The sequence below is a fragment of the Periplaneta americana genome, chromosome 2 (assembly GCF_040183065.1).
Source record: "Periplaneta americana isolate PAMFEO1 chromosome 2, P.americana_PAMFEO1_priV1, whole genome shotgun sequence".
In the NCBI taxonomy this organism is placed as follows: domain Eukaryota; kingdom Metazoa; phylum Arthropoda; class Insecta; order Blattodea; family Blattidae; genus Periplaneta; species Periplaneta americana.
Window position 1 is genome coordinate 828,169 of NC_091118.1, and position 288,358 is coordinate 1,116,526.

The following is a 288,358-nucleotide window of genomic DNA, read 5'->3' on the forward strand; positions in this document are numbered from 1 at the left end:
TGCTTTCCTCAAACATTTTACTTTGTTCGCATTACTATGTTATTATTGAACATTTTAAAATCCACAAACAGTTAGTTGCGAGATCTGTATAAATGTTTATTTAATTGACTTACAAGTTAATGTATTGTGGTGGATTGTATATTTTTTACAATTATGTATAATTAGGGCTCGGAAGTTGATGACCTAAGAATCACAGGATAATAACTTATAAAATGGCCTTAAATCTGTGAAAATATGACATCAAAATTTAAGAAAATTGCGATAATGATTCGTAGGATCTCAGGTTTGAAAGTTCGCAGGTTGTCTTGAAAGACATTCCTGCATATTGAAAAGCTCGTCTCTATTTCAACTGACGTCATGGGCAAATACTTGAAGTGACCAAGGTCCGCTAGTGAAAAATCTTCATTAAAACACTGCAGTCAGTGTTTTCACCTTGCAGAAATTTCTCGGCTTTAGACATTCACTGGTCCCAGTGTTGTTTTGCAATTCTTTTTTCGTTTTCTCTCTACCTTCTTGTCCAATTTTTTCTACTCAGTATTGCAAATGTTCTTCGAAACCTTTAATATTTTTGACAGCTTAATGAATGCTATCATCTCTTTTCTTTAACCATGTTTTGTTGTTACCAAAATTGAAAAGTAACCCTTGACATATGACAAACATAGCTTAATTTGAGGATCAGACAGCAAGCCTTGAGAAAGTGCTATAGAAGCAGCACTTCTCTATCAATACTGTCTTCACTTGTAAGATACAATATGCTGACTGCTAATATTGCGGCTGCAATATTTGTACTGTTGCGTTGAATGGGAGCAAGCATGTTACACACATGACCAGGAGTTAAGGTTGATGCAACCTTAAGACAAATTCCTGCATGGCACAATCTGCAGTAGGTTCTGGAATGTAGATTGCGATTACACTGTAAAAAAATTTCGTTCAAAAGAAGAAAAGGGCAATGATACAACAAGCAGTAGAGCATTTCCTAAAAAAATGACCAGCAAACAATAAAAGACAAAAAATACAAATAAATGCAAAATAAAAGTTGACGTAGACAATATTGGTTCGTGTTGAAATGAAACGAGTTTATATTGTATCCTACATTGTCTATGATATCTCAGAAAAAATATGATATTTCATCAACTTCCAGCCCTATTATCACTCATCAACTCTCCACTATTTTCCTACGTCCCTTCTGATATTCCCATCACATCCACTCTGTTTCTTCTCATTGCTTCCTTCAAGTTTTCCAACTTACCTGAAGTCTTCTCATCCCGCGTTGCTCTCTTCAATCTTCTTTTCTTCTCTTCACTGATTTGCCTCATGACATGTCCTTCCCCGGTATCCCCCACCCGGACATCCGATTGGGGGGATAGTTTACGTCCGGAGTTTTTTACCAGGGACGAACTCATCATGATATATTCCAAATTACTAATGGGATATATAAATGCGGTAGCTTCCCATTGCTATCCGCACACCACTCTCTCTTTCGCATCTTAAAAGATCCCAGGGGGCCCCAGCGTGGAGGTGAGGAGAGTGGATTTGACTAATTAGGCCCTCCGGACTTCACCGAAATTCATCGCAAGGGATAAATATCAGTTCCATCAGGGTTTTTGACCTGATCAGAGACCAGGAAATCCCAATTAGCCTTTGCCCCCCTTATTTAGTCCAAAGCATTATAAAGATAATCAGTTTGAAAAGACCAACTAAGATCCTTATCGAACATGACACCAAGAAAGTTAGGGTGGTCTTCGAGGATGACTTAAGATTAAAGTTATGTCAATGAAATACTAGATATTTAAAATTAATATTATTACTAAGAAATAAACATGAAGTTGTGTCTACATTAATAATGTTATTAGAACAACACAATTTTTAAATTCACAAATATCATTAATTAATTTTCAGTTTGCGCAATATCTAGATGCTAAACGGGAACAAGCTAAAGTGAATTTTTTTTTTTTTTTTCCGTATCTGTAATTATATATTCGTAGATCTGTGGTTGATACTTTTGTACGCGGTTTGGAACTGCTGTGTTGCCTAAACCCAAAAAGACAAAAAAAAAACCTACATACTGTTTTATCGTCGTTAAAATCTACAAATTTCACACATTTGACCACGCAAGCTATAAAAAAATCGGTACAAACTAATTTCAAGAATTAAGGAGAATTGCCAGTTCAAGACTATGAAAATACAATAATTTAACATGAATATCCTCAAAACAAAATGATCTTAAACCCTCAGTTTCTTACTACTGCAGTGCGGACTAGGAATACTGCTGAAGTAATAGTTCATGCTAATTAAATTATGTGACCTAAAAAAGAAGATGAATGCCGCAAGATCTTACCTTGTTGGCGAAACGTTTAATACACCATCGTTAATTCCGTTGGGTATCCCATTCCTTTGTCTGGTATCCTGATGTAGCCAGATGTTCAGCTGGGTCAGTTGCAGGGTCCCACTCAATGGGCTTCATGAAACATTTAGAGTTCACTTTCTTTGAAAATTCTCTCTGTCGCAGGTACAGGAGATGTCTGTGTAGGCCTACAATAATGCAAGAAACTTCGATGATCGAATCAATGAATTACATGTAGATTCCTGGAATTGTTTCGAAAGTTCTGAAAGACTTATAAAGCCGCGTAAAATTTGCGGAACCCTTGGAATTTAATTTAACACAGCTAGTGATAACCAGCGTAGATGGAGTAGGAGGGAAAGGGACTCGTGTGCTGTGGAGAATTGCACGCATTTTATTCTTCACCTGACATAATTAGGAACATTAAATCCCGACGTTTGAGATGGGCAGGGCATGTGGCACGTATGGGCGAATCCAGAAATGCATATAGAGTGTTAGTTGGGAGGCCGGAGGGAAAAAGACTTTTGGGGAGGCCGAGACGTAGAAGGGAAGATAGTATTAAAATGGATTTGAGGGAGGTGGGATATGATAGTAGATACTGGATTAGTCTTGCTCAGGATAGGGACCAATGGTGGGCTTATGTGAGGGCGGCAATGAACCTCCGGGTTCCTTAAAAGCAAGTAAATAAGTATTATTATTATTATTATTATTATTATTATTATTATTATTATTATTATTATTATTATTATTGTAATATTATGATAAGGGTACAGATACTTTCAATGAGAGACGGGAAGCAATTTGTAACCTTAGGAACCAAAAGAGTGATTACGTAATGGAAAAACTGAATAAGGTATAAACAAATACTAGGAAAAAAAACATTAGAGATTTACATACGGGCATAAAAGAATTTAAAAAGGCTATCAAGCAAGGTTAAACATGATCAGGAATGAGAATGGTGACTAGCTTACAAACTCTCATTCCATCCTGAATAAATAGAAAAACTACTTTGGGCAACTACTAAATGTATCTAGCTGTGGAGTATGCTGAACCTGGAGTATGGGTGTTCTGTTAAAAAATATATAGTAGTTGGTCTACGGTCGCACAATTCTTATAAGTGAAATATCGGGTCAACATTAACTGCCACTTTTAATATATAATTTAGTATTGTTTATATTTAACAACAGTTCCATGGATTTAGTAATTCAAATTACGTAGGGGGAAGTCTTGCAGCTCAGGTCAGCATACAGTCAGTGTGTGCTTTTAAATACCGACAACAATTAGCAGGACGCGAAATGTAGTATACGTTACTTCTAACAGTCAATAATCATTGGTAAATAATTCAAACTTAAATCTACATTCATTCATTAACAAAGTCCGTTGAAAGACCTTTCTGTTTGCTGTGGCGCGAATCGACTAAATCTAAATTGACTGCCACCAAGGCAATTCGGTAAGTATCGTTATAAATCATGTTTCATTCGATTCAGTCATGATTTATAAATTACTTTTGTGCATGATCCATGTTACATAACATAATGATGCTATAGAAAAAAAAATATATATGTTTCGTTGTGTGTCAGCCAGTACCGGTCACCTCTTGATCTTGCAGTACCAGTCATACTCTTTCATGTAAGTTATGTTCGTTTAATATTTTTATAGGACGTTCATGATGCCTCCAGTGATAAGTAGACCTTCCAAAGGAAAATGGCATCCAGATTCTATGAAACAAGCTGTAGAGAATGTGTTAACAGGCCAACTTTCTATCTGCAAAGCTGCTGAAATATACAATATCCCCAAAAATACGTTGATTGATCGTGTTTCTGCCGTAAAAAGAGGTAAGGAAATTACATTCACTCCTGCACTTGGCCGTTTTAAATCCATGTTCAATGCCGAATTCGAAGGAATTCTATTGAATCATGTGAAAGATCTATCTGATAGATTATTATCACTCACAAGGAAAGAGTTTTTGAATCTAGCTTTTCAACTTGCTGAGGCCTTAAAAATTCCTCATCAATTCAACCGTGACAAAAAGACTGCTGGCAAGCAATTTTATTATGATTTCATGAAACGGCACCCGAATTTGTCTCTCCAAACTCCTGAATCGACAAGTCTTAATAGATCAATTGGGCTTAACAAGCCACAAGTCAATCGATTCTTTGAGACTCTTACAAATTTAATGGAAAAATATGAATTCATACCATATAAAATTTATAACTGTGACGAAACTAGTGTCACTACTGTACAAAAACATTCCAAAGTTATTTCGCTGAAACAGAACCGTCAAGTGGGTAAACTGACTTCTGCTGAAAGGGGAAGAAGTGTTACTGTATTATTCTGTATGAATGCTGGGGGTCAGTACATTCCACCATTTTTCATATTTCCTCGACAACGCATGAATGAAAGACTCCTCATTGGTGTTCCCAAAGAGAGCATAGGTGAAGCTCAACCAAACGGATGGATGACATCCCAGTTGTTCTTGAAATGGATGCAGCATTTTGCTCACTATGCCAATCCTTCTGTTCAAAACCCAGATGTATTATTTACCGAAGTACATATGATATTTCATGCAGATATTCTGCGTCATCATACGATGAAAGAGTAATGGAATGGAGAAAAATTCTCTCCGGCACCGGGATTTGAACCCGGGTTTTCAGCTCTACGTGCTGATGTTTTATCCACTAAGCCACACCGGATACCCACCCCGGCGTCGGACAGAATCGTCTCAGTTTAAGTTCCAACTCTTGGGTTCCTTCTAGTGGCCGCCCTCTGCACTACGTCATAGATGTCTATGAACGTAGGACTGAAGTCCACACTGAGACGATCCTGTCCGATGCCGGGGTGGGTATCCGGTGTGGCTTAGTGGATAAAGCAAGAGCACATAGAGCTGAAAACCTGGGTTCAAATCCCGTGTCAAAGAGAATTTTTCTCCGTTCCATTACTCTTTCATCGTATAATTTTAGATGGCCATATTAGCCATAAGGACTTGGAGGTGATCACCTATGCTCGAAACCAGAATATTCATATGTTAAGCACTCCACCACATACGACTCACAAGCTTCAGCCTCTTGATCGTGTTTTCATGAAGCCATTTAAAGATGCATATTATGAAGCTTGTGGGCTCTGGATGAGAAAGAATCCCGCTGCAAGGATAACAGAGTATAAAATAGCAAGTCTTGTAGGTGATGCTTTTGCAAGAGTTTCAGGGCTGAAATTGCAGTAAAAGGATTTCAGTGTACAGGAATTCATCCCCTGAATCCCAATGTATTCACAGAATTCGATTACCTACCATCAATGATGACAGACATAGCAATGGATTCGAACGTGGATCAAACTGAGAGCCCAACAGTAGGCCTATGCTTCCATTCCCTGACATGACTTCTGCACCTAAGGCAAGTTCACATCATGAGACTAATCCTAATAGGCCTACTCCTACTGATAGGCCTAATGATACCACTGTTGTAAAGGAAACAATTCAGCAGCTCAGCCCAATTCTGGATGCCAGTAAGAAGCAAGAAGTTAGTTGACGCCGAAAATCTGAAAGAAGTGAGGTTTTGACATCCAGTCCTTACAAGACATATCTAGAAGAAAAAAATAATGAAAAGCTGAAGAGAGAAGTCAAGAGCCTAGTGCGTGGGAAATGCCACCTATCAGGAAAATTCTCCTCAAAAAGCTCCAAAAAGACAGCTAAGAAAAATGACGAAAAGGAGGAAACTACATGCATTTTTTGCGGGGAATCTCATGAAGAAGATTGGATCCAATGTTCTTCATGCCAAATGTGGGCTCACAAAGCCTGTGCCAGCATTCCTGAGACATCTGACGCGTATGAATGTGATTTTTGTCAAAAGTAATATGACCGGTACTGGTACTGCCTGCCAATTTTCTGATTGTATCGATTTTATGGACATTTAATTTGTTTATGTTTTGTATTAATATTAATTTCTGAATTTTTTTGTAATTACCATTGGGTTCAATAATATTATGTACTTACATTATATCAAAAGAGTGTGTAAATAGTTGAATGTTTTCTTATTTATAACCCAAAAACCTTAAGCAGTCGGTACTACAAGACTTCCCCCTACCTCTTTCATTTAAACATTAGCTGTAGGCTATTCATCTTTCTTGCGATGCGAACTTCTCAATCACAACATTATAAAATGAGTCTTTGTCCTTCATTTTGTCCTTCCTTTTCGATTGATAACAAACTTAAGTTACAAGTCTTTCTTGAATTTGAGTACTTCTTAAGTAGGTCTTGATTCGTCTTAATGCAAAACATGAATGTTACACAGAGCTGTAGTACAAGGAATGGTCAGAATTATCATAGCAAGTTTATACACTTCACTAAATCCAGAAGAGAGGAAATTTTCATGCATAAAACTAACAAGGTCGTGAACATCCTTTCCGTGAATTTCAGGTGAAGTATAAAGAACACTTAATTTATTCTTCAGTCCAACGCAATCAAATAAATTTCTGTACTGAGCCATAACTTTCTGTAAGAGTGATTCAGGAAATGTTTTTCTATATTCACAGTACGTTACTTCTGATATTGTAACAAATGAAAATATTCTAATTTATCAAGTTGAGAAAATCTACAATCAATTTGATGAATTAGGCAATCAATAATGTCCAAGTACAGCCTTGTTCTGCTTTATCTGGACAGTGCCGCTTTGTTTTCATTTGATAGGTTTCGTCCTTATTTGAAATTATGTTGTTCCAAACTGATGAATATTGAAGCTTATCTTTGATGTCAGTTACTTTCCTGCTACAGTAAAGAATATCAAAATGTTTTGTTTGTAAAAGATTGTATAATATATCTATATAAGTAAGCAACATCGAAAATACTTCCAATAGAAATATATAGTTTCAAACTCTTGAAGGAAAGCTAGAAAACCACGTGATTTTATGACTCTTTCACTATCCCACTTGCCAGAATGTTTAATAATAATGTATTTTCGAAGAACTCACAAAGTTCAGTTCTGTACTCTTTTACAGTAAGGCAAAGTCTTTATGTAAAATTCCATCTGGTTGGTGCTACAGTGGGTAATTTATTTTGCAGAAATTCATGCAATGCATATGTCCTTTTAGAGGATTTAGAAAAGAAAGCAGAGAGTCCACTCAATGTTTGGAAAAATATTTTACATTCTTTAATAACTGATGCACTTTGCTAGAGAACAACATTTAGAACATGGGCATAATAGTGGGTGAAAATTGCATTTGGATAAGCTGATAAGACTTTAGATTGTAACCCATTCACATGACCGCTCATTGCAGAAGCTCCATCGTATGTTTGACCCACGAGTTTAGTAGAAATTTCAAATTCATTAACTACTCAGTCTATGTGAGTAAATAAACCATCTGCTGTTCTATCACCACTAAGTAGATTTACTGGCATGTAAAAGAACTGTTGCGGGACAAAATTCCGGCACACCGATAACACTGATATAAGCTCGGCAGTTGCGAGTGTTGTTAAATAAACCATAATTTTTAATTCTACAAAGCCCAAGAATCTATCATAGCAGAGAACTGTAGATAGTTGAGATTTGTTCTCAATATCAGAAGTTTCACCAAGCATTATAAATACAAATGAAACTGAGTTAATTTCATTTTTTATTTCTTTTTTTACTACATCAGTAATAGCTTTTATGATATCATTTTGAATCAATGGAGAAATTCTCGAAATACTGTGGACGAATTTAGATGGTTTTCTAAAAGTAAATCATAGTTCTTCAATACATTAAAAAATTCCTTTGTTCAAAGAACTATCTGATTCGTCATGTCCCTATAGAGGGAGCTCTTGGTTAGCTAGAAGACAAATAGCATCAATTATTCGAATCAATACGGCTCTATTTTTCTTTACCTCTTCGTTGTGTTTGCTGGTATCAGTTCTTCATTGATCAAGCAAAGAATCAATTCGCTGTTTGCCAAAAAGTTTTGATTTCAAGAAATATTGTACATGAGTTTGAGATTTTGAATGTTTTTGCTGTGCACTAGACAAGTGATTGAAGTCAGCAAATCCATGCTTACTCCAAACTTCATTTTTGTTATAAAAAACATAAGCATGGCCAGCAAAATAACCTGTTTGAAGTTTCACAACCCGCTAACCATTCTACATTTTCATATTGTGAAATAGAAAAATGTGTAGTGTACTGTTCGCGTTTTGTTTTATATTGTTGCACTAAATTCGGAAGTGGCGGAGTAGGTCTACCCTTATTCACTATATGTAATTTCTCTTCTAGTGGGCGAGAAGAGAATGGTTCTTGCAAAAGATCTTTTACAGTGTAAATTTCCAAGTGCTACTATCATTAAATAAGTAATTTAAATTGTTCACTTACGCTGCCACACTGTGAACTAAGAACCCCAATAAAACCTAAACCCAGTAAATTCACTAACACAAATAGTAAACACACACGTCAAACACAATATTTTATAAAGCTACAATTGACAAGCTGAGCTGTCTGTATACAGGATGACCTTCGAGCTTGAGAGAAGCGAGTATCCCCATCACGTCACCATGCACGTGCAGAGAATTATAGCAGTAACCCTCAACCGAGAATGCTCTTTTGTACGGACAGGACAACCAGACAAGACCTCATTCCACTTCGCCAGGTAGAGCTTACTTTATAAAACGAAAGCCGTTCTAGAGATGGTGTGCACATTCAACCTGTAGGCATTTTAAATACTTAAATGGTAATTAATTAAAAATAGTCTTAAACTATATACGTCAACTTCGAATGAAATTATCACGCATTTCAATTGTGATAAACTAAAATTATTGTTGCATTATATAAAACAACTTAAAATTAAAAAATGATATTACCGAACTTACGAGATGTCTAGTGCACACCTTGAACACCTACAATATACACCCCTGATTCTAGGACAAACAGAAATGATCGGTTCGATATTCAAATACAAACTTCTGAACCATTTATACACTAGCCCACACTTTCTGAAGTCGAAATAGCGATAGGAAAGATGAAAAAGTACAAGTCTCCAGGAATTGATGAAATTCCAGTGTGCAAAATTACCCTAATAAAAGTGAATGTAAAGCATTATTATCTAGTGAAATGAGCTTGTACTTGCTATTTAGGAAAACGAAATTGTACCGGGACAAATGGAGTTCACAATTATTGTACCTTTCTTTTTTGTCCAATATTCTTTTGAGAAGTCGGCCTGGGTAGCGTAGTCGGTATAGTGCTGGCCTTCTGTGCTCGAGGTTGCGGGTTCGATCCCGGCCCAGGTCGAGGACATTTAAGTGTGTTTAAATGCGACAGGCTCACGTCAGTAGATTTACTGGCATGTAAAAGAACTCCTGCAGGACAAAATTCCGGCACAATACTGAGCTAATATAACCTCGGTAGTTGCAAGCATCGTTAAATAAACCATAACTAAAAAAAAAAACTAGATGAAATTATTGGGGATCATGAATGTAATTTTAGGCCTAATAAATAGACTATTGATCAGATTTTTTGTATTCGACAGATATTGGAGAAAAAAATTGGAGTATAAGGGTACAATTCATCAGTCAACTTATTCTTAAAGTTCAAAAAGGCATATGACTCATTTAATACATAATTTTTTTATTGAATTTGGTATTCCCAAGAAAATATTTCGTTAACTAAAATATGTCTCAGTGAAGTGCACAGCAGGGTCCGTATAGGCCAATTTGTCCCTGAGGATTTTTCAAGCCACTTTGGGCTAAAACAAGAGATGCACTATCACCTTCTCCTTTTAACTTAGATCTATAAAGTCCAAGAAAACACAGAGGGTTCGGAATTGAATGGAATACATCAGCTTCTTGTTTATGCGAATGGCGTGAATATGTTAGGATAAAATTCACGAACTATTAGGGGAAACAAATGAATTTTACTTGAATCAAGTAATGACATATGTTTGGAAGTAAATCCCAAAAAGACAGAGCATATGATTATGTCTCGTGATCAGAACATAGCACAAAATGGAAATATAACAATTGTAAATTTACCCTTTGAGAAGTTGGACAATTTGAAATATCTTCGAGCAACAATAACAAATATAAATGACACTCGAGAAGAAATTAAATAACGAAATGCCTGCTATTATTCGGTTAATAATCTTTTGTCGTCAAGTATGCTTTCAAAAAAACTGAAAGTTAGATTTTATAAAACAACTAGCCTATATTACCAGTTGTTCAATATGGCTGTGAAAATTGGTCTCTCACATTGAGAAAGGAACAGAGGTTATTTATGTTCTAGAATAAGGTGCTTAGTAAAATATTTGGGGCTGAGGGGGGCGAAGTTACAGGAGAATGGAGGAAGTTACACAACGCAGAACTGCACGCATTGCATTCTTCACCTGGGTAACATAATTGGAACATTAAATCCAGACGTTTAAGATAGACAGGGCATGTAGCACGTAGGTCTATCGGTGAATCCAAAAATGCATGTAGAGTGTTAGACAGAAGACCTGAGGGGGAAAAGATCTTTGGGAAGGCCGAGACATAGACGGGAGAATAATATTAAAATGGATTTGAGGGAGGTGGGATATGATGGTAGGGACTGGATTAATCTTGCTTAGGATAGGGACCGATGCACAGTGCACAGTTTTCTTAATCTGACTGGACAAAATTCATTTCTCCACTTGCAGATTTCACTATATATTTTTATGAATATATGTCCGTGACTGTATGTTCAAGGCATCTTGTAAAAACATATATCTACCGGATATTTATTTGTTTTAGGCTAGCTAGTAAACATTACTATTTGCATGTCTTTGCTCTCCTAAAATGTAGCAAATTTTGACTTAATTCCTTTCTAAAAAGTGCCATTCTTTGTAATATTAATACATATCTCACTTTCATGTAATCATGAATTAACGCAACACAAATGAGGTAACAGTCCCTTGTGTGGTATGGGAGGATTTCGAACTTTCATTAGTGTCACAATTATTATTATTATTTATAGAAGTGGGTGTAAATGTAGAATTGAAACTATGTTAATAATGCATACCGTACATTGTCAAAAACTTGCATTTTCAATTTATTTTAAAGTGCATATTCGCTATAGCCTAATCAGTAGTCCTACTATGAACTTTTATAAGATCATTAAAAGAAAACCAAAATAAAATAATCTTACAATACAAATGTTAATATCTTTTAATAGTATTTAATAATTTACACACGTAATTATATAAAATCCAATACTTCATTATTCTGCTCAGTAGAATAAATATGTTCTTTTTTAAAGTCTACAAGTTTTTGTATAATTATATGGTTTTAGGGCAGAAAACTGTAGCCTAATTTCTGCTTCTGCATTTAACCAATTTCGATAATTTGATTTCATGGATATATACGGTACGCAGGAAATCCAGATATGAAACTGATTAATATTATATTTCTTTTTAGAACTTAAGTAGTATTAACAATAAAGAAATATAAAAATTCTTAATATTTATTTTGTAATATTACGATTATATTATAATAATAATTATTATTGGTGACAGTTCATGTTTTTATTGATTCGTTTGTATACATTTAGCAGTAGAACTATTCTCCAAATTGAAAATAGGTCTACTATTTAAATACAATTTATGCTCGACCATGCCAAAATGTAGTAATTATACACCTGGTAGCAGTCCTTTAATGCATGTCATTAAAGTACACCTATTCATTAAAGTTCAGGTTTTCGATTATTCTCGTATATGCAATCGAAAGACAACGAGGGAAACGTCATGGAGGCTGGAAATCCAATACTGTCGCAGAAGGTTATGTTCTGTTACTATAATAATTAACGTTAATTGTAAATAATATTCAAATAAATTAAATTTGTCATCTCGTTTTTCAATTCTAAATCAATTTCCAGGTTATATCAAAATTAGTTCATGTCATTCTTTACATTACATCAAGATCAATGACATTATTGTTCCTCAGAAAAAATCAATACTTTCGCGTCTGCTCACATCTCACAATATAAGAGCTATGCACAAGGTCACTTCCGACCTTCAGTCAGATACAAATAAAATGAATACTGCTGAATAATTTCAAGTTAGAAATATGGTCGAGCATAAAAAGTCGTATAAAACTTACCTATAATGGTAATTAAGACGTTCGTATGAAAATTATGAAACTCGCTTGCGCTCGTTTCATAAACAAACATACTTACGTCTTAATTACTATCATTATAGGCTCGTTACATAATGTACTATGACGATTCACAGAATTCCACACTGTCAGAAGCGCTGCATTTCACGATTTATTTTGTTTCTATTTATTGGTAAGGAAGAATGGCCATAAATCAATGTAATGTATTAAAACCATAAATTCTCATTGTCCTCAGTAACGTTTAAATTGCTTTGCGCGTTAGATAGTGTTTTAAATGTGCCTGTCTGATCGAGGTTTAATTATCAGCCTCCAATATACACATTTATATATTTATATAGTCGCTATTGACACTACAAAACGTAAATGTTTTTATTCCCTACTTATTGTTGCAGTTTTCAAGCAGGAATCGTACCGGTAATATAACTTACAAAACTTACCTCAGTGGGAAGAGGTTTTATCCTAGTTGTCCCATGGGAATCGAACCGAGCTCCTCAATTCACGTACTCTCCATAAAGCGCTATCTTTGCTTGCTTTAAATGAAATCAAAACTCATAATGATGGTCCAGTATGTAATTTGGATTGTTGAAGGCAGTATTGTTAAGCATTGAGCAATGAGAATGAATTCTATAGAGAATGAAAAAATTTAACTAGCATGAGTGAGTAGAAGCTGTAGACATAGGCGGAGTTATGGGGGTGCACTGTCCCTCCAAACTTGGCTGAACTCTTTTTTTTTTATATATTAAGATTAGAAAATACTGAATTCAAAAGATTTTTCTTGCTTTTGTTTATGATTATGTTTCTGTACTTAAATTGACGAGTTAATGTCTTCAGACCATGTGTCTGGACTATATTATTTATTTTAAATTTCTGAATGTATGAGTATAAGAATTTCTATAGCCTACCTCATTTGAGGAATGGAAGCACTGTAATGATCTAATATTTTTTGTAACAGCCTGTACTGGTGTCTTAGAACTCTTTAGGTATTCAAGTAGCTACTTGGAGAAATATGAAGAACATACTGCACAACAATCAGTGGCGTAGCATGAAATTTTGAGCAGGGGAAGCTAACTCAAGTTGTCTTTCATGCAATATGAGAAAACGTATTACAAAAATGCAGCCTTAAAATAAATAGTAGTCAATTTCAAATCAGCAGTCGAAGATTGGTTGGAACATCGTAAGTAACATCAATAAGGCATGACCTCAAATGATATGTAGTAAAATATGTTTTCACGGTTTACACATATTTCTTAACAAATAGACATGTAAACGTATAACATTAGCTCACTCCCTGTCATACTTAGAGAAATCACAATATTAACGGTCAATAGATACAGTATTAGTATCATTACGTAAGCATGCGTCTGTCTTTTGGTTGTGTCCTTCATTGACAGCAAGGGTGTCGGTCATTTGTTTTTTAAGTCACACTTTTGTTCGTAAGTCAGTCTTGATAATACAATTGTCCTAAAAAAGTTCAAGTAAATTAGTGTCAGGAACTGTTATTTCGCTCATTATTTATTATATCAGCCACAATGCACACTAACACTTCAACTGAACACAACTGACGAAAAGGGATAACTCGGAAACTACTTATATTAAATGTTAAAGCTAGCTTCTTGGCTTCTTGCGAGCCTTTAGAGCCTTAGGGTAGTTTAGTTACAAAGGGATGGAAAATCTGCGGGGTGGATTACACAGAAGAAACCAGTCTGCTTGGAAGCTGGTGTGTGCAGGCTTTTTGTTTACTGCTGCATCACAAATCATCCTGAGCTGCCGCATCACAATATTTAACGCGTAAATATAAATTCTATTAAAATTAATATATAATTTTCTCCATAAACTGCTGGTTTATTATGAAATTATTATTAACTGGGGAAGCTAAGCTTTTTAGCTTACATTGACGCTACGCCACTGACAACAATGCAGAAAGATGAAAAGCGATCCTGGTCTAATGTGTAAACTTAAAGACGAGATTAAATAAAATAATTAGAGTTTACATTTCATATGATATCTTGCTATTTTAAATAAACAAATAAAGTAAATGTAAAATTGGTCCACTGCTGTGGAGTAATGGTTAGCACGTTTGGCCATGAAACGAATGGGCCCAGGTTCAAATCCTGGTTGGGACAAGTTACTTGGTTGGGGTTTTTCCTCAATGAACTGAAGCAGACTTGCTGGGTAACTTTGATATTGGACCTCGGACTCATTTCGCCATCATTAACTCACATATCATCATCCATACAATAGCTTAATTTTCCAGTACTTCTACTAGCACTTTACTTCATACTCTCTAAACTGGTTACTGAAGTATGAACTGCTTTAGAATTAATAATAATGATAATTATACACATAATATATATAGAGAGAACAAAATAATATTAAACTGATCCATGAATCAAGTGGAAGTATACCGTGCCATCTGCCAGACATTAATTAAAAAAACAATGTGCTTTAAAGCATATCAGTGGACGTCACACAACAAAAAAGCACTAAAACACATAAATGTCCTTATTCACTGGATGCAGTATTTTAACGCAAATTTGTTCTTAAGTGTTACTGGTACATATTAAGAAGACACATTTGAGTTTTAAAACGTCTACAATTTTCATCCAAAATGTATTAATTTTAAACTACAGAAACATGTCTACAATATTATCATTTGTACAAAATTTGGTGCCATTTGGGCTAATAGTTTTGAAATTATATTTTTAAAATATATTTTATATTGACGTTACTAAAAAGGCTCCTTGCGACAAAGTTTCAAAATTTTTAGTTCATATTCGCTCGAAAGCTTGAAAACAGTCATGGGAATATAAATTAATTAACTTTTTGAGCTCAGTCTATATAGAGAGTCACAATGAATTTTTAAGCGGATTTTCTTAATTTTTCACCATAGTGTCCTCTTAAAACTCCTCTTCAAGATCACTTCATCTTCCTCTGTCTCGGTGCTTTTCTCTTGAGTTGACGACTTTTTTTTTCAGGATAAAGTTAATTATAATTAATCAGACTGTTCATCTGACTTTTTGATTGAAATCTGTCCAACTAACACTGACAAACACAATTCTGAGGATAATAAGTTCAGGATAACAGAGAGGGTTTGGAATTGAATGGGTTACATCAGCTTCTTGTCTATGCTGATGACGTGAATATGTTAGGAGAAAATCCACAAACGATTAGGAAAAACACGGAAATTTTACTTGAAGCAAGTAAAGTGATAGGTTTGAAAGTAAATCCCGAAAAGACAAAGTATATGATTTTGTCCCGTGACCAGAATACTGTACAAAATAGACATTTAGAAATTGAAAATTTATCCTTTGAAGAAGTGGAAAAATTCGAATATCTTGGAGCAACAGTAACAAAATAATATAAATGACACTCAAGAGGAAATTAAACACAGAATAAATATGGGAAATGCCTATTATTATTCGGTTGAGAAGCTTTTGTCATCCAGTTTGCTCTCAAAAAAACCTGAAAATTAGAATTTATAAAACAGTTACATTACCGGTTGTTTCGCATTGTTGTGAAACTTGGACTTTCACTTTGAGAGGGGAACAGAGGTTAAGGGTGTTCGAGAATAAGGTGGTTAGGAAAATATTTGGGCCTAAGAGGGTTTAAGTTACAGGAAAATGGAGAAAGTTACACATGCAGAACTGCATGCATTTTATTCTTCACCTGATATAATTAGGAACATTAAATCCAGACGTCTGAGATGAGCAGAACATGTAGCACTTATGGGCGAAAAGTGTTAGTTGGGAGGCCGGAGGGAAAAAGACCTTTGGGGAAGCCAAGACGTAGATGGGAGGATAATATTAAAATGGATTTGAGGGAGGTAAGATATGATGGTGGAAACTCGATTAATCTTGCTCAGGATAGGGACTGATGGCGTGCTTATGTGAGGGCGGCAATGAACCTATTTGTAAGTAAGTAATAATAATAATCAGGCTTAGGATCCGGGACACTTTAGCAACCAATGTACGTACAACTTCACTATAGAGCTCCTTGAACATAGTAGACAGACATACTTTGAATGTAAACAACGACGTCAATGTGCTTTGTTATATTCTACTGTTAATAGTACAATCTAGTGACGGTGGAAAATGAAGTAGGATACATACCTCACAAGTTTTCATGTCCCTCGGCAACGTTGAAGGCATTAGCATTACAATGAAAAACATTACATACTTGCAACTAGTTCGAAAAAAAAAAACTGTTCAGTATGAATTGAAAATACATTGTGATGACCTGAGTTCGTTTCGTAGGGAGAAACAGAAGAATACTGTACCTCTGAACACGAACCGGATTGTGCACTGACACACAGGTAAACAAAATTCAATGCGCCACCTCACTCCATCTGTACTCCGTTGCAGTATAACTTCACTTCATTCTTAAGTTGTCTCGGATTCTAAGCCTGTTAATAATAATAATAATAATAATAATAATAATAATAATAATAATAATAATAATAATAATCAGGGAACGGATTTATATGGACTAAAAATATATGAAATATGTAAATATATATGTAGTTATTTTTACCAAAATATGGAATTAAATATGGATTTTTACCAAAATATGGAATTAAATATGGACTTAAAATTATAAAAAAATGACTATGTACGTTAAATATTGGTACATTTTAATCAAACTAAACAAAAAATATAATGGACGTACCTTATCTTCCAATGTAGTTTCAACAAAACACAATTTTTATTGTCTGTTACCATAACAATAGGTTACAAACATTTCTTTCAAGTGCTGAAAAGTGAATCTTCTTCTATTGTCTCTGAGGATAGATTTATACTGACTAAAAGAGCGTTCGACGTCACAAGAAGTAACTGGTACATAATTCAATTTCACAATGTCTGCTGGGGATAAGTCCAAGTTAATCTTCACTGTTGATTCACCACTCATCACAGCAACAACCTTTTGTAGTTCTTCATATCCAGGGTTTTTTGAAAGTACAGTGTCCACCTTAGCTCTTACTGCATCTGCAACTTTACCTCTACCACGATTCAGTTGTTCCACAGTACTATTTATAATTTCAAAACTTTCAGATAGTGAAAGGTGCCTATTTTGGAGACTTTTGAGCGTTTTTATGATGCATGAAAATGTATGCTGAATGTGAGCTAAGTCATTCTTCACACTTATGTCACAGGTAACTGTTTTCGCAGTATCAATTGAGACTGCATCTTCAGAGTCCAATGCAAGGAGAACATTGTTAATAGAGTCTATATGTTCGGCATAATATTCAACTGCTTCTAGCCATGTACCCCATCTAGTTAAAATTGTTGGTGGCAATGGAATTTCAGGGTACATTTCTTTCAACACGTTAACTCTACTGGGAGCTTTGAGAAATACTTTTTTCACTGATGAAATCAACAAATCTACTTTAGGGAAATTGTCTCTGACCACTTCTGCCACACGATGAAATGCATGCGCCACACAAGTAAAATGAGTCAATTTAGGATATACAACAGATAATGCTTGTCCAGCTTTGACCATATAAGGGGCAGCATCGCTAATAAAGAATAACACATTATCGTACATAATACCCTTTGGCCACAGGATACCCATAGCTTCGTTGAACAGTTTAACTATAGTTTTGTTATTGCACTTTTCTAGAACATCACAATGTAAAAGAATTCGTTCAGAATATTGTTCACTTAACAAACCGATAACTACATTACCAACAAGTCTACCTTCTTTGTCGGGAGTCTCATCAATGGAAACCCAAATTGAACTATCTTTAATTTCATCTCTTATCTTCTGTATTGTCTCATCGTAGATGGATGGAGCATACGTCTTCCTAAGTGTTGACTCATCCGGGATTGTATGTTGAGTATATTTTTCAAGGAATTCCCTGAAGACCTTATTCTTTAGTTTGTAGAGAGGAATATCAGCAGAGATGAGAGAACGGCACAGGTCGATGTTAAACTCAGATCTTACATTCGATGTTGTTGGTTGTGTTAAAAACAATTGTCTCTGCTTGGAATTTAGTTGTTTGTTGGCCTGATGTTTACTAGTTGTAATGTGTTGTTGCACCAGGAACTTTTGTGTAGATGATACTGCACACTGACACAAATTACAAAATAATATTTTATTGTCAGTTGATAAACCATCTTCTTTAAATTCTGAAATGTAACTTGTTAGTTTTGATTTTAAATTGACTGAATGACGTACTTTTGGCATATTTACCGTCTTTATAGTATGATTTACAAAACTGAACCTATGTGTACTCTGACTGGCATTTAACTGTTGAGCTGCACAACTGAAGTCTGTTAAAAATTTTAAATTAAATTAATACAGTTTTGTAACTTACTTTCCCATTGTTGATAGGACTGCTAATTTTCAAATAACTCTGATGTTAAAGGGATTACTGAACATGTGTTTAAATCTCTATTGTTGAAATGTATTTTTAAAAGTTAATGGAATTTTGTTTTGTTTTATTGTTAAACCTAATATAATATGGACTGTTTTATATGAAATATGGAAAATATATGGAAATTAACGAAAATATGTACTAAACTCTAAAATATGGAAAAATATGGAAAATAAAAGTAGGATTTTTCAACCCTACACATTGTGAAACATAAAGATAATGCAAAATATAAATTATATTAGCTTTATAAGTAAATATGTATTTACATATAAATCCTTTCCCTGATAATAATAATAATAAATAATAATGATGTCCAGCCATGCTCACTTTCAAGAGAGAAATTAAAGTAACTGCACAGTGCATGCCTTGAACTAGTAATACTGTAAAATTCTCAGTACAACCAAGTCCACCACTGTGGGGTAGGCCTAATGGTTAACATGTCTGACAGTGAAATGAGTAGCCCAGGTTCAAATCCTGGTTGTTGTTTTTCTCCGAGGTTTTCCTTCAACCAAGGGCGATGTAGGGAGGCCTAGAAATACGTCCTATATTATACGTGAAGACTTATTTCGATTTCGAATAACATTCATATTTCATTCATATTCCAAAGGTACCGTATACTATTTACAGCATTCTTACAATAGTTGTGTTTCTTTCAACAATCACTTCTCAAGTTGCAATAATTTTTTTCCTTCCGATGTTGCAACATTAACCCCCACTCCGCTTCTCCAACACTTGTTCAACGCTTTCTGTTCTCGTCCTGCAAGAACACTGTGCGGGTCTAATTAAAATTTAATTCTGAATGATTCAGTTAGTGACATTTTTAGAAATAAAGAACTTTTACACAACTGTACAGCAAGTTTATGTGTTTTAATTAAAGTTTACCACAGCAAGGCTTTAGGGATAACCCCTCTCCCCCCAGAACCTTAAAAAAAAAAAAAAAAAGAAACGTTGTCGAAGTTCTTCAACATTATAATAACAGTGACTTACTTCCAGTTCACAATAATAACAACTCTCCCTGTAACTACTCATACTTCTGAAAAATCATTTTCACCACTAAGGAAACATAAGCCTACCTTAGAAACAGCACAGGGGAAGAGCGTCTTAATGGACTAGTTTTCTCAGGGTGCGAATTAACAGGGAGGGGGATGGGAGGATTTCCCCCCTGTTGGAAAGTTATCCCCTTCTGATAAATTTATATTTACATCCCTACCAGGGATAACTTCTATCCCCCCCCCCTCACAGAATTGTTGTAATATCTTCATTACAAGACAGATATTTTCTGTATTCAATCTTCCTTTATTCTTGATCATTCTACAAACAAAAGCTAACAATGTCAACAATTAACAAAAGAATGTTCACATATAGAAAGGAAACATCCTTACATAATACTTCTTCCCCTTAATAAAAATAGAATACAATCAGCTATTATATTTCATTTTAATATAATTATACAAATTAAATATTACATTTCTTCAATGAGCCTTTTCGGAGGCTTAATCTCCTGACGGGCTCTAATAGCATCAAGCACTCTACTATTACAGTCACACTCAATGTTATCATTATGTTCTATTGGCAACTCATTATTATCACCTGAACAACCTATTTTATCTGCCTCTTTAATCTCTAATGATTCCTTGTTTTCATCCTCACTTCCCCTTGGATCAAAAATTGAATTTCCCCATGCAACAGGAACAATGGACCTTTTGCTAAGCTGATTCAAATATCGAATCCATCTGCTTTGTAAAGAAGGTATAGCCATCCTGAATCGACAAGGGCCTAAAACTTGTTCTATTATTCCTGCAATCCATGAACCTTTCTTTTTTCGGTAGTCTTTGACCCATACTTTCTCCCCTACTTGCCAAAGCCTATTTATCCCACCATATTTCTGAATCTGTTTCTCTTGAGCCTGTTGAACTTTGTTACTATTTGTAGGAGACCTGAGTAAATCCAATCTACATCTAATATGTTTCTCGAGAAGTGACTCAGCAGGGGAAATGTCAGTTGTACAGTGTTTTGTATTCCTATAGTCAATCAGAAATCTCTGTAACGCTAATTCAAGTAATTCCTGATCACCAGCCCTGCCTAATGCTTTAAGTATAGCCTTCTTGATTGTGCGGATCGAATTTTCAGCCATCCCATTAGTTGTAGCATGATATGGAGCCCTGACTTAAATTCTATACCATTATGTACCTATTAAAAAATTCTGAAACTTCTCGGATTTAAATGATGAATAATTATCTGATACCAGTGTCTCCGGAAGTCCAAAACGAGCAAACACTTGTCGTAAATAGGTGATTGAAATATCACAGGTCATACTTTTAATAACAAAAGCTTCCACCCACTTTGAATGGTTATAGAGAATAACAAAAATATAATGATTCAATATAGAGCCTAAATAGTCTATGTGTAACCTGGACCAGGGTTTTGTGTATAGGCCTATTCCCAAGGTATCAAACTATGTTTTGGAGGAATGTCTCTATTCTCTGCACATTCTTTACAATACTTACAAGTGACTCAATGTCTTGATCCATATGTGGCCACCAAACATAAGAGCATGCAAGCGATTTAGCTTTAACTATCCCCATATGAGAGGCATACAATTCTTGCAATACTCTTGTTCTTAAACGCTCAGGAATAACAACTCGTTATCCCCATAACAAAATATCCCTAACTACGTATAGCTCTTCTTTATGGAACTAACTTCTCATTTACCTTTTCTGGCCACCCAAACTTGGTGAAGTTTATTACTTGCATTATTGTGAAGTCTTTTCTTGTATAAGCAAGAATTTCCTTATACTTAAGAGGCAAATCAGAATTAGAGTCGAAAATATAATTAAGAGCTATTTCCTCCTGTTCATCGTTATTACTAGATACTTCAGGAAGTGAGGCTTCTGACAGCCAGACAGCTACATTTTTATTAGATGAAACATATTCTATCTCAAATTTATAATTGGCCAAATACAAAGCTCATCATTATAGTCTATTTGCAGCACAAGCTCGAATACCAGATCAGAAATTAAATAAGCTCTTCCACATTATCTTTTTTCTGGAGTAACACTGCCCCCCCAACCCATGACTAGAAGCATCAACTGCTAATCTAATCATAATGAGCGAAGGATCTAGATGAACAGGCTAATTTTTTTTATTCCAATAAATGCTCTTATTCTTTTTCAAAAGTTTATACAAGGGGTTCAATGTCTCTGTCGCCTTAGGTAAAAATTTTGATATGTATGTAACATAACCTAAGAAAGACTGCAATTCTTGAACACAAGTTGGTCTAGGGGCATCCCGTACTGCTTTAATTTTTTCATCTGTAGTATGAATGTCATTAGCATCAATTTTAAATCCAAGAAAATTTAAAGATTCCCTACTGATTTGACATTTCTTTTCAGAAACAGTCAATCCTGCTTCTTCTAATCGATGCAGCACTTCAGTTAGACGACTTTCTAATTCCTCTAAATCTTTACCAGTACCTCTAACTATAAAATCATCCAGCAGGGCTGCTGTCCCCTCAACACCTTCCAATAATATATCAATTTGTTTTTTAAACTTAGCAGGCCCTGAGGCCACTTCGAAAAGTAAGCGAGTATATTGTAATAAACCCTCATGAGTCGTAATAGTAACCAATTCCCGTGACTTTTCATCTAACTCCATTTGTTGGTAAGCATTTGAAAGATCTAACCTAGAAAAATGTTACACCCTTGCACTTTTTGAAATATATACTCAGGTGTGGGTAAAGGATGTTGGTCAACTTTTAGAAGGGGGCTTAACGTTAGTTTAAAATCACCACAAATTCGAATACCACCCCCTTTTTTTAATACTGGCACAATAGGAGACCCGAATGGACTATAGTCCACTGGAACTAGAATACCTTCCTTGGTTAAATTCTGCTTCTACACCTTCTCTTAAAGCAAAAGGCACATTTCTGGCCCGAATAAATTTCGGTTGAGCTCCTTCTTTTAATTCTAATGATAACTTTCCATTCCTAAAACAGCCTAATTTATCTGAAAAAACAGAGGGAAATTTAGCTTTCGTCCTTTTAGCCAAGGCTGAATTTTCTGAACTCCAAAAACAATCATTATTTGGTTTAGATATTTTAAAGCCTATATGATTAAACCATTGGCGGCCCAGCAAAGTGGGGCCATTTGAATCTACAACATACAATGGAAGAACTCCATAACTTGTCTCATTACACTTCACATTAAAATTGATCATTCCAAGTGGTTTAGCTTGAGTCTTAAAGTAGGTTAAAAAAGTTTTATCGGTGTTCAGCAAATTACAATTAGAAAATTGATTTTGAAATATTGAAAATGGTAAAATGTTCGAGGCACAACCAGTATCTATTTCAAACTTGACTGGTACGTCATCAAAAACTAACACTGAAGTGAAAGGAGGTGACCTTGAAATTGTTGAATCCACATGAAACAAAGTTTCTTCATCAGACTCTACAGAACTAATAAATTACTCTTAACATTTTTAGTCACATTATCCACTGGACACTTCTGTTCTTTTTTGCATACTTTTTTAAAATGACCAACCAGTCAACACTTGTCACATTTTAGATTTCTGAAGCGGCAAAATGTAGCACTACGTCCACACACACCGAGACGAGACATGTTCTTGAGTTTCTCTTCTTTTCCTTTTCTTCATACTTCTGTACATAACCAATATGTTCCTCTTTCACTTGTATAATATCTTTGATGTTGATAAGTCATACTGGAAAGCCGGAAACTCTTTAGCAGAGGTGATAGATATAGCCTTCTCTAAAGAGAGTTGAAGGCGGTCCTCCTCAAACAGTCTGTCCTTAACTAGTCTTTTACTTAAACCAATGATGAACTGATCTAAAATTCTATCTTCCAAATCATTATTATACTTGCAAGGTGAGACTAGAGAATGCAAGCAAGCCAGCCAGTCTGATAAGGATTCCCCCTCTTCCCAACTAGCAAAATGAAATTTAAGTCGAAAGACATTATAGATAGTTTTGGCAAGAAATGTCTGCCAAGATGTATTAACAATGCACTAAAAGATACATTCTCTGCTCCCCTGGTACGCATAAATTACTAATAAGTTTTTAACCATCTTCATCCAAACTATTTAAAAACAAAGCTTTTTTTTGTTTTTCTTCCTCTATTTTGTCAGCAAGGAAGAAATTTGTAACTCATCTTTTATGAACTAACCAATCATGCTTCCCAGGTTTGAATTCATGCACTTTTCCAACATACCTTCCTTCTGCCATGTTGTTTGTTTTCCAAGTATATCTGAATCTTCTAGTAATTAAGCATATATACCTTCTAAGATGTAGTTTTCCTCGTCCCCAATGTAATATTCTTCATTACAAAACAAATATTTTCTGTATTCAACCATTCTTTATTCTTGATCACTCTACAAACAAAAGCTAACAATGTCAACAATTAACAAAAGAATGTTCACATCGCGAAAGGAAACATCAGTACATAGCAATTGAGTAGCTTAAAATCAAAGACGGACATCTGACCTCAATCGAAATTTAGGTAGCTGTGGTTTTTTATACAATTTTTCATGCTCTTTCCAGTTACAGTGAAACCATATGCAAACTCTAACACTACAATTTATAAAATAAATTGTGTTAAATATTACAAAGAACACTGTGAATTAAAAAATTGCCTCTAGATCAAAACTATGGAGACGACAGATGTCCGTCTTTGATATTAAACTACTCAATTGTTTTAATACGAGTATATTTCATAAAGTACAGTATAAAGTAAGCAAAAAATAATATTGAAGTATTATCATTACCAACAAGCTGACAACAATCAATAACTTAGGAATTACAAGTCTTATCTTAAGCCTGCTCATGATATAATAATTATTATTATGATCAAGATACAAGACAAGCACTCAGTGTGACCAAGCGTTGAGCCATATCGAATGAGGATAATAATAATTTTATGTATGGTATTCTCTATCTAGGATTCTATCCCACCCTCATTTGAAATCTTAATTCGCACCCTGATGTACATACATACATAAGAAAATTTCTGTGAATGAAAATTATGTGCTCAAGGAACTAAGTTAGCTAAAAAACGCAGAAGGTTGAAATACACTGTGGCTGGCTTAAAAGTATAATAAAAGAAATATGGCCATCAGTCATTTCATCAAACTTTAATTTTTTTTATTTCAATAGAAACAAATAAACAGTATTATAAGGCACGATGGTACTATTTTATTATACAATTATGAATCATAAATATTCATTTAATTAAAAGAAAAACAAATTACAGTAAAATCCCTCATAACTGGCACCCAAATAACAGGCAATACCAAAACAACAGCACTTTTGGCTGGGCAAAAAAAAAAAAGTTTAAATCTATAATAATAGATTTAATAAACACATTGTGTATACCGTATTGAGTATTGTACAAAGTTCTTTGTCGCTCATCTTTAGCATAGTACGACAGCAGCATTGTTCTTAGTGAGCACTCAAAGAGATGATATAACGGGCAATGTAGTCCACAGATTACACACGCAAACCTTTTCTATTACAGATGCAGTAGTGAAAACCATAGATTGCTCCCCTTGTGTAATGGTAACGTAGCTCGAAATTGGCTGCTTTCCATTCCTCGTTGTTCACCACTGGGGTGCGGAAAAATGCTGGGTCAATTTCTGTGGTTTTCTGGCATTGTTCGTCAAAAAAACTTTGTACTGGCTGGGGTTAGTGTCAGGTTGTAAGTGGCCATTAAATCTTCTATGAAGGACGTTGTTCCTGCCAGCTGGTACACGAGTCGGGTTGGAGCGAACTTCGAGATGCATAGTGTTCTTTTTTATATATCCGAACTTAGCCCTGTCCAAAGTTTTAACTCAGATACGACCATATTACCTCAATGGCGTATGATGCTACTGGTGTGACTTTGAGCTTGAATAATGCCACTGAGGTTCCGAGTGAAAGGGACTTGAGGTTTGGTATCCCCATTGTGGCTTTTATTGCCGCAACTGTTCTATCCTCAATATGCCTGGTGAACGTGAATCCCGTTACTGCCAGATTGTCACAGTCTGGGCCGTCAGTTTTGCCACATTAAGAAGTTCGCATGAACTTTCATTTTCGGTGAATATTCGAACCTAGAATTTGTGTATTATTTGTGTTATGTGATGTGTTTCAATAAAGAAAATTCATACAGTTTTTATGTTTATTTAGTTATGTTCAGGCCATCAGTGTTGCCACATTAGGAAGTTCGCACGAACTTTCATTTTCAATGCATATTCGAACCTAGAATTAGTGTATTATTTGTAATGTGTTTTAATAAGAAAAATCCACACAGTTTTTATGTTTATTCAGTTATGAGCAAGTGATACAGAAATAAGTTTCATATGGCTGCAGTTTCAACATTTGGCATCTTTACATAGAATGAATGCACAAAGAATACCACAATTAAGTGCAAATCTTAGACCAAAAGACAAAAATTACCACATACATCCAAAGAATATATGGAACATGTCAAGAGACTTAAAGTGTAAGAGGAAATAGGAAAGGGTTTTCCAGATTAACTATAATTCCTAAAATATCTGGCAAAACATCCAAAATAATTATCATAAAATTTGACTTAATAAAATTGTTTCGCAAAATAGACATGCAGCGTAGTTCGCTGAGTTAGCTCTGTGGTAGTGTGTCTGCCTGCAGACTAGCCAGCCTGGGTTCGATTCCTAGTGAGATCAGAAATTTTCGTATAAATTTCTATTTCGGACTAGGAGAGGTGGTGGTACACAACTTCTAATCACTAGATTGTGCACCAATATGCCTGGGTTAAACTCCAAATCTCTCTGCAGTGCATATGAAAAGAAGACACATGTCACTGTTGATAGTGATTCGTCTGTCAGATGGGGACGTTAAGCCTGGCAGCCCCCTTGATGGCTGGTGCTATTCAACAGGAATAGCCTACGTGTCTTCACCAGATTTCCTCTTCTCCCTTCCTCATCTTCATCATCATCCTCACCCATTTCGTACACTACATTTACACGAACACTTACACATACACTCACTCTAGTACACAACATAACTATTCACAGATACACATCATGCATAATAGGTTATGGCCTGCCGAAGTGGTGTGCAACTTGAAAAATGAGTTACAGTCCTGCCATCTATCTGCAATATGCAGAACTCGAATCACACAAGTGAAGTAGGCGCTGGATACAGACATACAGCAATTCACTTACGATAAACAGGACGACACTTACCAAAAATTTCACCTCTGCTTGCAGGACATGGTCAATAGGTTTCTATTACCTAAAGCCAGAGAATATCAGTATCAAATCAACATTTTCAAGATTAAGTACCGTAGAGTTGATGTAAAGAAAATAACATTCATAGACAGGAGAGAAGTCTTATACCTATAGTTCAGATATGTATGAGAGAATAAACAGTGAAATATGTACATGAATTTGCAAACCATGAAATTAATAACAATAGTAACATCTATGCTGAAACCAACAGCACTTTGTATGTCAGCAGCTACAAAAAGATAATAGTTAATATTTAGCACTAGAACCTCTTAAGTCTGTCTGATTTATAATGTATAATGTACAGAGGTCATGTCACTGTTGATTATGCTAACAAAACGGAAAAGGGAAATTACAAAATCCACCTAAGCGTCAAATAATAAATGGTTACGATTTCTGTTCTTGCATTGAAACAAAACGCCATTTCATTCATAAGTATGAGCCTGAAATGGCGCAAATGTCAGTAAAAGTATGTATTTTACTTTTTATTTCTTCCATCAGAATATACAATTGTACACAATGAAATGCATGTAAAATCATCGATGAAGGCAAAGCGTCAAAAATATAATTTTTGTGTATAAGTTATACTAAGATGTTACATGCAACATAAATTTTACCATATAAGTGAACTCTGGATTTACTTATAAAATAGTCGTGTATGTGTGTGTGTGTGTGTGTGTGTGTGTGTGTGTGTGTGTGTGTGTGTGTGTGTGTGTGTGTGTGTGTGTGTGTGTGTTTGTACATGCGTGTGTGTAAAATTGTCGACCCAAGGACAATAACTGTCAAAAGTATCACTTTTATTATAATGTATTCCAGAACGGTACATGCATAAATTTTGAATGTATGTATGTATGTATGTATGTAAGTAAATTAGGGCCTTTGCTTGGCTTTTAGAAAGCCTGATCTAGTACGGATATTTTTAGCCAGTTTTTAATGACACTGTATCAACTACTATCTTATTTTGCGTCGATGGAATTGGTGATATCGCGATGGTACTGGATGGAATTAGACCGAGAATTCACCATGTGATTACCCGATATTCGTCTTACAGTTGGGGAAAACCTCGGAAAACCCCCCACCATTATCATTCCACATGGGAATAGAACACATGCCCAAGTGCAACTGATGGTTCCTTGCACATAGGCTTACAGTGCGCTCTATATATGTGATAATTGTCCAAGTACGACAGGTGGTCTGGATGACATTCGTGAATCCGATGATGAAAGGTGGGTCATTCTGCATCAGCCCTAACAGAGCCACGTCCTATCGCCAAATGAGAGTACTTTATAAGCCCCACTGTCTGGAGCCCCAACTCCTTCCTACATCAGCATCAGAAACTTGTACACTTCCAAAGTTTCACCCCAGCCTTATTTTAACTACTGAAAATGATAGTTGGAATGAGAAGATGGAGAGTATTTGTAGAATGAAGGAAAAAACAGGAGTACCTCGAGAAAACTCTCTGCAATGTCTGCTTTCTCTACGACAAATTCCATAATGACTTGGCTGGAGATCGAACCCAGAAGCCTAGATGAAAAACCAGCATGCTACCGCTTCAGCCACGAAAAATTTGGACTTTACTTCCGTGTGTGCATCTCGACTTTTACGCTGTCCTCTAATTATATAATTACAAGGTGATCCACAATTATGTCCCTATTTTCTTTACACTATAGATTTGTCATTAATGAAGTTACACGGTTGTTTTCAATTACATAATGTACTATGTAGGCCTACCTTGCCATTTCATATTTCAACGTAGGCACCAGCATTATTAACACACCATTGCAGCTGGGGTCCAATGTCCCCAACAGCCCGTTGCAACAATCTCTTGACACACATGCACACTCTTACCACTCTTTAATAAAATGCATTAAATCTTTCGTAACACTCAATACATTTGGACATTTCAGAATTGCTTTCACAGTGTCTTGCAGTGCTAAGTTTAAAGAGTGTGCAAGACAATGCACATACACAGCTTCCTTTCCTGTTTCAGTTTACTTTCTCTGCACACCATTACATAATCGGGCCATGTTAGCTGCATCCTCATAGCACTGTCCTCTGAAATTAGATACAGGCAAATCAAATCTTTTTAAAATAGCCATAATAATATCAAAGAATCAAAGAGTGTGTTGGCCGTGGTAATTTCTATAAAATATAATCCTAAAAAATGTTCTTCTATCCCCAGTGAAGTGTGAACGAATCTTAAGCAAATAGGTCTACTAAATATTCTTATTTGGTGGCAATATTTGTTGTTTCATTGGATATGATTGATATTGTCTAACAATTTTCTTAGAAGTGTATGGCTTAATATAGCTCACTCAAATTTGGGTGGAAAACACTTTTTCAGAGAGAGGTTTAGGAAAATAATTTTAGAGGGATTTTTAGGGGAAAGATAAAGTTTAGTGTTTTTTATAGTTTTTTTTTCTAAACCACGTCATTAGGTTTTATTTTTAAATTGAATTATATTGGAACTACACTATATTGTGTAAATGAACAATGAATATCAAGAATCCTTTCTTCGCCCAGTATGACATGTTTCAAACATAGTTTCTCAATTGTTGTCTTTCTACTCGTATCATATTATGACACTCTCAAACACCTTGTTGTTGCGTTGCACCCATATTCTCTTTTTTGTCTTACTTACGTCATAGCCTACCCAACAATAGTGTCTGCAGTAAAATGTAGTTCAACAATTGTCCCAATCTAAATTTATGCTTTTGATGTAAATGATTTTCATTTCTTTCATATTCTGCATCTGTGTCTTCTTAATTAGATTTGATTTTATTAATTGTATATTAATGTTATGTAAACTGTTATTAATTACAGTTTTCAGAATTTGATTTTTAAGTGTCTGCAGTTATATTAGTTGTACACTGTACAACTTTGGATGCTATATATTTGAACACATATATAGCATCCAAAGAAAAAGGAAAATAGCCTATGTTAAAAATTATTCAAAGCTTTGAGAGACATTTGCTGTTGAAAGGCAAGATACATTTTGTGCAGAATTAATATTTATACATGCCAGTATAAAAAAAATAATTTCTTACGTGCAAGGATTTTTAATTATTAAAATAAGATATTTATTTATTCCAAAGATTCAGATGTGGGACTACTTCTTGCTTTAACAAATGTTTTCTATAGAATATAGTTACTGTAGACCCTACTTTTATTTTGCTGGATGACCAGCTGGCCTATTTTGCGCCCTATATGATTGTTTCAATGTTTCGTGAATACAATGCTGACAGTTGAGCCATCCTGCTTCAGCCCTGATGGAGCAAAGTTATATCCCCAAACGAATATCTGATAAGCCCCAGTCCCGGAGCCTATGTTGTTCTTAGGTCAGCATTGAAAACCTGTGCTATCCTACCCACAAAACTTCATCTCTGCCTATTTTTAACTATTGCAGATGATAGATGAAATGAGGGGAGGACCTCTACACAGTTTTGAAACATTGGGGAGATATACACTCAGGTAAATGGAGTATGAAATAAAGTAATCATTAAATTAATAAAACTGGATTTTATTAGTCCAAAATTAATAAAAGCAGATTGTATTGGTTCACATTATACTTATTATTTAGACGTTTCAGTCACTGAAACAAGTTCAGAGTTCTGGTGTTCCATACCTCACCTCCTCTTCATGCTCCTCTACATAGCCATTGCTTGTGGGCCATGTGCTGATCCATTACTCCTGTCTATTTTATATCATTCTCCGTATGTCACCTCTTCCTCGTGCTCCTTCTACATCGTTGTTCTTTGTGTGTCGTGTGCTTGCCATTGTCTATTGCGTATCGTTCTTCATCCCTCACTTCCTCCTTGTGCACTTCCTACATAGTCATTGGTTGTGGGCCATGTGCTGCTCCATTGCCCTTATATCATTCTCCATCCCTTGCCTCCTCCTCATGCCCCTCCAGCGTTGTCGGTAAGTGGTTGTGCTGGCTTGGGCCCTACTAGCACGACCACTTATGGCCAACTGTAGACCCCTACTTGGTCGTGCTGGCATGGAGAGTACTGAAGTCTGCAACATAAAGAAAGTGCATAGTAAACTGTTGGGAGATGATGATTCATATTTAAAAAGTAGAATGAATATTAATATAATTTGTACCGTAAATAATTTCATATATGTACTTACATCATCAGCATGACCAAGAATATTCTTCTTCTTTCTTTCTTTCTTTCTTTCTTTTTTATTTTTTTTTTCCTTGGGCTCAGGCTCAGCCCCTGGTCAACTGTACATATTGAAGTTTTATATCTCGTTGCGAATAGCCAAAAAAACACCACATAAGTTCATTAATTACAAAATCTTGAAATGCAATACACAGTTCTGATGTCATATTAACATTACTAGACAACAGCTCAAGTAAAATATATATTTAAAAATTATTCAGGAAAATATATCAAAATGCTGCAATGAATACTGTAAGTATGAAACATTCTGTATTTAATAAACGTTTCACTGCAACGAAAAATTATGTTCATGCAACTTCAGTGAAAATAGTACTCATTTTTTACCTTATCTGTCAGTGATGTTAAAAGTAAACGCATTTTATGGCCTTGAAATCATTCGCGGGCAGTAGGCACTAGGACACGACTAAGAAACTGACAAGATGAATCATGTAGAATACTGCTGATTGCAGAGGGATAGATAATCAGTGATGTGCAAACAGTAGACGAGATGTGATATGAACAACAGCATTTATAAATAGATATTCAAGGAATATTTGATTTAATACTTATAATAACGTAATAAATGCTTACGAATAATAATGTATGCTTACGATTTTCATAATAAAAATTAAATTACATGGGTCATTCATGCCAAACCAACCAGTCTGTCAACTTAACCTCCTCGATGTTTATGAAACTTTCAGGAATCATTCCCCCAATTATACCTCATTTTATAGGAAATTTCACGAGCTTTAATTTGATATGTAACTTGACTGTCTTTGGTAAAATAAAAAGATAATGAAATATCTATACTCTGCTAGTGCACACTGCTTCATGATTTCTAGACTTTTATCAAGTTTTACTAGTGATGTGCTTTGTATGGAGTGTGGCATTGTATGGGGCAGAAACATGGACATTACGACGAAGTGAAGAGAAGCGAATAGAAGCATTTGAAATGTGGATATGAAGAAGAATGGAACGTGTGAAGTGGACAGACAGAATAAGAAATGAAGCTGTGTTGGAAAGAGTGAGTGAAGAAAGAATGATGCTGAAACTGATCAGGAGGAAAAGAAATTGGTTGGGTCACTGGCTGAGAATAAACTGCCTACTGAAGGATGCACTGGAAGGAATGGTGAATGGAAGAAGAGTTCGGGGTAGAAGAAGATATCAGGTGATAGACGACATTAAGATGTATGGATCATATGAGGAAACGAAAAGGAAGGCAGAAAATAGGAAATATTGGAGAAAGCTGGATTTGCAGTGAAAGACCTGCCCTTGGGCAGAACACTAAATGAATGAATGAATATCAAGTTTTAAAGATGCTGCTGCTGCGTTGAAATTTTTAGATGGCAAGAGGTCAAAAGGATTCTCCAGAGAGAAGACATTATGCAATAATGTAATGCAAGGTATTCCAGTGAAAAGCTATAGCAGGCACTAGATGACATGAACACTGGAAAACTTGGTCAACGAGAAGCTGCAAGTTCGTATTCCATCTCTAGTGAATAAATTGAGAAATAATTTTGGGAAGCCAAATATGTTTTCACCGAGAATATTGATACTCTGTGCTATGATGATTTTGTAATAGTTTCATGTAAAGGATCAGTGTGCCCTGGTGGGCCTACAGTCAATAGTATTGAACTGTATGGTCCCATCTCCAGATACAAAGTCAGTTGTAAGGTCAAGAAGAGAATGCATTGGATGTGGCCTGACCAGTTTGAAGTAATAAAGAAAGTTAATAAGCTGGTAAATAAAAGGAGCACCTATGAACTGATTATGTTAAGACTGTGAAAAATTTGATTAGCAAATTAAAAAATAATTTATATCAACCATATATGTAGGCAATAAACACATAAAAATTGTGTTTATATTTTCTTTTGTAGAGATAGTATACTTTATTGTTATAGTAAAATGTTTTATGTTTTTAGTACCGGTAAACTTTTTTTGTGACTTCATATGAAGTAACATTTCATGTACCGGTATTTTCTCACTGTATGATCAAAAGTTACCTTGAATTTGAATGGGAATATAAAGAAATGAATTTAATAGGAAAACACATATGTGGTACAAAGTTTCCCTATTTAGCCGTATAACTTTGTGCCACCATTAAACGTCAAATTTCACCTACCAGTATTTAAAATATGATTTTTGATTTTTATTATGTCTCAACCCATAAAATAAGTAGTTTTCTTAAATAATTTACTTTTAAACATCAATTTACAATAGACACTATTTTAAGTAAGTATAAAAATATAATAGAAGTGGTACAAAGTTATTCCAAATGACTATATGTGGTTCACTGACTGTGTATAACTCAAGGCAACATAATCTAAAAATTGTAACATGTCGTTCTGGTAAATAATTGATTTTACCAAAGATAGTTGCACCTTTGCACCAAAATAAATATTTTCCACAGAAAGCAAAACTCGTGGATCCTGGTACTCGAATTTTTCGATCTCTGCTGACCTTAAATGTTCAAGTTTAACATAACAAACGAGGATAGTTCGTAAGGCAGAAACAACACTGGTTCTCAAATTATGAATTTGAGGCTTTTCTTTTTGCAATTGTGTGTTCCGGAACATTGAAAATGGGTAAAACAAACTCAAGATATAATTTATAAGTAGGCCTATATTTTAATTTCTGTTACTAGCAATTTGTCTTTTGAGGCAGCGTGGGTGAAGAAAAGAGTGAGGGGCTGAGGACTCAGAGAACTTTCTGCAAAACTTTCAAGAAAGCCAGCCAGTGACCTGCAACACATCACAGGAGGGAGGTGTCCTTTTGTCAGACATTCCCAGCTAACAAGAAGTGGCCAGTGATTTTGGTGTTGACTGTATGCGGTTGAGGTAGTGTGTAGTGCTGTCGTAAGTAATTGGTACGTCTTATGTTACTCTATTTTAGGAAACAGGAACTCAAAGAAACACTGCAAATCTTTTAAGAAAGTCTTGCCTGCAGCATGTAATGCATGGTGCCCGGCACCATGGATGACAACTAAGATAAAAGACCTGATGACCGACAGGGATGCCACTTACAGAAAATACAGATGGGATAAAACTGATGACAACCTTCGAAATTACAAACGACTAAGAAATATGACGAATCAAGAAATACGAAATACCAAACTGAACTATATGCACGGACTAATTGAATCAAATGTAAACACTAGGGACATGTGGAAAAATATTAACTCAATGGGATTCGGAAATACAAAAGGACAGACACAACAAATCAGCATCTCATTAGAACGCCTCAATGAACACTTTACTACTCCGCCAACTAACAGTACTGACCATACCACACAGTGACAGACAATGGCAGAACTTCAGGTAGTTGACCCACTCAGAGACAGATTTTACTTTTCATAAGTTACACCTATCGACGTGAAGAAAGCTCTTAAACGCAACAAATCCAAAGCGACAGGTTCAGACGACATTAGTATCGCAATGATAAACAAACTTATTGACGTAATCTTACCAACACTGACATATTTTCAACGCTTCGCTGACGACATCCATTTTTCCTATAGCTTGGAAAAATGCCTTTGTGCGCCCTATACCCAAAGTTAAAACGCCGACTACTTCCAACAACTATCGACCTATTAGTATTCTACCTACCTTATCGAAGGCGTTAGAGAGGATAGTACACAGACAAGTCATTGAGTACCTAAATAGGTATGAACTCTTGGACACATATCAGTCGGGTTTCAGGACTCGACACAGTACAGTGACTGCACTGTTGGAAGTAATGGAAGACATCCGAAAAGCTATGGACGAACGTAAAATTACAATACTGACGCTACTTGACTTCAGCAAAGCGTTTGACACTGTAAATATCGACTTACTGACGAGAAAATTACGATCACTCCAACTATCAGAAAGCACAGTCTCTTGGTTCTCCTCTTATCTCAGCGAACGTCAGCAGTGTGGATTGAACCATATTTGGTTTGTTCCCATCTCAGAAATATAAAATATCTGTTTACAAATAATATTAATTTATTTTCAAAGATTTAGGTTATTTACCCATAAGGCAAATATTACTGGTACGAGAAAAACGACTATATCAAGCATAATAGATACATAATACAGGCAACAGATACATAATAACAGTCATTAAATTATAAATATCAATGTCTATGTTCCTGTTTACAAGAGTTATTCAACACTAAATTTTTTTTTTTCCGATGTTCGGTACTCTACTTTGCGTCATTTACATTAAAATAACAATATAAAAATATAATTTTCTCGAATATTAAGGTTTAACATGACTGTCTCGATGAACATCAATCATTGGTCTACTGTAGCCTACATCGTTTGCTCTGAAAAAAAAGAAATAAGGGAATAGGGCCATCATGTATTGGTAAGCATGAAAACTAATTGTGTAGGCTAAACCAAACCTCCAGTCATTCTTAAATAATAACATATTAGATCATACAAGTAAATTCATCATAGAACTAATTGCTAAGGGGAAGGGAAATCATAAATTGTATATTACATACTATTAACCACAACTCATTCTAGTGCCGAGGTCAAGAAAGCATGAATCTCTGTAGCTCCATGCCCCCAGGTGCCTTCATGGCATATACAGGGGATATGAGTACCTTTTTTATTAAAATTAAATACCACTCTACACGAGAATTCCTAGAATTTGTTTGGTAAAAAGTAGTAAATAACATTTTAATGACACAATAAAAAAATTATAGAGAAATTATTTTACATTTTTATCCAGCAAGATATGGAAAAATAAAGTTTCGTTCTACAACATAATTTTGGGACAAGATGCACATAATCGGCAAAACCTTTTATTATGTTATGCAAGAAAGCTACTGAGATGATGTGCAGTTTCATGAATAGAAATATGTTACATCTGGGACTGCATTCCTTTGAAAGAATTTTGTCAGGTCGAATTGCTTTCTTTGCTTAAAATACTTAATACAGATTAAACTAGAAACGAGTACTTTATTTGTATAATGAAAATGTACTACCAGTCCCACCAGATTTCATAACAGGTATGGGAAAACATAAGTGTACGGTATGCTACAATTTTTTTATTAACAATTTCTTAAATATTCACTTCTCACTTCCTTTTTGTCTGATTGCGCTGTATTTTGTAGATCAAAGAGCAAAACATATGTTAATTTACAAACGAAAATGAAATAACAATCCAGGGAGATCAAGAGGACACCTAGACATCAAATACGGTTTGATTACATGGACAGATGAATTGTGCTAAAGTTAAGAAAAGGCCAACGTGCATAAACCTTAAAACAGAAGTTATTGGAATCATACTGAAATGACAAAGGTGGTAAAGGACGTTCGGATCTATTAAAATCAAAGAACAAAATAACTCATTTAATACAACAGAAGCTATTTGTTTATTCATTCAAATAAAAATTGCCATCCTTGTCTCAGTTCTGAACACAATTTACAGTTTAATCTACATTTGAAATTGATTGTTGAAATAACTTAAATATAAAAAAAAAAAAAAACATTTAAGTATCACATTCTTTTTAAAACTACAATGATTTTGAAAAATGACCTGTTAAATGATTTGTTCCACATTTTCCCTCCAAAATAATAAGTGTTTTATAATTCTTTTACACTGAGGTAGTAGAATTAGCATGAACATTTCGTTTTTAATATCCACTGCGAAACTTCTCTTTAAATAAATAAATATTTGTTTTCACTGCAGAATTTCGCCAAGTGCAACTAAACCAGCACCACATGTCCGAGACAAAATGGCAGAAAAGTAATGGTCCATGCAGTTTGCCAAGCTATAGTTTAATAAAGAGACAACTATAACTGTGGGGCTAAACAGAAAGTAAGAAAAAATTTCTTTCACAAATTCATTATGTTGACCTTGTAAGTATTAGGGTTCCTTATGACTAACCGGTCCTCTCTGTTTCATGATGTTATCAAATTGGAATGATATCATTTGAGTAAAATTATTTACAAATACCTATGTCAATGAATAGTATAAAGCAATCAGACGGGATAAAGGAAAAGACTTCACAATTTATATTATAAATATACGAACACAAATGAATTACATATGCTTGTGTAAACAAATAGTCCATATAGACCTTAAATGGGCTGGTTTCCAAACCTACTTCAACTTGTTTTAATATTTCTTTCTTACATCCAGTGACAGTAATAAATTATCTGATATGAATTTTAAGATTAGTTACAGGTAAAGGTGCAATGAAGATAAATGAGTTAAGTTTACCACAGAAATCAAAGTTAACGTCCTCATTCTCAAAATAATAATGATTAGGTCCTTTGACCCATTCTGTCCTCTCCTGTTAAGTCATGTGGTTTCCAATGTACAAGCCAGGACAAATACAAGGCAAGTTGTATGATCACCAATATTGAAAATAACACAGTGAGAACAAGTTGAAAGGATGGTCGAAACTCGCTTTACAAAAGTAGGCAAACTTAAACGTAAATGAGTAGAAACAAACGAAGATCTGACTTCTGCTAGTAAGAAAAGTTTGTTTTGAAGTTGTAACATGTCACGAGAGATAATTCCAGTGTTGTTAATGATCTCTTGTTTATACTAACACCAAGTATTGTCTTATTTTGCAAAATATGTCAAGTAAGTTTCAGAATTGATCATTTAGATTTTAATAAAATAACATTAAAATTTCTTTTTTGAAATTTTATTAGTTAATAATTCAATTGTATGGGTGAGTAATTTCAACAAGCCTAAAGAGCAATAAGTAACAAAGAAAAAAGGGTGAATAAGTGAAAACAGATAACTAAATGTTGAAAAAAATTTAAGAACTTATTAAGTACGCCATACTACTTTTATTATGTAACTCCCCTTTCAAATACAGATTAGACTATGACATAATGACATGGAGGTAATTAAAAAAGAGTGGAATAAGAATAGCAGAGGAAATAAATATAATCGAAGAAAATTTTCCTCAAAGCTATTTTATTCTTATTCAAACCCTCATACTTTTCAGTGAGAAGTTTCAGCTAACAGAATATGCAGGGCGAGATATGATCAAATAAAAAAAAAGAAAAAAATGCCATGAAATAGTGAATTGAAGCAGTAAAAATTCTGGTTTGATTGCAATTCTTTGTGAATCACCATTCATTCATTGAGGTCTTTCACTGCAAACCTAACATTCCCCAATCTTTCCTATTTTCTGCCTTCCTCTGCATATGATCCATACATCTTAATGTTGTCCAACATCTGATATCTTCTTCTGCCCCGAACTCTTCTCCCATTCTTTCCAGTGCATCCTTCAGTAGGCAATTTCTTCTGAGCCAGTGACCTAACTAATTCCTTTTATCTTCCTTATCAGTTTCAGCATCATCCTTTCTTCAACCACTCTTCCCAACACAGTTTCATTTCTTATTCTGTCTGTCCAATTCATACACTCTAATCTTCTCCATATCCACATTTGAAATGCTTCTATTTGCTTCTCTTCACTTCGTCCCAATGCTCATGTTTCTGCTCCATACAATGACACAATCCACACAAAGCACTTCATTAGTCTCTTCCTTAGTTATTTTTCCAGAAGTCCAAAGAAGATGCTCCTTTTGACTTCCTGGAAGCAGCTCATGTTGCTGCTTGTAGTATTCCCCAAGTATTTGAAGCTGTCCACTTGATCTACTGCCTCATTTAGAATTCGCACGTTTACCTTCTTTACTTTTCTTCGTATGACCATGGTCTTCGTCTTGTTTTGCATTTATCTTCATCCCATACTGCTCACAGCTATCAATTAGCTCCAAGTGCATAACTCTTCATACCATTTCCTCTTCTGCTAACAAAGCCATATCATCAGCAAATTTTGTACACTTTATTCTTCTTCCTCCTATTATCACTCCTCCCATATTATGAAAACAGCTTTTCACTAAATCCTCCAAGTAGATGTTCAACACGATAGGTAATAAATGGCATCCTTGTCGTACTCCTCTCCCTATTTCACTTCCTTCCGACATTTCTTCTCCTATCCTGACTTTGACTTGTTTCATATAAAGGTTACGGAACAGTCTTCTTTCTTTCCAATCCAAATCAATTTTCTTCAAGATCCCCATCAGGTTATTCCAATCCACTCTGCCAAATGCCTTTTCTAGGTCTACAAATACTATATAACCTACACTTCTTTATTCTTCTCGAGGTATCTCTTGCCGATTGTTAGTAGCAATCCAATTGCATCTCTTGTACCTTTTCCTTTCCTGAAGTCAAACTGCTCTTTTCCTAGCTGTCCTTCCATCTTAGAATATAAATGCTGATTCGGTATTCACAAGAAAATCTTCGCTGAGTGCAATATCAGGCTGATAGTCCTGAACTTGTTACATTTCTTGGCATTAATTTTCTTCGGTATTGGCACCAACACTGTCTCCATAAAATCTTCAGGCTATTCGCCTTTCTCATATATTTCGTTGCATAATGATAGAATTTCCTTCTTGTCTTCACCCAAGCATTTCATTAATTCAATGGAGATTGATTAATTTCAATTAATTCATAATAATTGACGATGCTAATAGCTACAGCCTGGATTTAAAAGCAAAATGCATGTCTCATCTAACATTCTGGAATACGTATAATATGTAAAAGGGTTACTATTCAAAATTATGCCTTAGGCCTACTTAAGAGTTTTACATGCATTTCAATGTGAGTAAAAATACACATTTCTTGAAAAATATATATTTGCATGCATATTTAGGTTAATGTTTATTTGGAAAGCGACATTTTATTATTAATGGCTGCTGAAATTAAAACTATACCTAAATCTGATATTTAATGTAAATTTGAGAACCTCATTCTTTCCTTCTTCTGTAACATGCAAGCACTTGGAACATCAGAATGGCATTTAATACATATTCCGACTGCAAAGAACGACAAAATCAGTGAGATGACTATTCTATTAAATGCATATAATTGCATTTTTATTGTGCACATTTCAGTATGTACCATATATTTTGTGAATATTTCATTGCTTGTTTTTTGTATACAAAACAGGGATCTAGTTATAACTAACTAATAAAAAGATTGACTTTGCATTTTTTTCCAATTAGAGAAGGAATGATCTAATATATAGAAAGGAATCTGAAATTTCATCTTTTTATACAGTGTTTTTATATGGTGTCTACTGCTATAGGCAACAATACATGCTGCTGGGTGTAAAAGTGAATAAATTCACAGTATGTTTAGTTAATCCTTCAATACGAATTCAAATTCTGTGACTGTAAAGTTACACCCACAATGCAAACTTTACCTGTACATTAAGATTACCAGATTTTTTTTTCAGAATTTTTGGGTACAGATATTGACATATGAAAAAACTACATTTAATGTTTCAGATAGTTTGCCATTCATTTTGATAGTTTTTACACATTTTAAAGAATTAAAATATTTATTCTATTTGTACAGATGCCTCAAACTAGCAAGCTGTCTCGTTCACGCAGGCGCATAGAGCACTTCTCCCCTACCACTGTCCGCCTACTGCTGTGCACTGTGGACTAGAAAGGTACAACTCAGTTCTAATAACAGTTGCGAAGGATCTGTATAAGAAGGTGTCTATGTGTGGCTGTGGTTTGTGTTAAAAGTATTTCTTCTATTATGATGAGTAGTACATTATCGGGCAAAGTTCTCCATAGTCAAACTCGCGAGGTGATTTATAATGTACTGGAATTCACGAAAAAAGAAAGCGAAGCCAGGACATTTCTAATAGATGTTAAGAAGGTGCGGGAAAGAGTGGCAGCAGCAGTAGAAGTATCTAAGATGACGCTAACTAGAATAAGTCGTGAGGCCAAGAGGGGAAGAAGTGAAGGTGAACCACTGTTCCAAACTCCTAATAAGAAAAGGAAAAGAAACAAACCAGTGACAGGTCTTGATAATTTTGACAAAGGTGTTGTAAAGAGAGCGATTGACAACTTCTGTCTTACGGAAAAATGTCTTCCAACAATACCGTACCTAAACTGCATGCAAAATTGATGAAGGACTTAGAGTTAAAAGGTAGCAAAACAAGTCTAAGAATAGTTCTCAAAGATTTGAGTTACAAGTGAAAGAAAATCAGGAACAACAGGCACATTCTCGTTGAAAAACAGCACATTGCTTTTCAAAGATATAATTTCCTACGAAATATAATGAAATATAGATCAGAAGGGCGACCTATGGTTTACATGGATGAGACATATATTCACTCTACCCATGTCATTTGCAAATCATGATCAGATAAGTCAACTGAAGGTATGTTTACACCTATTTCTAAAGGTGGGAGATTCATCATAATGCATGCAGGAGGGGAGAAGGGCTTCATAAAAGATTGTTTAACAATGTGGAAGTCAGCACAATCAACAGGGGATTACCACAACGAAATCAACTCTAAGAACTACATGAAGCGGCTCCAAGAAAAACTAATCCCTAATCTCCCTGAAAAAAGTGTACTTGTGATAGATAACGCACCCTATCACAATGCAGAATTAAGTAAATGTCCTTCTACCAGCTCCAAAAAAGTTGTAGTGCAGGAATGGTTAAGAAGCCATAGCTGATAGCATGCTGAATGTTGAGTTACTGGAATTAGTGAGACTAAATAAACCACGACACAAAGAATATGTGATAAACTCTCTACTGCAACACCATGATCAAGTAGTTCTTAGATTACCACCATACCACCCACAGCTCAATCCCAGAGAACTTGTTTAGGCTGAAGTAAAAAACTGGGTTGCTGCAAACAACGCTACATTCAAAATGGATGACGTCATAGCACTGACAAGGAAAAAATTTAATGAAATTACAGAAGAGTCTTGGAAGGAGAAGTGTGAAAAATCCATGAAATATGAATCTGTGAAGCAGATACCTCTAATAGAGGAAGCCGTTGAAAGTTGCATTATTCAATTAGGTGGGGAATCGAGCGAAGAAGAAGAAGAAGTGAGCAGCGATTCAGATGGTGATTTATCAGGAGTAGAAGAGATCCCTTTGGAATGACTAAAGAGGAACTCAACTGTGCCAGCCTTCTATTGTTTTGTTTATATTGTGCAAATAAATAAGTGATTTGTAGTGAAATATTACAGTTAGTGACAATAACTCTTGAAGTGCTAAGCAGATCTACCTCCACACTAATACACCCTGGGTAACGCTATAATCTACAATTTGGGGACATACAATTAGAAGAATAATGTAACATTTAAGTCAATCATATATTATATTAATGAATATACTTTGTAATTAGAAAATAGTTAACCATGTATTGTGGGTCCCTATCACCACAGCATGGCACGTCCTCAGGTTGCGGGTAGAGGAAACGGCCTCCGATATGGAGAGTAGCTAGGAATATATTGAATAAGCAGTCGTGGACAGCCGATAAGGTATGGTCCTCCAGCTTGGGGGTTGGACTAACAACCCATCACCATAAAAAATAGCTTGTTACGAAACCACACAGTAAAAGGTGGCAATGAACCTCTGAGTCCCTTAAAAGCCATAAATAAGTAATTAGAAAATAAATCATTAACATCAATAACATTAAACCAATTATTACATATTAGAATACTGTTAAATATATTATAGGGAGGATGCAACATGAAAACATTGTCAGGAGGTCAACTTTTCAGATAATATGGGTATCAGAGCGGAGATGGGCCACCTTCTTTAGCTCTACTACCTCCCCTCTCCAGGCAGCTTCCTAGCTTGAGTTACCTGTACACTAAAAATATGCAGTCTACTTTACTACTCAAACTACTGGTAACTTTCAGAAGAGTGAATTTTTTTAAGCAGCCTTCTCTGGATCACAGTTTTGCAGTAAATTTCTGACAGGTCACGTTGAAATTAATTAAGATTGCAAACATAGCTGGAACAATTCTTAACTCATTTTGGATTTTTGGGATATGCACATATCATGTTCACTGAACTTGTGGAGTTCTGCACCAGAAGCCATTTTCTCAGAGAAAAAATTAAAGGCTCACTCCATTTTGAGCAAAGAGTAGCATTTTTTTAATTCGACTTTGCTATTTTCTCTGAAGTCATTTCTTCAAGAAAGAAATTTCATCAAATAAATTATCAGTCAGATCAAATCCATCTACATTTTAAGAAAAGTAATGGACCCTCTCTTAAAATGTTTCTCTTTCTGGAGGAGATCTCAATACACATTTCGTAGATATCTTATCTTCTGAATGAATACCCATACGCTGTGATATTCAACAATATTTTCATAAAATTATAATAACACAGAAAATCCGGAGATATCTGGGGACAAATTATTAAATATCGGTACACATTCTGGAGACTAGTTTTGTTTGGGGACAAAAATCAAAATTTGGTGACTGTCTCCGCAAAATGGGGATATCTGGTAACCTTACTATACATAGGCTCTAATAGTCGGACTTCAGAAACATAAGAAAGAAAACTTGACGATCAAAATGAGAACCATATAGTGTGTACACAATATCAATTCCATTGATTCAAAAGTAGTACTGTCGATTGACGAAATCAATAAGCACAAGAGTAGCTTGTAAATTAAAAATGCTGCTCAATTTCTTGTGGAATATCTTTACTTGAAGAGAACATGTTGGAAAATACGAAAATAAAATTAATCCTGTGTTTTATTCAATATTTCATTATCACTTCACTCCTGGCTGAAATATTCATTCTTACGCAAACTTGGAGCTACCTTGCTTCTAATATTATTTATGGTTGCATGAACATATTGTGAATGATCGAATATAATGGAATGGTTCCTAGCTGTCATGCTAATTTTATGTCTAAATTTTAGTCTGCATTATGAATAACAGTATGTCATAGAATTTTAACTCATGCTGAAATATCAACTAATGTATTGTGAATTCATTGAATCTCCTATATGGCAGTGATGTATTGTTACCCAGGGAGGAAGATAAGGCAGTAGTAATCAATGTGCTATTTTTTTTATTTTAAAAAGAAACAAAGCCGCTTACATGGGAACCCAAATTTTTCTTTTTCGTGACAATTACTACATACATACAAGTAAAATCGGCTTTGCCACTGTAAAAGTGCCTACTCCTTCTGTAGATGTACACTAAACATTTAAGTAGGTAACGGAAGAAACATTATTTGTGAACTCAGGAAGAACTTTTTCAGGTACAATGCAATGGTGGTTACAATGTATTATACAGCTTTCTTCCAGTAAACTTCTAAAGTAAAAAGCATACCTAACTGGCTATTAAAAGTCACAGATAACACAGATTACAAGAAACTAATGGATCATTTAGAAATGTGAAAGTGTTCAGGTGTAATTTTGAGATTTATTTTTCGCAAAAATCATGCTAGATGAAATGTTTATGCAAAGGAATGGATTCTGATATAATAAAAATCACAATCATAAACTTAACAGCCCCATCACCATAAGTTCGCCAATTAATATATATATATATATATATATATATATATATATATATATCAACATCTCAGGTTATTTAGCATCTGAGTGAAGTGAAGTTGATAAAGCCAGTGAAATGAGTCCGGGGTCTAGCACCGAAAATTACCCAGCATTTGGTCATATTAGGTTGAGGAAAAACCCTGGAAAAAAACCTCAACCAGGTAACTTGTCCCGACTGGGATTCGAACCTGGGCCAGCTAGTTTCACGGTCAGACACGCTGTTACTTCACAGGTGTTGACTATCTATCTATATATGGGTGTTGGGACATAAGTTATGGCAACAATTTTTTTTTTTTCAAAATCAATCGATGGTATCACAAGATGTAGTATGTCATGTATAGTATGGCATCCAAAGTATGTGATCACATCACTAGATGCCAGTGTGATGTATGGTTATACTACAGTCTAGTATATACAGTCACGAAGCTTGAGTTGTTGAGGGTACTAGAAACAATAGACTGTGCCGGTACTATTTCGAATTGTCTGTGATGAGGCGATAGTAGCGATCCTAGTAGTTAGCAACTATCTATGGATGCATATTCCCTACGTATTGAGCTTCGTGACTGTATATACTAGACTGTGGTTATACCACAAAGACCAATATGAATTCAGTTGTGAGTCCACTGCCGTACCGTGCATCCATAGCATGAATATGTAGTATGGGGATAGCAGTGTGATATGGTTATCACACAAAGTTATGTTAAATGTGATGTGTAATGCAGTTATGAGTCGACCATCATTCTGAATGAATAGGGTGAGTATTTGTGTTATAATGCTATTCCAATTACTGTGTAAACACAATGAGCATGATGCTGTGACGTTTATGGATATCCCACTAGTACACATAAGCCTACTGCCCTTTCAAGTAGCATGATGCTGCATCGTTTATGGATGTCTAATCCCTACCATATCCTATGCTATTAGCACATATACCCTCCCTTTAATTTTCGTATTTAAAAATTTCAAACTGCGCCCACATTCTTACAAAAAAAAATAGTTGTCATGACTAATGCCCCAATCCTCATATAATCTTCTCGAACATCCATTTCTCTCAGGTCATTTAACCAAAAACTGTGTTAAGCATTGTTAGCATCACCTGTCCTACTCACTGTAATAATCTAGAAAGAAGGTTTCAAATTATGTTTTGTGAAACAAAATTCAAGAGACATTAATCTGCAACTTTTTCGAATATCAACTAATGTATTCCTCAACTACTTATTTGAAATATCAGCTGCCAGAACTTTCACTGATAAAAAGAACATGCATTACATATATTTACAATGAGCAACATATAATACATTCATTTTTGTTAAACAAGATGACAAGCATTTCTCAATGAAAGATGAATTTCCTCAGTTTATTCTGTTGTTATCTAGAAAAACACAGAGGTTAAAGGACTGGCTGCTGACAAGAAATAGTGGAAATGTTTCATAGACACCTATGCTCTAGAAGAACAACAGGAAGTAACATCATGATTGATTACCACTACTTCCACCACTACTGCTACTGCTACTCACTTCAGACCAAATGTTTTAACTCTGCCAACTTCGAAAAGAAAAAAAAAAAAAAGAAAGATTATTGATCTTGTGCGTCACACTGTTAGCAATATATATTTTATTATTTTGATATTTACTTTTGACTTTAATTTCTAGACTAATGCGACTTAATTGTTGGGCTTCCCTAATAATCGACATTACACATTATGCTTTTAGTTTATTATAACACTTAACTACAAACTCCAATTTTTAAAATACATTAAGCATTATATTATGTATAAATTCAATAGTGGATGATACTTATTAATCACAGTGAAAGGAAAGGAACTAATATTAAGGATGGTACCCTGAACAATATTCCCTGCATGCTTGGAGGCATACACTCATACCACCAAATTCACTCTGCTCAGTGCCTGGAGTAGCTACAGGAAATCCTTATTTACTAACAAGCTTCCCTCGGATTTACCGTATTGGTCCGAATATAAGCCGCACTTTTTATTCAGATTTCAAACTCGAAAAGTTGGGGTGTGGCTTATTTGCGCGGCCGATAAATTTAAACTTGAAATGTGGAACATGTTGCTACCGGTAATTTTATCATTTTAAAATGGAGCAACAATGCCACGTGTTCGTGTTTGAAATTGTCAGCAGTCGTATGGTATATGACGCAACAATGTACCAGTCTTCATATTACAGTAATCGTACTCTTTTGTATGATAGGACAGATTAAAACAGTTTGTACGTAGCTACGGGTTCAGCCATGAGGGGAAACGCAGAAAGAAAAGCTTCAACAAGCTTGGGAATTCGGCGCAGTTATGACGCTAGTTTCAAACTTGCAGTTATTCGTCATGCTAGGAGTACGTCTAATAGAGAAGCCGGCAAAAAGTTTAGTGTGGATGAGTCTAATGTGCGGCACTGGATCACCTCGGAGGATAAACTGAAAAATGCCAATACAACCAGAAAATCTTTCAGAGGATCCAAGGCTGGGAAATACCCTGAACTAGAACGTAGGGTCCTTTCCTTTGTACAAGACAAAAGGAAAGAAGGGATGCCTATCTCTCGACAAGTAATCCAGGTAAAATCGTTGGAAATAGCGAAGACCCTAAACATTCCACAGACAGAATTCCATGGGAGTATAGGTTGGTGCCGCAGGTTTATGCGTAGAAGTGGCCTTGTTCTCCGACGAAGCACTTCATTAGCACAGAGACTGCCAGAGGATTTTACTGAGAAACTCATCAACTTCCAGAGGCACGTCATTGAATTGCGTCAGCGCCACTCTTACCCATTACACCAGATCGGCAATGCCGACAAGACGCCCGTATTTCGGGACATGCTGAGCAATATGACAGTTGACAATAAAGGGGCGAAAAGCATATCATTGAGAACAACTGGAAATGAAAAACAAAGAATCACTGTGATGCTGGTGGTTACGGCAGATGGAGGAAAACTGCCTCCGTATGTTATTCTGAAGCGTAAAACTATGCCCAAGGAGAATTTACCTAAGGGATTAGTGATTTGTTGCCAAGAGAAAGGATGGATGACAACCGAACTAATGGTGGACTGGCTAGCTACAGTTTGGAATCGCAGACCAGGTGCGCTGCTCTGTAAGAGGGCTATGTTAGTATTGGATGCCTTTAAAGGTCACCTCACACCCGAAGTAAAGAAGAAAATTACTGCATTGAAGACAGACCTAGTCATCATACCTGGAGGCACACGATATCACCAGATTCAATCATCAAAGGCTTCAAGAAATGCTGCGTGTCTAATGCTCTGGATGGCAGTGAGGACGACGTACTTTGGGCGGAGAGTGATGAACAAAGTGACAGTGATGAAACAAATACCGGTACCGGTAGTAGTGAAGTCAGCAGTGACATTGGAGAAGATGGTGATTAGTTGTACCGGTATTTTTGGTGATTTACCCACGTAATACCGTAATTGAAGAAAAAGTGTTTAAATAGTGTAAACAGTTTTGTAACTGGATAATGTGACAGGTAAATTTCACTGCACTCAATTTTCCTTTTTTTCTCATTCTGCACTCAATTTTTCTTTTTTTTTTTTCTCCTTTCCCCCTAAAATTAAGGGTGCGGCTTATACTCGGGTGCGGCTTACACTCGGGCCAATACGGTATATAATAATAATAATAATAATAATAATAATAATAATAATAATAATAATAATAATAATAATATCATCTGTCAGCTTTGTGAACAGATACTGGGAGGCCAGAGAAACAATGCAGCAGTGTTGACATCATGGACACTATATCTCCTTTGTAGTTCCACTCTGTTCATTGTTCACTTTATTTTGTTTTCTATCTTTCATTTTGGGTTTAATTGCCATTGTATGGCCAATGACTCCAGTCAAATACCACTGCATTGAATTAAATATTATTATTATTATTATTATTATTATTATTATTATATTGCCTCATTTGATTTCATTATGTAAATTGTATCTGTTTAGCTTAAGACTAATACCAGTTATGTAATAACTACTGTACTCCAACCACGAGAAAGTCTCCAGGGAATGAGACGCAGCAGGGTGATGCTGTGAATGAATATTGATGTCATAAGATATCATAAGGTCACACATGTGGATACTATCTATACTATTGGCTATCTCTCAAAGCACAAACGATAACATTGATATACACATTTTTATACTACCCTAGTTACAAAATTAGATCACGGTTAATTTCCTGGTCTTTTAATCCCTCCATAAAGGAAATAACATATGCAGGAAAGCACATGATTTTTAAACTGACATTATAACGGTAATATTATCTATCTACTTCGCTCCAATAGATAACGCAATAGTAAGCACATTCCTTTCACGGTTTATCTTCTGGTTGGAGAACAGTACTTAAGTTGGATAAAGTTGTATGTTCAACTACCGGTATGTAAACAAGTTTTACTCCTCATTGAGTGTAAGAGAAGGCCCTACAGTCTTAACTCTGCCAGGTTAAATATCATTATTATTATTATTATTATTATTATTATTATTATTATTATTATTATTATTATTATTATTATCAGAGTCCGCATTTTTATGTAATGTTGATCCTAAAAATATGTACATCATTATGTAACTAAAAACTTCAAAATATATACTAAATATGTTACATAAAAATTATACAGGAAGTTAAAAATAAATATTTATTTTTAAAAAAGTACCAGTAGTTTAATTTTAACTAAATAAAATTAATTTCATACAAATTACATGTATATATAGTAAGTCACGACATAGTTTTTGATGCGATTTTAAAGTTAACAAAGGCATGAACACAGGATAACTTATTCCTCAATATTTTCTGGAGTTGAAGTTCTGTCAGTTATTGAATAGTAAGTTTTTATACACCAAAAACGATCTCTCAACATCGCATGAGGCTACTGGTGCATATTTAAACAAATGGATGTGGCTGACAGCAATGCCTTCTGGAGGTTTTACATTTTTCTGATGAAGATTTGGATAACAGTAAAATGAACTGACGTAACTTCGATTTCTTTCAAGGACTGCTTCGAATTTTTTCATGTCTACCTAAGTGGTTTTACTGTCCTCAAGCTGAAATATGTATCCCATTATGTACTGACAATATTGAGTTTAAAATTGTATACATATTTTTTTATGGAAATATAAAAATTGGAGATTTATCCTTCGAAGAGGTGGAAAAATTCAAATATCTTGGAGCAAAAGTAACAAATATAAATGACATTCGGGAGGAAATTAAACGCAGAATAAATATGGGAAATGCCTGTTATTATTTGATTGAGGTGCTTTTGTCATCTAGTCTGCTGTCAAAAATCTGGAAGTCAGAATTTATAAAACAATTATATTACCGGTTGTTCTGTATGGTTATGAAACTTGGACAACAGTGATTAAGGGTGTTTGAGAATAAGGTTCTTGGGAAAATATTTGGCGCTAAAAGATATGAAGTTAGAGCAGAATGGAGAAAGTTACACAACACAGAACTGCACGCATTGTATTCTTCACCTGGCATAATTAGGAACATTAAATCCAGATGTTTGAGATGGGCAGGCCATGTAACACATATGGACGAATCAAGAAATGCATATAGTGTGTTAGTTGGTAGGACGGAAAAAGACCTTTGGAGAGGCCCAGACGTAGATGGGAGGATAATATTAAAGTGGATTTGAGGGAGGTGGGATATGATGATGGGGACTGGATTAATCTTGCCCAGGATAGGGATCGATGGCAGGCTTATGTGAGAGCAGCAATGAACCTCCGGGTTCCTTGAAAGTCAGTAGGTAAGTATACATGACTTTATTGTCAAACGCCTGGCATTAGAAAACAATTTAATTTCGTTTTAGTTTATGCTGAAATATTAAATAATTTTCTTTACAAGACATTTAATTAAATGACATTTGGCATGAATGTTAATTTTATGTAAAAATATATAGTATTAAAATGAAATATAATGGTCTTATTGGCCTAACTCGCCAACATTTTTAGTTTTCAGACAGATACATTCCAAGGAAAAAATATGTAATCACATAAAAAATCCGGACTCTAATTATTATTATCAGTGCCTCTTTTCTGGTGCAATGCTCTGGAATGGCATTCCAGCACCTTTTTGTTAAATTTTTATCCCAGAAACGGGAAATGTTCGAATTTACACACTGCCAGTATATTGTGAGGCTTCTCCCAACTCAAGTTCATTATCTCTCTACTGAGATCATCCCTGCTAGCTAACACCATGAGAAATCTGCTTATAAAATAATTCAGTGAACTCAAGTTAAGATTCCTCTGAGAAAAGTGAAGGTTTATCTACCTTCAAATGAACAAGGATTGCTTTTGTCTTGAACAGTGATCTTGTACTATGATGACTTCATGATACGGGAGTCGCACTATTTGCAAATAACAATGATGGTCGAATGAGTCCCATATCCCTCCTCTGAGAAAAGTGAAGGTTTATCTACCTTCAAATGAACAAGGACTGCTTTTGTCTTGAACAGTGATCTTGTACTATGATGACTTCATGATATGGGAGTTGCAAATAACAACAACGATGGTTGAATGAGTCCCATATCCCATTTTAATATTATTAGGCAGGAACTTATTACTTATTTAAGCTGTTATTTGTCTTGGAAAAGTTTTCTCCCCAATTTGCAAGCAATGTAAAAAAAAACAAAATAACAAATATGCTGTGGCAGAGAGAGAACCATTTCCTTGGTGGGGGGGGGGGGGGAGCAAAGAAAAACCACAGAATCCCGATATAACGAAATTATGGGGGACATCATATTTATCTTCTCCCTCATTATAGCTTGACCTTGGTACAGTATATTAGAATATGATCAATTAATAAAGGTATTGTAAAATAAAGTAAAACTGTAACAAAATATACAGACAATTTTACATTTTTTTTTCCTCTTGTAAGGAAGAGGGACCCAAAGGCTTGCACTGCAGCCTGAGGCTTATTGTGCTTACCACTCATATTCTGTGAATGATTGGGTAGCCGAACAGCTGTGCTCTTGTACAAATATAGTACATCACACCTTGAACTTAACCCGGGCTATTGCATGGATGATGATATGTGAATTAATGATGATGAAATGAGTCCAAGGTCGGACATCGAAAATTACCCAGCAATTCTGCTTCAGTTGGTTGAGGAAAAAAACCCCAACCAAGTAACTTGTCCAAACCGCTCGTTTCATTGCCAGATGTGCTAACCATTACTCCACAGCGGTGGACCAATTTTACATTCACTTTATCTGTTTATTTAAAAGAGCAAGATATCATATGAAATGTGAATTCTAATTATTTTATTTAATCTCATCAGTTTTCTTTTTTCTGCATTGTTGTGCAGTATGTTATTCATATTTCTTCAAGTGGCTGTTTGAACATCTGCAGAGTTCTAACACATCAGTACAGGCTGTTACAAAAAAAAAATTATAGTGCTTCCATTCCTCGGATGAGATATAGAAATTCTTATACTTGTACATTCAGAAATTTAAAATAAATATTATAGTCCAGACACATGGTCTGAAGACAATAATTCGTCAATTTAGGCACAGAAACTTAATCATAAACAAAAAGAAGAAAAATCTTTTGAATTCAATATTTTTTAATGTAACAGGAAAAAAAAAAAGAATTTGGTCAAGTTTGGGGGTGGCAGTCCCCCCATGCCCCCCATAACTCCGCCTATGCTGTTGCAAAAAAATAAGAAGGGTGAACAAAACAATTACTGACCACCATATTTTTTATTTTGAATAACCTGCTATTTTACAATGAATCCATACTTTTCATTTCTTTATGAGAGCAGCTGACTTTCATTCATTAATGCTAATTTGATTTTCTTTCATAAGAGTTCACCACTTGAAGTTATGATAGATTTCCATTGTTTGATACCTGAATTTTCTTCGGTTTTCTGGTCATTCTTAACATTTTCTTTAGCAACTGATTTATATGAAATACTAATTTTTATATTCAAAATTGTTTTAAATGCTTCACCAGAAACATGAATATGTACAATAAACCTGGAGATAATAAATATCTCATTGCCCATTTACATCAAATAACCAAGAGCATTAAAGATGGGTGACCAGCTATTGCATTATGCCAAGTCTTCAATTTTAGCAATTGGCCAAGCGGCCAGTTACTATTATATATAGTGGCCAGTAACTGTTATTATTTCATGTAGGTTTTGGAAAATTTAATAAAATGCCTAAACGTCCCAAAGTATCTTATGAAATGGAAGCCATTTACAATGTCATTACAGAAGTTCAAGTTAATAATCTGCGTGCTACAGCAAAGCGATTTAGTGTTCCTAGGACTAATCTCCTGTTTCGAGTTAAAAATCCAGGCCATAAAGATTCAATAGTTCCGTCCAGAAGTCGCTGAAAGAACAAGTGAAGATGTGACATCTTCTAGTTCTTAAATCTCTGAGAGGGATATAAGAGACTGGTTCAATGAAGTACAAGAATATGTGTAATATGAGCAAAAATTTGATGGAGGCATTATATGAGCCAAGCAATTTAATGATGATGAGACAAATTCTCATTTATGTCCAATAACAGAAAGGATTCTAGATCAGAAGGCTTCAAAAATGTGTATGATATAGAGCATGTTAGTACGGAAAAATTAAAAAGTTAAGTTTACATTCTCAGCATCGGGTTTGTTACATTATCCATCGATTATCTACTCCAATAAAAGAATCTCTGAAGGAATTTCAGCTCCCTGATGTTTGGTGCATTGGAAAGAATGATAACGGTTGGATGGAGAGGTATTTTTTAATATATTTCAAATGTCTTCCATGCATTCTCCAACCAGCTAACATAGCAGTGTTCCATCTTCCTAAAAATATCCTGAAAAAAAAAAGCTATAGTGTTGTTGCAAATAAATCACTGTAGCAAAATTATTTCGAAATTGAATTTCGCTCCATTTCTCAAGGAAGTAATGAATTCCAATATCAAAATTAGCACACTGGTTAATGGATTCCTCATATGGGGGTTACATCCATTTGATACAAATTCTGCATCTACACAAAATGCTTAGGGTCATTTTTAAAATATGGACAAAACATCAGTACAGAACCATCAAAAACTGAAATGAGTTACAATCGCAACAGCAAAGGAGTTTGTGGAAATAGTGGGAGAAGAACTGACTCAAAAGTTTGAAAAAACAAAAAAACTTTCTCACCAAAAAGGAAAGGAATTAAGATTTTTTTTTTTTTAGATTGTACAGATTATGGGAAAAATTTCAAAGGCAACAAGCTCAATCAGCATGTAATAATGTGAATGCCACTCAATCTTGTTTCCAGAATTTTAATAATTCCGCCGATAACAAGATAAGTCGAAAACAATCCCAAGCGATTTGAACATAGGAAAGTCAGTAATAAGAGTAGAGATGTATTAAAAGACAGCCTTTTGCTATTACAATACATCCGATAGATACCAGGAAATGTTCCAAAGCAGGTTGAATTTAAAGTGAAAGACTGAAGAAGACACGCAAGAGTAAAATAAACAGGTAATTCCTCCACAGAAAAAGCAACCAAAACCAATATATAGACACATGGTTTTACTACTCATAGGAGATTTGTTTTTCCATTTTCAATGCTATCAAATCACTACATATTTTAATTGATGATGGGATCAAAGACCATAGAACGTCTCAGCTCCCATTATAAAGGGATTCTAGAGTCTAGTCATTACAGATAATGAGGGATTTATTATTTCATCGACCCAGTTCTTTTTTTTTTGAGTACATGTTTGTACCTAGATTAATTAATTGTATGTTAAGGGAAGTCATGGTTGGATCCGACCAATCAGAAGGAGTATGCTCATTGTCTCAACTCTTACATTAAATTATTATCGAAGGACTCTAACTGCTATTACTGATAATGTTAACAGTGGTGTGCACTCAGAGTCTGTGGATACCCAGAGCAGCGCAATCGGCCGCCATTGTTATTTCAGTTCAACACGCTTGGGATATGAACATTTAAAGTAAAACTCAATTTAGACCAGTGTCCGTGGTCTTTAAAATTAAAAATATTTGACTCTGATATAGGCTACATAAGCAACATTCATTCCCTATACATCTATATACGTCAAATAGCACGTGCTGGAATAACAATGGCTAATTTCTCGGCATTTCCGGCACAAAGGACTGCAGTACTCTGGATATCCATGGACTCTTTGTGCACTATGACACTACCTGCCACCTAGCGACTACTCTCGCATAAGCAGTGATTGAGCAGGCAGTGTAAGCAGCCATAGGATGTGATCCAGCATGCAGTGAGGCTATGTTTTGCAGTGTGTTGTTTAATAGTTGTTCATTTAAAATCTCATCCTATGTTCTGTTTAGTTTATTCTGTATAATATTCTATTTATTCTGTATAATATTCTATGTCCAATAACTGTACTAAAGATGGCCAATAACTATGTTATATTGCAGTTTTTATTTGAAATTTAAATACAGACACATGCTGTTCTTGTGAAATTTAAATATTGTATCTTAAATAGCAAATGCATATTAAACTGAACAACAATTACATTAATAAGTACTATTCTAATTTCCAGACATTTGAGATGGGCAGGGCATGTAACACGTATGGGAGACTCCAGAAATGCATATAGAGTGTTAGTTGGGAGGCTGGAGGGAAAAAGACCTTTGGGGAGACCGAGACGTAGAAGAGAGGATAATATTCAAATGGATTTGAGGAAGGTGGGGTATGATGATAGATTGGATTAATCTTGCACAGGATAGGGACCAATAGCGGGCTTATGTGAGGGTGGCAATGATCCTGCAGGTTCCTTAAAAGCCATTTGTAAGTAAGTAAGTATTCTAATTTCCGGTTTATTGGTTATCAAAATAAAAAGTTTAAGTGACCAATAACTGTATTGTTTACCCTATATTACTCTTTACAATGTACTTCTGCATAACCTCAAAATGTAGATTTATATATGCAATTTTATAATTAGGTTAATGTATAATATGTTACATAACAATTTATTCCAATGATTAGTACAGTCTTTGGCCTAAGCTAATTCGTGTTTAAACCTTTTCCAACCTATCACTATACAAATACTCAATGGGATCATTGGGTTGGCACATTGCCACATCATCCACTTTTTTTATTTAAGTAGTTACAACCCGTGTTTCACTTAAAAGTATATCACATGGTATTTACAGAGTTGGGTACACTGAAAATAGCATGACACTTCTTGAACTTGAGTTGGCAGAAGATATGTTGAGAATTAGCTAAGTGGAACAACTGTTACAATATTATTGCAGAGTATAAGTTTTTAGTCCTGGAGCTCGCAGAAGATGTTCTGGAAGAAGTACACATCCATTTCAGACACCACTAAATATCACAATAACAAAAGATTAACTTTCCTATGTTGTATTCAAACTCACTAGGTACCACGGATTTCATGATTAGCCATTCTGTAGAACTATATCAGTAACCAGATATGTAATCTTCCTTTTGCAACTTTATAAATTGTTCCAGTGTGGAATTCTGACTTCGACAGCAACTAGAATGTTGAAAATATTACACATAATTTGCTGTTTATTTTTAAGCAGTTATCTTAAGAATTCGATTTAAATTATGTATATTCACCATTTTAAGGTCCTTTTTGACATTTAAGTGAAGCATGCTTAAGACAAGTACTGCGAGATGTTTCTGGGATGTACATTTCTCTAATTTTAATTCGACCATGATAAATAAGTCCATTAGGAACACAATTATGCATTATGAAAGCAACATAATGGAAAATGTCATCAAATGTCACAACCAAGAGAAAATGTTGTCTTCGAAAACTATGAGCATGTAAATATTTTCTGTGTTAAGATCCTAACACAACTTGATTTCGGGGAAACTTGCGTCATTATCTCATTCCTGAAGTCGGTCAATATTTTGAGAGATATTTGAGTTGTGTATTTACTCGTAAATGCTGAATTTTACTAATTTTGTTTCACTCACACTCCAAAACTGGTACTGGTATCTTGTAGATATGTTTCCTAAATTTCGCAACACTGTGTAAATAACTGATTTAGTTAAAATAAAACTTAAATAAGCATGAAAGTCTCATTCATTAATCAAATGTCCTTAATAGGGAAACGAAATATCTGTAATAAAGGTTCTGATAAGTTACAATACTTCTCACACATTCAACAGTCATATATTCTTAAGCAACATGTCAAACATTATGGACTCCATAATGATGCCAATCAAATATGATCTTTTAAATTATTGGTGTACTCATGTATGTTGTGGCTTTCATGTAACTTTTTTCTTAACGGGCACCAGTTTTTACAATGTGGCAGTTACATCACATGGATTCCAGCACACTGTGGAGTCATGGGGAATGAAACCGCAGACACACTTGCCAAGAAAGGCACAACAATAAAACAAAAATCTAAATTTAATTTCTCATATTCCTCAATAAAACACTTGATCACTACAAAATTTTCTCATTCATACCTACAAGAAATAGAATCAAATGCTAAAGACAAAAAATGGATTACACTACTTTCCAACCCAGATGTAATCCCCCAGAGACCAAGGAAAACAGCAGTTGCAGCCTTCAGACTATTGACAAATCATGACTGTCTAGCAAGTCATCTCTACAGAATAGGTATCTCAGCTTCACCCATATGTGTCCTGTGTAACAATCCAGCAGAAATGAATGAAGACCACTTGAAGACCTGTGAAGCATTAAGATCAGAAGAAACTACAGTTCAAAAGTATTGGAAAGCACGACTGCTAATGGCTTCATTGCCAAATGCAAGGCACTAGACAACAACAACAACAACAATTATTATTCGTGTACCGGTATGTGAATGTGAAGCATGCTTAAGGTATACAGAATGAATCGTAAGTAGTGTCAATTTCAAGAGGTCATTCTTTTGGATATTTCAAACAAAAAAAATTTAACACAATTTTGCTCGTTTTTGCTTCCTTTTCGAGATAAAAATTGTTTTATGTGAAACATTTCATTGCGTGTTTTGGGAAAGCCATTTATTTAATTCCCAATATGCTCTGTCAATTTAACAGAGCAGTGTATTATGATAATAAATGATTGAAAGAATTTTAGTTTTCAGAAATTTGATCCAAACAAATGTAACTTTTCGTTCTGTAAAGGAATTTTAAAATGTTACACTTGTTCAGATCAAATTTCTGCACATTTAAAGGACAAAAGTAAAATTCTTTCTATCATTTATTATCATAATACACTGCTCTCTTAAATTGACTGAACATATTGGGAATTAAATCAACAGCTTTCCCAAAACACACATTGATGTGTATCATATACTACAATTTTTATCCCCAAAACAAAGCAAAATAGTATATTTTTTTTTGTTTGAAATTTCTCAAAGAATAACCCCTTGAAAAACGACATTACTCACAGTTTGCTCTGTATGTAAATAATGTGAATGCTGGAAGAAATGCTAAGAATGATACAAATAAAAACAGACGCAATTTCAATACAACTTCAACATATGCCAAGAAACAGTGTGTTGGCCTGAAACTGCTGAATGATGACAGATGAAGCTGAAATTAATGATGGCAAAATAAACACGAGGGTCCAACACCGAAAATTTCCAAGCATTTGCTTCAAATTGGTTGAGGAAAAACCCTGGAAAAAACCCAAACAGGATTCGATCCTGGAACTGCTAGTTTCGTAGTCAGACATGCTAATCACTATCCCACAACAACGGACATTACAGCATTTTACTGCATCTTGTTGTCTGTTTGCAGATATAGAATACACAAAGATGAACAACGATGTTGCAAAGACACTATATACACCAACATCTTGCGAAGGACAGGAACTATGGTACCCGGGGAAACAAATTGATATTACAAGTACCAATTTCTGTCATAAAAATTAAATTAAACAGAAATTGCAATTATGCTAAACTGTAACTAGTACCAGTACTGCTTACAGTTTAGCTCATATGTCTTTTATTTTCTTATTTAGGCATTCATGAAGCTGTTATGATGTTCCAATAGTAGCATTTCCAGCTAAAAATTCAGTGAACACTTGTTTGATTTCTGGTAGGGAAGTAGAGTTTTATTTCATTAGTTAAGAATGGCACTGAGTGTACTACTCATAAAATGGATGTTAGAATACTGCAAAACACCTTTTTTTTCACTCAACTTGCCTCAAGTCTCAAACCTAAAATGGTCAAGCATAACAGACTTGTAATGGACATGTTTAAAACTAATTGACTTATCTTATTGCAATGCTAAAGACTACCCCAATACTGATTTCTTACATGGTCATTTTAAAATGCTAGTTGGCATGGCATTAAACAGAACTTTACTAATTAAGTTTGAATGATTCTATAACTTTGTCAACTAACTGTATAAGCAACAGAAGTACAATGTAATATATGTCAATATCTATATCTATACTACTGGTAATAGTAAAACTGTAATCTAAATTTTTCTGGTAATTTCGTTTTTACAAAAATAATTGATGTTAACATGTATAATTAGCTATCCTGAGACCGAAAATAGCATTTTTGAAAATGTTGTTTGTATTATGTCTGTACAGACCAATTATTTAATCTTGACAGCTCAGCGACGCAAAAGAGGGGAAGTAATAGGAGTAGTGGGGAGAGTTCTGGAGTAGAGATAAGGGTGAGCGGTTGGTAAAGAAATGCAGTACAGCTTAACTGTACTGGAAATACAATGCTGTACCGCATGCATGACATCCGATCACTCTGACTGCAGGTGACAGACTAAACTGAACATCCCTTGGAGTAACTTAATGGACTCACCTGACCTAGGCACACACTGCCGACGACTGTCAGGATTAAATAATCGTACTGTATGTTTGTTAGCTTTTCATTCGATAATGGCTGAACCAATTTCTACAAAAATTCGTATGTAAAATAAGTTAGGCTAGTTCCCACTTACATTTTAGGCTACATGGCATTCAAAATTACATACTTTCTAAGATGGATTACAAGAGGGCCTGAAGTAAATAAATCGAAATATCTCCTTATTATTGATTTTTTAGCAAAATGTTACATAACAAAAGAGTCTTTGAAAAATGTTTCCGACAAGTTTTATTCCATGCAAAATGTTGATAGGATAGATAGTTAACGAGATATATGAGTTTTAAAATAACAATGTGTTTATGTCAGTGCTGCTTCAATCAGACATAATAATAAAGTGAAAACAAATGACTCTGCATTTATTTAAGGCAACTTTGCAAGACGAATGATTGATGTAGTTAAATTTAATGCTTTTTGTAGGTAATAAAATTTGTCATGAATTTTCGAAAAAAAAAAAATACGGCAATTAACATGTTGCCCTAAATGAATATTTCGTACAAAACCAATAAAAAAAGTTCTTGTGGAGACAAAGAGGAAGGCAGAAAATAAGAAAGGCTGGAGCATGCTGAGTTTGCAGTGAAAGACCTGTCCTTGGGCAGAACACTATGAATGAATGTTACTTCACTGTTATAAGCGTAAAATTATGGACAGAATTAATATTTTCAAGAGACTAGTTAATATAATAAATTCGACCCATATGTGCAACTAAACTATCTGTATTTACATTCTAAACCATTTTTCATGTCAAAGAACATGAGAGTTGAATACTTTTAAAAGTTACTTTATGCAAGTATATTAATTTTTCTTTCCTACTTAATTAATTGCACTCCCTGTTAAGAAGTTTCAACTTCAATGCATTTTTCTCTTCAAGTGTCAAAATAAAATATTTTTGGTAGTGTATCACTAGCATCAAGTAAGAGGTGCTCCTCTAACTGACTGAGTTAAGTCAATCAAACTGTTCTCATTCCAGTACACTAGACTAGATGGCATTTCGGAAGGCGGTCAGCTGCTACATGTGCCGTAGCATTTCTGGCATGTGACGTCACAAGCTTGTACAGTAGAACCAATCAGAATCAGTCTGTAACAAGTATTTCCCGAGTTCGTTTGTTCACATGTGAGTGTTTCAATACATTGAATAAGTAAAACTAATATTTACTGCGTATGTGTAAGATAAATAAATGGAAGAAGAGACTGTAAAAAGACAAGTATTGTACAGGCAGGAGTGGAAAATTGTGTTCAAGGTGTATAATTATTTTAAAAACATTGACGAGCAGGACGCTGCCGGCCATCTTGATGCAGACTGCAACATTGCCAACGTGCAAGAAATGACTGCAGAAGCATGTAGTGTGGAATTGAGAAATGTGCAAAGAATATTGTTAGTGAAGGAAAGAGGGTTTGTTTGGTGTCATGCTTACAGTAAACAACAGCTAAGGTCATTATTGTCTTTTGATAATTTAAATTCTCTCCTGCACTATTTGTATTGCATATGCGCATGAAGTACGATGTGGCAATGTTGTACACTGCCTTGCTCTATCTGTCTCTCTCAACGCAAACGCTAGCAAACTACCGTCTTCTGAACTGCCGTCGACTCTAGCTAGTATCTTATCTGCTAACCACTGTGGTGCTGAGCAAAACTTTCTAATGCAGTCCTCTGGTGAATGTTGTGTCTGCTGGGTGGGTTGTTAAGCTGGTACAATAGACTTCGAAATAAAATAATAGAGAAGAGAGTCAAATGGATTGGAGTATATATGGAGTAAATAGCATACTGACGTTTAAGTGGCAGTTAAGATTGCTCACAATATCAGAAGAAAATGCTAACAATATTTCGTCTATTATTACTATTATAATTGACAAGAGATCCTTTCTTAGTACTGAGGTTTCTCTTTAAATGAATATAATAAAAATACAAAGAGTACATCATCAATTACAAAAAAAATAAATAATAATAATAATAAATATCCGAGATAATTTTTTTATAACTGCCTTACAATACTCATAATTTAAACAGCTCCTCAAAACATCTCTATTATATAACCTCTTCTGATGAGTCAAATCGTTGCATAGAATTTTTAACATTCTGAAGCCAGATTGCTGCTGGTCATCCACATCATCTGTCTCCCTTCTTCACATCAGTGCATGGTTTACTCAATGTATTCTCCTGTCCTTATGATTCTGTTCTCTTCTGTTACATTTTGGAGATGATTATGATATTATTACTATTATTATTACTAATATTACAAAATTTTGTCCAATATTCTTTTGAGAAGATTAACTCCGTATGTAGATGAAATTATTGGGGATCATCAGTGTGGTTTTAGGTGTAATAGATCAACTATTGATCAGATATTTTGCATTCGACAGATGAGTATAAGGGTTCAGTGCATCAGTTATTCATAGATCTCAAAAAGGCATATGACTCAGTTAAGAGAGAAGTTTTATATGATATTCTTATTGAATTCGGTATTCCCAAGAAACTGGTTCCATTAATTAAAATGTGTCTCAGTGAAACATACAGCAGAGTCTGTATACGTCAGTTTCTGTGAGATGCGTTTCCAATTTACTGTGGGCTAAAACAGGGAGATGCACTATCACGTTTACTTTTTAACTTTGCTCTAGAGTATGCCATTAGGAAAATCCAGGATAACAGAGAGGGTTTGGAATTGAAAGGGTTACATCAGCTGCTTGTCTATGTGGATGACGTGAATATGTTAGGAGAAAATTCACTAACGATTAGGGAAAACACGGAAATTTTATTTGAAGTAAGTAAAGAAATAGGTTTGGAAGTAAATCCTGAAAAGACAAAGTATATGATTATGTCTCGTGACGAGAATATTGTACGAAATGGAAATATAAAAATTGGAAATTTATCCTTTGAAGAGGTGGAAAAATTCAAATACCTGGGAGCAACAGTAACAAATATAAATGATACTCGGGAGGATATTAAACACAGAATAAATATGGGAAATGCCTGTTATTATTTGGTTGAGAAGATTTTATCATCCAGTCTGTTGTCAAAAAATCTGAAAGTTAGAATTTATAAAACAGTTATATTACTGGTTGTTCCTTATGGTTGTGAAACTTGGACTCTCACTTTGAAAGAGGAACATAGGTTAAGGGTATTTGAGAATAAGGTGCTTAGGAAAATATTTGGGGCTAAGAGCAATGAAGTTACAGGAGAAGGGAGAAAGTTACACAACAGAGAACTGCACGCATTGTATTCTTTCACCTGGCATAATTAGGAGCATTAAATCCATACGTTTGAGATGGGCAGGGCATATAGCAGGTATGGGCAAATCCAGAAATGCATATAGTGTGTTAGTTGGGAGGCCGGAGGGAAAAAGACCTTTGGGGAGGCCGAGACGTAGATGGGAAGATAATATTAAAATGGATTTGAGGGAGGTGGGATATGATGACAGAGACTGGATTAATCTTGCTCAGGATAGGGACCAAAGGCGGGCTTATATGAACCTCCGGGTTCCTTAAAAGCCAGTAAGTAAGTAAGTATTATTACCAGGGAACGGATTTATATGGACTAAAAATATATGAAATATGTAAATATATATGTAGTTATTTTTACCAAAATATGGAATTAAATATGGATTTTTACCAAAATATGGAATTAAATATGGACTTAAAATTATAAAAAAATGACTATGTACGTTAAATATTGGTACATTTTAATCAAACTAAACAAAAAATATAATGGACGTACCTTATCTTCCAATGTAGTTTCAACAAAACACAATTTTTATTGTCTGTTACCATAACAATAGGTTACAAACATTTCTTTCAAGTGCTGAAAAGTGAATCTTCTTCTATTGTCTCTGAGGATAGATTTATACTGACTAAAAGAGCGTTCGACGTCACAAGAAGTAACTGGTACATAATTCAATTTCACAATGTCTGCTGGGGATAAGTCCAAGTTAATCTTCACTGTTGATTCACCACTCATCACAGCAACAACCTTTTGTAGTTCTTCATATCCAGGGTTTTTTGAAAGTACAGTGTCCACCTTAGCTCTTACTGCATCTGCAACTTTACCTCTACCACGATTCAGTTGTTCCACAGTACTATTTATAATTTCAAAACTTTCAGATAGTGAAAGGTGCCTATTTTGGAGACTTTTGAGCGTTTTTATGATGCATGAAAATGTATGCTGAATGTGAGCTAAGTCATTCTTCACACTTATGTCACAGGTAACTGTTTTCGCAGTATCAATTGAGACTGCATCTTCAGAGTCCAATGCAAGGAGAACATTGTTAATAGAGTCTATATGTTCGGCATAATATTCAACTGCTTCTAGCCATGTACCCCATCTAGTTAAAATTGGCTTTGGTGGCAATGGAATTTCAGGGTACATTTCTTTCAACACGTTAACTCTACTGGGAGCTTTGAGAAATACTTTTTTCACTGATGAAATCAACAAATCTACTTTAGGGAAATTGTCTCTGACCACTTCTGCCACACGATGAAATGCATGCGCCACACAAGTAAAATGAGTCAATTTAGGATATACAACAGATAATGCTTGTCCAGCTTTGACCATATAAGGGGCAGCATCGCTAATAAAGAATAACACATTATCGTACATAATACCCTTTGGCCACAGGATACCCATAGCTTCGTTGAACAGTTTAACTATAGTTTTGTTATTGCACTTTTCTAGAACATCACAATGTAAAAGAATTCGTTCAGAATATTGTTCACTTAACAAACCGATAACTACATTACCAACAAGTCTACCTTCTTTGTCGGGAGTCTCATCAATGGAAACCCAAATTGAACTATCTTTAATTTCATCTCTTATCTTCTGTATTGTCTCATCGTAGATGGATGGAGCATACGTCTTCCTAAGTGTTGACTCATCCGGGATTGTATGTTGAGTATATTTTTCAAGGAATTCCCTGAAGACCTTATTCTTTAGTTTGTAGAGAGGAATATCAGCAGAGATGAGAGAACGGCACAGGTCGATGTTAAACTCAGATCTTACATTCGATGTTGTTGGTTGTGTTAAAAACAATTGTCTCTGCTTGGAATTTAGTTGTTTGTTGGCCTGATGTTTACTAGTTGTAATGTGTTGTTGCACCAGGAACTTTTGTGTAGATGATACTGCACACTGACACAAATTACAAAATAATATTTTATTGTCAGTTGATAAACCATCTTCTTTAAATTCTGAAATGTAACTTGTTAGTTTTGATTTTAAATTGACTGAATGACGTACTTTTGGCATATTTACCGTCTTTATAGTATGATTTACAAAACTGAACCTATGTGTACTCTGACTGGCATTTAACTGTTGAGCTGCACAACTGAAGTCTGTTAAAAATTTTAAATTAAATTAATACAGTTTTGTAACTTACTTTCCCATTGTTGATAGAACTGCTAATTTTCAAATAACTCTGATGTTAAAGGGATTACTGAACATGTGTTTAAATCTCTATTGTTGAAATGTATTTTTAAAAGTTAATGGAATTTTGTTTTGTTTTATTGTTAAACCTAATATAATATGGACTGTTTTATATGAAATATGGAAAATATATGGAAATTAACGAAAATATGTACTAAACTCTAAAATATGGAAAAATATGGAAAATAAAAGTAGGATTTTTCAACCCTACACATTGTGAAACATAAAGATAATGCAAAATATAAATTATATTAGCTTTATAAGTAAATATGTATTTACATATAAATCCTTTCCCTGATTATTACTAATATTAATCTGTCGCGTAAATAGCCCATGAAGGACTAAGACCAACCAGAAAGGAGATATAGTATAGACAATACGATTATCCCCCCCTCCCCCCAACTGTTATAGCTGGTTTTCAAAATTGGATTTCGCTACCTATCATGACTCTCCAAATTCATCACAATGTTAGACTGGCACTGGTCCCAGACAGTGGTTGAAATTTCATGAGGAAATCCTTTCTCTGTAAGGACGCAAACCAGGTGTATTCCATTAACACGGGTCATAGCATGATGCCTTAAAGCACAGCGCTATGGCATGGAACATTATTATTATTACTGAATGGACATGTGAGAAGACTGCAAGAGGAAAGGTGGAAAGGTTGAAAGGTGTTGGAATAACATCCACCCGGGATAAAAAAAACACAGGTATTCCTCGAAATTTATGAATGCAAGAGATCAGAATAGCAATGAGAGAAAAAGAACTGGAAGAATTTTATTGGAATGAATGGATAGGGACGAGTGGAGAAGAAAAAAATCAAATTTTTTGTCACAGGAAGATGTATATACACTGTAATTCTGTAAATAAATAAAAATAATTATTATTGTTATGATGATGACTTTTTTTTAGTTATTCAAAAGTAAAACTCATTAATATATAAAAATAACATTATTTCTTACACAGGAACAATGATCTATGAAACTTTCAAGTAATTTAAAAGGTAAAACCACAGTCTTGTACATACAGTCATGAAGCTTAGGTGATTTTTTGCATTTCTCCCGATACAATGCTTCAAGCGGTTAAAATCAGGAAAAAAAGGAAAGTAGAATACCTTATTTTCATAAATTCAGCAGTGGAGGGATGTCAAGGGCCAGCATCATACACCAGGAGGATACATCATTCTGTAAATATTCCTTGCCTCGAACATAAATGCTCTTCAAGATGATAGCCAAAGAAGAAGGGTTATAGGTTGAACTTTACCACTGCTGATGATGAAAATGTAATGTCTGATTGGTTGGGTCTACTTTTCCCTTCAGGTTGGAAAGAAAGAACGAGGACGAATGCAATTTAATTTGCTGAGACTAATATAAATTGATAAGTCTACTACATTGATCTTCCTACTAATAAAGGTGTTGCAGATTGTTAAATCCACTTGTCTGACCATCCTACTTGTTCGGGCTGTTACAAATGGCTAAACTCACTTGACTATTCTTCCTATTCTCGGTGCCATTACGAATAGCCAAACAAACTAGAATGATACTAGACTTTTTTTTATCGTTGAATGAATCCATATTACTTACCTAGTACTTCAAAAGTTAAATATGTTCAATACAAATCTCTCCTCCTCAATAACCCATAATTGTTTTTCCCTTTAGTCAGTTCCTTATAAACCCTGAAGTCTGGTAACATATAAGTGACATAAGTAATTTTCTCATTTTTCGAAGTACAGAAAAAGTTGCAAAACAATTATTTTCAGATTTTGATGAAAATTAAGTTTTAGATTTCTCCACTATAAAAAAAATGGTCATAAATGTACACACACTTTCTCATATGTTTTACATATTTGTAACAAGTTAGCCTTTATTAAGTTATTACAAATGATAGGCCTACTACTGTTTATAGTTCACTTTGTTTACCTATTATTCAAAAGAGATGCCTAAACGAAATCACATTATAGAATTAATTTAAGTAGGCTAGCTACTTTGACAAAAACATTGCTTACTTTCTCTATCATATTTCTTACTGCTGCCATTCAATCTACTCTTAGTGATAATAAATTCTAGTGACAATAAGCTTAAATTTAATATCAACTAAGTCCACCACTGTGGAGTAATGGTTAACATGTCTGACCGTGAAATGAGCAGGCCTCGGTTCAAATCCTGGTTGAGAAAGTTACTTGGTTGAGGTTTTTTCTGGGGGTTTCCCTGGACCCATTAAACAAATGCTGGGTAACTTTCGGAGCTGGAGCGTGGACTCATTTTCCTGGCATTATCACCTTCACCTTACTCAGATGCTAGATAATCACAGCAGTTGATGAAGTATAGTAAAAAAAAATGATGCACTCATTTTGTAAGTCACATACAAAAGGAATTCCTAAAATTAAGACTTTACTTCATTTATGAATTTTAATGTTTAAGTACACACAATTAATTTTTCACAAATTTACAAAAAAATAGCTACTGTAATCAATTTTAATATTATTATATTTACTAAAATCAGCAATTGAAATGATATATTAGTGATAATATGGTGTTCCACTCGAATGTACCTAATTTCAATTGCCTGGAAAATTTTAATGATTTAAATGGGGATATACACCTTTAAATACTTTACAGTACTAAACAATTAGTGAAATTCAATATTTTTTCTCAGCAATGAATAAATCTGTAACCTTAAAATTTAATATACTTAATATACGCAATTGTATACTATTTTCAGATTTAGTACAACTATTACTGTTATAGGTAATTAGCAATTCAAGATGGTAGCTGCATTTTGTGCATTGAAATGCCATTTCCCTGATAATTTCCATAAATATTAATATTTATTCTTTTTTCTATTTATCCCTGAATGTCATATGAACATGACATAGAATCTTTGAAATATCTTCATTAGAAATATTTTTTATTTTAACTTCTATTTGAAGTCAAATTTTTTAAAATTTTATTACCTAGGTCAAAAATATATATATTTTAAAATAAACTATAAGTGTTAAACCAATAGTTGTAGGTAAGTTTGTATAAAATACAATTCATTTCAATATCTTAAAACTGTTTGAGTTTTCAGGGAAACTGTTTGAATAAACAAAGTTACGGGTGTAATTTTGTATTTTTAATAACCCATAACAAATAGTTTCACTAAATCTGAAAATACTATACAACTGCAAAAATAGTATATATTCAGCATATAAAATGTCAAGGTTACAGATTTATTCATTGCTGAGGGAAAAAATACTGAATTTCACCAATTTTTCAGTATACTTAAAGATGTATATCTCCCCTTAAGATGTACATTTAAAAAATTTCATATGACATGAAAACTCATCAAGTTTAAATTCATATTGTAGTGTGCACAGAAGGTACAGATGAGATGCACCAAATGCAAGGATAAAGAAATAGGATAGTGGTTGTCAGCAATCGCTGAAATCGGTAAAGTGCAAGGAGTGCAATGAAATATGCTCAATCGTGCAGAAGGGACAGGAAGACAGCATACCTGCCAGCAGCCACGGATGGATGCTAGTGCAATGTCATATCCACGGGTAAGAGACGCTAGCCTGAGGGTGCACTGTTCTGATCACTGAAATAGGATGACACATTTTAGCTACTGGACATGTGTTGAAGAAACATGGTGGCAGCTGTAAACTATGAGAGGATATGGTGGAAAATGTTCGAGCTTCATTGATAGGTGCCTCGTAAGTCACTCAGATGAGCTTCAAGAGCGGTACAAATTCCGAAAACATTATTTCACTGAATTATACACCATCGAGCACATACAAATTGCAACTAGTGCAATCTCCAATGACAAGCCCACTGAAGTGCGGTATGCAAATGATATGCTTAATTGTCTTGGTGTTGATCCTGATTTTGTCACAAAGATTTTCTTTTCCAATGAGGCAATATTCCATGTTTTAGGAAAGGTTAACTGCCATAATGTTTGCGTCTGGAGCTCAGAAAACCCTCCCACTTCAACTGAAAACATTTGGGATAGTCCAAAATTGAAACTCGACCTCTGCTCCATTTTATGGTACAAATTTTAACTTGGTTTTTCCTATCATATGATGCTTATTGTAAATGTATATCATTCATTCATTCATAGTGTTTTGCCTAATGGCAGGTCTATCACTGCAAACCCAGTGTTCTTCAATCTTTCTTATTCCCTGCCTTCCTCTTAGTCCCAACATATGATCCATATATCGTCTATCATCTGATATACCTAAGATGTTGATAAAGCGTCGTAAAATAACCTACTTAAAAATCGTCTTTTGCCTCAAGCTTTTCTCCAGTTCACCATTCCCTCAGTAGGCAGATTCTAGTCTTCTCCATATCCACATTTCAAATGCTTCTAGTAGTTTCTCTTCATTTCGTTGTAATGTCCATGTTTCTACGCCATACAATTCCACACTCCACACAAAGCACTTCACTAGTCTCTTCCTCAGTTCTTTATCCAGAGGTCCGCAGAAGATGCTCCTCTTTCTATTAAGAGCTTCCTTTGCCATTGCTATCCTCCTTTTGACTTCCTGGCAGCAGCTCATGTTACTGCTTATAGTACACCCCAAGTATTTGAAGCTGTCCACTTGCTCTACTGCCTCATTTAGAATTCGCACGTTTATCTTCTTTATTTTTCTTCCAATAACTATGGTCGTCTTGTTTGCATTTATTTTCATCCCATCCCATACTGCTCACAGCTATCTTAAACCATTAAAATTTTACGAGCAATTGAGATTCCTTTCTTCCAATTCTCAATTTTTAAGACTTTGCTTCAGTGATTCATCTACCGTATGTGTTATAAATATATTTATAAGGGATTGTAAATCATCGGACAATGACCACATTCTACCCTGATTTCTACTACCAACCCTGGTATGTTGAATCCTTGTGGTTTGAAAAGTTAGGGCTGAATTCGCAAGAAAAAGCAAATATAACTTTGTATATAATAATGAATTTCTCTTAAACGTTTATTCATCATTACTAGATTTACTATTTTATTTCTGCATAATACAAAAAACCACAAAGAAAATCGATTGACAATAATTCTTAAGTGGAGTACCATTGTGTTTTTCATTTCACATAGACCCATTTATCTGTTTATTAAAATATTATATTTCATGTCCATAATTCTCAGATAAATTAATTTATATAAAGACGGGGGGGGGGGAAGAACACCAATAGTTTAGGAGAAATAATAGTACACAGACAGATGGTATATCTACAAACCACTGTATGGAACTCTGAAAAAAATGTATTTCCGCATAAATATCGAAACAGATATTATGCAGTTATCACAAAACTTTCTCTAATAAGAAAGTAAAAGGTGGTTTTGACAAGAGGCCATTCTTTCATGAATTAACCAATAACATATTAATTACATGTAAAAGGGACAGAGAACCACTACGAATTGTAAAAATAAACTAGCTTGGCAAAGCACACAAGTTTCTAGTATAAACAAGGTGGTTTTGACAAGAGGCCATTCTTTCATGAATTAACCAATAACATATTAATTACATGTAAAAGGGACAGAGAACCACTACGAATTGTAAAAATAAACTAGCTTGGCAAAGCACACAAGTTTCTAGTATAAACAGAGTCTAGAACATAAATATGTATAAAGAAAGGTGATATAGATTGTACACCAAAGCAGTTTAGGCATATTCTTTGTTTGAGCAAAGTAAGACGGCCAAATTCTAATACTGGATGATATTAAAGATGCAGAAGAGAGGTAGACCACGATAATCAAGTAATGAAGGAGTGCAGCAGAAGATGGAGGACAGGAACCTGATCATGGATAGTATAGTTTGGCAAGTAGAAATAGCAAGACAGTGCTCAGTATACATTAAAAAAAACATTTATTTATAATTTATAATATTTATATGTAAGAATATCTATTCTGCTTAAATAACTTTTGATAATTCTTCAGATGGAAGTTAAATCTGGATTTACAAACAGTAACATTTATTTATATTCAGATAGTAGATGTAGTTCATGATTACATGAAGTACATAAAATATAGATTTTCATGAAGAAATACTTGAGAGTTTCTTTAAAAGACATTAGTGTTTCCAATACTTACTGTATACACATAGCAGAAACACAGTGTCCTATCAGGCCTGGGAATTGTGAGCAGAAAATCCTCTAGAAAATTTAAAAATACACGAGAGAAAAAGATGGCATCATATAATCAATTTTAAGTTTTATCAGCTGTTTTATAAATCTGATGTTGTAAAGTTTATAAAGCTACACAGACTTATGTGGGCAAGTGATGTTATCCAGTTAGGAAGATCCTGTTAACTGACACAGGAGAGAAGTACCAAGAAGGAAGACTGAAAGTGCAATGGGAAGAAGGAATCCAGGAAGATGCAAAATGGGATTCCAAAGGTGGAAGACAAATTTCCTTCAACCAATACCACTGGTAGAAAATGCAGAAAGCCAAGGTTCATCCTGGACTGTACTGCCATGGACAATGAAATGCTAATTACAGATATTAGTAACAAATTAGAAGAGCAGACGTTTACAGAGAAAAATGGCTAGACCATGTACATCGAATGCCAGCTGGGAGACTACCTAGACGAGCTTTAAATTACAGACTGGAAGGGCACAGAAACATAGGGCCACCTAACAGAAGATGGTGAGACCAATTTGGAGTCACAACAGACTGGTATCCAATGTCTGAAGACGAAGAAGAAGAAGAAGATCATGATGATTAACAAATTAGCACATAGTTTTAAATATTGCATGAAAGCTACGGTCATGGGTTCGAATCTTGCCAAGGAAAAGGATGTGATTTCCGGTGCTGTCTTAGAAATCTGGCATTGTGTCAACCTCACATCACGGGTATTCCATAATTTGTCTAAATCATATCAGGCTGTAGAAACAAAAGCTCAAATATGGCCTCAATTTGGATGTGGATACCCTGGAAAAAAAGCCAATTACAAAATTATATTTAAAGAACAGACTAAACGTTGCAATATTAAATGAGATGAAAATTCAAAACAAAGTGTATCAAATTCCAAATTTATGTAGCAAAGATGGTGCTGTAATAGATTTCTTCAGCACACTCTCCATTCTCTTTGCTCTATTTTCACAAATTTTCCCTTAAGAACTCATTCTCACTGCCTAGTGTGGAAATGCTTGCCTTGCCATCCATCACAATAGTATATTTTCTTGACATACCATAAGGAAAGAGGTATTTAAGTTATATAGGTCAACAGAGAGTGAAAAAAGGTACTAAAAAACTAACATGCTGGTAAGAAAAAGAGGCTGAAAGCAGCAGGATATTTTCTTATCATTAATTCGAAACAATGAAATGACGTACGAGACTGCGAGAGAAATACAGAACAAAAAATATGATTTTTGAAGTGTTTATGCTAAAATTAAGCAGTTTAATTTCAAAACAGGACTCAAATCTAAGCACAGGCTTTGAATGCTATATTTTTGTAACACAAAAATATTACTTTGTAACTGATCCAATGGCATGGTGATGTATCCAATCTTCAGGCATTTATTAGATACAGATAATTTAACTCTGATACAATACGGAACCAATTTATTTCTTTATATTACTTCCATTCATAAAATTCTTAACAACGTTACTTTTAATGTATAATAATTTATACATCCTCTGTTAGCCAAACAATGATGCATCGGTTCCCACACTGGACATTTTAGTTCAAATACCAATGAGTTCAAGTGGAAGTTCAAGTGGATAGATAAAGACAGCATTGAAGCAGGTTTTCATGCAACACTGTGATACTTCCTGCCATCATTCCAACATTTCTCATTATCAGGGAAAGGATTTATATGTAAATACATATTTACTTATAAAGCTAATATAATTTATATTTTGCATTATCTTTATGTTTCACAATGTGTAGGGTTGAAAAATCCTACTTTTATTTTCCATATTTTTCCATATTTTAGAGTTTAGTACATATTTTCGTTAATTTCCATATATTTTCCATATTTCATATAAAACAGTCCATATTATATTAGGTTTAACAATAAAACAAAACAAAATTCCATTAACTTTTAAAAATACATTTCAACAATAGAGATTTAAACACATGTTCAGTAATCCCTTTAACATCAGAGTTATTTGAAAATTAGCAGTCCTATCAACAATGGGAAAGTAAGTTACAAAACTGTATTAATTTAATTTAAAATTTTTAACAGACTTCAGTTGTGCAGCTCAACAGTTAAATGCCAGTCAGAGTACACATAGGTTCAGTTTTGTAAATCATACTATAAAGACGGTAAATATGCCAAAAGTACGTCATTCAGTCAATTTAAAATCAAAACTAACAAGTTACATTTCAGAATTTAAAGAAGATGGTTTATCAACTGACAATAAAATATTATTTTGTAATTTGTGTCAGTGTGCAGTATCATCTACACAAAAGTTCCTGGTGCAACAACACATTACAACTAGTAAACATCAGGCCAACAAACAACTAAATTCCAAGCAGATACAATTGTTTTTAACACAACCAACAACATCGAATGTAAGATCTGAGTTTAACATCGACCTGTGCCGTTCTCTCATCTCTGCTGATATTCCTCTCTACAAACTAAAGAATAAGGTCTTCAGGGAATTCCTTGAAAAATATACTCAACATACAATCCCGGATGAGTCAACACTTAGGAAGACGTATGCTCCATCCATCTACGATGAGACAATACAGAAGATAAGAGATGAAATTAAAGATAGTTCAATTTGGGTTTCCATTGATGAGACTCCCGACAAAGAAGGTAGACTTGTTGGTAATGTAGTTATCGGTTTGTTAAGTGAACAATATTCTGAACGAATTCTTTTACATTGTGATGTTCTAGAAAAGTGCAATAACAAAACTATAGTTAAACTGTTCAACGAAGCTATGGGTATCCTGTGGCCAAAGGGTATTATGTACGATAATGTGTTATTCTTTATTAGCGATGCTGCCCCTTATATGGTCAAAGCTGGACAAGCATTATCTGTTGTATATCCTAAATTGACTCATTTTACTTGTGTGGCGCATGCATTTCATCGTGTGGCAGAAGTGGTCAGAGACAATTTCCCTAAAGTAGATTTGTTGATTTCATCAGTGAAAAAAGTATTTCTCAAAGCTCCCAGTAGAGTTAACGTGTTGAAAGAAATGTACCCTGAAATTCCATTGCCACCAAAGCCAATTTTAACTAGATGGGGTACATGGCTAGAAGCAGTTGAATATTATGCCGAACATATAGACTCTATTAACAATGTTCTCCTTGCATTGGACTCTGAAGATGCAGTCTCAATTGATACTGCGAAAACAGTTACCTGTGACATAAGTGTGAAGAATGACTTAGCTCACATTCAGCATACATTTTCATGCATCATAAAAACGCTCAAAAGTCTCCAAAATAGGCACCTTTCACTATCTGAAAGTTTTGAAATTATAAATAGTACTGTGGAACAACTGAATCGTGGTAGAGGTAAAGTTGCAGATGCAGTAAGAGCTAAGGTGGACACTGTACTTTCAAAAAACCCTGGATATGAAGAACTACAAAAGGTTGTTGCTGTGATGAGTGGTGAATCAACAGTGAAGATTAACTTGGACTTATCCCCAGCAGACATTGTGAAATTGAATTATGTACCAGTTACTTCTTGTGACGTCGAACGCTCTTTTAGTCAGTATAAATCTATCCTCAGAGACAATAGAAGAAGATTCACTTTTCAGCACTTGAAAGAAATGTTTGTAACCTATTGTTATGGTAACAGACAATAAAAATTGTGTTTTGTTGAAACTACATTGGAAGATAAGGTACGTCCATTATATTTTTTGTTTAGTTTGATTAAAATGTACCAATATTTAACGTACATAGTCATTTTTTATAATTTTAAGTCCATATTTAATTCCATATTTTGGTAAAAATCCATATTTAATTCCATATTTTGGTAAAAATAACTACATATATATTTACATATTTCATATATTTTTAGTCCATATAAATCCGTTCCCTGCTCATTATTATTATTTGTACACGCAGACCTACAACTCTATGTGGCTTACTGTGTAGGCAATGTCTAATTTGATAAAGCAATTTACAATTTTGGCACAACACTCCTATGGAAACAGTTGAATTATATCATGTATCTGCTATAAAAAATAAATAAATAAAAATTCTTATTTTAATGTCTCTTGAATGGCAATCTTCATTAACATTATACTCTTTAAACATGACTTACATTTTAAAAATTTGTTTCTGAGACAAACATACGAGTATATGCATATAAAATCTAATCTATAAATTTTCTTTGGAAACCAGCCCACAATGTGGAAGAGAGGGGGAAAAAGGATAGAGTCAAATTAATCATGGAAACTAGTACCACCAATTTGGAAGGAAAACTAGTAATAAAGCTAGGTTTTATGTACAACTGTATGTACCAAGAGCTGTACATTACAAAGATATGATTCCTGAGTTTCTTTCTGAAAAGACTGTGTCCATCAGTTCTACAAAGAGCAAAAATGCTAAGTGTACGATATTACTTCATAGATTTCGGAAAGTTTAAAAGTTTAAATACTTCTACAGGATAATTTTTCCAATATCACGTGACTACAAGTACAAGCAGCTGGTATCTGTTGCATAACTATTCTTATAAAAACACTGTAAATCTCCTCTTCAAGAAATGTATGATTAGAATGCTGGATTCAGTACGAATATATGAAGATGTACATACTTACGATGTTAGTCAAGAAAAGAAAAAAGTTTCACCCAGTTATTCCCGAAGGAGCTATTAATGTGTATACTTCATTTAAAAAGGAGTAAAATTCTGTCATAAATGTTCTTTAATATTTTTTTTAATTAGGAGACCAATATATTATGATATGTAAATTTTGTATTATAGTGAAAATTACTCTCACATTTCTTTACTGTCTAGAAAAACAAGTATATGACAAATAGTTCTCCCAAACGGCTAACTAAGTATGCCATATATGTATGCATAAAGGGCCAAAGATCTCTATATGTGGATGAATTGTTAGCATCACATTCCAGCTACTATACGTGCAAGAAAAGGCTTTCAGTGCTCATTTCACACAATAATGATGCTCTGTGATTTAACACACAAGCTCTCAGTTCATCATCAGTAGTTTCTATCAATGACAGACAATTTTGCTGAGTACAGTGGACTAGAAAAAAAAAATATTTCGTTAGGTTAGTGTAATAAACTGATTATCCCTAGCAATATTCAGAAGACAGCAATGTGGACGTAATGAATACTAATACGTGTATTAAAATCCTACGATACAAGGGATCTACTGGGTGTAACTTGCTTCAGCATTATGTGTATATATATATATTTTTTTTTATATATATATGTTATAGCATTGCAAAATCTTCTTTAACTAATACTCTAAATTTTACTAATATTGAGAAAGTATTTACCAAAACCATTTTAAAAATTGTACACCCTGCTTACTTCTTTCACACACATATTTTCTAGCGTGTTCATGATGAACCATAAATCCTTACAAATTCATATTCTGAACTGTTTGTGGTTAATCCCATGGGGCAATCACAGGTATAGCATTATTCCAAATCCAATTTCTGACCACCTGAGTATCTTATTCTGTAAAGGTTAAAAATTGAAGCATCCTTAAAATTAGAACAAGCAAGAAGCTGGTAAGAAGGTGTATTGATACAACATGTAAAAATATATATAAATTATATTTTGAATAAGTCAACAAAACATTGCAGTCTTAAAAATTCTGGGAAGAAAAAAAAATGACAGAAGCAAGTGCTGGCAAAAAAAAAAAAGTAAATGAATAACAATATGAGTAAGATTATGGCTGTGGTCAGTTGTTATCACAGTCTCTGACTGGCTGCTCTTCTCTAGTCTTAAAACCGTTAATAAAAAATTATATCAGTGTAAGGGATTAGCCTACATTCTGTCACTCCTTCACCAGACACGACTATATAAATAAAGAAATAACAATGACAACATCGAGCAAATGCTGGTAAAAAGCTTACTTGCCAATAAAAAACATTCACAAATATTTTCTACTTCATTTTTCAAGTTTCAGAGGCTTCTTGTCACACAGCCAAATTGGATTATTGATTCTTACTTTTTTAAAATATCTTTTTTAATCTTTCTAAAGAACATCTGTAGTAATTTTAGTCTGTAATTGTACAAAAAAGGATTTATTTTATCTTATCTTCAAATATTAGATTCAGTCTGATAGTTGATAAGGCATCCTGTGAAATAATCAGCTCTAGACAACTACAAGTATAAAAGCTAGTAACATGGCTTTGCTCGTTCTGTACAAGTAGTCGATACATAATAACAACCTTGCTCTTTTATATCTGAATAATAAATAGTTTCTTATAATATAACACTACACGATTCCATTAGTTCTCACAGACATTCCAAGCATACGACCAATCATTGGTGATAAAAACAGTCTCCAATTGTTCATTAGAAATAAGGATACATTACTTACAAAAACACCTTGCCACAAATGAACTGATGGTCATGCACTGTTCTGTAACGTGTGTGCATGCATATATATATATATACAAACACACATGCACATGTACATACATTCACAAATGCAAGCACACATTCAATACAAACAATTTTAAGACAATGATATATTCTTGGCACTCATGGTGTCTTGTTTCTAATAAAGTTAATCATGACCTGCTATTACAATTGGGCTAATATGTATCCCGCAACCTTCACGAGATAAGATAAAATCCAGTTAAAACAAATGGCCATAACCAGCATTTCATTTGTGGTCTTGTAATACTTGATATATGCTCAAACAATGTTAATTCGTTTGCTGCATCCCTGAATGTACTATCATGATTTACTATGTAAGGGAACAGCCTTTTCTTCGTTACGTTATTTGGTATAGCTCTCGCTTCTCTCACTTTAGCAATATAATAAAACACTCATTGTTTAACAAGTAACTGTGATAACATTCCAAGCATCAAAATATTTATACCGTTGTTTCTGCCCACAGTTACTGTTATGAGACACTTATCCGCATTTTTAATGGAAAACACACTCAACAAGCACCTTCAAGAAATAATACCAATGACAGAAAACGTAATGTTCCTAAATGGCTACATCCTTCTGTCACATAAGTCACTCGTCGCATAAGTAGGAACACGTGACCATTTAAGTAGCAGACATTGAGATAAGATTTTTAATAGGAATGTTTCTCTTCTATTCTTGTGCCTCTGAAACTTAGAATCTGCTTGTTACAGAGTATCATGTTCTTTGGGATCCTGCTATCTCACACGTGAGATACCCTGGACCTATGTCTGTGCCTGCGGCACAAAGTCTTGTGCTATACTTCTGCACCCAAGTCTTGAGTTCCACTCTCAGCAATAGGGACATATTTATCATCAATTTTTACTAAAAGAATGGTCCGGTCCACATGAGATCTTCGGTTGGGGTCTCGGTGTGATGGAACCCATCGATGCACAACCTATGCAACACGAAAAATGTTATTAGAAAATAAATACCAGTATAATCATGAAAATCTCAATCCCATAATTCAATTATTTTAAAGTATAGCTAATCACTGAAGTTAAAACTGTAATTGCTTTGTACTGCTCAAACTAAACAGACAGAACCTAAAATCGATTGTTGGTTTGCTTACTGAACACTATGCAGTAAAAGGTTATGATCTTGCCCCCCTAATAAAAGATGTAGGTCATTCCATATTATTTGCAGATGACACAAGTATAGTAATTACAGTCAATAACTCCAACACATTCCAATCTTCAACAGAGGAAATTCTCTTCAAAATATGTGACTGGTTCTCAGTCAATAAATTAGTATTAAATTGTAACAAAACTAACATTAATTCAATTTAAATCCTGTTCAAATTCAACCTCGCAAATTTCAAGTGCAATAATTAACAATAGGTTCCTATTAGAAACAACAACCACCAAATTTCTTGGCTTAAATATCTATAATGTGTTAAATTGGAAAAATCATATTAAAGAAATTACTCCCAAACTAAATTCAGTATGTTTTGCTATTAGATCTATGCAAAAGACAGTAAATATCAATACTTTAAAAACAATATAGTTTGCATACTTCCACTTGGTAATGAGTTTTGAAATAATATTCTGGGGAAATTCCACAGATAGTAACAGTATATTCCTACTACAAAAAAGAGTAATTAGAATAATAGTAGGTGCCGAATCTAGGGAATAGTGTAGGACTATTTCAAAAAAACTACAAATAATGCCCATGATTTGTGAGTATATTTTTTCATTAATAATCTTCCTCGTATGCAATCGTGAAACCTTTCTAACTGCCTAATTCAACAGGTCATAGCATACATATGCGTCAAAAAATGACTTTCATACTCCATCGGCAAGTCTATCGTGCTATCAAAAAGGAGTGCATTATATGGCAGTAAAAATTTTTAATAGCCTCCCTATCGATATAAAAATTAAACTCAAAACATAAGATTATTTAGGGCCAAATTAAAGAAGTACCTTATTTCTCATGCCTTTTATTCTGTAGGTGAATTTATGGCATTCAACAACACTTCATGAAATTGATACTAAAACTCTGTGTTGTACTAGTGGACTATATTGTAAACCTCTTCTGTATATATTTCAACTAGACTGTGACTAGAAATTAAGATTTTATAGTAGTATTAAGTTTTTCCATATTCTAGCTCAGAAGCAATGTAAGAATACCATGGAATATTAATAAATACAATACAATGTGCACAAGGATTGAAAAAGGGTGGAATTTTAAGATCTCTTAACATCGTACACATCTCGAAAAATAGTGAATTGATTTCACATTCCATAAACATTTCTCAGTAATAGTGTGGTTTGTGCTAACATCTGCACTTTTTTATTGCAACTCCATGTGATAAAAAAACTTACGAATTTTAGATCACCTATTTTTCTTTTACGACAGTTAACTGTAATATTGCTACATAAATAGTGCATGCTTTTCATTTATGCTTTAGAATATTGTGATTATTCTGGTTCTGAAGGACAAGAAAGTAATACGGATTGTTTCATTGGATTCAAGCTCAGGAAAAGAAAAGTCATTCACCAAAATTCCTGCAACAGACAGGCCAGAGGCTTACAGAGAAAGGTGCAAAATTTGGACAGGAAGAAATATTAGCAACAGCAGCAAATTGGTAGACATTATTCTCAGAAAGTTCAGCCACAGGCTAAATCAACAAAAATCTGTCAAGTTCGTTCACAAGAGAGAGAATTGGAGAGAAGGGAAGAGAGGAGAGGATGGGTGGGAGAGGTACAAAATAATATGCCACTCTGCTGGCCAGAATGCTACAAATTTTGCATACAAAGGTGCATTATGTCTGAAAATCTTTTATGGAATAATTTTTTCTTTATAAATAAAATATAAGTAAACTTTATTACGTCATTTTATTTAGTTTACATATGAAAGCATTCACTGAACTCTCCTCTTTAAAATTGGCAGTGATATTTGAAATATATGAACCACAATTCTGATGAGAGCAATTTGAAAAAGCACAAAAACAGGTCACTAAATGGTTGGGCTTCGAAGTGTTTAAGAAAAGACATATTTCCATCTCAATGAAATTGTCGAAAAACAAAACCAATGAATATGAAGAAGAGACAATCTGAACCATCACAAAGACGGTCTACTGCATCCAAGAAAATGCACAATGTGATGTGTGTTTTTTTTTTTTTGCTCTCATTATTATTGGATCAATGTTTTAAAGAAGACTGTAAATGCATCCCAATATGAAACAATCTTTCAAGAGATGTGTGATAAAATTCAAAGAACAGTTTTTCGAACAAAATATGAGCTAAACCTCATACTAACAATAGTAATATAAATATTTTGTAGCATTATTTTAATGACGTTACTTCTTTTTCCAAATGGGCCAGAGGATCCCAAAGGAAGGCTGCCAGAAGAAGAAGAGGAAGAAGAAGAAGAAGAAGAAGAAGGTTACTTATGTTATCCTAGTCGTTTTGAAACTGAATAGTCTTGATGACCTTAATACTCCATACTTTAACACAAGCCAAAATAAATTATACTTTAATATTAGCAACTACTTTTTGTGGGATTAGTAAAAAGATCGAATGTACAAAAACTACTTACACATGGCCGAGGAGTTTGAAAATGGAATTATCTTCGTTACTAACAATATTCACAATAAATTTCTTGCATCAAGTCATTAAGAAGGATGGTAGCAATATTGAAAATATCTTTCTTCAATTCTTTATGAGGAGGAGTCATTTTCAAAACATCTCTTGTTCACTTGATAATGAAAATGAGCTTCCTGTGTCCATGCATTCTTCAATTATCACTCTGTATACAACTGTCACGATTCGGTTTGAGAATGCCCTCTAAACCAGTCAAATCTTGCGTTAAAAGAGTTAATTGGAATCAAACTGACTCTTGTCCACAGAAAAATTTGCAATAAAATATTAGTTCCAGCTTGGAATCAAAGAGTTCCATGTTTCCATTTGATTCTAAAAGCACCGAAACTCATTGGTTTCATATGTCTCTTGTCTAGCCGGTAAGAAATTTTATACCTAAAAATGTTTTTCGTGATTTCCCCACAAAGTTATGGGAATGGACAAAAGTCGTTTTGAAAATAAGCTCCTCATATAAAACTTTTCTTTAATAAAATAATCAGTCTTTTCTTGAGTCCACAGAATGATTCATAAAACCAGAATACAGACGAGTTCAGAAAATTAAAATAATAAAAATATATCACCAACTATCTGAAATTGCATTAAGAGAGTTACAGTACTTATGCTTAAACTGCCAAAATAGCTCATTGCATCTTAATACAAACCCTGCAGCATCTCATCAAAGATCTCTTTCTCAGTTAAATTATGACTGTCAATTTCTTTGGTAACCTTGTTCAAAACAAACAAACAAACAAACAAACAAACAATCAATCAATCAATCAATCAATCAATCAATCAATCAATCAATTTAGGGCATTTCAAAACCTAAGAGGTTTTTAGCCTCATTCACGATATATCGCCATTTGTCTCTGTTCTCTGCATCTTCTTGTCGTTCTCCTACTGTAGAAAGATTATCATATACTTGGTACGGAGATGAGGTCTACCAAGAGGTCTCTTACATCTTGGCTTGTTCAACACACTGTCAAAAAAATTTCAACTTCTAATTGATGGTGGATAAACAGTGTATTTAAGTTTATCTCATAAGTAAAAATTAAGCGGATTCAGATTGGGAGAGTGTGAAAGCCAATCAATGAATCTTCCTGACCAATCAATTTATTTGAGGAACTGATAAATTTAGGAAGTTCTTAGCAATGAACTAAAATGAGGAAGAGCATTGAAGTAACAAATTACACAAAATGGTATTTCATCTAGAAACTTACTCAGATTTTTTCTCAATATTACAAAAGAATGTCTCATCCTACTAAACAAAAGACCCAATTAAATAATTCCAGTTCATATAAAAGGGTCATTTCATAAGTCATGACAACACTATGTTAAATCTTCTGAATAACTGAAAATGTGGTTAGTTCAGTATATACATTTGAATACCTGTTGTACACTGTACAGGATGCCACTGCCAGGTTGCGTCTGTGTGCATTGGTGGCTAATTGACAGGACACACAAAAGTTAGTATGCTAGAGACTGAGCTCCAAAATGGATGTAAGTAAAGTTGAAGAGCGGTCATACGTGAAAATTGCAGTTCTTCATAGCAGAAATGCTCGTCAGTATCATTCTGAACTATGAACCACACTATCAATGCCCAATACTACAGGTCATTCCTCATTCCTGATGTATCATCTGCGTTGTACAATTCGGAGGACACGTCCAACACTGCTGGACAATGCCATAATCATCCATGATAACGCAACAGCCCATACTACAGCTCCTGTCAGGAACCTTTTGCAGTGGTAGGGGGGGGGGGGAGATCTTGGAACAACCTCTCTACTCGCCTGATCTCATGCGACTTTGATCTCATTCCACAATTGAAGAAGTCACTGAGTAGGAAGCAGTTTGCAAACAGGGAGGACATCTTAACAGTGTTTCGATGAGAGGTGGTACACACAGACAAATTGCACACAGCCGATGGTATTCAACACTTGCATCATCATTGGCAAAAATGTGTGAAAGCCTTGGGGGATTATTTTGAAGGGTGTTTGTTAGCTGTGAGTAATGTACTTTGTTTCCTTTTGTGCATAATAAAACAATAATTTCTATTTATGCATCTTTCAATTTCCCTTACCCTTTGCCTCCTGTACCCGGATTCAATTTGGTACTAGCATTGCGAAGCACATTCCAGTGACCTTCAATCGCATATAGTGAATTTCTATTCCTGCAGCTTTATTGGCTGATATAATATAGTTGCCATGACTTATGAAATTACCGTGGTATTAATACAGAATTACTGTTGAGTGTCTTCACTGAACAACATTGTTGCTTCACCTGTAAACACACAATTGCAGGATCCCAACACAAAAACCTTTTGTGAAGGAAATGAGATGTTGGAAGGCTTGTAATGTGATGCAAAGCAGCTCAATGTGAGTACTCCCTTATAGGTAAGCATAAAGATTGCTAAATTCTGTTCTATGGAAATTTGTTTCTTGTGGACTTACAAGTGAAAAACACACACAAACCAATCAAATATAATGTAACTAAAAAAAAAAAAATAACTTCATTAACAAAATGAATAAAAGTACAATGCTATGTCTAGACTCGCCATAGCCATTACTGTAGTCTTTATTCTGATAAAAAATTGAAAGACTTCAGCTGGAGAAAAGTAAAAACAAGTTGATTCATAATATCTATTGTCCAGTGCCACTGAGTAAAGATTCTACTGATACACTACTATGGGATGCACAAATTGAAAGAAAAGTCGAGACTAATTTTATTGAGAAGAGCCAATGAATTTTGCTGTCAAGTGCTAGACAATCAAAACGAATATCCGACTGCTATAATAAAATAATGCGACATGGCAAAACCTGAGAATGTAACATAATATAAAACAATGTAATGTAACAGAGCATGAGATGGAACACAATAGCTACTTTTTCACGTACATACATGAATAAGCACACTAATTTTATATTCACGTGAAATCTCTATATGGTCTAATTATTTCGAAAGTGTACATGAAACACAGTACATAATAATACTGCAGTATAGGTATTCATACAGTAAGGAAACTTCGCCACTTTTTCTGCCAGAAAGATATGCACGCATATAGCTAGCAATCCAAGCAGTAAATAACCAACACTATTGGGAAACTCAGCTGTTTATATGTAATCATGATGATACAGACGCGAAAGATTTATTAGAAGAATGAGGGTTTTGAAAGGACCGTATTGTTCAGGCTTTAAATTGCAACAACAGCAAAGGACAAAATACAAAATTGCATTTTTTCGCTTTCTCCAAACATATATATATATATAAATCCATACTGGTAGGCCTACATATTTTAGTGTAGAGCTACTGGCTTACACTTGGCATGTATTCTTAATGTGGTTAAGTCTCGGATTTTTATCTTTTTATTTCGTTTAATTCCTAAGTTAAATTCTGCTGTAATGATTTCAGATGTAAAAAATGGGTTATAAATATTCGGTGAGAGAATTTACTAAAATAAAATACAAAATATTTGAGTGCAAGTTGTCGTCCATGCATGGAACACTTCCACAACTGCTAGTTTATGAATTTCAATAAGAACTTATTAATTAAAACTGGTATAACCAAGCAAGATGGCTCAGACGATAATGTTTGAGGCTCGCATTCGGAATGTCCTGTGTTCGAACTCTGTAGCTGATCAATCTGACTAGATTTTTTTTTTGTTAATGATTTCTCTCAGTCACTAAACCAAATATCGGATTGGAAATTTACATACCATGATTTATCACTGCCTTCATCACAATTATCATACATATTAAAACAAAATCCAAATGAGTTAGGTACATGAACACAAGCATTTGAAACACACGACAATAGAAACACAATCTCAAAGGGCTACTGATATACCCAAAGATTTTACACACGTGATGTAACATTGATGTTAAAGCGTGTATAAACGAGTGCTTATAAAAAGAACTAAACTGCTGTACCAGCAGTATTCTTGGACATCTTGTATATTTACATTTTTCAACTGGAGTGTTGAATACGAAGCTTAAATGAGTTCTTTAAAAATCCTAAACTTTTGCTTATCTAAAGTTCCAAAGCTCTCAGTCTTGTTAAAAGTGTGAATTACAGTTTTTGTCGATTATTGGTATGGGTATTTACCTATTTTTTGTTGATGATTGTTGAATATATTGAATTTATTGTGTACTGGGGTAATAATGATATTTCTGTTCTAGTGATGTATCACGTTTTATTTTTAATAAAATCAGTGATATTAACCTTTCAATGACTCATTTTGGAGTCATTAAACTAGTAATAATAGGGCCTGTAATACATTTTTAAAGGTTGTGACATTTGAAATTAGTGCCATATTGCCAGTTCTGAAGTAAAATTCTGTGTTTTCCATAGTGTTCCTTTGTTTAAATTGATTTAAATTAAAGATGTCAGACACACAATAATGTGCATCATTTTATTTAATACTAGCCGTATCCGTGCACTTTGCTGCACATCTTCTTATAAATAAATTTAATATCATTGACAGAAATTTAAAATTTACATTAAAGCAAAGAATTTTCATGGTAGAGACTTATCGGAATAGAGTGATTGTGGAAAGGCGAAAAGATGATTTGCAAGAAGATTTTATAATGTTACTGTTCCACATATCAAGACTATAACCTCGTTAAACATTTAGAGAAACTGAGTCAATATTGAATAAAAGGAGCAAAATACCACGCTGTGTACTTGCTGAGGAAAAACTGAATGAAATATGAGAAAGATTGGATCACACCTCATAAAAATATCGGTCATCTCGCGCAAAAAATTGGTGTATCTAAAACCACAGAATATGAAGCCATTAAAATCCTTAAAAGATATCAAAGATGTATTGCAGCAGAAGGTCATCATTTCCAACACCTCTTATATTCCAGGTAAGTTCAGTAATAATAAAACTGCCGAGACGGTTTGCGAGACGGTTTGCCGGTCGCATGTCACCCGGTCGATCTACATTATGTAGACGAATGCTCTCTGGTATATATTATCCAAAATGGGACACATTATTTATTAATTTCCAACCTACATAACAAAATAAGACGAAACTTCGTATCCTCTCACACCACAACATACTTAAATCAATGAAAATAACCTCAGAATTATAACACACTACTCTACAGACACGATGTGATCACTGAGAAGGTTATATACTTAATAGGTAAGAGTTCTGTATAGTGCACAACACTTCATATTGAATAATTAGCAAAACGACATCTTCAGCACGATTTGTGGTGTGTATGCCACCTCAAACCTCGAACTCCACCCCTCTGCAAGCGAGATCTTACATACTCTGCTTGTTATAGCTTAATTTTATGAGTAAAAACAATTAACAATAGGTACCTCAGTCATAACGTGATACAATACCAGATGGAACTATGAAGTAATTACTTATTGAAATACCACTATTTGTCCAGGGAGCATCCGTTTTTCGGTGCAAGAATAATTCGTTTAACATGTTTCTAAATTAGTCTTGAATACATTCCTTAACAAACCATTCCAAACCAATATGAATATAGTGGGATTGTGTACGAAGGTAATTATTTGTTGGCATCATAGCGCAGTTTTGTTTATGTAAATAAAAACACATTAAAAAACATTATTTTAAGAACCATAGGAAACAAATGTGGGTACCGGTACATAATAAACAAAAGAACGCCATTTCATGACAACATTCGTAAAAATACGATTATATTTCATGGACAAAAAAATAAAATCTAGTAAAAAGTAATATTTTACATGGACTAAATAAAGTTTAAATATACATTACCGTAGTTCACTCAAATATGTAATTAAGCAATAAAAATATGTACCGTTATCTTACTGAATAATTAACACTTAATATGTATGTGTCGCATGTACAATATATTTGTAAAATTATTCCATCCCTATCATTGGTTCATAAATAAATGCAATGCAAAGCAGACATAAAATTTTATTACCTTCTAATATCATTAAATTTAACTACATATCACTCATTCATAGTTTCGACAGTATATCAAGTTTTCTATGTGTAAGAGTCTGTTTTAATCATACCTTATCATGCATTTGTGCCCAGTCCTCGATTTACTCTGGAGCTTCTGTAGTTACATAAAGCATAACGTTCATCTGAAGGAACTACACTTTCCAATGATGAAAGAATTATCCAAATCGATTCTCATACAAACACTCTCTATTTATAATAAGTTAATATTTAGTATATTATAAACACATATGAATGTCATCCATATAAATGGGTTATGAATATTAATTCGATTGTTGTCCAAGACTGCTTTAAATAAATGCAGTCATTTGTTTTATCTTTATTACTCGTATAATCTGAGATGGCCATGGCACAAAAAGCATTGTTATTTTAAAACTAATGTATGTCCTTAAATATCATTCCTATCAAAATTTTGCATAGAATAAAACTTATCGGAAATCATTTTTAAAGAAACTTTTGTTACACAACATTTTTCATGAAAATCAATAATAAGGGAGATATTTCGATTTATTTAATTCAGGTCCCCTTATAACCCCCACCCCCTTTTAAATAAAGTATTTTGAATGCCATATAGCCTAAAATCTAAGTTACAACAACCTTAATTTATATTCCAATTTCCATATAAATCAGTTCAGCTATTATCGCATGAAAAGGTAACAAACATCCAGACAGACAGACAGACATACAAACAAAAATTTAAAAAACGCGATTTTCGGTTTCAGGATGGTTAATTATACATGTTAACACCAATTATCCTGGTTGAGTGTTAGAGAAGGCCATATGGCCTTAACTGTGCCAGGTTAAATAAATCATTATTATTATTATTATTATTATTATTATTATTATTATTATTATTATTATTATTATTATTATTATTATTATTATTATTATTATTATTATCATTATTATTATTATTGGAAAAGCGAAAATTACCCGAAAAATTTCGGTTACAGATTTATTATTAGTATAGATTATTCAATCTCTGGCTTTCATTCTTTCATAAAAAACACAATGCAAATCAGACATCAAATTTCAGTATGGTACCTCCAAATAGCATTAAATTTAACTGCAGTACATATAGCTAATTATTAGTTTGGACAGTATATAAAGTTTTCTGCGTGTGAAGTTCTGTTTAGTCCTATCTTATATGCATTTGTGCCCAGTCCTCGATTCATTCATGAGCTTCTGTAATGACATAAAGCATAGCCCTCTCTAGTCATGGCCCAGCCCTGGTAAATGTGGCAATGTCGCAGCCCGTCCTATTGGCTGAGTAACATAACATGTGTTTTAGTGCAAGACGTTCTCCTTGCTCATGTATTTGCGTTAATATTTCCATTGTTATGGTGTCTGTGATAACAACATTTCATAAACATGCCAGATAGATGTGTAGTGCCAGGTTGCGTAAGTAATTGCGATAAGACAATTAAAGCAGAAGGATATACAAGTTGTTTTCGGTTTCCTAAAGATCCTGAACTATACAGTAAATGGATTCGTTCGGTTCCATGGACAGAATGGTCACCAACCAACAGCTCTGTAGTATGTATGAAACATTTTCAGGAAAATGACTTGAGCTTTGTTGAGAAATATGTCGACAAGGACGGAAAGACGTGTTTTCGTAAACGTGATCATCCAGTTTTGTGTGATGGTGCAATTCCGAATGTGTTTCCAAATTTGCCTTCATATCTAAGTATTGCACGTGGAACCAAACAGAAAAATCCGAAACAGAAAAGAGAAAAAATTCACAATCATCTTAAAAAGCAAAAGGAATGAAGAGAGACAGACAGACGAAAACAGTATGTAGGATTTTTTTTTTGGAAAATATATCAGAGAAAGTATAAAAAAAAGTATGGTCACTATTTAAAAACGAATCTTGTTGTATAGTGTATAAACTAGACATAACTAATATTCTCAAAATATTTGCCAGCATTAGAATAAACAGTGATTTTAGTGTGGAAGTGCATGTGAATGGTGGACGTCTACCAAATGAGGCTTTAAGATGTACAACTTCTAACTTAGTAATATGTAGAAATTCTTTGCTTACAGAATGGAGTCAGCTTTCATCGCTAATAGATTTTTGTGATTATTATGTTTCACCAGATAACAACAAAAGCATTATTGTATCCCAAATTACTACCTCACTACAAAGTCTGAAATTATTGTTATTGCAAAATGATGAGAACTGTGATGAAAGCAGCTTAAAAAAGTTAGATATTTTATGTAATCAGTTTGATCCAGTATTTATGAAAAAACCTAAGTATGTTGTATCCACAATTATAAATTCTTTCTTAATTTATATCCAGAGTGTGAAGTGTTATGATGTCATTAGGCTGAACAACATCAGGTCATTGATATCTAAGAAAACTGTCCTCCTCATTTCAAATATCCTCTTCTTCAGAAACTGAGAATACACATTTCTTGAAACATGTTGTTAGGCAACTTACAGAGAATGAAAAAACTGTGAATCTTCAAGTAGATGAAATTCACGTAAAGGGAACTGTAGACTATAAAAATGGACGGTTGTTTGGGGTTGCTGCAAATAAAACAAATGATCTTGCGAAAAGCATCGTAGCTTTTTTAATTAGTGCTGCATTTGGTAATTTCAAAGAGGTGATGAGACTTGTGCTGGTTAAACAACTTACAGGGTCAGATTTAGCAGAAATGTGTAAGTATATCTACAAGAAATACATTTGTGCGAATTGCAAACATTGTGTGTCATAACTGACAATAATAGGGTGAATCGCGTAATGTTTAATGAACTCACAAAAGATTCAGAAAGTAATTATTGCTTTCAAATTGAAAATTGTCCCATAAAGATCTTTGTTTTTTTATGATAGTGTGCATGTATTTAAAAATATTCGCAACAACTGGCTCAATGTTAAGAACCCAAGAAAAGCATTTCAGGTGCCCTTTTGGTAAAATCTTGAAAATCCTCTGACTAATGCAGAATCAGAAAAAGAAAGTTATGACATAAAAGAGGTTTCATTTTCAGATATTCGAAGCTTGTATGTTAAAGAGTCTGACATGCTTGTGAAATTATTTATTTATTCAAATACATTTGAGCAGCAGAAGGTAAATTTAGTCGTATACATTTTTAATGAAATGACTGTCTCAGCTCTAAGGAAACATGGTTTTGCAGATACAGCATACTTTGTTCATGTGATTTTGATTTGGTGGTCTTTTGTTAACATAAAAAGATCTTTGACTTATGTTGTGACAAACAATACTCTAAAGAAATCATTTGAAAGCATTGATGATGTAAGATTGGCTTTTCTTACTAATTTTTTGGCTTGGCTTAAGGAATGGAAAGAGATTAGCGACAAAAACCATAGTATGTACTGTTTGACATTAGATACATATAATGCCTTGCATCATTGCACATATGTGCTGAGAGAAATTATTGTATATGCACTAAATAATTTAAATGTGAAATATGTTTCACCTGCTAAATTTCAGACTGACAATCTGGAGTCTAGATTTGGTCAATACAGATAGCTAGCAGGTGGTAATTATAATATAAGTGAGACACAGATATTAGAAGCTGAAAGAAAAATTGGGATTAAAAGTGTTTTAGGATTTCATTCAGCAAGATACAGGCAGGTGAGGCTTTCCAGTGAAAGTTTGGAGGAAAATAACGACATTCAGAAAAATGAGAAAGAAATAGATAATTTATTTTATGACATTTTAAATACTGACTACTTAGGGAATTTAAAATGTGATGAGTCAGGATTTCTCTATATCTGTGGTTATGTTTCATTCAAGGTAAATGCAAAAATGAAATGTAACTCTTGTAAGTGTGCTTTGATAAATACAAATGCATGTGACGATGCATACTTTAATGATATAAATAGAGGTAAGCTGTCTGTGCCTTCTGATTTTGTTTTAGGTGTATGCAAACATGTCCTTGGAATTGTACAGGCTCTGGTTTCAAAAGAGTATGAGGAACATTTTTTGTTAACAAATCACCAAAAGAACGTTATTGAAGTTCTTGGTAAACTTGCAGTCGTAAAAGGCAACAGTTTGATTGCAAATTTACATGAAAACAAAGAGATCTGATCATTTGAATGACATTGTAATTGAGAATATCATATCCACTGTCAGTAACATATTGCTAAATAATTACTCTAGAGCAATGAAAGAGTTCTCAGACAAATTGAACAACAAAAGAAAATTGCAGATAAGTTTTTCATGCAAATTAAAAACCCGGTTAAATAAAGAAGCATTTAATGACAGTATTTTAGTTTTATTTCGTTAACTGAACCCTCAAAAATAAAATACAAACGTAACCTTAAAAGAAAGTGCTCACAATATGGTGGCAAGTCAACAGCCATTCAGTATCAAAGATAATAAATCAATTTCGTTTCGAAATAGAAAAGTGATGTGCTCGTTTTTAACAGCTGTGCAACAGGACAGGACGGCAACTAACCCGCTGTGCGACATTGCCACATAGCATGGGCCAAGCCATGACTAGAGATGGCTATGCATAAAGCCTACGTCAATATAAAGGAACTACACTTTTCAATGATGAAAGAATTATTTAAATCTATAGTTTCCTGAGATTGCCTCATACAAACACACAAACACTCTCTCTTTATAATATAATAATATTTAGTATATTATAAACACATATCATATCATCCATATATTAATCCGATTGCTGTCAAAGGACTCCAAGGCAGCCTTAAATAAATGCAGAGTCATTTGTTTTATCTTTATTACTCGTATATTAATCTGACGTGGCCATGATATAAAAAAGCAATGTTATTTTAAAACAGATATATCTCGCCATATGGTAATGTAGAATTTCTGCACGGAAATATTATGTATTAATACTTTGGTACATCATAGTAATATTAGTCCTATCAAAATTTTACATCGAATAAAACTTATCAGAAATAATTAAAAAAAAAAACTTTTGTTATGTAATATTTTTCATGAAAATCAATAAGGGAGATATTTCGATTTATTTCATCAGCCCCTTTTAAATAAAGTATTTTGAATGCTATATAGCCTAAAATCTAAGTTACAACGAACTTAATTTATATTTCAACTTTCATATAAGTCAGTTCAGCCATTATTGTGTGAAAAGGTAACAAACATCCAGACAGACAGACATACAAACAAAAATTTCAAAAAAGCGATTTTCAGTTACAGGATGGTTAATTAGACATGTTAACACCAATTATTTTTGGAAAAGCGAAAAGTACCAGAAAAATTTCGGTTACAGATTTATTATTAATATAGATTACATATTTTGTGATGTGTTTATTTATTTTTCCAAGTTAACAGATACAGTGAGCATTTAGTTATAGTTATTCGCCACCAGTCACATTAGTGATGCTCAGCTAACATGTTGTCATAGCTCTATTAACACAGAGTTTCCTTACTGTATGTATACTTATACTGTGATAATACCGAAAGCCATGACAACAATGTGTGGGTAGAAACATTTTACAACAGGAAATGAGAGAATGTAAAGTGAAATGTACTCTTTCTGTTATTCCTCTCTCATGTTAAGCTTCTGAAAAAGATGAAAAGGTCTTACAAAGGCAAGTTTAGATGACAAAAACAGTAGTTATATTGCTGAATATATGTACTTTACTGGACTAATATAGGATTAATTAGAAAAAAATTAAATATTACGAATTTTTCTCATCAAATTAAAGGAGTGCTGAACCAAACAAATATTTTTTTCATATAAAGTAGAGCAACCCACTTTTGGTCGAGACTTTCTTTTGCGACCCCCCCACCTCCCTTTCCGTACCTCATTCGAAAATTATAAATCCTTGTAAAATCGAAAATAATGATAATTTTTCTCAAAATCAATGAATACCATCCAAAGTATGACCAAACTGAATTATATATGGTGCAACAATTACACGAAATATTAGGTAAACATCATTTCTAGTACTACAAACTATTACCACTATGGCACTGCAGCACTAGTTCAATGCAAAGTGGTAAATTCCATCACAAGAAGGGTGTTGCAAACTCGTATTTTCAGCAAAATTTCTGAAGGCATGGGTTCATTATATGAAAATATTCTTTATCACACAGAAGATGGCTTTCTTGGGGTAACGTGTTGAAAAGAGTTTTGCCTGACTTTCAATATACAAGACGAGAAATCTGAATATATGCAAACCTATTTCCCAATTGAAGAATGTGGTCCCAAAACTCGCTCAGTCCATTTGGCCATTTTTATTATTTATTCATATATTACATATGAATTTTTTTTTCTATCATTATATTTTAAGTTTCTTTTCTTCCAAAACAACGCCACTTGTATATCACTTGAAAACAAGCTCAGTCTGTAGACCAGTGGGTAAAGTCCTTTCATAAAAATGGACTGAACGCATTTTGAATAATAGTTTGCAAGGCCAAGATGTTAACATTATAACAACCAGAGATAAAATTAACTTGTTTACAAAGAAACTTGATTTCTGGTCAATATCATTTGACAAAAATATATTTGATTCATTCCAGTGTATTAAAGAGCTCATAGAAAATTTTGTTACATATGATAAGACAAATACTGTGTTTTTGCGGACATGCAACCAAGTTTCCACAGTTTTAATGAACAAATTTTTGAGTACATTCTGGAAGAAACTCAAAACAATTACGACTATCACAAAGATTATGAATCCATTTTTAGGCAGTTGCGTTCAATTGGTAATTCCAGAAAATATGAAGGAAAATCCCAATTAAACATATACCTAGAAATGGAATGTTTAAATTATAATTTTTTCGCAAAGTGTAGACCAATTTTGGATCAAAAGAATGCAAGAATATCTCGAGCTTGTAAAAATACGCAATTCTTAAAATTTTCCTTGAATTTTAAAATGATATCATTGTGTGTATGGAATGCTGAGTCCAGATTTGAGAAGCTTTTGGAACCAGAACTGAAAACTGTCCTCCTGTAACACTTTACAACAAAGAACTTCACGAAGCAGACGATGTTAAATATTCAGGTATGCATTTAGATCGCTGATTAACATGGCGTAAATATATTGAAACTAAACGTAGAGAATTAAATTTGAAAACATCAAAAATCTATTGGTTATTGGGACCTAAGTCAAAACTGTCATTAGAAAATAAACTTCTTGTTTATAAAGTCGTACTAAAACCAATCTGGACATACGGCATTCAGCTGTGGGGAACTGCTAGCAACTCAAACATTGAAATACTGCAGAGGTATCAGTCTAAAACTTTACGTTCCATTGTCACTGCACCACGGTATGTCCATAATGATGTCATTCATCATGACCTAAACATTTCAACTGTGAAAGAAGAAATCTCTAAGTTCAGTAAAAATACCTGCACCGATTAAATCAACATCCCAATCATTATGCATTAAATTTGCTGGATAACAGTCAAATAATAAGAAGACTTAAAAGGACCAATGCTCTTGACCTTCCATTCATTTTTACTACAGCTATTTGAAACATTGTTATTTTTCTTTTGGAGTGTTGTCATGGGATAACATCTTCACTCATGTCATATTCTTTTATAATATTTACTTATTGTCTATTGTAGACAGATTGTAAATGTGGCAGGTGTTAAATAAAAAAAAAAAGAAACAAAAAAGATTTGAGAAGCTACTTTCTGAAAAACAGGCACATTAACCCTTCTCCGGGCAACCTACTTTTGTAACGTTGATGGGCAAGGAGGGTCCGTCGGACCCACATGCCATTTTAATACAATGACAGAAGAAAATCATTTTCTTGTACACAATATTAATCTTCTTTAATAATGATACTATTATAGTGACCAATGTATCCATAATAATATACATAAATGATATAATTTTAGTAGGTTTTCATGCGATAAAAAAAACATGTTTAGTGTATGATCTACAATTTTTTTTACTTTCATCGTAAAACTCACATACATTTACACAAATTTTAGATTTTCTCATTTCTAGCACACACACACTCCCACACGTCATTACTCTCACACACTCACACGTCATCACTCTCACACATCATCACTCTCACGTGCTCACACGTTATCACTCACACTCTCACATCATCAGTCTCACACTTACACGTCATTACTCTCACAAACTCACTCATCACTCTCAAACTCACACGTCATCACTCATCATCATTCTTACAGATTTTACACACACGGGTCACTTCACTGTTCTCATTACACACAGATTGGCCACAATTGTCACAGCTTTGTTTTTGTTTGCGCCTTTTTTCATACTGATACATATGACACCTTTTAGTGCTCTCCTGTAGTTGGGGCGCAGTTGATGTAGAGGCCTACTACCTCTTGGCATGAAAGGACCAATGGTCATTACAGTTTTTTCTGAAGTCCTAGTCTAGATCTTCTTTCAATTTGAGGTTGGATGAGACTTCCAGCAACAGCTACAAGGAACAACCTCCTATTGTTCTGTTTTCCAAGATTCCACGAAGGATGAAGGCTCATCCACACAACAAATGCAGTAATTTCACATACATCTAAAAGATTCATAAAAATGCAAATGGCCAGCGATTTGTACGTCTCTTGCACCCATATGCATTCACTAATGATCGAGTGTGTCAGTATCTCCTTTTGTGCTATTACAGTGAAGAATAATTTGTGGTTTCTTTTCTTCTTCCGAAATGGTTTGTGTGTGGTGCATTGCAGAAAGAACAACAATTGCCTTATTTGGTTTTGGTACATTGAAACCAATGTTACATATTTTGTAAATCCGAAGATGGATGAACACTCTGGCCGTCTTTTATTTGGCTGAAACTCAGGAGAGATGAATATACATATTTATGTGTACTGTTCCAACTAAGGTGAGACCATTACTGAGGAGATTCTCAGTGAGTTCTTTGTCAGTAAAGTAGTTATCGCAAGTTACATTCCTGTTTGTTCTTTGATAAGACAGTGTTTCTACAACCCTTCGACCTACTCCAGAGTGTACCCTTACACAGTTTTCTTTTCCGGTGTATGGCACACCATTTAGGGGATAGAAGGTTTTGGAGTCACAAGCCCACCATACCTTCATGCTATATTTGTTAGGTTTTGATGGCATGTATTCCTTGAAAGGACATCTACCATGGAATGGAATAATTTGCCCATCAACCTTTGTATCAGTATAAGGATTATAGGCCTAATATTTTTTTAAAATTCAAATTAACATTTTCCCAGACATCTATAACCAGGGCAAACTTATCCTTCTCACGGCAAATGAATCTTGTTGTTTTGTCATCAAGTAAACGCTAACAAAGATTTGAATCTCTTGAGACCCATGGTCGCTCTAAACACTGGAACACCATACAAGCTGCTCCATGGAATGTCATAATTAGTGTAATTTGCTTTGATGTGTCCTGCAGTTACTAGTAGACCGAAAAATGGCCGCAATTCAGTGTCGTTACAACACTTCCACAGATGTGCAACATTTATTTCTAAATACAGCTGCTCAGCCTTTTGATTATCTATGTCACTTATAATTGAATCAGTATAAAGATTGAAGGCATCAATAGATTTCCCAGGTGAAAGAGTGACTTTATTTATTGACCCTTCGATAATATTGTGAACCCTAGCTCGGCCTGTCGGAAAAGGCTGAGAGTTCCACATGGTGCCATCTTTACCAAAGAAATTACCAGTTTGAACAAATGCTTCCCCCCATATCCTAGTTCTAGACGGTCGAAACTAACCTCTTGTGGATCACATTGGTGATAACTGCTTTTCTCATTGATAGATAGATCCTCATCGTGATGGGTTTCAGGGTCATATGGTGGCTCTAAATGATTAGTAATTTCTGATGCTTCACTCTGATGATCAGATTTGCTATTATCGGCATTATCGTCTGGATCGTAGCTAGAATCATCTTTTCTTAGGTCAGGTTCTATAAACAAATCCTGAATGGATTCTTCACACAAGTACTTACGCTGAGTCTGTCAGAATATTTGACCTAATTACAACTCTTCAGTACAACAGCATAACTAAGATGCATTCAAATATACTGTAACATCTAAAGACCATACCTTTGTTTCTTTGACTTTCCTCGACTCTTCCATAACAATAATACTCCTACATAAAAATAAAGTAAAGGTGAGAGATTGTCCCTCTTTCTATTATAAACTACACCGTATTATGGCTAGCATAACTTCACAATGACATTTATATTTATTATAATGTATAATTGGTACATTTTTTTTAATGTCATTGTTGTTGAGCTTCGGAAATAATTTTGCCAACATTCTGTTGCCGTCAGATTATCACTGAATGGGTTGAGAGAGTGAAACCTCGTAATGAAGTGAGAAAAACCAATTAAATATACTATGGTACAATAGACCCTGCATGCCCGGTTAACACTTTAAAGAAGTAAAAGTGTTCCAGAACATTTGTGCAAAATATTACAATATTTTCCTTCTCCCTAACTATAAAAAACACAGAAATTAACAAAGTCATGAAATTTCAAGTAGGTAGAAATTATAGTTTTAATTTTATTCACAAAAATAGTAGTGCCAGGGCCCGACAGACCCTGGTTGCCCGGAGAAGGGTTAATTATTTTTTACTTTTTAACTACTGAAACATTTTTTATTATGTTCAATATTGTTTGTGTTTGTAAATATAAAAAAATGTTAATAAGAAACTTTTTTACTTATTTTGTAAATAATCTCGCGACCCCTCCCAATCCCTTATACAACCTCTCCCTGGGGGTCGCGACCCACACTTTGGGAAACGCTGATGTAGAGGATGTGTAGCTCATAGCAGTATTGAAGACTGCAACTCGAAATACGACACCATTCTCAATCTACAAGGCACTAAAGCAGCAGTTGTTCGCTGTAATGATGTCACTGTGAGATAAGCATGGCTTGTCACCCTCGGTGGTAAGACAGCCAGCAGCTAACATTTCAGTGTTATTGTTGGTTTTGGCTGTGAAAAACGCATGCAGAAGAGTTCAGTGTTATTTATTACTGTGGCTGTGAGTGAGTGAGCTTGTGGTGTGCATACAAAACATATTCAGCTGTTTAATTATACTGTAATATTACTGACTGACTGAGTGAAATTGATGTGCATACTGTTTAATTATTCCTGACTGACTGATGTTTATTTGCGGCAACAATGCCTTCTTGCAGTGTTTACGGCTGGACTAATACTACCAGGAAAAATGAAAATATTAGTTATTATTCGTTTTCGAACAAGGACAAAGTCCCAAGTGTATACAGGAAATGGATTTTGTGTGCAAAGCAATCACTTCAAATTTATACAGATGGATCTCTAAATCCTAATAATGGGACATCAGAAGCAGGGTATTATATTCCAAAATACCAATAAAGTTATTTCATACCATGTTCATCCTCCTCCAGTCTTGACACTGAATTGCTAGCTATTGATGCTGCTCTTCAGTGTGTAACTCAAATTTCTGAAAAATCTATTTGCATACTTACCGACTCCAAGGGGGCTTATTTAATATAATTAAATATGTACCAAACCTATATGCACATAGAATTATTCCAATTCAGAAACAACTAAATAAACTAAAAAAACTCCACAAGGAAATAACATTTCAATGGATACCTAGTCATTGTGGTATACCTGGAAACGAGAAAGTCGATAATATTGCAAAACAGGCAATATATTTGCAACCAAGACCTCCTGAAGTGATATCTCTATCTAGTGCTTTTGCTTCAGTAAAGTCTCATTTTATAAACCTATGGATCAACAATTGCTCTCTTCTGACAAAGGAAAAATTTTACAGTCTGTACAAAAGAAACCAAATGACCTGGAAATGTACAAAAACTTGTCCAGACATATTCAAACATTTTTAACAAGAGCCAGAACAGGTCATATTGTCACACAATTACACTGATTTCACATTATTTCTGATAATCCTACTTATCTGTGGTGTAATAATGATGATGAATATTTATTTTTATTTTATTGGGTTAATTTACGACACTGTATCAACAACTAGGTTATTTAGCGTCATGATGAAGATCTGGAACACATTCTTTTATACTGTCCATCCATAAACCACAAAAGAAATAAATTATAATCATCAGTACCAGTTGCAGAAGACACAGCCCTGCAGTATATATTGACTACACCCCAACTCTGGCTACTAGCAAGAGCCATCTATAATGAACACCTATCAAAATACCCCTCATTTCACGTGAAAAACAACAACTGAATAGACTACAGTGGACTATAGTGGACTTTAGGTTGTCAGCAAACAGCTCGATACATTAAGAAGACTGATTATACAGGCATATCAGGACTTTTTAGAGTTGAATAATGTTTATCTATGATCTTGGGTTAGATACAAATTATGAGTCACACTTACACATAACATTGTTAAATGTCAGTAATTCGGTGGGTGTAAAAGATAAAGACAAACCTATATGTAAACTGAAGAGAAAATAAAAGAGTTTTCTATCTATTTTATTTCAAAGTGAGTATTTTACATTGTTACATAATTAATGAAAACCTGCAACAATTTTCACTCACTTCCCATCCTCAATTGCTTGCCACATCCGAAGTACAAGAGATATCACGTGTTTTGATACAATTTGTTAATAAAACTTTGTTATATTAAAGAGGACTAACACAGTATCTGCTATGACGTCATTTACAGGTAAGATATCATGTCGACATGAAGCAAGCATGTTGAGTACATATGCGAATATACTGTAATATTTAATAAAATTCAATCAATCAATCAATCTGCTTAATGTATCCAGCTGTTTGCTGACAACATAAAGTCCACTATAGTCCACTGTAGTCTATTCAGTTGTTGTTTTTCACGAGAAGTAAGGGGTATTTTGTTCGGTGTTCATTATTTAATAAAATTCAAAATGCACAAATATACTATAATTATTCAACAGTAACTTGGCAACCAATGTTCCACTGTATACTGTTTTCCTCATAAAATCAATACTGAAGCAACAAAATGAAGCTTACCTGTCCTTCCATACCCTTCTCTGGCAACCAGTCTCGCCAATGAGAACGTCCCCCACGAGCTCTCATCTTCTCATCGGGCCAGACCACATCAATTCGGCGACCAAGATTAATTGCATCAAATACTTGATTTGGATCTTGAATCTACAATTAAAATATTGACATTGTTTAGTCTACTGTCCAAAGACAGGTCTGGACCACACAAGTGACACTAACAAGGCATCACTCATGAGGCAATTGGGCCAGGAGATTTGGGGTAGGGTGGCCAGTTCCCTTCCCCCTCCATTGCATATATCGCTGACTAGTTATGTATTACACTAAATATTGCCATTATTAAATTGTATTGTACAAGTAATATTATTCTTGTTGTTTGTTTTAACTAAATTAGTAAATAAATAAATAAAAAATAAATAGAACGTAAGTAAAGGTTAAAAATAAGAGAATAAAAGAAGTAAGATCTTTCCATTTATAGAAAGTGCATTCTAACCAATGAAAGTTTTAAACTCTTGAAATTAAATGATATTTTACAATCTTGCAACATATTTAGTAATTAAGCTATGGGAAAAACAACAGACACATTCGAAAAAATGACATCATGGCCAGTTGGAAGAATTCGGAAAGAAGAGCTGTAAATGTAGCTCAAGATGTTATATTAACAAAATTGATATTTGTTACCTTCTTTTATTTACACTCGCTTTAACTTGAAGGTCATATTGTGATTGTCTGTAGTTTATTAATGGGAATACTTGTTGCTGTCGTACTGTATCTATTATTTCGTAATAATTGGGGTCCAATCCGATGTTTGCCTTTTGTTTAACTGAAAATTAGTTACATTCAGTCGTGGAAAACCACAGAAAAACCTCGATCTGATTAGTCGACACTAGGGATCGAACCTGTGACCTCTGGAATGCGAGTCCAGTGCATTAACAATGAGCCATCCTGCTTGGTCGAAACTGACTTGTGACAAAAGAGAAGCGAATTGTTATGAAACGCACAAAATTTGTAATGAGAAAGTATGCATCACCTTCATAACATCGATTTTTCTCTCTGACTGATAGTAATTTTATTTATTTAGATTTTTAATTTGTAACTTACATTGTAAATGATTATATGAACTTACTCGCACTCTTTGAAAAACAGGTTCCTTTTCTGCTACGTGGTTGTTACTTTCCATAGTTTCAGTTTCTTTTTCTTCTCTTTTGTGACTTCCCATACTGCCCTGACTGAATGAACTTTCTGCTTTTGCTCCTGATTCAGCTGCAGATAAGAGTCCTGCGAGACTAGCCAAGGTTGAAGATGACGGTTTCCCTACAGAGGCTATGCTACCTCTGTTGCCTCCAAGTGAGCCACCACGTCCTAGAGAGCCTCCTCTTCCCATACTCCCTCCTATCTGACAGCTGTCCATTGACTGACTACCTGACGTGTTGTGCCCACTGGAGGGGTGGGCTGCATAACCTGAACATAATGTGCAAAATGCAATTAAAGTAAAACATTTCATATTTCATAATGTTTTGGTAAAATTTTCATATTTCGTAAAAATATTAATATTCTTTCATATTTTGTACGGTTTTTTTTTTTTGCCTCTGTTAATACAGTAAATCCTCGATTTAATGGAACTGGATTCAATGGACTTCAACTTAATGGACAATGTTTTCGGACATTTTTATTATTATATTTTTTAATTTTAGTATATTATTATTATTATTATTATTATTATTATTATTATTATTATTATTTTAGTTGCCAGTGGAAGCACACTTTATGTAGTTATATAAAATGTAGTCCTGTGTGACACGGTGATGTAATTTTGAGCCATGCAATCATCATTGATTGGTCACCAGCTGAAGCATGTTGTGTGCAGTGAGATAAAATGTATTTATATTTAACATATAACATTAATATATTCAAATTATAGTGTTATATTAAAAAAAATACTGATTTTAAAAATTCGCAATTTGATTTAACGTACTGACAACTCCTTGCTCCCAAGGTCCATTAATTCAAGGGTTTACTGTATTTCTGAAACTATCAATGAACCAGGCTTTCTGCATATTACAGTGAAACCTCGATCCATCGTTTTTTAGGGGAACAGGGAACAAAAATGATAAATACAGGAAAACAGTAATACCGGGAAACCATAAAAATTACCGTATTTAGGCATATAATAAATGTAGCAGTGTTAAGGACACATTCCATTGTTCCCTAGACAATTGAAGGGCAAAATACCCACATAAACGATATATTTAATTTTTAACAATTATCTTAAATAATGTAAAATCATAATGGACATGTCTCGTAATTTATTTTATTCATGTTTGTAAACTTACGATAAAGAAATCTACTGTTTGCTTAAATAGGATATAAAATAAACAACAGAATGATTATTATTGACTACACTGAATGCACCTTTATTAGAACACTATCTACACTACTTCTTGGACATTAAGCCTGGTGGCCCCTTGGTGCTATTCGACAGGAGTAGGCTATGTGCCGGCACCAGGTTTCCCTTCTCCCTTCCTCATCTTCATCTTCATCACTCATTCCAGACATTACACTTACACATACACTCACCCTAGTACACGACATAACTCTCCACAGATAATACACATGTATAGTGTGACCCGCCGAAGTGTTGTACAATTAGAAAATGGGTCACAGTTCTGCCATCTATCTGCAATATGCGGAACCCGAATCACGCAAGTGAAGTGGGTAGGCATTGGATACACACACACACTATTTCTTGGAGAAAAAGTCTGCGATTAGCTTTCATTTTGTGCACATTTTATGCCTGAATTATGTAGTGAATTTCAGGTAATGATAATGAGATTGAGAATAATGCTGTTGAATACATCCTAGTAAAGTGCTAAAATGCCAAGTGCATTATGAAGTGAAAATACGTCCAAAACAGAGGCAATCCGAGCAATGTGTTATTGCATCATGACCAAATACAACACACACAAGATTTTTGTGTCAAACTTTTCTGCAAAGGTAAATGTCATAGTAAATTTCCACATCAGATGACAAATAAGCAATTGATAGGAAAGAAAAAGCAAAGCAAAGACTGTTTCACTGCATCAAACTCAAAAATAGCTGCCATACTATGTTTTGATGTCACATAAATATCATGGTGTTTGAGTCACGTGAAATTTTTGCATTTTTATTAAAAATAACATAAAATTTAAGTTTTTGAATACATAGTATGACATTTAATTACAAATAATATTTCGGAATATGTATAATAAGAACTTTCTTGTGTTAAATTTTAACGTACCTTGTTAACATGTTTCGACCTATTTTGGGTCATCTTCAGAACTGGTCGTTGTTGGTCTTGGCGCCTCTTGTTTCCTGTGAGGATGTATTCGTAGTGTAGAGTCAAAGAGTGTATGTGTTTTGAAATTGAGTTGTGTGCTGAGAATATCGTTGGGGTGTGTTTTCGTGTGTCTGTATATTTCATATTGTTCTAGTGTGTTGAGTTTCTGGCTTTTTGGTTGGATGTACAGTATTTCCATGTCTGTGATGATGTCTCTGTAGGTGTGGTTGGCATTTGTGATGTGTTCTGCATATGTGGAGGTGTTTTGTAATTTTGTTATGGCTGTGATGTGTTCTGATGTGTCACTCTGTAACACCTGCAACAACTTCTACATAGGACAGACAGGCAGATCATTTCAAACACGTTACAAAGAACAAATCACAGCCATAACAAAATTACAGAACACCTCCACATATGCAGAACACATCACAAATGCCAACCACACCTACAGAGACATCAACATAGACATGGAAATACTGCACATCCAACCAAAAAGCCAGAAACTCAACACACTAGAACAATATGAAATATACAGACACACGAAAACACACCCCAACAATATTCTCAACACACAACTCAATTTCAAAACACATACACTCTTTGACTCTATACTACGAACGCACCCTCACAGGAAACAAGAGGTGCCAAGACCAACAACGACCAGTTCTGAAGATGACCCAAAATAGGTCGAAACATGTTAACATGGTACGTTAAAATTTAACACAAGAAAGTTCTTATCGTACATATTCCGAAGTGATACAGTGTTAAAAGTTGTGTAATCAAGATGAATAATATTTCTCACTAAAATCTCGACAGAAAATAAAATTCATGCCTGTTTTCCATTAAATGTAAAAAAAATTGTAGAGAACTATAATGTTAAATGGAGTATGTTATAAACTGAAGCATGTAACAGACCTGAGTGGATGTTGCAGGCAGTCATGGCATAAACCCCTTCATTTCCAAAACCTCCATCATCTTGGGGCACTGATCCTCCACTGGAACATCCCTCACCACACCGTCTCCGCACTCTGTGAACATCATTCATTTAGATTATTGCATATTATTAGCCATTAAGCAGGGTTTAGTACATGTGAAAAGTGTGAAGTAAATATATCGCTGAAAAATATTTTTCAATATTCAATAATTACAGTAAATATTTTTCTCAAAAAATCGCGAAATTGGTGGTCGCGAAATTTTTCATTCACTATCTACACCATACTGAATTGGTTAAAGGCCTCAAATCTACAATTATATAATACTAGTGGCTTGTGCGGCAAATGCTGCAAACTAAGTTCATTAGAAGTTCAAATTAAAATTTTTCAGATTTATTTTCAATGAAGGCCTACCAGTCATTTTAAAAGTTATTTGCTTCCATAACAATGAAACATACACTCTCTGAATGGTTTTTTTATTTAAATGATATGATATATTTGGTCACAGCACTTCTTTACATATAATGGTGTACCTCACATTTCTGTATCCGGTGCCACCATTAACATATTACAGTAACACATTATTTGCAGTGCACGTCTACACAAATACTCCCAATTACACTATGTACCTTTTTTTTTTTATTACTTGTTCAATATCCCCTTCAGTATTTCTCCTACATTTCATTTGCTATTCTCTATTTGATCATTAATCCTAATATATCTAAAATTATATACGCCTTTCAAACCCCCTTTTTCCTCTAACTACTATTCACTAAAATTTCAATTTCACTTATTCTCTATAAATTATCATATTGAATTATTTGCCCTATTTGTTCTTTGACCTTTTCTCCTATCTTTCTCTTATATTCATTTACTGTTCCAATGTTCAAATGTTAGTACTAATTTTATGCTGTCACTTGTTCATTTCTCTTAACCCTTTTTCATTATTTTCACTCATTCCTATTTGCGCTCACTTTCACTTTCTCATTATTCCACTTACACCTAATCCTTTCACACTAGTCTCACTTCCTATAAATACTTATACTTATCTCTACACATCAGCTTATACATTTTCTCTCTCCCCTATACTTCTCTATCATTTACAATTTCCCTTTACTAGCACTTTTTGATCACATCCCCACATTTTTTAACCATATCTAATACCTTTGCTATATCCTCAGCTGTCGCAGGTTCTGACCTGTCTTTACTGTTCGTCTCTGCTTTATTTCTATCTCTGTCTTTCTTTCTATTTCTTTCTTCTTCTTCTATTCCTCTTTTATTTCCCCCCCCCCCCCCACGCTTTCACTTTCACATCCTAGATTTCCACTTACACTCGCACCCTTAATCTTTTCACTACTTTCTTCCCTATCACTTCCTGACTCTTGGTTTCTCTTTTTATCCCCACTCGCCCTTTTTCTAGTGCCTGTGTTTCTTGTTCTGTTATTGTCAGCATTCCTTCTGGAGTGCGCTAACCTTACTGCCATCGTATGGAGACTAGGAATCCGCTTACGCTGCATGATCACGTTACACTTATCTTCTCCTTGTTGTGTCATCACCTTTACACTTCCTCGTATGTCAATATGTGGGTTCCTGAACTCCTTACTATTCACTTCTGTTACCATGTGTTGATCTGCGACAATCACTTGTTCCGTCCTTGAAGTTGGGATGATTTTCTTCCTCCATTCCTTCTCCTTCCCTCCGCTTATGTAGCTAACGTCGACTCTCTGTTGTCTTCTCGTTGCTTCTCTCTGCAGAGTTGAAATATGTCCACTGTCCTCTATCGTTCTTCTCGTTAGTCCAAATTCTGGATGATCTTCATTCCTCAGGCAAAACTCCAGATCATACCATTTTCCATTCACTTTCAGTTTATCTTCGTACATTTTAGCAAAGTGACCCTTCGCCCTCGCTGCTTTCATATAAGGTAGTAGCTGTTTTCTTCTATTTCTTACTTCAAATGACATATCTGTTTCCACCCTCACTCCTGAACCCTGGAGCCGTCCTAGATTGTTCAGAATAACTGCCCTTACTTTTGTATTCTTAAAGCTCAAGAAGATACGCCTTTTATTTCCTTTCCCTAATCTGTACGTATGGTCGACATGTTCGTCTCTCAACTCTATATTAAAGATCACTTCACATAAATCTCTCACTTTCTCAAAAGTATCCATCTCTTTTTCCCGGCCCCTTTCTTCGACCCCGAAAATTATTGTTATTTTTTCTCAACTTGAGATCGTAGTCACTCATCTTCTTCTTTAATTTGTTATTCTCTCTTCTATCTTTTCACAGATGTTTTCTACTTTTAGTCTTAAGTTTTCTAAACCCTGGCTCTTCATTTCTTCTTCTACTTGATTCAAGCCTGCATTATTATTCCTTTCCTCTCTACTTAATTCACTTACTTTATCCTTTCCTGATGTCTCTTTCTGTAACCACTGTTCCATCTTCTCTTACTGTATTCTTCTCTTCTTCCTCAGGCCAATAGCCTTTATACTGTGTAAGCGAGTTGTGCACACGCGACTGCTCTCTCCGGCTTTCTGCTGTAAACCGAATGTTTTTTTTTATGCCAAATACTTTTTCTTGAACCTATCTATCTTCAGTTTTTGAGTTTAAAAGCATAAACGCAAGTAACAACGTTAGAATGATCAGTGGATTTTTCATGTGGGAGTAAAGCAGTAGTAGCTATTTCAGGTCATTGTGGATTGTAGGTGAGAGTTAAGAAAATGTCAGGTTTGCCATGCTTTCAAACAATAGACATAGCAACTTGGTATAGCTGCTGCATGTTTCGTGAACTATCTTAAAATGTAGAGGATAGAATAATTTTATCCTGCTAAGAGATCTGGAGACTACAAAATCTTGTATGTCTCTTATTTTATCAGTAAGTAATACCATTTGGTCTTTCCTTAGGAACTGTAATTTTTGCGCTCTCTCCAGACAATATTGGAGAGAATCACGCATATAAATATCCACATCACACTGCCATTAAATCTATGAAAAAGACTCATACTACTTGATTAATAACTATGAAAATATTCCATTCTTAATAACAATAATTTTAACTTGTGTAAGTTTTGTAGTTTTCAGTAACATATACTGTATATATTATACAGCCGTCAATCAGTAAATTAAAGAAATGAAGATCTAATTTAAGATATTCTCTACGTCTACTTAAAGGTTTGAGCTTCATATCATCAATAGGCTGTATCATTAATAGGTATATTAGTAACAAATACTCACATCATGGTATTAACTATAATAATATTTCACTTTTAATGGTGATGTCATCAAACCTCCTCAAGTTTCGTAGTTTTCAATACACAGCTGTACTCAGAACATTACACACCACAGAATCAGACCTGTAAATTATTTTTAGTAAGTCTTGAAAGTTTTTAATAACCAATTATAGAGAAGTTATAAAAATTAAACAAATGAAGATCGACATATTATTGTCATTATGTCGTCACAGAATTTGTTCTGATTTGCTCTAAATATGTTGGCAATCCTGTAGAGGTCATGGTCTTCGTGTAAGATTGCTTATTGTAGTGTGTGTGTTTTGTTTTATTCTAGAAAGCCATTAGTTCTCAAAACTGACGACAGATGGATTTTGGAAAATAGTAAAATTATGTAGGAAAACTGACATTTCACTTAAAATTAATATTTTTCTGCAAATCTTTGGGTTCCAAGCTACAAAATGAGGAGTCATTCATTAAAATCTGTTCAGCCATTTTCCCGTAATTTCCATTACCAGTTCAAATGATATATATATAGATGTGTGTGGAGAGAGCTAGCAATGCTTTGGTCTTCACACTATAGCGGAAAATAAGTTGCTACACAGTGGAATCATCTCTATATATATATATTGTATATCATTATTCGTAATTAAAACATGAATTTTATTACGCAATATTGAAGCCAGTTTGATATGAGTTGAGAGAAATAAAGTTACATAAATTTGAACAGCTGACTTTCTATTAACTAGGCCTATTTAATTTTATACATGTAATTGGGGGTAGCTATTTTTTAAAAAAATCGCTAGCCAATTTATGTCAGCAGCAGCAGCAACAACAGCATCATCTATTGCTCAGGCATTTAGAACTTCTTCATTTGCCTTCTAGCTTCTCAGTATAATTTAGAGTTCGAATCCAGAAGATTGGACACCAACGCTGGACATTTTTGTACATATTCTTAATTTATCAAAGAGTCTTCTAGGTTACACAGGATGCATTTTGGTGAATCAAAAACTGCAATTTTAAACAGGTGTGCTGCTAAACAGTCATGGCCAGTTAGCATTCGAAATTTTGCTACTGCATCATGTTGAGGAGAATCAGGTATATATTCTTTTTCAGTAAGCAATACTGACCAAGATTTATTATTACTGTTTTCTTGAAATTTCTTTAAACTTTTGATTTGAAATTATGTTTGTATGAACAATTTGGCACTGCGATAAGATATCTTTTTCAAGGGTACTTGTAATATTTTAGTTCCTTTCTTTGTCAATCTGCAATCTCATTGGCCATAATACCGCAATGAACAGGGATCCATTGGAGATAAAAGTTTTTATATTGTTTACCAGTATGTGTATGGATGATCGAATTTCTGCAATTCTGGAATTTGTACGAATATTGACTGAAGCTATGGCTTGGATTGCGGAAATTGAGTCATTAAATATAACAGCGGTTTTTAACATATTAATTTGAAGCACAAGTCGTGTTAATGCCCTGTTGATTGCTGCAATTTCTCCATCAAAGTGAGTAGAAGGACTCCCCGTAGACAAAAACTGAATAAATGGAATATATTCCAGCCCCAGCTGGTTTATATTACATGTTATTAAATGTGTAACACCAAGCAGAAAATAATAATGATTTACACACCTCCTCCACAATCTCAAAGCAGTCTTCTTAATAGCTTCAAGACTTAATGAACCTCCAACAATGCTACAGAGCTGCTCATTGGTCTCAGCATATGATGTGGTAAGAGGGGAGACACAGATTGGGTAACCAATTGGTTGATCACATGACGAATTAATGATGTTCCTTAGGGCCTGTAAGAAATGTAAATGGAGTAAATTAATGGCAAATACTTATTCATTACACTTATACGCAGCAAATAAAAACAGTAATATCCATAAAATTATACGTTAACATATTCTTACAAAGCACTCATTCACAGTCATACAGTTTCCACTGCTGTGTCTGCAAAACATAATAACAATAAAGGAAGTTATCCTCAATGAAATTTAACTACTCTTCGTAACTGTGAACTTTCGGTCAACCTTCAGTTTTAAAAAATCTTCTCAACTTATATGAGATGCTGCAAGTAAATAATAGAAAATTACTATAAACCGAATACTTTTTTGTGGCAAGTCATTTAAGACTGTTTACCATGTAAAATATCAAGTGAAAATTGTTGCAGCCAATTTTCAGTAAATCGACATTGTGAAATTTTGGCATAGAGTTCAAATATATTTTATAATAATATTGAATTGGGCGAACCGTCTATACTTATCTAGTTTATATTTGGACTAAACATTAACGTTTTCGGCACTTATGTGCCATTTTCAAATGCATGGAATTGCCTTATTACATGTTCAAATAGATACACCTTATGTGTGTGAAATATATGGTATGTACCCTTGATGATCTACCATCGTTTACAAAATAATATCTAAATTAAATTAAAAACACTTGCTAATTTAATTTAGATATTATTTTGTAAACGATGGTAGATCATCAAGGGTACATACCATATATTTCACACACATAAGGTGTATCTATTTGAACATGTAATAAGGCAATTCCATGCATTTGAAAACGGCACATAAGTGCCGAAAACGTTAATGTTTAATCCAAATATAAACTAGATAAGTATAGACGGCAAGTATAAACTAGATAAGTATAGACGGTTCGCCCAATTCAATATTATTATATTACAACGTGCTTATCGGAGAATCATACAAAATGAAAATATCAAATATATTTCGTTTTGGAGCAAAAACGATTTTATTTTATTTTAAATGTATACTTCTCAGCTCAGTTGATTTTTAAATATTGTGTGTAAACAAAATTCAACGGTTCATGGTCATTTTTCCTTAGGAAGCTTTCCCTGGACACATACTTCCAAAATAATTTTTTTCCCTGGACCCTTTCTTCCTAAAACCACTTTACCCAGTTTTTCTTTCCCCTAAACATATTTTCCTTGTCTTGTAACCCAATAAAAATCAGGGTACGTTATTTTCACTGAAATTTCTTCTTCTTTGGTATGAGTTTGAAGCTTGTTAATAACCAGACATAGAATCTCGCCATCTTTTTCTTGGTCTCCCAATGCCTCGTCTTCCCTCAGGTATACCCTTTTGTCCTCCTCTCCTTACCAATCTATCAACTCCCATTCTTGATACATGTGATTTCCATTCCTCTCTTCTCCTTATAATTCATTCTTCTATTCTTTGTATATTACATTCTTCTCTTATCTCCTTACTTCTCACACTGTCTCTTCTTGTCTTTCCTATTATTCTTCTCAATATATTCAATTCCGTTGTTTCAAGTAATTGCTTTGTTTTTGCTGTATCCACTCTGGTTTCTGCTGCATATGTCATTATTGGTCTTACAATAGTGTTCTATACTCATCTTTTTATTTGTTTTTAGATATTTATTTTTCCATATGAAATCATTTAAATACCCTGACACTCTTGATGCTTTAATCGTTTGATCCCTTACTTCATATTTTACAAAAATCAAAGCTTGATATTGTGACTCTCAAATAATTTATCTGCATAACTTGTTCAATAATAGCGTTATCCAGTTGTAATTTACATCACAATGGTGATTTGTTCACAATTAGAGTCTTTATTACCAGATACAGGGTCCGGCAGTTGGTTCTGATTAGTTTGGTAGAGCTGTAAAATGAATTGAGAGTAGTGAAAATGAAATGTTGTCAAGATAACATGAACTTCAAAACATGCAATTTTGTTAATCATGGATGCTTGGCTAGTTAAAGTACGCATTTTTATGGTATCAGTATATAGGGAAGACCAGGTAACTTGATACCCTAAGGGTGAAACCTAACCATTTTTCCCCCATTACTACAAATGCTAGTGGATTATGGTGATTTTCTAGTTTGAAAGTTGAATTTTCTTTTGCCAACTTCGTTTCGAATTTCGATACTGACAAATACTATAAATGGTAGTGATTTTGTAACTGGTATGTTGGCAGCTGAGGCAAATATCGACAATATTTGCCGGTACTGGAGTTCCATGAAATTAAAATTGTACTAGATATCTCAGCCGGTTACTGGAAGATAGTGAAATTCGAACTTATTAATAATTAATTAATATTAGTATTAATATTAATACATAATAGTTATTTTATATGTTGCGTTGTGGTTATAATTCAAGAATAGTCAGATAAGTACGAATAAATATAATATACTTGGGCGTGATAATGCACGTGGGTAATGGATAGAAATATTATTTCAAATTTTAATGAATTTCTTTCGTGTTTAGATTTTTATTACAATGTCAAAAAAATGAAATAGTGTGGCAGTGACTCCTCCAAGGAAGAAAATGTGTGGCATTCAGAGTACGCTTCAGAAATCTGTAGTTCACATGTATAATGAGTTGAAGAAAGAAGATAATGAATTATGCTAACGGAGACAGCAATTACAACCAGAATAGGAAAATTATTAGGAGTAAGTATTCTTAAGCATACATTTCAAAGTGGTATTCAGTTTTAGGAGTTTGCACTAATAATTTCATGATTGTGGTCAAACAAAACAAATTTTTAGGTTAGGCCTAGATGTTTAATCAAGTCAGTGATTTTCATATTGCCAAACTAAATACATTTAAGATACTGTAATACTGCAGTAGGTGATAGCTTAAATACATTTACAAATTAGACGAACAAATAATCAAACAGCACGAAAGTAAATTTCCAGTTTTCTCTTTTGGTATTAAATTAACCGTTCAGATCACAATTTACATGCCACATCGGCCGAAGAAAATACAAGTCATATTGTAATTATTAACTTGATATTGCAGCAAATATTACATGAATGTTGGCCTGTTACGGTGCTTAAAAATAATTCAGTTTTATATAATAACTATATAACATACTCTATAAAGCATAGGAACGTTGACTCTGGCTGAATAATTTATTCATGACTGGTCTAAGTAATATTAAATATGGTGTTTCTTCAGAAAAGCTACGCCACCCAAAGTACTTGTTAAGATATAACACTCGAGAGGACGAGGACGCACCACTGGGAAACTAACCATTTCTCTTCGTCCTGGACCTCTCACATGTTATATTGGTAATTAGTAACAAGTTTGAGGGAGGGACTACAACAATGCATTAGAATATACAGGTAAGTGTCAAAGGATTTTTGTGCTGAAAGTATTTGTGGCTGTGCACTAAAACCACGTGTTCCTCACTATGTAAATATCACAGAAATCAATTAAACAAAATAAAATTATGCCTTCTTTGATGTAGCTTTTCTGGAGAATTACCTAAATATTAGCCTACTTAAACCTATCGTAGACCCAACCTAACATGTTGATCATTTTCTATTCATATAGCTGTAAATGTTGGTATCATGCATGAATTTTATGATATAACAATTTTTAGAAGTGTTATGTTATTGTTTGTTATTACAGCTTGGCTTTACTACAGCCAAGAAAGTGATAACAAATTCACAGAAGGGGACCCCACTTGTGACACCAGGAAAACATAGACTACGTAAACATCCAGTGACTGATGCTGATGATTTTACAAAAGATACAATTGCGAGATTTATTTATGACAAGTTACATAAAGGTAGGGAAGTTACAGGAATTATTGTGTTGATTTATGCAATGTAATTCTGATATTAGTCATATGTATAAAAATATGGCATAATTTTCATTTATTGTTACAGGGGAAGTACTAACAGCAGCAAAAGTTCTGGAACATATGAATGATGATTATGAAACATATTTATTTAGAGTATCCTTATCATCAGTGAAAAAAATTTTGAAAGAGATGAAATTTCTATGGAGCAAAGGGGATCCTTATACACATGTACGAGAAAGTGATGTTATTCGTTTTTAAGAGAATATATAAGAAATGTGGAGCGTGAGAACCCTAAACCCGTAGTATTCTTGGATGAGACTTGGATTTTTATGAATGGTAAATTTCAATGTATTGTGAGACATTGAGTGATTGAATTTTTTATTAACAAATAGATTAACACTTATGTGGAATATGAAATTGCAATTAATATAGGCTACTAGTAATGAATTCAGGTGGAAACAACATGTTTTGCAATTAATAGTTTCATATTATAACTAGAGGTTAGTTATAAAATTCTTGAACAGTTTTCCTGTCTTTAAAATTTTTGTGTCTCTTAGAGTGTCAATGTGAATTGCTTTTCTCTCTCTGTTTTTTTTAAGTAGGATCACCCACTTATTCATGAAATAAACCAGGTGAAGTTTCCAGTGACATGAATGGTGTTATTCGTAGACCAACAAATGAGGGTGGAAGATTAGATGCCGGAACAAAAGGTGGATTTATACTCGGTAAGTTATATTGATTTATATTTTACATAAATTTGGCAAGAGTAATTTTTTAAATCAGGGTACAAAAATATAAAAATTGGTGACTAAATAAAAACGTGGGAAAGCCTTTCACCAAAGAGGATCTCATGTCATGTTATGTTATGTTATGTTTTATTTTCTTTATTTAAATGCTGTGAATTCATGTGACGTAATTATATGCCCAGGTATAATTTTTATTGCAGGTGCTGATTTAATTTTTTCATGCAACTGAAAGAAAAGTCAGGACTACCATAGTGCTATGAATAGCCCTGTAGTTGAGAAGTGGGTGCAAACACAGTTGTTGACCTGAGAACATTAGGGCAATGCATTATTGTCATGGATAGTGCTGCATATCATAGCAGACTTGTGAAAAATCAGCCAACAACAAAATGTAGGAAAGAACAGCTACTGGTGATTGCAACTGAATATAATAGATTTGTTGTACTAAATGATAAGAGTTGATGGTGTGAAATCACCTTTTGATATTACATTGCAATATTAATTTCCATACTTTACAGTCATTATTATTATTATTATTATTATTATTATTATCATTACTACTACTACTACTACTACTACTATTGCAACTGTTTCTCTTATTTCTCATGATTAAGCATACTTATAGATGCTACTTTTTTCTTTCAGGTGAAATTGAATCTACATAAGAATCCTAAGACAACAGAGCCTTGCCAATTACTGTTCTGAAGCGGCCTTGTCTTATGTGTTGTGTCTATATACAATTAATTCTTTCAGTTTTTTTTCCCCCCCTTTAATGTAATGAAGTTGTTGGTTGATTGATACAAGTGTTCAGCAGTTGATGTCATTTGTTATCTTGCACTCCAATATTTAACCAGATGATTGAAAGCTGTGTAAAGTTAAACAGTCAAGACAATGATCCATATCTTCATTGAGATTTCAGAAATGGCATGGGGAGATTCTGAAATATCAGTTATTTGTAAATATTTGAGACAATCATGGCCTGTGATAATATGAGTACTGCCACTTTAGATTTTCATAGAAGTTCAGTTATTAAATTAGGTGCATTATTTTTACTATGTATTGTACTATATTTTTGTTTCGCTTAATTGATGAATTATATATGCTGTAAATTGAATAGTAGACTGTAGGCCTATAGCTTAACTGATGAATTGTATGTGCTGTAAATTAAATAGTAGGCTGTATACCACAAGTGATAAATTGTTTATGCTTGTAATGTGAAGTAATTTGCATGATATTTATTATCAATTTCTGTATATTTCAACTGATTGAATTGTTTATACTTTTAAATTGAATTAACTTGCTTGCTATGTATTATATTTTATAGCTTAACTGATGAATAATTGTGTAGTTTTGTCAATTTAATAATCTGAGTGCCATGTACTTCATATTTTTAGTAGAGCCACCAATGTAGCTTAGTCGGTAGACTCGTTGGCCTGCAAATTCAGAGCTGCACTCGAGGGTAGTTTGGATCACCCATTTGGTCTGATTAGTTGGTTTCTTCTGAGGATTTTCCTCCATCGTGGAGCTGATGCCGGATGGCCTATTGCAATTTTTTCATTTGCTTTAGAATCATTCCGATTTTTGTTACCACATTGTCATGTTCTGATCTTGTTATTCTTTTAACAGTGTGGTAAGATGCAGGTATAGATAACCTTACAGTAATTTTGCTACCTTTCAGCTACCTCACTACCTCCCACTCCATAAAGTTCATGGATCCACGGAAGTACCAGTCGTCGATGTAATTCGACCATTTTGCTTAAAATATTAAAACACTGTAAAATATTGAGATTTCATGCTGTTACGTCCAATACTGCAGCGAGAATATCTGATTTTGAATCTGATAGTATGACAGCCTTCTCAGATTTATGAAGTTGATACTGGAGACTTTGTAAGCTTAAAAGTGTATCTAAATTTTCACTATCAAAATTAGTCAGTGTTTGAAGTTAGTTAGTTAATGGCGTTTAAAAAGAGCGCGTCAGCTACTATGGCTATTTGCGCCATTATCTAAAATCTTTCACTAAACATAAACACAATACAATAACCAGAATGTTTAAAAAACTAAAAAGTGTTGTCACGGTTAAAATGGGGCAAACAAGTGTTTGAATATAATTCCCTGTAAAAGGGAATATACTGGTATTGTACTACAACACCACTACATCTATGGCTTGGTAAACAGGATCCATCTATAAAAAATACTGTATGTAGTCACTCACTGACCAGATCATTTATCGTTTCTAATGATTTTTAAAATGTCTGGAGAAGTATCACATTTCTTAACATCATCTGTTAAAGTTAACTTATATACTATTCATTTTCAAATAACTTGGGATTGTGTTTTATTAGTAAAGTTTCCCTTAATTGAGCAAGTTTGAGTTCTCCAAGTAGAGTCAAAAAGTCTGATGGGATTTTGGCTCAGTTTATTAATATTTGTGGACTGTGATTTTTTGTTCTAGACAACCATATTATCTGCAAATGATGAGATTATCATAAGATCTATTTCTTTAGTTAGACCATCGACATTAATATTCGAAAATGTATTCCTGAAAACAACAATGTGGGAAGCCCAGATGAATCTGTCTGTATTTACATATTTGTGACAATGAATCAAATAATCAAGTCACTGACCCAGTGCAACACTTTATCATGGACACCCTAAGTTTGCAATTTCTTAAGTGATTTATATCTAAAGAGCCATATGATCCTTGAAAATAAATTAAAATTGTTAAGGTGTTTTGTTTTCTGTTTAAAATATCTTTAATATCTTGACTAAAATTTAAAATTGTCCATTTGTTGAATGCAATTCTCTAAAGTCAACTCAATAAGATGAAAGTTAGTTACTAGATTCCAGGAACCAATTCAATCTATGAAATCATCTCTTCCATAATTTTGGCTATCATACTAGTAAGTGGTATCTGTCGATAACTTGAAAAGGTATTAGTTGAATAATTGCTTTTCAAAATTGATGTTATGATAGATTTTCTCCAGACAGATATTGTATTTTAGATGAGATTACAAGATAAAAGTAGTGAGTTTGCTTGTTTGCCAACATGTTTAAGAAAATCAGCATGTGTATTGTCTGGACTTGGAGATGTTTTGGGTTTTATAAATTAATAGTAATATTCAGTTCTTGATTAAATATTGTTATATAAAGTAGATTGTAGATTTAATATTTCTTTCAGTTTTTCCTTAATAGTCTGACGTACACAGATAAAACTAACAACCACACCACCAACTAATCTAATAGAAATTAAAATATAATTAAATGTAGAAAAAGTAATTAAAATTATAAATACACATAATAAACCATAACCCCCTAATTTCAACAATATACTATTTTATTCCCGTTTACAGCTTGTAGATAATTATTAATTATAGTTATTACTTATTAGCATAATATTTATTGAACTTATTTGCTATTTCACTTCGTTTGAAAGATGTTATTGTGTACAAAAAGCATTTTTTTATGATCGTTTCATGCTGTATGTTGTGTATAAATCTATGATTTCTGGCCATCTGTTCTGTGTAATCCATCTTTTGTACACAATTAATAAAATACTGTTTTGGTAGTAATTATTTTATTAATTATTTAATTTTCACCAGCTCACATTTCTTGAATCATTTGTTTTTTCTTATTTAAATTTAGGACACAAGAGCCAAAAAGAGACTTCACAGTTATGTATCATACATTTTTTCAATGACAGACGTGGAGTTGCAGAAATAATAAGTGTAAGTGTAACATTATTAAGCAATTTACAAACAAATGAAATCTTTAAAAAGGTATCTAGAAGTGAAATTACTTATGGCTTTTAAGGACCAAAATTATTTTTGTAAGTTGATTTATTATTATTTCAGTTTTAGCCTAGTTGTATTATCCATTTCCTTACTAATTTCAAAAGATAATCAGAAGTTCATTCGAATTCCAACCGAAAGTCAATTGGTTATTAATTTATCTACCTTTAGGAAGTACAGTATATGTACGCTGGAATCTTTGAAGTGAAGTGACAATAATTTAATTGGTCTTGGAACAGATTTGATTCTTGAATATTATATACTATACTTTTTTTGTTGTATATTTACGTCTAGTAACCTATTAATGCTAATACTAATAATAATGTAAAGGAATAAAAGAATAGAACATAGCAATACATTTCTCATTATTATTAAGGCTGGTTCACAATAAACCGGGAACGGTAATGACAACGAGAACGAGAACGGAAATAATGTTAAAATAAATATATTTAAATGTGAGCGTTCACAATAGTTAATTCTGAATGCTCATATTTAAATACATTTATTTTAACAATATTTCCGTTGTCGTTCCTGTTGTCGTTTTCGTTTCAGGTTTATTGTGAACCAGCCTTTATTCTCATTATTATTGAAACTATTTAGAATAACCTTCCAACATTAAGGTAAAGTACGGCGAGTAAAGAAGTCATTCAGTACATAGGATCGTGATTTTACTACATGTGGTGATATCTGGTAACAGTTGGCAACACTGACAAGGCGGAAATATTTGCTGTTTGGGAACTGAACTTACATGATCCTCACTATATATATTGAAAGTAAGTCCGTTGTTCAAACACAACATCGATTTCGCCATGAGTTCAATGTTCAGAGACACGGTAGGATTCCTTCGAGGAACACAATAGTGGGCCTTTCGACTTCATTTTGCAATGGAATTTGGTGCCATTCTTCAAGAAAATGATAATGTGTTGAATAATTTATGTCAGACGAGGCACATTTTCACTTAAATGGCTTTTGTCAACAAGCAAAATTTCCGATATTGGAGTCTGACAAATCCTATGGCACTGCATGAACGGCCATTACATTGTGAAAATGCGACCGTATAGTGTGCTGTTTCTGCTGCAGTCATAATTGGTCCCTATTTTTTCGAAGACAGAAATGAGAGAGCTGTTACAGTGAAGTATCGACAGATGTTACAGACATTTAGAGGTGCACTAAATAGAGATGACATGTGGTTTCAACAAGATGGGGCTACAGTCCATACTGCCAGTGACACACTGCAATTGTTGAGAAATTTCTTCCCAGGATGCATAATTTCTCGGTTTGGAGATAAAGTGTCATAAACAATTTTCGTGTAAGATTACAACAGATCATAAGATACCAAGGGGATCACTTGAAATGTGTAATTTTCAAAAAATGAAGACATTCCAATAAATTGTGACATTCAAGCTACATACTGTGTTATTTTTTTACATTTTTAAACCTTATAGTCCCTTTACAACAGCATGTTGAAACTCATCAGAACCAAATGCCGGACTCTGTATAAAAAGTTTAACATTTTTTATAGTGTGAAATGATGATCTGGAACACATTCTTCTATACTGTCCATCCATAAACTACAAAAGAAGTAAATTAAAATCATCAGTACCAGTTGCAGAAGACACAGCCCTGCAGTATATATTGACTACACCCCACCTCTGGCTACTAGCAACAGGCATCTATAATGAATACCGATCAAAATACCCCTCATTTCTCGTGAAAAACAACAACTGAATAGACTACAGTGGACTATAGTGGACTTTATGTTGTCAACAAACAGCTGGATACATTAAGAAGATTGATTGATTGATTGATTGATTGATTGATTGATTGATTGATTGATTGATTGATTGATTGATTGATTGATTGATTGATTGATTGATTGATTGATTGATAGTGTGAAATGATGACCCAGCGTCCTTAAATATTCTAAAATTCTGTCTTCCTCAAACAATTTTTCAGAAGAATCTAAAACATCTTCAGTTGGTTTGAAGGCAAGAGCTAATATTGAATGCATTCCTTGTAGTCCTTCACTGACTGTCACAAATGGAAAAAGCAGCACAAGATGTTGGTACAGTGAAACCTGTTCAAGATGGAAGTGACATGGTCCTAATTTTTTTTCCGTTGTGGACAGGTTTCCGTATTATTCAGGTGTGCCATTAAAATGGAATATTTTGTCATTCATATACGTGAAAAACAAAATGGCATGCCGCAAACTGCAAGAAGTACAAAATATTCCATTTAACACTCATCACATTAAATCAGCTTTCAGTCGCTTATTACGTTGGTGAATCATTTTGATTAAAATCTCATTTTCTGTATAAATATTATCGTAACTCACTCATTAGTCATTAAACATTAATAAAATTTACTAATCTCATTCTATTTAATATCTAACACTATACTCTAATACTGTACTGCATATCACTGCACATTATTAATTAATTAGACTAGGAGCCATCTATTAGAAGCCTTGAATTCTCGTTTATTTAATTTCTTTCCCAGTTCAATGGCTTGCTTTGCAGAATAGATCCAGAAATTGGCTTGTTCTTTGAAAGGTCATGAAGAACCCACTCCACAAAGAGTTCATTTATTTTCACATAAACAGTTGCTTTCTGGTTCCTTTCGTGTAACCAATATTGGCCGCACGCCACTCACTCATTATGATCTTTATTTTTTAAAGTGTCACATCTGAGTTTTCCACAACTGTACTTCAATATTATTTCACATAGACTTTGTTTCTCATTTTCCTTTAACTCGATAACTTTTACTTCACCACTTAATGTTAATGTCACATTTTATGCAACTTTTTTTTACCTGGAAATCACTACACTTGCGCTCTGTTTAGCTACGACAGTATATGGGTGTGAAGCACTAAAAATCTTTGAAGGGACTCGTCTGCCTAGTCAACAGGGTAATAAAATTTATGACCGACAGGCCAACACACCCTCGTACCCTCTAGAATTTTGCAAAGAAAACTTGTTTTTATCTTAGTGACCCACATATTTCGTATATTTCTTGAAATTGCACGCTGTTTCAAAATATAGTTACAAAATATAGTGTGTGTCCAAAATATTATTTCCGTTTTGAACAGTAGCAGACAGTTTCCGTTTTATTCAGGAAAAATTACACATAATACATACAAATTTCGCCGGGACCAATAAATTGTTCCAAAATAGACAGGATTCCGGATTATTCAGGTTCCGATTTGAACAGGTTTCACTGTATTAAGAAAGCTGTAATTGAGGAGTTTATCATGACAACCTCAAAGTCGGAGATAACTCTGGCTGGGAGGTAAACTACATTCCAAATCATTCAGCTGCACGACTCACTACTTGGAAAACTCTTAAAAATGCAATTTGGTTTTTTGACGACAAAAGAGAGTAAATAAACGGGAAAGAAATTTTAAGGTCCTCATTACTTGTGGATACCACTCCTAAAATAGTGAAAATTTATGTAAATATGTTTAGGCGGTTTTAAAGGTACCATCAACATACCAAGTCCCTGATTTCAGTAGAAGCTCCACATTTCTTCTTGTTCCAAACACCAAAACTCACTCGTCGTCAGTTTCAAAATCTTCATCTTCATAGCAATCATATATATAAAAAAAAATTATCTTCTTTCAAAGTTTTCTTATATCTTTCAGGTAATTCCCTTAAATCACTCAATGCTTTTCGTTCAGGTAATTGGTTTCTCCTAAGTCCTGCTTAAGTCCTTTCCAAGTTTTCTCTTCCTGGTAAATGACATAAAACTCCAGATGCAACTCTCTGTAATTCTGTTTGAATCAATTGTGATGGGGTTACCTCGGGAGGTTCCTTAGCTGTTCTCTTTGAACGATAGTAAGTTCTGCCTGAACTTTCTCCTTATCAGGTACATGAGCATGATTTCCCTCTTTAACTATAATAATTTAATTCCCAGAGCCTATGGTTATGGCAGTTGTTCTGCTTTCTGGTTTTTAGTAACATGTCCAATACTCCTTCTCCCCTCTAGAATCTCTCCTGTGATATACATGCCCATTGTAAAGTAGTTTTTTTTTCCATCCCAAGATGGAGTTATAATTTGACGAATGTTAGGCATTCTACTTCATAATTATAAGAGTATTTGATATTCCCCTGCTTGCTGAATCGCATCTTATGGCTGCGTAACTTTGATATTCCCCTGCTTGCTGAATCGCATCTTATGGCTGCGTAACTGCCTGATCATTCCTCTTTCTTTAGCATTGAGTTTCGCATGGAGCACTGTTGTCCAGTTTCGACACTAGAGCGCAGCAAGTAACTGCCATTGGTTTAGCTGTGCTAAGTATGCAGAGTGAATTATAATTTTTAATTTGAAATCTTAGAAGTAATTGCAGTGTATGTAAGTAATTGTTTATTAATTATATGATTTTTTTTCTTTAAAATATATTGGAAATAAGAAATACTCGAGTTAAAATACGTTTCATTTAATGTTTTTTTCTAAACAAGATATTTTGTAGGAGATATGAGTAGTTTAATATCAAAGACAGACATCTGTCGTCTCCATAGTTTTGATTTAGAGGCAATTTTTTAATTCACAGTGTTCGTTGTAATATTTAACACAATTTATTTTATAAATGTAGTGTTGGAGTTTGCATATGGTTTCACTATAACTGGAAAGAGAATGAAAAATTGTATAAAAAACCACAGCTATCTAAATTTCGATTGAGGTCAGATGTCCATCTTTGATATTAAGCTACTCATATAAAATTTGGTTTCCTAAATATAACAATATTAATTATAATATATTTACAAATTGTAAGTTTCTTCTATTTTTTTTCCCCCCCCAAAAGTATGGGGTAAATTATCTGTTTGCAGTATTTTACTCAGTATTTCTTTTCGGGGGGGGGGGGGGGGGGGGTTAATGAGAACATAATTTATCACATTTTGAATGAGCCTTTTTATATATGGTGGTTATTTTCTGGCAATATTGAACTTAATAAAACAGTAGGCCTAGTGTCTGTATAACATTTCCATGGATTTGAAGAAACTGCTAATTTACAAGCATGAAGTTACCACATACTGTCGTTAATTCGAACCATGATTTTCAATAATCTCTTAGGACTTCCAATCAAAAAGTCTGTATAAACAAGAAAAATAATTATATTAACACGATATTCCATTACCATAATTATATTGTGAATTTTATTAGTTACAACATTGTAATTTATTCGTCACAACAATAATTCCTTTCTACAATTCACCTTAAACGCTCTCGTCAACAATTGGATCTTCACTCAACACAGTATTCGTTATAGCACTCCACCGACGACAATGACAATTTACTTGGACTATTACGCACAACAATGAACTGTTAATCTTAACTAATATTTACAAAGCACTATTTACAAATCAGAACTACCAGTTCTCAGTTCACAGTTCTTCTATCTCAGTCACTCGAGTTCACAGTATCTCGAACCACAGACCTTCAGAGACAGGTCACTGTACTCGAACTCGGGTCCCTCCAACTGCGGTCCACTGCACTCGAACTCAGGTCCCTCCAACTGCGGTCCACTGCACTCGAACTCAGGCCTTCGGATGCTGACGCAGATGCGGACGCACACTCGAGTCGAACTCCGGTACACAAGACTGGCTTGCTTTCTCACTGACTGGCTGACTAATCAACTGAAAACTGGAAACTGCTGTCGTTCCTTCGCGACCGTAATTTATAACCACAGTGACGTAATCTCGAAGGTTCCACGCGTCTCTAGAGATGGCATTCCAGAGAAATCCAGAGCCCTCTCCTCTCTACCAGCACCAGATGCGCGCGCAAACTCGTCGCGTGACGTAATAAACCCTCTCTCTTCTCTCCACCGCGCGACGTCACTCAATGTTCCGTGCAGCATGTGCGATCTGCTTTCTTGCGGGACGCTGGTCGTGAGTTCGAATCTCACGTCGCTGTCACAATATTATTATCAACAATTATTATAGTAATAGCAACTAGGTTACAGGAAGCATATATTTCTTCGTAAATATATTTAAACTTGTTGAAATTTTTTATATCAGTTTCAGACATCATTTTTATTATGTTAATTGATTTTAGTAAACTCTAAAGCAAGCATATTTGTATTTGTATTTAAGCTATGTGATGCAGAACCATTTGGATGTACTATGACTTAGAAAATAATAAAGTTTTAAGTCAGTATTAATATTACATATTAAGCCATGTGGAAGGATCCGGACACCCTAGGCAATCGTTTTCCTAAGCCTTAGTCTCTTCTGATACTTAAGGACGTCGTAATAATAGTTATTTTAGAGTACTTTGCATATACTGATGTTAATAGCGGTGGGCACTACCTACCACCTGGCGTCAAAATAGCTTTTTTCATTACTCGCACATAAGTGTTGATTGAGCAGGCAGTGTAAGCAGCCATAACATGCAATCCAGAAGGCAGTGGATATTTCACTTGAAAAGTTATAACTTCTTACAACTGTTTCCATGGAAAGAAATGTAACTGTTATAAAACTGTATAAATTACTTGAGGGGATAAATGATATAAGGGAAAGAGAGTTTTGGGGAAAAAAAATTGCTAAGGAAAGAAAGTATTAGGGAATAAGTTGAGGGAAAAATGGTATAAGGAGAAAACATTTTTGTGGAAAACCCCTAACTAAAGGAAAAATGACTGGGAACGAAATCCAATATGTAGTTTAGGAGAAACTGCAATACATAGATGAATAGTCAGCGTAACTACTTTTTTTTTATCAAGAGGGATTCTTAAAACCTGTCCCATAAAAATACGAAAAAAAAAAGAAAAAAAAAAAAGAAAGAAAGAAAGAAAGAAAAAGTGTGGAGAGAGAACACTCTAGCCATTCGGCTAATTGTGTGTCAACAGATATAAATATTAGCTGTCCATAACTTACTAACTGTAAAGATGTGACAACATACTTGGAATGTTGTACTGAGAAACAACAGTGCTTACTTGGAGAAAATAGTTGAGTCACCATTCTGTCTAAATGCTTACTTTTCTCACATGACATGCGAGATAACTTCAGGCATGATTTGCCAACTGAATGATAACTACTCAAGACTGGGAGCTATTCAATTTTTCGATAATCTTTCATGCAAGCTTTTTTTAAATGACTAACAGTCTGTGCTTATAACCTGTATGTGTTGAATCAGTTAAATAGCCAACAAAAAGAGTGAATTTCGCAACCTTATGCCATTTGTCCACGAGGTGTCGCTTTATAGATTCGTCTTTGATACGACATTGCTTGCTTGAAGTTTTATGCAGCGATTAATGTTATCAAGTGAGTATTCGAATACAAGGCTGCATGCCTATACATACACATGACCAACTAGGTTTTATTTCCTTAGACCATGGCAGTATGCGTGTTTCATTTGTTTTTATGGAGTACTCAAGAAGAGTAAATGTTGGAATCTTAGCTTTCTGTTCCAATATGTGGAAAGATATCACTTTCTCTACAATCATGTATGTATGTATTTATTCACACTGCAAATGGGTAAATACCCGGTGGCTATCGTATGATAGGTACCAGATTATGCTAGGATTACTGTTACAGATAGATCTTGAACTGAAGACTAAATTCTTTCTTTGGAGGTAAAACATTCCCGCATATAGTTCGAGACAAATTGTAACGTCCTTGTCCCAATCCACTGCCCATAGGCAGTTCACCTTTCTCAGTGATTTTTAAAATAGAAAGTAGTTGTGAGAGAAGGGTTGCCTTTTGTTCACTGATATTTACAATAGGCAGTATGAGGTGTGTGTGTTTAGTACTTCCTGGAACTAAGGACATTTTGTAGCCTTTATATGATAGGCTCTACGATTTGCATCAATTGCAGATAAGTACCTTTTCTCATTCTGTATAATGATTTACATTTATCATTATCCTCAGATAGTTCCTTAACTGTTACAAAAGTTTAAAATTAATATTATTGCGATGTACCTCTCAGTTTAAGCTCCACCTCTTAGTTTCCCTTTAGTGACCAACCCTCATGGATTCAATCCGGCATCGGAATTTGAATCCCGTGTGGCTTAGTGGATAGAGCATCAGCACATAGAGGTGAAGACCTGGGTTCGAATCCCAGTGTCAGAGAGAATTTTCACTCACTGATCCTTCATCATATGATAATGCAGAATTCCTGCACGGAAATATCACATATACTTCGGTACAATGCAATAATGATATGCGTATATAATCACTTAGTGATTTAAGACGGTGCTCATTCCGCCAGATCCCGGCCACTTAGTCACTTGTAATGAGTGCACCTCTGCACATTAGTGTGTTGGACATTGTGCCATTGTAACACATCTGTGACACAGTGCATGAGGCTTGGCCATTAAAGGGAAACTAAGAGGTGGAGCTTAAACTGAGAGGATTCAATTCAGCATCGGAATTGGAATCTCGTATGGCTTAGTGGATAGAGCGTCAGCACGTAGAGCTGAAAACCCGGGTTCGAATCCCAGTGCTAGAGAGACTTTTTTTCCACTCCATCGATCCTTCATCATCTAAAATTAATATTTTTCCCTAAGTATGGATGAGTCCATATCTTTCTTCAACTGCAATTCCAAATGTGGCAATAAGTATACAAGACCAGACCTTCTTCATTGCTCGACATCTTATCACTAGATAAAAGACGATTGCTGCATGTTTCGAGAATGAAATCAAGGGCGCAGAAGTTTCGTAGTTACAAGAAATAAGAATGACACTGCACTAACGAATCTATGAAGCAACAACTCGTGGACGAATGGCGTAACAGTTATTATGGAAAACTAATTTTTCGTATTTGTCTATCTGCTGTGAAAATTTAACAATGTGCGTAGTTTGAGAGGAGGTTCCGACATAAATTCATTAACAGTTGCTATTTGAGATCTTAATAAAAACACGAACAATATATTAAATCTGGCTGCGAAATGGCTTTTATTATTTAACATGGGAAGACCCCACAATTCCCTCATCAAAATGATCAATTGTGGGCACCAACCTGGACAAAAGCATAGAGTTCTAGCCCTTCCGTCATGTGGTGCAGCTGTTAGTAGTCATGATGAATGAATAGAGAAGGGTCACTCACCAAACGCATTGGTCAGCATGGTGAGGTACTTGACCGAACTAGTATTTCTTCTCCTTCCTATATCAGTTCCCTCTTTCAACTTTCCTAGTTAGCCTCTCTTGGCTAAACTCTTGTTTTCTTCTAACCCTGATGGTATTAGAGTACTCGAGGCCTTGGGGATCTTTTCATTGTCTTTCCTGTTTCTACTTAACTCTAATAAATCTATGGCAAAATTGTTCACATCCATAGAATTCTTTAATCTACACGTGTCTTTAGGTGGTGCAAAATAAACAACACATAAGCTCAATATAATTTTAACATTAGTAGTAGTAGTAGTATTTATTTATTTAACCTGGTAGAGATAAGGCCGTCAGGCCTTCTCTGCCCCTCTACCAGGGGATTACAACTATAATATGAAGAATAAAATTAAAATTAATATTAAATTTACAATTAAAATTACAATAAAAATTAAAGTACGACAAGATTACCTAATTAATGAAAGCTAGACATTTTATCATAGAAGTTAAGAACAAAGAATATTTTTGTATTTACTGAATTACAAAATTCTATAGCAGTGATTGCCAAACACCACGAAATTGTGACGTAATAGAAATGCAACCCGCACACCACTATCGCAGGGAGAGGGATGGAATGGGTGTCTCCTCAGGTAATGCAGTGAATAACAGTGCAGAGACGGACTGTGACCAAAAAATGAAAGCAATATAATATTCTTCTACTTATTAACTATACACAATTTTTTCCATGTTAATTTTTTATCCTCCTAGTCATTATTTTTGTATTATTAATAAAATAAAATAAATTAATTTTCTTATTTACCATAGAAAGAACGTGTACTTTACGTCAGCAGATATTAGAAATTAGGAAAACGCACCAGGCTGGTCACGAACTTGTAAATTACACTACATACTTAAAAAAAAAAAAAAAAAATCGAAGCATTTTACTCCGATTAAGACATAGAAGCCGATACTTTTTATTGTTTATTTATTAATAAAATACTAAAAGTACACTACAAAAGTCGAAAAAAAAAAGTCGAAGTATTTTACCCCGATTAAGACATAGAAGCCGATACTTTTTATTGTTCGTTTATTAATGAAATATTCAAGTTACAGGCAAGGCTGTGGTAGTCCTCATAACAAGAAAAATAATGACAACCTAAATTGTTCTTTTATACTTCATTTAAAATTTTACAACAAATTAAGTATCTCATATTTTTGCCATCTGCACAAAATAAACACTTTTCCTCCCATGCTCCTTAAAATTAAGTTTTTACTTATTATCTGTTTTGGAAAAGACATCGAAACATATTATCCTACACGCTTGTAACATTACATGTGTACGTCCGCTGCTGATAAATGTCTTGTCTTATATTGAAGTGAAGGCTGTAAACAGAGGGTGGGGGTATAATGCCATGGTTACGCTTGAGTGGAGCCAGGGGCATGTGTCGCGACACAGCTTTTGGCGATCACTGTTCTATAGTGATGAAATTACCGGATATTGAAATATTTTGTGATATATTAAGAGAACTATTTACAAGAAATAATGTCTGAACGAGTCTCAATTACTGACCAAGTGCCTAGTAAGTTTGCGTTTGAATTGAGTTTTATTTCGACAGTCCCTGACACTAGCAGGTAACAAATTCCAGAGTCTTGGCAGGGCTATTGAGAAAGAGGATGAGTATGAGGAGGTGCGATGGGATGGTATTGTTAGTATTGTTTCATGGCGAGAGTGTGTGTTCAGATTGTGGTAGGAAGAAAGGTAAGTGAAGCGAGAAGACAGGTACGAAGGAATAGAAGAGTTCAAGATTTTGAAGAGAAGGAGAAGTGAATGTAAATTTATTTTCTTATCTAGTTTAAGCCAACCTATTGTTTCCAAGGATGGAATAATATGATCATATTTACGAACATTGCTTACAAAACGTACAACAAATTATGAGCACGTTGAAGTTTCGTTTAGTTGTCGCTGGAAAGGTCTGTCAGTAAAATGTCAGCATAGTCAAAATAGGGAAATACAAGCATCTGCACAAGGGACTTTTTTTAAGCAAGAGGAAAGATGAACATTTATCCTTTTTAGCACATGGATAATAGAATATACTTTTCTGCAGGTTTCTGTGATTTGCATGTCCCAGTTGAGATTATTATCCATGTGAATGCCAAGATTTTTTACCGAAGAACTGAAAGGGATATGTACTGTACTTACTTTAACGGGGGAAATGTCAAGGTGCTTTACAGCTCAAGTAACATTATTGGGAAGCAAGAAACAAATTGAATATATCGAAGCATTTGGGCATTAGATTACTACTACTAGCTATATACCGTATTTACCCACGTAATAGACGAGTTTCTTTTTTAAATTTTCATAAAAAAAAAACTAAAAGAATTTTAGTGAAAAAAAAAAAAAAGCATGTATTAAAGGTGTGCCAGCTTGACAACTTTCAGCTTAAAACTCGCTGTATAACTTGAATATTGCGGTATTTTCTTATCCATTGTCGAAAGACAATTTTATCAACACAACTGATTACTGCAGATGTCCTAAAAATACTATGTTATTAATTGGAGAGTACCTATATTTTGCATGTGTAGAAAAAGAATCTATCACGATTGCAATGATACCATGAATTGTTGTATAAAAACTTGAATTTAAACATACTAAGCAGTGCATCCAATCTTACGACTTTCTCTATTAAGCGGGGAATTTCTTTTTTTTTTTAATTTTACCGCGAAAAATTGGGGTGTGTCCATTATGCGGGTATATACAGTATATTAAATCTCAACAAATCTATGGAAACACGATTTAGTTTGCTTGGTAATTGATAGTCCTTTACTTAGCAATCTTTTTTAACTAGAAAATTCCACAGTCAACCTGTTCACCACGAGTCTCACAGGATTAATTTTAAATCCTTGCTTCCTTCAATTAGAAACCATCACAAACAGAAAGATCTACAGCTAAGGCTGCATGTTTGTTGCAATATGAGATTTTCTGGAATTTGGGCAGAAAGACCCATGTAGTATAAATTTTATAACTGAAAACATAAATCCTATACTTTGGGATACTTTTTCATTACCTGCTTGGCATTCTGAATGGAACCACGTTCTGGGTTCCTGTTGCGTAGATAGACCAATTCCTGCTGCTGGCCAGCCCACAATCCTCTCACACATTCACGGTTCATTTTGATCACTCGAAAGCTCAAGTAACGCTTGTTTAACATTATTATCTTGTACTCATCTGTGCCATCATCAAGGACATGCCTGCAATTTAAACTGAGTTTAAGTTTTCTTTCATTCACTTCCTGTAATTAACAATTATTTAGTTACAGAGAGTTAATGGCTTTACTGTCAAGAACTAAGCATTAGTTAACAACAATAATAATAATAATAATAATAATAATAATAATAATAATAATAATAATTTAGTTACACACTCTGACATAACAAAAGTATTAATGTGAATTATTATACATAAAAGTTATAATAATTAAACAAATTAAGTACAACTCTTAGAATGTAGGCTTTCACAGCCAGCGTCATTGGATTGGTATTATCTGGGCTAGAAAGCTGTGGTCTGTTGGTAAAACAACCAAACATTTCATCTACTACTCTGATGGACTTCTTCAGTGGTGTGGTACACGGGAGCAGAGAGATCTACTATGTGTACGAAGGACGACTGGTACTGGGACTGCTAGCATGTCAATATTTAAGGTGTAGGAGGGTTGTGGCTTGTCGTCGCCGCAGTCCGCACTGATGGTTTAATGTTCTGATTGGTTATCGTAGTGTTCAATTGTGAAAGGAAGAATTTGGTGTGTGTGCTTCTCAAGGCCGGGTACCATGCTTTGTTGACCTTGAGTCTTGTTCCTTACGATTAAAGTTGCTTTTGTGTTTGTATATTTCAATAGCCTCCTGATGTAACCTAGCATAGAAGTGTGGCGTACCGCTTAGGATGTCAGTGTCCTCGAAGCTGTTGTGATCCCCCTTTTTAAATGCATGCTTGGCTATGGCTGACTTATCCATGTGACCTAGACGGCAGTTCCTTCTATGCTTGGTGATTCACGTCTTGAAGCTACGCTATATTATATCTATGTAAACTGAACCAGAGGAGCTGAAAACCCGGGTTCAAATCCTGGCGCCAGAGAAAATTTTTCTCTGTTCCATTACTCTTACATCGTATGATGACGCAGATTATCTGCATGGAAATATCATATGTACTTTGGTACATTAAAACAATATATATGATACAAATCTAGTCTTTCAGGTGAAGCTCTCTGTAATTATTAAATATATATGATATGCGTAAATCACTTCGTGATTTAAGATGGCGCTTATTCCGTCAGATCCCGGCCAACTAGTCACTCATAACGAGTGCACCTCAGCACATGTGTGGACTTCGGTCCTACGTTCATAGACATCTATGACGTAGTGCAGAGGGCGGCCACTAGAGGGAACCCAAGAGTTGGAGCTTAATCTGAGATGATTCTGTCCAACGCTGGGATGGTATCCGGTGTGGCTTAGTGGATAAAGCATCAGCACGTAAAGCTGAAAACCTGGGTTCAAATCCTGGTGCCGGAGAGAATTTTTCTCCGTTCCATTACTCTTACATCGTATGATGACGCAGAATATCTGCATGGAAATATCATATGTACTTCGGTACATTGAAACAATATATTGTTAATGCAAGTTATCTTGAACCTTCTGAGCGGGGACAGAGGGGCAGAGGGAAGGAAGCACGTAACGCAGGTGGAGCCAACTGAGTTGTTTGCGCATGCTCTGCAGCATAATCTCTTGTCAAGAAACATAGAGCTATTTCCTTCACTGCGTACCAGTAGTGTTACCATGGAGCAGCAACCACAGGGTAGTAATTATGGTGAAATCACACCACCGCAGAGAAAAAGTAACGCTGTTATCCATAGCCGAGAAAGAGAAATTATCGCAAATATAATAAAATTAAGCGTTGCGAGGAGGAAAAATTAAACACATATTTGCTGGAACCTCTTGCTAAGGAATATGAGAGAGCGGCTAAATACTCTGGCAAAAGTATTAGTTCCGTGAAGAGAATTAAGAATAATATTGAATTACAACCGAATGAACCTCACACTACTCGGGAAAGAATAGTTATGTAATGTTTAGAAATTATTGCTATAATAGTTATGTACAATAGTGTGTGTACTGTGAACGACATAATGAATTACTATTGTAAGTTATTATTTTCTTATAGTTCTACTAAACATATTATTTCATTCCAGAATTAGGACTTGTGTAAAGTTGAAGTGGACGACTTCGATCAACACGTTATTTGGGATACAATCGAAGAATTCTATCGTGTTCAGAAACTAGTACATAGTCTACGATTAAGAAGATAATTCCGAATGGATGATGCCATTGACGAAATAATTAATTTTGGAACAAGCGATGATGGCAGCAATGATAGGGATATGGATTGTGTATAATTGTAAATTAATGTAAATTCAAATAATAAGCCTGTAAAATATTGTTATAAGAATATGTACATATCAGCTGAAGGTGTAAGTCATGCAGGCCTATATAATGTACAGAAGTAGCTGTAGTAACTCCGCCATTGCCAGTCCCCAGCCCGGATGAGAGAGGAGTGTACACACGATTATATTTAAATACTTACTCATTACAGGTTAATTAAAGCTTGCTACGAAACTATGTTCTCCTCTCAAAACCGGAGTATCGAGAGAAGATGATGTCTGTATTGAACCAAGTTCTTTTACAGTAGAGAGCCGTAAGGTAAAAGAACCAACATTTTCTGAAAAGAGTCACGTTACCCGAGGGAGGGGCATCCTTACCATGCCGTTACGTTGATGAGTACACGCCATACCGAGCAGTTCCAAAGACAGACTTAGGGGATGTAAGGTTCAAGATAACTTGCAATGACAGTATATGATATGCGTAAATCACTTCGTGATTTAAGACGGCGCTTATTCTGTCAGATCCCGGCCAACTAGTCACTCATAACGAGTGCACCTCAGCACATGTGTGGACTTTGGTCCTACATTCATAGACATCTATGACGTAGTGCAGAGGGCGGCCACTAGAGGGAACCCAAGAGTTGGAGCTTAATCTGAGACGATTCTGTCCGACGCCGAGGTAGTATCCGGTGTGGCTTAGTGGATAAAGCATCAGCATGTAGAGCTGAAAACCTGGGTTCAAATCCCGGCACCGGAGAGAATTTTTCTCCATTCCATTACTCTTGCATCGTATTTGAGTATTTGTCTATTTTTTTTTTTTTCCAAACTTGCAGCACAGCCAACTCAAAGAACTGGCACATCGGTTGTAGAACACAGTATATTGCGAATTCTACTTGTTTTAATGTGTTTTATACTGTTTCTTCATGATGTCACAATTTACAGTTAAGGGACGTGATAAATCCAGATTTGTCGTGGTAGAATTGAGCTATTAGGTGGTCAAATCTTTTGTTAGTTCAAGGGTCTGTGCTGGACACACACACAAGATGGCGCCAAGTGAATGTTGCCTGTAAATCTGGTGTTTTCTGATCAGTGTTTGTGTGCGTAATTGGCTCACTACTGTCTGATATAGGTGATCAGATTGAAGTGTAACATGTAAAGAGTGTATGTTTGTGTTAGCGTAGCTCGAGATTGTCTATTTGACTGTATAAACTGCGGTAATTGTGAGCGAGAATCTGGGAAACTTCACTGCGTACTGGAGCAAATCAGTTGCTGGGGCACAAGGCGCTCCCAACCTGCAACGCAAGACGCACGGCTTCCTCGATCGCTGCGGAACGTAATACTGCTGGGGAGAAACTGTATTGATGCGCGAAGAGCTTACCAACGGGGTGTCAGAGAGAGAACGTTGTGGTGATAGGTCTCAAGGAGAAGCTGTGTTCCTGCATCGTAGTGAGCTGTGCACAAATGTCGTCTACCGTTGTGGTGCTAGGTAGGAAAGCCAAGAAGTTTGAAGGTGTAGAACACGCAGAACTGTAGAATACCAAAACCAAGATGGCGGAAGGTATTGAAGACGCTATCGATAATGCTCTCAATACTGTGGTTAATACAATTGATTTAAGTGGGAATGTGAAGAAAGAATTGAAGAAGACGATACATGAAACTGTGAGTAAACTCCGTACATTGTTTGTAGAACTTAAGAAAAGCATAGAGGATAAAACAGCGGAAAATGACAACCTGCAAAAGGGGTTAGGTGAAGTAAGAGCAGAGCTTGAAGCAATGAAATCTACTTTTGGAAGGGGACATGTAGTGCCAACTATGGATGGCCGGCGGGACCAGCGGACGAGAGGAGCAGCAGGACCAGGAGAGGGACCGCCATCTTCCATCGGAAGGCAGAATCTCTACTCCGAAGTACTCACAGGCAAGACCGAGAAGAAATTCAAGCTGACAGTGAAATCGAAAAAAAATCATCCACCAGAGACAACTAAGCAAATACTAAAAGCCAGCATAAACCCAGCTGAAATGAAAGTCGGAATTAACACATTCAAGTCCCTAAGGGACGGCCAGGTGCTTATAGAGACTAGTAGCAAGGAGGAATTGGAATCCCTACGGACAAGTATAACATCAAAATGCGGTGATCAGCTGGAAGTGAACACTCCTAAACTTAGAAATCCAAGACTTATAATCTATAATGTCCCGGAGGATATCTTGGCAGAAAGCGCAGCGGAAAGAATAATATGCCAGAACCCAGAACTAAACCTGAATGACGTCGATATACAAGGGAAGTATTGCTACAAAAACAAGTTCAACAAGAAGAATATTTTTTTCGATTTATTTGTATGTATGTATTTATTTACACTGCAAGTGGGCAAGCACCGGTGGCAGTGGTATATACAATATTAACAATACACAATAAAATGATAACCAATACACAATAAAATTTACAATACACAATACAATTTTACAACACATATACAATTTTACACACAATACAATAATAATACACAATACAATTTAACACAATAATAATAAAACATAAAATAAAATACAACCTACATAATTATCTACAGGTCCTACATAAGTTTCAATAGTCTTTCACTTTACTCTCATCTCATTCCCTGTAGTGGCACTATGACGCATTTCACTGACACTTTAGCACACATTTCACTGACACTCTGTAACACATTTCACTGACACTATAGAACACATTTCATTGACGCTATAAATTATCACTGATCGGAACTGTTCACTGCACTGTAAAACCATAACTTCACTGACTCACCTCGCTTCACTGATACAACAGTTCAAATAAGTCAAATAATTACATCCTTATGCATACTTATAAACAGAACTACATTTAAACTAAACATTTCTAGTCTAAGGCCCTCTTACACGCTAGTTTTAAATAATTTACAATTCAAACCAAGGAAATAAACTCGTCAGCCTAGATAAATACATGTCACCTTAAAAAATTAAATGTTGAATGTCACCTTAATTTTAATTTTCACTTTATATACAACTTTTAAAATTATTCTTGAATCTCCTTAAGGAAGGACAGCCCTCAAAGACCGCTGCAGGTAGGTCATTCCAATCATTTATAGTTCTATTTAAAAATGAGAATTTACCTACATCCGTTTTCTGTTTCCTACATTTGATTTTAAAATCATGATCGTTCCTACCATAGTACGTTGACTTTTCTAACCGAGCCGTTATGTCTACCCATGCTTTCTGACCTAGATGTGCTCTATACAATGATGTTATTCTAGTTTTCCTACGTCTGTTTTCCAAAGTTTCCCATTTAAGTTCTTTTATCGTATCGTTTCCATCTTCTCTTTTACCTTTAACAAATTTCGCTGCCCTATACTGGATTCTTTCTAAGGAATTTATCTGGTATATTCTATAGGGATCCCAACACGTAGTTCCGTATTCCATTAACGGTCGCACTAATGTTAGATATGCTATTTCCCTCGATTTGGGGCTAGCCTTTCTCAAGATTCTCATAATAAAGTGAAGTGCCCTCCATGCTTTACCCGTAACATTATCAACATGCTCTCCCCAAGAAAGGTTGGAGTTTAAATACACTCCTAGGTATTTACAACATTGTTCTTGCGGAATTACAACACCACTGAATTCGTAATTAAGACTAGTTTCCTCTCGGGTTTTACAAAATGTTATAGATTTACTTTTAGAACCATTTATTTTCATCCTATGCTTTAACGCCCAGTTATAAATTTTATTCAAGTCTGTTTGAATAGCATCTACATCTGAAATATTTCTAATCTTTCTATAGATAATGCAGTCGTCTGCAAATAGCCTCATATTTGATGTAATATTCTGGCATAGGTCATTTACGTATATTATAAAGAGTAATGTACCCAGAACGCTGCCCTGTGGCACCCCTGAACTTATATTTCCAATTTCCGATATTTCATGACCTACTCTAACTATCTGGGTTCTACCTTTTAAGAATTCTTGGATCCATAGCACCACTCTTTTATCTATTCCTAGCCTACTTAACTTATCTATTAATATGTCATGTGGCACCAAATCAAATGCTTTCGAAAAATCAATCACAACTGCATCGATTCTTCCGCCTCTATCTACCTCTTCAGCTAGATCCTGAACCAGCGACGTAATTTGACTATCACATGAGAAGCCTTCCCTAAAACCATGCTGGTGGTTGTAAAACCAGTCTTTCGCATTTAGAACATGACGAATATAATCTGATATCAAATGCTCCATGACTTTACATACGACAGATGTAAGGCTAATCGGTCTGTAGTTTCCGACATCTAATTTATTTCCACCTTTATGTATGAGTACCACTATAGCTGATTTCCAGTCACATGGAATAGCTGCATTGTTTATGGAAACATGAAATATACGCATTAAGTATGGAATTATGGCCTCGGAACCTAATTTAAGAATCTCTGTAGCAATACTATCTGGTCCTCGAGACTTCCGATTTTTTAATTTCGTTATTCTCTCTCTAACCCCTTTGGAAGTTATTTTGAAAGTCGAATTTGGTTCACATTCATGGTCTGTGACACAACCACTCCTATCAGCGGGATTATTATTATTATTATTATTATTATTATTATTATTATTATTATTATTATTATTATTGAAAACCGAAATGAAATAGGAATTTAATAAGTCGGCCTTTTCTTTGTCATCAGTTATACTTTCTCCATTCTGATTTCGTAAAAGCACTACTCCTTCGTTTTTTCCTTTTCTCCTGCGTACATAATTATAAAACTGTCTCCAATTGTTACTTTCATCTTCTTTTAAAATAGTTTTTAGAAAATTTTCCTGAGCTAACCTTTTTTCACACTCAAGTTTCTTAATTAATTCGACATATTTTTCCCAATGCTCATGGCTTCGTTTACGTTTGCTAAATGCGCGCCTTGTCTTTTTCTTTAAGTAGCGAATATAATTAGTGTAATATTCTGGGTCCAGATTTTTCTTAATTATTTTAGAAGGTACACATTTTACTAATGCCTCGAAAATTATACTCTTAAATTTATGCCACACATTTTACATATTTCCTTCAGTCCTTAGAAAGTCATCATGCTTTTGTCGTGGAAACGTTTGTAATGCATGAACATCGGTTTTGTTAAAATTCCAGACAGACAGTGGACTTGACCTCGGATTTACTGTGTTTTCCCAGAAGATTTCTAATAAGACGCTATTGTGATCACTTATTTTATGAAGACTTTCAGAGTTGACAAAGAGAGAGACAGGTCTTAGTAGGTAAACATCTAAGAGGGCATTGTCACGCGTCGGACCATTTACTACCTGCGTGAAATCTTTACGCCAGATCAATTCATTAACAAGGGTCTGTGCATCTGAATTTGTACCTGAAATCCCGTTCCAGTTAATTTTCGGGAGGTTTAGATCCCCAGCAATTACTACGTTTCGGTCTTCTGATACTGTATTAAGATATTCATTTAGTTTGTGCAAAGTTAAATTGTTTAATTCACTGGGTGGTCTGTAACATGCTATTACATCTAAGGTTTCCCGCCCATTTCTTATCTGAACATTCAATATTTCAACTTCCTCATGTATCCACAGAAGATTGCTACTTATTTCTATCTTAGTACAAACGAACACTCCCCCTCCCTTTTCACTTCTATCCTTTCTGAAGACTCTATAATCCGACCTAAAAATTTCCGAGTCATTTATGTCTTCCCTAAGCCATGATTCCGTCCCAATTATTACATCTGGATTATAAACATCGACCAAGTTCCAAAACGGAATAAGTTTATTTCTAATACTTCGGCAATTAACCTGCAGTAGTCTTAGTAGGCCTGTCCTTACTTGAACATTCTGAATCCCCGTGGCACCTCGCCGTCACTGCAGGTCTACGCCACCCGCGGATAGGTCTTCGACCGCACCGCCCGCTGGTAGTCCCTCGACCCCTCCGCCCGCAGGTACTCTCTCACCCCCGCTGACCGCTGGTAGTCCCACGCCCCCACCGTCCACTGATGGTCCTTCGGTGCCGCTGCCCGCTGTTGGATCCTCGATCCCGCCCCGCCATGTTGTAGTAACTACCCGCGCGAAGAGGGATCCCATGTCTGCAGCTCCCCTCCGATTTAGGTGGATTCCGTCTCTTCCGAAGCATCTGTCGTCTATCCAGGAATTTGGATCGACGAAACGCGCACCAAGACACTCCGCTACCCACTCGAAAGCTTTATTCACACGACCCACTTTTCTCCAGTTCACATCCCTCCGTCTGACGATTCCACTGATGACAATCCCAGCTGCCGGATATTTCTTCTTCGTTTCCATCACCTAGTCATATACATCTGCCATGATATAATCAACACCTCTTCGCAAATCGTTTGTTCCTACGTGAAGGACGATGTTTTTCGGGTCCCCTCGTTCCTGATTCTCGATCACGCTTTTCATTTCTTTCACTCTAATCCCAGGGTAACACTCCGTCGCCAGCTCCGGTTGTAGATTCCCTACGTGTCGAATGATGGAGTCTCCGATGATAACACTTGCTGCACCATGCTTCTTCTTCTCCTCCCTCTCTTCGCCATTTTCCTTTTCCCGTCGCAACAACTTATTTTCTTCCTCCAGAAACTTGATCCGTTGCTCCGCCATCTCTAGCTTCTCCCGTAGCTTCTTCACCTCGTTCCGAAGACCGATGAGCTCCCTGTTGCCTGCCTCGTTCCCGCAGTCCTTGCACAGCCACGTTTCTTCTACTATCTGTTCCCTCTTGATCTTCTGACAAGTCAGATGGAACCACTTCTCGCACTGGTTGCACAGCACGCCTACTCGTAGATTCTTTCTGCAGCTTCCACATTTGATGTTGGTAGCATCGTTGTCGCTTGCAGGTCCTGGATTCAGTTCGATACCACCAATAATTAGTAATATCGCAATCACTATGTGAAAGAAGAGACACTCAGCCAGACCTGCCAAAGCTGTCCCTTTCACGCTCCGCTGCATCCTTGACCTGGCCGCCCAGCCGCCTATCCTTGCCCGGTACAACTCCAACTCACAGCCCATTGTTCTAACCTTTTCTCCGCTGCAAAAAATACGTCCTTCCTCTCCACCGGCCTGAAGGAGACTGCTGATTATAGAGCAGAAGATGATTATAGAAGTAAGCTCGCAAGCTAGGAGAGAACTTTTGAAGACCAAAATCAAATTAGGATGGCAGATCTGTAATGCGCGGGACTACTTAGTGGCTACTAGGTGTTTCAAATGTTCCAGGTTCAATCATAGACAAGGGGATTGCAAGGGTACACAAACATGTCCACTTTGCTCGAAAGATCACACCTTGAAAGAATGCACTGCTTCCAGGAATGAATACAAATGTGTAAACTGTGCTACATATAATAAGTACTGCCGTACCGAAAAGAGCTGCGAGAAACACTCTTCTCTGGATAAGAACTGCCCTAGCTTGCAAGCAGTCCTGGGTAGATATGTGCTAAATATAAACTACTAAATCATGGCTCAACTAAAGAATCTCATAATGAAGCGAACTAAAATGGCGCCTCCATCCATGCACAACAGCACCACATTGCAATGCAATAGGAACTTAAAACCAGAAGCAGAAATCAGATGTATTCAAATCAACTTACAGCACTCCAGAGTTGCAACTGACAACCTAATGAAAATCCAAGAAAATAATACAGATATTATATTTATACAAGAGCCGTACACAATTAAAAATAAAATAGCTGGTATTACAAAAATGTTCAAAATATTTACCTCGGGCGAAGGAAGAAGCCGTGCAGCTATAGTAGTGACTACCGATAAAATTGACGTCCTATTAATAAAACAACTGTTGGACGAAGATACTGTTGTCCTAGATGTAATAGCAGGAAACTTAAGGGTTCTTATCGCAAGTATGTATTTAGATATAAACAATGAATTGGATTCGAGCTTGGAGAAAATGAAGTCAATACTACATCACGCTAAAGGAAGGAGAGTCCTAATACCCATGGATAGCAATTGTAGATCCACATCCTGGCACGACACACTGACAAACACAAGAGGCAGAATTCTTGAAGAATTTCTCATGGGAAATCAGATGCACGTTGTCAATGAAGAGAGTGAAATGACTACCTTTTGGACTAGAAGAGGATCCAGCAATGTTGATTTAACAATAGCCAACAACCAATTGCTAAGAGAAGTTTGTGAGTGGGAAATTAATAGTGAAGAAAGCTGCTCCGACCATAGGATCATCAAATATTCCATAGGTCTGAAGAAAAACAACTACCATGTTATAGATTGTAATCACCAAGGAGTGAAGTATATAGTCAAAGAACACAACTACAAGAAATTTCATGAAAATCTGCTTCGATGGACGGCGATAAAATTTAATCACCCAAACTGGGAACAACAGGCAGAAGAACTTGACAGCATACTATCATCTCATGTAGCTAAAGAAACTGACATTGAAAGTTGCATTGAAATATTTCACGAGGCTTTGAAAGCAGCTTGCAACCGGTCATTTAGGATTAAGCTGGGCTCAAGAAAGACATCAGGAACTAAATCCGTCCCTTGGTGGACAGATGACCTCACCTTATTGAGAAAGAAAACGAACGCATTAAGACGGAGGTACCAAAGAACAAGAAACAATGAAGAATTGAGGGAAAAACGTAAAATACAATATATCGAGGGGAAAACAATGTATGAAGCAACAATCAAAAAGGAAAAGTTAAATTCCTGGAAGGAATTCTGCAATATGACTTCATCAGCTAACCCATGGAACGAAGTATACAAATTAGCAACTGGAAAAAGAAGCAACAAGACAACAATGACAACACTTCGCAAGCCTGATGGATCTCTAACAGTTGACATACGTGAAACGATTGAGTACATGTTGGAGTATTTCACACCAGAAGACAGCGAGCAACAAGAAACTGAATACGACAAGCAAATAAGAACACAGTCTCAGAAACCTATAGACACGACTGATGACAAAGGTTTCACCTTAGATGAAGTCAGAAATGCAGTTGAAAATATGAAAAAAAAAAAAAAGCGCCAGGGGAAGACGGGATTACCTGTGAGATTTTTCAACAAACTTTCAAAATATTTCCTAGACTCATAACGACTCTGTACGACGAGTGCTTAAAAAGAGCAGTTTTTCCTAAGATATGGAAAAGGGCGAAAATGGTTCCAATTATAAAACCTGGAAAAGAGAACAGTTTGGAACCATCAAAATTCCGACCTATAAGTCTTCTCAATATCGGCGGAAAGATACTAGAAAAAGTACTAGTAAACAGAATAAATCATCATGTATTCTCTCATGATCTGATGAACAGCAATCAGTATGGCTTCACACCACAAAGAAGCACAATAGATGCTGCAATGGCAGTGAAGGACTTCGTAGAAGAAAGCCTAAAAGAAGAGAAATTGCAGTCGTCGTAAGCCTAGATGTTAAAGGTGCTTTCGATTCCGCGTGGTGGCCTAGTATCTTACATTCTCTTAAAGAACTCAGATGCCCAAGAAATCTATACAACTTAGTTAAATCCTATTTTAATGAAAGAACTGTAGTAATGACAACCAACAGCATAAAATTAGAAAGAGAAGCCAGTAAAGGCTGCCCACAAGGATCGTGTATTGGGCCGACTCTGTGGAATATTTTGTATAATTCCTTACTGAACCTTAACTTCATGAAACGAACAAAAGCAGTAGCGTTTGCAGACGATTTAATATTAATAATCAAGGCAGACAATGTAGTTGAAGCAGAAAATTACACGAATATAGATATAAAAAAAATATAGATATAAAAAAAATAGCTACATGGGCTGAAAGAACAAAGATAATCTTCAATGAAGAGAAATCTAAGGTAATGTTAATATCGAGAAGGAAACGAAAAGAAAAAAAAAAGAAATCAACATCTACCTAAATAACAAACGGCTGGAACAAATCACGAAGATGAAATATTTAGGAATAATCCTCGATGACAAGTTTAAATTCAGTGAACATGTAAACTACGCAGTTGAAAGATGTGCTAAATTAATCCATACTTTATCCAGATCGGCCAAAATAACTTGGGGACTGCAACATAAAGCTCTGAAGACGATATATAAGGGAGCCATACTACCTCTCTTGCTATATGGAGCACCAGTATGGGCTGAAGCGATGAAGTACGATTCTAACAAAGCGAAATATACTAGAGTCCAAAGACTAATCAACATAAGGATATCAAAAGCCTTTCGCACAACATCTCCCGAAGTTCTGTGTATGCTGTCAGGAATAACTCCCATTCCCATAAAAATTGAGGAGTCACTTAAATTATACAACATAATGAAAGGAAGAGAAAACCAAACTTATACCATAGACCGAGAAGTGGAAATCAGAAACTGGCCTCACCCAGCAGACGCTGTCAAGATCAACGAGGGATCAGAAGATAAGGACTAAACCCTTCAAATATTCACGGATGGGAGTAAGAGTGAGTATGGAGTTGGAGCAGGTATCGCCATCTTCGTTGGAAATGAACTCACCAACCAGTTAAAATTCAAGCTAAATTATAGATGTTCCAACAATCAAGCCGAGCAGGTAGCAATCATTAAAGCACTGGAAGCAATAGAAACAATTGACATCAGGGACAACAGACCACGCACAGCAGCAATTCTCACAGACAGCAGAATAACAATAGACTCCTTAAAGAACAATCACAACCACAAATATCTTATAGAAGAAATCAGGAAGAAAGTCTTAATTTTGGAGAAAGTAAACTGGACGATAGAATTCTTCTGGATCAAGGCCCACGTCGGAACATACGGTAATGAACTTGCAGATTGACTAGCGAAGGCAGCGGCACAAAACAAGGATGCAGCAATATGTTTTGACAAAATCCCAAAAAGTATAATTCTAAGTGAAATAGAAGAAGGAAAACTAATATGGCAAAAAGAATGGGACGACACCACAAAGGCAGCGATAACAAAATCCTACTTTCCTAATGTAAAAGAGCGGCTTAAGATGGAATTAAATGTTACAGCCATCTTCACGTCAATGGTGACAGGACACAGAATGACTAGAGCCTACCTCCATCGATTCAAGTTACTGGAGAGTGCAACATGTCCGTGTAATAGTGGAGGTCAGACTATAGATCACTTGCTGTATGACTGCACAATATTAAGAAAACAATGGGGAATTGTATGAAACAGCATCTCGAAGACAGCAAGTTGGCCACCTAACAAATATCAGCTTATAAAATTTCATCTTCAACCATTCATTACCTTCATCAATTCAATAGATTTTGAACAATTGTAGGAATGCATTTATTGCTAGGTTACACATATTTATCATTCAACTTTTATAAAATTACCAATTTGTTAAAAAAAAATAAAACAATTGTAATAATATATTCAAATCATGTATATATACTTTCTTTTCTTTTTATTTAGGTTAAGCCATATATATGTATTTGTATTAATTCTCTATCTTCCTTAGGTAATATCAATGTATCCAAATGTATATTTATCGTAGGAAACTGAAAATCTAAAACATGTAGTATTACTCTGTAATGGAGCATGTTGATATATATATAAAAAAAAAAAAAAAAAAAAGGGGGTCTGTGCTGCTCTGGGTAAATCTAGTATAACATGACGAAATATTTCCTTATTATTCAAGTCTCCCATTGTATAATAATGACAACAAAGTTATTGACAATGTTTACAATATTTGATACATTTAAACAGAATTTACAATACCAACGAAAATTACTTTACACCCAAACTGCAAGGTTCCCTTTATTACCTTCACTGAACACCAGCCAAACACTTACCTTCATCACCCAAAAACAAAGACCCAACAGCTAAGTAAAAAAATATATGCAAATACCTGAGAGCAAGAAGAGATGGTGTTCCAGACAAAACAGCATTTCTCCACACTGGATCACCTTCGTGTGATATAACCAACTTTTTTTCATGCGAAGAGATGGCCTCATATAATGCTGATGGATCTTCATACTCATCAGGAGACATGAAATGGTCCTAGAAGAAAGTACATTTCGCAATTAATCATTCCAAAAATTTTCTTTCAGATGTCAAGAGTGCAGAAAAAACCATGAAATTTCAATTCTTTATTGAACATTTCCTTCTAAGTACACAGGCTATTCACAGACGAGATAAGGCAAAACTGGAGCAATAATGAATTGAAAGTAGCAGATGAAACTAAAGTACCCACAAATAAACCTGTCCCACAGTCACTCCATTTCACAAATCTGACTAAGATTTAAATCTTAATGCTTCTGTGAGAAGCCATCTGCTGACAGATGTAACTGAGTTGGTATACATTGGCATTCAAAGATACCTGACTCCAACTAATCGATAATGATCGATAATTTGTTCCTGTAAGTGTGGCTTCTTTAGTTATTATTCTATTAATAGATGGCGAAGATAAGTCAGTGTCACCAACAGTAAACATTACACATACTCGCATTTTAGAATTCAAAATTTCATCCCTCTGTAATGATTGTAAAAAGCATTAGATTTAGCGGGGAAACTGCTGATACTAATAGTATCACTTATTAAGACCTAGTGGAACCATTTCAAAGTTTGTCAACTTGTTGTATCTTCAGTTCTGACTTATCCCGTGGTTAGGAAGTTCACTTACATGGTCAGAAAATTCTAAGACATATCTTTGAACGCCAGTGTATATCTTTAGCAAAATGATACAATTCTCAGAAAGATTGGGTGAAATTTGTGGTAAACAAAAATGGCATGGGTAGGTTTCTAAGTAAACTTTGTTTTCTCCACCATAATTTAATAATATTTTCATAATTAACAATCTCTACTACTGATAAAGCATTGGAAAACTACTGTGTCATGACAATCATAAAATATTAACTTCATGGGATTCTTGAAGCAAACAGTACCTAAGTTACACCAATTTCTCATTTCTGATAATCCTACTTGTCTGTGGTGTAATAATCATGATGAAGATCTGGAACACGTTCTTCTATACTGTCCATCCATAAACCACAAAAGAAATAAATTAAAATCATCAGTACCAGTTGCAGAAGACACAGCCCTGCAGTATATATTGACTACACCCCAACTCTGGCTACTAGCAACAGGCATTTATAATGAACACCGATCAAAATATTCCTCATTTCTCATGAAAAACAAAAATTGAATAGACTACAGTGGACTATAGTGGACTTTATGTTGTCAGCAAACAGCTGGATACATTAAAAAGCTTGATTGATTGAAGTAAACAGTTGTTGTTTTCTAATGCCAGGTGTTTGACAATAAAGTCATTTGACCTCTTGCACTCCAATATTTTTCAAAGATATTATCATGACCAGCCACTGAAGCACAGATTTTGAGATGTTCCGAATCCATTTCTTGGTTTGAGTTGCACAATGGACAGTTAGGGGACAGTCCCTTACAACATTCAACTACATGGGAGGCCTACAGATGAAGCATTTATCATAATTTGAAGAAACAAACTGTATGGAGTTTCTAATGCAAAAACAGTCCAATTGAAATGTCTATGGTTGATGCTGTATCACAACGTCTAAAAGTCAGCCATATGGAATTCTTAAAGCAGAAGTTCCATGGAACAAATAATTTTGTGTAATGTCTACAATAAAACTGATGTTACATAATAATCTCAACACACGAACTGCATGGGAAAATTACAATGATGTAATATAAACTCATGAAATCATTTCTATGAAATTTTTATAGCTAGCAATTCTATGGAATGTCTACTTAATCTGAAGAAATAAACTCTACGAGAACAAGCCACTACATGAAATATTAACAGTTGATGCAGTATCATAGCCTCAAGAAACTAAGGAATAAATAACTGCATGGAATGTCTACAGTTGATGCTATATAGAACTCAAAAACACAATTTTATGATATTCCTAAAGCAAACCATCCTACAGCATAAGTAATTACATGAAATATCTAATGTTGACGCTGTATCGTAATCTCAAAATGCACAACTCATGTGATTCCTAACACAAATAGTCACATAGAGCAAATAATTGTATGAAATGCTGTAGTTGATCCCGTATCACGAAAGCCAAGAACTGCATGGGATGCACAGACAAAAAATAGAACTTAACAAATAACAACATAAAATGCCTACAGTTGATCCTGATGCTTGTCATTAGATACGCTTTAAAAAAAAAATTGCAGCAAAATGTTCGTGAACATATTGTGAAGTTTTGGTGATTTTACCTGATGAAGTTTTAGCGACATCCGTACTCCTGGAGCTACCACTCTGCGTAAAAGTTCCATATCAGAAAATATCCACTCATCTCGAACTGAGGTTATGCGGAAATCCCCTTTGAACAGTGCGTGTAATCCATACAAGAAGAATTCCACACTGCAAAAATTATGAGATTCAATAAAAATATAAATCATAAGTGAAACACTGCAATATGATCGGTTGTATTATCTGTGTAAATGATTTCTAACAAAAAATGAAAGATATGCTACGAAGATTCTTACAAGAAAGTTATTTCCAATTCAAAACTGGTAAGTTAATGCACAAAAGGTTCAAAATTACAGTAAAATATACCAGTTTGCAAGTCTGATATTTACTACAATATTTACAGAATAAACAAATTCTAAATGATCAAGAATTCAATTCATAAAAATATATAATAAATGTAGAAGCATGTCTTATCTTATTGTGGTGATTAAGTTCATATTCTAATAACCATCTATGAGGGTCGTTTGAAAAGTTCACAGCCTGACAGAGAAATTAGACTAGGATTATTTTGAAACAATCTTTATTTCTCAACATAATCGCCCCACACTTGGTCCACAGTGTTGCAATACCCTGCTAGTACACAGATTCCTTGAGGTCTGCAAAAAAGCCTTCTGTTGCTGTAACAACCTCTTCATTTGACAAAAATTCTTCCTAATCAAGTAAATTTCGAGCTTTGAGAAAAGAAAGAACTCTGAGTGTACAAGATCTGGTGAATAGGGGACAGGGTGTGGCAACAATTTCAACTGTAGTTTGTGTAGTTTATCAATCATGATTGCAAACGAGTGAGCAGAAGCATTGTCATGACGAAACATTTTCTTCTTGGCCACACCTAGCCTCTTCTCGCAAATTTTCCCTTTCAGTTGCTGCAAGACATTTGAATAATATTATCTGGTTATTGTTCTCCCCTTTGCTAGATAATCAATCATGAATATCCACTTAGAATCCCAGTACACGAACGTCATGACTTTCCCAGCTGAATGAACAGCTTTTGCTTTCTTTGGAGGCAGAAAATCACTGTGCTTCCATTATTTCGACTGCTGTTTTGTCTCTGGTATGTAGTAGTGGACGTATATTTTTCGAATCAAGCCAGACAATCCCTTGAAATTTGACATCGAACATGCTTTTGTTCGAGTTAACGAACGCAGAACCCATCTTGCAGAGAGCATGGACATACGCAAGACATTGCCTAAGGTTTGGCACATCAATTCAGTTGAGATATGCATAACCTCGCTAATTTTCAGCACTTTCAATCAACAGTCATTCAACATCATATCGTGGATTTTTTTCTACGATTTCTTTACTTGTTGCTGTTACTGGATGTCCACTGCGAGGATTGTCTTCCACACTCTCTCAACCATGTTTAAATAATGCTGCCCATTTTATCACAGTTGAAAACGCTCGAGTGGATTCCTCCAGTGTAGCATCCATGTCTGCTTTAATTTCTGTTGGACTCGTTCCCTTTTTCACGAAATATTTTTAATGACAGCACTAAGTTCGATATTTTCTATTTTTGCCACATTATTTGGCGCACTAACTACAAAATTACACTACATAAAAGATAGTCAACAGAAAATTATGATTCTTCGTACTTGAAATAACGCAAAATGGCCACTAACAATGGCAGCATTGTTGACACGTTTTCAATGCCTTCTATGTATCAGGCCACGAACTTTTCAAACTCACCTCGTACTTCTATCAATCACGAACACAACTACGCAAAAAAGGGAGGGGGAAAGAGAGGCAAGAAAAATGAAAGAAGAAGGAGAGGGATGGAGAGAGAAAGACGGAGGGGAAGAGAGGGAGGAAGATGAGGGAGAGAAACAGAGTATTGAGGAAAACGTCGAATTACTTAATTTAAAACAGAGCCGTACCTAAACATTGAAATACTACATCCAATTTTGCAAACACACAACACATTAGTGAGCCATAAAGTTTACTGTTTCTATTTTAAGGGAAGAAGTTGAACTAGCACTTAAGGAAATGAAGAATGGGAAAGCAACAGGAGTTGATGGAACCCGCATTGAATTAGTGAAATGTTTGGGGGAAGGCAAGAAGAAAATTCTATCATTATGCAACGAAATATATGAGAAAGGCGAATGGCTTGAAGATTTTACGGAGATAGTATTGCTTCCAATACCGAAGAAAAATAATGCCAAGAAATGTACTGAGTTCAGGATTATCAACCTGATATCGCACTTGGCGAAGATTGTCATGTGCATATTGAATCGACATTTATATTCTAAGATGGAAGAACAGTTGGAAGAAGAGCAGTTTGGCTTCAGGAAGCGAAAAGGTACGAGAAATGCAATTGGACTGCTACAAACAATCACCAAAAGATACTTAGAGAAGAATGAAAAAGTGTATGTAGTATTTGTGTACCTTGAAAAGCTTTTGACAGAGAGGATTAGAATAAACTGTTGGGGATTTTAAAGAAAATAGCTATGGATTGGAAAGAGAGAAGGCTGGTGAGTAATCTTTATATAAAACAAGTCAAAGTCAGGATACCAGAAGATATGTCAGAAGGAAGTGAAATTGGGAGAGGAGTACATTAAGGATATCCTTTATCACCTATCCTGTTCAACATTTACTTGGAGGATTTAGTAAAAAACTGTTTTCAGAACATGGGAGGCATGATAATAGGAGGAAGAAGAATAAAGTGTTGAGATGTGCTGAGTGATATAGCATTGTTAGCAGAAGAGGAGATGATACTTAGGCATATGCTACCGGAGCTAAATGACAGCTGTGAGCAGTATGGAGTTAAGATAAATGCATAAAGGTGCATACACACTTAGCGAACGAACAACGAACGAATGATGAAGCAAAACTTCGTTGTTCATTCGCTGTTTGAAGCGACGTACAAATCATCAGCAAATTGTCAGAAAACGTTCACATTCGCTGATTGTCCGCTATAAAGGCAGACGAAAATATAATTATAGTAAGTGCAGGCCTGTTTCATAAACACAGTAATCATATTAAGTAATAGTATTACAGTCATGAAAACAATTTTATTAACCGACTAAATTCTGTTTCATAAACGTTTTGCACGAGTCATAAAATACGTATGTACAGTAGCCAGATGATTTGAGGTTAAGGCTGACAAACATAACCAAGTTGGTCTGCACTCTACAGCTATTTATATTATTCTCTCTGTTAACAGTTGTTGAATGAAATAAGTCTTGAAGTACTATCTTTAATAGCAACAGCAGAGTAAATCGTAATATGTGTGAAGGTTTGGGAGACAATTTATTTCAGATAAGATTGTAAATCACTGCAACTCGAAGTTATTGTTTCTGTTATTTGATTCAGTTGATTTACGAGTAAAAGAAACAATATGATAAATCTAAAATATTGTGAATAGATAATTATCATTCCTAATTGTTCACATCTTTGCTGTTGTAAAGTTTGCAATTCCAAAAACAGTGTATCAGTAACAGAAGCGCGCGCGTGTGTGTGTGTGTGTGTGTGTGTGTGTGTGTAAAACTTACACCTCGTTATCTAAAGAAGTACCATATGAAAATGTTAAGCAGTGAAAACTTTTGATGACAATAGGTTTGTTCCAGCAAGATTCAGAAACTATCCGTAACAGCCGGACGCACGCGCACATTGCCACTTGCTAAAATAAGCTGTTCCAGCAGCAAGAGTCTATGATTCTGACTGCTGATCCGATGTTCCAGCAACATTTCCCGGCGGTCTCGGGCAATTTCGTATTGCCAGAATAGTTTGCGTATTGTATCATGAATTGTTTACCAGAGACATGCGCAGTAGACTAAATGCTTGAATTTACCCGCGTAATTCCCAATATACAGACATAAATAAATACAGAGTAGCCTACTATCTGAAATAAAGTAAATTTATAATTTGAGAATATATAAATTGAATCATATCCTTAGTGTGGTGTTATAATGGAAGGTAATTAATAGTTATTACAGACAGAGTTTACAAGATGACAGGTTATGTTTCGTATTATTTCTATCTTCTTGAGGCAAATTAAAATAAATCTGCATTTAAATAATTAAAAGTTGTCCAATAGGACCGTTGCTTACGAGATTACACAAGCTGGCGCATAGAGCTTGAAAAACGAGTCTGAAGTGGTTCCCTCGTAATGCCAATTCCGCCGCTCGGAGCGCTGTTCTGCCCTATATATTCATAGCAGAACACTTAAAAGACATTGACATTTGGGACATTTAAAGGACTCACCATTGCTTATTAAATGCTTCGTACAATATTTTATGGACAATAGACGTAATTTCCAAACTTCTACTCCTCAATTATATTACAATAAAAGGCTGTCATTCTTTATATTAAAACATATTACATATAAACTGAGGGACTGTCTGCTCTGTACTTCAGTTCATAAACCAAACATTTCCGGAAATAAATTAACTTGACATCTTACATATACGCACTATAGCCTACCCTTTTCACCTAATATTATTAATATCGTTATTAAATAAGACATTGCAACTAATTAAGGTACTGCATTATCTTTAATTTCCTTGAATTCATAATTAAGCATTTGCAAGAAGGCGTAACTTTTCCCTCTCTTTTAAAAAAATACGAACGTCACAATAATTGAGAAGTATAATTATTACGCGATTTTTTCTTGCAGTGGTGAAAACATTTCTATAGGCCTATTGATTAATCTATTGAGCATAGTAATAGTAAACGCTGTAGTATTCTTTTCTGAAGCCAAGATTTTCGCAAGAACTGAAGTGCGACACATGTAAAGATGAGGAAATGTCCCTCTTTCTTTTGGGAAAACTTATGAAGCCACTACTGGACAATATTGCCAAAGATATTTCCAGTAAATACGAAGTGATTAGGAAACTTAATCAGAAGCCCCTAAATGGAAAAGTGCTGAAAGTGCAATAAACTGGGCCATTTCTTAATTACATATAGAACACTGGAACTATCTACAAGGACCCTCGTGTTATAAATATTATGATTATTTCAGATTGTGATACAGTTATAAGCGTACATTCCTAAAATTTAAAAGTAACAATAAGGATGCCCTATGTTATAGGAAAGTTTTAAACGTGTACATTTTTAACATTTTTATGAATGATTTCCTAATCAAGATTTTCATTAACTATGTGCCAAACTTTTGAAGTGAAGAGTGCAGTAAGAAGGACATCTGATCAGTATTTTAATCATGTGCTGGTTACAGTACATTAGATGTCTTCTTGAATATACCTGATGAGGTATGTATATGAAGTTTGTATCGTCAGTAATCAAGTAGCCTACTTATGTATGTAATTTTTATTATCTGTACAGAAAAAATTTAGCTTACGTGATAGTATGAAGTAATCTCTCACGAAATAACAAGGAAGAGAAAGGTGCTTAAATTTAAATATTGAAAACAGGATGATAAGAAAATAATTTTTACTTCCTTTCAATTATTAATGAAACCTGGCCACTCACCATTCGCAGTTGATTTCTATGGTTACAGGTCTATTCTTCATATTCTGTAGCTTTCAAATAATTTCTAAAATAAATATTACGCCTACTTAGCTCTTGTAAAACGAAATTTTCACTTTCACTTTCAACGGAACACTCACTTATATTCAGTTCTTGTATCTTGCAGTAAATTATCCATTTGTGATCATCTTTCCAATATAACCTCCCATTGAAACGACCACTTAAAATCATGAGCTAGAATTTATTATTTTAAAAACATTTCCACGTACATACTGTTATAATTGTTATGAACCACAATACAAAAGACAACACTGTGAAATTGGATTAATTTACCATGATCAACATTAATACCGGTAGTATAAAATCACATATAGGCCTAGGCTATATTATTTCATTACTTTATGGTCTTAATTAGAAGAATTCATTTTGAAGAATTTACAAATATGCTGAAATAATTTATGACACCTCTTATAGAAATGTAAAAATATGTATGTACATTTTGAAACAATGGGTATAGCACCACTTGAAAATGTTGAGCACTTTAACAGTAACTTGTAAATTGTTCCATCACGTTGTCTATAGTGTTCATTTATTGTAGCACTTTTAGTATGAACGTTGTTCACATACATAAGAAGAAATGACGATGGAATGAGTCGAAGACATACAGTTTTCTTTAATTTTTAGCTAATGATGAAGTTGAATATATACTGTTACTTCATATCCTAACATAAGTAGAGTTGCCACCATAGATGTAACACCTCCGTAACACCTGAAATGAATATAAAATAAATTAATGTATTGGTAATGATACAAGAATAAAAATAAATTAGGCTAGACATAACCTCACAAAATTACAAACACATGCTAAAACAAAAAAACAAAAAAATCTTTACGTATCCGTATATAATAAAACTAGATATTCTAGATATAATTTGATTCACACGATAACCACCTCAGCCTATTTCGCAGCAGCCATTAGTTACCAGTTTGAGGTGCATTACCTAATCTCATACTAACCTTGTTAAGTTCTCTTACCTAATTCACTGATAATTACGTAACAATACACAGGTCTAAAATACAGACAAATACACATTAATTACCTAATAAGTACAGCATGAAAATAATTAATTACTTTTGTCGGTATTTTCTAAAAGAGAAAGGGAAAACAGTAACAACATTATCTTCAATGTTTACATCACGTCGTTCACATTTTCATTAGGCCTATATCAGTAATGCTTGGTAAGTGAAACAATGCATGAAATTATTTTACATTTCGGGTCACATCATTCGAGAGTCGGAAAATGCAATTCGCCACTTTTAACATAGCATTGCTTGTTATATGAGAGAACTTTGACATTTACCTTAACCTATAAATATACGACCTGTTGGTACAGAGTTCTTCACATAGCAAAACACAGACAATTTTCGAATATAACTTAGCTGAACAAACTTCAAATAACACTGTAATATGCTTGGCATATTTGTAATATTCGTACTCAATGAGTAATGCACAATTAATCGAACTATTTTCACGATGCACAATGCTTTGTAATGGTACTATTCATCATTTCATAGGGCAGAGAGGCGAACCTAGCGGCACAAATTGCCATGACTCACAGAGACCTACTCTCGATCGTGCTATGCGCCAGCTTGTGTAATCACGTAAGCAACGAATAGGACACACATACTGCAATGAATAAACACATAAATTCAATGAAATATTAGACTGTTTTACAAAATTTCTTTATTTAAATTTAATTAATATTAACGTAAAGCCAGAGTTTATTAAAATATAAACATTCTCTTTTTAAAATTACAATTTTACAACATAGGTTGCAATAAATGTGAGCATTATCCATATAAATTATTCCTTAATATGTAACTATTTAATATATATTACAATAGTAACTTGTTTTCGGCTTAATTAAATTATTGTAAATTGGTTAGGGTTATTTATTTTTTGTCATTACCGTAATTAATTTGCTTATTAACTGAAGTCATTTTGTCATTTTTAGCGTACAAGAATATTGCAATTTAACGTAAAAGTAACGTTTTACATACAGGTCATATTGTAAAATAAGTTTAATCAAATTCCAGGACACGGTGGAATTCCCTAAGCTTAGGCTTAATTATGATCATAGTCAACTTGAAAGCCTAAAAATTCATTTAAGTTTAATTATTGTTCGTAAATAGAAGACCGATTTATTGTTCATTATTCAATTTCCTCAGGTTTAGAAGAATTCATTGTTATCCATGACAATAATTCTGAAAGAAGATTGGAAAATAGCATTGCGGATGTTGAGTATAAGTCTTGGTCGAATAATGACACCAAAATTTTGATTGACCTCTATAAAGCATATCGAAATAAAGTTGGTTCCTTTGAACTGAGGAATATGAAGAAATTGTGGGAGAGAATAGCCCACGAAATGAATAAAAAATTCAATGTGACTGTCACACCTTCCAACTGTGAAAATAGATGGAGGGTTGTGGAGAGAAATTACAAGAAGTACATCGACAACAATAATAAAACTGGAAGAGGCAGGAAGCAATTTGAGTACGCCGACGAAATGGATGCCATTTTTCAAAAGAGAAGGAATGTGTATCCACAATTATTGTTGTCAAGCAACACAGTAGATCGCGATTTTGATGTTCATAGAACTCAAGTCGACAGTAATGCTACTACCACAGAAACTCAACCCCAGAATCAACCAGGTAGGCCTACCCCAAATGCATCGAACAACAGCAGCAGCAGCAATAATGGCAGCAGTAGTTCAAGTAGGCAAAATATTTCGGACTCAGCTAACGTGTCATCCAATAGAAAAGACAAACAAAAAAAATTCAGAAGTGATATATTGGAAGACATACGGAAAGACAGAGTGAAGTATTACCAGGAGAGACTGAAATTACAAAAAGAACAGTTTGAAAGGAAAATGGAATTAGAGGAGAAAAAGTTGAAAGAAAGAAGAAGAATGATTTGATTGAACAAAGAAATGAATTGTTAAAGCAAATTGCCGAGAATAATGTAGCCTTAGGTGTAAACATGCCTCCCGACATGTAGTGAAACTGGGAGGGGATATGTTGTATTATGGTACCATATAACTATCTAATTAATACTATTCTTGCTGTTAAATAATGCATTGGTAACCTCTTAAAATCAATATGATAATACAGACCTAATTAATACTGTTCTTACTGTTAAATAATATAGCCTAGTTAAAATTAAAATGATAATACAGACCTATCTAATACTATTCTTACTGTTATGTAATGTAGCCTATTTAAAATGATAATACGGGTAAAGATATTTCAGGAATCATCTGGCAGGATATATATTATACATGTTTGTATTTTTCTTTTCTTTTAGCTTATATTAAAGAACATGAAAAGCTACTTGATTCCTCCTAGCTACTCCTCCCCCTTCATCCCTTTCCTCATCTTCATCCTCCAGTTCTACTGCAGGAGGCGGCAATAACCTTTCATCATTTTCCGCGCCAGCTTCATATTGAAAATGATCATCTATCGCAATATTGTGTAAGACACAGCAAGCACGAATTAGATGTACAATGTCCCTGATATTTTTCAGTTTTACATGTTAGAGCTGCCTGAATTTCTGTTTCAGTAGTCCGAAACAGTGCTCAATTAGGTAGCGATTTTTTGAAAGTCTTGTGTTAAATTCCCTTTCGGCTCTTCGTAAATTCCCACGGTCACGAAATGGAGTCAACAGATTTTCTAAACAAGGGTAACCGCTATCCCCGAGCAAATAAAAATGATGACACTTCTGTGGCAAGCTCTCACTGAGTGGTGACCTCCGGAACACTCTGCTGTCATGTACAGATCCAGGGAAACCAACAAATACATCTCTAATTTTCATTTTGTGGTCACATACTGCCTGCAACTGAGGGGGGAAAAAAAAACAAATGAATTTATATGGAAGTTGTAGCATAATCTATGTATTGCCTATTCGATAAAGCTTAATAACAAATAGAAGCATTGTACCTGCACAGAATAGAAGTGTTTTCTATTCAAATACGAATCGGGATCGTTTTTTGGCCTGTCGATACGAATATGGGTGCCATCTATAATTCCAATTACACCAGGGAAGTGGTTGTGTCTGAAATACTGTTCTATTTCAACAATTTCATCTGCTGTTGGCCACATTATTATTTGTTCAGATAAATTGCTTACAAAGTACATCATTCGTCTTACTACACGAAATAATGTGCTGATAGTGACATTGAACCTGTCAGCGACATCACGAAAAGACGATATTTGATGGCCAACAAACCACAAAAAAATTAAGACAATCTGTAATGGGCCTAGCTTGCCGTTGCCTCACGCTTGGTGGTAAAAATATTCACTACGGGAAAATTTTTCGGCCATTCCTTCAGCAACCTGTCTGCTAACTCTGAAATGTTCCATAAATTCTTGTGCATTGTACCTCGGTACAGTTTCTTCGAAATAGTTCTCATTTTTCGGTCGTTCTCTATACTGAAGTAAATGATAATCTAACTCTTCGTCAGATGATTCGCTGAAATCACTAAGACTAACACTAGATTCAGTAGAAGACCCACTTTCTGCCATTCTTTAATTAATTACAGTAATTAGGATCCACTAATTAATAATTTATAGGTTAACATATGTTTTGTGTTATATGTCGATAACAAATCGACTGCAACTAATGTCGATACAAACTATCGATTCAGCGTTCAGCGTTCCAACCGTTGCTTACGAGATTATACAAGCTGGCGCATAGAGCTTGAAAAACTAGTCTGAAGTGGTTCCCTCGTAATGCCAATTCCGCCGCTCGGAGCGCTGTTCTGCCCTATATATTCATAGCAGAACACTTAAAAGACATTGACATTTGGGGCATTTAAAGGACTCACCATTGCTTATTAAATGCTTCGTACAATATTTTATGGACAATAGACGTAATTTGCAAACTTCTACTCCTCTATTATATTACAATAAAAGGCTGTCATTTTTTATATTAAAACATATTACATATAAACTGAGGGACTGTCTGCTCTGTACTTCAGTTCATACACCAAACATTTCCGGAAATAAATTAACTAGACATCTTACATATACGCACTATAGCCTACCCTTTTCACCTAATATTATTAATATTGTTATTAAATAAGATATTGCAACTAATTAAGGTACTGCATTATCTTTAATTTCCTTGAATTCATAATTAAGCATTTGCAAGAAGGCGTAACTTTTCTCTCTCTTTTAAAAAAAGTACGAACGGCACAATAATTGAGAAGTATAATTATTACGCGATTTTTTCTTCCAGTGGTGTAAACATTTCTATAGGCCTACTGATTAATCTATTGAGCACAGTAATAGTAAACGCTGTAGTATTCTTTTCTGAAGCCAAGATTTTCGCAAGAACTGAAGTGCGACACATGTAAATATGAGGAAATGTCCCTCTTTCTTTTGGGAAAACTTGTGAAGCCACTGACTATCTACTATCGTGTTATAAATATTATGATTATTTCAGATTGTGATACAGTTATAAGCGTACATTCCTAAAACTTAAAAGTAACAATGAGGATGCCCTATGTTATAGGAAAGTTTTAAACGTGTACATTTAACTTTTTTATGAATGATTTCCTGATCAAGATTTTCATTAACTATGTGCCAAACTTTTGAAGTGAAGAGTGCAATAAGAAACTGTTGGACATCTGATCAGTATTTTAATCATGTGCTGGTTACAGTACATTAGATGTCTTCTTGAATATACCTGGTGAGGTATGTATATGAAGTTTGTATCGTCAATATTCAAGTAGCCTACTTATGTATGTAATTTTCATTATCTGTACAGAAAAAATTTAGCTTATGTGATAGTATGAAGTAATCTCTCACGAAATAACAAGGAAGAGAAAGGTGCTTAAATTTAAATATTGAAAACAGGATGATAAGAAGAAAATAATTTTTACTTCCTTCCAATTATTAATGAAACCTGTCCACTCACCATTCGCAGTTGATTTCTATGGTTACAGGTCTATTCTTCATATTCTGTAGCTTTCAAATAATTTCTAAAATACGCCTACTTAGCTCTTGTAAAACGAAATTTTCACTTTCACTTTCAACGGAACACTCACTTATATTTAGTTCTTGTATCTTGCAGTAAATTATCCATTTGTGATCATCTTTCCAATATAACCCCCATTGAAACGACCACTTAAAATCATGAGCTAGAATTTATTATTTTAAAAACATTTCCACGTACATACTGTTATAATTGTTATGAACCACAATACAAAAGACAACACTGTGAAATTGGATTAATTTACCAAGATCAACGTCAATACCGGTAGAATAAAATCACATATAACTTAGGCCTAGGCTAGGCCTATATTATTTCATTACTTTATGGTATTAATTAGAAGAATTTACAAATATGCTGAAATAATTTATGACACCTATTATAGAAATATAAAAATATGTATGTACATTTTGAAACAATGGGTACAGCACCACTTGAAAATGTTGAGCACTTTAACAGTAACTTCTAAATTGTTCCATCACGTTGTCTATAGTGTTCATTTAATGTAGCACTTTTAGAATGAACGTGGTTCACATACATAAGAAGAAATGACGATGGAATGAGTCGAAGACATACAGTTTTCTTTAATTTTTAGCAAATGATGAAGTTGAATATATACTGTTACTTCATATCCTAACATAAGTAGAGTTGCCACCATAGATGTAACACCTCCGTAACACCTGAAATGAATATAAAATAAATTAATGTATTGGTAATGATACAAGAATAAAAATAAATTAGGCTAGACATAACCTCACAAAATTACAAACACATGCTAAAACAAACAAAAAAAAAAACTTTACGCATCCGTATATAACAAAACTAGATATTCTAGATATAATTTGATTCACACGATAACCACCTCAGCCTATTTCGCAGCAGCCATTATTAGTTACCAGTTTGAGGTGCATTACCTAATCTCATACTAACCTTGTTAAGTTCTCTAACCTAATTCACTGATAATTACGTAACAATACACAGGTCTAAAATACAGACAAATACACATTAATTACCTAATAAGTACAGCATGAAGATAATTCATTACTTTTGTCGGTATTTTCTAAAAGAGAAAGGGAAAACAGTAACATTATCTCAAATGTTTGCATCACGTCGTTCACATTTTCATTAGGCCTATATCAGTAATGCTTGGTAAGTGAAACAATGCATGAAATTATTTTACATTTCGGGTCACATCATTCGAGAGTCGGAAAATGCAATTCGCCACTTTTAACATAGCATTGCTTGTTATATGAGAGAACTTTGACATTTACCTTAACCTATAAAGATACGACCTGTTGGTACAGAGTTCTTCACATAGCAAAACACAGACAATTTTCGAATATAACTTAGCTGAACAAACTTCAAATAACACTGTAATATGCTTGGCATATTTGTAATATTCGTACTCAATTAGTAATGCACAATTAATCGAACTATTTTTAACGATGCACAATGCTTTGTAATGGTACTATTCACCATTTCATAGGGCAGAGAGGCGAACCTAGCGGCAGAAATTGTCATGACTCACAGAGACCTACTCTCGATCGTGCTATGCGCCAGCTTGTATAATCTCGTAAGCAACGGTTCCAACAGAAATCTCTGACCATTCAGATCGGGATTACACAAGCTGGCGCATAGCACGATCGAGAGTAGGTCTCTGTGAGTCATGACAATTTCTGCCGCTAGGTTCGCCTCTCTGCCCTATGAAATGATGAATAGTACAATTACAAAGCATTGTGCGTCGTGAAAATAGTTCGATTAATTGTGCATTACTGATTGAGTACGAATATTATAAATATGCCAAGCATATTACAGTGTTATTTGAAGTTTGTTCAGCTAAGTTATATTTGAAAATTGTCTGTATTTTGCTATGTGAAGAACTCGGTACCAACAGGTCGTATCTTTATAGGTTAAGGTAAATGTCAAAGTTCTCTCATATAACAAGCAATGCTATGTTAAAAGTGGCGAATTGCATTTTCCGACTCTCGAATGATGTGACCCGAAATGTAAAATAATTTCATGCATTGTTTCACTTACCAAGCATTACTGATATAGGCCTAATGAAAATGTGAACGACGTGATGTAAACATTGAAGATAATGTTGTTACTGTTTTCCCTTTCTCTTTTAGAAAATACCGACAAAAGTAATGAATTATCTTCATGCTGTACTTATTAGGTAATTAATGTGTATTTGTCTGTATTTTAGACCTGTGTATTGTTACGTAATTTTCAGTGAATTAGGTTAGAGAACTTAACAAGGTTAGTATGAGATTGGGTAATGCACCTCAAATTGTAACTAATAATGGCTGCTGCCGAAATAGGCTGAGGTGGTTATCGTGTGAAACAAATTATATCTGGAATATCTAGTTTTATTATATACGGATACGTAAAGTTTTTTTTGTTTTTGTTTTACCATGTGTTTGTAATTTTGTGAGGTCATGTCTAGCCTAATTTCTTTTTATTCTTGTATCATTATCAATACATCAATTTATTTTATAATATTCATTTCAGGTGTTACATCTATGGTGGCAACTCTACTTATGTTATGATATGAAGTAACAATATATAGGCTATTCAACTTCATCATTTGCTAAAAATTAAAGAAAACTGTATGTGTTCGACTCATTCCACCGTCATTTCTTCTTATGTATGTGAACCACGTTCGTTCTAAAAGTGCTACAATAAATGAACACTATAGACAACGTGATGGAACAATTTACAAGTTACTGTTAAAATGCTCAACATTTTCAAGTGGTGCTATACCCATTGTTTCAAAATGTACATACATATTTTTACATTTCTATAAGAGGTGTCATAAATTATTTCAGCATATTTGTAAACTCTTCAAAATTAATTCTTCTAATTAATACCATAAAGTAATGAAATAATATAGCCTAGGCCTATATGTGATTTTATACTACCGGTATTGATGTTGATCTTGGTAAATTAATCCAATTTCACAGTGTTGTCTTTTGTATTGTGGTTCATAACAATTATAACAGTATGTACGTGGAAATGTTTTTAAAATAATAAATTCTAGCTCATGATTTTAAGTGGTCGTTTCAATGGGAGGTTATATTGGAAAGATGATCACAAATGGATAATTTACTGCAAGATACAAGAACTGAATATAAGTGAGTGTTCCGTTGAAAGTGAAAGTGAAAATTTCGTTTTACAAGAGCTAAGTAGGCGTACACGCACTAAAATACTACAGCGTTTACTATTACTATGCTCAATAGATTAATCAGTAGGCCTATAGAAATGTTTTCACCACTGCAAGAAAAAATCGCGCAATAATTATACTTCTCAGTTATTGTGACGTCCGTATTTTTTTTTTAAAGAGAGGGAAAAGTTAGGCCTTCTTGCAAATGCGTAATTATGAATTCAAGGAAATTAAAGATAATGCAGTACCTTAATTAGTTGCAATATCTTATTTAATAACAATATTAATAATATTAGGTGAAAAGGGTGGGCTATAGTGCGTATATGTAAGATGTCAAGTTAATTTATTTCCGGAAATGTTTGGTGTATGAACTGAAGTACAGAGCAGACAGTCCCTCAGTTTATATGTAATATGTTTTAATATCAAGAATGACAGCCTTTTATTGTAATATAATTGAGGAGTAGAAGTTTGGAAATTACGTCTATTGTCCATAAAATATTGTACGCAGCATTTAATAAGCAATGGTGAGTCCTTTAAATGTCCCAAATGTCAATGTCTTTTAAGTGTTCTGCTATGAATATATAGGGCAGAACAGCGCTCCGAGCGGCGGAATTGGCATTACAAGGGAACCACTTCAGACTCGTTTTTCAAGCTCTATGCGCCAGCTTGTATAATCTCGTAAGCAACGATTCAGATACTGTTCATATATCGCACATGCGCGGTACAACAAATCTGCAAACAGTCACTGTTTCTTTGCTGGAACAAACCTAATATTGTAGCAGCTAGTGATGGGCGAAGTTGTTCTTTTCCCGGAACAGTTCCGACGGTTCCGGTTCCGAAAAAATACTATGTTCCAAATAACAGTTCCGAAATAACAGTCACCAGTGGTGATGAGTCGGAGTCGTTCAAACGAACGGTACAGTACCCTCCCTCTTCACCATAGACAAATAACACCATGCAGCTCACACTGGAGCACTCATAGGCATGACATAGTACACATTCTTATCTATAGATGGCACTGCAATGCACATTCGAATCGATTTTGGAAAATTACTGTGCATGGGGACCAAGAGGAGTAGAATAGAAGAGAGGGGCTCAAGAGGCGGATTAAGTGTAATCTGTCAAGAAGCTTCTTTTTACCAGCAGTGGAGCGCCACATGCACAAAAATGGCGGTATTTTCAAACGACTTCCTGCACCGGAAATAGCGGGAATTTCAAAATACTTCTTTGCACATCCCCGTTACATTCATATTAACATGAATGTTTGAAATGTAACCATCCCTATTATAATTCCTTTTTTTTTTTTTTTTTTTTTTGTTTTTGTTTTAAGATCTTTAGCCAGAAACCTTTTTTTGTAAATTACAATACCATAAATGTTTTCAGAACGGGATATCTCATGAAGTAGAGTAGTAGAGGTAGGAAATGGACTGTGAAATTGGAAATGATTTTGACATGACCAAGCAAATCTGTTATGTTGGAATGTATCTGATTTATTTATTAACAATATTTCATTTTGTACATAAACACAAAGATCTTTATTGAAATTAACTGTTTGATGTTTTACTGTAATAGAGAAAAGATCGTGAGCTCACGATAGGTACTATTATATAATATTAACAACATAGTAGTAAATGTTACACAAAGAAAAAAATCATACCTAAACATTCTTAACACTCTACATATTTATTAATGAAGTAATCTCTGCTCTTTGAAGTCAGCTAACCGCTTAATTTTCTGATATTTTCAGATATACTACCATTAGTTATTGTGTTGTAAGGAAAATAATTTCAAATCACCCTTAGTAGAAATTGGAGTCTACAATGCTGTGTTCTTATTGTCTCCAAATAAGTAGCTATAATGTGTAAAGTCTTCTGGTTACATTGAAGGCAATCATGCACAAATATTTTTTTTAAGATTAACACTTAATGACATTATGTCAGTTTGTTCATGAACTTCTACATTACATTTTGGACTATATGTGGGGAATATTGGAAAATATTGTATTCACTAGTGTAACTTTGTGTTCAAACATTACGAACATTAGTGTTGTAGTTAGTTAATTTAAGTTCCATTTCTCTGAGAAACACAAATATAACAAATTGAAGAAATAAAATCATACACAGTACGTGATAAACATAAAATTAAGACAATAAAAATTAATATTTAATGACATTATGCCAGTTTGTCTGTAAACTTCAACATGAAATTTTAAGCTGCCTGTGGGGAATATTAGAGAGTAGAGTAAGAGAGTTAATGGGATTATTGCCAAAAACTCAGCATTTGTTGATTTCAGTTAAGTTGTACAGGTTTAAGAAGTCCAACGTATATGTAGCACCTACTACTGTATTTATTTCCTCAATGGCATAATTTGTCATTTAATATGAAAATATTCTAAATGCTAGTGCAGAATACAATAACTTTATGTTCCAACATTGCGATTATGGTAAATAGAGTCTACAGTACATTTCACAGGCTTTGTTGAAATATGCCAACAACATCGGTCCTGTGTTTGATATTATGATGTTATTTCAAGAAAAAAAAATTATTATTGCCTTGAGTTACTTCGTATTGTAGTTAATTTAGGTTCCTTTTGTTTGAGAAAAATACCAAATCATAACAAGAAACATAATGTAACAAAAATACAAGAACAATACAAAATAGCAATAAATAGCAACTAAAATTAAACATGCAAAATCTTAAATCAAAAATACACAAAGAAAACATACTCATTTGGCCACAATACCACAGTATCAGTAAATGTGCACATCACTTTTCTGCATCCAGTTTCACAAACACATTAGGTGCAAAACTTCTCACATCTGCAGTTCTCGTTGACATGAAGAAGAGGAGTGTCAGCGAAGATAAAGTTGTATATGAAAAGTAATGTTAATATTATTTTACATATACAATCCTGCAGACAATCCTCTGGTTCATGATTTGTACAGGAATGTCCCTGGTTAACAGAATTCAAATGTAAAGCCCTTAATATCTACTTACACAGTACAAGTGAAACAGAATTGTTAGAAAATTATTGAGTATTCCTTGTAAAGCCACTCTTCTACGAAAGTTTGCCTTATATACAAATGATGTTGGGTTTTGTGAGAAAATACTGGATAAGCTAAAATATGCTTGTGACAAAATGAGTGACATAGATGAGCTGTGCTGTCTCATATGCGATGAAATACCACTAAAATCAGCTTGGCTTGTAACAATAATGATGATTTTGTTGATGGGTTTCAAAGATTTGAAAAACACTTGTCAGGTAATCCTGCAAATCAGATGCTTGTGTCTATGGTGAGTGGTCTATGTCTTTATTACAAGCAGGTAATGAATTACTTCTTAGCAAATTCTGCTACTCCTGGTATATGTTCAATAGTGCAACACGGACATTAAGCCATTTAGTTGCTGCAGACATTTATTGCTTGTCAACACTGCTTTTAAAGATATTTCATCCCACATAAGGCAACCTACTTTGTCAGTGTGAGTCATCTTACTACAGGCATTCCTTAGTATGTCGAATAATTTGTCACTAAAACCAACATCAGTGATATACTTTCGCAAAACTCTAAGCAATGTAGCCTTAGAAGGGAAATTTAATAACTTCCTAATCATTCTATAGGCACTTGGGCTCTGTAAATAAATATTAAGAGCCTTTGCTTTCAATTCCGGTGACCACCGAACTCTCTGTACATACCTTGCATTTGAGGAGAGACAATTTTTTACCAATTCATATAATGGCCCGGGAACCTTCTTCCTTAAAGTTGCAAGGGCAATGTCAATCTTCAGATCTCTCTGTGTGGTCTTGAGGACTCTTCCTCTCAGATGATGCAGTTGTACTCGAAGACTGCAAATTTTCCTCCTCTTCAGTGTTACTATCGGTGTGGCCGTGGTTTGCATTCTTGGGGGCTCCCCCGCCTCTTCTCACTGCCTCTCCTCTCTTGGGGGGTCACCAGCCTCTCTGGCGGGGGTCCTCTGTTTCTTCCCGTACAAAATAAAACAACCAAAAGGTTACAATTATGAACTGACAGCAAGAGTAAGTAGTCCTGTACCACCAAGGATAGAGGTTACAATTGAAGCGTTGGGCCGAATAATGGTTTATGTTACAATTTTTGCCATTATACTTTATCTTAGAATGTTATCAAGTTATTTCGTTTCAGGAACAGATTTTCGGAAATTCTTTCAAGATGTGCTCACAGCTTGCTTTTGATGTCAGAAAGGAACTGTTTAAAATGTGTTACTCTCTTATAGTCAACATTTAAAAACTGTGTTTGTCATTGTGTTCATTATTATTCTGTTCATAATATTACAAACTTCTCCGATGTGTAATATGACTTTCAGTAACATACAATCTATACTTTGCTTAGTGTACAAAACATATTGATGGAATAACGGTGTATGTTGCCCGTCCAATAGTAAATTATTTATGAGTGGAATGACGATGTAACATTTTCGTTCCTCCTGCCCAGTTAGCAGATTGCAATACAGACCATTATTCGCCCCAAAGCTTTAATTATGGGATCTACTTAGCCTGATACTTTACTATTTGTGTGAATGGCTTTTCTTTATGTATTCATTCACAATTTGCAATTACGACAGAATTTATAGGTATAGATATGAAGCACTGAAATTGCATAATATAAAAGGCTTGCAGTTACTTAAGTAAGTTACCTTGACCATTGGAGATAGCTTCAACTTTGCAAGGTATGGCTCCCGAAAGCTGTTGTGCAGTTTGTTGGGCTCTTTAACCATCATATCTTATATGCCCAATGCTTCTAGGCATGCCTTGCATCTGAAAAAAATTGAAATAAAGTGTAAAATAAATATAAATTATGAGCACAGGAAAACCATTTCATGGCACTTAATAAAATCACTTTGAGAACCAAGAAAAATTAAAATAAACTCCTCCAGTCAGCTTCACGTTAAAATACTAATTATCTCATCATTTCTATTGTAGGCCTAATTTTGGTCCACGAAAAAATTCGTATTTAAAGACAACATTTGTAAAAATACAATGTAGGCGAAACAAAAAATAAAATAAAATATAGGTGTATAAAATATGTCATAAATTGGTTAACGTATAAGCTACATCATCATAGCTCACAGCAGCTGTTCCCTTTCAATTTATAGGCTATTAGAGTGATTTTATAAAGTGCCACGAAGTCACGTTCCTGTGCTTACGGTAATTTCATACACATATACAGTATAGCCTATATAACATTTAATTATATCATAAATAGACTTTTATTATTATTATTATTATTGCAATTTATTATTATACATATTACTATTATTTTTATAATAAATGTTATAAATATGTAAAGGTCTCAAGTAATAATACCACGCGGGGAATATTCAAGGAAAGGGTCTATTCCTCTATTTTTTTCTATTGGAATATTGAAACTCCGGTACCAAGCTGCACACGACACGACGTGGTTTGCTGCAATTTTATTGGTTATATTCAGTGTTTGAAATAACTTTTTTTCTCCCGTGTGTGGTGCGCAAAACAGCAAAGTTTCTCCTGCACTGTATAAAAAGCTTCGAAAATAAAAACAAAAAAATGCATCTTCTATATATATATATATATATATATATATATATATATATATATATATATATATATATTCTATCAATAGAAATAATAATAAAAGTCTGTTAATATGTAACTAGATGTTACAAATTCTGTATATGTGTGTATGAATTAATATATGCTAACCTAACCTATATAATTTAAAATTATGCACGTGGCTAGCAAAATTTACAAGTATATCAAATTAGTTATAAGTGATAACATTGCTATATATTGTAAATGAAAACTCACCTCTCACTATCCCAGGTATTTTGAAGAAACATTTCGAGTGGTGACTACTCTTCTTACTTCCGCAGTACGGATATTCGCATTTAATTCGTCCGGCCATCCTTCCCTCGCCTAGGCAAGAAAATTCAATATGTCTTCTTCTTCAGTTCTTGAAATACGGCAAGAAATTGTTCCAGGACTAACAACTTAAACCAAGAGCACGCAAGTTCATTCTCCATTTCCAGGAGTCTAAAATCAGTGACGGAATGTTGGTAAGAGGCGATGTTAGCGCTCATCGTGGCAGTGTCATAGAATTAACAGCGATTAACAGGGAATAGATACGATTGACCCCCTCTCTTCTATTTCTACTCCTCTTGGGACAGTGTTAACGACAGGGTTAGTGGACCCTGCAAAGCGTCTTATGCAAGATATTTCAAGTTCCGTTATAATTAGGAATACTGCGCAAGTACTTATATAAAAAGGCTTAAAAATTATTGGTGCAAGCGTAAATAAATTACTCTTTTACCAAAAATAAATAATGCAATAACGACATAAGTACTTACGCGGTGAAATCGTTCCTAGAAAATATCGTGTTTGAGTTTGAAGGTGTGGATGTTGTAGAAGATTAATGTTATGACGAAATTAATAAAAATACTGAAATTGTCTTAATGGGTTTTTATTGCTGATTATGTTGAAGTAGTATTTTCAAGAAGTTACCTGACTATACAAAATGCAAATATGTTCTAATTAGAGATTGTGATGTGGAATTGTAGATACGGTACCTATAAATATCGTAAGTTAATTTTAGTTTATGCCCTCAATAGGGGTGGTTTAAAGTAGTCCATATATTTTGTAATAGATCTACTTGTTGATATATGTCTGCAAAAGATTTTGGCTCACCAAGATCTTCACAATGTTAATTAGTGAAGAATATATATAGATTCAGGTTGTCACAAGTACCGGTATATATTGAAAAAACATTTCAATAGGTAGAGAAAATATTAATATTACTGTATTTTGTGATGTAAATGTCCCATAGGCATATATTTCTGAACAATTATTATAATTTGAAAAATGATGAGAAAGGAGGGAAAAAACGTTAAGTTCAATCATTCAAATAACATAAAATAATGTAAATATACAGTAATTACTTTCTAACAGTTCTATACTGTAATTGAATTTAATTTAGGTTTCACTCTTTCCAATTGTTCCTCTTTTACAATTAGACAAGATAGTTTTCAATTTCAGCCTGGTCCACCTACATTGGCGCCTATGACAGTTTGTAAGTATTTGTAAGTATGGAGAGGGACTTTGTTAGTAATTCATTTTGTCTCTGATGCTTTTTAAAATGGGGAAAAGACGTGACAATAACTTGAAGAAACAGAGTTTTTTGCGAAAAGTTCTCGAATTGAAAGGTCAACTATTTCTTTATATTCGTAACTTTCTTGCATATGGTTGTAGGATATTCGTTGTCTAAAATTTCTTGGACGTCGGACAAACACTCCCTCTTCATCACTATTTGAGTCAGAATTATCCATTTCAAATGTTTTCGTGGTTTTATCTTCAAAATCTAACCCTACATTGGCATTTACTTTTTACAAATTATTAAACTATTACTTAGGGAAAGTTTCAGTACACGGATACCTCACTGACAATAATTATCTTAAAATACTAAAAAGAGAGATTTGTCTGTGTTTGTCGTATGCGCATCATGCTTACGAAAAGACACTTTTCAGTGCCAATAATTTATTTTGTGTGCACAAGGTTGGAACTTTGTTTTTTCTGGGCGTGAATTTGTCCAAAACATATGTTTATACGCGAACCAAGTTGACTTGTACACTTCATCACTTCCCATTCCAGATCTTTTTGTGGACTTCTGTCTTTCCTTGCGGAATGATGTCAGTAGGGATTCAATTTTCAATTTTCTTTTTGACTTCTGCTCCCTACAATAAACAAAAAACATGTATCCACTGAAAATAAATAAACAAAAATAATTTTCAAATTTTGCACATGTTTGACTCGCAGCTGAACATCTTTCCAATAGGTTCCCAAACATCATGTTTTCTTACTTTATTGTGGCAAGTAGGATACTTGGGATTCCATGAAGTTTCCTGCTCCCTATATGCATTAATAAGATTTACTATAACAGCGTCTTCCGTCCACTCCAGTTTCGACATCCTGTTAGTGAAATTGAACTAAGCACTGCGTTCTGCTACGAACTACAAGCTAGTGGCAAATCCCGTCCACAACGAATACCAACTTCCTTTGATGTACCGACAAGCGACGGATCACTTCCGAAGGCAAACCAAACGATTGGTTTGCCTTTGCTGCGACGTACACACGTACCGATTTCAATCAACGAATGCAATCGTTTGTCGTTCGTTCGTTGTTCGTTCGCTAAGTGTGTACGCACCTTTAGACGAAGACCATGGTCAAAGGAAGAAAAATAAACAAGGTAAACTTGCGAATTTTAAATGAAGCAGTAAAACAAGTGGACGGCTTCAAATACTTGGGGTGTACTATAAGCAGTAACAGGAGCTGCTGCCAGGAAGTCAAAAGGAGCATAGCAATGGCCAAGGAAGTTTTTAATAGGAAAAGGAGCATCTTCTGCAAACCTATGGAAAAAAGAACTAAGGAAGAGACCAGTGAAATGCTCTGTATGGAATGTAGCATTGTATGGGGCAGAAACATGGACATTAAGATGAAGCGAAGAGAAGCATTTGAAATATGGATATGGAGAAGGATGGAGTGTGTGAAGTGGACAGACAGAATAAGAAATGAAGCTGTGTTGGAAAGAGTGGGTGAAGAAAGAATTATGCTGAAACTGACCAGGAAGAGGAAAAGGAATTGGTTGGGTCACTGGCTGAGAAGAAACTGCCTACTGAAGGGTGCACTGGAAGGAATGGTGAATGGGAGAAGAGTTCGTGGCAGAAGAAGATATCAGATTAAAGATGACATTAAGATACATGGATCATATGCGGAGACTAAGAGAAAGGCAGAAAATAGAAAAGATTGGAGAAAGCTAGGTTTGGAGTGAAAGACCTGTCCTTGGGCAGAACACTGAATGAAAGAATGAATCAAAGTTTACTGCCAACTAGTGGCCGAGTTTACGAGGGAATGCATTGCATGTATCTGTGGAATGTGTAGAAGGGAAAATAGAATGGAAGGGAAAATAGAAATTCCAGTGAAATATTGCTTTTGTGAAACTAACACAACAATTTCACAGCAACACAAATATAATTATTTTGACAAGTACAAGAATATTATCTCATAAAATGTCATCTAGAAGAAGTGCAATTGGGAGGGGAATCAGGCTAGAAAAGAATCCAACCAACTAGGACATTGGAAGAAACACATTTACAGTAGAACCTCTATTATCCGTGGTAATGAAGGGGGTGGACTGAACAGTTAATCGAAAAAATCGGATAATCCGTACCATAAAATATTTTCATAAATTAAGCATATAATACTTGGTTTCCTAATTTGAAATTCCTACCATACTGCAACTATTGGTGTCTTCATACTACACACTATACACTGTTATGCTGGTTATAACTAATGAAAACAGTGAAATACAATAATACGTATTACTTTGTTTTATTCTATTAAATTGCGCATATTTCTAATGCCAATCTTGTATTCTGATGTGCTATGAACCACAGTTTTTCCTTTCCCAAACAGCTCAACACGTTTTCTTTGGACATTTTGCACAGAATGACTAAATGACACATAGGTTTGCAGTTGTGTGAAAGTTCTTGGGGTCATTTTTTTCAAAGCTGATAGTGACTATTTTACAAGTTGTGAAAAAACCTCCTCCCAAAAGCATTTCTACTGCCGGTACTGGTAGCATTCCTACTACATACTGTGTAACAGTAAATGTTGGTAATAACCTTCCGTAGAAAAAATGCGTATTAACATATTGTACAGTACTTAGTATTTTTCCGCAGCAAAAAAAAAAAAATAAATAAATAAGCGAGAGAGAGAGAGAGATAGTCGGATAATCCACCAATCAGTTAATAGTGTGACGGATAATCGAGGTTCTACTGTATCTACATATAGATGCATCACATCTTACCTGGATACAGTATTATGCTGTGAAGCAGCTCCCAAAGTCCGTCGGCCAAGTAAGCTAAGTGCAAAGCACAGAGATACCAACACGGAGTCTCTGCCCTTATCCACTGGCTGCAACATTTGCAATAAATGCGAAATTTTAATAGCAATAGCAATGATGTATAAAACTTTAATACTGTTTTTCAGAACTAGGTACAAATTCCTAATAATATACAATTTGTAATGTTCACAGGAAATTCTTGCCGACAGTTATCTATGCAATGTCTGACATAAAGCAATTTACACAAACTTGTCTGTACACATGCAATGACATATTTGTAGAAACCACATCTTTTTTCTGCTATGATCCAAAAATGAACCGGGTATGTGTAAACTAGCAATGCAATGTAGCCACTGAAACTAGGCTACTAGCCAGACTATCCAATAAACAGCTAAGTTCGACTGCAGAGCCATCTGGAAGTAAATGCTTTCACACATGGAATGTATTTCTCAACAACGATCTCTGCAATAGAGTTAATTTGCACCAAAGACATATGAAAACCAGTTTGTACAAACTGTATGTGTGTGTGTGAACCGTTGCTTACGAGATTATACAAGCTGGCGCATAGAGCTTGAAAAACGAGTCTGAAGTGGTTCCCTTGTAATGCCAATTCCGCCGCTCGGAGCGCTGTTCTGCCCTATATATTCATAGCAGAACACTTAAAAGACATTGACATTTGCGACATTTAAAGGACTCATCATTGCTTATTAAATGCTTCGTACAATATTTTATGGACAATAACCGTAATTTGCAAACTTCTACTCCTCAATTATATTACAATAAAAGGCTGTCATTCTTGATATTAAAACATATTACATATAAACTGAGGGACTGTCTGCTCTGTACTTCAGTTCATACACCAAACATTTCCGGAAATAAATTAACTTGACATCTTACATATACGCACTATAGCCTACCCTTTTCACCTAATATTATTAATATTGTTATTAAATAAGATATTGCAACTAATTAAGGTACTGCATTATCTTTAATTTCCTTGAATTCATAATTACGCATTTGCAAGAAGGCCTAACTTTTCCCTCTCTTTTTAAAAAAAATACGGACGTCACAATAACTGAGAAGTATAATTATTGCGCGATTTTTTCTTGCAGTGGTGAAAACACTTCTATAGGCCTACTGATTAATCTATTGAGCATAGTAATAGTAAACGCTGTAGTATTTTAGTGCGTGTACGCCTACTTAGCTCTTGTAAAACGAAATTTTCACTTTCACTTTCAACGGAACACTCACTTATATTCAGTTCTTGTATCTTGCAGTAAATTATCCATTTGTGATCATCTTTCCAATATAACCTCCCATTGAAACGACCACTTAAAATCATGAGCTAGAATTTATTATTTTAAAAACATTTCCACGTACATACTGTGATTATTGTTATGAGCCACAATACAAAAGACAACACTGTGAAATTGGATTAATTTACCAAGATCAACATCAATACCGGTAGTATAAAATCACATATAGGCCTAGGCTACATTATTTTATTACTTTATGGTATTAATTAGAAGGATTAATTTTGAAGAATTTACAAATATGCTGAAATAATTTATGACACCTCTTATAGAAATGTAAAAATATGTATGTACATTTTGAAACAATGGGTATAGCACCACTTGAAAATGTTGAGCATTTTAACAGTAACTTGTAAATTGTTCCATCACGTTGTCTATAGTGTTCATTTATTGTAGCACTTTTAGAACGAACGTGGTTCACATACATAAGAAGAAATGACGATGGAATGAGTCGAACACATACAGTTTTCTTTAATTTTTAGCAAATGATGAAGTTGAATATATACTGTTACTTCATATCCTAACATAAGTAGAGTTGCCACCATAGATGTAACACTTGAAATGAATATAAAATAAATTAATGTATTGGTAATGATACAAGAATAAAAAGAAATTAGGCTAGACATAACCTCACAAAATTACAAACACATGCTAAAACAAACAAAAAAAAAAAACTTTACGTATCCGTATATAATAAAACTAGATATTCCAGATATAATTTGTTTCACACGATAACCACCTCAGCCTATTTCGGCAGCAGCCATTATTAGTTACATTTTGAGGTGCATTACCTAATCTCATACTAACCATGTTAAGTTCTCTAACCTAATTCACTGATAATTACGTAACAATACACAGGTCTAAAATACAGACAAATACACATTAATTACCTAATAAGTACAGCATGAAGATAATTCATTACTTTTGTCGGTATTTTCTAAAAGAGAAAGGGAAAACAGTAACAACATTATCTTCAATGTTTACATTACGCCATTCACATTTTCATTAGGCCTATATCAGTAATGCTTGGTAAGTGAAACAATGCATGACATTATTTTACATTTCGGGTCACATCATTCGAGAGTCGGAAAATGCAATTCGCCACTTTTAACATAGCATTGCTTGTTATATGAGAGAACTTTGACATTTACCTTAACCTATAAAGATACGACCTGTTGGTACCGAGTTCTTCACATAGCAAAACACAGATAATTTTCGAATATAACTTAGCTGAACAAACTTCAAATAACACTGTAATATGCTTGGAATATTTATAATATTCGTACTCAATCAGTAATGCACAATTAATCGAACTATTTTCACGATGCACAATGCTTTGTAATGGTACTATTCATCATTTCATAGGGCAGAGAGGCGAACCTAGCGGCAGAAATTGTCATGACTCACAGAGACCTACTCTCGATCGTGCTATGCGCCAGCTTGTGTAATCCCGTAAGCAACTAGAGTTGAGCTTAAACGATATTTTCAAGTATCTGTGACAACTGTGACTGTGACAATTAAATATCTGTGACTTTTATCTGTGATTTTGTCACACCGATATTTTATATCGCTAAGCCTAGATCATATATAAAACAGATTGACCAAGCTTATATTAAATTTAGACGCAACTGGAAAATAACGGACGCTATGCGTCGCTAGTGTCGAGAAATGAGCTTGCAATAACCAACACTAGATGGCAGAGTACCTGAAAAGTACATAGAGTAATACGACTGTGGGATGACTTTTTTACGTCATGCCACCTCCAAATATCTTTCTCATTGTAATGTGAGGTTATGTTACTTTGATGTGTCGCTAAATTGTAGCATACAGAAGCTTGTTTTACCCAAATTTATCAACACACATAGATGACATTTTGGTACATGGCTGATATAAATGTTGTTTGCGTTCAATATATAATCTGTCATCATTTGATGTACGATATCTAATTGTTTTTAATTTTCAGTATACAATACCTCACTAGCAACAATTAACACAAAATACTAAAAAGAGCAGATTTGTCTGCGTTTGTTGAATGTACATCATGATGCTCACGAAAAGGCACTAATTTATTTTGTGTGCACAAGATTACAATTTTTTAATATGAAGGAAAAGCAGGTATTCGTCTTCTGAAATTTATCCGATAGGGGAAGAATTACAACTCTCCCCCCCCCCCAAACATGTTTCCTCTTTGCTAGGCCTACATGTTTTCATTTTACAGGTGTATTATATGATGCGATATGGAAGCAGATAAATAATAACTGTACGTTTCTCGTCCACATTAAATTCAACGTGTTCATAACGTAGGCCTGATATATTGCTTCATGTAGGCTACACAGCTGGCAGTGTTCTTTTTACGAGTAAGCGGTCCTACAAATCATTTTCTTTTCATCTGAACTTTTTTGCTAGAATATGCGTTTGTTTTTTTATTTGCTCTGTATGTTGTTAAATAACTACTGAACATCGTCTTTGGTTAACAAATTGTTCTAGTATTCGTTTCGTATCAATCTTACGGTATTGAATTATGTCCATAACGTGGGCGAGATGATATCAGGCTGGAAAATTCGCTCTGAATGCATTTTTTACACAATTTTCTAATTTTCAGCAGATTTACGATACCCTATGCGGTTTCTCTGCCAATGCAGAGTTAATTGCAATATACGGTAATTCTGTTATTTTCCTGGCACTTTTATATCCGTTCTCATAAACGTACTGATTTAGATTATTTACCCTACTGTAGGTATTTTGCTCTCTACAAATCATCGTTAGTCAAATGAAATAGTCTATAATAGTTGTTTGTAACGAATTAGTAGACAACCTCAATCCCTCCTGATCGCCTCCCTTACGAATTTCTTTCTCACTTTAATCAAATTTCATTTATACTGGTCCTTAAATTACATAAACTAGTGCTGAGGTAGTTACGGTGATTTCTGAAGTGAAAATCGTTCAATTTATAAGGGTGAAATCAAAAATAATTTTTGTAGCCTTTCCTTGTCCTTAATTGAAAATTTGAGTAACTTCATATTACGACAATATTTCTTCCTTCTTCTGCAGTTAACATAATCGCAGATGGTCATTTCTAAATGAAGTTTGTTACACAGAAACCTTTGAGACAATATTGACACTTGAAGTTCTTTATACACACATATATATATATATAGTTCATCTATAAGAGTTAAACTAGCGCTGCACTATGCCATGCACCCCACCCCTTGTTTTCTCCCTTGAAATATATCGGTGCCGGGTAGAGTTCCCGGGTAGCTCAGTTGGTAGAGCGTTGGTACGTTAAACCAAAGGTCCCGAGTTCGATGCCCGGCCCTGGAACAATTTTTCCCTATAAATTATTCAAATCAACTTTGCAGGGAGTTATACCAGAAAATCTTGATTAGCGCTGAGGTAGTTTCCTTCATACTCAGCTTCTTCACCTTGCATACATGAGTCTGTAACAGGTTAGGTTTGGTCAGTGCTGTCATGGTAATTTTTTTCTTGGCCATGCACCCCACCCCTTGTTTTCTCCCTTGAAATATATTTTACTCTCCTCTCTCTATCTCTCCAATTGTCATTTAATTATTTTTTTTTTAATATTAAAGAAGAAGTAAAATTGTTTTGCTTTACAATTTAATTGTACAAGTTTGATTTAAAGAATACACCATGTAGCACCACCATTGATGCACACTTGTCTCGATGAATCCTGGAGTGTATATTTGCAGCACTTCTCGTTTTTCAACCATTATTTTATATAATTCTGGATTCCAGTGCTGAAAAGGTGGATAATTTTTTGTTTATGAACATCAAACAAAATACCGGTAGGTACAGTAGGAACAGCAAGAGATGATCTAAGATCTGTATAGATCTCCATGTACAAAACTTAGGCACCCATATGCCGTATGGCTCCTTACAGACAAAATTTTCATTTCCCCATATGATTAATTAAAAAAAATTGTAGGTTCCATACGATTAATTAAAAAAAATCGTAGGTTCCATACGATATATGGCCTCGTGTGGCCTTCATGACAGCATTGGGGTCAGTTAGTTTAGGCACTTTTACACCTTGCATATACAATCAACTGCATCTCCACAAAAAAAAATCCTTATAAATTGAACAGTTTTCACTTCAGAAATCACAGGAACTGCTTCAGTGCTACTTTCACCCAGGTAGTAGTTAGCAGTTAATCATTTCAAAGCTCTTGTTATATTATGAAATAGCATCACACAATGCTACCAAAATAAATGTTCCCAGTGTTAAAATTACAGAGTGTAAATTTCGCTTAGGACAGTTTTTGCTCTGGAAAATTAAAGGAAACAAACCGTACGTCAAACCAGCAGCTGAGACACAAAGCACCTGAAATTCGAAAGTGGTTAAAAATTTTTATATTTCGTTCTTTCTTATTTACCAGCAACAGAAGTACCAGTATCAGATTTTTTGCAGAACTAATATCAGAGGCCCCTCCTATTAGAGAATGTTTTGAATATTATTATATTCTGGAAAACTACATTGGCACATCAACCTCCCCTCCCCCCGCCTGAATTCTGAGCTGAAGCACGAACATTTCAAAATGTACAAACTACAGATGCGGCAGAATGTTACCACAGTGGTCTTCAGCAAGAATTTTGTAAGACATATCCAAATATCTTCATGGTCATTATATGTATTAAAGTAAAACATATACTACATGTGAAGTACCTACTAAAAATGAGAGAAATAGAAATGGGAAGGACAATAAAAAAAAAGTGGAATGGACAAACACTAAGAAACTATTCATCTTGAATCACTATGAACAATAGGACACTTTTTTTTTGGTGCCAGTGGTATAGAATATAAAATTAAGTTGCATCAATAAGTTTTTCGAGTTTAGCATTACTTTAAGTATTTATTGTCCCCCTGTTGGAAAGATGGAATTACTTTGTTTGAAACTTGATGAAATTGTATTGTACCTTAACTCAATTTATTAAGGTACAATAAAATTCAAAATAATAACTGCAGGCCATTTTAAAATAAATCTGTTGGATGTAAATTATTTCTTAATTTATTAGGACCATAAAGGTATTTTTACAAGCGATGGATTGAATCATTTTTATCTTAATAATTTAATGTAGGATGATTATTTCGGGAATTGTTATGCTCTAAATTGTGAGGATATTTTAATACTTTTTTAAAATATAAATTTGGAATATTTTTCCAGTTAGTAAAGCGTAATTCAGAGAGACAGAGGTCTCAAGCATATTTATTGACACATGCCAGAATTATTAAATATGAAAAAAAGAGTTCTTGCACTAACATACTGTTTATAAAGTAACCAAATCTTAAGAAATACAGTATATGTACTGGTATTCTATATAAAGGCATAGGAGTGAATATAAATCTGTTTTAAGGAATTCCTATTTAATATTCCTGCTATAGGAACATGACAAAATAAATACAACGCAGCATGGAAGCTAATTCAACTCTTTATCGAGTATTGTTAATGAGATGTGTTATGAAGGTAGACCGAATCATTCAATATAAATGTATAAATAGGACGAATAATAATAGATTAATTTCATTGTATTTAGTATCAAAACTGAAAGCGGTAACTAGTCTATGAATGATGTCTTAACAAGTATAAATAAAATGGACTCTTGACAAGAGACACACATTTGGCTTCAGTAATAACTAGGACTTCAAGGAATTTATGGTAGCTCACCTGTCAGGCAAAACTCTGAATAGTCAGCATTGTCAAACTATAGAAGCGCGATTAAAAAGTATTTTTTTTCCCACCCATTACATATGATTGCTTTTTTCAAGTCCCGGTAATAACTTTAAATTAATTATCCCACATATTTGGGTGGGGCCTTTCTTTGTTTCTGACATAATTTATGAGAGTGTCTTTTTTACACTTCAATAGAGAAATACAACTTTCAGTGGACAATGAACGTGTAACTCTAATGGAACTCTAAGAACCACAGCATTAATGTTTTCTTCTTTTCTTTCTTGCCCTTTAGTTTTTGTTGCAGATAACATCATGCTATTGGATAATTATACATGCACCTTTCTAATAAAATTGGCATATATTTCACTGGTCTCAGAAGTAAAATTAAATGTATAATAGCTTCTCGGTGAAAAATATTTACTGAAAATTATTGTAGGATTTGAATAGAAATGCCACTTCTCAGGCAAGGTTATTCGTGGATGACTGTATGATATATAGAAAAAATTAGTGATAAATCTTATATCACTACCTTGCAAAACTAGCTTGACGGTATTGAAAACTGGACTACAACAAATAAAATTAAAATCAATGTGAGCAAAAGTAAATCAATATGTATCCTTCTGTAAAACACAAAATTAAATTCGTCTCACATACCAATTAAATGGATCACCAGTACCACAAGTAAACACTTAGGTACTGTATATATTTTAGTAACAAACTGGTTGAAATAAGTCACTAATATTACAAGGATAGCTTGGAAAGCACTACATTTCTTTATGTGTATTCTTAAGAAAGCTAACCGAAAGTCAAAAGAATTAATGTACAGTTTCCCTGGAAAAGGATGAGACGATTGAATATTCCCAAGTCTCAGATGTAAGACACTGCGCATGATCAGAGATCAGAGCACTGATACACAAGATAACGAATATTGAGTTACTTAAATGCAGGCTATTTGGACCATCGTTCCGAAATTCACTTCAAATACTGCAAAAAATATGATAATATTACGTAAATAAAATATAAATATATACGTAAATCGTGTAGTAAAATCGACAATGGACCTTCATGACTAGATCGACACTCCGCACAGAAAGGAAAGCTTTCGTGTCGTTTCAATAGCTCAGACACTAAGACTTCTGCCTGTTGTGTAGAAGAGAGCGAGTTCGATTCTTAGTCTACGTCAACGATTTTTTTTTGTCTAAGTAATGTTGAAATAGTTAAGTAACGTTAAAATAGAGTTTTACAAAGTCCTGAAATTAAAACTGATCACAGACAATACAAAATTACAAGTTATAATATTATAAACGTTAATCTAGTGAATGCATTTACATACACACACACATATACAATGTAAATGCATATATATTAAAAACTAACAATTAAAATGAAATTTAAAAATATTCCTAAGCCACACAGACAAAACTTTTACAAAGGTTTAGAGTCCTTAGGCTATGTCATTTGCTGAGTAATTATTACAATATTTTATTAGTAGCTTTCCCGTATGTGTAAGAAATGCACTCGCACAAAACACTTTTTGTTAAAAGTGTGGCTTTGGATTATTTCACTCTCACCCCTTCAGTTGATTTTAACTATTTTATCTACGTGTTTCCAATAGTGTTTAATTTAATGTGCATTCAATTTTATTCATGTTATGATTGAATGAAAAAGCAATGTTGCAATTATTGACTAATTACATATATTAATACTAATTATTAAATGCAACTGTTAAGTAACCAATTGCAGTGTCTTTTGCAAAATCTTTAATGTTTAAGTTGTCAATAATATTTCTGTACCATATACTATAAGACGTTAAAAGAATTTGCAATAGATTTGGAATCCTCTACTTTATAATCACTTGTTTTAATGGAAAAATATTTTCTTTCTTAGAATATCTACAAGTTTAACTTTAATAATATTCCGAATAGCTTTAATTGCATTATCTGAATTTTGTACTTTTCTATTCAAATGTATTCTATTTCCCTCTTTCATTATTTTTGATAAATTACACTGTACTTCTTGTAGTATTTAAGAACATAAGGATCATTACATTTCAGCTCATTACATAGAGATTCTTCTTTTTAATACATTAGATTTTTTAAGTCCCTGCATTATCTACATTTTTTTACTTTTGAATTTTTTCACAACATTCAGTGGAGAACATCCACTGAAGTGATTCTGAAATTAAGTGAAAGATACAATACATTTACCCTTAATACCAGTAGTACCAGTATCATATACGTTTTTCCAAGATTCATATTGTAGACATAAATGTAAATAATCACTAGATACTTGAAATTGCTCAGTGACATTGGAAACACTTAGGATTTGTTTATCATGTTCAGAAAAGCCATTGATTATAGATTCTGTCGAATAGAAATTCAGTCTAATTCTATGTACAAAACTTTTATCAATGGCTGTGCTACTTCAGTTTGTATGCTGGTAGGAAAATTACGCTACAACTAAGGTTGTCAGTTTCAAGGAGTGAATTTAATTTACTTTTACGGAAAAGTTCCGAGAGATAATCTATGTTTATGTCACTACAGAGTAGCCACCTATGCCCACCGACGCCCTCGAAATCGAGACGAATTGTGGAATCAAGTTATTGACACTTGGGAAGATATCGCCGAGGATCAGAACCTATTGCACAATCTTGTGACATCCATGCCGGATTGACTTAGAGCTGTAATAGAAGCTGATGGCATGTGGACAAGATTTTAAGTTAACAGGTCTCGTTTTGTTTCTTATGATTATTGTTTCAGGAAGAATACTTTTAACTTCCGAGTAAGATTTTTTTTGACGAGGTTCAGCCCACTTGTAAGACCCAGAATTTGGGCATAAATTATTCCATATTTTTCGACAAATTAGACAGTCGAGGAACTGTGAAGAAATTAATTACACCTCAATAAAGAAAGTTTTACCCGGGATCGAACACGAGACGTTTCGGTTATATAGTAGAACCGACACGCTACTATATGAGCTACCGAGACAAGACAGTGACAGCAGCAGTCCAGAATGTAGATCCCATAGCAGGCATTTGCCATTCGGTACAGAGAAGCAATGATATTTTGTGACTCGAGCTATGTTGTGAAATCGTGGCCTTAAATCGCTATCTTCTTCGTGATTCTTATTCTGGTCCTTGTCCTTGTTGTGGTCCTTGTAACAATTCTTGTTGTATATGTCATGGTATTTATTGTTACGTCGATATCGAGTGAACCGCGCTGTAGAACTTTAACTTCCGACGACCAAGAGTCGTCTCATTCCTTTTAAGGGTAACTGTACATAACCCATGTTCGGTCCACTGCTGTGGAGTAATGGTAGGCACATCTGACCGTGAAATGAGTGGGCCCGGGTTCAAATCCTGATTGGGACAAGTTACCTGGTTGAGGTTTTTTCCGAGGTTTTCCCCAATTGTAAGGCGAATGTCATGTAATCTATGGCGAATCCTCAACCTCATCTCGCCAAATATCATTTCACTATCACCAATCCCATCGAGGCTAAATAACCTAGTAGTTGATACAACATCGTTACATAATCAATTTAAAAAGGACGTCAGATAAGCAGAGGAAGTTACAAAAGCTTGTGGTGGCGAATTTAAAGTTTCCGTGATGTTCAAGAAAGGAAAGTACTACAAATGGGAGGAAAAGTAGATAGCCTATATTGGTGTATTCATCACATGATATTACACAGGAGATATCACCACATATGGTTGTAAATAACCAAGGACATTTTAAATCTGAATGTGTATTTTAGTGTAATCAAGTGTTGCTTTGTATAGTAAGAACTGTAGGCACTGTGTATAAATCTCGATATGCATCTGAAAAAAATAGTAATCAACTTGGCAGAAATGTTCGTGTGTCGCAATATAATTCGTAATATTTTATTTGTTAATGGCACTGTTATTTTTATTAAAGTACGTCAGCAGTTACATGTACTACACAAGTGTCTTAATTCTTTGGAAAACAACTATTTATGTCATTTGGCACAATAATATGAACATTTTCCATTTTGGTAATAAATTAAGTGGCAAGAAAATGTTCATATGTCACACCATATAATATTTCATATTTTTTACATTATTAATTATTCCTTTTCATTAAGATTTTCTGTTTATATTTTGGAATGCTTACGTTAAAAGACAGTGATGTCTCTTTCATAAACTCTTAAGTATTTAATTAAATATCCTGTGACGATCATAGTTACTTCGAAAATGTTATGTGTGTCTCTATGGAATGACCCATCAGTATTGATAGTATTGTTACAAATTACAAAACCTGAAACTGTTAGAATGGGATCAGGAGTAGTGACAAAAAAATGTAATGTTGTAGGCCTACATGAACATGACTATTTTAATCCAGTGTCTAATAAGGTGTGAAGGCCTTTTGAGGTAAACAGTATTGAAAATGTGAGGGAAGGGGTATTTCTTGGTAATGGATTAGGCCTGTATACTTTATAATATTATTAACTATATATTGTTAAAGTACCTAGTAAATATCGTAATATGTATATTATATAATACTGTAAACGAGACATCACAGGCTGCAAACTAGATTATTCTTGTGTTTGTATAATTATACGAACATGTATGAAATAAACAAGACTACTATTGCTTAGGTTAGGATAGTATTATTTATATATATTGTAATCAGGCTATATGCACAAATTTTCCAATATACTACTATCATAACTAAATAGGTTATGTTAACATTAATTTTCATACGCTTTTGTGGCGCAAGTTAAAATAATTCTAAGTAAAGTATAATAAAACTCCGACAACATAATCATGAACGTCAAATTCTCTTATTTCATTTATTTTTCAGTCCCTTATTTTCCATTGTTCTTTGGATTTATCATTAATAAAATATCAATTAACGGATAAATTATGTTATACACTCAGTTGATAATATAAATAATATTCACGACAAATATATAAAAACAGAAGAGATAACGAATCATATTATTGCCGCCCGATACGGTACCATTACAACATGGTCTACATATTGCTTTGCCTGGCAGAGTTTCTGAATTATATTCAATACAAAGGCGTACTTTATCTTATCTCGTCGCTTCGCCCACGTGACAACTATAAATAGCTGTCTCGTTCCGAACTTGTCTATGTTCCGAACTTGCCAAGTTGCCAAGGTCATATAGGCCAATAATATTTATCCATGGTCATCAGTTGTCGACAGTACATACCGAGATTATCTCGTAAGCAAGAAATAATCGATTTAGAGTTCGTGTCTCGTGATGGTGTTGGTCATTGTGCCATCTGTTGACGATTATTGAACTACATCAAGCCGGCCTCGACTGCAAACCCTAAAGCCTATATAAAAGAGCTATCTGTTAGTATATATGATCTAGGCGCTAAGTGAGCACAATATGCATGAATTATACCGATATTTTGTCACACCGATAAAAATTAACAGGAAATATTGAAGAGCAGTGCATTGGTGCAATGTGAATACGATTTCTCTATACACGCCACACTTCAGTGGTTTATATGGGAAAATCCAACAAATAAATTATGTACATGTACCATTAACAAATAAATACTAATCTAGCTGAACAGTAACATGTAAAAAGTTAACCTTATATACCAAGAGGTCTATATCGTAGTTGATTGTAGATATGGAATCAGTTGATAATTTTTAATGTAGTTGGATACGGAGAAATTGAGGTTATGTGATTATCCTAATCGTTTTAAAAATTGATCCTTTTTATTGTATATAATATAATCGATAAATTATTTTAAGTCGTGCATTAACATTATAATACTGAGTCAATAAAAATTAACGAAACATAAGTATTCGGAAAAACAATAGAAAATAATTACAGAACAAGACAGTTGTTCAGACAGGATTTTACACAAGATAAAGTATTGGTAACCAATGGTATTATTATTATTATTATTATTATTATTATTATTATTATTATTATTATTATTATTATTATTATTATTATTTAAATCGTGTAATCACTATCATTTATAATAAGATGGTGAAACTAGCGCTGAAGTAGTTTCGGCAATTTCGGATGTGAAAATCATTGCATTTATAAAGAATTTTTTTGTGGAGAGACAGTTCCTCAGGTTAAACTAGCGCTGAGGTAGTTTCGGTGATTTAGGAAGTGAAAATCGTTGAATTTGATTGTTTGTGGAGATGCAGTTGATCGTATATCCAAGGCATAACAAAGCCTAAACTAACCATACCTAACCTGTCACAGATTCGTATATGCAAGGTGTATAAGGGGAATACGAAGGAAACTACCTCAAGGTTAGTTTAGCCAAATAAGTTTTATCTCGTTCGGTTTTAATTCTATAGGTGCTGTTGTCGGCCTGTGAGAAATGCTTCGAAAGTTCGGAAGAGCATAACGTTCAGTGACACGGAGTGAACTAACATGATTTACGTTTGATACCCCCTTTTTTTCAAATGTAATTAACAGGGAAAGGATTTATATGTAAATACATATTTACTTATAAAGCTAATATAATTTATATTTTGCATTATCTTTATGTTTCACAATGTGTAGGGTTGAAAAATCCTACTTTTATTTTCCATATTTTTCCATATTTTAGAGTTTAGTACATATTTTCGTTAATTTCCATATATTTTCCATATTTCATATAAAACAGTCCATATTATATTAGGTTTAACAATAAAACAAAACAAAATTCCATTAACTTTTAAAAATACATTTCAACAATAGAGATTTAAACACATGTTCAGTAATCCCTTTAACATCAGAGTTATTTGAAAATTAGCAGTCCTATCAACAATGGGAAAGTAAGTTACAAAACTGTATTAATTTAATTTAAAATTTTTAACAGACTTCAGTTGTGCAGCTCAACAGTTAAATGCCAGTCAGAGTACACATAGGTTCAGTTTTGTAAATCATACTATAAAGACGGTAAATATGCCAAAAGTACGTCATTCAGTCAATTTAAAATCAAAACTAACAAGTTACATTTCAGAATTTAAAGAAGATGGTTTATCAACTGACAATAAAATATTATTTTGTAATTTGTGTCAGTGTGCAGTATCATCTACACAAAAGTTCCTGGTGCAACAACACATTACAACTAGTAAACATCAGGCCAACAAACGACTAAATTCCAAGCAGAGACAATTGTTTTTAACACAACCAACAACATCGAATGTAAGATCTGAGTTTAACATCGACCTGTGCCGTTCTCTCATCTCTGCTGATATTCCTCTCTACAAACTAAAGAATAAGGTCTTCAGGGAATTCCTTGAAAAATATACTCAACATACAATCCCGGATGAGTCAACACTTAGGAAGACGTATGCTCCATCCATCTACGATGAGACAATACAGAAGATAAGAGATGAAATTAAAGATAGTTCAATTTGGGTTTCCATTGATGAGACTCCCGACAAAGAAGGTAGACTTGTTGGTAATGTAGTTATCGGTTTGTTAAGTGAACAATATTCTGAACGAATTCTTTTACATTGTGATGTTCTAGAAAAGTGCAATAACAAAACTATAGTTAAACTGTTCAACGAAGCTATGGGTATCCTGTGGCCAAAGGGTATTATGTACGATAATGTGTTATTCTTTATTAGCGATGCTGCCCCTTATATGGTCAAAGCTGGACAAGCATTATCTGTTGTATATCCTAAATTGACTCATTTTACTTGTGTGGCGCATGCATTTCATCGTGTGGCAGAAGTGGTCAGAGACAATTTCCCTAAAGTAGATTTGTTGATTTCATCAGTGAAAAAAGTATTTCTCAAAGCTCCCAGTAGAGTTAACGTGTTGAAAGAAATGTACCCTGAAATTCCATTGCCACCAAAGCCAATTTTAACTAGATGGGGTACATGGCTAGAAGCAGTTGAATATTATGCCGAACATATAGACTCTATTAACAATGTTCTCCTTGCATTGGACTCTGAAGATGCAGTCTCAATTGATACTGCGAAAACAGTTACCTGTGACATAAGTGTGAAGAATGACTTAGCTCACATTCAGCATACATTTTCATGCATCATAAAAACGCTCAAAAGTCTCCAAAATAGGCACCTTTCACTATCTGAAAGTTTTGAAATTATAAATAGTACTGTGGAACAACTGAATCGTGGTAGAGGTAAAGTTGCAGATGCAGTAAGAGCTAAGGTGGACACTGTACTTTCAAAAAACCCTGGATATGAAGAACTACAAAAGGTTGTTGCTGTGATGAGTGGTGAATCAACAGTGAAGATTAACTTGGACTTATCCCCAGCAGACATTGTGAAATTGAATTATGTACCAGTTACTTCTTGTGACGTCGAACGCTCTTTTAGTCAGTATAAATCTATCCTCAGAGACAATAGAAGAAGATTCACTTTTCAGCACTTGAAAGAAATGTTTGTAACCTATTGTTATGGTAACAGACAATAAAAATTGTGTTTTGTTGAAACTACATTGGAAGATAAGGTACGTCCATTATATTTTTTGTTTAGTTTGATTAAAATGTACCAATATTTAACGTACATAGTCATTTTTTTTATAATTTTAAGTCCATATTTAATTCCATATTTTGGTAAAAATCCATATTTAATTCCATATTTTGGTAAAAATAACTACATATATATTTACATATTTCATATATTTTTAGTCCATATAAATCCGTTCCCTGGTAATTAATTAACCCATTTATGTGTAAGTGTAGGTCTATTTTAAAAGTGTGCAAGGGCAATGAGAACGATTTGTTGGAGCAGTGTCTGCTAGATGTCAGATCTTTTTGGAATTTATAAAATTGACAATTTTTGCTCACTACCCCATATTATTATATTTAAAAGTTGAAAATTACTTGCAAGTTGATGATTGTAACAATATCTAGATAAGTATTACTAAATATCAAGTTTAGAACATTGATTAGGCCTATTAATTGGGTAAAAATAACACCCCACACGAGTACCAATGTTAGAAAGCACTGTGCGATTTCCTAAGAGTTAATAATCATAAACAACATACCGGTAATGAACTTATTACAAATAATTTTATTTTAAGTTTAATTATTTTAATTAATACTACCCTGCACTGTTCGTGTTAGAGCTATACATTAAAACTGGATCATACATAAATGAGAGAAGTACATGTAAAGTTAATAAAATAATGTAGGCTCCTGTAACTATTCTGTTTGTAATTAATAGTATAACTAAAAAAATATTGTTACTGCGTAAGAATTGAGTGGAAAATACTTATACATTAATATATATTCACAGTAATATGAAAATGTGAAGATCTCGGGGGAATATATAAAATAGTTATAAAACATATATTCAGACTTAATATGAAAACAAAATGTCAGATTCATGATTATATTATTATAATGCCGCTAATAACTTTGCAACACATCATCACTTTGAAAAAAATAATATTGAACAAAATATCACGAAAAAATAATCAAATACCACCGCCCGATTGCTGTTATTGTATCATGCGCATGCGTAAACCCACGACGTAGAGGAGAAAATATCAGTCGCAGACGTTGCAACAGTCACAGAGTACTGAATACGGAGCAGATTTCGATAGCGATATTTTGTCACAGATATTTCGCGTCATCAGTCACAGGTTTATCTGTGACAAAAAAATACCTGTGACAAAATATCGGTTTGTGAAATCTCGGCCATCTCTATAAGCAACGGTGTGAACAATAGATACTATATGCATGTAACCATTACATGATGGCAACATACCTCTCGAATTTCGGTGAATCAACAACACTCTGCACTCTATATATTTATTCTGTGGGACTAAAACCAAATCAAGTGTTCTTCACTAGAGTGAATTTAATTTGGGTAATAAATATGTCAAATTAAAACTATTAGTTTTTAATCCCCAAACACAAAAAGAAACTTAAATTTTTGTGAATGATAATTACAGAAAATTAAATACTATCTCTTTGGACCAATAAAAATAATTTAGCAACACCAAATGCAATTTATAAAATTCAGTGAAAAAGATCCTTATACGATCCCATTTTGTCAATAGCAATCTATTATAAACACACAAGGAAATTCTTTAACTATATGACATGTAAGAATTAAAGAATTTTACAGTGTCAAACTGATATTTTTAGGTCATGAATTTAAATTATGAACCTCACCTTCTCTCTTTTGGTGGCACAGAACTGGATCCAGTCCAAGTACACATTACAGAAACTATTGCGAGTGATTCCAGAAGCGCGAAAATCAAAATCCTCATCAATATTCATGTTAAATACAGGATCGAGATCTACGAAGTTTTTATCAAGCATCGGTTGCAGTGCTTCAAGTATGGTTGGAGAATTCAGCCATTCATCCAGACGTGAGGAGCGAACAGCATAAAATATAATACTCTGCAACAAATTATAATTTGTATAACAACAGTATAATATAAACCACAAATTGACATTCATAGATCCATTGACATAGCTAACAGCATACTATTTGGATGCAAAATGGCAAATGGAGAGTATCCAAACGCTGGAGCATTAGCAACCGGCAATTTACATTCATATCACTATGAGAACTAAAGCTTTGAAACATGTTAACTAAGATTTGTTTCTATGTACTGCATTAAATTAAGTCGAACAGTTCAGTCAATAGATTTCTATTTTCCATTTTGCATACTTACCTTTACATAATAGGTGATGAGAACTTTGCGAAAATCGAAAACTTGTAACATTGAAATGGCACTATTGTCTGAAATACTGTAGCCTTCAAGGACATATTTTGTAGCTGTCACTTCCCATGCAAGCCAGCGTTGGCTGAATGCTGCATTCATACTGAGCATGTGCGGCAAGTGGCCTGGTTCACAACAGCAACAACCTAAGTAACAACAATTATTGATGCACATTAACTTACACCTTCGATGCTTATCATCAGACCTGGGGCCTATTCCACAACTGTATGGTGTTATACATTACAAGTAAATTCTCTAGTAAGTAGTACAAATACTAAGTTTCTGTTCCACAAAAGACTTTTCTACAGTAGTACTTTACCACTTCATATTTACATATCACCAGTGAAGTTCCGTGATTGTGTTCCACAAAAGTAATAGTACTGTATTTGTAATTTGCTAGTGAATTGTCACGTATTCTAATACATACATGTACTAAAGCGATTTAAATACATTTCATAATATTAAGATATATTTTGATAAATATGTTGTACAGAATATATTTTCTTGCTTCCATTTCCTTCAAAAGAAACAATTTAATCCCGTTTGACATCATTTCAATAATTTTGCGGTGTTTGGAATTTCGTGACAATTAAGTTTCGTGGGTGAACATCGTTACTAATGGCATCTTTTGGTAATATGAGAAACTGTCACGGAGCATTATGCGGGGATCGCGGAAAAACATGGTGATATTAATGAAGTAAATCTTTCATTATTAAAGAACTAAACTAAAATAACACTGCAGCGTTGCGAAATTCATAGAACATTACAGCACTATCAATCTTTGCTCTACAACGTACCTTAAAATACATTATGATTAAAGAGACAAACAACTGGAAAAATCATATTTAAAAAAAAAATTACTCCCAAACTAAATGCAGCATGTTTTGGTAGATCTATGCAAGAGATAGTAAATATTAATACCTTAAAAACAATATACTTTGCATACTTTCACTTAGTAATGAGTTTTAGAATAATATTCTGGGGAAATTCTACAGACAGTAACAGTAACTTATATTCCTACTACAAAAAACCATCATGGCGACGAATGTAGACGTGTGTTGATCTAGTGCTGTTGTAACAGTGAAATTGATAGTCCGTGGAACTCTAGTGTAGGCAAAGTGTTTTGTTTTTGTAAGTACATTTCAAGTTGTAGTTCTGTAAATATTAGTATCATAGGAGATATTATAATTGTGAAATGAGATTCGAAACATGTGAATAGAACGCAGTGAACGCCATCAAGTTCATGCGCACGGCTGACGGATCGCTGCTTGTACGTAGTTGGGATCCAGTACTCACTGTGCTGAAAGCCATCCACGTGCATCAGGAGGAAGAAGCTATACGCTTGCATCGGAGAAAGGCCGTATCACTGAAACTTTTGTTTTTGAAGAAGGCGTAACAACTGTTGCAGTGCCTAGTGAAATACCTTATAAGTGCATATATGTGTATAACTATATGGTTCTAATCTTATGAGGGACAGCAGAGGATCAAGATGGCCGCGAGTATAGATGTTGAAACACTTTTTCGCTCTGCAGAAAATGAAATACAGAAAATTTTTGAAGTATTAAATAAAGATAAAAGAGGTGACAAAAAGTGGTGTGAAACTGTGGTAAACTCTGTGAATACTGTGAAAGAGACTTTAGTGCTGTTTAGAGACAGATTAGTAAGCAGAGAAGAGGTACTTGCTGCAAAACCTTGTTCTCCTTCCATTAGTTATGCAGATACTGTCTCACCAAAACCAAGATATTCAAAGAATGTTGTTCTTGTTACTCCTAAGACTCCAGATTCTGTGACAGACTCGTCACAAACACTGCAATTGGTTCGTAGTGTGACCGAAAAGGAAATGCATGTTGGAGTAAATGCTATTAAAAAGGTTAGAAATAAAGGCGTATTGATAGAACTTCGCAGTGAAAGTGAGTGCAGTGACTTTGTTAAGAATGTGGAGAACAATAACAGCAACTTGTGTGCCAAAATACCGAATAAGTGGGATCCGCGATTCATAATCCATGGAATGGAGGGAACAGTGTCAGCCGACGAATTGGTAGACAACATTCTTTCACAGAATCCTCATGTGAAGCAGTGTATGGCGGACCCGACGCAACGGTTGGAGCTACAGTTTCTCAAGAAGTCAAGAGATGGCAGCACCCAATATGCGGTGATCAAGTCGTCACCAGGTATCTACCATGCCGCGATAAGCGGAGGAAGGTTATACATAGGCTATAGTAGATGTCGAGTGCAAGACTATACTCCTGTCCGTCGTTGTTACAACTGCTCAGGGTACGGCCATATAAGTATGGATTGCAAGTCTGCAAAGAGATGCCCTCAATGTGCAGAGGAACATAGCATTACAGACTGCGCCAATACGAAGACAACATGTGCCAACTGCTTACAGTTCAATACTAAAATGGCGGGAAGGCCTTATTTTCAACCGAACTCCACCGATCATCCTGCAAACTCACGCGAATGTCCAGCATTTAAGAAAATAATAGAGATTATAAGATCCAAAACCAACTATGGCTGAGTTGGTAATCTATCAACAGAATCTTCATAGATCAGTTATTCCCACTCAAGAATTGCTTATAAATGCTGGTCTTCATAATACAACTAACACAAATTACGGCGAAACAAAAATAATGTGTGTGCAAGAACCCAACACAAGAAATAACACTGTTGTTGGATTTGGCAATCAATATAACACATTTTTCTCCAGTAGAGACGGACAGCGAATCAGAGCAGCCATAGTTACTAACTCCAAGTCAGGCTTAAAAATTGAACAGCATTGCTCTTCCGATTACGTCGTAATATGTGTGCCATTCTCTAGTCTAAATATATACATATGTAATATATACGCCGATCCAGAATGTGACTTTGATGCCTTTCTAGATAATCTAGACTTGATACTTTCGGAAATCAAACTGTTTCCCTTCATCATTACAGGAGATTTCAATGCCAAACACCAAGCATGGGGCGGTGACATTAATGATCAAAAGGGAAGAAAATTCTTTGATTTCTGCTGCGCACACAGCTTACACATTCTTAATCAAGGCACCACGCCAACCTTTACCCGGGGAGATTCCTCAAGCTTCATCGACATTAGTGTTTGCAACTCTCTGCTCCTTCCCTTCATTGCAGAATGGTTTATCAGCGACGCAGAAACATTATCAGACCACCGCCTAATAATAACCAAGATAAGACCTTCGAGAGGCCAGCGGACCATAAATAATGAAATCTACCTCACTAGAAAGTATAAAACTCAAAATGTTAAATGGGATCACTTCGAGCAAGCTGCCGGAAACGTTTTAGCACCCATAGTTGGGAAAATACAAAAGTGTAACTCTGAAAAAGACGTTAATGATGCTGTTGAAGAACTTACGACACACATAAGGCGTCTATGTGATTCACATCTACCTAAGCTCTCTAATTCTCACGTTAAAAACCACTGGTGGACACAAAAATTAACCATCCTCAGGAAAAGATTACTGGCATACAAGAGGCGACTCAAAAGAACAAAATGTGCTCTCCTACGTGAAATATACAAAGGTCACTACTACACTATGAAAGAAGACTACAGAAGATCCCTTGTAGAAGCCAAAATTCAGAGTTGGAAGCAGTTCTGCTTAAATAATAGTGCTCATAACCCATGGAACTTGGTCTACAAAATGTGCAGGAAACCTGAAAATCTTAACAACACCCTGACAACAATAGAATGTGGAAACCATTACACTATCACGCCCGAAGAAACTGCTGATGTCCTTTTGGAAGCATTTTTTCCCAGCGACACGATCGACAACACACAACAGATTATGATACGCCAGAAATCAAACACACTTCCCAACACGAACGATGATACACCGTTTAGTATAAAAGAAGTGGAAAGAATAATTTTAAAACAAAACGATCGGAAAGCTCCAGGAATAGACGCCATATCAGCAAATATAATAAAACACGTCCACTACAAATTACCCACATTATTTCTGAACTTATACAACAAATGTCTATATATTGGAGTCTTTCCGAATGCATGGAAAGTTGCAACAGTCAAAGTAATACCAAAACTCAATATATTGAAGAACAAACACACAGCAAGTACGTTGCGACCTATAAGTCTGATACCAGTAATGGGAAAGATTTTAGAGAAGCTAATAATAGATAGAGTTATGTTTCAGTTGTACAGTAACAATCTTCTACATGATAATCAGTTTGGTTTCACACCAAGGCGGTCGACAGAAGATGCTATATTTACAGTTATTAGCTGGATAAAAGAAACGTTCAGCCAGAGATCGACAGGCTTACTCATCTCTCTTGACATATCTGGAGCGTTCAACAATGCGTGGTGGCCCAAAATTCTGGTACAGTTGCAGTCCATGAATTGTCACAGAAATGTCTTCAAAGTAATCAAAAGCTATTTCACCAACAGACAAGCGCAGCTTACGTTATGCGGTTCCAAAACAACTAGAGATGTTACACGAGGTTGCCCACAAGGATCGTGCTGTAGCCCTGGGTTCTGGGTAATTTTGTATGACGACATTCTGAGACAACGTCTACCAGACAGTTGTACCCTTGTTGCATACGCAGATGATGTTATGCTGCTGGTAAGGGGAAAAACTTCGCTTAATGTAGCCCGTGATGCAGAATCAGCTCTGAACTTACTCTATAACTGGGGCTGCGAGAACAAACTCAGTTTTAACCCCTCAAAAACGGTGGCATTGCTGGTCTCTAGAAAACGTAATGTCGAGGAACCGATTGTGTGCATGAATGGGGAACAGATTCAAATGACCGATAAGTTACCTTATCTTGGCATTGTCTTAGACAAAAAAATTACGTTTCGAGCGCATTTTGACTCCCTTCTAATCAAAGCCAACAAGCTACTTACAGGGCTTTCTATAGCAGCAAGACCCTCCTGGGGTCTCAACTCAGCAATTCTTAAAACTATATATCGGAGTGCAGTTGAACCAATGATTTTATATTGTGCCTCTACTTTTCACGATGTACTTACCAAGAAATGGGCTCAGAAGAAATTTGCACAAATTCAACGTGGATTTGCATTAAAAATCTCAAGAGCATACCGCACCGTTTCCACGGACGCTGCGTTAATTCTGGCTGGCATAGAACCCCTACATTTGACAGGAATATTTCGAGGAAAATTAACTAACATCAAAAAAGGACGTTTACACTTCAATTCCGACACCACAGAAGAAGTTGAACTCCCAGCTCATTTCCTGGCTTGTGGACACCCTGCACTATACGCCCGCTCGGTTCGACCTCACTGCCCACGTCAACACGACCTCCACATCTATACCGATGGATCACGTTTCGTCAGAAATGAAGAGTCATGTACTCTTGTTGGTTGCGCTTTCGTTGTTTACGATAGAGACTCTGAAATATCCTACAAACAGTATGGTCTCTCACCAGAGTGCACAATATTCCAGGCGGAACTCCTAGCACTGAAGAAAGCAACAGAATGGAGTGTAAATAGACCGTGTAATGTACGAATTTTATGTGATTCTCAAGCAGCACTCGCAGCAATTGACGATAAATATAACCTCAATCCAATTGCGGCTGGTATTAGGGAAACTTTGTTACTATGTAAGCAACATGTATGTTTCGATTGGGTACGTGGTCATGTAGGGAACACAGGAAACGAAAGAGCAGATCATCTAGCCAAGATGGCCGCAATTTCGGAAACAGAACACGCATACTCTAAACAACCCCTCTCTTATGTAAAAATGCAAATGAAGGTGGACATCTTAAATGACTGGAATGCAATGTGGTTAAATAGTACAAATGGTCAAATCACAAAATCACTATATTTTCCCACAGTTAAAGATAGACTAACCGTAAAGAATTATGAACCATCTTACATATCCACGCAATTTATGACTGGACACGGAAAATTTAATTCATATTTTGAACGTTTCAAAATTGACAACCCAAATGGCTCTTCATGTCCCTGTGAACACCCCACACAAACAGTCGACCACCTGTTATTCCAGTGCCCACTACAAGAACGCAAGAGATACCGGCTAGAAACCCACCTTAGCATATGCGATACAACTTTCTCACCACCAATTACAAAAGTTCTTCTGAAGCAATGTTGCATAAAGGAATTTCACATATTTATTACAGGTGTATTTAAGACCTTGTAGAAATAACAGTATTTAGTAACAGTGTCCTATTTATTCTTTTGCAGCCAAATTTGTAACTTTTAAAAGTATGGTTATCATGTTGAAGTGTACGTGTTGTAAAGGATGCTTGATTTGTTGTGTATGTGAGTCATAGTTATGGGATGCTTGATTGTGTTTGTGTGACTACTGTGTATTAATTTATGATGTATGTTAGGGAAAGTTGCTTAATTGTGTTATAGAGTACCGCTATAAGAAATGTTTTGTTTATGTGTTGTAACTGTTTTCTGTATGACTCAATTGATGACTGATGTTTGATTTGCAATCGCAATGTTTAAAATACGGAATGTTTAGGTCTTATTTCCATTGTATAAGCTAATTTATATTCTTTTCAATTTGTTTTATGCTTAGGCCTATTTTTTGTGTAAAACTATAGCCCTAGCATACATATGTAAAATAGGGCTACCCCCCATTGGAGATACAATAATAATAATAATACAAAAAAGATTACTTAGAATAATAGTAGGTGCCAAATCATTTTCAAAAAAACTACAAACCATGCCCATGGCTTGTTAGTATATTTTTTCATTAATAAACTTCCTTGTATGTAATTGTGAAAACTTTGTAACTAATGCAACAGATCATAGCATAAATAGGTCTACTCGTCAAAAAAAATTACTTTCATATTCAATTGGCAAGTTTATCATGCTATCAAAAATGAGTGCATTATATGGCAGTAAAAAATTTTAATAGCCTCCCTATGGATATAAAAAAATCAAATTCAAAACATAAGATTATTTAAGGCCAAATTAAAAAGTACCTAATTTCTCATGCCTTCTATTCTGTAGGTGAATTTATGACATTCAACAATCTTGCATGAACATTCCTGTCTTGTTTAAGTATCAATACTATCCCCTTGTGTTGTACTGTATATTGTAAAACTCTTCTTTATTATTTCAACTAGACTGTGACTAAAATTAAGATTTTGTAGTACTATTAGGATTTTTTTACATGTTCCACATTCCAGCTGTGAAGCGATGTATGAATACCATATAAATACAATATAATAACCTAATTCGATGAATGAAATAAAAAGATAAACTGTTTAATGTTATGACGTGATATGTTTATTGATATGACGTCATTTGTAGCGATTCATTGGTAATGTATGAAACACTGTAATTCTTTTGTGGAACAGAAAGATACAATTCCATACTTTACAACATCTTTCATCAGTAATTTTTAACTTTGTGGAATAGGCCCCTGGGGAGTTTTCAGATTCAAACTCAAATGAAGATAATAAATTTCTGAAAGTGATAAAAATAATTTTGAAAGAGGAAACCAAGCTTCAACTCTTCTAAATGATAAAAATGATTAGTGCAGCTTCCTCCAGAAACAGAGAAAAGCCCAGTTGATCAATGCCATACAATTATGTTCTGTAGCATTTACTCTTCATTTATTACTCATATCAAAATTTGTTTTTATTTTTACCCACCATCCTATTACAGGATAAAATAAATTCCACCTTACAGGTGCTTCATTTGTTCATCTGACATAGAACACATGAGGTAAGAGAGATATTAGCTGACAGTATCAGGAGGCACTGGAAGTCCACACCTAAATGCATGTTCCTTTTAAGATAAATGTATTATTTTCATTTGCTTTTTTTCTACATAAAAACGATTCTTAAATAGAGGGAATAACTTAATGTAAAATGATTTTCAATGGTTCACATATGCGATCAAATTACGTCTTTCCTCATAGTAAAGCAAACTTATGGCAATGTGCATCAACCTCAGTTAAAAATGTAGTAACCATGGGTTATGAAACCATGGTTAAAATGCAATTTGAGTCCACCATTTACAATTACTGGTCATTTACACATAGTCAGCTGACACCTCGTTTAACTAAATGGAAGATTTAAAATTCTAAAGAATCCTAAAACATGGGTTGAAAAAATCTAATTTTTAGTTTTTTAAAACCTAAATATATGGGCTGTGATAATGAAATATATTAAAATTATTTTCTCCCAAAAAATGTTCAAGGAAAAAGCGTCCAAATATCTTCTAAGCTGACAAACATGGTCCAGTAATCCCTCTGTATCTGCGGGAGATATCCAAAACTAACCACAGATATGCAAAACTGCAGATAACAGTGAACCTATAAAGAAGCCTTTTTTTCGTTAACATACATATATAGTGAAACCCCAATAATACACACCCATTTGTTACGCTATTCTGCATTATATGCCCTTGGTGAATATAATAGACTGGAATGCAACCCTTGAGTACCTGCAAGACTACTGTATTCAGAGCCTGTCCTTCTTGCTGGCAGTTTTAAATCGCATTATCAATGAAGACTTGACAAAGTGGAAGTGGAAGCAGTAGATATTCCAACTCCTTCTTGCAACAAATCCTTTGCCGCGGTTTCTGTGATTCGTAGATTTATTAATGTTTCTAGTAGCCAAATTACTGATATCACTTCAGATTTAAATTGTGCGGAAAATACAAATTATTCATAGTACTGGATTAAGTGCAAGACAGAAAACAATTTTTGACTTTGTTTAATAAAGGGGCACTTTGATAAGACAGTGTACTTGTTCTGACATTTTCTGAAAGGAAAGAAAATAAAATAACCTTTTATCCTGCATAATTACAGTATTTAATCCTTAAATTTTTTCAACAAAAATTTATGTTGATTCATTACCTTTGTGTCAAAATTTAAAAAATCCAAAAATGACCCACTCTCGCTAATATGTAGTCCCATTTATGCATTTTTATGCGGTCCCTTGAAGAGCATCTTAATGAGGTTTCATGCGTATGATAAAGTTTAATTTGATAAATTAGAAGCAATCAGACATTAAGAGAAGCAAATAATAATACAAAATAATAATAAATACGTTGTACATTATTACACTTGTGAAAACAAGCACTTGCTGTCTCTCTTGTTTCAATGTAATTAATGCACCAGTTTTGAGAATACTTTCCACATACTCAACTTGTGAATTAATTAGTTAAAAATTGATACAAATAGTACAGCTAGTCTCAAATACATTTTAACATACATTTCTTAAAAAAAAAATACCTTAGTCTATTATAAGGTGTAATTAAATTTTTAGATTAAGACACTAGGCACTAAAATATATTTTTAAAAATTTCGCAGAGATTAACTGCAGACAACTGAAACTGTGGACACAGATTCTGCAGATAAGAGGGGATTACTGTATACAGAATCATCACTCAATCAATTTTGTGTTACAGCAGTAAAATATGGACTATACGAAAAGTAGATGATAATCAACTTACGACAGCCAAAATTAAGTCTATTAAAACTAAAACTGCACTATGATTATTGCTAAACCATATGTGTAATGAAAATATAGAAGAACTGAAAATGGAAACTATACTTCAGTACAGTCAAAATTACAGGAATGGAGGTAGGGATATTCAAAGACTAGAACATCTTTTAAGTGTCACCATTAATTAAATTTTTTCCTACAGTTTAGAGGCTGCAGATAACATCTAAAATTTAAATTATGGTTTATTTAACGACACTCGCAACTGCAGAGGTTATATCAGCATCACCGGTGTGCCGGAATTTTTGTCCCGCAGGAGTTCTTTTACATGCCAGTAAATCTACTAACATGAGCCTGTCGCATTTAAACACACTTAAATGCCATCGACCTCAGCCGGGATCGAACCTGCAACCTCGAGCATAGAATGCCAGCGCTATACCAACTGCGCTACCGAGGGCGACAATAACATCTAAAAACATAGTTACAGACCATATGAAACCACCGAAGTTTAAAAGTTAAGAAGGACGAGGGAGAAGAGAACAAGACGATGATGAGAGTATTGGGGTGGTCAAAAATAAACTTAGAGACTCTGATAATATCACACATTTTACGACCATATCTCATCCCCTGACAGAAAGACAATAGATGCCTGCCTGTGTGTTTCAAAATTACTGGACTGATTTTATTTACATTCAATGCTTGTAAGCCAATTTATCCACGTAAGTAACTTTTTCGACTCACCATCATTTTCATCTACTCCTTCAGAGATGGCTTCAACTTCTCGTTGCTGACAGTAGGTTCCACGAAATTCAAGGCCACGCATCTGAAAAGTTACTAATCCATTTCCAAGTTCAATTATGTGAACTAGGCAGTTGAGGTAGTCTGATGCCAACACAAAACAATCTCCTTGTGTAACTGGTCCCCATCGTCCTACAGACAAGAAAAATTAACTACGTATTAAAATATTACCAAGAAGAGTTTAACAAAACCAATTTATTTCAGGATATTCTGGAAAAAGTTAAATTAAAATTATTGATAATAATTTCAAGCATTTTTAAAAGTTCAATATACATGTATGTGTGTGTAATAATTTTGTAACTACTGTAATGCACAATGAGACGACAAGCCAAAATCTCTCACTGAAAATTCTATTAATTTTTCTTGATTCTGATTCACTTTATAACACTTTCAATATTTAAAATAAGATTAAAATTTAAAACTTAAAAACTTCAATATGTTAAAATATATTTTATACATTACCTTTCTAATTACAGTAAAATCCAGTTTTAACATTCCTGTTTTTAAGGAATAATCTGTCAAGTCCCAACCAAATTACCATAAGAATAATGTAATTAATTCCCACTTTTAAGGAAACCAGTTCAAGGAAAATCCCAGTTTTAATTCAAGTGGATTCTGTGATAATGAAGCCTGAAATATCAAATCGACTTCCAATAATCAATAGTACCAGCATAATTCTTTATGGTCTTGCTTTGCGTTGTTTTCACACAGTGGTTGCTTTACTTGCTTTGTACTCGTGAGTTGTGTGAATCCTGTTTCCAAGCATTTTTGTTAGTTTATGCATCGTTATAATGGTGATTAAACGGAAGAAATTAACTATCGGACGGAAAGTGAAAATAATAAGGGATGTCGAGATTAATCCTCAAATAATACTATTGCATATGGCTAAAAGGAATGGTTTGCTAACTACATCATTATGGGGAATAATGAAGAACGAAGACATTTTCAATGTTGAATTTCAGTGTCATTTGGATTCAACCAAACAGAAAATCATTCATGCCTCACCATTTAAAGAATTAGAAAATATTACAATGAAATGTATTGTAAATAATAGTTGTAGGCCTACTTAAATAATTATAATGTTTGGTATATAACACACATATTAGTACTAATTATTGCCTTTCCTTTTACCATTTTATGTAAACCCCTTTTAAGGAAAACACTCCCATTTAAAGAAAAGAAAAGTAATCCCTCAGAGATTTGTTAAAAAGAGCTTCTACGGTATATTTTAACACAATGAACTTTTAAAGTTTCTAAGTTTCAAACTTTTATCATATTCTAAATACGAAAATTCTATGTTGGTGTTGAATTCTTTAGTGAGATGAAGGCGAGAATTCGCCACAGATTGCCTGACATGTGCCTTACAATTGGGGAAAACTGGGGAAAAAACCCAACCAGTCCAAGCAGGAACTGAACCCACACATGAACATAACTCTGGATCAGTAGGCAAATGTGCTACCGCCTGAGCTATGCCGATGGCTAGCATGACTTCTTTCAGACGTGAAGTGGAGTTTGTGAACTCGAGTAATAGATTTACAGCATGTAAAAGAATCTTGACCCTGACTGACGAGACTACAGACAAAATCACTAGCTAGCTGATTCTCACCTAACCAATTCCCTCCCTAACAGACAGATGTTGTTGTTTTCTAATGCCAGGCGTTTGACAATAAAATCATTTGACCTCTTGCACTCCAATATTTTTCAAAGATATTATCATGGCCAGCCACCAAAGCACAGATTTTGAGGTGTTCCGAATCCATTTCTTGGTTTGAGTTGCACAATGGGCAGTTAGGGGACTGATATATTCCAATTCTATGCAGGTGTTTAGCCAAACAATCATGGCCTGTTGCCAATCTAAATGCAGCTACAGACGATTTTCGTGATAAATCGGGAATTAACTGTGGGTTTTGATGCAGAGAGTTCCAATTTTGTTATCAAATTTTGTTTGTTGAAGTCTAAGTATGTAGATTTAATAAATCTCTTCACAGAGTAATACGTAGATTTAGTAACAGGTCTGAAAGTAGCAGTGCTGCCCTTCTTTGCTAAAGCATCCGCATTCTCGTTTCCCAGAATTCCACAATGGGATGGTATCCATTGGAATACAATTCTTTTATTGAGTGATATTAATTGAGAGAGCATTTTAGTTATTTCTGCTGTTTGAGATGAAGGTGTATGTTTAGAGACGATTGATAGAATAGATGCTTTGGAGTCTGACAATATAACTGCATTCCTAAATTTATTGATGTGGCATAGAAGATTCCTGAGACATTCACTTATTGCAATGATTTCACTGTCAAAACTTGTTGTTCCATATCCAAGTGATCTATAAAGTGAGAAGAAACAGCACGTAACACCTGTACCGGCACCTTGTTCTCTGGAGATCAAGGATCCGTCGGTGTTTAAATGAAGCCAGTTTTGTGGAGAGTACCTAATATTAACTGTCTCTAAAGACAATTGTTTCAGTATTTCAGTGTTTACTTCTGATTTCAGTATTTCGTCTGTTAAATTTAGATTATATTCTATATTTAATAGAGTTAAAGGGTTTAGACCTCGATATGTGTGTCTGTAACTAGAAAGTGAATTATTGAATTTAGTGGCAATGAATCTTTGACTAAGGAATTCTGATATCCATCTAAACATATTGCTGGAGATACCTAACTTCCGGAGTTTTAGTAATAATTTATTTCTCCAAACAGAGTCATATGCTAACTGAAAGTCAATAAATATTGCCAAGGTATCTTCTTTCTTGTTAAAAATGTCTTTTATTTCTTGGCCGAGGCGTATGACTTGTTCATTGGTAGAGTGTAGTTGTCGAAAGCCGGCTTGTCTTGGTGATAAAAGATTTTGGGATTCTAAATACCAAGTTAATCTGTTGGAAATCATGGACTCCATGGTTTTTGCTATCATGCTTAATAGTGCTATTGGTCGATAACTATTACTTTCATGAGCAGGTTTCCTTTTTTGTGAATTGGCACAATGTTTGCTTTTTACCAAGCTGCAGGAATTGAGGTGTTCCATGATAAATTGAAAATGGATAAAAGTACAGACTTGGCTTTTTCCCCCAGATGTTTTAAAAATTCAGAATGAATGTTGTAACAGACAGATGTTGGTCTCTACATATCAATTACTCAACTGAAACTACATGACATATTTTTGCAGACCATGTCCTGATATCATAAAGGCTTCTGCTCGACAGAGCAGAAAATATGATGCTGTAGCAACTAAATTCGATTGCTTTGGTGTTTAATAGACCTTCCTAAGTTTCCTTATCAGTGAGTTTGATGATGATGATGATGATGATGATGATGATGATAATACAGTAAAATTTCATTTACACATTTTTATGGTGTCTGAAGAAACAATGTGCGAGAAAAACATATAACTCAAATCACACTTAATAAAATCAGAAATAGCATTTGAAGACTATAATAAGGAGAACAAGTTAATTTAACAAAATTTTCACAAGACTAATTTAGAACTTCATAGTTAAACCATCTTTGAATCTGAATAATTTCGAGGGAAAAATTGTTCTGGGGCGGGTATCGAACCCGGGACCTCTGGTTAAACGTACCAACGCTCTACCAAGTGAGCTACCCGGGAACTCTACCAGACACTGATCCAATTTTTCCCTTTATATCCACAGAACTCAATGTGGGCTGACAACCGTCAAGCAACCAACATTGAGTGCACACTAACTCTGTGTGACTTAAATTGTGGTTTTCTGTTAACGAACAGTGACGTACATTATGAAAATGAAGCTTTCAGGTAAAGTTGATTTGAATAATTTCGAGGGAAAAATTGTTCCAGGGCCGGGTATCGAACCCGGGACCTTTGGTTAAACGTACCAATGCTCTACCAACTGAGCTACCCAGGAACTCTACCAGACACCGATCCAATTTTTCCCTCTATATCCACAGAATTCAATGTGCGATGACAACCATCAAGCAACCAACATTGAGTGCACACTAACTCTGTGTGACTTAAATTGTGGTTTTCTTTTAACGAACAGTGACGTACATTATGCAAATCAAGCCTTCTGGTATAACTCCCTGTAAAGTTGATTTGAATAATTTCGAGGGAAAAATTGTTCCGGGGCCGGTTATCGAACCCGGGACCTTTGGTTAAATGTACCAATGCTCTACCAACTGAGCTACCCGAGAACTCTACCAGACACTAATCCAATTTTTCCCTTTATATCCACAGACCTCAATGTGGGCTGACAACCGTCAAGCAACAAACATTGAGTGCACACTAACTCTGTGTGACTTAAATTGTGGTTTTCTGTTAACGAACAGTGACGTACATTATGAAAATCAAGCTTTCAGGTATAACTCCCTGTAAAGTTGATTTGAATAATTTCGAGGAAAAAATTGTTCCAGGGCCGGGTATCGAACCCGGGACCTTTGGTTAAACGTACCAACGCTCTACCAACTGAGCTACCCAGGAACTCTACCAGACACCGATCCAATTTTTCCCTCTATATCCACAGACTTCAATGTGTGCTGACAACCGTCAAGCAACCAACATTGAGTGCACACTAACTCTGTGTGACTTAAATTGTGGTTTTCTTTTAACGAACAGTGACGTACATTATGCAAATCAAGCTTTCAGGTATAACTCCCTGTAAAGTTGATTTGAATAATTTCGAGGGAAAAATTGTTCCGGGGCCGGGTATCGAACCCGGGACCTTTGGTTAAATGTACCAATGCTCTACCAACTGAGCTACCCGGGAACTCTACCAGACACTGATCCAATTTTTCCCTCTATATCCACAGACCTCAATGTGGACTGACAACCGTCAAGCAACCAACATTGAGTGCACACTAACTCTGTGTGACTTAAATTGTGGTTTTCTGTTAACGAACAGTGATGTACATTATGAAAATCAAGATTTCAGGTATAATTCCCTGTAAAGTTGATTTGAATAATTTCGAGGGAAAAATTGTTCCGGAGCTGGGTATTGAACCCGGGACCTTTGGTTAAATGTACCAACGCTCTACCAACTGAGCTACCCGGGAACTCTACCAGACACCGATCCAATTTTTCCCTCTATATCCACAGGCCTCAATGTGGGCTGACAACTGTCAAGCAACCAACATTGAGTGCACACTAACTCTGTGTGACTTAAATTGTGGTTTTCTGTTAACGAACAGTGACGTGCATTATGCAAATCAAGCTGTTCGTTAACAGAAAACCACAATTTAAGTCACACAGAGTTAGTGTGCACTCAATGTTGGTTGCTTGACGGTTGTCAGCCCACATTGAGGTCTGTGGATATAGAGGGAAAAATTGGATTGGTGTCTGGTAGAGTTCCCGGGTAGCTCAGTTGGTAGAGTGTTGGTACGTTTAACCAAAGGTCCCAGGTCCGATACCCGGCCCCGGAACAATTTTTCCCTCGAAATTATTCAAATCAACTTTACAGGGAGTTATACCTGAAAGCTTGATTTGCATCTTTGAGTCTATAATACATCAATTAAATTTATAACACATATTCTTGAAGAATGTAAAGATTATTTGTAGGAATTCTTAGCTGCTTAAAGCCAAAACTGGTTTATATATTATATTTCACACTTCAATCCAGAAAATTTTACCTTACCTTGTTCTTCTAATGTGCACTTCATTTAATAACATGTGAATATTTTACAAAAAGTCAGTTATTTTGGACTGCTTGCTCCTAAGGAATAAAGCATGCCCTCAAATTGAAGTAACTGTTCCATAATTTGTTCAATTATATCACGATGTGTTACAAAAGATTTCAACGTATCCAAAACAGTAACAGCATCATTAAAAGACACAAACTTGGCGGAAACAAGAAAGGGCAGTTTCTAACTTCAATAAATTTCAAAGTGGGCTGTATCTTAACAATGAACATATGCTGTATTTTTGCGTTTTTACACTTCAATGGCAAATCTAATTTCGAGTAAAATTGATTTAGAATGTATAAATGACGTTCGTATCTCCTGGGGTTTAAAATACAAGTGTAAAAGTTGATAAAACGTATAAGTGATATAAATTGACATGGAAAGTGTACGAACTTTCTGCTGGGACTTGAGAAAAAAATGTGTGGAAAACATGTAAGTGTGAAACATATTGATGACGATAATAATAATAATAATAATAATAATAATAATAATAATAATAATAATAATAATAGTAGTAGTAATAACAACAATAATAACAACAACAACAACAAAACAATCCTAAAGGTTGAATTTTTAATGGACTGACAAGAAAACTGTTAATGAGCTGATGTTGAAAGCTCTCCTAAAAACTGCCTGCAGAGATCTCCACAAGAGGTACATAAATACAAAATAGTAGCTGTCAATATCAATTTAAAGATGTAAAAATATATTTAAAATATTTATTAACAAACAATGACACATACTTGGAGACAATTTTTTTCTCTTGTAAGGAGGAGGGACTCAAAGGCTTGTACTACAGTCTGAGGCTTATTGTGCTTACCACTCCTATTCTGTGAATGATTGGGTAGCTGATGGCCACACTCTTGTACAAGTGCAGCATGCTGCACAGTGAGGTTAACCCAGGTTATTGTATTGATATTGATGATGATGATGATGATGATGATGATGATGATGATGATGATGATGATGATATGTGTATTAATGATTGCGAAATGAGTCCCACATCCAACGCCGAAAGTTACCCAGCTAATTTCACTTCAATTGGTTAAGGGAAAACCCCGAAAAAAAAACCCCCAACCAGGTAACTTGTCCCAACCAGGATTTGAACTCGAGCCCGCTCGTTTCATGGTCAAGCGTGCTAATCATTACTCCACAGCAGTGGACCTGAAGAGAATTACCGAGTTTCCATTATCCTAGCATTCAGCACAATGTGCCAGATGAGAGAGAACAATACTATTTCTGACCAGAGGTCACTCAATTTTTCAATCTTTAATTTAAGCTTTAATTTCACAACCTTAAGTTAGTATGGTAAGCTAATTTTTTTGTATTCGTCTGTCTGCTATGGGAGATCTAATTAAATAGAGGTTTCTCATAAAAGGTAAAAGGTAAAGGTATCCCCGTAACATGCCATGAAGGCACTTGGGGGGCATGGAGGTAGAGCCCCATGCTTTCCATGACCTCGGCACTAGAATGAGGTGGTGTGGTCGGCACCACGCTCTGACCGCCTTTTACCCCCAGGAAAGACCCGGTACTCAATTTTATAGGAGGCTGAGTGAACCTCGGGGCCGTTCTGAAAGTTTGGCAACGAGAAAAAATCCTGTCACCACCTGGGATCGAACCCCGGACCTTCCAGTCCGTAGCCAGCTGCTCTACCAACTGAGCTACCCGGCAAGATATTTTATTTTTTAAATCAATAATTATTTAATGATACTTTATTAATTGCGTAGTTATCTAGCATTAGGGGAAATGGTGATAGCAAGATGGTATTTGATAACATCAGTCTGAGGATTCATCATGGGTTTATCTAACATTCGCCTTATAGATGTGGAAAATATGGGGAAAAAACTCTTCTTCTTCTTCTTCTTCTTCTTCTTCTTCTTCTTCAGTCCCTTCTGCTGCTAAGCGTCGGGTTAGCCTCTCTCCATCCATTTCATCCATTTTTCCCGGTCTCTACACATTCTCTTCATCTCTACCATTGTTTTTCCTTTCTGTTGGCCTATTCTTTCTATTGTATCCTCCCATTTAATCCTTGGTCTTCCTCTTTTCTTTCTTCCTTCCACTCTCATTTCCATCACCTGTTTAACCTTCCTTTCTTCTCCCATACGATATACATGCCCAAACCATTTCAATTGCCTTTCATTAATCACCTCTGTTAATGCTTTTCTCATTTTAACTTCTTCTCTTATTCTGTCATTCCTTATCCTATCTCTTCTGGTCTTTCCTACAGTTCTTCTAAGATATTTCATTTCCACTGCTGTTAATTTACTTCGATGTTTATCTAAGAGTGGTAAGCTTTCGGTACTATATTGTATTATAGGTTTAATTATTGAATTATATATCTTTATTTTAGTCTTAGTGGTTATTTCTTTTTTCCCAACTATTGTATTATTTATTTGATAGTATGCTGATGTTGCTTTCTTTACCCTGTTCAGTACTTCTTGATCTACTCTTCCATCACTAGTTATTATTGTTCCTAAATATTTAAAACTTTCCACTCTCTCCAGGTTTTGTCCTTCACATTCAATGTTAAATTCTGTTTCCTGTCTATCTTCCTTAGAGATCCACATTACTTTACTCTTGTTGACATTAATCCGCATCCCTTTTCTCATTAACTCTTTGTTCCATTCCATCAACATGTGTTGTAGCCTTTCAGGTGTTTCTGCTATTAATGCTATATCATGCACATAGATTAACATTTGTAAATATACTGGTGGAAAAAACTCAACCAGGCAATTAGTCCAAACAAACCTATGACAAGTGTAGCTCTGAAATACAAGTCTGGTTTCTGTTCAGATGTAAGGCTCCTTCTGAACTTGATTAGAAATTAATCTCAAACTATGAGTAGTTACTATTCAAAGTTCAGGAAAGCAATGCACTTACCAAGAATCAAATCTCCACAAAGAGAATGCTGCAACGAGCGGGTGAGATGTTCATAGAAGATCGAATTTAAATTGTTGTCATCTGCTCCTAGATTGCGTTCCAAGTGAGATGAAAGGCGAGTATTGGAATGATCCACACGTCTTGTATTGTAATCTCGCTCCCAAAACTTGACTGGTCGGACATAAGATGCCAGAAAAATGGCACTGCCCAAAAAAGGATTGAGAGGTGTTGAAAGAGCAGCCGATATGGCAGCTTGTAAAAACAACATGGCCGAATGTGGTACACTAAATGGCTGAGCAAATGCATGAAATGCAGAACCCCATGTGATCTGCCAAGGAGCGATGTATGTCACCACAAATTGCACCTGCAACAAACATATTAACCAACATGTAATATTGAAAAATAATCTAACATCAATTTCATTTAGTGAAAAGGTTGCAAGACAGTATGCTATGTAATCAGTAAATAAAGTTCACTTTTATACTGTATTTACTCGAATATAATTCGTACCTGTGCTAAAAACCACTCAAGATTAAAATTATAATATCAAGACAGGTTATAAAGGGTCCCTTAGGTTAGCTATACATCACACTCATCCTCACTTGCAGTATCAGAACTGGAACTTTTAGTCAACAGATCTGTACTGTTGTCAGAACAATGACTGACAATGACTAACATCAAGCTAATCTTCGTTCAGTAATTTCATTGTGGGAAAATTCTTTTGGTTTATTTAAAGATGCGCGATTGTTGAAAGTTGTATACATAAAATATCAGAATACAAGAAAAAAGTGTCATTAAGTCATTACCATAATATTAAAAATAATACTCGTATGAATAATTATTGCTGTCAAAACTGGACATGAAATTACAAATGAAAAGTGTGCAAATGATAAGAAAACAAGAACCTGGAATGGCTGTTTCCATCAGTGGTTTCCCTCCATACCTTGCAGCATAAATACAAGGCGCGTCCATGAAGTAACTTTCCCACTCGTCCCACAGCTGGCAAACCATATGTTGCGCGAAGAGACTGCATGTATGTGGTAGAGTAATGTCCTGGCATGGCGCATGCGCTAGCGGAACTTCCTGAGTAAGTTCAGTAGCTTCGTTGCATTGGTTGAAGATGGACGCTCCTATTCCAGCTCCTGCCGAGTGTGAAGTGCAATCAATTATATAGTTTTTGAATGCACAGGGCATAGCGCCGATTTAAATTTATCGTCAGCTGTGCCAGGTCTATGGTCCTAACATCATGAGCAAGCAGATGGTGTGTTGCTGGTGTAGACAATTTTCAACAGGATGCCAAAATGTGCATGACAAGGAGCGCAGTGGGAGGCCAACCATCATCACAGACGACTTTGTGGAACAACACACCATCTGCTTGCTTGCTTATGATGTTAGTTCCATAGACCTGGCACAGCTGATGATCAATTTCAATCGGCGCTATGCCCTGTGCATTCAAAAACTTTATCACCGATCGCACTTCATACGTGGTGGGAGCTGGAATAGGAGCGTCCATCTTCAACCAATGCAACGAAGCTACTGAGAGCACTTGAAAGTTAAGTTAGCGCATGCGCCATCCCAGGACATTACTCTATCACGTACACGCAGTCGCTTTGCACAACATATGGTTTGCTAGCTGTGGGACGAGTGGAAAAGTTACTTTATGGACGCACCTTGTAGTGTGTTATTTAAAATTTGTTCGAGTCTTTAAGTGTTTGCATGCGAATTTAATTAGCCATTGAATATAATACTCTGGTTTTTAAGACTTTTGCCAAAAATTGCATTTATTATAATCGCAAAACACAGAAATTTCAACATTATAATAACACGAATAATAGAAAATGAGACACTTTCTTTTTCATAGTCCAATGATAGCCTACTGGTTGACAATCTTGACTCAAGTCTCTTCCTTTCGGAATTGTATCTTAGATGTTACCTGTTATGCACCATATGAACTGTTGATGACTGCAATGATGATTAATGAAAAACAGTGACATGATGGCAGACAAAATGGCAGTATCCCGTGAAAATCTGCCTGATACAATGCTCATGATCATTTAAATTCATTGGAATTTGAACCCAGGTTTCAGGTACTGTTAATGCTTAAGCTGTTCAGCTAATGGTTCAGCCAAGATACCAAGAGCTATTGTAAATGTACTCTAATGTACACGTCGTATTTCAGAAACATAGCATAATTTTACGATTAAGCAAGAGACTGACATACCTTGAGTAGGAACTCGTAGGTTTTACTGAAGATAATCCCCATAAAAAAATAATCAATGAGAAATGTCTCTGAGGCATTGCTGTAATCCATTCTGAAGAACAGGACAGCAAACACCAAGACCAGGTACTGTGTTGATGCATCAGAAAAAGATCCACGTAGACATTTCAGTCCACACACTACTACCACCAATGATCCACCCAGTGGACCAAATTTGTTAACAATCTTTGGAGAGTCATTGGTCAGAGCACCCAAGAATAAAACTGGATACAGAATATTTCTCTCCAAAAAGCATAGGCAGACATAAACCTGAAAGAACACATTGTCTACAGTTAAATTACTGCTACTCTGCCAAGAGTAATATGAAAATTCATTAATATGAAGTTGTCTGTTCCGAGTACAGTAAAATCCCTTGTAACCGGCAATACTAAAACAAAACAATGGCACTTTTGGCTGAGCCAAAAAAAAAAAAACTGCCAAATTGAGAGTCTGGGCCATTAGTGTTGCCACATTTGGAAGTTCGCACGAATTTTCGTTTTCAGTGAATATTCCAACCTAAAATTAATGTATTACTTGTGTTGTGTGATGTGTTCTAATACAGAAAATCCACACAGTTTTTATATTTATTCACTTATGAGCAAGTGATAGAGAAATAAGCTTCACATGGCTGCAGTATCAACATTTGGCACCATTAAATATGAACTTTTTTTTTTTTGTATATACAGGTATTTATTCAATTATCTGGCAAAATCTCATATCCAAAACTAACCTGGGCCCTTTGATGCCAGTTAAGAGGGATTCTACTGTAATTCACAAAATGTTTTCATTAACAAAACATACATGCAAATTATGTAATTATGTCTTTCAGTTTACCGAATAAAGTTTAAATTTCAATATAAGTCATGTAAAAATTAGTAGCAGTTTTAATGGAAATTCATTTGTAAAGTAAATTATCGTAACAAAGTAGAAAAGAATATAACTTACAAATTGAATTTAATTCATGTACACAAAGAAACAGCATAGTTAAAACATCGTTTGCCCACTATTTTGTCTCTGTACAATACTCTGAGAAACAATGAAACAGAGTGCAATAACAATAAAGACTGTGAATGTACATCTAACATTTGTCTGAAGCAGATAGGACTGGCAGCTGTAAGAATTTATTCATTTTACAACAGTTTGCAAAACAACTTCACAAAATCAGTGACAACTTGCTACCTTTTTATCACTTCATTTTAAATATAAAGTAAGATAATATGGATTTTAGTTAATTTACATATTTTGATGATCTTCAGATATCAATATTTTGTAAATATTATTGAAGAAATTTTTAATATGGAAATTTCTGTGGACAAAAACCAAAATAATGACATTTCATTGCAAATACTAGGGTATTCGATGAGTAATGGCAACAATGCTGTAAATCAGTGCTCCTAGTGGTGACCACTGAAATCTTGTACTACATAACAGAACAGTGATTGTTTCATAAATCTGCAACACTGAAAATCTCGAAGTAGTCATATTTTGTAAATACACTGGCTGTTTCTGATTTGTAGTAAACAATATAGCCCTAAAGATACGAACAAAGGTGCTGCATAAAAATTCAAGTTGCAAGAGGAAAACTTGCAACTCAGTGCTTTAGGATATTACAAGAAGCCTGTGGGAGAGAAGTCCTACCATACTGAATTATTTCAAGTTGGATGGAAGCGAGGCTTTCACTTTCAATCAAGAGTTGACATCCGAAGAGCTTCAGTGAGAGAAATATCCAGAAATCCTGCTGCAGATTGAGTCCGCCATGTTCCAAGAATTTGGCAACATATTATTGACATGGCAGGAGACTATATCGAAGTATGTAATGTCAAAAGTAACCTAAACAAATTTAATATGAAACAGTATCTATGTTGCTATTACATTTCGAATGCCCTAGTACCTTGTATGAAACAAAATTTGCACTGATGTAAAAATTTAAGAACAAGTTAACACATTTTAATACTTACGCTATATCATCTCATATGAACAAGAAAAAGATATAAATTTCAAAGCCACATATTTTGTAACAGTCATAGGAATTATTAATTCAGTTTTTAAGCTCAGCCTGGTAGAGGCCATACAAGATTAAGAGGGTACAATATATTGGCAAGACCTACTCTAGCCAATGGGTCTGAAGTCTGAACAATGACGAAGAGGGATTCCAGAGAATAACAGCTAGTGAAATGAGATTCATGAGGAAAACAGCACAATATACAATTTGGGATTAAAAAAAACAAAATGAAGATATTTTGGAAGAACTGGAAGTTAAACCCGAGACTGATTTTCTACATGACTACAGAGCTAACTGGAAGAATCATGTAGAAAGAATGCCAAGAGCAGAGGGCCACAAACATCCCTATGTTATCATCCTTTCAGAAGATCTATTGGAATACCCTTAAAAATATGCCATGAAACCATAGAGACCACAACGGATCACTAGGTCCAAAGCTTGAACTGGCTGATGATGATGACAAGATGAATACGTCTTCATTACGTGGCTACCACTGACATTAAATTCTTGTTCAGGATATCAACGTGATTTGCCTATGAAGATGGAGTTACTAAGATGATAATGAAAAGAACAATGGAACACAGAATACAAAATAAAAGTTACAGAGATTGGTTTATTAACATGATGTTGCAACAAAATAAGAGAAGATTGAATACCAAATAAAATAAGATAAAAAATTATTAAAATGGCTACACATATCATTTGACTTATGGAAGTTTCATGAGTGCTCAACATTAGAGAGACAGAAAAAGGTCATGGAGGAATAAGGATAATACAGCTATGCAGAAGAGGAGATTTAAGGAAGAAGACTGTCTGGACAGAGCAAGATGGAGAAAGGCATTGGCCAGATGGGAGGGGTAGCAAACACTCCAGAACATTTGAGGGGAAAATGTGGGAGGCTGTTGGGTGGAATGGTACACGGACTTAGGATGGTGGGACTGGTCGTTGGGGTGTTGGCGGTTAGGTTGGTTTGACATGAGTGCAGTCGGTGGGCTCACAATCAATCCCAGGGGTGCACAATAGACCTCAGGTCGCGATGCACAGGGATATTCCCCCTCCCAGCCTCATAGAGAGAGTAAAAAAAAAAGAAGAAGAAGAAAAGAAAGAAAAAAAAAAGGAACAGTTGTAAAACATCCCCAATATAAGTAAATATATGTATTTTAATTCCTCCAAGATATTTAGCATTACACTAGTTTTTCGATGCTCGCTGTTTAATTTGATATCTAAGATTATCTAATGGAGGGGAAAAGATGTTAATATTCAATAAAAATTGACATGAATTTAACAATAATAAAATAAGTTAGCTGAAAGCACTGTACTTACTTTCTCGAACCACATGACTCTTGCTGCATCCCTCACTTCGAATTGGCCATGTTCATGAGAACGGAATACTGGTCGTGCTAAACATAGCCAAGGCAACTGCTTTCTGAGTTGGGGAAAGACGTAGTGAAGAATGAAGCCTAAGAAACCAGCAACAGCCCACAGCACAGGATTTAGTTCTGGCTGAAGAGCGATGAATACTGTACTACAATGAATGCCAAATACGAACACTGCAACCAAGACACAGATGATAGCATCTGATTTCAGTCTGGCATGCACTGTATACTGCAGTTTCTGTGGTAGGGGATCTTCAAGCTCTTTTTCCTTCTCTGACATTGTAGAAGGTTCTTCAGCAGAAGCTGCTGTTGGTGTTGCGTCTGTTTTTGAATTCTTGTTGCCAGTATTTGAAGACTCTGTTCCATTGGCAGGCTGTGTTTTTGTACGATTTCCATCATCCTGCTTTTTCTCTTCAGATGATGAGTTTTGTCTCCGATGTGACTGACTGCGGTGGTGATGATGCTGGCGATGATGACGATGATTGTTATGTGGTTTGCCACTTATAGGGGAGGAAGAAGGTTCGTGGAAGAAGTCATGCGGAGGCCACAAGTGTTCCTTCACAATGTTCCAAACAGCAGAAGGATCACTTGCACTTCGACTCAAATGATAGGCCGTTGAGACAAGAAGGCCACAAAATATGGAAAAGAGAATGTGTTGGGAAGTCTTGGGTTCACTTAGTGCCCCATAAGCAAACCCGTATAGGAAGCACACCGCAAGAATGCTACGGCAAACACAGTACACTGCTGCTAACAGACTGGAAGTTGCATTTCCACCCAACACATGTATGTCAATCTGCTCCAAAAGGTACATGAGAAACGTATTAATCTGTGGGAAGAGCCCAAGACTGAACACAATAGGAAAGCAAAGAAGGAATGTAGCAAGAGCATCACGAGACATTCGCACAAGAGCCTGATTTGTGAAGTACACTCCATACAAAGTGAAAGCCGTATGACTGTAGCTTCCATTATCTGCGAGACTAGCATGGTGCAATATTAGCACCAGGGCACTCACTAAGCAGAAGTACACAGGCCGACTGAATGCAACAATTCGATTGAATCCATGTGTTGGAGAAGATGCGTCAGGCTGAACACTCTTGAGAAGAGAGTACTGGCATCCAGCTATGACGAAACAAAATATGAATGCAAAAATATCTCGGAAGAAACCAAGCTGTAGGAGATATGAGCCAAATACTGCCACTAGAATGGCCAGGGCAAGAGAGAGAAATGTCTCATCCCAGGTGAGGTTACGATCAAGTAGAGCCAGCAGTGCCAGGCGGTCGAAACGTATCTTCACATGAGTACATGGTGTGATCCAATACTTGTAGTAGTCGCGAGGTCGAATGGGTTCCAAATCGTTGGGAGTTTCTACAGCATCAACGTATCGGAAGCGGCTCCGTGCAAGTGTGATGTCTGTATCAGTCTCCCCTTGTGAACTCGAGGTAGGTGGCACGGGGACTATTGTAGAATTTGGCTCATTCAGCATGGCACCAGGATTGGCATGATGATGTTGGTGGTGTCGCACCTGCCTGCTGAAAATTAATATTTAACCTTCCAATACATACTTTTACAGTTAAAATTTGATGATGTTATTTTTTAAATTTATTTTACTTGGTTATTTAATGACGCTGTATCAACTACGTGGTTATTTGGCGTCAATGAGATTGGTGATAGCGAGATGTTATTTGGCGAAATGAGGCAGAGGATTCGCCATAGATTACCCGACATTTGTCTTACAGTTGGGGAAAACCTCGGAAAAAACCCAACCAGGTAATCAGCCCAAGCGGGAATCGAACGCGCACCTGAGCGCAACTCCGGATCGGCAGGCAAGTGCCTTAGCCGACCGAGCTATGACGGTGGCTGATGGCGTTATTACCTTCACACTATTTATCAGATAATACCCTTGAAAAGAATGAGAAGAAATTACAATAGAATCCCTCGTAACAGAACCACGGAACAAAACTAGGGACAGATAATCAATTTTGCTGGTTAAAACATTTTATAGGTTACTTGAAGACATGCTAGTTGGTATAGTTGACGCCATCGATTAAGGCAGATGAATTTTATTAATCAGAACTCCAGAGCGAGTTACTCTTAACTGCAAGGTCGGTTGTTATCTTAGTCGCAACAAACTGCAGCTGGGATAGGTGAGACATAAGAGTAAACATACATTCCTGATTATCCTAGTGAACTCGGATGGACAGTCATCTCCAAAAACAATGCACATATAACCACTTTTATACAACTGCAGTAATCCATACAGTATGTGTGCATGCGTATGAAAAGAGAAGTCCCCGGCACACTGTTTTCGAGATAATTCCAGTTGCTGCTGCATAATCTTTTCCTCGTTACTATACTGTATAAAGACAATCTACATATATATACTGTATATACAGGGACATCATTTTACTTTTACTAACATTTTTAATATTAACCTGGCTATATCTTCGGATTAAAGGTCTATAACCGGAAACACCGCTTGCTCCCCCTTCCAAGACTGGAGTTCGATGATACTGGCGTAAAATACAAATCACTTTACTAGGTATAGAAGGGAAGAAAAGTAGTTCATCCTTTTATGTAAACTAGGAAATATCGCAATTTTAAGTTTGATAATTTTCATTAGGTTTTTGTTTAATCAAAATACAGTACAGTATTAACACTTAGTGTTTTTACTCACGAATTGAGCTATCTATTCGGACGTATCAATTATGCAATGTATATTATACTGTCTACAGCACATTGGCGTACAATATAGAGAATGAAGTTAAATTGAAAAATAATCATAATATGGATATTTAAACGCATTTTTGAAAATTGTGGCCGTTCATTTCGATACAGGCTTCAGTTCTTTTGTGCATATTATCGCACTATAGACTATTGTACCTAATTCCAATTAGCAGTTTCGTCCTTCGTACGAGTAACTCATGTTGAAATAATTCTATACCTACTCTATAAAAGAGTACCTTATGTACTGTAAATTTAATCTTCACTTTTGCCCGATCCAAAAAGATAAAATTACTCAGAAATGCTATCTACTGTTCGTTCAAGTGGTTTTGTCGCAGGATCATAGAAGGGGGGGGGGGAATCACGTGACAGTTAATTACTTAACGAGGCCCTTTTATTTAAGTTATTTTAAACAGTTGTATAATATTATGTAGACGTCCAATTTCTAACAGAAATGAATGTTTTCAGAAAAGAGCTAAGACAACCCAGCTACTAGACTTTACAGAGGGGCGAACAGAAGCAGGTGGGGGAAACCGGGATGCGATAGGCAAACGGACGACAGTACCTGTGCGAAAATATGATTCAATATAGAAAGCTCTTTCGTCACTGCAAAACACGAACATATTTCTGGAACGTACTATACTCACTCAGTACTGCAGTACGCGGCCTCGGTTCTATGTGGAGAACGGTAGAGGAGGTGGGAGTGAAGTGCATTCAAAATCGCAGGTACAATAAAAATTGAAATAAAAATAAAATGATGTCCCTGTATAAAAAAAAAAACTACTCTATAATCAACGGACTGACTAATCATCTTAAATCTCCTTAAACCCTGTGTGTAGGTTTCTGTTAATCCTTAGTCAAAAGATAAGACGGAGTTTTACGAAATACGAACATTAAGGGATGTAAAATAGGAGGTAATAATGATCAAAATATACTGGTTTATTTTTTGAACCAGCAGCCATTCAACTGTTAAATTTAAAACAAACGCTCCTTTATAAAATTGAGTTACACTGTTCATCTCATCTCTCAGAATTGTTTCTAAAATATATAAGGAATGTAAAAAAAATTCAACTTCATGTATGTACATTCAGATAACTTTTGAAGATTTTTTTTATCCCCTAAAGAGCAGAGAGGAGAGAGAAAGGAAATGACAGTTTAAAAATTTCACTCAAGTATTTTGAACTAGCCGATGTAGAGACGTAACATTTAAAATGAAGGTTACTCTCAACAATTTTGATTAAACATTTTCCGATTTTTTAAATATCATCTAAGAAATAGTGAAAAGGCAAAAGGGAATGAAAAATCTCAAGTCATCCGATCTCGACGAAAGTTGATATCTGGAGATCTTTCATCCATCAAGCTCAGACTGAAAAACACAAGAAATGAATCGACGGCTTTTCTCGTGACCTATTATCATTCCTTGTAAACACATGCTACGCGTGATTTAAATCATTAAATTAAGCTCTCATATTCATCTGCTTCCATTAATACCTTTGGAACATGAGGTTTCTTGCTTGGTTTATCGAATTACCACAGGTTATTAATTGAGAAAAATTCGTTCCGGGGCTGGGTATCGAACTTGTGACTCCCAGTTACACGCATTAGGATGTCTAACCACTGATCTACGCCGAGACTCAATCCACAGTATCGGATCGAATCTCGTAGATTATCGAATTACGTATTTCCTTATTTCAGTATACCTATTCTTTCAGCTATATATCCAACGTATCAATTCCTGTCGCTTCCGCAACTTATTCTCATACTTCATGAATGTTTGTTATTAATGAAAACAACTCATATCTATTTTTCGCCTGTCGCTTCATGAAGTAATGAACATTTGCAATAATTACTCGGTTCTGGTTATGCACTGTTTTTTTTCATCTTAATTTAAAAAATGCAGGAGGTGAACGAAAGTCATTTACGGCACTCTCATGAATCGGACTGTACTGTGGTGTGTTTATTAATTAGTCTAATAATGACGATACAAGAGGCGAGTGTGAACATACAGGGTGTTTCAATAATACGGGGCATAACTTCAGGTATGTATTTCCCACATGTAGACAATCAAAATAGTTCATTACAACATGTGTCCGGAAATGCTTCATTTCCGAGTTATGGCCTTCACAACATTGAAATTCACCGGAACGTTTTTCTTTCCGCAGGTCGTTGTCATTACAGAACATGTTCAAAATGTCCACCTCCTGCTTGAATACAGACCTCACATCGATGTCTCACTGACCTGCGAACATGATCCTAAACTCCAGGAGTATTGCGTATGTCCTCAGAACATGCCACAATTCGATTCCGAAGGGATTCCAAATCAGGCACCGGAGATGAATAAACCAATGATTTTAAATGTCCCCACAAGTAGAAATCGAGAGGGTTCAGATCAAGTGAGCGTGGAGGCCAAGCAATTGGGCCACCTCTACTATCCATCGATCAGGAAACCTTCGATCCAAGTACCGGCGAGCCGTACGACTGAAGTGTGAAGGAGCGCCATCATGCAAGAAGTGAATGTGTTGATGATTGATCAGTGGAGTGTCTTCTAAAACATGAGGTATGGTGTTTTCCAGGAAGTTTGTGTAAGCCTGCCCCGTAAGTCTGTTTACAAGTACATGGGGTCCAACTAATCGATCACCAATGATACCGGCCCACATGTTGAGGGAGAACCGCACCTGGTGATGAGATGGAACAGTTGCACGTGGGTTTTCATACGCCCATATATGCTGATTGTGGAAATTTGTTATGCCATCTCGTGTGAACTGTGCTTCATGTGTAAATAATACTAAGGCAGGAAAGTTCGAATTTACACCACACTGCTGCAAGAACCACTGACAGAACCTAACTCGTGCAGGGTAATCTGCTGGTGACAGGGCCTGTACACGTTGCAAATGATAAGGATACAATTGATACTCTTTCAACAGTCTCCAGACAGTCGTATGAGGAACATTGACTTGCAACGCTACCCTTCGTGTGCTGATAGAAGGAGTCATGTTCACAGCCTCCAGAATCTCCTCCTGTACTTCTGGAGTTGTTGATCTTGGTCGTCCCCTTCCCAAACGAGGAGAGTTAAATTTTCCATACTTGCACAGACGGTAATGGAGACGTACAAATGTCTTCCGATCTGGACATTGTCGCTGTGGGTACCTCTCCTGGTACAAACGACGAGCCAGCACAGCATTGCTGTCTGCCTTACCGTACATGAAGTGTATCTCTGCCAGCTCTTGATTTTTTAATACATGTCGCACAGTCTAACGCCTACACAACACTGAATGTAACCTTTACCTTGGAATGAACTGTCAGAGTGCCCTCTTAATGTCTCCTTTGACAGCAACGACCTGCGGAAAGAAAAACGTTCCGGTGAATTTCAATGTTGTGAAGGCCATAACTCGGAAATAAAGCATTTCCGGACACATGTTGTAATGAATTATTTTGATTGTCTACATATGGGAAATACATACCTGAAATTATGCCCCGTATTTTTGAAACACCCTGTATAAACAATGACAGACAGCCTTATCGCAATTCATTCTTGCAGTTCTCACAAAACATTGGCTCGCCCACTGGAAATGTCATTGAAGTCATCTGCCAAAATCGGTGCCTCCGACTATACCTACGTTTTATCCATGCAGAAATTTAACAATTTTCATGCGGATTTTTAAATTAAATTATGAAATGCATGCTTTATTTTCAATACTTTTCAGTCCATTCATCTGTTAAGCCATAATACAAAACATACTTAAAATATTATTATGATGTATCGAAGTACATATGATATTTCCGTGCAGGAATTCTGCATTATCATATGATGAAGAATGGATAGAACAGAGAAAAATTCTCTCTGGCACCGGGACTCGAACCTAGCTTTTTAGCTCTATGTACTGACGCTTTATCCACTAAGTCACACCAGATTCCGGTTCCGATGACTGATCGAATCCCCTCAGTTTAAGTTCTATCTCTGAGTTTTCCCTTTAGTGGCCTACCTTCATGTATTGTGTCATAGAGTATGTGACAGTGGCACAATGTCCAACTCACTATGTACTGAGAGATAGAACTTAAACTGAGGGGATTTGATCCAGCATCGGAACTGGAATCCAGTGTGGCTTAGTAGATAAAGAGTCAGCACGTAAAGCTGAAAACTCAGGTTCGAGTCCTGGTGACAGAGAGAATTTTTCTCTGTTCTATACATCCTTCATCATATGGTAATGCAGAATTTCTGCATGGAAATAACATATGTACTTTGGTACATCATAATAATATGATATGCGTAAGTAATCACTTAGTGATTCAAGATGATGCTCATTCCGTCAGATCCCGGCCACTTGGTCACTCGTAATGAGTGCACCTCTGTACATACTGTGTTGCACATTGTACCAATGTCACATATTCTGTGACACAGTACATGAGGGTAGGCCACCAAAGGGAAAACTGAGAGATAAAACTTAAACTGAGGGGATTCGATCTGGCATCGGAACTGGAATCCAGTGTGGCTTAGTGGATAAAGCGTCAGCATGTAGAACTGAAAACCCAGATTCGAATCCCGGTGCTGGAGAGAATTTTTCTCTGTTCTATCCATCCTTCATCATACTAAAAATACTTAAGACAATACTAAATGGCAGCTATGTGACATCAAGAGCAGAGCAGCCAACATTGCAACTATGACAATGATGAGAAGGTAGTAGCAAGAGATGATTTAAACCTCTTTTTTTATTTTATTCAACTGCTCTAGTTTCTGTTTCAGCATTAGAACATTTCGCGGAATCCATCAAACTGTAATAGGTGCATTCAAATTGACTACTCTCACTATACTAACCCATGTGCCACATTACCGACATCCACACTTGTAACTCCTGTAAAGGCCATTTATCATGTTATCAGAAGACAATAAAAATTTCACTGAAATGATGGCACATCTAAAACTATGGTGTATGAGCCATTTTCAGTTTAATTATTTTTTATTTAAAAGTGTCATTGCTTTGTAATTGCCTGTTATTTGGGTGCAAGATATGAAGGATTCCACTGTAAAGTGCTTTCAATAAAATACTTATTCTAAAGATTAAGATTATGTTCACAATACAACAGAACTCTGTCATCTGATTAACCTATTGATGAATTCCAATTCCCTCTTTCCCAAGAGTTAGCTTCTGATTTCACATTATTAGAAGCAACACACGTCCTGCGCCGTGGCGTCGTGGTCAAGGCATCCTGCCTAGAACTCGCATTACGGAATGCGCGCTGGGTCGAGTCCTCATGGGGAAAGAAATTTTCCCATGAAATTTCGGCCAGTGTATGGGACCGTGCCCACCCAGCATCGTGATGCACTTGGGGAGCTATGATAGGTAGCAAAATCCGGTTATGCAAACCATCTATAACGGCTGGGGGGCTCATTGTGCTAACCACACGATACCTCCATTCTGGTTGGATGATCGTCCACCTCTGCTTCGGCATGTGGCCGTGAGACCAGCAGCCAGCTGGTCGGTCTTGGCCCTTTGTGGGCTGTAGAGCCACGGATTATTATTATTAGAAGCAACACACATACATCACAGCGTATAGAGTTCAGAAATTGATAATAATAAAATGCACACCACTGTGTTAACAGCTTATATAGTGTGACAGCTGCAACGGGGTTCGAACACGCGTCCGACAGGGCGCACGGCAGACGAAACGCTGGTATGGGGAGCATCTGCATGCTGAAGGGCAGAGAGGGTGTATTACGTCAACGTGGCGAGGGGAGGATGCGCGTGCAGCTGCTACTTGCGGAGTGAAGGGGGGACGGACCCTCCCGAATCGTCCAGAGGAGTCCGTCGAAGTGGAGATATCCAGATAATTCGAGAGAGCTATCTCAGGACACCCGTAGAAATTTCTCGTAACTATGGTTTAGCTATAAAAGAAGAAACGCGAGCGAACTTGAGCAGTTTTTCAGTTTATTCAGCCATTCAGTGAGTAAGCAAGTGAACAGAGCAAGCCAGCCAGTCTTGTGTACCGGAGTTCGACTTGAGTGTGCGTCCGCAACTGTGTCAGCATCCGAAGGCCTGAGTTCGAGTGCAGTGGACCGCAGTTGGAGGGACCTGAGTTCGAGTGCAGTGGACCGCAGTTGGAGGGACCTGAGTTCGAGTACAGTGGACTGTCTCTGAAGGTCTGTGGTTCGAGATACTGTGAACTCGAGTGACTGAGCTAGAAGAACTAGCCAAGACAAAAGAGCTGTGAACTGAGAACTGACCGTTCTGTGTTGTAAATAGTGCTTTGTAAATATTAGTTAAGACTAACAGTTCATTGTTGTTCGTAATAGTCCAAGTAAATTGTCATTGTCATCAGTGGAGTGCACTAACGAATACTATGTTACTGTGTGAAGAAAAAATCCTATTGTTGAGATAATAAAATTACATTGTTGTCAGTAAAAAAGTTACAATAGTTACTGGGTTGCCACCGAGAACTAAGCCTTCTCTTACAACCATTTCATAATTCAACTAAGATGATATTCTATTTCCTAACATTCTTTCCATTAGAAAAGTACATATGAATATAAAAATCAAACTAAGCAAAGTAAAGGTGGAGTGAAAAGTGAATGATTTATTCACAAAAACATAAGCAAAGGATTTGACATAAGGAAGTTGTGTACAGTAGGTAAATAGTATAAAAAACTGCCATTTACATTTTACTGTATTGTATTATTATTGTCACACAACATAGTGGAGATACAGCTGAATCGAGTGACTATCCAGCATAATCATATACAGGTATAGCAAGAAGATAGCACTGGTTACATTACGGCAGGAACTTCGAAATACAGTACTGTGCAATTTGTACATGAAAAACAGATATGGTATGGATTATCCAACTTTTTTTTATTAACTGTTCACCCTTTATTATAACAGATAATCAGAGTTCTATTGAACATATAATATTTCATGTGGACTACTAAAAACAACATTTCAACAGTTATTCTGCAGTGGATTTCTTGCCCATATAAGACTGGCAGGAAATGGGAAAACTGACCAGGCAGTTAAAAAGGTGCGTAGCTGACATCCAAATCAGCACAGCATACTCAACGAAAAACTAAATAGCATTAAAGTCAATATAGAACAGAAATATTGGGATACACTCAACAAATAAGTAGGTACAAAACAATAGCTATTCCAAATTAAGGAAAAAAGTTAAAGACATACAACAAACTTCCAGAAAGGAAGCAGTGGCTCACTTTAGACCAGCTACAAGACATAACTGCTTGGGAGGACAGCTGCAAAGATTCGAATTTATGAAAGACAATTTATGCAAATTCTGTTCTACTAATAAAATATTAAACAGCAAACATAAGTCCGGAGCTGAACAAGTGTGTGTACCTGACAAGAAGATGCATAAACTACACTGGTTGGCTATGAAAAAAATTAATGTAATCAAAATCCCTCACATTAGATCAACAAGAACATATTTCATATGGTTATTATTTTTAAGTAAATAGTAGAATGAAACTCAAATGTCTGTTTTTAATTACAACTATTAATTTATTTTTAAAACTTAAGAATTTAGTTAATTATATTAATGAATTTATTGTGTTAATATGAGAAACTAAGTGGTATATTACCTAGTTGCCTAGTTTCAACTTTCATTTCAATCATCCTCAGAAGAAGCGAGGACCTCACTAGTAATGAGGGTGACTGAAATTAAATTCGAAACCAGTCAACTAGATAATATACCACTTAGTTTTTTATATTGACACAAGAAAATCGTTATTATAATTAACTAAACTTTTAACTGATATGAAATATTAAAAGTGTGTAATCAAGACTTATTTTTAAAAGCTGAAACTAAATAAATCATAATTTTTAGTACATTTCATACCTTATGCAATGACACTGCAAAAATATAAGCAGACAAGAATTAAATCCTGTGCTTACCTGTTCCTCTCAACAGCTGAGTGCATGTCAGCCAGAATGTGGAATGGACTGCGCTGCTGACTGCCAGCTGAGGACGGAGGGACAACAGCCTCCAGGATGTACACACCACCTGGGTGAAGCTGGGACGACGAAGAAGTGGACGGAACAACAGGAAGAAGAGGGATGGGAGCAACTCCTCCTCCTCCCAAAACGCCCTTGGATGAGGTGGCCTGACCAGAAGAATGGTGGCAACACGAACCAGAACTGGAACCAGGAGGTACAGCACTACCTGAATGATTCTGGCGATCCAGAATCACTGTAAGCCCAGATGAATTTATGGACATGGAAGAGTTTGAAAGAGAGTCTGCTCCCCCAGCAGAAATGTTGCTGTCCCACGTTGAAAGGTCTGCACCACCTCCACTCAAATGACTGTGTTGTTGCCTGGAAATCATAAAATAAGAAGCAGAAATTGAAGTCCATCTGTTTTTACAAATTCAACATACATAATACTTGAACTGTAGCAGAACATGAATGATGTACTGTGTAAATCAGGTGTAGGCAAAAGGCAGTCAAAATAATTACATTTCATGTAAAAATATTCTGTACCACTAAATAATTTTTAAGTATATTAGCATGAAATCATTGAGCTGCAATAACAATGAATGTTGTCTAAACTGGTAAAATAATTTGTATTGGATATGAAGATAAGCTTTGTCAGTGCCTACATTAGTCACAGGAAAATTACAGTCCAAAATATTTAGATTAAAATGAAGACTAGTGGTATGTGCTGCAAATCCTTCAAATAAAAGTTTTCCAGATTTATTTTCCAGAAAGATCACCAGACATTTTGAAAGTTATTTACTTCGATCATAATGCATATGTAACATTTAAATGAAGTGTAACCCTGTCAAAAATATCTCTTTTAAAAAGCTTCCCTCTTAATGTTTTTATGCCAAATACTTTTTCTTGAACACATTCATCTTCAGTTCTTTGAGTTCTCCCTACAAAAAATGATATGCTTGGCAGCAATCACAGATCCAATCGATTAAACCAAAGGAATAATATTAAATTAATTTGATGTAGTTTAAAGACGCAACTAAAATAGGACACATGACTCAAGTATTTATGCATCTTCCATATTACTGCACTAATCCTAGGAAAATTAGAGAATTACACATGTAAGTATCTACACCGCTCGTCATTATATATCTGAAAAAGACTTACACCACACCACTTCATTAATTTAATAACTGTAAAAATATTTCATTTTTAATAACAATACTGTTATCTTACGTAAGTTTTGCAGTTTTCAGTAACATATATTATGTATACTGTATAGCCGTTACTCAGTAAATTATAGCAATTAAGATCTAATTTAAGATATCCTCTACGTCTCCTTACATAAAACCCCAAAAGGTTTCACTTTCAGATTATCAATATAGCATTAATGTGTGTAATTAGTGACAAATAGCCTACTCACATAACTATAATAATACTTCATTTTTAATGGTAATAATGTCATCAAACATTCTTAAGTTCTGTAGTTCTTAATATCCAATACACAACTGCACTCAGAAAACTATAGACCAGAGAATCAGACCTGTAAGTCTTGAAGTTTTTATACATTGTCAAAAAATTACACAAATGAAGATCGACATATTGGCATTACGATGTCAGAGAATCTGAGCCATCTGAACTCTAAATATGTCAGCAATCCTGCAGGTCATGGTCTTTGTGTAATATTGTTTATTGTAATGTGTTTTTTTGTTTTATTCTGAAGTGCCATTAAGTTAGTTCTCAAAACAATGAAAGTTCTGAATGAAATTACAACAGGAAGTTTGGTGATTTAATGTCGTAAATAGTGTTTTAGTGTGATGAAAATGTGTTTAGGGGATAACAGATATAGAGATCAGTTAGGAAGTTATAAAATTGAAAAAAGATGTTGGGAAATTAAAAAGTGGCTAGTTAATAAATATAGTTACCGATTGAAGTTTATTGTAAAGAAGTAAATCTTAGAAAGTGATGTAGTGAAGTTTATGAAAGATGATCTTAGTGATAGTATTTACAATTTTCTATAGTTTTTTCTGAGTGTTGATTGTGGTTAAGAAATGATTGATCAAACTAAAGTGAAATAGATACTCATGTCATGATTCAATAAGATTATGACATGTATTAGGTAGAAAAAAGATCCCAATGAGTATAACCGGGTGAAGTGTTACGAGTTAGATGTAATGTAGAAAGATGGAATTATATATAAATTTAGTTAGCAAGATTAGAATGCTGAAAGGAACGTACGTGTGGAATGAACAGATGGTGAACATTTAAAATCAATAAGAAGAAATTGACTGTTTGCAGTTAAGTTAATAGCGAGAGTAGATGAATTATGAGTTTAACAGGCTGTCAGGATTGCATGCTAATTGTAGGTATATGTAATAGAAAGTTATGGTGAAACCCGTATACATAAGTTGTGGTACACCATAACTAATATAAATGTTGATGACAAATAAATATCTATCTAGTTCTCAAAACTGACGAAAGATGGATTTTGGAAAATAGGAAAATTATGTAGAAAAGCTAATGCTTCACTGAAAGTTACTACTTTTCTGAAAATCCTTGGATGCCAAGCTTCAAAATGATGGGTCATTCATTAAAATCCCTTCAGCCGTTTTCCCGTAATTTCCATTACCAGTTCAAATTATATACATAGATGTTCTTGTGTCAATGTACAAAGCATTAAAATGTAATAAAACGTAAATGAACACTGTCCAGATCAGCTGTAAACAAATGATTTAGATTTCATATGATGTTCTGTATCAATAATCTAATTTTAGGCATATCAGCATATAAAGTGTTTATTTTCTCTTCACCATATCATACAAGCATCTGATCATGAATCAAAGACAGAAAATAATGTTTCAATATCTTTATGAGTAGTTAAAATGTTTATTTGTGCTTAAATATTCATCCTCTTCTTTTCTCTTTCCTAAGTGTTTATCTCCTAGGACAACAAACTACTGACACCATGGGTTACTTTGATATTTTAAACATTATTTCCACAGTATGAAGGTGAATCTAATACATTAGACTACACTAGATGGCAGTTCGGAAGGCGGTTGGCTGCTATATGCGCCGTAGCATTTCTAGTATGTGACGTCACAAGCTTGTACAGTAGAACAAATCGGAATCTGTCTGTAACAAGTACTTCACGAGTTCGTTTGTTTACGTGTTAGTGTTTCAATACATTGAATAAGTAAAACTAACATTTACTTGTGTATGTAAGATAAATAAATGGAAGAAGAGAGTGTAAAAAGATAAATACTTCACAGACAGGCGTGGAAAATATTGTTTGAGGTGTATAATTATTTTAAAAACATTGACGAGCAGAGAACCGTGCAAAGAATTTTGTTAGTGAAGGAAAGAGTTTATGTTTGATATCATGTTTATAGTAACCAATGGCTAAGGTCATTATTGTCTTTTGATAATTTAAATTCCCTCCTGCGCTATTTCTATTGCATATGCACATGAAGTATGATGTGGCAATGTTGTACGCTGCCTTGCTCTCTCTATCTGTCTCTCTTGACACAAACGCTAGCAGACTACTGCCTTCCAAATTGCCGTTGACTCTAGGATAACTGAGAAACACTGTCCTTATGCATCATAAATTCAACTTTAACATTTCCTAGGATTTGAACCAATTACTCACATGAAGAGCTGACATGCTAGTTGCTTGGCCATGAATATTAAGTATTAAAGATTGCATTTAGGAATTGAAATGCAAAATACTGGACACCTGTTCCTACTGTCTATACTTTAACATCTCAATTTTTTTATATACCAGTACATCAATGTTTCTTTTTCAATTATAAGACACACTCTTATGAAGAACTGTACTTATTTATTTGGAACCATCCAGAAATATCCACCATTTTCAAACTGACAGACATATGACACATTAGCATGGGAATGTAAAGTTACGGAATTTTGACGAAACTCCTCGTCAAGAACATAAAAATAAATAGAGTGAAGGTATGTTTAAACACAACCTATCACTCATGTATGATTTCAAGATTTTATGTCATAAATCATTCATCAATATACAGAGTGTTTGGAACTTAAATTCCCAACAATGCAGGGATGTATTCCTTGATTCATTCTACAGCGATATAATCTAGCAAACCCCATATACTAAATTTAACCATTAACAAGATAATAGGGAGAAAGGAACTGGCCACCCAACTCCATTATTTCCTGGCCTAGTTGCCTCATGAGTGATGCCTTGATGGTGTCACAAGTTCAGACCTGTCTTCGAATAGTTGACTAACAACAACAAGATAATGGCTTGCAAATATCCAGCTCTTCTTGTGGCACCAAGCACTACGAACATTAGACTATGTGAAGCGCTCCACTAATAGTGATCAGAGACATCCCCTAGAGACAGTCATTGAGCATGTAACCACCACTGTGCAGTACAGTCTGTTGTTGTATTGTGCAGGGCTATCAGTGCTTGGTGATTGTGAAAATGCCGTTCATGTATTCTCATCAAGAATAAGCTGATATTGTGTTCATTTATGGAGTGTGTGATGTTAATGCTGCTGCTGCTGCACGAGAATATTGGATATGGTTTCCAGATCAAAAGCAGCAAGATCCAGGAGTATTTACATGTACATATCGTCATTTAGCTGAACGTGGAAATATTCCAAGCCTACATTACAACACAAAGAATTGAAGACTTAAGGCCTGCAGTTATTGACATCATAAATGAAATTCCACGGATAAGCACACATCAGATTGTTGCATGCCTTGGAGTTCATAATTCTACAGTTGGCACATACTACAAGATGAGGGTATGTATCCATATCATGATAACCTTGTGCAGAACCTAAACCGCGGAGATCCTCCTCGTTGCCTGACATTCTGTAAATGGATGATAGCCCATCCACAATTAATCAGCAACATTCTTTTCACAGATGAGGCAACCTTCATCAGGGATGGAATGTTCAATTCACAGAATGCGCACACTTGGGCATTGTAGAATCCATATCAGGGTAGAATGAGGAACTTCCAGCAAAGATTTAAAGTAAATGTGTGGTATGGGACGCTCAATGATCAACTGTTTGGGCCTTTTGTTATTGATGGGACTCTGATGGGGGCACGATATGAAGCGTTTCTGACAAACGACTTACCACTCTTATTAGAGGACATCCCCTTGGCAGTGAGACATACCATGTACTTTCAACACGATAGTGAACAGCTCTATTTCATCCAATGAGTGAGGGAATGTCTAAACCAACAATATCCAAATCATTGGATAGGTTGTGATGAATCTCATGCCTGGCCTCCAATGTCTCCAGATCTGACGTTGCTGGATTATTACTTGTGGGGTTACATGAAAACAATGGTACAGTAGAACTTGGTTATAGCGACCTCGTTTTGTGAGACACCTCGCCTATAACGTCAAAATTCTGTGGTCCCAACTAATTTCCCATAAGACATATGCTTTTCTACCTTGCTTAATACGACAAACATATATGCGTCTACCTCGCATATAACGTCATTTTTCTAAGAACCAGAGTATTTTAAGAAATATTTTGCTGAAATATGGCAAATCCTTTACTGTTCCCTTCTATCATAGACCTCTGGAATGCAGGCAGATTCCCCATCCCATTGTAACCTGCCCGAATTCATGCGGTATTAGATCAGTTTCGACAGGAAGTTTTCACTAAGTGCACGCATTTTAACGCAGTATGGCCACTAAAAGAAGTGAGTGACACTTTAGAAGCCATTAGAATTGTGAACATTTCTATGAAGCTAGAGGAGGGAGTATGAAGCTAGGAGAAGGAGCAGTGAAATTGCAACTGAAATAGTGAACATAGAATTTAATAGGAAAGAGTATATTGGACAAGTAGGAGACAACAGAGTAAAATGACTGATTACTTCACTCCTCAGTAAATAAGTTTGGTGAGTAATCAACAAACTGTTTTAATACAGAATACTGTATTTATAATAATTGTATGTGTATTTTATTGTGTTTATGGTATGCTTAAAAGTGAATACATAAATCTAAAATATAAGCCTAATTATGTTTATTATTGACGTTTGAGATGAGCAGGACATGTAGCACGTATGGGCGAATCCAGAAATGCATATAGGGTGTTAGTTGGGAGGCCGGAGGGAAAAAGACCTTTGGGGAGGCTGAGACGTACGTGGGAAGATAATATTAAAATGGATTTGAGGGAGGTGGGATATGATGGTAGAGACTGGATTAATCTTGCTCAGGATAGGGACCAATGGCAGGCTTATGTGAGGGCGGCAATGAACCTCCGGCTTTCTTAAAAGCCAGTAAGTAAGTAAGTATGTTTATTATTTTTCATTTTCCACCTCACTAGACTGATAATATGAATCTCGGTTACTACGACACTCGTTTATAACAACATAATTTTCAAGGTCCCTTGGATGTCGTTATAACCAAGTTCTACTGTATATGAAACAGAAGTTGAACTCAGGCACAATTACTGGGACACATTAATGGTGTTGCAGACCACATAAGACATCATCCTGCCACTATTGCAAATGCCACGCATTCACTATTATGTATGGCTATGTGGTGTAGGAATGCTCAAGGAGCACATTTCGAGTCCCACCTGTACTAACAACACACAGATTCGCCTGTTAGTTTCATACAATGCAATTTCTATTTTCTTTTTTTTTTTTGTGTGTGTCTTATAATGTAACAAATTGTTGGAACCTTATGAAGAGGGAAGTGAGGAGGGTGGACTTGGCTAATCAGGCCCTCCAGATTTCACCGAAATTCACCACAATGATTAAATGAGAAGCTTATTTTCAAAACAACCCTTGTCCATTCCAATAACTTTGTGGGAAATCACGAAAAATGTTTTTAGGTCTAAAATATCTTACCAGTTTTGCAAGAGACATGAAACCAAAGAGATTGGGTGCATTTAGAATCAAATGGAAATATGAGAATCTTTTACTCCAAAGCTGTAACAAAAATTTTGTAGCAATTTTTGCTGTTAATAAGAGTAAGCTTGAATCCAATAGTCACTTTTAACCGAAGATTTTAGTGGTTTAGAGGACGTTCTGAAGCTAAATAATGACAGTTGTATGTAAAGTTATACAGAGCTTTCATTTCAAAACTTTCCAGTCTAAATAACTAATTATTTAAATTGAACTCAATTTAAACAAAAAAACACGTCAATTTAGACATTGAGGGGGAAGTTTTAAACCGGACATAATTACATTTTAGATTTCACCCCTCACCCCCAGCCACCCCACTTTGAAAATTCAAATGGCATTCTTATATTTTTATACTTGGCTGCAAAAGAGTATCTGTCGGATACAGGGGGGAGAGCCATTAATCCTTCCTATTGAAAGCTTAAAGGAACCAACCTGGACAAATACCCAATGTCCCATCCCTACCTTCCCGTGGTGCAGCTGTTAGTAAGCATAATTTTACGAGCTGAACTAAAGGGAGGGGCTACTCATCCATTAGCACTGGTCAGCTTGATGAGTTAATGACTGAATTTGGTATAATTTTCCTCTATCCAATACCTAATTCCCTCTTTACCCTTTCCTATCCAGTCCTCTGACTGAACTCTTACTTTCTTCAAATCGCAACGGCATTAGAGCATTCGAGGCCTAGGGGTTCATTTCCCTTTCCTTCCTCCTCTTTCTACTTTTCTGTTCCTAGTGCTGACCTGCTATGGCACTAAAATCGTCCTCCAGTGGCTTAAGGAGGGAAAGCTGGTGATCAACAAGCCCTCCCAGCTAGGTCCAATGGACCCGTCGACCAACAGCAGGTGTGGTCCTCCAGACATTCTGGGGGTTGTGTGTGAATGAAGTAGCCACCAAAACGTTAAAATATGGTGTTCACTTAAATCGGCTACAACTTGCCATTTAACTGCATATTGGAGTGCAAGAGGTCAAATGACTTTATTGTCAAACGCCTGGCATTAGAAAACAACAACAACATATTTTTATACTTAAATATGAAAGAGCATTCAATTGTTTATACACCTCATTAATTTGTTTTCACATCTTTTGTTTTCTATTGTCGCCTGGCAATCTGTATTTTTGTTATTATCAATTGTTTGTCAGCAGCGTTTCTCAAACTATGGTCCATGGACCACCTGTGGTCCTCGAGGTCTGCCCTTGTGGTCCTTCAAAAAAGACAGAAAAAAAAATAAAATTCAGACGAACTGCGTATCACACTATAGCTGAAAATCTCAGAGATTGGAAATGACACATGGCAATCACCTTTCACTTTTTCACTTTCACTTTCACTTAATGCTAATATAAAAATAAATTGAATTAAATTAATTTTAATTAATTAATTCTATTTTAAAATATAAGTATATTGGTATTAAAATATGCTACAAAAATGATAAATTTGATTTCTAAGCGAACAAGAGTAAAGTGGTCCACAGAACTGTTCTGACTTAAAAAAGTGGTCCTCACTTCAAAAAAGTTTGAGAAACGCTGGATTGTAGAATGAAAATACAGCTTATTTCGTGTAATTTCCTAAATTTAACCATTAATGGCCGGTTTGTCCATGTAATGTTAGAACACTTAACGACTGTTAAACCTTCAACAGTTTGTTAAATACAGTTTTTCCATTTGTCCAACACCAGTTTGGCTTAACAGATTCTTAACCGTTTGTTAACTTTAAATGTAGGATTTCAGGCCGTTAACTCATTTAACAAACAGTTAAACTAGGCGGATAACACCACAGCTGTTCAGACAAAAGTTGTGAAAATAACATGTTATGTTTCTCTTTGAGGAATGTTTAGAGTAAGGACCGGTTTCACCAAGCTTCAGTAAATCAGTCCAAATGAAACATTAACTAGTACTGAACATTAAAATATTTACACGAATACGTTTATATGTGCGCTGTCTCCGTAGACTTCAACCGAGCAGCTATATGTGCCTCGTCACGTTAGTTACGTCATGACTTTCCGATGGAGCAGTCAGTAGCGAGTTGGCTTGCCATCCCAAAGGACCGTGTTCGATTCTCGGTGACAACTTTTTTTTTTATTAATGTAACTAATTTTTATACATGTTACCTTTCTTCATTTTTTTAATTTTGTGTAGTGGAATGAATTATTTCGCAACTCTGGCTCCAGTAGGAGAATTTAAAAAACTCTTGGGAGATCAATTTTCTTCCCGAAATAAAACAAAGATAAACAAATTAAAGAAAATAAAAGAAATACACATGTGGATCTAATACATTGTTCACATGCCACCGGAGTCTTTCACTGCCTGGCATTTTCGGGGCATTGAGTCCACCAGATCGCGGAAATAGTTCTGGTCCTTAGCAAAATCTTCCCAGGTAGCCAGAACTTGATCCCAGAATTGATCTGGATTTTGAGGTGGGATGTCTCGATATTTGACAATCCTCCTCTTTTTCATGCTTTTCCGTGAACAGTCTTTGAACGTTTATGGCGGTATGCGCGGGGTGATTATCCTGCTGGAAAATTAAATTTCCATCAGAAAGAAAACGATTATAAATTCCAAGAATCCAGCTCTTTCGCTTCTGTTTTAAAGCCAGTGCAAACATATCTTATCGCTAGCTATAATATAATTCTAATAAATGAAAGTTAATATACCAATTAAGTTTTGTTATGTTTCAAATGCACATTGTGTATTAATTTACTAATATTTCTTAGGTACCGGTATGTAGTTATAATAATCACTTTCATGTCTTAAAATAAAACCCAGTTGTATGTTACCTAGTTGACTAGTTTCAGCTTTGTCTCAGCCGTTTTTATGATATTCTAACCTATGATCAGTTTCTTCTAAAATTTTGAGTACCGGTACCACGATCTTCGTGACGCGGTATCTTTTGTGAATTTTTTTGTCATTCAAATTTTCAAAATGATCGGTTTTTAAATGGTTAACATTATCTCCATTTGACTCTTAATTTTTGAGCAGTTCCAGATATAACAATTCTGCGTCGAAACGTTCCGCCATTTTATATTGCAACTAATGAATAATTAAAAATTTAAAGAAGGAAATTTCTATCACTAAATTTAATGATAGTTTTACTGGTTCGTGAGGCTAAAGATGCTTGGTGAGATATAAAAATGATTTAATGAACCAGTAAATACATTAATGAATCATTAAAACCTTAATGAAGCTTTGTGAAACCAGCCATAAGACTGGTAATATATAATTTAAAAGATATTTTGGAATATTAATATAGGGAAGATAATCTTTATAAGTCATACTGACGCTTATTTCGATGCTGAGCTATTACCCATTTAATATTGAGGAAATGTGCGATCTCAACGTGGCAAGAAATTGAAGTCAGATTTGAATATCCTACAAACAGAAATAGGCCACTTGTTCCAATTCACCAGCTACTATTAACTCTAGATTCTATGTCACTGGCTCTTCAACTATAGCCGATGTCAATAGTGCTTCAAAATACGCAGTGAGTAAATAATAAAATGTTTCAGCAGCAATTGCTTCTTTAGGACGAAATTACATATAATTTATACATGGACCTGAATTAGAGAATTTTATATGGTACAGAATTCTCCCCGGGGTTTTGTGTACAGTTGACTACACACACATTCATGTAATTATTATCACCTGGTGGTCATAATGCTGAGATTTTTCTAAACAGAAATTCATACTTAGCATTATAAAATATAACCATACTTATAATAATTATTATTATTCAATAGTAGTCAATGCAACTTTCATTTATCAACTCTCTGTACTGTATGAATCATGGCTACTGTAACATGTTACGATTTTAGACATGTTTTATGACTTACTCTACAGTACAGAATTTAAATAATAATATCAGCCAATAAGAAGTTGTCTTACATATGCAAAATCATTACCAACTGCTGTTGAGTAGTTAGAATAGTATTAACGACAGTTAAAGTTAAGTGTTGGTTATTTTAAACAAAATTATGTTGGAAAAATGAAAAAAATCTTAACAAAACGTTAAAAATAAACCAGCTGTTAATTTAACATTTGTTAAGCCAAATTAAACATTACTTGGAAAAACTGGCCATAAGGATGATTTATGTTCTCTCTTGAAGATATACACCATTTTAAAATAATTTAATATACAAACATAACTATTACATGAAATGCTCAGTAAATCTTTGTAGCTTTATTCTCTTCAGCTCGATTCAACAATAACAACAATACAGGTTGCCAGGCGACAATAGAGAACAAAAGATACGAAAACAAATGAATGAGGTGTATAAACAATTGCATGCTCTTTCATATTTAAGTATAAAAATATACGGATGTAATTTGAAATTTCAAAGTGGGGGAGACTGGGGGTGGGAGGTGAAATCTAAAATTCAATTAAGCTTGGTTTCAGACTTTCCCCTCAATATCTAAATTGACCATTTGACCAGCTATTTCACCATGAAGATTTTAATTGAAAAGCACAGAGAATTTAATATTCCAACCCACTTAGCTTTTATTGATTTCATAAAAGCTTTTGATAGAGTTGATAGAAATAAACTTTTAGAGATTTTACGCTATGATAATGTGCCAAACCAAATCATTCTCTCCATTTATAATTTATATCAACAAAATGAAATTGCCATAAGAACTGAACGCGGAACTACTAGCTGGACTTCCATCAACCAAGGTGTTAGACAAGGGTGCGGTCTTTCCCCTCTGTTGTTTATTATATATATGAACCATATTTTATACATTTGGAGGCAAAGTCATCATGCTGGAATTCAAATTAATCGAAACACAGTTCTCAATACACTAATGTTTGCCGAAGATCAGGTTATTATCGCTAAAACAGAGGATGCTTTACAAAGAGCCATTTATAATTTGCAAATAATCGCCTCTGATTTCAATATGGAAATCTCAAAAGAGACAACAAAAGTCATGGCATTTTCGGGAGAGAACCCAATTCCAAGTAAGATCATGATAAATAATACTTTAATTGAACGTGTTAACTCATTTAACTATTTAGGTTATAACCTCTCTTACATCACTGATGAAGATATGTCAAATAAAATATCTAAATTTATAAAAATCACTGGCGTCATTAATGCCGTCTTCAAATCCTCCCATGTTCAGAAACATACAAGGCTAAAGGTATATAAAACACTAGCTCGACCGGTCCTCACTTACGGTAGCGAGGCATGGACAATCAGAAAAGCTGATGAGCAAAGGCTGACGACAGCGGAAATGAGGTTCATGAAACGAACAGCAGGATGCTCTTTGCTGGAACACCGTAAAAATGTGGACATATTGCAGGAACTCAAAATGGATCCTATAGTTAATTTTGTTCAACAATATCGACTTCAGTGGAAAAAACATGTCGAAAGGATGGATCGCACTAGATGGCCTAAACAGATTCTTACTTATGTACCAAGAGGAAAGAGGAAATTGGGAAGACCACGAAAGCGCTGGCATGAGACCGTAACAGATCCTGTAGGGTCTAATATGTGAGGGATATGATGATGATGATCTAAATTGACGTGTTTTTTGTTTAAATTGAATCAATTTAAATAATTGGTATTTAAACTGGAAGTTTTGAAATGAAAACTCTGTATATGCATGGACACAAAAAGCTTATTTTCATTATCAGATGAACAAGAGACATTTTGAAATTGAGTCCTCAAATATCAGTTCTACCAGGGTTTTTGAACCAATTAGAGACCGGAAAATTCCAATTAGCCTTAATAATAGTAATAGTAATAATAATAATAATAATAATAATAATAATAATAATAGTAATATTAATAGTAGTAGTAATAATAATAATAATAATAATGATAATGATGATGATAATAATAATAATAATAATGATAATGATGATGATGATAATAATAATAATAATAATAATAATAATAATAATAATAATAATAATAATAATAAGCCACCGGCAAAGCTCAATTGAATAAGACGCTTACTTTCCAATCCGGAGTTGCACTTGGGAGTGGATTCGATCCCCACTTGGGCTTATTACCTGGTTGGGTTTTTTTCCAAGGTTTTCTCCAACCGTAAGGCGAATGTCACGTAATCTATGGCGAATTCTCGACCTCATCTCGCCAAATACCAATTTCATCGAAGCTAAATAACCTAGTAGTTAATACAGCGTCGTTAAATAACCAAGTAAAATAATAATAATAATAATAATAATAATAATAATAACAACAACAACAACAACAACAATCGGCAGCAACACTGTCATCCAGACCTAAAAGTTCTGTAAAATCTCTTACCTTAAACGAATCAAATGGCAATAACAATAAACCTAAATATTCAGAATTCTAGAATACAAATTAAAACAAAATTTCTGTAATAATGTATAAGATTAAACATATAATATAAAAAACCACTTCTAATCTATTTTTTGTAATAGTATGGAGAATTAAACCATTTTCCTCTATTAACATCAAAACAATGCCTTTAATTAATTGTATGTATTCAAAATTCAATCGAGTTTCGGAACGTCAAATTTTAACAAAGCACAAAGACCATAAAGAAGTAAGAATTCATAACTGAAGGGTTCAGAACCACAGTGGGCCAAGCGCCATTTATTAAAAATGGAGAAAGCAAGGGTTAAAGTAAAGTGAATAATATAGTTTAATGAAGATTGACATATTTAGTTTTAATATGTATACTTTATATTACTTACTATATGTTTCCATTAAATTATGGTAATAACTCACTTTTAACCCTAGTTTTCTACAGTTTTAGTAAATGGCACTTGGCCCACTATAGTTCTGAACCCTTCAATTCAAGTAGTCTTTAAATCTTACACAGAATATGAGACATGCAATTCCAACACATAACAAAATTTCATACCTCAAAAGTGTTGTGAGAAGTTTGCCATTGGCCGCTGCAGCAGCAGCTGCTGCAATAGGCATGACACCTGTGTTAGCTGTTCCTGTTCCCTTTTCTGCAAATGTGTAACTCAACCAGTTTCCATGTTCATCTCGGAAGCAATGAACAGCTCCTTCAGATGTGTCATCATGAGATGTTGCTATATGGGTTCCAGTACCACTTCCTGCCATGACTGACGCCAGAGCTGCCAATGGGACAGAGGAAGACGTTGCAGAGGGAAGGTTCGTAGGAGCCAAAGAGTCACCACCACGGTTAGGTCTAGACCTGTGAAGGATATTAATGAATTAGTAATGTTATATTTTCAACTGTGATATATTATGTTCAAATGCATTCTTTATTACAATAGGGTCATTCATATCAAATCAACAAGACACTCAACCCGACCGACTCAGATTTATTTCAAAATTTGAGGGTTTGTTTGACCTGCCGCACTAACTAAAACTACCGAGTTTGTAAGATCATATCTTATCTTATCATCTTACCTTATCTTATCATCTGTTCTTATCTTATCTTATCATCTGATCTTATCATCTTATCTTATCTTATCATCTGATCTTATGTTATCTTATCATCGTATCTTATCTTATCATCTGATCTGATCTTATCTTATCATCTGATCTTATCTTATCATCTGATCTTATCTTATCATTTTACCTTATCTTATCATCTGATCTTATCTTAAGATAAGAACAGATGATAAGATAAGGTAAGATGATAAGATAAGATAAGATAAGATAAGATAAGATCAGATGATAAGATAAGATTATAAAATAAAATAAGATAATAAGATCAGATGATAAGATAAGATGATAAGATAAGATCAGATGATAAGATAAGATGATAAGATCAGATGATAAGATAAGATAAGATGATAAGATAAGATCAGATGATAAGAAAAAATCAGATAAGATAAGATCAGATAAGATCAGATGATAAGATAAGATTAGATAAGATGATAAGACAAGATAAGATAAGATCAGATGATAAGATAAGATGAGATGATAAGATAAGATCAGATGATAAGATAATATAAGATCAGATGATAAGATAAGGTAAGGTAAGATAAGATGATAAGATAAGATCAGATGATAAGATAAGATAAGATGATAAATAAGATAAGATGATAAGATAAGATCTGATAAGAAAAGATCAGATGATAAGATAAGACGATAATATAATATGATAAGATAAGATGATAAGATAAGATGATAAGATAAGATGATAAGATAAGATCAGATGATAAGTTAAGATAAGATCAGATGATAAGATAAGATGATAAGATAAGATCAGATGATAAGATAAAATCAGATAAGATCAGATGATAAGATAAGATTAGATAAGATGATAAGACAAGATAAGATCAGATGATAAGATAAGATGAGATGATAAGATAAGATCAGATGATAAGATAATATAAGATCATATGATAAGATAAGATAAGATGATAAGATAAGGTAAGGTAAGATAAGATGATAAGATAAGATCAGATGATAAGATAAGATGATAAATAAGATAAGATAAGATAAGATCTGATAAGATAAGATCAGATGATAAGATAAGACGATAATAAGATAAGATAAGATGATAAGATAAGATGATAAGATAAGATAAGATCAGATAAGATCAGATGATAAGATAAGATCAGATGATAAGTTAAGGTAAGATCAGATGATAAGATAAGATAAATGATAAGATAAGATCAGATGATGAGATAAGATGAGATGATAAGATAAGATAAGATGATGAGATAAGATGAGATGATAAGATAAGATGATATGATAAGATAAGATCAGATCAGATGATAAGATAAGATATGATAAGATAGTAAGATAAGATCAGATAAGAGAAGATCAGATGATAAGATAAGATGATAAGATAATATGATAAGATCAGATGATAAGATAAGATGATAAGATATTTCAGATAAGATAAGATCAGATGATAAGATAAGATGATAAGATAAGATCAGATGATAAGATAAGATGATAAGATAAGATAAGATCAGATGATAAGATAAGATGATAAGATAAAATAAGATCAGATGATAAGGTAAGATAATATGATAAGATAAGATCAGATGATGAGATAGATAAGATAAGATCAGATGATAAGATAAGATAAGGTAAGATAATAAGATAAGATAAGATCAGATGATAAGATAAGATAATATAAGATGATAATATAAGATAAGATAACATCAGATGATAAGATAAGATAAGATGATAATATAAGATCAGATAAGATAAGATCAGATCAGATGATAAGATAAGATAAGATCAGATGATAAGACAAGATAAGATGATAAGATAAGATCAGATGAGAAGATAAGATAAGATCAGATGATAAGATAAGATGATAATATATGATAAGATCAGATGATAAGATAAGATGATAAGATAAGATCAGATGATAAGATAAGATGATAAGATCAGATGATAAGATAAGATCAGATCAGATGATAAGATAAGATGGTAAGATAAGATAAGATCAGATAAGATAAGATAATATGATAAGATAAGATCAGGTGATAAGATAAGATAAGATAAGAAGATAAGATAAGATCAGATGATAAGATAAGATCAGATGATAAGATAAGATCAGATGATAAGATAAGATCAGATGATAAGATAAGATCAGATGATAAGATAACATAAGATCAGATGATAAGATAAGAAAAGATAAGATAAGATGATAAGATAAGATGATAAGATAAGCTAACATGATAAGATAAGATAAGATGATAAGATAAGATCAGATGATAAGATAAGATGATAAGATGATATGATAAGATAAGATAAGGTAAGATCAGATGATAAGATAAGATGAGAAGATAAGATCAGATAAGATAAGATCAGATAAGAAAGATAAGATAAGATAAGATTACTTCACAATCGTTAAAGAAACTTAAAACTTTTATATTGCAACACCAGTATGAAGGATAAAATCGTAATTTCTAAAATAATAATAAATTTTACTATTGTCTGAAACATTCAACAACTTTTATGCTACAACAAAGTAGAAATTTTAGATACAAAAATAAACTTCAGAATATTCATTTTTGAACATTTGCATCATTTCAGTTATTTAAGAAAGTTAGAACATATAACACTGGAAAGTCGTTCGAATTTTTATGTTTGCAATAAAAAATTACGATTCTTCTGCTGTAACAGAAAACTCACAAGACTTTATTTAAGCTGTAACAAAATCGAAGTAGGACTAAACTGCAATGATATGCAACAAAAATGTGACTTAACGTAGAGGACAAGTGAGTTCTGGATGGAAGATAGTCGTAAAACAAGAAGAGAAGCAGTCGCCTTATTCAAATTGGCAAATAGCGAGAACTGCATGAAAAGAGATCTCCATCATCTCAACATAACAGACTGTGAAAATAACTCCTGATATTATTATGATGAGGACCATCTTGTTCTGTACGACGATATGAATCAGTAATAAGAACAATCGTGAAAAGGGCCAATAGAATGCAATAGGAAATGCCAGAGAACATAAAGCTTACTTTTAGGAAACGAAAATATCATGTTTGAAATGTAGCAAAAATGATTACGGTAGTAAAAATGTACACCTCTAGGGCATACAGAACATATCTGTAAAATTATATAAATGGAATAACTGCCAGCATAAGAAGGAAAGCGTCCACACCTGTGGAGTAACGGTTAGTGCGTCTGGCTGCGAAACCAGGTGGCTCGAGTTCGATTCCTGGTCAGGGCAAGATACTTGGTTGAGGTTTTTTCCGGGGTTTTCTCTCAACCCAATATGAGCAAATGCTGGACCCAGGACTGATTTCACTGACATTATTACCTTCATCTCTTTCAGATGCTAAATAACCTAAGATACCTACTTAAAAAAATGAAGGAAAGAATATATTTGGAGAAATCGTCACAATACAGATGGGTCAAGAAACTTATACCGAGGAAAGAATTGGCTCAAAAACTAACAGAAAATATGGAATTGGAATTCGTTTGAGCAATAACTGAACGGAATATAATTTTCTTCTTCTTTTAAAGTAAGGGTGTAGATTTCAGCTGTAACACTTGGGTGCAAATGGCCCTTGTGCACCCCAAAAACTACAGATCAACCCACAAGACCGTAATGCGTTACTGGCTTTGCTATGCTACTGGGATTGATTTCCTCAGAAGATACGTTTGTTTCCCGAGATAACGATGCCTGATTGAGCTTAGATCTTGGCAATCCAGCGAAATGTGAAGTGATAACTCGGCCTCCATCTCACATTTCCTACAAGTTGAGTCATCATTAAGACCCATCATAATTATGTGGGTGCTTATTCAGATGACAGTGTGCAGTCAAAATTCCAGTTAACTATCTTAAAAATTCTCCTTTTCAATACCAGGAGTAGTTCAGTTGAGTCAGGTTTAGATTCTCAATAAGGAGTTTAGCCTGTTATATGACTGGTGTAGATCTACAGGCTCCTAGTAAACCTTTCATCAGGTTCTCCTTTAGGGCTTATTTGATTATATACAGGGCTCCGGGCCATATCATTGGACGGAAGTTTCTTGCTTGGCCAATAGGCTGGATTGTTTTTATCATACATTTCACTATATCCTGGATAGACATTCCAGGCTAGGTCTGCATTCTTCAACCAGCCTGGAGTCGATCGAATCGTAAGCACTTAGCACACCCTGTGTAGCCTGGCTATCAGAGAAAATAAAGATATTCGGGCCTTTGCATGATCTATTTAGATTTTCCTGTGCACAAATTAATATCACAAACACTCCAGCCTGCAAAACCGTAGAATATTGACAAACGGGGATAGATATTGTAACCATAATGTTACACCATAAATCCCTGGTCCATTACTACTGTTAGTTTTGGAGCCATCCGTGAACCACACCAGACTACGATGTGGGAATTGGTTAAGGTGATCTGCCTTCCATTCTTTTGTATCAGGAATAATACAAACAGGAGGATTTACATGTTGAACAGGAATCTTACTATCCTGTCTCGTAACAATAACGGGATTGATATCAGTTGCCATTTTCAATATACATGTACAGCTAAGAGCTCCATTCCTCCCTATCCAACGGCCATGACTATAGAGTTGAGAGGCAGCTAATACGACTGTGTTTTAGATTGGGAGATCCAGAGGAAGCAAACCAGCAGGACCTCGAGACCTAATATCGGTGAAGTCCTCATGGCTCCTGCAATACTTGAATATGCAAGCCATTGCAGAGAAACAACAAGGTCTCTGCTTAGGAAATCGAAGTACGGGGCTGCCACACCATTGTTGCATACAAAACCATGGGGCTTAGAACAACGCAATGGATCTGGTAAAGGATTTGGGTTTGACTGTAGTACTTACAAAAACTTGTCTGTAGGCTTAAAAAGCAGTACTCGCCTTTTTTTTTTTTTGTACGATAGTCCACGTGAGTTTTCCAAATCAGCTGTGCATCAAAGATTATACATATATACATACACATACGTACATACATAATTGTCAAATGGCAAACCCAGCATTCTTCAATCTTTCCTATTTTCTGCCTTCCTCCTAGTCTCCACATATGATCCACATATCTTCTTCTGCCCCGAACTCTTAACTGTTTACCATTCCTTCAAGTGCATCCTTCAGAGGGTAGTTTCTTCTCGTCCAGTGACCCAACCAATTTCTTTTTCTCTTCCTGATCAGAGTCAAAATTATTCTTTCTTCACTTTCCAACATTGCTTAATTTCTTATTCTGTCTCTCCATTTCACAAGTTTCATCCTTCTCCATATCTACATTTCAAATGCTTCTATTCACTTCTTATTTCGTTGTAATTTCCATGTTTCTGCTCCTTACAATACCAAACTCCACACAAAGCACTTCACTAGTCTCTTCCTTAGTTATTTTTCCAGAATTCCGCAGAAGATGCTCCTTCTTCTATTAAAAGCTTCCTTTGACATAGCTATCCTCCTTAGGATTTCTTGGCAGCAGCTCATGTTACTGCATATCGACCTATACTTGTTTTTTTGAAAGATGGGATATGACAGTTAAGCAGCCGAGCTTGGAACTACAGTGCCATGTTGCCAATATGGACTACCACGCTGCCAGCTGATGGAAGCTAGCAATTGTCGTTAAGATGGCTGACGTTAAATCATTTATTGACAATTGACGTGAAGGTAAGAAAACAATACAAAAATCGACAGAGAATCAAAGACGAAATGTACCAATGCTAACATTGTGTGCACAATAAATGTTGCCAAGAGAGCTATTAGGCACTTGCCACGTGGAAACGGTAAGTTTGGCAACTCAACCGTTGTTACCATAGCAACAGGCCTACCATGCTATGTGACATTTAGTTGTTTTTCCAATTGCAACACTCCTGTCATGTCTCATCTTTCAAAAAAACAAGTATAGTACACTCCAGGTATTTGAAGCTGTTCACTTGCTCTACTGCTTCATTTAGTATTCACAGGTTTGCTTTCTTGATTTTTTCTGACAACCACGGTCTTCGTTTTGTTTACATTTATCTTCATCCCATACTGCTCACAGCTTTTTTTTTAGCTCCAGTAGCATAGGCCTATCCCTTAGTATCGTCACTTCTTCTGCTGTCAGTGTCATATCATCAGCAAATCTTATACATTTTATTCTTTTTTTCCCTACTATCACCCCTCCCATGTTCTGAAAACAGTTCTTCACTAAATCCTTCAAATAGATGTTGGATATGATGGGTGAAAAAGGGCTTCCTTGTTGTACTCCTCTCCAATTCCTTCCTTCCTTCAGACATTTCTTTTGCTATCCTGACTAACTCGTTTCATATAAAGACTACTGAAGAGCCTTCATTCTTTCCAATCCATATTTATTTTCGTCAGAATTTCTATCGATTTGCATCAAGGATTATTCCTCCTAAATATTTAAATGATTTAATACTAGGTTCTTATCAAGTAAGAAAATTTGTATCATTTCCTAGTTTTCTATTGTTTGTAAACAAATCCATTTCGGATTTAATAGGATTTTAACCTACTTTCCCCCTCATGCACCAAGTTCGCATCTGCTCAAAGTTCCATTTGGAGCTCAAAAAGCATGCTGACATGACACCCAGAGATAATATAACTAAATCATCAGCATAGACCTGAGTATAAACTCCGTCCTTTAAGATTATCTATCACTAGACACCACAATAAGGATGATAAGATTCCTCCCTGGGGACACTCTTTTGTAACAGACAGTTATTATGTTATCATTAACACATGATTTAACAGTTCCCGGGAACCACCGGTGTAACTCAGTCAGTTAAGGCGCTTGCCTGCTGATCTGAAGTTGCACTTGGGCGCGTGTTTGATCCCTGCTTGGGCTGATTACCTGGTTGGGTTTTTCCGAGATTTTCCCCAACCGTAAGGTGAATGCCAGGTAATCTATGGCGAATTCTCAGCCTCATCGACACTAAATAACCTCGTAGTTGATACAGTGTCATTAAATAACCAACTACAGTGTTTCAATACCTCTTCTCTATGTAGCCTGACATATGCAATCAAAAAATATATTATCAAATGTTCCTTAGATATCCACGAAAACCACCAAAACCCTGTGGCCCTGGTTTACTGCTCCTTCATTACTTGAAACTAGGTGATGAAAAGCAGTATCAGTGGATTGCACAGGCTGAAAGGGATTCTGTCTATTATGGAGTGGATGCACTTTCAACGGACTTCTTCTTTTGTATGTGTCGACCAATTTTTTACACTGATTTCAACATAAAATGCGATAGGCTAATCGATCAGTAACTTTTATCTTAGACAAAGCAGCCTTTCCCTGCCTTTGATACAAATACGACTCTCACATTCCTCCAGGATTTTGGAATATGTCCAGTAGCAATGCAGGATTTAAAAATCTTAAAATCGGTTTGATGATAACATGCAGTCCTTGTAGAAGGACTGTATATAGCAACTTCCCCTAGTCACTTGAAGAGTGAAATCTACAAACAGCCAATTTAAGGTGTGGTTATAAATTTATCATTTCGAAATAACACTTACTTTACGTTTAACAGCGTTCCACTTTCAGCGGTTGCCTTCGATGGAAAAAGTATAGGTCCTAGTCTAATAGACGGATCCTTGGAAAGGAATTTGAGAGTCCTGCTGCAGGACCCAATGCATTAATCTCCTCTGATTGTTGAATTGCCTCCTTAATGAACCTCGGAGTTTCTCCAAATTCTTGGTCCACTAGGGTTTTTTTACAATTGGAATTTCTCTGATGACAAGGACAGCTTTTCTCATAAACCAGGATGATATTGCTAGTCAGAATCTGTACAGATGCTTCTAAGTCCAATTTATTAGTGTACTTGGAAGCTAAAAAAATTATCTTACTACTACTCAGTGCCTCTCGAAAGAGGTCCTAATTCGCATATCTGGGACTTCGGCAGCCTTCATTAAAGCTAGCAGCAAATTTTTGCTCAAATACTCGTAGTATGTGCTGATGATCAGACAATGAATACATTAGGGACACATGTCATTCATGAATTTTATCTTTAAAATCCTGACAGCAGAGGATAAGATCAATAACTTCTTGTCTTCTATTTATATTGAAAGTTGGTACTAAGCCTCTATTAACAATTTTTAACTCAGTTAATCTAAGGAATTCAAGTATAGTCACCCCCTGGATTAGTGTCCCCACTCTCCCACACCATGGGGTGGGAGGTGGAGTCACAACCCACTAGTAATGGGAGCCCTTCTCCTTCAAAATATCTCACCAGACTTGCAAATAGTTCTGGTGGTACTTTTTATGGTCCATGCGGAAAGAATGCACAAACTGCCAGTTTCCTCACAGAACCTTCATAGAGGAGATTAGTGCAAACAGATACCATATCTCAGCTACAAAAGTTGGCTAGCAAGATTGAATTGATTTTCCTTATAATTATTATATCACACTACAAGAAAAGGGATCAGATATAGGACAGTATACTGCAGCACTCGAATTTTCCATATATTTAACTTGTCCCTTATACACCAGGTTACTGAAATCTTTTACACAGTAATTCTGTAGACAGAGCTCAGCTAGAGAATGGCATGCGAAAATTTAATCGTTAATTTACTTTATAATTCTTTTCCACATCTGACATCCGCTGCCCTCCAGGGACTCCTCCACAGGTTCCACCTGGTGCCTAAGTTGACTGACTGCAACCATTGATTCTCTCCTTCTCGGAAAGACTATGGACATTCTATGGGAATATAATCTTTATTGAAATGAAAAAAAAAAAATGGGTAGAAATATTAACAGTGGATAACAACATTTTTGTTTCTGTATTTTCTCCACAATTTCCAATCAAATATTATTTATGAAGAGTATTTCAAGAGTAGAAAGAGAGAAACTTCAATACATAAAAAAGAGAGACGAAATGGAAGAAAGAGAGAAAATAATAAAATAAAGAAACAAGAAATAAAAGTTACTAATTTCAAAAAATATTATGGATCTGTCCACGAGAAAGTGTCCTGTTTTCGTGAAAAATAAAAGTATGAATGTTGGATCTTACTTCAATTAAAATTGAAATCAAGGCATTGAAGTTAATATTCTTGGCACTAAAAGTGATTATATTATCTTATTTACATAGGTTTTCATGCATATATGCCAAGATGAAATATTATCGAAAAAATCCCTAAATAAGGTATATATTTGCAAGATTATTGAACATAAAAGTTTTGTAGTATTGAATAATTTTTTCACATTAATCAGTTCTTGACATCTTTAACTATGGTTTATCAGACAGGATTTCTTATTTCGTCACCAATTATTAAGAAAAATTGTATCCTTAATTGAGATCATCTTCTTTGTCCGGATACTAACGAAATTTTAGAAAAATTACAATAAAATCCTGTAGACTGCAGCCATCTCCAGGACACGTCTAAATCTGCTAGTGTTACTGTTGCTCTAGAGGTGGGAATAGCTGTCAAGGTTTTAATATCCCTCAATGCATCACAAAATAGTTCTCTATTGTGTCCAGATACTAACACAACAACTGATCCTTGAAACCATTTTGTTACCTGCAGTGCAAGTTTCTGTTTCTGTGGTGACTTATGCATTGGTCGTAGTAAATTCGCAGAATTACGTCCCTCACAAGTAAATACATACCGTGACATTCCTCACAATGTGTGTGTTTGTTGGTACCACGAGAACTTCGAAAATCTTTTCACAATATCTTTCTAGTTTGTCCACTCCATTGTTTGTAACCCAAGTGATAAAAACTGTATGAATTACAATTGTGCTGTGTGTAAATCAAAGTTTATCACTCTGAAGATTTCCTGAATTACGAAAAATGTAGCCTTCAAGTGCAGTATCGCCAGTGGAGAATGGTTGACAAGCGATATGAAAACATTCATTGGAGGAAGGATTAAATGATGCCATTGATGAATTGAAAGAGCAGTTACCGTTCTTCATGACTCACATTTTTAATCAAGAGCAATCACAAAGATGCTTTAAGACTATCAGGAATATGTCTTAAGTGAAAATGTTGCAATGCAAGTGGATTTCGCAGAGAACTATTCTTGCAACTATCAAGACGAGAATACAATCTGCACATTGGTCGAATCCCCAAATAGCGCTGTTTACTGCTATGGTATGGTATGGAAAAGATACATGGAACAGTTATGTAGTAGTTTCTAACAACATATCACATGATAGATATTGTGTTGACATGTTTCTGCGAGCTATACTGAGCAACCATGGCGAAAAGAATCCTCTGTTCAAATATCTACGTGTATTATCAGATGGAGCTGCATCGCAGTTCAAACATAAATACAATTTTGCCAATATTACTCCTTTGAAAGATGATTTCAATCTGAAAAGTCTCAAACGGAATTTTTTTTTTCTGCATCATCTCACGGGAACGGTGCTGTAGATGGTATTGGAGCAGTGGCAAAGCTCCATGTTTGGAACAATGTACGGTCGCAGAAAACATTGTTTCGTAATGCTACTTCCATGAATTCTGCAAAAATCTCACTATTTCTACTATTTCTGTGCTATTAACTAAAACTGAATCTTGTAAGACGAACCTTGATCAAATGTAGGAAACCATAATTACAGTTAAAGGTACACAAAAAATTTACCAGGTGGCTGCTATTTCCCCTTATGTTACTGGCTTTAAATATCATTTAGTGGACTCAGAAACTAATCTGAAGGTTGTAAATATGAGAATCTAAAATATTGAAAGGAATAAGGGATGAACAGAATGTATCATTTTAAGTTTGGTCACATTCATTTAAATTCAAAATTGTTTATAACTATTTTGGTTAATTATTGTCTTTCTTGCACATAATGAATTTTCTGTAATTCCAAAGGCTGATTTAAAGATTTACTAAAGTTTAGTGTCAACACGAACATTATTTACTGCATTTGTTTTCGGGTATTAATATTTGTCCTGATACTAACGTCCAGATACTAACAAGCGGAACTTTGCAGCTATTAATATTTCACAATAATGCAGTTATTGGAAAATAAAATAAATATGCTTAATTATAAAACAGATGTTGTATAAGTGTTCCCTGATAATGAAAACATTAATAAATCATTACAATGAGTAGAGATTTCACCGTAATTTATGTACCACTTTATCTTACCAAGTTCCTTGTCCAGATACTAACTGAAGATACATGTGTTTTATTCAATATAAAAGTGGGAAAATGTTAATGATAGAACTAAAAATACAAGCTGGATAAATAGTTAACAGATTCATACCAGAAACTTTGTTGTTTAATTTATATACTGTATGTGATATCAAGTTTTGTAATTGAAATATCTGAGAAATGTCTGGATACTAACGCTGGACAGACCCTTATCCATCATACCAAAAATTATCTTATGCTTTAGCTATCGTATATACATTTATATGCACGGTCCTACAAAAAGAGGAAAAAAATGACAGAAAAAAAGAACATCAAGCATTTCTTCATATTTTTCGTTGCACCAACATAAGGTTTTATTAACATTTATACAAAAAATCGTGTTTTTACCGCAAGAAACGACGATTTTCACAATTGGACGATTTACACATACAAACCCATATTCCTCAGCATGCGAACGTGAAATTGTTGTTATGTATAGGTGACTCCACACGAAGTTAACAGTTTTTTAAGAAAATAGACAAATCCCACGGAATTTGTAGATTTTATTGATATTTATATAGTTATAATCTCGCAAAAACAAAATTTTTTGAAAAATTTTGGTTAGTGGGGAAAATCGAAACCAGTGATATAATACTGTTCAGTCATGTATATTAAACACTCTGTGAAAGAATTAGCACAATCGGTTGGAATACAGAGATTTTATTAACATTTATAGAAAAATCGTGTTTTTACCGCAAGAAATGACGATTTTTACAATTGGACGATTTACACATACAAACCCACATTCCCCTGCATGCGAACGTGAAATTGTTGTTATATATAGGTGATTCCACACGAATTTAAACCTTTTTTAAGCAATTAGACAAATCCCACGGAATTTGTAGATTTTATTCATATTTATATAGTTATAAATCTCGCAAAAACGAAATTTTTTGAAAGATTTTGGTTAGTGGGGAAAATCGAAACCGGTGACATAATACAGTTTAGTCATGTATATTAAACACTCTGTGAAAGAATTAGCACAATCGGTTGGAATACAGAGATTTTATTAACATTTATATAAAAATCGTGTTTTTATCGCAAGAAATGACGATTTTTACAATTGGACCATTTACACATACAAACCCAAATTCCCCTGCATGCGAACGTGAAATTGTTGTTATATATAGGTGATTCCACACGAATTTAACACTTTTTTAAGAAATTAGACAAATCCCACGGAATTGGTAGATTTTATTCATATTTATATAGTTATAAATCTCGCAAAAACGAAATTTTTTGAAAGATTTTGGTTAGTGGGCAAAATCGAAACCAGTGATATAATGCTGTTTAGTCATGTATATTAAACTCTCTGTGCAAGAATTAGCACAATCGGTTGGAATACAGAGGTTTTATTAACATTTATAGAAAAATCGTGTTTTTACCGCAAGAAACGACGATTTATACAATTGGACGCTTTACACAAACAATTCCAAATTCCCCTGCATGCGAACGTGAAATTGTTGTTATATATAGATGATTCCACACGAATTTAACACGTTTTTAAGAAATTAGACAAATCCCACGGAATTTATAGATTTTATTCATAATTATGTAGTTAAAAATCTCGCAAAAACGAAATTTTTTGAAAGATTTTCGTTTGTGGGGAAAATCGAAACCAGTGATATAATACTGTTCAATCATGTATATTAAACACTCTGTGCAAGAATTAGCACAATCGGTTGGAATACAGAGATTTTATTAACGTTTTGGAGAAAAATCGTGTTTTTACCGCAAGAATCGACGATTTATACATTTGGACGCTTTACACAAACGAACCCACATTCCCCTGCATGTGAACGTGAAATTGTTGTTATATATAGGTGATTCCACACGAAATTAACACTTTTTTAAGAAATTAGACAAATCCCAGGGAATTTGTAGATTTTATTGATATTTATATAGTTATACATCTCGCAAAAACGAAATTATTTGAAAGATTTTGGTTTGAGGGGAAAATCGAAACCAGTGTCATAATAATGTTTAGTCATGTATATTAAACACGCTGTCAAAGAATTAGCACAATTGGTTGGAATGCAGAGATTTCATTGACTTTTATAGAAAAATCGTGTTTTTACCGCAAGAAACGACGATTTTTACAATTGGACGCTTTACACATACAAACCCATATTCCCCTGCATGCGAACTAGAAATTGTTGTTATAGGCAGGTTACTCCACACGAATTTAACACTTTTTTAATAAATTAGACAAATCCCACGGAATTTGTATATTTTATTCATATTTATATTGCTATAAATCTCGCAAAAACGAAATATTTTGAAAGATTTTGGTTAGTGGGGAAAATCGAAACCAGTGATATAATACTGTTTAGTCATGTATATTAAACACTCTGTGCAAGAATTAGCACAATCGGTTGGAATACAGAGATTTTATTAACGTTTATAGAAAAATCGTGTTTCTACCGCAAGAAATGACGATTTATACAATTGGATGTTTTACACAAACAAACCCACATTCCCCTGCATTCGATCGTGAAATTGTTGTTATATATAGGTGATTCCACACGAATTTAACACTTTTTTAAGAAATTAAACAAATCCCACGGAATTTGTAGATTTTATTCATATTTATATAGTTATAAATCTCGCAAAAACGAAATTTTTTGAAAGAATTTGGGTAGTGGGGAAAATCGAAACCAGTGTCATAATAATGTTTAGTAATGTATATTAAACACTCTGTGAAAGAATTAGCACAATCGGTTGGAATACAGAGATTTTATGAACAATTATAGAAAAATCGTGTTTTCACCACAAGAAACGACGATTTTTACAATTGGACGATTTACACATACAAATCCAAATTCCCCTGTATGCGAACGTGAAATTGTTGATACATATAGGTGATTCCACTCGAATTTAACACTTTTTAAGAAATTAGACAAATCCCAGGGAATTTGTAAATTTTAATCATAATTATATAGTTATAAATCTCGCAAAAACGAAATTTTTTGAAAGATTTTGGGTAGTGGGGAAAATCGAAACCAGTGATACATTACTGTTTAGTCATGTATATTAAACACTCTGTGAAAGAATTAGCACAATCGGTAGGAATACAGGGATTTTATAAACATTTTTAGAAAAATCGTGTTTTTACCGCAAGAAACGACGATTTATACAATTGGACGATTTCCACATACAAACCCATATTCCTCAGCATGCGAACGTGAAATTGTTGTTATATATAGGTGATTCCACACGAATTTAACACTTTTTAAAAAATTAGACAAATCCCACGGAATTTGTAGATTTTATTCATAATTATGTAGTTAAAAATCTCGCAAAAACGAAATTTTTTGAAAGATTTTGGTTTGTGGGGAAAATCAGAACCAGTGTCATAATAGTGTTTAGTCATGTATATTAAACACTCTGTGAAAGAATTAGCACAATCGGTTGGAATACAGAGATTTTATGAGCATTTATAAAAAAATCGTGTTTTTAACGCAAGAAACGGCGATTTATACAATTGGACGCTTTACACAAACGAACCCATATTCCCCTGCATGCGAACGTGAAATTGTTGTTATATATAGGTGATTCCACACGAATTTAACACTTTTTTAAGAAATTACACAAATCCCACGGAAATTGTAGGTTTTATTGGTAATTATGTAGTTAAAAATCTCGCAAAAACGAAATATTTTGAAAGATTTTCGTTAGTGGGGAAAATCGAAACCAGTGATATAATACTGTTCAATCATGTATATTAAACACTCTAAGCAAGAATTAGCACAATTGGTTGGAATACAGAGATTTTATTAACATTTATAGAAAAATCGTGTTTCTACCGCAAGATACGACGATTTATACAATTGGACGCTTTACACAAACAAACCCATATTCCCCTGCATGCCAACGTGAAATTGTTATATATAGGTGATTTCACACGAATTTAACACTTTTTTAAGAAATTAGACAAATCCCACGGAATTTGTAGATTTTATTCATATTTATATAGTTATAAATCTCGCAAAAACGAAATTTTTGAAAGATTTTGGTTTGTGGGGAAAATCGAAACCGGTGACATAATACTGTTTAGTTATGTATATTAAACACTCTGTGAAAGATTTAGCACAATCGGTTGGAATACAGAGATTTTATTAACATTTATAAAAAAATCGTGTTTTTACCGCAAGAAACGACGATTTTTACAATTGGACGATTTACACATACAAACCCACATTCCCCTGCATGCGAACGTCAAATTGTTGTTATATATAGGTGATTCCACACGAATTTAATACTTTTTTAAGAAATTAGAGAAATCCCACGGATTTTGTAGGTTTTATTCATATTTATATAGTTATAAATCTCGCAAAAACGAACTTTTTTGAAAGATTTTTGGTAAGTGGGGAAAATCGACAACATTGATATAATATTGTTTAGTCATGCATATTAAACACTCTGTGCAAGAATTAGCACAATCGGTTGGAATACAGAGATTTTATTAACGTTTATAAAAAAATCGTGTTTTTACCGCAAGAAACGACGATTTATACAATTGGACAATATACACAAACAAACTCATATTCCCCTGCATGCGAACGAGAAATTGTTGTTATATATAGGTGATTCCACACGAATTTAACACTTTTTTAAAGAAATTAGACAAATCCCACGGAAATTGTAGATTTTATTCATATTTATACAGTTATAAATCTCGCAAAAACGAAATTTTTTGTAAGATTTTGGTTAGTGGGGAAAATCGAAACCAGTGTCATAATACTGTTTAGTCATGTATATTAAACACTCTGTGAAAGAATTAGCACAATCGGTTGGAATACAGAGATTTTATTAACATTTATAGAAAAATCGTGTTTTTACCGCAAGAAACGACGATTTATACAATTGGAGGCTTTACACAAACAAACACATATTCCCATGCATGCCAACGTGAAATTGTTATATATAGGTGATTCCACACGAATTTAACACTTTTTTCAGAAATTAGACAAATCCCACGGAATTTGTAGGTTTTATACATATTTATATAGTTATAAATCTCGCAAAAACGAAATTTTTTGAAAGATTTTGGTTAGTGGGGAAAATCGAATCCAGTGATATAATACTGTTTAGTCATGTATATTAAACACTCTGTGCAAGAATTAGCACAATCGGTTGGAATACAGAGATTTTATTAACATTTATAGAAAAATCGTGTTTTTACCGCAAGAAACGACGATTTTTACAATTGGACGATTTACACATACAAACCCATATTCCCCTGCATGCGAACATGACATTGTTGTTATATATAGGTGATTCCACACGAATTTAACACTTTTTTAAGAAATTAGACAAATCCCACGGAATTTGTAAATTTTATTCATATTTATATAGTTATAAATCTCGCAAAAACGAAATTTTTTGAAAGATTTTGGGTAGTGGGAAAAATCGAAACCAGTGATATAATACTGTTTAGTCATGTATATTAAACAACATGTGAAAGAATTAGCACAATCGGTTGGAATACAGAGGTTTTATTAACGTTTATAAAAAAATCGTGTTTTTACCGCAAGAAAAGACGATTTACACAATTGGACGATTTACACATACAAACCCATATTCCTCAGCATGCGAACGTGAAATTATTGTTATATATAGGTGATTCCACACGAATTTAACACTTTTTTAAGAAATTAGAAAAATCCCACGGAATTTGTAGATTTTATTCATAATTATGTAGTTAAAAATCTCGCAAAATGGAAATTTTTTGAAAGATTTTGGTTAGTGGGGAAAATCGAAACCAGTGATATAATACTGTTTAGTCATGTATATTAAACACTCTGTGCAAGAATTAGCACAATCGGTTGGAATACAGAGATTTTATTAACATTTATAGAAAAATCGTGTTTTTACCGCAAGAAACGACGATTTATACAATTGGACGCTTTACACAAACTAACCCATATGCCCTGCATGCCAACGTGAAATTGTTATATATAGGTGATTCCACACGAATTTAACACTTTTTTAAGAAATTAGACAAATCCCATGGAATTTGTAGATTTTATTCATATTTATATAGTTATAAATCTCGCAAAAACGAAATTTTTTGAAAAATTTTGGTTAGAGGGGGGAATTCGAAACCAGTGAAATAATACTGTTTAGTCATGTATATTAAACACTATGTGAAAGAATTAGCACAATCGGTTGGAATACAGAGATTTTATTAAATTTTATAAAAAAATCGTGTTTTTACCGCAAGAAACGACGATTTTTACAACTGGACGATTTACACATAGAAACCCATATTCCCCTGCTTGCGAACGTGAAATTGTTGTTATATATAGGTGACTCAACACGAATTTAACACTTTTTTAAAGAAATTAGACAAATCCCACGGAATTTGTAGATTTTATTCATATTTATACAGTTATAAATCTCGCAAAACCGAAATTTTTTGAAAGATTTTGTGTAGTGGGGAAAATCGAAACCAGTGATATAATACTGTTTATTCAAGTATATTAAACACTCTGTGAAAGAATTAGCAAAATCGGTTGGGATACAGGGATATTATGAACATTTTTAGAAAAATAGTGTTTTTACCGCAAGAAACGACGATTTTTACAATTGGAAGATTTACACATACAAACCCATATTCCTCAGCATGCGAACGTGAAATTGTTGTTATATATAGGTGATTCCACACGAATTTAACACTTTTTTAAGAAATTAGACAAATCCCACGGAATTTGTAGAATTGATTCATAATTATGTACTTAAAAATATCGCAAAAACGAAATTTTTTGAAAGATTTTGGTTTGTGGGGTAAATCAAAACCAATGTCATAATAGTGTTTAGTCATGTATATTAAACACTCTGTGAAAGAATTAGCACAATCGGTTGGAATACAGAGATTTTATGAACATTTATAGAAAAATCGTGTTTTCACCACAAGAAACGACGATTTTTACAATTGGACGATTTACACATACAAATCCAAATTCCCCTGCATGCGAACGTGAAATTGTTGATACAAATAGGTGATTCCACTCGAATTTAACACTTTTTAAGAAATTAGACAAATCCCAGGGAATTTGTAAATTTTATTCATAATTATATAGTTATAAATCTCGCAAAAACGTAATTTTTTGAAAGATTTTGGGTAGTGGGGAAAATCGAAACCAGTGATACATTACTGTTTAGTCATATATATTAAACACTCTGTGAAAGAATTAGCACAATCGGTAGGAATACAGGGATTTTATAAACATTTTTAGAAAAATCGTGTTTTTACCGCAAGAAACGACGATTTTTACAATTGGACGATTTCCACATAGAAACTCATATTCCCCTGCATGCGAACGAGAAATTGTTGTTATATATAGGTGATTCCACACGAAGTTAACACTTTTTTAAAGAAATTAGACAAATCCCACGGAAATTGTAGATTTTATACATATTTATACAGTTATAAATCTCGCAAAAACGAAATTTTTTGAAAGATTTTGGTTAGTGGGGAAAATCGAAACCAGTGTCATAATACTGTTTAGTCATGTATATTAAACACTGTGTGAAAGAATTAGCACAATCGGTTGGAATACAGAAATTTTATTAACATTTATAGAAAAATCGTGTTTTTACCGCAAGAAACGACGATTTATACAATTGGAGGCTTTACACAAACAAACCCATATTCCCCATCTTGCATACGTGAAATTGTTATATATTGGTGATTCCACACGAATTTAACACTTTTTTCAGAAATTAGACAAATCCCACGGAATTTGTAGATTTTATACATATTTATATAGTTATAAATCTCGCAAAAACGAAATTTTTTGAAAGATTTTGGTTTGTGGGGAAAATCGAAACCAGTGATATAATACTGTTTAGTCATGTATATTAAACAACATGTGAAAGAATTAGCACAATCGGTTGGAATTCAGAGATTTTATTAACGTTTATAAAAAAATCGTGTTTTTACCGCAAGAAACGACGATTTATACAATTGGACGATTTACACATACAAACCCATATTCCTCAGCATGCGAACGTGAAATTGTTGTTATATATAGGTGATTCCAGACGAATTTAACACTTTTTTAAGAAATTAGAAAAATCCCACGGAATTTGTAGATTTTATTCATAATTATGTAGTTAAAAATCTCGCAAAATGGAAATTTTTTGAAAGATTTTGGTTAGTGGGGAAAATCGAAACAAGTGAAATAATACTGTTTAGTCATGTATATTAAACACTCTGTGCAAGAATTAGCACAATCGGTTGGAATACAGAGATTTTATTAACATTTATAGAAAAATCGTGTTTTTACCGCAAGAAACGACGATTTATACAATTGGACGCTTTACACATACAAACCCATATTCCCTTCATGCCAACGTGAAATTGTTATATATAGGTGATTCCACACGAATTTAACACTTTTTTAAGAAATTAGACAAATCCCACGGAATTTGTAGATTTTATTGATGTTTATATAGTTATACATCTCGCAAAAACGAAATTATATGAAAGATTTTGGTTTGTGGGGAATTTCGGAACCAGTGTCATAATAGTGTTCAGTCATGTATATTAAACACTCTGTCAAAGAATTAGCACAGTTGGTTGGAATACAGGGATTTTATTAACTTTTATAGAAAAATCGTGTTTTTACCGCAAGAAACGACGAATTTTACAATTGGACGATTTACACATTCAAACCCACATTCCCCTGCATGCGAACGTGAAATTGTTGTTATATATAGGCGATTCCACATGAATTTAACACACTTTTAAGAAATTAGATAAATCCCACGGAATTTGTAGATTTTATTCATATTTATATAGTTATAAATCTCGCAAAAACGAAATTTTTTGAAAGATTTTGGTTTGTGGGGAAAATCGAAACCAGTGATATAATACTGTTTAGTCATGTATATTAAACACTCTGTGAAAGAATTAGCACAATCGGTTGGAATACAGAGATTTTATTAACTTTTAAAAAAATCGTGTCTTTACCGCATGAAACGACGATTTTTACATTTGGACGATTTACACATACAAACCCACATTCCCCTGCATGCGAACGTGAAATTGTTGATATATATAAGCGATTCCACATGAATTTAACACACTTTTAAGAAATTAGCCAATCCCACGGAAATTGTAGATTTTATTGATATTTATGTAGTTAAAAATCTCGCAAAAACCAAATTGTTTGAAAGATTTTGGTTTGTGGGGAATATCGAAACCTGTGATATAATACTGTTCAATCATGTATATTGAACACTCTGTGCAAGAATTAGCACAATCGGTTGGAATACAGAGATTTTATTATCTTTTATAGAAAAGTCGTGTTTTTACCGCAAGAAACGACGATTTTTACAACTGGACGATTTACACATACAAACCCATATTCCCCTGCATGCGATCGTGAAATTGTTGTTATATATAGGTGACTCCACACGAATTTAACAGTTTTTTAAGAAAATAGACAAATCCCACGGAATTTGTAGATTTTATTGATATTTATATAGTTATAATCTCGCTAAAACAAAATTTTTTGAAAAATTTTGGTTAGTGGGGAAAATCGAAACCAGTGATATAATTCTGTTCAGTCATGTATATTAAAAACTCTGTGAAAGAATTAGCACAATCGGTTGGAATACAGAGATTTTATTAACATTTATAGAAAAATCGTGTTTTTACCGCAAGAAATGACGATTTTATACAATTGGACGATTTACACATACAAACCCACATTCCCCTGCATGCGAACGTGAAATTGTTGTTATATATTAACGAATTTAACCCTTTTTTAAGAAATTAGACAAATCCCACGGAATTTGTAGATTTTATTCATATTTATATAGTTATAAATCTCGCAAAAACGAAATTTTTTGAAAGATTTTGGTTAGTGGGGAAAATCGAAACCGGTGACATAATACAGTTTAGTCATGTATATTAAACACTCTGTGAAAGAATTAGCACAATCGGTTGGAATACAGAGATTTTATTAACATTTATATAAAAATCGTCTTTTCAACCCCAGAAATGACGATTTCTACAATTGGACCATTTACACATACAAACCCAAATTCCCCTGCATGCGAACTTGAAATTGTTGTTATATATAGGTGATTCCACACGAATTTAACACTTTTTTAAGAAATTAGACAAATCCCACGGAATTTGTAGATTTTATTCATATTTATATAGTTATAAATCTCGCAAAAACGAAATTTTTTGAAAGATTTTGGTTAGTGGGGAAAATCGAAACCAGTGATATAATGCTGTTTAGTCATGTATATTAAACTCTCTGTGCAAGAATTAGCACAATCGGTTGGAATACAGAGATTTTATTAACATTTATAGAAAAATCGTGTTTTTACCGCAAGAAACGACGATTTATACAATTGGACGCTTTACACAAACAATTCCAAATTCCCCTGCATGCGAACGTGAAATTGTTGTTATATATAGGTGATTCCACACGAATTTAACACGTTTTTAAGAAATTAGACAAATCCCACGGAATTTATAGATTTTATTCATAATTATGTAGTTAAAAATCTCGCAAAAACGAAATTTTTTGAATGATTTTCGTTTGTGGGGAAAATCGAAACCAGTGATATAATACTGTTCAATCATGTATATTAAACACTCTGTGCAAGAATTAGCACAATCGGTTGGAAAACAGAGATTTTATTAACATTTATAGAAAAATCGTTTTTTTACCGCAAGAAACGACGATTTGTACAATTGGACGCTTTACATAAACAAACCCATATTCCCCTGCATGCCAACTTAAAATTGTTGTTATATGTAGGTTACTCCACACGAATTTAACACTTTTTTAAGAAATTTGACAAATCCCACGGAATTTGTAGGTTTTATTCATATTTATATAATTATAAATCTCGCAAAAACGAAATTTTTGAAAGATTTTTGGAAAGTGGGGAAAATCGAAACCAGTGATATAATACTTTTTAGTCATGCATATTAAACACTCTGTGAAAGAATTAGCACAATCGGTTGGAATACAGAGGTATTATGAACATTTATAAAAAAATCGTGTTTTAACTGCAAGAAACGACGATTTTTACAATTGGACGATTTACACATACAAATCCAAATTCCCCTGCAGGCGAACGTGAAATTGTTGATATATATAAGTGATGCCACTCGTATTTAACACTTTTTTAAGAAATTAGACAAATCCCACGGAATTTGTAGATTTTATTCATATTTATATAGTTATAAATCTCGCAAAAACGAAATTTTTTGAAAGATCTTGGGTAGTGCTGAAAATCGAAGCCAGTGATATAATACTGTTTAGTCATGCATATTAAACACTCTGTGCAAGAATTAGCACAATCGGTTGGAATACAGAGATTTTGTTAACGTTTATAGAAAAATCGTGTTTTTACCGCAAGAAATGACGATTTATACAATTGGAGGCTTTACACGAACAAACCCATATTCCCCTGCATGCCAACGTGAAATTGTTATATATAGGTGATACTACACGAATTTAACACTTTTTTCAGAAATTAGACATATCCCACGGAATTTGTAGATTTTATTCATATTTATATAGTTATAAATCTCGCAAAAATGAAATTTTTTGAAAGATTTTTGTTTGTAAGGAAATTTGAAACCAGTGTCATAATACTGTTTAGTCATGTATAATAAACACTCTGTGAAAGAATTAGTACAATAGGATGGAATAGAGAGATTTTATTAACATTTATAGAAAAATCGTCTTTTAACCGCAAGAAACGACGATTTATACAATTGGAGGCTTTACACAAACAAACCCATATTCCCCTGCATGCCAACGTGAAATTGTTATATATAGGTGATTCCACACGAATATAACACTTTTTAAGAAATTAGACAATCCCACGGAATTTGTAGATTTTATTCTTATTTATATAGTTATAAACCTCGCAAAAACGAAATTTTTTGAAAGATTTTGGTTAGTGGGGAAAATCGAAATCGGTGACATAATACTGTTTAGTCATGTATATTAAACACTCTGTGAAAGAATTAGCACAATCGGTTGGAATACAAAGGTTTTATTAACATTTATAAAAAATCCTGTTTTTACCGCAAGAAACGACGATTTTTACAATTGGACGATTTACACATACAAATCCTCATTCCCCTGCATGCGAACGTGAAATTGTTGTTATATATAGGTGATTCTACTCGAATTTAACATTTTTTTAAGAAATTAGACAAATCCCACGGAATTTGTAGATTTTATTCATATTTATATAGTGATAAATCTCGCAAAAACGAATTATTTTGAAAGATATTGGTTAGTGGCGAAAATCGAAACCGGTGACATAATACTGTTTAGTCATGTATATTAAACACTCTGTGAAAGAATTAGCACAATCGGTTGGAATACAGAGATATTATTAACATTTATAGAAAAATCGTGTTTTTACAACAAGAAATGACAATTTTCACAATTGGACCATTTACACTTACAAACCCATATTCCCCTGCATGCGAACGTGATATTGTTGTTATATATAGGTGATTCCACACGAATTTAACACTTTTTTAAGAAATTAGACAAATCCCTCGGAATTTGTAGATTTTATTCATATTTCTATAGTTATAAATCTCGCAAAAACGAAATATTTTGAAAGATTTTGGTTTGTGGGGAAAATCGAAACCAGAGATATAATACTGTTTAGTCATGTATATTAAACACTCTGTGCAAGAATTAGCACAATCGGTTGGAATACAGAGATTTTATTAACATTTATAGAAAAATCGTGTTTTTACCGCAAGAAACGATGATTTATACAATTGGACGCTTTACATAAACAAACCCAGATTCCCCTGCATGCCAACGTGAAATTGTTGTTATATATAGGTGACTCCACACGAATTTAACACTTTTTTAAGAAATTAGACAAATCCCACGGAATTTGTAGTTTTTATTCATATTTATATAGTTATAAATCTCGCAAAAAACGAAATTTTTTGAAAGATTTTGGTTTGTGGGGAAAATCGAAACCAGTGTCATAATAGTGTTTAGTCATGTATATTAAACACTCTGTGAAAGAATTAGCACAAACGGTTGGAATACAGAGATTTTATTAACATTTGTAGAAATATCGTGTTTTTACCGCAAGAAAGGACGATTTTTACAATTGGACGCTTTACACATATAAACCCATATTCCCCTGCATGCGAACTTGAAATTGTTGTTATATATAGGTGACTCCACACGAATTTAACACTTTTTTAATAAATTAGACAAATCCCACGGAATTTGTAGATTTTATTCATATTTATATAGTTATAAATCTCGCAAAAACTAAATATTTTGAAAGATTTTGGTTAGTGGGGAAAATCGAAACCAGTGATATAATACTGTTTAGTCATGTATATTAAACACTATGTGCAAGAATTAGCACAATCGGTTGGAATACAGAGATTTTATTAACGTTTATAGAAAAATCGTCTTTCTACCGCAAGAAATGACGATTTACACAATTGGACGCTTTACACAAACAAACCCACATTCCCCTGCATGCGAACGAACTGTTGTTTTTAAATTATAGGTGATTCCAAACGAATTTTAACAGTTTTATAAGAAATTAGACAAATCCCACGGAATTTGTAGATTTTATTCATATTTATATAGTTATAAATCTCGCAAAAACGAAATTTTTTGAAAGAACTTGGTTTGTGGGGAAAATCGAAACCAGTGACATAATACTGTTTAGTCATGTATATTAAACACTCTGTGAAAGAATTAGCACAATCGATTGGAATACAGAGATTTTATTAACATTTATAGAAAAATCGTGTTTTTACCGCAAGAAACGACGATTTATACAATTGGACTCTTTACATAAACAAACCCACATTTTCCTGCATGCCAACGTGAAATTGTTGTTATATATAGGTGATTCCACACGAATTTAACACTTTTTTAAGAAATTAGACTAATCCCACAGAAATTGTAGATTTTATTAATATTTATATAGTTATAAACCTCGCAAAAACGAAATTTTTTGAAAGATTTTGCTTTGTGGGGAAAATCGAAACCAGTGTCATAATAGTGTTTAGTCATGTATATTAAACACTCTGTGAAAGAATTAGCACAATCGGTTGGAATACAGAGATTTTATGAACATTTATAGAAAAATCGTGTTTTTACCGCAAGAAACGACGATTTTTACAATTGGACGATTTACACATACAATCCCATATTCCCCTGCATGCGAACGTGAAATTGTTGTTATATATAGGTGATTCCACACGAATGTAACACTTTTTTAAGAAATTAGACAAATCCCACGGAATTTGTAGATTTTATTCATATTTATATAGTTATAAATCTCGCAAAAAAGAAATTTTTTGAAAGATTTTGGGTATTGGGGAAAATCGAAACCCGTGATATAATACTGTTTAGTCAGGTATATTAAACACTCTGTGCAAGAATTAGCACAATCGGTTGGAATACAGAGGTTTTATTAACATTTATAAAAAAATCGTGTTTTTACCGCAAGAAACGACGATTTATACAATTGGACGCTTTACATAAACAAACCCATATTCCCCTGCATGCCAACGTGAAATTGTTGTTATATATAGGTGACTCGACACGAATTTAACACTTTTTCCAGAAATTAGACAAATCCCACGGAATTTGTAGATTTTATTGATAATTATGTAGTTAAAAATCTCGCAAAAACGAAATTTTTTGAAAGATTTTCGTTTGTGGGGAAAATCGAAACCAGTGATATAATACTGTTCAATCATGTATATTAAACACTCTGTGAAAGAATTAGCACAATCGGTTGGAATACAGAGATTTTATTAACGTGTATAGAAAAATCGTGTTTTTTCCGCAAGAAACGAAGATTTATACAATTGGACGCTTTACACAAACAATACCCATATTGCCCTGCATGCGAACGTGAAATTGTTGTTGTATATAGGTGATTCCACACTAATTTAACACTTTTTTAAGAAATTAGACAAATCCAACGGAATTTGTAGAATTTATTCATATTTATATAGTTATAAATCTCGCACAAACGAAATTTTTTGAAAGATTTTCATGAGTGGGGAAAATCGAAACCGGTGACATAATACTGTTTAGTCATGTATATTAAACACTCTGTGAAAGAATTAGCACAATCGGTTGGAATACAGAGATTTTATTAACATTTATAGAAAAATCGTGTTTTTACCGCAAGAAACGACGATTTTTACAATTGGACGATTTACACATACAAACCCACATTCCCCTGCAGGCGAACGTCAAATTGTTTTTATATATAGGTGATTCCACACGAATTTAACACTTTTTTAAGAAATTTGACAAATCCCACGGAATTTGTAGGTTTTACACATATTTATATAGCTATAAATCTCGCAAAACCGAAATCTTTTGAAAGATTTTTGGTTAGTGGGGAAAATCGAAACCAGTGATAGAATACAGTTTAGTCATGCATATTAAACACTCTGTGAAAGAATTAGCACAATCGGTTGGAATACAGAGATTTTATTAACGTTTATAGAAGAATCGTGTTTTTACCGCAAGAAACGACGATTTATACAATTGGACGCTTTACACAAACAAACCCATATTCCCCTGCATGCTAACGTGAAATTGTTGTTATATATAGGTGATTCCACACGAATTTAACACTTTTTTAATAATTTAGACAAATCCCACGGAAATTGTAGATTTTATTCATATTTAAATAGTTATAAATCTCGCAAAAACGAAATTTTTTGAAAGATTTTGGTTAGTGGGGAAAATCGAAACCAGCGTCATAATATTGTTTAGTCACGTATATTAAACACTCTGTGCAAGAATTAGCACAATCGGTTGGAATACAGAATTTTATGAACATTTATAGAAAAATCGTGTTTTAACTGCAAGAAAAGAAGATTTTTACAATTGGACGATTTAGACATACAAATCCAAATTCCCCTGCAGGCGAACGTGAAATTGTTGAAATATATAGGTGATTTTACTCGAATTTAACACTTTTTTAAGAAATTAGACAAATCCAACGGAATTTGTAGATTTTATTCATATTTATATAGTTATAAATCTCGCAAAAACGTAATTTTTTGAAAGATTTGGGTAGTGGAGAAAATCGAAACCAGTGATATAACACTGTTTACTCATGTTTATTAAACACTTTGTGAAAGAATTAGCACTATCGGTTGGAATACAGGGATTTTATGAACATCTATAAAAAAATCGTGTTTTTACCGCAAGAAACGACGATTTTTACAATTGGAAGATTTACACATACAAACCCATATTCCTCAGCATGCGAACGTGAAATTGTTGTTATATATAGGTGATTCCACACGAATTTAACACTTTTTTAAGAAATTAGACAAATCCCACAGAATTTGTAGATTTTATTCATAATTATGTAGATTAAAATCTCGCAAAAACGAAATTTTTTGAAAGATTTTGGTTTGTGGGGAAAATCGAAACCAGTGATATAATACTGTTTAGTCATGTATATTAAAGACTCTGTGCAAGAATTAGCACAATCGGTTGGAAAACAGAGATTTTATTAACATTTATAGAAAAATCGTTTTTTTACCGCAAGAAACGACGATTTATACAATTGGACGCTTTACATAAACAAACCCATATTCCCCTGCATGCCAACGTAAAATTGTTGTTATATGTAGGTTACTCCACACGAATTTAACACTTTTTTAAGAAATTTGACAAATCCCACGGAATTTGTAGGTTTTATTCATATTTATATAATTATAAATCTCGCAAAAACGAAATTTTTTGAAAGATTTTTGGAAAGTGGGGAAAATCGAAACCAGTGATATAATACTTTTTAGTCATGCATATTAAACACTCTGTGAAAGAATTAGCACAATCGGTTGGAATACAGAGGTATTATGAACATTTATAAAAAAATCGTGTTTTAACTGCAAGAAACGACGATTTTTACAATTGGACGATTTACACAAACAAATCCAAATTCCCCTGCAGGCGAACGTGAAATTGTTGATATATATAAGTGATTCCACTCGTATTTAACACTTTTTTAAGAAATTAGACAAATCCCACGGAATTTGTAGATTTTATTCATATTTATATAGTTATAAATCTCGCAAAAACGAAATTTTTTGAAAGATCTTGGGTAGTGCTGAAAATCGAAGCCAGTGATATAATACTGTTTAGTCATGCATATTAAACACTCTGTGCAAGAATTAGCACAATCGGTTGGAATACAGAGATTTTGTTAACGTTTATAGAAAAATCGTGTTTTTACCGCAAGAAATGACGATTTATACAATTGGAGGCTTTACACAAACAAACCCATATTCCCCTGCATGCCAACGTGAAATTGTTATATATAGGTGATACTACACGAATTTAACACTATTTTCAGAAATTAGACAAATCCCACGGAATTTGTAGATTTTATTCATATTTATATAGTTATAAATCTCGCAAAAATGAAATTTTTTGAAAGATTTTTGTTTGTAAGGAAATTCGAAACCAGTGTCATAATAGTGTTTAGTCATGTATATTAAACACTCTGTGAAAGAATTAGCACAATCGGTTGGAATACAGAGATTTTATTAACGTTTATAAAAAAATCGTCTTTCTACCGCAAGAAATGATGATTTACACAATTGGACGTTTTACACAAACGAACCCACATTCCCCTGCATGCGAACGAATTGCTGTTTTTATTTATAGGTGATTCCAAACGAATTTTAACACTTTTATAAGAAATTAGACAAATCCCACGGAATTTGTAGATTTTATTCATATTTATATAGTTATAAATCTCGCAAAAACGAAATTTTTTGAAAGATTTTGGTTTGTGGGGAAAATCGAAACCAGTGACATAATACTGTTTAGTCTTGTATATTAAACACTCTGTGCAAGAATTAGCACAATCGGTTGGAATAGAGAGATTTTATTAACATTTATAGAAAAATCGTGTTTTTACCGCAAGAAACGACGATTTATACAATTGGACGCTTTACATAAACAAACCCACATTCCCCTGCTTGCCAACGTGAAATTGTTGTTATATATAGGTGATTCCACACGAATTTAACACTTTTTTAAGAAATTAGACAAATCCCACAGAAATTGTAGATTTTATTCATATTCATATAGTTATAAACCTCGCAAAAACGAAATTTTTTGAAAGATTTTGCTTTGTGGGGAAAATCGAAACCAGTGTCATAATAGTGTTTAGTCATGTATATTAAACACTCTGTGAAAGAATTAGCACAATCGGTTGGAATACAGAGATTTTATGAACATTTATAGAAAAATCGTGTTTTTACCGCAAGAAACGACGATTTTTACAATTGGACGATTTACACATACAAACCCATATTCCCCTGCATTCGAACGTGATATTGTTGTTATATATAGGTGATTCCACACGAATTTAACACTTTTTTAAGAAATTAGACAAATCCCACGGAATTTGTAGATTTTATTCATATTTATATAGTTATAAATCTCGCAAAAACAAAATTTTTTCAAAGATTTTGGGTAGTGGGGAAATTCGAAACCCGTGATATAATACTGTTTAGTAATGTATATTAAACACTCTGTGAAAGAATTAGCACAATCGGTTGGAATACAGAGATTTCATTAACATTTATAGAAAAATCGTGCTTTTACCGCAAGAAACGACGATTTTTACAATTGGACGCTTTACACATATAAACCCATATTCCCATGCATGCGAACTTGAAATTGTTGTTATATATAGGTTACATCACACGAATTTAACACTTTTTTAATAAATTAGACAAATCCCACGGAATTTGTAGATTTTATTCATACTTATTTAGTTATAAATCTCGCAAAAACTAAATTTTTTGAAAGATTTTGGTTAGTGGGGAAAATCGAAACCAGTGATATAATACTGTTTAGTCATGTATATTAAACACTCTGTGCAAGAATTAGCACAATCGGTTGGAATACAGAGATTTTATTAACGTTTATAAAAAAATCGTGTTTCTACCGCAAGAAATGACGATTTACACAATTGGACGCTTTACACAAACAAACCCACATTCCCCTGCATGCGAACGAGTTGTTGTTTTTATTTATAGGTGATTCCAAACGAATTTTAACACTTTTTTAAGAAATTAGACAAATCCCACGGAATTTGTAGATTTTATTCATATTTATATAGTTATAAATCTCGCAAAAACGAAATTTTTTGAAAGATTTTGGTTAGTGAGGAAAATCGAAACCAGTGACATAATACTGTTTAGTCTTGTATATTAAACACTCTGTGAAAGAATTAGCACAATCGGTTGGAATACAGAGACTTTATTAACATTTATAGAAAAATCGTGTTTTTACCGCAAGAAACGACGATTTTTACAACTGGACGATTTACACATACAGACCCATATTGCCTGCATGCGAACGTGAAATTGTTGTTATATATAGGTGACTCCACACGAATTTAACACTTTTTTAAGAAATTAGACAAATCCCACGGAATTTGTAGATTTTATTCATATTTATATAGTTATAATCTCGCAAAAACAAAAATTTTTTAAAGATTTTGGTTAGTGGGGAAAATCGAAACCAGTGATATAATACTGTTTAGTCATGTTTATTAAACACTCTGTGAAAGAATTAGCACAATCGGTTGGAATACAGAGATTTTATTAACATTTATAGAAAAATCGTGTTTTTACCGCAAGAAACGACGATTTTTAGAATTGGAAGATTTACACATACAAACCCATATTCCTCAGCATTCGAACGTGAAATTTTTGTTATATATAGGTGATTCCACACGAATGTAACACTTTTTTAAGAAATTAGACAAATCCCACGGAATTTGTAGATTTTATTCATATTTATATAGTTATAAATCACGCAAAAACGAAATTTTTTGTAAGATTTTGGTTAGTGAGGAAAATCGAAACCAGTGATATAATACTGTTTAGTCATGTATATTAAACTCTCTGTGAAGGAATTAGCACAATCGGTTGAATACAGAGATTTTATTAACGTTTATAGAAAAATCGTGTTTTTACCGCAAGAAACGACGATTTTTGCAATTCGACGATTTACACATGAAAACCCATATTCCTCAGCATGCGAACGTGAAATTGTTGTTATATATAGGTGATTCCACACGAATTTAACACATTTTTAAGAAATTAGACAAATCCCTCGGAATTTGTAGATTTTATTCATAATTATGTAGTTAAAAATCTCGCAAAAACGATATTATTTGAAAGATTTTCGTTTGTGGGGAAAATGGAAACCAGTGATATAATACTGTTCAATCATGTATATTAAAGACTCTGTGCAAGAATTAGCACAATCGGTTGGAATACAGAGATTTTATTAACGTTTAGAGAAAAATCGTGTTTTTACCGCAAGAAACGACGATTTATACAATTGGACGCTTTACACAATCGAACCCATATTCCCCTGCATGCCAACGTGAAATTGTTGTTATATATAGGTGATTCCACAGGAATTTAACACTTTTTTAAGAAATTAGACAAATCCCACAGAAATTGTAGATTTTATTCATATTTATATAGTTATAAATCTCGCAAAAACGAAATTTTTTGAAAGACTTTGGTCAGTGGGGAAAATCGAAACCGGTGACATAATACTGCTTTGTCATGTATATATTAAACACTCTGTGAAAGAATTAGCACAATCGGTTGGAATACAGAGATTTTATTAACATTTATAGAAAAATCGTGTTTTTACCGCAAGAAACGACGATTTATACAATTGGACGCTTTACATAAACAAACCCATTTCCCCTGCATGCCAACGTGAAATTGTTGTTCTATATAGGTGATTCCACACGAAGTTAACACTTTTTTAAGAAATTAGACAAATCCCACGGAATTTGTAGATTTTATTCATATTTATATAGTTATAAATCTCGCAAAAACTAAATATTTTGAAAGATTTTGGTTTGTGGGGAAAATCGAAACCAGTGATATAATACTGTTTAGTCATGTATATTGAACACTCTGTGCAAGATTTAGCACAATCGGTTGGAATACAGAGAATTTATTAACGTTTATAAAAAAATCGTCTTTCTACCGCAAGAAATGACGATTTACACAATTGGACGCTTTACACAAACGAACCCACATTCCCCTGCATGCGAACGAATTGTTGTTTTTATTTATAGGTGATTCCAAACGAATATTAACACTTTTATAAGAAATTAGACAAATCCCACGGAATTTGTAGAATTTGTTCATATTTATATAGTTATAAATCTCGCAAAAACGAAATTTTTTGAAAGATTTTGGATTGTGGGGAAAATCGAAACCAGTGATATAATACTGTTTAGTCATGTATATTAAACACTCTGTGCAAGAATTAGCACAATCGGTTGGAATACAGAGATTTTATTAACATTTATAGAAAAATCGTGTTTTTACCGCAAGAAACGACGATTTTTACAATTGGACGATTTACACATACAAACCCATATTCCCCTGCATGCGAACTTGAAATTGTTGTTATATATAGGTTACATCACACGAATTTAACACTTTTTTAATAAATTAGACAAATCCCACGGAATTTGTAGATTTTATTCATACTTATTTAGTTATAAATCTCGCAAAAACTAAATTTTTTGAAAGATTTTGGTTAGTGGGGAAAATCGAAACCAGTGATATAATACTGTTTAGTCATGTATATTAAACACTCTGTGCAAGAATTAGCACAATCGGTTGGAATACAGAGATTTTATTAACGTTTATAAAAAAATCGTGTTTCTACCGCAAGAAATGACGATTTACACAATTGGACGCTTTACACAAACAAACCCACATTCCCCTGCATGCGAACGAGTTGTTGTTTTTATTTATAGGTGATTCCAAACGAATTTTAACACTTTTTTAAGAAATTAGACAAATCCCACGGAATTTGTAGATTTTATTCATATTTATATAGTTATAAATCTCGCAAAAACGAAATTTTTTGAAAGATTTTGGTTAGTGAGGAAAATCGAAACCAGTGACATAATACTGTTTAGTCTTGTATATTAAACACTCTGTGAAAGAATTAGCACAATCGGTTGGAATACAGAGACTTTATTAACATTTATAGAAAAATCGTGTTTTTACCGCAAGAAACGACGATTTTTACAACTGGACGATTTACACATACAGACCCATATTGCCTGCATGCGAACGTGAAATTGTTGTTATATATAGGTGACTCCACACGAATTTAACACTTTTTTAAGAAATTAGACAAATCCCACGGAATTTGTAGATTTTATTCATATTTATATAGTTATAATCTCGCAAAAACAAAAATTTTTTAAAGATTTTGGTTAGTGGGGAAAATCGAAACCAGTGATATAATACTGTTTAGTCATGTTTATTAAACACTCTGTGAAAGAATTAGCACAATCGGTTGGAATACAGAGATTTTATTAACATTTATAGAAAAATCGTGTTTTTACCGCAAGAAACGACGATTTTTAGAATTGGAAGATTTACACATACAAACCCATATTCCTCAGCATTCGAACGTGAAATTTTTGTTATATATAGGTGATTCCACACGAATGTAACACTTTTTTAAGAAATTAGACAAATCCCACGGAATTTGTAGATTTTATTCATATTTATATAGTTATAAATCACGCAAAAACGAAATTTTTTGTAAGATTTTGGTTAGTGAGGAAAATCGAAACCAGTGATATAATACTGTTTAGTCATGTATATTAAACTCTCTGTGAAGGAATTAGCACAATCGGTTGAATACAGAGATTTTATTAACGTTTATAGAAAAATCGTGTTTTTACCGCAAGAAACGACGATTTTTGCAATTCGACGATTTACACATGAAAACCCATATTCCTCAGCATGCGAACGTGAAATTGTTGTTATATATAGGTGATTCCACACGAATTTAACACATTTTTAAGAAATTAGACAAATCCCTCGGAATTTGTAGATTTTATTCATAATTATGTAGTTAAAAATCTCGCAAAAACGATATTATTTGAAAGATTTTCGTTTGTGGGGAAAATGGAAACCAGTGATATAATACTGTTCAATCATGTATATTAAAGACTCTGTGCAAGAATTAGCACAATCGGTTGGAATACAGAGATTTTATTAACGTTTAGAGAAAAATCGTGTTTTTACCGCAAGAAACGACGATTTATACAATTGGACGCTTTACACAATCGAACCCATATTCCCCTGCATGCCAACGTGAAATTGTTGTTATATATAGGTGATTCCACAGGAATTTAACACTTTTTTAAGAAATTAGACAAATCCCACAGAAATTGTAGATTTTATTCATATTTATATAGTTATAAATCTCGCAAAAACGAAATTTTTTGAAAGACTTTGGTCAGTGGGGAAAATCGAAACCGGTGACATAATACTGCTTTGTCATGTATATATTAAACACTCTGTGAAAGAATTAGCACAATCGGTTGGAATACAGAGATTTTATTAACATTTATAGAAAAATCGTGTTTTTACCGCAAGAAACGACGATTTATACAATTGGACGCTTTACATAAACAAACCCATTTCCCCTGCATGCCAACGTGAAATTGTTGTTCTATATAGGTGATTCCACACGAAGTTAACACTTTTTTAAGAAATTAGACAAATCCCACGGAATTTGTAGATTTTATTCATATTTATATAGTTATAAATCTCGCAAAAACTAAATATTTTGAAAGATTTTGGTTTGTGGGGAAAATCGAAACCAGTGATATAATACTGTTTAGTCATGTATATTGAACACTCTGTGCAAGATTTAGCACAATCGGTTGGAATACAGAGAATTTATTAACGTTTATAAAAAAATCGTCTTTCTACCGCAAGAAATGACGATTTACACAATTGGACGCTTTACACAAACGAACCCACATTCCCCTGCATGCGAACGAATTGTTGTTTTTATTTATAGGTGATTCCAAACGAATTTTAACACTTTTATAAGAAATTAGACAAATCCCACGGAATTTGTAGAATTTGTTCATATTTATATAGTTATAAATCTCGCAAAAACGAAATTTTTTGAAAGATTTTGGATTGTGGGGAAAATCGAAACCAGTGATATAATACTGTTTAGTCATGTATATTAAACACTCTGTGCAAGAATTAGCACAATCGGTTGGAATACAGAGATTTTATTAACATTTATAGAAAAATCGTGTTTTTACCGCAAGAAACGACGATTTTTACAATTGGACGATTTACACATACAAACCCATATTCCCCTGCATGCGAACATGACATTGTTGTTATATATAGGTGATTCCACACGAATTTAACACTTTTTTAAGAAATTAGACAAATCCCACGGAATTTGTAAATTTTATTCAAATTTATATAGTTATAAATCTCGCAAAAACGAAATTTTTTGAAAGATTTTGGGTAGTGGGAAAAATCGAAACCAGTGATATAATACTGTTTAGTCATGTATATTAAACAACATGTGAAAGAATTAGCACAATCGGTTGGAATACAGAGATTTTATTAACGTTTATAAAAAAATCGTGTTTTTACCGCAAGAAAAGACGATTTACACAATTGGACGATTTACACATACAAACCCATATTCCTCAGCATGCGAACGTGAAATTATTGTTATATATAGGTGATTCCACAGGAATTTAACACTTTTTTAAGAAATTAGAAAAATCCCACGGAATTTGTAGATTTTATTCATAATTATGTAGTTAAAAATCTCGCAAAATGGAAATTTTTTGAAAGATTTTGGTTAGTGGGGAAAATCGAAACCAGTGATATAATACTGTTTAGTCATGTATATTAAACACTCTGTGCAAGAATTAGCACAATCGGTTGGAATACAGAGATTTTATTAACATTTATAGAAAAATCGTGTTTTTACCGCAAGAAACGACGATTTATACAATTGGACGCTTTACACAAACTAACCCATATGCCCTGCATGCCAACGTGAAATTGTTATATATAGGTGATTTCACACGAATTTAACACTTTTTTAAGAAATTAGACAAATCCCATGGAATTTGTAGATTTTATTCATATTTATATAGTTATAAATCTCGCAAAAACGAAATTTTTTGAAAAATTTTGGTTAGAGGGGGGAATTCGAAACCAGTGAAATAATACTGTTTAGTCATGTATATTAAACACTATGTGAAAGAATTAGCACAATCGGTTGGAATACAGAGATTTTATTAAATTTTATAAAAAAATCGTGTTTTTACCGCAAGAAACGACGATTTTTACAACTGGACGATTTACACATAGAAACCCATATTCCCCTGCTTGCGAACGTGAAATTGTTGTTATATATAGGTGACTCAACACGAATTTAACACTTTTTTAAAGAAATTAGACAAATCCCACGGAATTTGTAGATTTTATTCATTTTTATACAGTTATAAATCTCGCAAAACCGAAATTTTTTGAAAGATTTTGTGTAGTGGGGAAAATCGAAACCAGTGATATAATACTGTTTAGTCAAGTATATTAAACACTCTGTGAAAGAATTAGCAAAATCGGTTGGGATACAGGGATATTATGAACATTTTTAGAAAAATAGTGTTTTTACCGCAAGAAACGACGATTTTTACAATTGGAAGATTTACACATACAAACCCATATTCCTCAGCATGCGAACGTGAAATTGTTGTTATATATAGGTGATTCCACACGAATTTAACACTTTTTTAAGAAATTAGACAAATCCCACGGAATTTGTAGAATTGATTCATAATTATGTACTTAAAAATCTCGCAAAAACGAAATTTTTTGAAAGATTTTGGTTTGTGGGGTAAATCAAAACCAATGTCATAATAGTGTTTAGTCATGTATATTAAACACTCTGTGAAAGAATTAGCACAATCGGTTGGAATACAGAGATTTTATGAACATTTATAGAAAAATCGTGTTTTCACCACAAGAAACGACGATTTTTACAATTGGACGATTTACACATACAAATCCAAATTCCCCTGCATGCGAACGTGAAATTGTTGATACAAATAGGTGATTCCACTCGAATTTAACACTTTTTAAGAAATTAGACAAATCCCAGGGAATTTGTAAATTTTATTCATAATTATATAGTTATAAATATCGCAAAAACGTAATTTTTTGAAAGATTTTGGGTAGTGGGGAAAATCGAAACCAGTGATACATTACTGTTTAGTCATATATATTAAACACTCTGTGAAAGAATTAGCACAATCGGTAGGAATACAGGGATTTTATAAACATTTTTAGAAAAATCGTGTTTTTACCGCAAGAAACGACGATTTTTACAATTGGACGATTTCCACATACAAACTCATATTCCCCTGCATGCGAACGAGAAATTGTTGTTATATATAGGTGATTCCACACGAAGTTAACACTTTTTTAAAGAAATTAGACAAATCCCACGGAAATTGTAGATTTTATACATATTTATACAGTTATAAATCTCGCAAAAACGAAATTTTTTTAAAGATTTTGGTTAGTGGGGAAAATCGAAACCAGTGTCATAATACTGTTTAGTCATGTATATTAAACACTGTGTGAAAGAATTAGCACAATCGGTTGGAATACAGAAGTTTTATTAACATTTATAGAAAAATCGTGTTTTTACCGCAAGAAACGACGATTTATACAATTGGAGGCTTTACACAAACAAACCCATATTCCCCATCTTGCATACGTGAAATTGTTATATATTGGTGATTCCACACGAATTTAACACTTTTTTCAGAAATTAGACAAATCCCACGGAATTTGTAGATTTTATACATATTTATATAGTTATAAATCTCGCAAAAACGAAATTTTTTGAAAGATTTTGGTTTGTGGGGAAAATCGAAACCAGTGATATAATACTGTTTAGTCATGTATATTAAACAACATGTGAAAGAATTAGCACAATCGGTTGGAATTCAGAGATTTTATTAACGTTTATAAAAAAATCGTGTTTTTACCGCAAGAAACGACGATTTATACAATTGGACGATTTACACATACAAACCCATATTCCTCAGCATGCGAACGTGAAATTGTTGTTATATATAGGTGATTCCAGACGAATTTAACACTTTTTTAAGAAATTAGAAAAATCCCACGGAATTTGTAGATTTTATTCATAATTATGTAGTTAAAAATCTCGCAAAATGGAAATTTTTTGAAAGATTTTGGTTAGTGGGGAAAATCGAAACAAGTGAAATAATACTGTTTAGTCATGTATATTAAACACTCTGTGCAAGAATTAGCACAATCGGTTGGAATACAGAGATTTTATTAACATTTATAGAAAAATCGTGTTTTTACCGCAAGAAACGACGATTTATACAATTGGACGCTTTACACAAACAAACCCATATTCCCTTCATGCCAACGTGAAATTGTTATATATAGGTGATTCCACACGAATTTAACACTTTTTTAAGAAATTAGACAAATCCCACGGAATTTGTAGATTTTATTGATGTTTATATAGTTATACATCTCGCAAAAACGAAATTATATGAAAGATTTTGGTTTGTGGGGAATTTCGGAACCAGTGTCATAATAGTGTTCAGTCATGTATATTAAACACTCTGTCAAAGAATTAGCACAATTGGTTGGAATACAGGGATTTTATTAACTTTTATAGAAAAATCGTGTTTTTACCGCAAGAAACGACGAATTTTACAATTGGACGATTTACACATTCAAACCCACATTCCCCTGCATGCGAACGTGAAATTGTTGTTATATATAGGCGATTCCACATGAATTTAACACACTTTTAAGAAATTAGATAAATCCCACGGAATTTGTAGATTTTATTCATATTTATATAGTTATAAATCTCGCAAAAACGAAATTTTTTGAAAGATTTTGGTTTGTGGGGAAAATCGAAACCAGTGATATAATACTGTTTAGTCATGTATATTAAACACTCTGTGAAAGAATTAGCACAATCGGTTGGAATACAGAGATTTTATTAACTTTTAAAAAAAATCGTGTCTTTACCGCATGAAACGACGATTTTTACATTTGGACGATTTACACATACAAACCCACATTCCCCTGCATGCGAACGTGAAATTGTTGATATATATAAGCGATTCCACATGAATTTAACACACTTTTAAGAAATTAGCCAATCCCACGGAAATTGTAGATTTTATTGATATTTATGTAGTTAAAAATCTCGCAAAAACCAAATTGTTTGAAAGATTTTGGTTTGTGGGGAATATCGAAACCTGTGATATAATACTGTTCAATCATGTATATTGAACACTCTGTGCAAGAATTAGCACAATCGGTTGGAATACAGAGATTTTATTATCTTTTATAGAAAAGTCGTGTTTTTACCGCAAGAAACGACGATTTTTACAACTGGACGATTTACACATACAAACCCATATTCCCCTGCATGCGATCGTGAAATTGTTGTTATATATAGGTGACTCCACACGAATTTAACAGTTTTTTAAGAAAATAGACAAATCCCACGGAATTTGTAGATTTTATTGATATTTATATAGTTATAATCTCGCTAAAACAAAATTTTTTGAAAAATTTTGGTTAGTGGGGAAAATCGAAACCAGTGATATAATACTGTTCAGTCATGTATATTAAAAACTCTGTGAAAGAATTAGCACAATCGGTTGGAATACAGAGATTTTATTAACATTTATAGAAAAATCGTGTTTTTACCGCAAGAAATGACGATTTTATACAATTGGACGATTTACACATACAAACCCACATTCCCCTGCATGCGAACGTGAAATTGTTGTTATATATTAACGAATTTAACCCTTTTTTAAGAAATTAGACAAATCCCACGGAATTTGTAGATTTTATTCATATTTATATAGTTATAAATCTCGCAAAAACGAAATTTTTTGAAAGATTTTGGTTAGTGGGGAAAATCGAAACCGCTGACATAATACAGTTTAGTCATGTATATTAAACACTCTGTGAAAGAATTAGCACAATCGGTTGGAATACAGAGATTTTATTAACATTTATATAAAAATCGTCTTTTCAACCCCAGAAATGACGATTTCTACAATTGGACCATTTACACATACAAACCCAAATTCCCCTGCATGCGAACGTGAAATTGTTGTTATATATAGGTGATTCCACACGAATTTAACACTTTTTTAAGAAATTAGACAAATCCCACGGAATTTGTAGATTTTATTCATATTTATATAGTTATAAATCTCGCAAAAACGAAATTTTTTGAAAGATTTTGGTTAGTGGGGAAAATCGAAACCAGTGATATAATGCTGTTTAGTCATGTATATTAAACTCTCTGTGCAAGAATTAGCACAATCGGTTGGAATACAGAGATTTTATTAACATTTATAGAAAAATCGTGTTTTTACCGCAAGAAACGACGATTTATACAATTGGACGCTTTACACAAACAATTCCAAATTCCCCTGCATGCGAACGTGAAATTGTTGTTATATATAGGTGATTCCACACGAATTTAACACGTTTTTAAGAAATTAGACAAATCCCACGGAATTTATAGATTTTATTCATAATTATGTAGTTAAAAATCTCGCAAAAACGAAATTTTTTGAATGATTTTCGTTTGTGGGGAAAATCGAAACCAGTGATATAATACTGTTCAATCATGTATATTAAACACTCTGTGCAAGAATTAGCACAATCGGTTGGAAAACAGAGATTTTATTAACATTTATAGAAAAATCGTTTTTTTACCGCAAGAAACGACGATTTGTACAATTGGACGCTTTACATAAACAAACCCATATTCCCCTGCATGCCAACTTAAAATTGTTGTTATATGTAGGTTACTCCACACGAATTTAACACTTTTTTAAGAAATTTGACAAATCCCACGGAATTTGTAGGTTTTATTCATATTTATATAATTATAAATCTCGCAAAAACGAAATTTTTTGAAAGATTTTTGGAAAGTGGGGAAAATCGAAACCAGTGATATAATACTTTTTAGTCATGCATATTAAACACTCTGTGAAAGAATTAGCACAATCGGTTGGAATACAGAGGTATTATGAACATTTATAAAAAAATCGTGTTTTAACTGCAAGAAACGACGATTTTTACAATTGGACGATTTACACATACAAATCCAAATTCCCCTGCAGGCGAACGTGAAATTGTTGATATATATAAGTGATGCCACTCGTATTTAACACTTTTTTAAGAAATTAGACAAATCCCACGGAATTTGTAGATTTTATTCATATTTATATAGTTATAAATCTCGCAAAAACGAAATTTTTTGAAAGATCTTGGGTAGTGCTGAAAATCGAAGCCAGTGATATAATACTGTTTAGTCATGCATATTAAACACTCTGTGCAAGAATTAGCACAATCGGTTGGAATACAGAGATTTTGTTAACGTTTATAGAAAAATCGTGTTTTTACCGCAAGAAATGACGATTTATACAATTGGAGGCTTTACACAAACAAACCCATATTCCCCTGCATGCCAACGTGAAATTGTTATATATAGGTGATACTACACGAATTTAACACTTTTTTCAGAAATTAGACAAATCCCACGGAATTTGTAGATTTTATTCATATTTATATAGTTATAAATCTCGCAAAAATGAAATTTTTTGAAAGATTTTTGTTTGTAAGGAAATTTGAAACCAGTGTCATAATACTGTTTAGTCATGTATAATAAACACTCTGTGAAAGAATTAGTACAATAGGATGGAATAGAGAGATTTTATTAACATTTATAGAAAAATCGTCTTTTAACCGCAAGAAACGACGATTTATACAATTGGAGGCTTTACACAAACAAACCCATATTCCCCTGCATGCCAACGTGAAATTGTTATATATAGGTGATTCCACACGAATATAACACTTTTTTAAGAAATTAGACAATCCCACGGAATTTGTAGATTTTATTCTTATTTATATAGTTATAAACCTCGCAAAAACGAAATTTTTTGAAAGATTTTGGTTAGTGGGGAAAATCGAAATCGGTGACATAATACTGTTTAGTCATGTATATTAAACACTCTGTGAAAGAATTAGCACAATCGGTTGGAATACAAAGGTTTTATTAACATTTATAAAAAATCCTGTTTTTACCGCAAGAAACGACGATTTTTACAATTGGACGATTTACACATACAAATCCTCATTCCCCTGCATGCGAACTTGAAATTGTTGTTATATGTAGGTGACTCCACACGAATTTAACACTTTTTTAATAAATTAGACAAATCCCACGGAATTTGTGTATTTTATTCATATTTATATAGTTATAAATCTCGCAAAAACGAAATTTCTTGAAAGATGTTGGTTAGAGGGGAAAATCGAAAGCAGTGACATAATACTGTTTAGTCAAGTATATTAAACACTCTGTGAAAGAAATAGTACAATCCGTTGGAATACAGAGATTTTATTAACTTTTATAGAAAAATCGTGTTTTTACCGCAAGAAACGACGAATTTTACAATTGGACGATTTACACATTCAAACCCACATTCCCCTGCATGCGAACGTGAAATTTTTTATATATATAGGCGATTCCACATGAATTTAACACACTTTTAAGAAATTAGATAAATCCCACGGAATTTGTAGATTTTATTCATATTTATATAGTTATAAATCTCGCAAAAACGAAATTTTTTGAAAGATTTTGGTTTGTGGGGAAAATCGAAACCAGTGATATAATACTGTTTAGTCATGTATATTAAACACTCTGTGAAAGAATTAGCACAATCGGTTGGAATACAGAGATTTTATTAACTTTTAAAAAAAATCGTGTCTTTACCGCATGAAACGACGATTTTTACATTTGGACGATTTACACATACAAACCCACATTCCCCTGCATGCGAACGTGAAATTGTTGATATATATAAGCGATTCCACATGAATTTAACACACTTTTAAGAAATTAGCCAATCCCACGGAAATTGTAGATTTTATTGATATTTATGTAGTTAAAAATCTCGCAAAAACCAAATTGTTTGAAAGATTTTGGTTTGTGGGGAATATCGAAACCTGTGATATAATACTGTTCAATCATGTATATTGAACACTCTGTGCAAGAATTAGCACAATCGGTTGGAATACAGAGATTTTATTAACTTTTATAGAAAAGTCGTGTTTTTACCGCAAGAAACGACGATTTTTACAACTGGACGATTTACACATACAAACCCATATTCCCCTGCATGCGATCGTGAAATTGTTGTTATATATAGGTGACTCCACACGAATTTAACAGTTTTTTAAGAAAATAGACAAATCCCACGGAATTTGTAGATTTTATTGATATTTATATAGTTATAATCTCGCTAAAACAAAATTTTTTGAAAAATTTTGGTTAGTGGGGAAAATCGAAACCAGTGATATAATACTGTTCAGTCATGTATATTAAAAACTCTGTGAAAGAATTAGCACAATCGGTTGGAATACAGAGATTTTATTAACATTTATAGAAAAATCGTGTTTTTACCGCAAGAAATGACGATTTTTACAATTGGACTATTTACACATACAAACCCACATTCCCCTGCATGCGAACGTGAAATTGTTGTTATATATTAACGAATTTAACCCTTTTTTAAGAAATTAGACAAATCCCACGGAATTTGTAGATTTTATTCATATTTATATAGTTATAAATCTCGCAAAAACGAAATTTTTTGAAAGATTTTGGTTAGTGGGGAAAATCGAAACCGGTGACATAATACAGTTTAGTCATGTATATTAAACACTCTGTGAAAGAATTAGCACAATCGGTTGGAATACAGAGATTTTATTAACATTTATATAAAAATCGTGTTTTCAACCCCAGAAATGACGATTTCTACAATTGGACCATTTACACATACAAACCCAAATTCCCCTGCATGCGAACGTGAAATTGTTGTTATATATAGGTGATTCCACACGAATTTAACACTTTTTTAAGAAATTAGACAAATCCCACGGAATTGGTAGATTTTATTCATATTTATATAGTTATAAATCTCGCAAAAACGAAATTTTTTGAAAGATTTTGGTTAGTGGGGAAAATCGAAACCAGTGATATAATGCTGTTTAGTCATGTATATTAAACTCTCTGTGCAAGAATTAGCACAATCGGTTGGAATACAGAGATTTTATTAACATTTATAGAAAAATCGTGTTTTTACCGCAAGAAACGACGATTTATACAATTGGACGCTTTACACAAACAATTCCAAATTCCCCTGCATGCGAACGTGAAATTGTTGTTATATATAGGTGATTCCACACGAATTTAACACGTTTTTAAGAAATTAGACAAATCCCACGGAATTTATAGATTTTATTCATAATTATGTAGTTAAAAATCTCGCAAAAACGAAATTTTTTGAATGATTTTCGTTTGTGGGGAAAATCGAAACCAGTGATATAATACTGTTCAATCATGTATATTAAACACTCTGTGCAAGAATTAGCACAATCGGTTGGAAAACAGAGATTTTATTAACATTTATAGAAAAATCGTTTTTTTACCGCAAGAAACGACGATTTATACAATTGGACGCTTTACATAAACAAACCCATATTCCCCTGCATGCCAACTTAAAATTGTTGTTATATGTAGGTTACTCCACACGAATTTAACACTTTTTTAAGAAATTTGACAAATCCCACTGAATTTGTAGGTTTTATTCATATTTATATAATTATAAATCTCGCAAAAACGAAATTTTTTGAAAGATTTTTGGAAAGTGGGGAAAATCGAAACCAGTGATATAATACTTTTTAGTCATGCATATTAAACACTCTGTGAAAGAATTAGCACAATCGGTTGGAATACAGAGGTATTATGAACATTTATAAAAAAATCTTGTTTTAACTGCAAGAAACGACGATTTTTACAATTGGACGATTTACACATACAAATCCAAATTCCCCTGCAGGCGAACGTGAAATTGTTGATATATATAAGTGATGCCACTCGTATTTAACACTTTTTTAAGAAATTAGACAAATCCCACGGAATTTGTAGATTTTATTCATATTTATATAGTTATAAATCTCGCAAAAACGAAATTTTTTGAAAGATCTTGGGTAGTGCTGAAAATCGAAGCCAGTGATATAATACTGTTTAGTCATGCATATTAAACACTCTGTGCAAGAATTAGCACAATCGGTTGGAATACAGAGATTTTGTTAACGTTTATAGAAAAATCGTGTTTTTACCGCAAGAAATGACGATTTATACAATTGGAGGCTTTAAACAAACAAACCCATATTCCCCTGCATGCCAACGTGAAATTGTTATATATAGGTGATACTACACGAATTTAACACTTTTTTCAGAAATTAGACAAATCCCACGGAATTTGTAGATTTTATTCATATTTATATAGTTATAAATCTCGCAAAAATGAAATTTTTTGAAAGATTTTTGTTTGTAAGGAAATTTGAAACCAGTGTCATAATACTGTTTAGTCATGTATAATAAACACTCTGTGAAAGAATTAGTACAATAGGATGGAATAGAGAGATTTTATTAACATTTATAGAAAAATCGTCTTTTAACCGCAAGAAACGACGATTTATACAATTGGAGGCTTTACACAAACAAACCCATATTCCCCTGCATGCCAACGTGAAATTGTTATATATAGGTGATTCCACACGAATATAACACTTTTTTAAGAAATTAGACAATCCCACGGAATTTGTAGATTTTATTCTTATTTATATAGTTATAAACCTCGCAAAAACGAAATTTTTTGAAAGATTTTGGTTAGTGGGGAAAATCGAAATCGGTGACATAATACTGTTTAGTCATGTATATTAAACACTCTGTGAAAGAATTAGCACAATCGGTTGGAATACAAAGGTTTTATTAACATTTATAAAAAATCCTGTTTTTACCGCAAGAAACGACGATTTTTACAATTGGACGATTTACACATACAAATCCTCATTCCCCTGCATGCGAACGTGAAATTGTTGTTATATATAGGTGATTCTACTCGAATTTAACATTTTTTTAAGAAATTAGACAAATCCCACGGAATTTGTAGATTTTATTCATATTTATATAGTGATAAATCTCGCAAAAACGAATTATTTTGAAAGATATTGGTTAGTGGCGAAAATCGAAACCGGTGACATAATACTGTTTAGTCATGTATATTAAACACTCTGTGAAAGAATTAGCACAATCGGTTGGAATACAGAGATATTATTAACATTTATAGAAAAATCGTGTTTTTACAGCAAGAAATGACAATTTTCACAATTGGACCATTTACACTTACAAACCCATATTCCCCTGCATGCGAACGTGATATTGTTGTTATATATAGGTGATTCCACACGAATTTAACACTTTTTTAAGAAATTAGACAAATCCCTCGGAATTTGTAGATTTTATTCATATTTCTATAGTTATAAATCTCGCAAAAACGAAATATTTTGAAAGATTTTGGTTTGTGGGGAAAATCGAAACCAGAGATATAATACTGTTTAGTCATGTATATTAAACACTCTGTGCAAGAATTAGCACAATCGGTTGGAATACAGAGATTTTATTAACATTTATAGAAAAATCGTGTTTTTACCGCAAGAAACGACGATTTATACAATTGGACGCTTTACATAAACAAACCCAGATTCCCCTGCATGCCAACGTGAAATTGTTGTTATATATAGGTGACTCCACACGAATTTAACACTTTTTTAAGAAATTAGACAAATCCCACGGAATTTGTAGTTTTTATTCATATTTATATAGTTATAAATCTCGCAAAAAACGAAATTTTTTGAAAGATTTTGGTTTGTGGGGAAAATCGAAACCAGTGTCATAATAGTGTTTAGTCATGTATATTAAACACTCTGTGAAAGAATTAGCACAAACGGTTGGAATACAGAGATTTTATTAACATTTGTAGAAATATCGTGTTTTTACCGCAAGAAAGGACGATTTTTACAATTGGACGCTTTACACATATAAACCCATATTCCCCTGCATGCGAACTTGAAATTGTTGTTATATATAGGTGACTCCACACGAATTTAACACTTTTTTAATAAATTAGACAAATCCCACGGAATTTGTAGATTTTATTCATATTTATATAGTTATAAATCTCGCAAAAACTAAATATTTTGAAAGATTTTGGATTGTGGGGAAAATCGAAACCAGTGATATAATACTGTTTAGTCATGTATATTAAACACTATGTGCAAGAATTAGCACAATCGGTTGGAATACAGAGATTTTATTAACGTTTATAGAAAAATCGTCTTTCTACCGCAAGAAATGACAATTTACACAATTGGACGCTTTACACAAACAAACCCACATTCCCCTGCATGCGAACGAACTGTTGTTTTTAAATTATAGGTGATTCCAAACGAATTTTAACAGTTTTATAAGAAATTAGACAAATCCCACGGAATTTGTAGATTTTATTCATATTTATATAGTTATAAATCTCGCAAAAACGAAATTTTTTGAAAGAACTTGGTTTGTGGGGAAAATCGAAACCAGTGACATAATACTGTTTAGTCATGTATATTAAACACTCTGTGAAAGAATTAGCACAATCGATTGGAATACAGAGATTTTATTAACATTTATAGAAAAATCGTGTTTTTACCGCAAGAAACGACGATTTATACAATTGGACTCTTTACATAAACAAACCCACATTTTCCTGCATGCCAACGTGAAATTGTTGTTATATATAGGTGATTCCACACGAATTTAACACTTTTTTAAGAAATTAGACTAATCCCACAGAAATTGTAGATTTTATTAATATTTATATAGTTATAAATCTCGCAAAAACGAAATTTTTTGAAAAATTTTGCTTTGTGGGGAAAATCGAAACCAGTGTCATAATAGTGTTTAGTCATGTATATTAAACACTCTGTGAAAGAATTAGCACAATCGGTTGGAATACAGAGATTTTATGAACATTTATAGAAAAATCGTGTTTTTACCGCAAGAAACGACGATTTTTACAATTGGACGATTTACACATACAATCCCATATTCCCCTGCATGCGAACGTGAAATTGTTGTTATATATAGGTGATTCCACACGAATGTAACACTTTTTTAAGAAATTAGACAAATCCCACGGAATTTGTAGATTTTATTCATATTTATATAGTTATAAATCTCGCAAAAAAGAAATTTTTTGAAAGATTTTGGGTATTGGGGAAAATCGAAACCCGTGATATAATACTGTTTAGTCATGTATATTAAACACTCTGTGCAAGAATTAGCACAATCGGTTGGAATACAGAGGTTTTATTAACATTTATAAAAAAATCGTGTTTTTACCGCAAGAAACGACGATTTATACAATTGGACGCTTTACATAAACAAACCCATATTCCCCTGCATGCCAACGTGAAATTGTTGTTATATATAGGTGACTCGACACGAATTTAACACTTTTTCCAGAAATTAGACAAATCCCACGGAATTTGTAGATTTTATTGATAATTATGTAGTTAAAAATCTCGCAAAAACGAAATTTTTTGAAAGATTTTCGTTTGTGAGGAAAATCGAAACCAGTGATATAATACTGTTCAATCATGTATATTAAACACTCTGTGAAAGAATTAGCACAATCGGTTGGAATACAGAGATTTTATTAACGTGTATAGAAAAATCGTGTTTTTTCCGCAAGAAACGAAGATTTATACAATTGGACGCTTTACACAAACGATACCCATATTGCCCTGCATGCGAACGTGAAATTTGTTGTTGTATGTAGGTGATTCCGCACTAATTTAACACTTTTTTAAGAAATTAGACAAATCCAACGGAATTTGTAGAATTTATTCATATTTATATAGTTATAAATCTCGCACAAACGAAATTTTTTGAAAGATTTTCGTTAGTGGGGAAAATCGAAACCGGTGACATAATACTGTTTAGTCATGTATATTAAACACTCTGTGAAAGAATTAGCACAATCGGTTGGAATACAGAGATTTTATTAACATTTATAGAAAAATCGTGTTTTTACCGCAAGAAACGACGATTTTTACAATTGGACGATTTACACATACAAACCCACATTCCCCTGCAGGCGAACGTCAAATTGTTTTTATATATAGGTGATTCCACACGAATTTAACACTTTTTTAAGAAATTTGACAAATCCCACGGAATTTGTAGGTTTTACACATATTTATATAGCTATAAATCTCGCAAAACCGAAATCTTTTGAAAGATTTTTGGTTAGTGGGGAAAATCGAAACCAGTGATATAATACAGTTTAGTCATGCATATTAAACACTCTGTGAAAGAATTAGCACAATCGGTTGGAATACAGAGATTTTATTAACGTTTATAGAAGAATCGTGTTTTTACCGCAAGAAACGACGATTTATACAATTGGACGCTTTACACAAACAAACCCATATTCCCCTGCATGCTAACGTGAAATTGTTGTTATATATAGGTGATTCCACACGAATTTAACACTTTTTTAATAATTTAGACAAATCCCACGGAAATTGTAGATTTTATTCATATTTAAATAGTTATAAATCTCGCAAAAACGAAATTTTTTGAAAGATTTTGGTTAGTGGGGAAAATCGAAACCAGCGTCATAATATTGTTTAGTCACGTATATTAAACACTCTGTGCAAGAATTAGCACAATCGGTTGGAATACAGAATTTTATGAACATTTATAGAAAAATCGTGTTTTAACTGCAAGAAAAGAAGATTTTTACAATTGGACGATTTAGACATACAAATCCAAATTCCCCTGCAGGCGAACGTGAAATTGTTGAAATATATAGGTGATTTTACTCGAATTTAACACTTTTTTAAGAAATTAGACAAATCCAACGGAATTTGTAGATTTTATTCATATTTATATAGTTATAAATCTCGCAAAAACGTAATTTTTTGAAAGATTTGGGTAGTGGAGAAAATCGAAACCAGTGATATAACACTGTTTACTCATGTTTATTAAACACTCTGTGAAAGAATTAGCACTATCGGTTGGAATACAGGGATTTTATGAACATCTATAAAAAAATCGTGTTTTTACCGCAAGAAACGACGATTTTTACAATTGGAAGATTTACACATACAAACCCATATTCCTCAGCATGCGAACGTGAAATTGTTGTTATATATAGGTGATTCCACACGAATTTAACACTTTTTTAAGAAATTAGACAAATCCCACAGAATTTGTAGATTTTATTCATAATTATGTAGATTAAAATCTCGCAAAAACGAAATTTTTTGAAAGATTTTGGTTTGTGGGGAAAATCGAAACCAGTGATATAATACTGTTTAGTCATGTATATTAAAGACTCTGTGCAAGAATTAGCACAATCGGTTGGAAAACAGAGATTTTATTAACATTTATAGAAAAATCGTTTTTTTACCGCAAGAAACGACGATTTATACAATTGGACGCTTTACATAAACAAACCCATATTCCCCTGCATGCCAACGTAAAATTGTTGTTATATGTAGGTTACTCCACACGAATTTAACACTTTTTTAAGAAAATTGACAAATCCCACGGAATTTGTAGGTTTTATTCATATTTATATAATTATAAATCTCGCAAAAACGAAATTTTTTGAAAGATTTTTGGAAAGTGGGGAAAATCGAAACCAGTGATATAATACTTTTTAGTCATGCATATTAAACACTCTGTGAAAGAATTAGCACAATCGGTTGGAATACAGAGGTATTATGAACATTTATAAAAAAATCGTGTTTTAACTGCAAGAAACGACGAT

General features: G+C 34.3%; 2 protein-coding genes, 2 long non-coding RNA genes and 1 other non-coding gene across 6 annotated transcripts; 2 read left to right on the forward strand and 3 right to left on the reverse strand.

Annotated features, from left to right (window-relative positions):
- Window positions 1–72,247: 72,247 nt before the first annotated feature.
- On the reverse strand, window positions 72,248–237,358 carry LOC138711727 (pecanex-like protein 1). Its single transcript, XM_069842889.1, has 17 exons — window positions 236,992–237,358; window positions 223,195–223,614; window positions 212,526–214,104; window positions 209,165–209,470; window positions 206,944–207,307; window positions 198,365–198,553; window positions 188,162–188,355; window positions 187,653–187,883; window positions 170,512–170,618; window positions 145,973–146,120; window positions 143,619–143,770; window positions 129,459–129,642; window positions 108,876–109,045; window positions 103,997–104,109; window positions 100,892–101,226; window positions 99,775–99,915; window positions 72,248–78,223 (listed from the first exon to the last, which is right to left on the reverse strand). Exons 1-17 carry the CDS (start codon window positions 237,198–237,200, stop codon window positions 78,083–78,085), a joined length of 4,983 nt encoding a protein of 1,660 aa, XP_069698990.1. The 5' UTR covers window positions 237,201–237,358; the 3' UTR covers window positions 72,248–78,082.
- On the forward strand, window positions 112,813–115,549 carry LOC138711706 (uncharacterized). The gene is made up of 3 exons (XR_011335429.1): window positions 112,813–113,162; window positions 113,426–113,980; window positions 114,215–115,549. It is a non-coding gene; the product is annotated as an uncharacterized lncRNA (long non-coding RNA).
- On the reverse strand, window positions 162,558–166,812 carry LOC138711710 (uncharacterized). The gene is made up of 3 exons (XR_011335430.1): window positions 166,461–166,812; window positions 165,311–165,431; window positions 162,558–164,620 (listed from the first exon to the last, which is right to left on the reverse strand). It is a non-coding gene; the product is annotated as an uncharacterized lncRNA (long non-coding RNA).
- On the forward strand, window positions 187,172–223,345 carry LOC138711716 (uncharacterized). 2 transcript variants are annotated; one of them, XR_011335432.1, is made up of 2 exons: window positions 187,172–187,344; window positions 223,211–223,345. XR_011335432.1 is itself a non-coding variant. In XM_069842873.1 (2 exons), the coding sequence occupies exons 1-2, from the start codon at window positions 189,699–189,701 to the stop codon at window positions 223,252–223,254; spliced, it is 726 nt and encodes a 241-aa protein (XP_069698974.1). In that variant the 5' UTR covers window positions 189,406–189,698; the 3' UTR covers window positions 223,255–223,321. The 2 variants fall into 2 exon arrangements, 1 of the variants encoding a protein (XP_069698974.1); XM_069842873.1 differs by lacking the exon at window positions 187,172–187,344 and adding an exon at window positions 189,406–190,380 and having other exon boundaries at window positions 223,211–223,321.
- Window positions 203,081–203,153, reverse strand: TRNAN-AUU (transfer RNA asparagine (anticodon AUU)). Its single transcript has one exon. It is a non-coding gene; the product is annotated as a tRNA-Asn (tRNA).
- Window positions 237,359–288,358: the final 51,000 nt, after the last annotated feature.

What these genes read in the sequence shown, in the direction of transcription:
- LOC138711727 (XM_069842889.1), bottom strand. Translation starts at nt 237,200, where the DNA reads ATGGCAGGAAGTGGTACTGGAACCCATATAGCAACATCTCATGATGAC. An exon ending in GAGTCATGTGGTTCGAGAAA is followed by an intron (nt 209,471 to 212,525) that starts GTAAGTACAGTG and finishes GTGTTCTTTCAG; the next exon opens with GTTTATGTCTGCCTATGCTT. An exon ending in TCATCACCTATTATGTAAAG is followed by an intron (nt 187,884 to 188,161) that starts GTAAGTATGCAA and finishes AATTTGTTGCAG; the next exon opens with AGTATTATATTTTATGCTGT.
- LOC138711716 (XM_069842873.1), top strand. Translation starts at nt 189,699, where the DNA reads ATGGCCGCGAGTATAGATGTTGAAACACTTTTTCGCTCTGCAGAAAAT. An exon ending in GGTGATCAAGTCGTCACCAG is followed by an intron (nt 190,381 to 223,210) that starts GTATCTACCATG and finishes TCCTCTCAACAG; the next exon opens with CTGAGTGCATGTCAGCCAGA.